This window comes from Trichogramma pretiosum, unplaced genomic scaffold (genome assembly GCF_000599845.2).
Source record: "Trichogramma pretiosum strain Unisexual culture from Peru unplaced genomic scaffold, Tpre_2.0 scaffold43, whole genome shotgun sequence".
In the NCBI taxonomy this organism is placed as follows: domain Eukaryota; kingdom Metazoa; phylum Arthropoda; class Insecta; order Hymenoptera; family Trichogrammatidae; genus Trichogramma; species Trichogramma pretiosum.
The window spans coordinates 1-240,291 of record NW_019640864.1 but is presented as its reverse complement, the minus strand read 5'-3'; the positions used below and the strand labels follow the sequence as shown (position 1 = coordinate 240,291).

The following is a 240,291-nucleotide window of genomic DNA, read 5'->3' as shown; positions in this document are numbered from 1 at the left end:
TGATATATAATTTGGAACTTTTGAATATTCAAGCCTTAATATCTCGTGCGTGCGTATAACGCGAGGTCACGTGTGGTGACTGTACAGTTAAAAAGTCGAATATCTATATAAGCTGCATGGACCACTACTTATATGGCGCGCATATAGCAACTGATAATGCTGATAAATCTCGGAGCTCGCTCGCGATTCAAAGGCAATATCTGCGATTGGTCTCGGACGTTTCAGCGGAAGGCAGCGTCCAGATAGCGATCGTAAATCATGCGCACGTTTGCCTCCTATATGTCATACATATATAACTCTGTGTGCGTGTGTGTGTACGTGTGTACGCCTATGCTCTCTGTAGCACTGCAGCAGCTCCACCACAATATCTCTCGTGGCTACATTTATGCGCCCATGAACGTATACATGTATACACTATATATATTGTATATGTGAATACGTGTCCGGTGCCACTGATTGATATATAACGAAAGCGTCGTATCGTATCTGCGATATATAATATATCTCTATATACATGTTTGTATTAATCACGAATTTCGACTCATCGATACGATTTTATTGGTATAATGAAATGAATCTAAAAAAAAAAAATAATAATAATAATACTCATCGCATCTTATAACGGCATCTTGCGCGGTGAGTCGTAAATTTCCGCGCTAATCCGTAACTTTTTTTTCTTGCACGCGTCGAGCGCACGCGCTATAATTTTTATCGTTGATCATTCCGTTGGCCGCTCGTTTATGTACGCGTCCATTAACTCGTCGATTTATTATAATAAAAATGTATACATCGCACGATAGCCCGATCGGAGCGAGCTCGTAAATGCCTTCGCAAGCGCGCGTTAAGTCGATCGTTAATTCACGCGTGCGAGCGCGCGACTTTTGCCGTTTCATTCAATGAGCAGGAAAGAACAAAGAAAGAGAGAGAGAGAGAGAGAGATGAAAATTACTCCGTGGTCTATTATATTCCGATGGCGCCCTTCGTCTCTCTTGATGTTTTCCGCATCGACCTGACACGTCTGCTGAACACGCGCGAGTCGTGCAGCGTCTAACAGCAGCAGCAGTAGTACACCTTGACGTTCAGTCAGGCAAACGCGTTCGAGCGCGCGCACGCCTGCATATATGATGCCACATATATGTACACGGCACATAAATATATAGAGAGTTCGAGAGCGAAGGTAGTCGAGCCTTGAAACTCAGGAATTGCATCCCTTTAACTCGCTCGCTCGCGCGCACACCGTATATAGCCAAATAATCGCGTAACATTGAATCCAATATTGCACTGCCTATATACGTGTATATGGCAAAAGCAAGGAGTTCAGGGGGGGGAGGACCATAATAAAGTCCTGCTTTCGTGGCTGCTGCAGGCCCTCTATATATGTACGTGTACAATACATCCAAAGAGAGAGAGCTGCACACGCAGGCATCCATAAGGGTGGGGCTAGTGGCAACAACAGCTACAGCAGCAACATCAGAACAGTGCAGGCAAACATACACCTGTCTCGCTCTCCTCTCGTTGACATGAATTATTCAAGCTTCGTGCGTCCTAGCACGGGGGGAGTGAACGAGAGAGAGAGCGAGAGAGAAATCGCATACGCGCACTCGCGTGCAGACATTGCTCGCAATGTATCGCGCTGCGTGCCGTATATATGTGGGAGCTTGCAAGCGCACCCACACACACACACATAGAGACACAACGTATATATAGGTATATATAGAGGGAGGGTATACTACACTTGCTTCAACGTGTTTGCGCTAAAATTTGCAGCCAGTGCCGCTCGCGCCAGCTCTCCTATAGATGCACGTATGAGAGTCCAGCTTTCCGCGGTCTATACGTAATATGTCTGTCTGGGCGTGCATCCGCAAGCTCGCTAGTCGAAAAAGCTGCAATTAGATTTCGGACATTTAAATTGTAATCGACGAGGGCTATGTGTATCTATAGGGGCCTTGAAAGAGAAAGAGAGAGATAGAGAGAGCTGTGTGCGATATAATTGTAGACGCATGGCGTGTGCGAGCTTTCGAGAGCTGCACCAACACACATACACACAAACAGCATAGATTCGCAGCTTTACTGCGCGTACACATAGGACAGGCGCGCACAGCACAGAGAGAGGAGAGCGAGGCTGGTATGGAGCTGCTGACAGTCGTTGGGATTTCGATGATAAAGGGCGCCCGCGTGAGAGAGAGCGAGAGGCTAGAGAACTCCTCTGCGCTGCATCTATCTATCCCAACGACTGCACGCAGGATTTCTGCTACAATGCCCTAGAGAGATCTCCTCGCCACCGCTGCCGCTGCCATTATTATTACCGGGAGCTTTCGCCCATTGTTGCGCGCCAGTTCATGCGATCTTCGTCCGACGACTGCAACGACGACGACGACTACTTATAACTGTATATATATGTACACGTATTATACGTACACCCACCCACCCACTGACACACAAACACACACATATACACGTATAATAATATAAATGCGAACAGACGCCGCATAGAGAGAGTGTTGTCTCGAAGATATACGACATGTCCCCCTTGATTAATACACAGCTGCGCGCGGCCCAGGCGAATCGAGTTGTTGTGTGTATATTAATTTAAGTTGGGGAAAATAAAAGCTCAGGCACGCGCGCATAGTTGTCGTTGTTGATGTAATTATACGCGCGTTATGCGCGTATAATGCCGGCAAAGTCGTCGTCGTCGGCGGTGCCGGCAGTGGCTGCCTTTGAGAAGTTCCACTGCCACCGCACCGCACGCTGCATGAGCTACCGTGCATTATACGCGAGCTCTGCCGCTGCTACTCTTCTTCTTCATCATCATCATCTTCTCCTTCTTCTTCTTGTTCTTCCGCCTGTGATTATCCTAGCGTTGCGAGACCTCGAAGTTTCGTCGCGTATACCTCGACTCGTATATTATATGATGTACGCGCGACTGCAGCAGCAGCAGCGGCAGACGCGGTACGCGCGTAATTTCGTGTACATACATATTTTTTTTTTACTTTTATCTCGGAGCGACTCTTTTCGCTCGCTCGCGTGCGTTGATACGATCCATTTTACACCGGCGAGACTCGAGGCAGCAGCAGCACAAAAAGAGGCTCGAGCTAAGATCCCCGAGCCACTTCAATTAATGTGAAGCTTGCAAGCTCTCGCTCTGTGTGTATGCACAACCGGCTGTCACTATTATATTTGCACGCGCGCGCGTGCATGCATACAGTCACACAATTATTATTAAGTCAAAAAGTTGTCGTCGTTGTCGGAGGAGGAAATTCGTGCAGCAGGGCGCGCCGGAATTGACCGTGATTTTCTACGTGTATGTGTGCACGAATGCGTATATATACGTTTGTGTATCAACAATGCCGCGTTGACGCAAGCGCACAACAATGATTTTGGTTTCTCAAGGCGCGTCGGAGCGAATAAATCATCTCACACCCCTTTTTCGAGCTTTCTCTCTCTCTCTCTCTCTCTCTCGGTGCAGAGAGTTTGTCGTACCTTAAGCGCGACTGTAACAGTCGAGTTGCAATGCTGAAAAGCTCGCCGCCTGCCTTTAATTCTCTCTCTTCATACAAACATAAGTTTATATTTAATTTAAATTTAAATAAAGGGAGGCACGGCTGCAAAGCTTATAATTACACGTAAAAAAGAAAACAGCCATCTCGTTGGCACAATAATTATGCGTGTCGTACATTAGCCAGAAAATTGTGCAATGCACTCCCCCGATTTGCTGGCATTATAAGCGCAATGTGTAGAACTGATCGAGTTACAACTGTGCTTGCGGGAACAATGCTCGAGCTGCAATGATAACCGGTCGAGCGTGAAACCCACGTGCACATACATACGCACGCACTCTACACACGATCGCGTGTTGGGCATGAAATATATAAAAGCATCGGCTGGTTTCTCTCTCGAGTACTGCTGCCACAGTAGCAGCAGCAGCTGTTTGTTTATCCTTCGATGGGAGGAGGATATTTACACGTACTCCGGCATTTGGTGCAATACAAGGAAAACAAAAAGCTCTCGAAGCTCGACTACTCGAGATCAGCCGCAGTCAAAAAACACAAGACACGCCTGTGAGCGCAATCGCACTGGCGTGATATCTTTTTCTTCTTCTTTTTTCTATTTCACGAATTCCTCGGCTCAAAATGTAAAAGTTTTCCGTCTATACACGCGATTGTGTATAAAGGGAAGAAATTCACGGGACAGGACTTCAATACTCGAGCCTCGGTGCTCGCGCGCGCGCGCGCAGCTGCGGAAAGAGATGCAAGCTAGCGCAGTGCACCGCGCATATACGTATGTATAAGAGTTTTGTTTGTTGTATATGGCAGCAGCAGTAGTCGTGCACACCTTCCACGTCGAGGTAAATAAGAGCTGCTGCTGCTGCAACGCTTAAAGCTTGTATATATACTCGAGTATATATTCGGAGTTTGGTCGCGTAGTATACAGCGAGACCAGTGAGAGAGCGAGCGAGAGGACCCTATTGTCAGTTGCAAAATTACTCGCGCAAACTATTTGTGTAGTCGCGTGTTGATAAGAATTAACTTTACACAACGCGCAAGCTCGAGTCGCTCGCTGTATTATATGGTGAAAATGGCGTTTTCGACGCAAAGGAGAAAAAAAACGAGGGAGAGAAAAAAAATCAACGATTGAAGGGAGATCAATTTTCAAAACATACAAATGATCTCTCAATCAAAAAGTTACTCTAACGTTACGCGCGCGCGGCAGGGAGGCTTGTAATTTTACAAAGCGGAGTCAGTATAAAAAAAAAAAAAAAAACACACACACAGAGGAAGGAAAGAAGAGATCGCGATTCGATATCCGTGTATACTATGCACAAACGGGTAAACAAGCAGTCGAGATTTGCTTCGACGCGAGCTGCACATACACGTGTACGCGCGTAAGCGGCGCTCCGCGTGGCAGGGGATGTGATAGATAAGCTACTTTCTGCCGCACGCCGAGGAATATAATATATTTCAATGAGTAGAGCTTTATCCACGGAACATACATATCTACGCAGACGCTGAAGCATCGAAATTAGGTATACAGATCTACATTATATATGCAGGGCAGATATACTTACCCCGTTATAGTAGTTACGAGCTGCTGCTGCTGCTGCTGCTGCTGCTGCTGCGTTACGTACATGCCACGAAGGCAGTAAAATGATATGCCTGCGAGCGATATTCTCGATAAATCACGTCTTGGCGTCGCACGATATAGAGCCGTAAGAGAGAGTGAGAGGGAGAAAGAGGGCAAATTCGCCCGAGCCATTCTTATCTATCTTATACTCCCGCGCGGGTATATACACGAAGCTGCAGCAATAAACTTTGCCCTTTCGTATCATATTCGAATGCATCAGTGGCTTTTGATTCCTCCTCGCCCTCAAGCTCTCTCTCTCTCTCTCTATTATATAGTGTTTCAATACCCACCTTACTCTCCCTTGTTTTTGGATATATCTATAGCAGAGGTAGTAGTGGCGCGAAGCGGCCGCGATATCTCTCACTTTAGCGGCTCGCGCTTTTAATGCCTCTCTCTCCGTGAGAGAGAGAGGGAGAGAGAGAGAGAGAGCTAGCTTGTTTTTCCCAAGGAGAAGGAAAAATGACTTTTCTTTGGGTCGATGAATTGAACTATGGCCTCGGCGCGTTGCAAAACTTTAGACAAATGATCTCTTTCGTGAGCGAGCTCGCGAGCAACCCCTGTCGCGCCAAAGCTTCTTAAGCCCGAGTGCACTTCGCAGACACGATCTGCTTTTCCTTCTTCTACCTCTTCTTTTTTTTTTCTTACCAGACGCAGAGAGCTTTTCGAGGAAGACGTATGGCGTATGTGTACGCTTCTCCAGATGCTTAATTATAGCCGAGTGAAATTGCAATTTTGACATCGATTCGCCAAGTCGGACTGCGCTGCATAATAATAAATAGATGGAGACAGGTTTTCGAGCGGATAACTAAAAAGGCTTTCTAGACAGGTTTTCAATAGGCATCAATTTACAGCACTGCTGCGTGTCTCTTTATTTACACAAAAATACAAACTAGTTCGCGCATTACTCACATTCGTCGAAGTAATCGCCACCAGCAGTACGTGATATTTTTTTTCATAATTATTATAAAGCCAGTGTGTAACAAATGCTATCACCCGTGTACAACAATTCGTAATGTTTAACTATTATTTTTTCTTCATTCTTATTATCTATCTATATAATGTAATTAATAATATGTATACCGGCTTTTCCGAGTAACACAAGATATAGATCATATCGTTAATACTCGGTTTTTGCTTCGTCATCACTCTATTTATAATTGAGATTTTTTTTAGAAAAAGTCTGCCAGTCCAAGTAATTATTGTGCGCGTGAATAAGTTTTTTTTGGCATTTTTCGTACAAACGTCATTAGTCGCGTACACCACATAGTCTCATTTACCCAAAAACGCACAAACATACACGCAAACACGCAAACGTACAGATAGAGGAATGAACAACCATTAATAAAATCGATCACAATTGAATTCGTCGGCCACAACAACGTTATATTTCTTCAAAATCTAATGGAGAATCGAATAGAAAACAATTGAATTATCTATATATTATTATTTTTTTTTATCTACATCTTCTATGTTTCCTATATTTATGAGTCGAAAATCATCAAACAAGTGTCGATAACAATGTAATATTTATACAGTTATATTACACATCGTGTAATATTCAATTATTGATTTCTATATATATTATATTTATGTACGCTCGTCCTTGTTATTTCGAATTCAAATACGAGTGGCGATCGTTTGAAATACGCTCGCATCGCATACGAACAAATATAATATAACTCGAAATTTTTCAGCGTAAATTGGCCCTCGGAGAAATTTTTTTTATCGTACATAATAAACAATCATCATATACTGAGCTAGCATGCCTGAGATAATGATATCTCAGACGCCGAGATACCTGCAGTAGGCCGTGTCCTCGATGAGCTCGCGCGGTATCCACTCCTCGGCGGGGCTCTGATTCGACAAGCTCGTCGCCTGGCGCTCGACCTCCTTGAGGACGCGCAGCAGATTGCCGCCGACGAGCTTCTTGATGTCGGACGAGGGCCAGCGACGGTCGCGCGTCAGCTCGGCCAACAGCAGCGGATAGCCCGAGACGTCGGGCAGCTCGCTCGGTGGGCTGCAAAGTCAAAAGTGCGATTATAATAATGATATATATCAATTGAAACGATCATCGACTGCACCGCTGCAGCTACGACGTGTATTATCGTTATACTTGATATTCAGTGCGCGAGCTGAGCTCTATAACAAAAAAAAATGTAAATCACTGTCGTCATGAGTAGCGCGCGCTCGCCCGAGAGCTATATAAATAGGGGCCTTATCGTTACGTATGCATTACCGCGGATTAAACCACTAAATCAGCTCTCTCCTCTCTCGAGCGCGCGCGTGCCTCTATATTCGGTAGCGGCGCGATCGCGAGACTACTTAAAAAATCTTCTCACGCAGCCGATACGATCGGTTATTTATAACCTCGGCAATTCGTCTTTGAGAGAGAGAGAGAGAGAGAGAGAGAGAGCGAAGCGGTGGGATTTAAGGGGGTGCAGACTTGTAAATTGAGCAGCGCGCCACCTCCTCCTACAGCTTTTAAATTGCAAATCGCGCTTGCAACACGCTCGCAAGCTCGAGGCGTTATTTCCCTTCTCTCGCTCTCTGTCTTTCACTATACTCGTCCATATAGCTGCCTGCCAAAGATAAAAGATTTCGCCGTTAAAATTAGTTAATAAAGAAAAAAGCACATCTCGAGCATAGAAATGGTACGCAGCATATCTCGCGTTTTGTATAAATGGAATTGCTCGAATGCCACGGGGCCGTAGTTACGTGGGCTGTATATGCAGTATATATATACATGTAATTCATAATACACGTCCGAGACACGAAATATATACGGCAAATAATTTTCGCGGCGCTCGAGCGAGCTGGACGTTAAAGCCCTAATAAAACATCGCGCTATAGTGCAATACAACATAAACACAATGTAGCCCAGAGAGAGAGAGAGAGAGAGAGAGAGAGAGAGAGGGAAAGAGGAAGAGGAGAGGAAGAGAGAGCGAAAGCTCGTCGAGGATATTGAATAGGTAACGTACTGTCATATACATGTATTTCGTCGCTTATACAGCCATCGAGATATTCCGTATTATATACATATAATATGGCCGGGCGCACAACGTTCGAAATTTCTCGCATTGTGCGCAAAAGAGAGACAGAATATTCTCGCGCATATAGATATATACACGACCGACTGTGGACCGTGGAGCATGGAATCACCTTCAGCCCTGCGCGCACGCGAGAGCAACACTCGAGAAATTCCTGCCCTTTTGCATTAAATATGTTTCCCTGCCTGCCCACGCCCGCTCGCGCGATATACTATATATAAACGTAGGTAGAGCAGCGCTGGAATACATTGGAATATATTTTGAATTAAATTTAAACATTGACTCCTATAAATTTCGTACAAACAGCTTGTTGCATTATTCAGAGGAGCTCTCTCCTCTCTCTATCTATACACCATGGCACACTACGACGGTTTGTGCAAATTTTCTATTTTTACGCTCGGCCGCGCGAAGCTGTTCTTTTTTCGGACGCTCGTGCCTCAGCCGAGAATCATATCTGCCGCATATATGACCGAGCTCGTTTATGTGCCTCGCGATCATAAGCATGTATTATATTTATATACCTCATGTGCAAGCAGTGAATACGATGTTTACGTTCGATCGCTGTTGCTGCTGATGCGAGCAAATAAAAAAAAAACGTGATTCCGATGAATTTGAAAATTTGCGTATCGGGACATAAAAAAAACGAAAGCAGATAGGTTTGTATTCAATCAACGCGATGATTAAAAACATTGTTCAACAAAGCAAATAATTTGTATTATTAAAAAAAAAAAAAAGAGAACAGATATTTATATAATGCGCAGAAATACGAAACGACTTGCAAGAGGAAAATATTGTACCGTGTTTACGAAAAAAAATCGTGTACACTCGATATTTTACGTACAACAAAAAAAAAGGAAATGGAACGAATTTTATTACAAAAAGCGGTACGGTGAAAAAAGCTATTTACATTACATCTCGATATTAGTTATAATGAAATGAAAAATTACGAAAAAAAAGGGAAAATAAATAACATCGCTGCAGCGAGCTCGTAATTTACTATATTCGAGCTCGAAACATCTCATTGGCAAAGTAAACCACGTTGCATTTGGCATTGAAGGATCGTTCTCGTCCGACCACGCATTATTCGTGTGCGTGAGTGTGTGTATGCTGCGCGCGTCAAATCCACTAACATGCGCGGCTTAATTTCGTCGACGTTAATTTATGAGACGCGTCGTCTCGTCTTTGCTGACTTGTTCAACAAGTTCAATTTTAATTGTTTTCGGATGCCAAATGAGAATCAACCCCGTTTACTTGTAGTTATTTTTATGCCTCACTTTATTTATACACTTTTCAATAATTCCTTTCTTTTTTTCGAACGGTCAGGCTAAATTATTATCAAATTCTTCGCGCCATTGGTGGTGGTGGTGGCCAACGCAGCAAGAAGAAACGACTATTTCTATGAAAGGATCCTCTCGAGCAAAGAAGAGAAGTGGATTTTTCGCATTCACCTGGGAGAAAAGTCGCGGAGTGGACGAAGCTTTTCTTTGAATCTTTGTACAGAGGAGAAGAACCCGAAGAAGTAGAAGAAGAAGCAAGCGAGGCACATAAAGCTCGCATAGTCCGTCAGCTCGCGCTAGAGAGCCAAGAAAAGAGGATAAGTTTTGATGGCGTTTTTATTTTTTTTTAAACGAGATGCGCGCGCGCACGGCGAGTACGCGAATCGATTCTCCTTCCGGAAAGTTGCTTCGTTATCGATGGATATCGTGACGCGCGCACACACACACGCGTGTTCGACGCGATTTTAAATTATACATCGAGTTTTCGAAATTTTATCTTCTTTTGGCCAGACGTGCGCGTCGGTCCAAGCCTCAGCTACCTACTGTGTGCTACGTGCACGTTGAGTGAATTTGACAGAAAAATTTCAAGGGTTGTAAAGTACACGTATAAGCGCGCGATGTTCGCTGCTACTGCTACTGCTGCTTCTGCTGAATCTACCCTTTACAAAATTGATGTAATAAAATCCTGATCTGACTCTTCAGCGCTGCGAGAGAGGAGAGCTTCGGCACTCACCCCTCCACGAGCACATACAAAGTATCAAAAGGAACTTTACGGCCGCTTATACATACATACATACATACATACATAGACACTCGCACATAGCGTGGCACGAGCAGCAGCAGTAGTAGTAGTAGCAAAAGCAGCAGCAGCAGCAGCTCGCCCAGAGCATATAAGAGAAGAATTTTGAAATTTTTAAGAAGTCAGCAGCAGCAGAAGCAGAGAGTAATACGTATGAACGTAAAGAACTTTTATGCAAATCGAGGGTAGAGAAGGATTTTTATTTAGAAAATCGTCCTCGAGTGAAGTGAATAAAAAAATAAAGAGAGAGCACAAAAGAGAGAAAAACTTGATTTGCAAATTGCTCTGAGAGATGTTGCACGGGAAGAAAATAAAAAAGGTAGCATAATTATTTTATTGTTATGCCAGTTTTCTCACCTCGATATTCCGTCGTATCCTGCGCCGAGTCCGACGTGATCGACCCCGGCTACTTTCCTTATGTGATTAATATGAGCTGCAACAACAAAGAAGAAGAAGAAGATGATAATGACGAGCGATGAAAATATTATTTATATATTCTCGACGCACAACCGCATAAAAGCCGACGTTCCATCCGTAAACACGGCTTGCAGCACAGCTTTATGCATTATAATATATAGATATATATGTGTATGCCATCCCGAGGTCTTATCTGAAACGTTTATCAGGTCTTTCGAGTAAGTATAGAGGGTTATATATATCTATATGATGCTCGCTCACCTATGACGTCGTGCATTGATGCCTTATCTCCGCAGCTTAGATGGGCGCTGTCGAAACTCACCATCACCAGGCCACCGTTTAGCGTCTACATGGATATGACGACGGTCGAGGGGGCGGTTTGAAGTCCAGTGCGCGTGTGTGATCGCAAGCCGACGATAGGATGGAAAAAAAGAAAGAAAAGATTCATATTATATTTATAAGATATTTATGTGTGCATAATAAGCTTATGCAAGCAGATCACGCGAGATCCCGAGTCCAGATTTTCCGATGGGACTTAGGAGTCATTTGGAAAAAGGATTATCATTCTTTGACTAATTCTAACCATTTTTCCTCGGAGCAGTTCTTTTCGAGATAAAAAATCGTAAAGATTTTTCAATTGAAAATAAATGGAATATTTTACACGCAGGGGGTACACAACTGAAAATTCCCAGGAGGACGTGTAATTAAAATAATAGTGTCCAAGCGGTCCCCAAAAATGTTGACAGAAAATCAGAGTTACAGATCTCATATAGGCGCCTTATTAGTATTAAGGTGAACAAACGTAGGAAGCTTTCATATAGGTCAATGAACTTGCAGCTGAGAGCACGCTAATGTGCGTCGTCGTCGTCCTCATTGAATATTTACAACATGTACGTCAGGACGTGCCCCCTTCCACGCATAGTGTGTATTTTATTGTTTATTTACTTTTCCATTATCGAACAAAGTATATTGAATACTGAAATATTGTATAATTCGACTTCTCTACTACTGCAGATGAGAGTGAAAAAAAATTGAATATTGATTACACGCGCAGCAGCGGTAGTAGCAGTAGCTCGAGTCCGGCGAAACACTGCAGCTTCGAAAGTAATGTACGTTCGCTTTTAGTGATTCGATTCTGGGCCAAAATAATAAATAGAGAGAGAAGAGAGAGAGGAGAGAGAAGAGCAACCTCCATTTCTCTGGATGTTTATTTTGCATACATACGATATATGCTCACACACTCGTCCATACGCGTACACGATATATGAATAAAAATTTAAATCAAGATTATTTGCGCGATATAATTCCGAGCAAATAAACGTCGTGCATCGCGCGTACTCGCAATGAAATTCATTGGTGGCGAGAAGTTAGAAAAGTAAACGTCGAAATTCATCGTATACCTAGCTGGCAAAACACGACTCTCCAACCGATCATAAAAGACGCGCATTTTTTGGCCCAAACGCGCCTGCGATGAAAAATAAAGAGACCGAGAGAAAGAGAGAAAAATATGAAAAGAATTCTCGTAACGATTTATACTGTCCAGTGCGCTAGGCGTTTTATTATCCACACATGTGTGTGTGCGCGCGTTTGTATGTCTGTGTGTGTGGCCAGGCAGAGACTTGCGCGATACAAAGTGATTAATAACGCAATTTAACTTCAGACTTTAATCTTTTGGCTCCAGGGCTGTGTGTGTATAGTTGCAACGATACGTATATAGCTACAGAGAAGTGAGCGTGACGGTACAACCGTGGAATAAGTTTTGGATCTGATGCGTAAAATGCCACTCGCATACACACACACACACACACACACAAACACAATGCACACATATAGCGCCATGCGGCCGTTATTACGTCGAGGTTAGAGGCAAAACTTTTTGACAATGGAGACGCCGCGACTTCCGCGCGCGCAGCGAGCGCCCCCCGGAAAATTCGATAAAATAGAAAAAGCTCGGCCGCGCAGCAGCCCCCGCGGCATAATTGATCGTTTGCAAGTGCTGCTTTATTGTGTGCGCGCCCGAAAACTTGCATCATTCCTTCTCCCCCGTCGCCCGGCCTCCATCTGCGCCATCAACGCGCCACGAAAACGAACAAGTCGTGCTGCTGCTGCGCTTACAGTACTCGCGGCCAGCAATATCGAGCCGTGGAATTTTCTTCTTCTCGTAATGCGTTATAGAAAATAAGGACGTGAGCGCTAGAACTGCATCGGGGAAAATGGGCCGGGGGCGGGGGGAAGCCGTGCTCGTCGTGCCTTTATACGTAGATTAAAGTTTAACGAGTTAATTAAATGCAATTTATGACTGGCGCGACTCGCGCGCACTCTCTGCGCTATATATAATGCGTTATTAAGCGAATATGCCTCTCTTCCTCTCGCAAAAATTTACATTTAAAATGTTTCAAATCCTTCTTCTTATTCTACTTTTTTTGGGGCGCATCCTTTACCTCTGACCGCCTGGGTCCAGCGGGACTGGGACTATTGTTTTGGTCAGTAAATTTTCTGACTCCTTGCGTGAGCGTACGTATACGTATGTATATACGCGTGCCGAAGGAAGAGAAAAGCAATAAAAGACAGATAAATTTCGTTAAGTACCCGAACCCGTGGCAGCTTGAGGATTTTACTTTCTTCTCTCTCTCTCTCTCTCTCTCTCTCTTTCTACGTTCTCTTTGCCGAAGCTTTCACCAAAGCTTTACGGGCTGCGTATGTGGTTTTGCCACGGCGTGTGTGTATCATTTTATTTTATTTCTTCTTTTTCCCACACCCAATATTATCCACGTGGCAATGAAACGCTCGTATGAAAAAAACCTCGTGTTCTCCTTTTACTCCTCTCTCGCAATCATTTCGTATTTATACATCATGAAAGATCGTAAATAACGTTCGGTACATACAGAGAGAAATCCCTACATCGGAACATTGTGTGCGCTGCACGTTCCGCCGCTTGTGTGTGCATTTACGAAGTTTTCGGTCAATCGAAAATCATAGCTCGACTACTGTACATATAGGTACACGGTATGTTCTGTATGTAACGAGCAAAGCCATTTGCTAGCGACTAATGGCTTTGATACGACGAATATACAGTGGAATGCGCGCCCATGTATATTTATACACGCGCGCGTACACTGTAATAAAACGTCGTGCAATGATCTGCATCTATCGTCAAAAGCTTTCCGACAAACTTTTTTTCTGTGCAATACACGCTAAACAGTATGAGTGAACGAAATGAAACACTAATTAAACGCATGAATCACATGCCCTCACGTAAACTTCGGGAAATTCTTTTTGGATGTATGAATTTCGTATTATTACTTTGTAAATACCAGATTTTATCGGAGTTACTGAAACATTTCAATGAGAATCAATGAAAATCTGGAATATTACGTACTCGCTATTATACTTTATTTTCCATGTGAATTCGTACATAGTTTACATTAGTACACATAAATTTAATTCATTTTAATCTCCCGTGTACACAAATATTATACGACCTACCCAGTACGAAAGCTTATACCCATTAAAGCTTTCAATGGAAGCTTTCGAAAAGTTTCTATTCAGTTATTTTTCACCCCATTGGAAGGATACAATTAAAGTTGAAATTTACGATATTTTGAGTTTTTTTAAACTTCCAGAAATCTTACTGCAACCTTTCATAAAAGCTTTTTAAAATTAAACAATTACTAAAAAACACAATGAAAGCTTTTCTCGAAATCGCTAAAAATGTTTGTACGTTTTCAGGAAACTTTGAAAAAGCTTTAAATTCATTGCCGTGGCCCCCACACTACTTTTTAAGGAGCGCCAAAAACGGTCACAAAAAACGTTGTATCCTCTTTCTGGAGGTGTAAAAATGCGCAAAGTAATTGTCTTGAATGAGTAATCTTAAAGAGAGTTATACACTAATTCACTCCTCTTTGGCATTTTTGTGACATAAATTACAGTTAAATGTCAATCTACACTTTCAACATAAAATTGGCATCTTGAGCCCTAAAAATGTGGAAAAAACTTGTACATCAGCATTTTGGCACTATGCGCAAGGCTCAGATCAGAGTTTTTGAGATAGAGACCTTTGGTAACTGTAATTTATATCACAAAAATGCCAAAGAGGAGTGAATTGGTGTATGACTTCCCTTAAGTAACTAAAATGGCCCAGCTAGTAGTTTTTTTAATTCATGTCGATTATGAAAGTGAAACTGTGACTGAATCGATCCAGCTCAAGTTATTTATTTGAACTTTTACTTGTAACCATAAGTAACCTAAGCAACCCAATTCAAGTTTTTTTACTTCCTTCTAGAAGAAGCTCTGCGAAAGGCTCAAAACTTGATTTTGAACTAGGTATGGTAGAAAAATTTGGCTTAAATAAACTAGATGGTTTGTAAACCAGATTAAGGTGATGCCGAAGCCCCAATTTTGGCCGACCGAGCATTGAAAATGTATATTTTCGCAACTTTTTTTCCAGGCTGATTTTCGAAAAACGGCTTTGTGGAGCCCTCCGTATTGTTGCTGTGAATAACTGCGACAAATTTCAGCCATTTTCATCCCGTTTTTCGGACATTAACTAAGATCGGAATGTAGACTAAGCCTGACAAAGCTGCATTGTACAACATAATTAGTAACCTCCTCAAATGCAATGTACTCTTAGCATATTGTAGATGTAATTTTTTTTATAAGTGCTTTAATTTAGCTACGTAGCTTTGGTGACTTCATATGGGTTGTTTACAGCCACAAGTATGAAATTTTCGGGTCAGTTCGGTTACTTACTTCTGCAGAGTCAAATAAATTTATTTTCACATAATTTTAATTTTTACTTTATCATAAAAAGAATTTTTTTTGAATGCTTACAATTACTCATAAAAATTGAAAAATGCAAAGGGCGGAAAATTTGAAATTGGCACCCACATTAGTTTAATCCTGGCCACACTCATGGCTTTTATGCTTTGTGAAAATAATCGCTCTCATGACTGAAAAACAAAATTCTAACTTTTAATGGGGAGTACTACGCGTATACATAAGGAATCTAACGAATGCGTTATTTGCCCAACCAACCGATGTATAGAGAAGGTAAGTACTCGCTCTCCCGCTGGGATGTAAATAATTTAATTGGGTTGATCCAACTGTTACGCCGCATCTCGCCGAGCGAACATTAATTAATGGCTTTTTATCGGGTTTTTGGATCATTTAACAAATAAAGTACTCGTCCTATTAGGCGAAATCAGTCTCGAAACTTGTGAACGTTTATTGCACGACTTCTAACTAATTTTGAATCAGTTATTATAGAAAAAAAATTGGAACTCATTAACTTAGTTCTCGAGATAAATTTTGATTCATAAAAAAGAACTTAAAACATTATTGTAAGTATTATCCTCACTCTTACAAAAGAATCATGAAGATGGATTACAAGATTATTCGCTTATTATCTGGGTTCTGAACTTTCTTATCTCAACAACACGAGTATTGACTCAAAATGTGCGGATGCCCGGATGAGCTACGAGAAAAAAAATTATCTCGAGTATTTCTGGTGTGATGCACATAAGCGGATCAAAATCTTTTTCCATATTACATATTTAGCCCGAGGATTGAGGAGGATAAAATCACATCGATCATCGATTTACCAAATTTCTCAAGACGTCGTCGGGTACGTTGCTGGAGGAGTTGCAGAGGGCCCGCGCGGCGCTGTGCGAGAAGACGACGGGCGCGCTCGAGACGGCCAGGGCGTCGCGCATCGTGCGCACCGAGACGTGCGACAGGTCGACCAGCATGCCCAGCCGGTTGAGCTCGCGCACCACTGCCTTGCCGAAGCTCGTCAGGCCGTCGCTGAAGAATCCGAGCGTCACCAGGTCCTTGTCCGGGTCGTCGGCTATCGCCGAGTCGGCCCTGCAGCGCAGCAGCCATGCGAGAAAGAGACAGAGAAAATATCGTGAATTATTGGCATGCGCATCAATTACATAAAGTTTATGCACGTGCGCCCACATATATGTGTGCACTGATCTGTCACGCTAGAAGTGCCGTAAATGTCGATTTTTCTTACGAGCGAGTAAAAAGTGGGTCACTCGTGTATACGTAAATCGTGAGGGAAATGCGCACAGGGTACATTCGTGTATGTGGACGCGCGACAGCTGCAGCTTCCTTCGATCGACGCGCGTTTACATAAACATGAATTGAAAAATACCAATACAATTGGCACGCGCCTGAGTATTCGAACGTGTGTAAAAATACATAAAAAAAAAGAAAAAGAAAGAAGATATTACACAGGTGGTACGAATTTTCAAATTTTATTTCTCGCGCGCGAGCCGCGATTGGGTGTGCGGGCAGCCACCCGACACCTGAAAATGCCCCGTAGGTTTTTTCTTTCTCCCTGACAACAACCCCCGGATCTAATTTAAACGTTTCGCCCGTACGTCTATTTCTGTGCTCTATATACATGTGGATACGGAGAGGAGGCGCGCAAGTACATATACATACACACACGCAAGCGTAATATATAGTCGAGAAATACTCTCTCGAGACTAGGAGAGCTGCTATGGCTGCCGCCGCTGCACACGAGCGTGCGGGAGCTTCAAGGGTCATTTCACGGCGAGAAAAACAATTTCGGCAGGTTGTGCGTGTGGGTGTACATATATATATGTGTGTGAGTATGAGCTTGCAGGCGCAGTGTAAAAAAAAGGAAAGAAAAGCAAGGGAAAAGACTTTTGTGTTTTTGCCCCAGTACAGGCAGCACACGGGGGTTATATAGGTATATAATGCGCGCGAGCATGCACACACGTCGATGTGCTGCTGCTGCTGCTGTTGCTGCTATTGCATGTAAAAAAGAAGCGAGTGAGAGAGAGAAGAGAGCAGTGAAAAAAAAAGATAAAAATTTACAGCCAACTTTTTTAATTAAAACAAAAATTAATTGCATTTTGTGCGCGCGCGCGTATTCATATAAATATATACGTTGGTTTAAAAAAGGCCACAAACAAAAAAAAAAAAAAACAAGCGAAAGGGAGAGAGAACACAAAGATTTGTATTTTCACACGCGTGCAGTTATAGTAGCTCTGCTCGGGCACGCTTGTGCTCGCGACGCTCTTTCACACAGTGAGCTTTATATGAATTTTGATTGTAACGAGTCGCGCGCTATAGCACGCGTGACTGTATACCGTGTATTTAGTAATTACACGGCGATGCTCTTTTTCGATGTTTAAAAACAAAGGCCCGGGGTGGCATTTGTGTGTGTGTGTGTGTGCGCGTTATGCATGAGCTTTTTCGCGCGCGAGCTTGCGTTGATAATGTGTATGCGTGCATTTTGCGAGCGTATGCGTGTGTGTTCTTCGGAGCCAAAATTAAATGTAAGCTGCAAAATTAATGGCATGGCACGCACACGGGAGCGCTTTTCGCGTGTAACGTATATGTAGCGAATTTATTGACCTCTCTGCAGGTATTTATGCACGATATCGGGCCGGCCGAAGCGACAAAAAACCTCAAGAAGCAATATAATCGCGTCACATACGTGTCACATAGTTAAATCGCGTTTTCGAAATGGCCAACTCTGTGTATATCGAGTAAATGACTCGTTCAAAAGCGCGTTTAATATTACACGTCGTCTTTCGGAAGCGCGTTACTTAGAGATAAATAGTTAATGATTTTGCGCGCGCTAACACACTTTAAATATATGTAGTACAAATATCTATGCAGCGCGCGGGACTCGCGAGTATATAGAAAGCTAGATTAAATTTCAAATGGCGCAGCAACGCGTTAATGAAATTCGCGCGCGGCCAACTGTGTTTATATGTAAAATATGCGACGTTTGCCTGTACTACATATAGGACGGTACGTTTCGTTTTGCGCGATCGATTGTTTGCTGTTTCGGCGCGCACATGCATACGTGCATGCAAGCGAAAAGGCTAATTTACAACTATCCGCGTACAGAGAGCATATTACACGTCTAGAGATTGAGCTCTGGCAAACAAGGGAAAAATAAAACGTACGTCGCGCTCGATTAAATCGAAAAATAAAGAAAAGAGATTACATTTGCGCTGTGTTACACATACACACACTCGGGCTCGCAGTGCGATTGAATTATGCCTTTCCATCTCTACTGCCCCGTGTGTGTGCGTGTATGTGCACATGGGGCATTGTTGAAAATAATTGAATTTTCCATGGGTGCAAAAAGTGCACGTGTGCGCGAGCGTGTTACAGCATATACCCGCGCGTCCAGTAGCTAAGAAGAAAATGGTCCATCACCCCTCCGAGGCTCGAACGAAACGATAAAAAAAAAATCAACAACGGGCCAGTCAAGCAACAACAACAGCAACAACGGCAACGACATTGTACACAAACAATTTTACGGGCGCACACGGCCATCGGGCCATTCGATAGCATCGAGTCTCTGTGTGCGTGTGTGTGTAAGCTGCTGTTATGTGTGTGCTGTACTGTGCGTGTGCGCGAGTAAGCGTGCATCGTCGAGCTTCCCTGTGTAGTTTTTAACGCGCTGCGGCAGGTCCGATAGCTATATTAATAAAGTTTCGTCCTCGTAGTCATCGTCGTCGTCGTCGTCGTCGTCGTCGTCGTCGCTCGTGTACTATAATACCCTCTAGAGTATTACCGATATAATGCCACGCTGCGATACGGAAGTCGATTCGACGCCGCCGCCGCCGCCAACGACGACGACGACGAACAGCTAGCAGCAAAGTTTCTGGGGATAGTTATAAGATCGTAAAATTATGCCACCGCGCCATGCAGCTGGGTGCACGTCGCTACTCGTGCTGCTGGTCGTTCTACCACTACTGCTACGTCGCATAATATAATGTGCAAGAGAGAGAGAGATAGAGATAGAGAGAGATAAAAAATGGTCCGCAAACTCACCAAGGCGTGTTGCACTTGTGCGTGAGCGTCATGTATCTCGCGCCGAGATGATGGAAGCTCCTTAGCACGGCCATGCTCGCCCCTATGCTGTGTCCACCCTCGATGCCCACCAGGCTCGCGAGTATGCCGTCGCGATGGGCCTGCTCGAGCTCGCTCGAGCTCGTCACCAGGCGCATCTTGCGCGAGTACTTGGAGGCGAGCCGGCGCACCACGTCGATCTGCTCGAGGGTGAGCTTGACGGCGTCGAGGAACTGCGCCTCGCAGGGCACGTAGGCCGACCAGAACTGGGCGCCGACGATGCCGCGGCGCAGCCGCAGCAGGTCCGTCTGCCAGCTCGGGCCCCACGAGCTGTTCTTGGACAGGTCCTCGTCGAAGGGCACGTCGCGCAGTCGGGTGCTGCCGCGCTGCTTGCGCAGCGTCCACGCGAAATTGTTGTGACTGCAATATATGGAAAGAGAAATCGATGAGACGAATTGTGAGTGAGCGAGCTGCGCTCGAAGCTGCAGTACACTTGTTAAACTTTAAAGCTATTTAAATTGTTGTTCACGCAGTGCTCGCGCAGCTGGAAGTTAACCATATCTGTCAGTCCAATCTCCTCGCTCAGTTCGTTCGTTAGTTGTCGAAATTTTCCGCTTTTGTTTTCGCGGTATTATACATTTATAAAGGACGCGCGCGCTCGCACTCCAATGCCGGGCTCCGGCAAAGTTAAACAAACGTGCGCTCGCAGCACAGCGAGCGGCAGGATAACAAGTGATCGTCGATTTCCCCCGTATAGCTTGCATTCGAGGGATCGAAGAGACGTGGCGCGATAAATTGCCCGGTGTATATGCCCATCGACGCGCCGCCTGCAGCAGCAGCTCAGCGACCCGGCAGTATCATTCCGAATTGCCCAACAACAATCGATCCCGCCTGAGCCAAATCAATTGTCGCGTGGCGCGCTCAAAGTCCTCGATATATACCCGGCCTAATTTATATATTGGCGCGCAGCAGCAGAGAGCTTGCGAATCTCGAGGCTTTACAACGATATTGCGCGCGCGAGAAAACTAATTTTTTTTATCACGTGCTTGTGTGTGTGACCTCGTATCTCTCTTCTTGATGAAACTTTTCGCAGCTCGAACTCGATATCACGCCTTGACACACTGCGCTTTTTTATGTATACTCATGAAGTCTCTCGCGGGTAAAAAATTATGGACCATTGAGCAAAAAAAAAAAAATGAAAATCCCCGGGCGAGGATATTCTCTCGTTCTCTCTTTCTCTCTCTCTATCTTCCGCTTGGAAAATTTTGTACGCGCGGCGTACATATATACACGATATTATGTATATCTACGGCTTGCGATGTTTTCGCTCGGCGGCTCGTATAAAACTCGCAATTATCATGTAATAATCGAATGAATCGCCCGCTGCAGTTCACGGAGCTATTACATTTATTCGTCTGACTAATCTTGGCCTCCGTGAGCCTTTGAAATAACAGCGCGGCGGCGGCGCGCGCGCGCACGATAATTTAATTATATACAGAGTATTTCACCCTATGAATTTTCCAACTTTTCTGCTGCGTAATGCTTTCTATATATATGCGTGTGCGTACATATATATTCTTGTGCTTTTGTTCGCTGCACTAGCTGTGCGCATGCGACTCGGTATATACGTACGTGTATAATCGCCGCTGCTGCTGTTACTGCTGCTCTCGCGCGCGCGCGCATTGTGTAAATAGCTTACAGTCGCTTGCCGAGCGAGCGTTAATTAAATTACATTATGCGCGATTGCAGTGGGTGGGACAGACCAAGAGAGAGAGAAAAAGAGATACATGTACAGCTTTCCTCCCGCGTGAGAGAGAGAGAGAGATAGATGGCAAACGAGGCCGCGCGCGCACTGTAGCCGCACACACCGCCACTCGGAGCTTGCCGTATTTATAACACCGTGCGGCAATGATCACCGCAAATTTATACAGCATGTATATGTATACAAATTGAGCGCGGCTGGCAAAAGCTTCATTGTGGGACACATTTGGAATGGTTTTCGGGAGAAGTAGGAGGAGGAGGAGAGGGGAGAAGAGAGAGAAAAGGAGGTGAACGTTTCCTCCCCCCGCAACGATGTCGATGATCGTCGTCGTCGCGTTCCTATGTTGATTTTACGTTGCGCGCCGAGACACTCCCGCGCGTCAATATGACTTCTGCCGAGTAATCAAGACTTGATTTACTTTGGGTTTAAGTGTTCAGCAGCATACGTGTATGTGTGATTGCACAATCAAGGACATGTGGAATCTATGTAAACCGCAAGCTCAAAAGCTTAAAACGTTAAATTCGCATGTCAGTGGATAGCGAAAAAATTAACTCGAATTATCGTATGCTATAAAATTGTTGAAAGAAAAAAAATATAATGTAGTTACGTTTAGATAGCAGACCAGCTTTGGACGCGCATCGAAATTATTTTCGCAATTTAATATCCAGAAAATAATCTATCTCTACTACCATGGCCCGTTGTAATTTTAAATATTACTCGGGCAGAGGAGCTTGCGCTGCAGTTATGGGGAAAAAAGCAGCGGCTCGAATGTATGTTTAAGAGAGAAAGTAAAAGAATATACAGAGATTATCTTATGTGTTTTGTTTTAAGTCTCGTTATTGCTAGGCTCGGCCTGGATTTTGATAATTAATTTTCGTTATAATTTCAAATATAACGCACAATATATATAAAAGAGGAAAAGAAAAAAAGTTTTAAATACATGGTAATGATAGCTCGTATAGCTGCTCTTGTAATTATAACCAAAGAATAAATTAAAATTATTTAAGTACATGGTTTAATGTTTTTCACCTGCGTTTAATAGTATCATCGGAGATATATTATACTTATGAAAATATAAAAGTTCTGTAAGGCAATGTGATGGCACCGATATAATGTACTTACCCATCGATGAGCGGAGTCTTGGAGAGAATTTTCCTCACTACCCTCAGTCTGGCTTCCAACAGATTCGAGCTCCTGAGTTCAAGAGCCAAAGGCAAGCCGATACCAGCTATTAAGGCACACGCCAACAGGAAGAGGCCAGCCTTCATGGCCCAACTACGCTGCCCACCTCCGTTTTTCCGCTTTGCCGCTGCAATAATAATGCAAAATTTTGCGACGTGAGTGAGTGAGAAATGCTTCAAACTTCCAAGCCAAATGTAAATATGTGTATGTGTGTGTGTGTGTGTGTGCTGCACATAAGGGAATCTGTGTAGCATAACGTAATTGACCGTCTGGGCGAGGACGACGACGACGAGCGACTCGCGTCGGGTTATTATGCGCTAGCACACGAGACAATTTCTGCGTACGCTACGAAATTTTCGGTATTTTGCATGAAAATGTGTCGCACGCATTGAAGTAAGAGCAAGAGAGAGGAATGATATAACAACTACCTTCAATCGTGACATTAGGTGCCTAAAATATCATTTAAGGAGATACGAAAGCCAAGATTCAAATGAAAACTTTATTTCAGGATTTCTACCGAGTACTTTTTGAAAAAAAACTTGGTTAATGTTTAGAAAATTACAAAATGAAGATATTAAAGTAGTTTTATTTTGAAAAAAGAGTTTGAAAATTTTCATTTTATCCTTGGCTTGACGCATATATACCTACTATCCGCAACCAAATCTTTAGGTTTATGTAGTATTTTGCACTTTTGTCTTGGATTATAGACTTTGATTGAAGCCATTAACGATTAAGTAGACCGATTTTCGTGAAAATGACAAATAAATTGTTCGATAAAATTTGAACCAGTTTTTATCACTTTTATACGATAGTAAATCTGCAAGTGGCAAAAGTGTTCTGGCAATGTAATGAGAAATTATGCCAATAAAAATCTACAAAACTAAAGAAAAACTCTGCAAATGACAACAAAGTTTCTATAATTTTAGATATGTTATGCACGTTGGTCGTTTCGATCATCGAATAAAATAGTTAAAAATAGCCTTTTTGCAATATTAGAGTGTCATTGATGAAGGTGATGAGGTGTTAAAACGTATTATATTATACATATAATGCAATCTCAGATGGAAATAAATCGCATCAATTCGTTTTTAGTTTAAATCCTTAACAACGCTGTCTCGTCGAAATTAATACAGGGTAGTGTAGCGCGTAACCGAAATAACCGTATTATATACCCCCGATGTATATAAATACCCTCGCCTCGTTTCAATCTATTAGCGTGAAAAAAGTCGTAAAAATATTCGCGAAACGATCATCGCACGGCCGGGGGGTGGTAGCTAGGCTCGAACCTGCTGCCCATCGCCCGATCGTTATCGGGGAGTTAAATTATTTTACGCGTAACGGCCGATAAATATTAAAACAACGTTAACGTTTATTTCGTAAAAAAAACGAATAATAACGTGGGCCAAACCGTTGGCTTGATCTCGTACACAAGGATATTTTATATAACGAAGATGCGCGCGCTCGAACGCACTATGGCAACGGGTGCAACGGCGACGAGGTGTGAGCTTTTATTACATCTTCGCAAAGTTTCGGTGGAGCTTATTAAAGCTAAGGGGAGGAGATGGCGTTTGGCAAGCAACCAGATATCTAAACGCGTGTTGTCGTCCTCGTCGTCGTCGTTCTCGTTTTCGCACGCGTATAACGACCGACATAATCCGCCATCCGCGTGCGAATGTTATAGGCTTTTTTTCGACGTAACGAACAAAGGACGCTTCGATTTAACGGCGGAATCTTCGTTTTCCATGCACGTTGTATGGGAGCAATTCTATCAAACAAATACTTGAAATTCGAGGCTAAAATTGTAATTGAAATTTTTGTCACTTGACGAGTTTGATAGACGTTAATAACTATTTATTAAAGTTTCACAAAGGGTTACTAGAGGTCGTAGACCACTTCAGGAATTTGCAATTGCACTAGATTTTGAATAATCCAAAAGGTTTAAAAAACGTTGGCACGTATTTTTGAACAATTTTAAAAGCTTTTTAATCTACAAAATTTTTTCAGGAAGTTGATGGTTGGCGAGTAAAAATTAATTTAATTTTTAAATTTATACATTGAGGAAAATACTGCGGTAAAATTTGTAATAAAAGGTTAATTTTCATGAAACTAGTTCTTTGTCAGTGCGCTGAACGCTCCGTATAGAATCATTTTTTAATATCTCACTTTTTCTTAATAATTTATCATTGATCGAAAAATGTTTACTACCCATTATAGAAATGAGAATATAATCATAATTACTCAGTTTCACTTCGCTCTCAAAAATAATTTCTTGACATAATTTGTAAATATTATTTAATAGGATTTGAGCTATTCGGCAATATTAGCGAAGACCGAAATCTGTCCTCGTTTTATTGTCTACGTCGAACGTCGTATGCATGACCTCCGTGCACTTGCCTGGCATGTGTTTTGTATTCATCCATGATAGCGCAACGATACGCTCATCGAGCTCATCGAGCATAAGCTGGCGCTCTTCGCAAGGACACAGTTTTTCAAAGCATAGCGAGCACAACACAGCAGTCTTCGCTTGTCTTTGAAGTGGCTATTCAGGGGAAATTCGAGCACGAAAGTTTTGATTTTCGTATACGAAAATAGGGTTATGTCGGGTTATTTGGAGTTTCGTTTACTTATTTAAGAATTTCGTACATAAAAATTAAAAATTTCGTATACGAATTTCCCCTGAATAGCCAGACCCTAATTTAATATTTGAAATCATCGCAGAGAGGCTGCAGAGGATGCAGTGTATATGAAAATGATATCTTAACAAAGAACCTAAAGAACTCAATGAACGTAGAAATTTTAATATAAACGTTTGAATAAATAATTTAAAAATGTTCGTTTACAACAAGTTTCTTTAATGTTATGTCATTATGTAAAAGTAATATTAAAATTTTTGCAAAATCAATAAATTTTTGCAGAAAAATACAGCACATTTTTATCGTAAAATTAATAAAATGTAAAACTCTTTATTTTAATTTTAATTTCATAAAGCTAATCACGTTCTAAAAGTGACTATAGAAAAAATACCAATCCAAATTGTTATTGTTACAGCATTCTAGGATAGTCCCATATTCTGGGAACCTCAATAAATTATAATCGAATTGCTCGTATGCGGCTGATTGTCTAGAAAATCGTAGGCCAAAAATTACTTTTGGTCCCATGAAAAACTTGTTATTTTGTATAACTAATTAAGTTTGATTCGGACTTTCAAACTTGTTGCTTTTATGTGAACCAAATTAAAAGCTACCATGTAAATTAAACTTTGATAATTGTAAATTAATTTTCAAGTAAAGCGGCCGTGCTAGGAAAATTTATATTCAAATTTATTTCTGAGCCAACAATTTTTCTAATATTATGGTATCAATCATACATTTCCAAAGTACACTAACTTCAGGCCTATGAAAAAGCGTCATAGATGGCTACAACAATTTTAGGGGCGTTCGAGGACGCGTACGAAACGAAAAAGTACAAGTTTTTCATAACAGCAGAAAAAAGAGGTAGGCCATTCGATTTCTCAGAGAATTAGCCATATATTAAGAGAGGATATATATGTACTCGGCACTTGATAGTTTCTTTGCAAGCCTCAGGGCTATGTTTGCCTGGCCGTTAATTAAAAAAATTTAATTCCAACGCTCGAATGATACGATACATATATATGAGAATCTTTTTTCCTTGCTTCCCACCAACTTGGATGTTTCAGGAGAGAAAGATAGAGAGATAATTAACCTTTTCCTCGGGCTGACTAAATTGAAAAGAAACCGACTCCTCCTCCCTCTTCGATACTTGCTGATGATCATCAGCCGGGTAATAATAATCATCATGACTCGCGCGCGGAAACTTTCGGTGCCTCTGGTACAAAAGAAATGAAATTCGTTTGAGTACACGCGCGGGAGGGAGAGACACTGTGTAAAGAAGTGAAAAAAAAGTCGAGTATATAAGATGAATTATTCGCTTGATTAATGAAAACACTCGAGGGCAAAAGAAGCCTTTTCTGCGCCGCTATACGGCCACTGCTGCTACTCCAGTAGTATAGCATGCGAGCACGTATATAACGTACTTCATTTGTTCTTTTCTTTTCTTCGCGCGCATAATATACGTATCATATATATATCGGTATTCCCGCGCGCACTTCATTAATTCAAACTCTCTCTTTCTCTCTCTTTCTCTTTCCTCGCGCTCGCGCGCGTGGCGCTTGTGCTTTCATATATTATTTCGACTGCGCGCCGTCGAGAGAGAGAGAGAGAGAAAGAGAGAGTGCATGTTGCCTTATATATACCTACCGAAAAAAAGTGAGATGAAGCGGCGAAAATCTCACAGGAGACTTGTGTGCCATGCAGCAGCCCGTCCACCCTTGAAAGCTCGCACGTGCTTGCGCAAAAAGCTCGAGAGGAAGTTACCGAGTCATTCTGTAAATGCTTTACGCACACGCACACACATGCATACCGATACACGCAGCAGGGATCCTTTGGCCATGTTGGAGGAAAAGTGCTGAAATTTCAATTTCCACAGCGATCGTGCAGTGCTTCTGGTATTCGAAATTCATCCTTTTTCTTTTTCATTTATTAAATGGCATATAGCGAGCGACTTCGCAGACGAATACGACGACGTTTGTGTCAATAAGGGTTTTTTTTGCATCTTATATACATATGGCCCTTTATATAACAAGCTCGCCTCTAGTCATGAAATACTTGGCCTATTTTGCTTGCTGAACAAACTGTATACTGTAAATGTACAAACGTTATTTGCTCTATACACATAAAAATCTGCGATTAAAACTGTTTATATAAAAAAATGTATGTACTTATCCGAGCCGCAGTTGCTATGTAGAAGCGTTAACGATGCTTTATACATGCATTTCATACTTGAATAATTCAATTAAAAGCGCGAATATGACGCGCACAGAGAGAGAGAGGCCCGAGCTTGAGACAGAGAGAAATACTGTATACGGCACGGCCGCGCACGCAGCAAAGCAAATCTCCGTGCGGCTCCAATCCCAACAACGTCCAATTGCCTTCAATACACAAACAGAGAGAGAGAGAGAGAGAGAGAGAGAGAGCGATAGAGTAAGCAAAGCTGTGCTGTGTGTATGGCCTGTTTAGATTGAGTTTCTGCGGATGACAGCGTACGCGCGCGCGGCGACGACAGAGAAAGAGACAGAGTGAGAGAACATCGCGTCTCGTCCGTCAGCCCCCTTCCCCCCTTTCTTCCTCGTCGTATAACGTAGTATACAGAAATGTCCGAGGCAAAGGTTTCCCTTTACTTACCCGTGTATATGTATATATCTGTATATTGTAGAGAGGACTTAAGCTCGGAGCATTATTTAAATCCAAGATTAATACCGGTTGACTTTTTATTCCGATCGAGCGAGCGGCACTACTAATACTCGCCCCGGGATTATAATATCGCGCGATATCTTTATATAGGATATATAAGCTTCGTGCCAAATCTGGCCCCGGTATAAAGCAGTGGTCGAAGATCGTAAAAGGTAAACCATATAACTCTCTCTCTCTCTCTCTCTGTACGTGTATCCGATATATTTACGCGTGCTCACGTTTTACGTTGTTATATAGCTGCTGAGAGAAATGGAGAACGGCGTCTTCACGAAGCCGATGGTGTGCGAGGATGACGTTTACTTCGATTCGTGCGAGTCGTTGATTTTCACCGACGATAACGACAGCACCATCAACAATAATAACATCAACAACAACAGCATCGACCGAGTTTTCCCCCTCTCGGCGAAGACGTTCAATTTATTGAAAACGATCGTACACGAGTTCGACGACTGTCACTGCCGGAGCCCCTTGTGCGACGTAAGAGTCTCGGAAATAATTAAACACTTCGAGAACATAGCCGGGAACGACGTCAACGAGGCCGAGACGACGAGAGTTGACCGAGGATCGTTGGCCTGCACGGTCAAGAGGCTGATTGGGTTTTACCAATCGAAGCTTCTTAAAACCGGTGTCGGTACTTCTTGCCCGAGCTTCGTGCATAAAAATCGAACATCTGCAGCTGCTGCTACTTCGGCCAAGAGCCCGAGATGCCGGACGCCGAGGCGTAGAACACCGAGACGCCTCGCGCAGTCGTCGCAACGATCTAACTCGCCGAGACTCTCGACTGCTGCTTCTGCGTCGTTGTCGTCGTCGTCGCCGATATACGCCAAGAAAGAAAGTCCACGAAGGTCCAGGCTCGATCTAGACCGGTCAACCATCAGCGTGTGTCGTAGATCGCTCAATTACCTTCCCACGCCAGAGAAGGCCGCGATTCGACCGGTCTCGGAGATTCGAAAGTGTTTTTCGCCCGGACTGAAGAAGCAACAACAGCAGCAACAGAAGCAGAGGAAGCTTTGCGATGTTCATCAAAGCACCCAAGTACCAAGTATCGTTGTTAACGATTCTTCGACGGGAAAGGAAGAGATCGTTTAAATAATTACTCGTAAATTTTGTTTCGTTATGTTTTGTTTTTATAATTGTTGTGTTTACTTCAAGTGGTCTAACCACGATAATCGATTGTCAAACAATCGTATTATTTTCTGATAATTTGTATGTTTTTTTAATTAAATACCGACTGTTATATTTGTGACCATACATTCGAGTAAATGATTATTACGCAAAAACCCAGAAATTGTAATAACTCGGGACACGAGAGGAGAGGAAAAAAAAGCATCTCGGAATTCTGGACGTCATTTCCTGTAATACGCGTGTACCGTGCTTATCTCGTGTATACGTCCGAGTAGCATATTTTAATACTCGCGAGCTCTGCGCATACGGATTCAAAAGTTTAAAAGCCATAAATATTCGCACGGAGCGCCATGAATACGGTTATATTAAAACACGCGCAAAATTCGTAAAAAGGAAAAAAAATTGCGAAGAAGCAGAGGAAGAAGAAGAAGAAGCAGCAGCAGCAGCAAGGGTAAGAAAAAAAAGAAGCTCCATCCTCCGGTGTGTGTACTGTGTATGTATGTGGCGTGTTTTCGTGTAATGTACAAACATAAAATCACATTCATCACTCGGATGAATTCCAACGCCGCCGCGCGCAAAAATGTGTGCAGCCACATCGGCACGCAGCGAGCATCGATATATATGTATACACGTGCGAGTGTACCTATTATATAATGCACCATCCGCAAAAGCTCTGCGCGCGAGAGAGATACCTGTATGTATATATAACGGCTGAAGTATCGACGATTCATCATTGTTTTCGCGCCAGCTCGTTCGTACTGCACCCGTTTAACAGCAGAGAGAAAGAGAGCCATCGTATAGATATAATGGCAAGGACAAAATATGTGCTCGATCGAAAAGCTCATTTTCATTGGATTGCAAATTTATGTATAGTTTTTAATAGATGTTTACCGGTGTGTATATTGCATCGCATTGAATTGAAAATCTCTTTTCCTCGATCGGTGGTGGCAGCAAATACAGCAGCCGCGTCCAGGGCGAGAAAAGCAATTATCGAGCGCGAAGCGTCTTTTATATATTCAATCGCGAAATGAATCACTGACGCGTGGCTTATCTCTCCGCGCAGTCGGAGACGTCGTTATATCTAGGGCAGCAGCAGCGGCAAGAGTAGCGTGGCGATCGGCGATTGCCGGCAGATATAATCTATTTATTTCGTTAGTTCGTTAGAATACTTCGTTGGAGAAAATTTCCATTGCGTTGCGTGTAGGGTAAAATGAAGAAAAAAAAGTTGGATCAAATCGTTACTTTGATTATCACGAGGTCTTACATAATTATATTTTTTATTAAAATTTTAGCTCTACAAAAATAATTATCAGATTTCGAGATTCTTTATGTACGGTTAAAAATGAGTTTAAATATTATCATCCCTCATCTGCTCTAATATACGCAATTCAAATATAACAGTGCACACGTTTTTACTTTTTCGTTTGATATCACTAATTACGCGGCGCATAATTTTTCACAACTCAATTATCTAATTATGAAGATACAATTATAATTATAGTTAATAATTTATATTAACAATATATAAAAATTAGCCAATCAAAATAAATATTAGTAAAATAACATCAAAAATGATAATTCTACCATTACTGAGTTTTTACGTAAAACTAGAATTTTTCTTAAAATTTTAACTTTTTTTTCGCGCAACAATTCATTGTCAACGGTTAATATCATTAAAACCGGTATAATTACATCTTTTTGCTTCATTTATATCGCAATAGTAAGCCAAATTTCTTATCTTGTCTACTTATCTTGTCTACTTTGATCCGATCAAAGTCAATTTGAAACTTACTCTGCACAATGCAGTTGGGATATTTATATTTGCAAGTTCTCGACTCGCTCATTGAGAAAATTCGAAATATATATGCATCCACGATGCAAAAGTTCAGATGTGCTTCGATCGCGATTTATACTCGCACGCTAATTCGATGTCTTATATAACACACAGTGCTTTTTCTACGTCGACGCGGTTGATTATACTAATGAAGAAAGTTTGCGGTATAAGAAAAGAAAAACCGCCAGTCCCCCGCAGGCTGAGTAGTTGTGAATAAACGTGTCTTGATTTTAAGGCACACGACGCATAAACGACGTCAGCCTCGTGCAGAGCAGCCGCAGCAGCCGCGGAGGAACGAGTTCTCCCGGCAAAGTCGGCCGCTTTAATTTTCGATGATGCTTGGCACGCTCGCTTGATGAAACTCAATATTGGAAGATGAAGGACTCGTTTGGGCCTCGACGACGATGAAGCTTCTACTTCTATACCAGTGCTATAAATATACACATGCATACACACGTTACATCAGCGCATTATCGTAATTTTCCACAATGAATATAAGATAATGAAGCGATGATTTGGGCCGCGCCTGGCAAACTTTGAGTTTTTCCATAGTGTCACGAGTGAGTGAGTGAGTGGGTTTATATACGTCGTGTATTATATAACACAAGGAGCCGAGGGCGCGCCTAAAGAGCAGAGTAAGAGTTTCTCGCTTGACTCGCAGGATGACGACGCGACGACGACGATGATGAGGATGATGAGTGAAACGTTGGAAGGTTTTAAAGACAATTTAGCGAGGCCGCGCGCCGTGGGAAATTTGAGTCGCTGCTGTGTACGCGAGCGCGTCGCTGGCGAGGATCGAGCCAAGCGATACGGTGAAGTAGTAGTACGTGTAACTCGGCTTTTCTCTCGCCCGCGTCTTCGTCATTATTTTATGGGTATAAACGCGGGGCGCGCGAATGTTTCGCGACTGTGCTGCGTGGAGCGAATGAGCGAGCGAGAAGGAGAAATGTGACTTTGCGCAGATTGAAATTTATTACTTGCGCTTGAAATTAATACATCCTTTTTGAGCTTTCGTCGTTTGAGTATATGCGTGCGAGTGTGCTTGCAGTCGAGGCGTGTGCGTTAATGAATTGGCGTGCATCGTCGGTGCAGGGAACGTTTCTCTCGGAAGTTGTTGCTAACTTCCTGGCCGAATCATGCGATTCCTCCAGAATATGTTCACCCTTATGATCACCTCGTCGTTGCGGAGCAGCAGACCGATGTAGAGGAGTTGCCCGGCGATGACGACCAAAAAAGTCACAAAGCACACGGCGATGGTCAGCGCGACCGTTTCCGCGTCCACCATTTTTGGATTTTTTGAAAAGAAAACTTTCGTCTTCGTACGAGACTCACTACTTACGTATACGTAATTATATACGTATGTCGAGCATTATGATCGAGTCGCGAGTAATAAATCGTCTATCTTACACTCAACAATAAATTTTCTCTCTCTGTCTCGTCGATGAACGTAAACACGTGTACACGTTACACGGCCCGTGAACGTTTCACCATTCGTACGACTATTTCCTTCCTATTTGGCTTATAGTTTAAAATGTATGCGTTCGTTTACGTGTGTGTGTTTTTTTGTCCACCCGCAAAGCACCTGCACAGAGCGAGATAACCTTTACGAGTCGACTATACTTTTATGCTTTAAACCCTTGTAATATTTACGCGCTTATATGTGTGCGCATTTATATATGGTATAATGGTATATATATCTACATGGGCAAGCGGTTTTAATTTATACAGCTTTTCAAACTTTATTATACCGAAGCTCGCGTATTTTCAGCGATCATATATAAAAGAGATATATATGCACATTAGAGTCGGGTAATGTATATTATGTATCGTTGCGTCAAATTCATTATATGTTTTGGATAAATTTTAACTATATATAACGCGACGAGCTTCACTCTCGGATCTCGGAACTCTTTGTTGCTGCTGTTTACAAACATACGTAAATAATAGGTGCCCTGGTAATTTTGCGCTTGCGGAGCCGCGACTGAAATTTTACGTACTATATGAGCGCGTTTATACGTACGTTTAAATTCGTGACGAGATTCGTGCTCGCTTATACTCATTATTATTATCACGTATGAGTTCGGAATTTTCGAAATTAAATGTATGACGGTAAAAAAAATAAGACAAAAATAATCAGAAAAATAATAGTCTTACACTCGCAAGCGTAGTAGTAGTGTACGAGAGAGAGAGAGAGAGAGAGAGAGAGAGAGAGAGAGAAAGCTTACATACCAAAACTAAATGGCAAAGGATGGTAATCTATCGGAATACCTTTGGGCGCTAAGGATAATTGCCCTATACGCTTAATCGAGTGCGCGTGGATGTTTATCGAGCCACTGCTACGCAATTCTCTCATCTCTCGATATAGATTTTCGGAGGCTGGGGCGCGGTGATGCACGTGCCAGCTAGCGAGAGCCCTGTAGAGTAGTTGAGCACGGATTTTTGCTCGCGGGTCGCAGGCAGAGAGAGAGAGATATTACTGCCACACGCTTAATATTCGACATTAATTGGATTACATATTAATTTGCAATGATTGAACGCGAAGCGATGCGTTGCGCGCGTTCCACGCTGCGCGTACAGCTGCGAAAATTATTAAAGCGTAAATTATGAAAATGCATGATTACGATTAGCTTTCGGCAACAACGACGACGACGACGACGACGACGACGATGGGAGGCCAAAAATTGAAAAATAAAATAAAACACAGCAGCGACAGAGAGCAAAAGAGAGGATGAGAGGCACGAGCGAGAGAGAGGGGGGGGGGGGCTGGGTAGAGAAAGTCGCTCCTCACTGTGTTGAAATAACTTTTAAATTGAATTCCCCTTTTACGGCCGTAGCGTGTCGCGCGGAGCAGCAGATCTTCATCCGATCTTGACGCGCGTGCAGCTCTCGATGAAAAATAATTTTCCAAAAATCTAGTTACACAAAGTATGCCACCACCGTCGCGCCGCCGCCTTATGAATCAAATAACATAAACAAATTGACATTAAGCGAGTTCAGCACGCCGGTATTAAGGTTTCGAGAGAGCGTTTATTATTAAATAAGGGCTGTGCAGCTGGTGTGCCGTTAGTGCCACTGCTGCTGCTGCTACTGCTACTGCTTCTACTGACGGTGCCGCCGCCACCGCCACCATCGTTACCGAGTACATACGCATTTATTACCGAAAACTTTCGACGAAGATTTCCCAAACGAGAGAGAGAGAGAGAAGCAACGCGACGTTGCTGCTGCAGAGATAGTTACACTTAGCGGGGTGGCGCGCGCGCACAAGTGTGAGAATTTCGCCTCCGTCGCGTCGTCGTACCGCGTGCACACACCTACGCCAAACGTGCCACACATGCACACGAGAGCCCTATTTAAAATAGATTAAGCTTTAGCAGTTAGCAAGGGAGTGCAGAGAGTATACTCCGTGAGCCTGAACGCGAGAGAGCAGAGCAGAGCAGAGCGAAGCGAGCGAAGAGAGAGAGAGAGAGAAGGATTAAATTTTTTACGCCGAGAGGCTTATAGTATACGGCGCGCCGCACGTGACCCGGCCCCGGCTTTATATGAAAATGATCAGGTGAGCGTGACAGTCGGCACATCCAGCAGCAATAAGAAGCCATGATAAGCGGAAAAATTTAATGACGGAATATTTCGTCGAGATGAAGAAGCAGCTCGTGATCCCGAGCTCGGGCGTCGGAGAAAAATTAATTGTCCAGGAAAATGAGGTGCGCGGGACGCGCGAGGAGCAGAGAAAAGCTAATTCGAACGCGCCGCAGCCAGAGCTACAGTATATAGAAGCGCGGAAGGATGGACGCGGATGAGCGCGGGGGCAACAAAAAAAGAGAGAGAGAGAGAGAAAGGATGAGAGAAGAGAGAAAACTTGCAGCGGGAAAGTAGAACAAAGCGAGGATGGAAAAACGCGGCTTGTGTGGGTGTGTGGGTGTATGCACCATCTAGTTACTCGCGCAACGTATGGCGCAATTTTTCTCACTTCAGCTGTTTTCTGGGCGAAGACCGATTTCGGCAATTGCGAAGAAAGAGAGAAGAAAAGTCTTACTCGACACTGACACGGACTTTTCGTGCTCCCGTGCGCGCGCGCTACGATGGAAATGTAATTTTTCTCAGACACCAAAAAAACACCGTCCGAAATGTAATCACAATTATTTCCAGCAGAAGCATTATAATGTTATCATCATCATTATCGTCGTCGTTATTATCATTATCAACCCGCAGGCTTGAGTTACATCAACAAACCCTCGACTACATTAACAGAATGGGGCGGGCCGGAAATTAGTAATGCACTTCCAATCGATTTCCAAACAACGACTCAATATACCTCGGATTCTATTACTTTGACTGGCGAAACAAATATAGGTAAATCAATTTAGATGACACGGTCTCCGTGCGCAGGACCAAATTAATTGGTTGCTTCGGCAACCAGAGCAGCAGCTCCGCGTGTTCGTTAGCGATTAGTTTTCCAGCGAGCTGCCCAAAAATTTTCATTAAGCTCGCGCGCGCGTGGGATTCGTATTACAAACTTTACAACGAAAAACCGGCACGTAATGTAATTTCTAGTGCGGAGCTGTCGTTGGACATTAATTTCTACTTAAAATGATCGAAAGAAGAATACGAGGCACCGGGGAGTACCTCGAAAAGTTCAAGAAAACTAATGTTTGGAAACTGCAATGTCATAAAACATTTGAATATTATACCCTATTCGTATTTTGACATCCAACCTACTTTCCAGCTAGAGTGGATTTTTTTTCAGACCTTCGTTTTCCCTTCAATTTTTTTTTTTTTTTTTAATAACTTTTTTCACACGTGAACGAGACTCTAAAATACTATGTACGGCGTATAATCTCTCGATCGCCTTGCCTGGAGCTTTAATTCATACTCGAATTCAAAAGGCTGAACTTTTTAAAAAAGTATATGGAGACCGAGAGAGAGAGAGAGAGAGAGAGAGAGAGAGAGAGAGAGAAAAAGCAAAGCGTCTCAAAGTATTAGTACATCCATACAACTTCGGTATCGCAAACCCTTAGAAACAGAAAAGAAGGTCACGTTAATCCAATACACAATTACGCGAGCAAAAAAAAATAATATTACATTTTTAATTCTAAAAAACCACTTTTGAAAAGTATATAATTTTAATCACACTGTTATTTCAATCGTAATAGTCGAGGGTGGTGTAAAAGTAAGAGAGGAATTCCACATACTCTCCGCTCTCCTCGAGCGTCGAGAGGTCGTGCAGTGCTAGCGAGTTTTTATTTTCGCATTCTAGCAGCGGCGCAGTTGAAACGAATGAAATCAGCGGGCGAGCGCCGAGTCTAAGAGTTTACGTATGGAATTCGCCCTAGAATTGCGTGCGAGAAAAAAAACTCGACGTTGTAAGCCTTCGGTAAAAGTAGAGGGTCTATCGTTTTCAAAAACATCGTATGCGCGCGCGATATAATGTATCAAACGTTTAAAGGCGAATTTCTTCGCCATGTTCACAACGGTGCGGGGTTGAAGGCAGAAAAAAAATATAAACTGCACACAGTCGATGCGAACGCATACGTATATATACACAAATACACCCACACCCACAGATACGGAGAGAGGAAAAAGCATCTGGGAAACTGCTTGAGACTTTTTAAAGGATAAAAAGATTCAAAGTTAAAATAAGAGTGGATGAGAAGAAGGAAGACGACGCACGACTTCGCAGCGCGCCTGCCTTACTTGTGCGGAGGCTTTTATATATGAACTTGTTAAAAGATAAGAAAAAGTAGAGCGACGTGTGCTGCTGCGCACGGGAAACCGCTCAGAAATAATACAAGTCTCTATGTGTGTGTATGCTTAAAGAAGTTGTGTGCTTCCTTGTTCTTTCATACACCTAGCAAGAATAATATATAAAAACGTTTAATTTTAATGATTGTTATTCTGGATCAGTGATGCGAGTAGTGCCGAGGAAAGCGTCGTTTTCCGACTTCGTGACTTTCTACTGATTAAAAAAAAAAAAAAATCAAAGCGCAACAAGTACGTCAATCGCACTTACTCGCATGTATCTGGATTTTTTCGCGCGTGATAAACGATTCGCTCGCGCGTCGATGGATGCAATTCGAATGCAAAACTTTATGATTACGAAAAAAGCTCTAGTGATTCATATTCAGAAGTAATCACTCTGATTTACCGAAAAATATTGCCGATTGAAAACTCGTGAGTAAGGGAATACGAATATTTACGAGTTTACGCCAAGTATTTTCTATTAAAAATGTATACTTATAGAATTAAAATGATTTTAATCGCGACGCTGATGAAAGGGGAGAGAGAAAGCGTTGATTTTTTTATCATAAACAGCATTACTTCAAGAGCAAAATTAATGAAAATTAGCAAATTATTTATTTGTTCAAAATAAATATTTTATTGAAATCAAGTAAAATTCATTTAATTGATATTAATAAATATTTATCTTTCATTATAATTACTTATTTGATTGATGAAATGAAATATATTATTGGTTTAATGTCATGATAATATATTCGCAAAAAAATATTTTGTTGAGTATGATAAAATAAATTGAATATAATGAAAAAAATATTTATTTTAATCAATTAAATATTTTCATTTAATAAATATTATTCAATATTTATCGTAATTATCATAAGTTTTTTTTCGTTCAACCGTCAATTCGTTTAGGATATATGTGGCATTTCACGTCAACTCTCCCAGTGCCGTGCGGCGCGGCAGAATTAAGTCAAATCACTAAATTTGTAAATCGCTGTAAAAGTACTAAAATGCACCTAGAGAAAAAAACGAATACATGATTTCGATGGAAAACTGCCTCAGCTTTCCAATGGAGAGGTCAGATTTTCCAAAATTTTTCATTTTTCTGAGAAAAAACGCTGGGAAAACTTTAAAGTCGATTATCTCAAAAACTTCATTTTTAAGATTTTTTTAAATAGTCTAGATCGAAAGATCAGGAAATTTTCTATCGATTAAGACATTTTCCAGAGAAGCGCTTTTTGGTTTTAGCGAGATATAAACTAGAGAAAGAAGAAAAAACGTGGTTGTTCACGTGCGGTCGCCCGCGCGCGACTCAAAAGTATTTACGTTATGGTGAATTTTCATTCAACATATTCATTGCGATAATAAGATCAGGATATCATTTTATTAAAAGAAAGGAAAAAATCTATGTACAAATGTATATAATTTTTAATTTAATATTTTTAATATCATAAAATATATGCACTTATACTAAAAATACAATCCACCCATCTACAGGGTCAGTCACCCTGTAATCCCTTTTATAATCACAATGATCATGGTTTGTATGGATGCGATTTTTCAGTTTAAAAAGAAAAAAAATTAATGAAAATTGCCATCCTACATAGTTTGAGCGAAGGAAAAATATTTACTATTATCTCGCACTTGCAGCGTACATACTCTGGCGATCAACTTTTTTCTGCCTCCCTTTTTTTCTCTCTTGCGTCGCAGTCACGAAGTAAAAAAGGAAAGATTGGAATTCAGAAAGAAAGAGAGAGAGAAAAAGCACACTTACTCGGAAGAGATAAAAATTGAGGACAATATTTTTACTTGAAAAGTTGTACAACATGACGTATACAGCTAGTATATAACATACGTCAAATAAAGAACACCGTAATTAATTTTTTTTACCGTTAATTATTAGACGCAAGTTGAAAAAAGCACAACAATCAGTTAGCTCGGTAAAATTTCTCCGCATGCGCGCGAAAAGGTTACGAAGATGAGAGATATAGAGAGGAGAAAAAAAGAGAAGAAACTCTACGATCGAATGTTTGGACTTTTACCCTCTTAATAAAAAAAAAAAGAAAGAAAATCGTCCGCGCGCCGTGGGCTCGGGATAAAAGAGAGCGATAATCCAAGAAGAAAGTCTTATAAGCAATAAGAGAGCTTGGGTGCAGTATAGCGCGTCGCGCAACATCAGTTTCCCAAGCGATAGAATTAAGATAGCTCCTTTAATGTACAAAGAAAAAGCGGCAAAAATAATCTTTTTAGTTTGGCCAACCGTAAGCGGATGATAAAAGATATTTTAACTGATATTCCGTTTTATACCGCGCTCCTCGTTTTATTTCTCCGTCGAATAAAGTGCAATTAGATGGACAACTATATATTATATGCATAAGCAAGCGAAAACGCATATATAGTCGCGTGTGCCCTTATACATGTGTAAAGCATAATTCGTCGTGAAAGTATTCTGGCGCGTAGTTTTCTAAAAAGAGCCAGCCTCGAGTCTCTAAATTTTTGAAGTGTGGAAAGTGATATGTTGCCAGCCATAAAATTGAAATACGGCCATTCTTTCTTTTTCTCTTATGGGAAAACGTTTTTCGGTAAGAGTTAGAGAGAGAAAGAGAGAGCAAGAGTTGCCTTGGAGAGTGAAAAATGAACTCGCGTATGTTTCCTCGGCGAAAACGGGCAAAAGAAAAAGAAAAAAAAGGAAGAAGAAGAGGAAGCACACACCTTCAAGACCCACTTTTGCGGAAAACCGGTGCTGAAGATTTAAAATGTTTATATTAACTTCCGACATTGCGCTAAATGCGTAAACATCGTGCCCGAGGCTCCTTGCCGCGTCTTTGAGATTTCTCATGGCTATATCTAGAGGTGCATGCAATGCCCGCGTGTAAGCATCTTGATTAACGGAGCTGCTTCACGAGTTTCTCCTCTTCTTCTTCTTCCTCCTTTTTTTTTTGCACCAGCGTTAGAATTTTTAAAATTTTTTTTTCTTTCCCCCAGCCACACTGCTCCTTCAATTTTTAATTAAAAGCACGACGCGTGTGAATTGGCGAAAAAAACCCTCAGCTATAACCGAAATCCGTACATCTTTTTTCTATGTTTTCATTATCCACGGACGTGGCTGGCTGGATTTATTCGACCGAAACGTCGATATATGCTAATTCTCGGCTCCACACAGCTCTCTGTGTTTGTAAATTATCATGTGTATTACACGCTCGCGCGGTAGAAGTTATTCGTAGTTGCAGTAATGAAAAATGTACGCTTCGATAGCCGCGTGGCCCGCTTTTCCTCCTCCGCCCCTCGTTCTGACGCTGCTGTTGCTGCTGCTGTGCGCTTTCCCGAAATAAAAAAAAAGTCAGGAAAGAGGTACGGTGAGTTTTAACGCGGCGCGGCGAAGATCGATAAAAAATCTAGGCTATTTGCACGAGCGCGCGCGCGTGACAAAAGCGATCGGTATTGAGAGCAAAAATCGGAGAGGTTCGAATAGGGCATTAAAAAAAGGGAGAAAAAGGGTATTTTAACAACGACTGGGTGGGTTTCGTTGCAGCGGTGGAAAATCCCAAAAATAAAGGAAATGAGAAAAAATGCTACCTCCTCTCTTTCTCTCTCTTGCTTCTTGTCCTTCTCGATCGCAAATGAAGAGTGAAAAAGCCAAAAGAATTTCTCGCTACATCTGTATCTATATACGTATATACGTAGAGCACGAGGACAAAATTAACCGGATGGCTTGTGCGGCAGGCAGGCGCGCAAGGATTAAAATTATCCCAATCCATGCCCCGGATTCGTATAATTAGCGAATGGTAAAATCGGGAATAGCACGTGCGGGGCTTATTTCCGAAAGAGGAGCTATATTATATTAATCGTTATTGATGCCGTGCGAGGGCTAAAAACAGGAGAATGTTATCATATGTATAATTTTTTTAATTTGCAATTATCGAGCGCAAATATCGTCACGCACACGTTACATATCTCGCAGCCGCATCTGCATGAAGCCTGACTGCCGCATTCATGCCGAACATCAAAGGTGAACATCCGTATTATTATCATCTTCGCGAATCAACATATAACTTTTCTCATTACAATACTATCAGCGTTTCTCTCTCTCTCTCTACCTTCTCTTCTTCCCTTTTCTCTCTTACTCTCCCAATTCCACAAATGCGTATTATGAGCAAAGAGAGTGGCACAGCTCGCGCGAGTCCGGATATAGTCGGCGCGGCTTACAACACACGTACCGAACGTACTATACTAGTCTCTCGCTCTCTCTCGCTGCCTTATACTCGCGTTTAAACTTGTGCATTAGCGGCGCGCGCAGTCCTATACGTATAGCATAGGGCTTGGGGTATAGGGCCTAGGCACACTAGCTGTGTCATTAATCTTGGAAAGCTTCGTCTAACTATTTCCATTGTCAAACCCCAAAGCGCAGCGCAAACGTTATATACGTGCAGTGCGTGCTTGGTGACTCGGAATCACGAGCTAGCGCGGAAAAAACAACATAACGATAGAAGTAACGCGTGCATATAGTGCTTGACTAATTTACAAGTGTTTTTGCCTCAAAGCTCGAGTATTCTCATCAGTCACGGCGCCAGCGCTGTAAGTCTTTGGATAATATGTTTCTTACGTACATACAAAAAAAAAGGAAGAGAATACTCCGCCGTATCGTTCGCGCCACGCGCGTTAATATATCTCGCGCACGAGTTTCCTGCGTGTCGTGTAGAAGACATTTAGGAGGGGCAGCCGTAAAGTCTAAGCACGAGCTCGATTTTTTCCTTCTTCTTTTTTTCTTTCCTCTTTTTTTGTGATGAAAAAAAATATAAGAGTTCGGCTTTTTCTTTGTATTTTAATATATTATACGGTGTTGCCGGTGCAGTGCAGTTAAGTTTAACCACACGCGCGAGCGAAAAGTGCTGGGTAAAACATAAAAAAGACGAAAAGCAGAAAGAAAGAGAGAGAGAGAGAGAGCGATGGAAAAAAGGGCGTTTTTCGGAGGCAAAATTTTTGTTTCCGTTTTTGTGTATCACATCCGCAAATGAATTGCGTTATAATACAACGTATTTACGGGCGTGAAAAAAGGAAATTTTTTTATACATACGCCTCGCCTGGGAGCTAATATAACGCCGATGGTGAAATTAATCTTTGACGTCGAGTTAAAAATTTCAAAAGGCACATAGCTCGGCAGCCGAGAGTTACGCCGTCGAGAGCCAGAGAGAAAATGTAATTACGTCGGCGATTGATTTTCGTATATAGAGGCGAAACAATAATAATAAATTTCCTCGGCGACGAGGATGACGACGCGGATATACGAGACACACGACCGTTAATATATTATTTTCACATTTTTGCATTTAAGAGCTCTGTCAAATCAATATACCCTTTTTTTCAACCTCCGTACTACGCCCAGGCCATTATCTCGTTGCGCGCGCGCGACTAAAGCAAAATAATGCCTCCCGCGTGCTCGGCCCGCTAAATACGCTCCGAGCAATTAACTTGTATTGATTTTTTTTCTCTACTCTGCTTACTATACCGTGTATAATGTCGAGTATCTATGCGACAAAATCGAGGAATTAAAGGGGGCAAAAAAAAATAGAAAAGAAGATGCGAACGTCGCTGGATTCATCTGAGCTTATCCAATAATAGACGCGCAATGAGACAAATACACGACGCGATCGACTCATTTTCTCGAGACGAGCCGCATCGGAATTACGGGATAAACTATTGTATATCGCCGTATAATTAATCCCTACCCTAAACGCACTTCGAATTTTCGCAATTGTTTTACGTAGATATAATATATATGCGCTATTTTTTCGCTCTCTCCCGCTTTTTATCTCGGACAATTTGCGAAATTTCCACGAGACTTTCCGCGGGAGCAATTTTTCAGCCTCGTGAATTTTACTCTCTCTCTCTCTCCTTTTCTCTTGCGATCCGAAGAATAAGAAACTATATATATAATATTGCGCAAGCGGGAAGCGGTGCTCACTGGAGATTTGCAAATTGCCCTCTGTGAGTGCATGAGAAAAAGAAGCTCGGAAAAAGAAAGAGAGAGAGAGAGAGAGAGAGAGGAAGCGAAGTGAAAAAGAAAAAAAAAAGACATCTAGGTGCGAGATGTATATATAGCGCACACGACTTGCTTTGAAAACTTCAAGGAAAAGAGAGACGAATTATGTAATAACGAAATTTTCGCGATGCAGTGTATGAGCGTCGCTACCACGAACCATTGCGCACACAACTTGCGAGGAGTGAAGATAGACACGTACGTCGCGTAAGTAAGGCTTTTTAGAAGACTTTAACGAGAGGACTGAGCAGGATTTGAAAAAAAAGATAATTTTTCAAGCCTTAATAGTTTAGGTCGTAAATATATCGAGATTAAAAGTCTAACAATTTTTCACGTAAGGATAAATCGAGAGCATGAAAAAAATTAAAATTTTTAAACATTTTTTAAAAGATTTTCACTGAATATTTTTTGAAATGTTTACGCGATCATCATCTTTCTTGTTTTTCTTTTATTTGCTATACATTCGCGTAACTTTTTCTAAAAATATTTTGTGAAATTTCCGCGGAAAACGCGTATGAAAATTATCTTTTTAACTTTCGTTTTGGTATATCTCCAAAAAACTCATTCAACCCATCAGTTACATTACGTACTTAACACGTCATTTGAAAAGTCAGCTTCAAAGTTGGCAGTATCAATTCGTTAAAAGATATCAAACTGATATTTTTTCAAATTTTCATTTAGACTTGCGTGCGAACGAATTCCATTTCCGTATCTTTCCATTTCAAAAAATGTCGAAGAATTTCGTCGAAGTGAAATTTTCGACTCAGCCTCGAAGACTTTTCGGTGCCATCGTCCAGGCGCGTTTGGACATTGTCGAGGGACCGAGCAGCGCGGCACTGTCCACGCGAAGACAAACAAGTCGAAAATCAAGCGCGAGGTGTGCGTCGCTATATGTACTTACAGCTCGACAGTGAAAAATTCGCGACAATTTAAGCAAACGTATTTGCACTCGAGCAACCTTCGAATTCTCTCGAAAAAATACATTCCCCGTCGCGCGTCGGTGCGAGATAGTAAGAAAGAGAGAGAAAGAGAGAACGTCTAATGCAGCAAAAAAGAGGAATGGGTGGAGTGAACAAAAGGCGCTCGTCAGGTTCCGACGAAAAAAAAACAAAAAAAAACAAGCGCCTCGCTTGCTCTCCTTTGCCTAGGGTCAGCATTTTTATCTCTCTCTCTCTCTCTCTCTCTCTCTCTCTCTCTCTCTCTCTCTCTACCGCTCAACACAAGTGTCTACTCGGTCGTTTTTCCAGCCTTTTTCTTACTCTCTTTCTTACTACTTTCAAAGTCCGTATACTCGTGTGCGCAGTTATATTCACGCCGAGTCGAGCTGATTTTCACCTGTGTGTATACGTACGCTTACTCAAGCGCGCGCGCACACACACACACACACACCTACACGCGTATCAGAGAAAAGAAGCCGAGTATAAAACTTGAGTATAAAAATAAAAAGAAACTTACTGCATGAATCTTGATTCGTCTTGGCGGGGGATAAGGAAGAATCTTCGCCACCACCACCACCATTGCCTCCGTTGGCTTGTTGAATCTTCGCCCTGATGTCGGGCGAGTAAGGCCTGATGATGCCGCTGCTCGGGCAGCAGCGTCCAGAAGTGCCGAGTAACTGTTGCGGCGTCACCGAAGCCACGGCCGCCGTCGCCGAGCCGGCTGTGTTTGGCACTTTCCTCATTAATTCCGGCGACGAGAGCTGCAGGCACGTCTGCGAATCGCACAAGACAGGCATGATTGCAAAATGCGCATACTCACAAACATGCAAAAAAACCAGATAAAATAGTTTCGTCGTGTGTGTTGGGGTTGTAGGGGCACAGGATGTGTGTGCAAATTTTCTCACTGTTGAATGTTTTGCTCCCTCAAGTGCTTCGTTGGGATTAGCTTGTTAGACTTTCGCCAAGGCTTTTTTCTCCCTCTGCCTCGTCGGTCGTGCGCTCGGTCGCAGTCCGAAACTTTGACTAATGCATCGTGGGCAGGGGGGACGGACCACTACTACTACCGAGATCGAGGTGCGAGTTTAACCAAAAAGCTCAAGGCAGCAGCTCATAACTTTTCGTGGTTTTTGATCTTTTGCAAGCTCGCGCGCGGACGCGTGTACCAGAATGCGGTTTAAAGTGACTTTTGGACTTGTGCAGCTGTACCGAGGCGAGCTTTCGACGTAAAAAGCTTACATGAATTGATTCGAGGACTTGAATTATGCGCGCAACGTTGCACCGCAAGTACTTTTATTTTATATTGTGTCGTATATTTTTGAGAAAGGGATCGGGACTGGACAGTCGAAAAATTACTGCTGCTGCTGCTGCCTGTCTCATGGCGCGTAAAAATTCGCATGATACATAATACCATTATACGAGCGATTATGCACTGATTTTTAGCCTTCGTTTTGGCTATGTCTACACGCATAGACACGCACGTATGTGTGTACAATAAAAGTGCCGCTGACGTCTTCTCTCTTTTTTTGTCGCGAAAATTTTCGGTTCTCTTCGAAGTATTATACGCGCTGATGCGTGACTCGTTGGAGGCGGGCAATTTTTTTCTATTTTCTTCTTCTTTTTTTTTTTTTTNAGGAATATTTCATTTATTAATTTTTTTTTTTTTTTTTTTTTTTTTGTCGAAACTAAAAATGAGAGGTGAGTTTTCTCTTTCGCTCCGATGCATTTTTGCCACCGAGGCTAAAAATTTTCACGAGGCGCAGATACTGTAACGTTTGACTCTTTTTTTTGCCATCTATATATTTTACCGTGTTTTGTGGAGGGTTGGGCCACCACCACGCGCGCGGGCGTTACTGAAATATTAGGCTAATTTGAAGACCTTTTTCCGTCCGCGCGATGTTATATTTTTTTCAATTTCTTTTTTTGTGTGCCCGCTCGCTCGAGCTCTCGACGAGTTAAGTGAAATGAAAGAGCAAAGATTAGACTTTTTACGCCGGTTAATGAATCGCGTGTGTGCGTGTGTACGTGTCCGTGTACGTTTTTATCGCTATAAAATATTGCCATGAATTTTTTTTTATTATTTCGTTGGTGAATATTTTGGGTCGCTCGCGTATGTACGGAATTTCCGAACATAAAAATCCACTTGCCTAGAATCGACTGTACACATAGTTTTATTTCGTTTCATTTCTCTCTCGCTCTAGCTCGTTCACTCTTACTTACCCCAAGGGGGCGAAAGAGAATTTTTAAAGAAATGGTATATAACGTTGCCGCTGCCGCTGCTGCTGCCTACCGCGCATGGCCTGAGAAAGAAAGGTGCAGCGGAGCAAGCAAAAAGTTGGCCGTGCGAGTGTATATATATAACATTTGCAGCTACACGTACGTAATGCACGTTTCCTCTCTTCTCTTTTTCGCGGGAGGCAGTAAAATATATCGAAGCGCCGCAACAACCGCACTTCACGGCACACGATATTCCGTGCGCTCGCGATGTTTCATTTTGCCATTTTTGGGGAAAATTAATCGAATCGCCCGGCATTGACCTCGCCTCTTTCCACCTGCGCGCGAAGGCTGCTACCGCGACAGCATAGACTCGCGTAAACACGTCGTTATACATAAGCCACAAATTCATTCATACACGACGCGGGTGTGTGTTAGTCTGTACGTTATGTATCGTGCTGCGAGTCGCGAGCGAATTTGCCCGTAGTCTACGCAATTTGTACATATTTACGCGTCATGCAAATTAAGCGACGCGTACACATCGCCGCGTGTTAATAGTTGACGAGCTTTTCGCGGTCGGGTTTGCAGCTGACGGATCGCACGAAGGGCGCGTAGATGAAACTTGAGGTTTTTATACCGCCAAAATCCCGAGAGTGAGCAGAGAGAGAGAGAGACGTATGACGACAATATATTTAAGCTGGCACGAGGAAGGAGGGAAAAAAATGTACGAGAAAGTCGAAACGAAGCTGCTCGCTAGAGGAAGATCAAAATAGATTCGGTTTGATTTTCGGCAAATATCGGGTATCGATCAAGTTTTATTATAGAACTATGTATCGAAGCTTCGCTGATAATGAATGGACCACCACCAGCTATTCTCTTTTTCATCTGTGAAAATGTAACCGATATTACCGTTCGGATATATATTGTGTACTCAGCGGTCTAAATCAATTTTTACATTGTAAATAGTTGAAAGGGAATAGTACTGGGATAAAATAAAGTAAAGGAATCGGAGTTCCGATTTATCACGGGAAGGGAGTAAAAAATAAAAAAGAAGAGAAAGAAAAAAAAAGAACAACAAGACAAAGTTTTAAACTCGTTTGCCAATGGCTACTCTTCCTATAAGTTTGGCTCTCTCTCGTTCTCTCTTTTCCCTTGTAGCGAATGAAGCATTTCGCTGTATATAACGCACACATACACACACAGACACACAAGCAAACGCAGAGGCAAGCGGGAGAAAGAGAAGTTCGGGCTATACTACTTACTACACTACCAAAAATTTGTTTCCTTTAAGTTCACTTCAAACTTGCGCCTTTTACCCCTTCCCCCTTTCCTTCGCAACTTCTCGCTGGCTCTCTTTTCCGAAGAGAAGAAATTTTTTTCTCAATGGCAGCTGTACAACAACAACAGGCAGGGGCAGTAGTAGCACCAAAAACAACAACAACAACAACAACAACGTTAGCAGTAGCAGCAGCAGCAACAGCATAGTAGTAGCAGGATCGGATTTCTAGCCTATCATATACTTTTTTACTCTTACTCTCTCTCTCTCTCTCTCTCTCGGTTCCATTCGTCGCAGCTAAAACAGGAGAATTTCAACCAAATAAAGAGTAACGAGGTGACATAAAAACATTTCCAACGCTCGCTCTCGCGCGCGCCCAGCGATATAATATATCTCAATTACATGTAATTCGTACGAATGTGCAGTACACGATGTTGAATTCGCGCGTAGCACACGTATATATTGTATACGCGTATATGCGTGCGTTGGCTTCTCTGCAAAATACCCAATGCTGATTTTAATATAAATAATATAAGAGGAAAAAGAGCTCGGTACGGTGTAGATCAGAGTTGACCCGAGGCAAAAGGACAGACAACGAAAAACAAAAAGCAAAAAAGAGAACAAAAAAAAATTGTTTGACCTTTTTTACGACGTATCAAGTCCGTACATATACGCGAGAAAGTCGTCGAACGATATCACGCGAGCAAAACTTTGAGGTGGCAGTATGTAGGGCCCGCTGACTCCGCCACCAGCGCGCGGTTATCGGAAAGTTTTTCGCATGCGACGATGACACAAGCTCTTGCATATAACGCGCGCCCAAACAGACACGTGAGTGCAGATATGTCAAGTAAAGCTTCGGCGTGTGATAAAACAGCCCGCAGGCATGTGTATAGGCTTAAATGTGTGCGAGTAAATTCGTGTGCCACGTCAAAGGCAATTCTCGATTTGCATCATTAAATTTCGTTGGTGTACACATAAATATATGGGCGATTCTCGTTGAAAACTAGAGAGAATTAAAAGACGTTGAAAAAATTCGAAACGTCAGAAAATAATAAAAAATTGCTTTTTTTCGCGTTTGTCCGTGCTCGCAGATTTTAGTTGAGATTGCAAGGAAGCTTTGTAAATTTTTCGGTGTTGAAAATCCGGATCAAACTTGATTAGATTTGGTTTTGTTTTTGGTTTCTCTCTGTACTAGCAAGCTTTCAAAGTGCTCAGACCCCTCTGGTAACATTTTTTTTCAATTTCCAGTAAAAAAAAAATCTCTCGCTCTTTTTTAAAATCACTCTCGGCTACGCTAAAAAATTTTTTAATTATTAGCCATAACCATGAATTTCGGAAAAATGTAGAATTCGAACCTGCCTAAAAGGGCAATTGACAGTCTCTAATAAAAAAATTCTCATAAAATTTGGTGACACGCGAGACACGAAAAACGTCATGTTTTTTATGACAATGGAAAACAACTATTTTGGCCATGTAATTTAACAAAGAATCAGCCATATACTTGCAAAGAGAGATGGGATCGATATGTTTAAATTAAATGAAGGTACGAGTGAGAGAGAGACTATATGTCGCTTATACACTGTCCATCGATTAATCCGTATGCAACTACTATCTATACATAGCTTCCAAGCGTTTGACGATACATTACGTACGCGCAAGGGATAAAGTTTGTCTTGGGTACATATACACACACACACACAACACCTATATGCACAGAGCTCGGCGCTATTCCGAATTCTCTCTGTAGATTCGACGGACGCGTAAGCGAACGAGCTGTAAAACCAATTAGTGGCGCGATCGAGTGCTCATACATACCTACGTGCGCCTCTTCAAACGTACGAGATCTTGCCACTCGAATACGGTACACCGCGATCATCGTCGTCGTCGTCGTAGCCGTGATTTTAAAATCTCAACTGTCTAGCCGCTCTCGGCATTTTCGCGTGCATACCTTTCTCGCCTCGCGTGTGTCGTACCGTATACAGCACGATGATAAGCGACGACTACATAAGCGGTCCCGGCCGTATGTGTATGCGTGTATATACGTGCGTGAATTATTGCGCAATTTCACTCGGCGACAAGAGAGAGATAGAGAGAGAAAAGAGGGAAAAAGTTGCACTCGGCGCGCGTGGTGTGCGGCTGAAGCGCTTTTATCGCCGGCGAATATGCTCTCTGTGTGTGCGTGTGCGGGTGTATATGTATATGCACTCGTAAAGTTTGAAAAGTTTCGAAGCAGAGGCGCGAGCGAGAGAAAAGATGAAAAAGAAAGAGAAGGAGAAGGAAAGAGTAAAAGGGAAAAATAATGCAGTGAGCGGAGAGTAACACTCGAGATCTGTCGCGTGTATAAATAAATATGTACATCGCATCGTTGGCATGATCGCGGGAAAAAAGGAAATAAATAGCAGCAGTGGTACGAATGTGTGTTTGGGTAACCGCGTCAGTGATAAACAGGCAGTTTAGTCAGACGCGCGCCGTGTGCATGTGTTCTCGCTCGAGATCGGAGAAAAAGTCGTACAACACACCGCAATGTGGTCCACGCGTGTGTGTCGATGTTGTTGCGCTCTCGTGTGTGTGTGTGTGTGTGTGTGTGTGTGTGCTTTATATATACCTCGAGAGCAACGAATTGGTCGGACTGCAGCGTACTGACACGTCGGGGCGGTGGCGGTGGCACTATACGGTAATCCACGCCGACGCCTCCACCCTCTTGATGATGATGATGATGATGATGATGCGGATGTTGACGTAGATGTTGATGGCTTCGATTATTTATATGATTATGGTGAACGTGATGATCGGAGCCCTGTCCACCTGCGGAGCCGGCACCACTGGCACCAGCAACACCACCGGGCACCACTCCGTAAAGTTCCAACATCGTGATTTTTCGAAAACAATTCTCTTACACTACTAGATAATATCAACGGCCGCGATCATTTGCAGCCTTCCTGACACCGACAGTTATACAAGTGGCGCGTTCGCTCGTACGTCGGTACAGTTGTCGTGCTGTGCTCGCTGCTGCTGCTGCTCGTCGTCGTCGACGTCTCTTCGCCATCTCTCGATTCCGAGCACATATTATTCTCACAAGCCTATATTCGAATATACATTGACGATTGTTGATCACTCACGAGCACACTCGTATGAACAATAAAGGCAGCTCATAGCGCACACTCGAAACACGTGAATTTTTATCGTTGTTGTAGAAATGAAAAAGGAAATAAAGAAAAGCAGACGAAAGGACGACGATTCTCGTGGGCTCGCAGGATCACGCGTTTGCGCGGCACTGGCTAAATGCAGATCCGTGCTCTTTCCTTCTGCAGTGTGCACTCGGAGCCGGTCGCGGGACAACTGCCGTGCAGTCGAGAGTCGAGTCGAGAGCAGAGAGACTGGCGCGTACTACGATAGCCCGCACACTCTCTGGCAATGTGCAAGTTTAAGCGCTTCGCGCGCGCGCGCGTCACGTACTATACAGACATACCCCCGACGAGCTATATCTATAGATGCATTCGCAGCTTATATGAGCCAGTTGCGTTGCCACTACTGAAGGATCCTGTATGTATGTACGTACGAATACGTGTGTGTATACTAGTGGATGGGTGGTACAAGCGCAGCTGTGTGAGTAATCTGTATACGTGTGTGCGTTTTCTCTCTCTTAGTACCAACATAGGCGCGTCTATATATGTATAGGACAATGGGAGAGCAAAAAAAAGGATGTATAGTACGCGAATGAGATGAGACTCGAGGTTATTGTACTTGTGCGCGCGAGCGATAAAACGGAGAGAGAGAGAGAGAGAGAGAGAGAGAGAGAGAGAAAAGTCGTTTCAGCGTGCGCGAGTGTGTCATTAGTGCGTGCGCGCTTGGCGCTACAATGCGATTCGACAATAATATCTATCGATGCGTCGATATCGGTATACCCGAAGCGCGCGCGGCTCTTTTTTATTAATAATTATTATCTTTATGATATTTAGCGACCGAGAGTTGCGAAGAAGACAAAATAACAGGAAGAACGGCGGGGGGATGATATAAAAAAAAAAAAAAAAAAGGAGAAGGAGAAACACAGATATAAAAAGGAATAAGAACTCGTCAAACTGTGAGCTGCAGTGTTTTTTTGTCTCCTTTTTCTACCATTATATAAGTATCGTATCGAGGAGGGGTTGGTAGTGGTGGTGGTGGTATTATATAGTGTATATAACCGTTGTGCTATATAGCGTATATATAGCGAGCTTCGCAGCGAAATAAAGTCGCAAAAGAGCCGAGGCCGAGAGCTGCGAGTGCCAGAGTAAGAGAGAGGACGAGGAGCATTGCGCTCTCTCTCTCGCGCGCGCGTTCGGGATAATGGATCCTATGTATAGCGTATATATACGGGACTCGTCGCGCGCGTGGTGTGCTTATGGATGAAAAGAAGACAGTGTGCCGCGCGCGCGAGAATCTTGACTCGGAACTGCCTCGTAACAGCGCGCGCGTCTTTTTCTCCTTCTTTTTCTTTTTTTTTGCAGCAGCAGCAGCCGAACGAGGAGAGGGAGTACTTGGAAATGCATAACGTCAACGTCTAGATGTTCTACAGGCAGATGTACACTTTTCCTCTCTCGCGCGCGCGACACCTTCGTGCATCGGTCTGAAACGAGATATAAAATATAAAGAGAGATAGAGAGCGAGCGAGCGAGCGAGAGGGAGAGGAAAATCAAGTCGCGACCGGCTTTATACGCACACGTGTTTATGTACGTGTGTGTTATAGTTGCAGTTGGCGAAGAAGAAGAAGAAAAAAAACTTAGTGCACGCCCTTCGATTTTACACGACGCACACATTTATACGATTATTACGAAGGTGTGCTTTAAAGCTCGGGGCTCGCGTTACATCTCTCTTGCTCTCCTCTCGTACGTCCTCCTGCGCGGCGCGCGAGTTTACGTAATGAGACGTGCAGCAACTTAGCAAAAGGGGAGAAGCTCGGTTGCAGCAGCAGCAAGAACAGCTAACTCGGCGACGACGACGACGACGGCGCTTTTTGTCCCATCGTATAACTGTAATATCCTATCCTGCGCGACGAGAGAAGTTCTAACACAGATTGGGGTCACAGCGAGGGAGAGAGAGAGAGGCAAGCAAGCACCGGCTGCACTGCTGCTGCTGCTGCCACACCGAACGAAGGTCTCCTTTCGCAGGATTTGCGCTTATACATACACGCGTGGGCGAGCCTGCAAAGAAAGGATTTTCGTCTTCAATGCGCGGGGCTCTCTCTCTCTCAGCGAGCGAGCGAGAGAGATGTTTTTCTTTTGGTCCGACTTTAAATCCGATGACAAGTGAAGAAAGAAAGAAAGAAAGGAAAATAGCGCGCTGATTTTCTTCGTCTCTCGAGCTTTCGCCCGCTCGTCGCGCCGCAGCTTTTTCGTTGCTTTATTTTCTAACTCTCTTTCTCCTTCTCTCTGTGTTCTGAATTTTCATCAACTAATAAATATAAAGCCCCCTCTGATGTCTCGTTTCATTAAATTAATCCCTTGATGCGCTTGTCCACGTTCCAGCTTTTTGCTGCCGCCACCGCTGCTGCTCCGGGCATAGTTGGACGCGCGAAAGACAGAGAGAGAGAGAGTCAACGGGCTCGCTCAAATAGTTTGTTCTTCTTCTACTTCTTACTTGCTGCTGCTGCTGCTGCTTTGCCACGCAACTAACTCGCATCCTCCAATGTTTATTAGCATTATGACTGCTACTCGCCCGAGTATAAGGAAGAAGAGGGGACAGCTGGCAGAGATATGAACTTTGAAAACAAATCGCAACGACGACGACGACGAGCGCGAAAATTTCTGTCTCTCCTCGTCGTCGCGACAAAGAGGACTTTGCAAAACTTGAACGTCTTTATATACACGGCCGACTCCCGCGACTTGAACTGGTCGGCAGAATAGAGAGAGACCCTGTATATATATATGCCCGGGGACTAGTTAAACTTGTAAGGGATCAATCAGGCCAACTTTAAACGTCGTTTGTATCCCGTAGCCCCCGTCGTATAGTCCTCCTTACAGCCGTCCCCTTACAAGTCCAACAGAAACTACAGAACTTTGGTGTTACAAAAAGGGGAAAAGCTATAAGAACGAGGGAAGAAAATGAACTTGCCGACTCTCTCGTACACTCAGACCGAAATCCCTAATTGCTTGGTCTTTTATTTCTTCTCACTAAAACAAATAAAAGAAGAAACACGAGTAAAAAATTCCGGGACAGCTGCTGACGCTGAAAATATTCAAAAGCTCTCGCGGCGAAGTAAACAAGCAGGACGGCGACTGGAAAGGGGGGGGGTCGAGAGACGGAGGTGAAAATTGATCCCTTTCTCGTCGCTTCGTCCAAGTGTCGATGTTTATCCTCTGGACAAGAAGCCGGAGAGAGCGAAAAAACGAGATTTTTCTCGTCTTCCCGAGCCCGACTGTCGCGAGCGCAAGCTGTATAGCGGATCCCAAACAAACCGAAAGCACAGTTTTCTCACCCTTTTTCCTTCTCCGTACTGGAAAGATGACAGGCGCGGCTGCTTTTCGCAACTGATATAGCCGTAGATATCCCGAAGTAAAGCGAAAATGCCCGCGAGCTGTTTACCTTCTTGTCGGACCAAAAGACGCTTTTCGGTTTTTTTTTTTTTTTTTTTTTTTTTTTTTTACGTACACTCGCACACATTTGTCGCCATCCATCGAGAGAGAAAGAATATTGTGTTCTCTCTCTCTCTCACACACTCTCGCCGCTCCGAATCTCGCTACCAACCCGAACGGGTTTTTTTTTCAAGCCTCGACGTGTATGGATGAGCATATGATAAAGGGGGTTTTCTCATGCTTCTTCTACTTCTTTTTTTGGACTCGCTAGTCCGCTTGTCGGCGGGGCTCTATATTGCCGCGCGAAACGATATGAGATCAGTTTTTTGTTTTCGCTCTCACTCTCTCTCTCCGGGTTTCGGATTTCAGAAGCATCATTACCCCTTTTCTACCAGCACGTGTAATTATATACAGCTGTACGAGTTTCGGATATATAGAGGAAATTGCGATCTTTCATCTTTTTCATACTCGTGCCTTCTTTTTTCTCTCTCTCTCTCTCTTTCTCTCTTCTTTTCTCTTTGCTCGCGTCCGCCTCTGCAGCTTGCACCGCCCAAGCCTTGATATTTAAAATATCCTTTGAAAAAAAAGCTTTCAAGTTTTATGATACACGATCGAAAGTCTATTTAAAAGCTTTTCATTACGCTTACTGAGTTTGAATAAAAAATGAACGTTTCGGGGGGGCGGAAGGGGGTAAAAAATATTAATCTTACGACAGGCAATCTTTCTTCAAAGAACGAGATCGAGCGTCTATGCGAATCGCATTTATATGTAAGAAGTCTTCGATATCGGAAGCGCGCGAGTGCGAATTTTCAATCATTATACGATTCTCTTACAATATACTCAAAAATCAAAATCGATCGGCTACATTTGCTGCTGGTCTCGGTGCTGGGCTCTCGCGCTTTACATCGAAACCTAGGCGGCCCCGAATTTCGCCTCGAATAGATAGGAATTTGCCTGAGTCTGCAGCTTGCAGCTTGCGCAGCAGCAGCAGCTTCAGGGTTATCTCGCTATCTCTCGATCCTTTGTGAATGTTTACACGCATTCCACAGGCAGTAGGACCACCAGCACACAGCAGCAGTTGCAGCGGCAGCGGCGGCGGCAACATCGAGCCAGGCGAAAGAGGAAATTGTTGCTCAACTATACAAGCTATGTACCGTTTCCTTCTCCTTCTCCTTTCTCCTCTCTGTAAGCAAGGCTCGGCGCGCTCGCTGCTCGCTGCGCGTGTATAATTAGTTGATGATGATTAACTTCCTCCTTTAAAAGTCTATACCGGCTGCAGTAAACATAGAACTGCGTAGACTTTCTTGGCTTCTCTCTGTCTAGCCGGTCTCGCTGAATTATAATCGCCTTATATACATCGGGAATCTTCAAAGATTCAATTGTTTCGCCGTGGCCGCGTCGATATACCGCTACGTATATAATGATGCCCGTGCTGCAGGCCGCACAGTAACTCAGCTCTCCTACATTTTCAAAGGGTATTTTCATCGCGCGCTCGACTGATCGCCGGGAATTTTCATAAATATTTCGTATTACCCCATCCCACTTCGCCCACCTCCCTCCATGTAAAACTTGAATCAAAGAAAATACTCGCTCGCAGTGGAGGTTCGAGTTTATAACTTGCACGCACGCATTAATACGCGCGTGTGTGCAGGTATAGTCGGCTCGCATTTCTGCGTGATCCTTCCTTTTTTTTTCGTCATACCCAAATGCCGAAGGATTATGTCCAGCGATGCAAAACATTCCAGCCGAGAGCTCGAATTGCGCCGCCCAGTAGTAAGCGCAGTGTCGCATTCGCACACGCGTGTTATAATATATATACATGCTGTGTGTATTGTATATATGTGTATAAGCGATTATGGCCTGGGCAACGGCGTATACGTGTATTGTTCTAATCAAAGGCACTCAAGCCACTCGAGCGGAAATTTCAATGTTCGACACATTTGCCCCTCTTGGTCAGTACGCGTGTACATAATATATATATATATATGATATTATTGTGTGCGTCGAGCTCCTGGACCCGGCAAAAAGGATTGGGTCTTGTAACCATTGTCACTCGCAAGCTTGCGGAGTTTGGCGTCGCGTATTTTTTTTTGGCTTCGTTACCGCAGTTATATGCCTATACCATACGTTTCCATATACATATAATAATACATGGACGTTGCAAAGTAGAACGAAGCTTCGCCAAAGTAGGATACAAACGAACAGCGCGAAACTCATATAGCAGTCGGTGCATAGGCCACACGTCCACGCGAAGTTGCCAATCTCAAAGCCTGAGCGAGAGGAGGACGTACGAGAACGTATACGTGTGTGGAGACTATAATAACTTTTGGGAATGACTGGAAGGCGGAGACCAGCAGCAGCAACAGCAGCAACAGCAGCTGCAGCACTAGGAGAAACTTGGACGCGCGTAAATCGACTAGTTACCTACGACGAAAGCGATATATTGTACAAGATACGATATTTCGCTAGTTATTTGTGTACGTGTGTGAGCGAGCTCGGGCGATAAAGCGATGATATTGCTATCTCGGCAACTGTCTCGATCCATTGTGTGTGTCCCGGCGCGCTATGCGAGGAATGAGATCATTGCGATATCCGAGTGCTGCCGCTGTTAAGCCACTCGCGGGCTATACGAGATCGTTTTGAGCGGGCGCGCAATCGAGAGAAGAGAAACTTTGTGCAGTGCAGCAGCTCGGGGGGAAAGAAAAAAACTCGATGGAAAGGAAAATAGACAGTTATAGATATAATAATTGCATATCCGTTGAAGCGTTCGAATCATTGCAACTTATATACACGCGAGATTCGCAACGCGTAATATATACTATACTGTATATAGTTCGGTATATAGTAAGTATACATAACTCGCTCGCGCATCTCTCGGGCACAAATTGAATTTCGCTCTCTGTGTATATATAACTTGCGACGGGTCGAGTTTCCACGACGACGACGACGACGACTACCATCGACGACTTTTAACTTATCATCGATCGACTTTTTAAAGTATCGATTTGCCGATATTCTATATCGTACGCGAGCGAAAATATCATCGCGAGCTTGCGGAAGTGTAAAATATATGTACTTTATGATTATACATACGCACACCTGACACCTGACTCCGATAAGCGCAATTTTCAGATTTTAACGAGAATATGGCCTTTTTTTATTTAGTTTTTTCTGGCCGTCGAGCTGCTGCTGCGGAATTTCGCATACTTTTCGATCAATTAGCTCTCGGCTGCGAACATTTTACAACAGCTGCGGGGTCATAAGACTGTTAACAGTTTACTACGCGGATTTTGCGTTTAAGCGCGTTAAAAGTTACTTATACACGGCTCGAAGCGGGGATACGGTTTTTAATCGAATTATCATTCGCGAAAATCCGCTTTTTAATTACTTTGCAATCAAAAACGTTGAACTACATCGTCCTCTCGTTTGTTTTTTTTTTGGAGGGACATTCAACGTGGCGTGGATTGATAAAAGACAAAAATAAATCTGTTGAATCCGGCGAATCGAGATAAAGCCCCCATATACAATTTCACTCGTTCGTGCATATCACACGTATATACATATTATATAAGCAAGAAAAGAGCATTTGTCTTTCGAGCTGCTGCTGCAGTATACGTATGGTTGTCGGGTCGAGAGAATCGGAATCGAGCTCGAAGCAAAATGTAAATATACGTGTGCGAGCAGAACTAGCTCGTCTCGTTTAGTATATATGTATGAAGTTTAAAGTCTCGTCGTCGTCGTCGTTGTCTGGCCACGCCGATGCACACCGTACCCCGCTGTATAAAGAAAGAAAACTGCAAAATCAAAGTTAGATTTTCTTTTCCTTTATACCGCGCGTGGCGCGCCGTCGAGATGTTACGATTGTGTCAGGACTGAATCAAAAAATCGCGACACAAACGTATGCGTACGCGGTTATATACCTTCTCAAAGTGACACGCCGCGCACGAGAGCTGGGAGACGAAGACGCATCGAGAGAATTGCGCGCGACGCACGGAGCATATATAAAATAGATATAACGCCGCGCCCGAGTCGTGAGCTTGCAGCGAGCTTTAGCGGCGCGCCGACGCATAAAACAGAGGAATTTTCCAATCCGCTCGATTCGAGGAGAGCCGTATATACAGTGAGTCTCGATCCCAAAATTCACCGTACACATGGGGGGAGAGAAGATTAAGTAATCCGATGGAAAATAGCCTCGGATTTAATTCACCGAATCTTGGACGATCTTTGTGTGTATGTGTGCGTGAGTATGCTGCACGGTGCACAGAGTGATACAAGAGCACGTATGAGTGCACACGCAAGCACACACACGTGGCGGTGGTAAGCAACAGCAGAGATTACACGGAATTTCTCAAGGGGCCACAAATCGCACATCCCGTGGGTCTTTGCGCGCGTTCGTTTATATATATAAACACACACATACGCAACACAACACAAGAACGGCAGAAGCAGCATCAGCATCCCCAGCTCGTCGTGTGCACGCTCGGCTTAAAGGCTGCAGCACGCGGGGGCGGGTGCAACGTTTCGCCTTTAGATATACCCGTGCATGATGTGTGCACATATCAGGGTTATATATAATAAACTCACTTTGTCGAGAGAGAGTAAAGCAGAAGAAAAAGAGTCAATAAGAAAAAGAAAAAAAAGGGAAGATGCTGCCGCTTCGAGATACATACGCACGTGCAGAGAGAGAGAGACGGACGGAATAAAGTCTAGAAAATTGGATATTTATTTGCCCACTCTTGGCGTCGATTTCTCTCACTCTTTTTCCTATCTTTGGATGTGCAAGAGAATATTCGCCTAGAGGTAGCAGCAGCAGCGCACGACGCGATACGCAGCAGTATACAGTCGAAATTTCATGCAACTCTGAGTTTTATCATTAACACCATGGCTCGAGCTTGCGGTGCGTGGGCTCGACGCATCATCGGCTTTGATCGTTAAGCGTGAAATTGTGTGTACCCGGAGAGAGCTTTCGCATTTTTTCCCTCTTTTTTTTTCTTTATTATCAACGCGACCGCGCGTGTATACACGAGCGCTTGTGCGTGCGTACTATACATATCGATGAATTTAAACGCGAGATTTATCGCGCGCGCTGCCTCCGACTCTAGACTCGACAGATTTTTCGTAAAAAAAAAAAAAGAAAAAAAAGAGGAATATAAATAAAGGTACGAAGCAAGGCATGGAGGAGGAAGAGGATTAGAGCTTGGCAGAGCGAATTGCGAATTATAATTAGTCATAACTCTTGGCCAACATGGCATACCCGCGCGGGGGTGCTCCGTAGCCTAGGTACGCGCAGCTCAGCCAGGGCATTGGACACGACTCCATCAATTAGCGACGCGGGCCGCAACGCGCTAACAATGCCAAGCGTCATTATGCGTTTATGCACGCGTGACGTTGGAGTAACGGCTTTAAATGCATGCATACGTTCACAACTAGTGCGGCAGTGGTGTTACCTATAGTAGATAGCAGCTACGACTGCTACCGTTACCCATCCAGCGGCATACGGATACCGCACACTCTAATTAAGGACTCGTCGTGGCTTGGCAGCCGCGCGAAGCTGTACACCATAGCCTATACTGTATAGGCTTTTACAAATAATTGTTTATCGCGTTGCAGCGACGCGTACAGTCGTCGTCCAAAAATAATACGTTGCAATTGGCCTCTGCGCGCGCTTCTTTGAACCCTCTCGGCTTCTCGCCTGGCGTGGCTGATTAAAATATAATTCGCGACTCGGAAGAGGTTTTGAACGCGCAGCTTTTTTTATTCTGTACATCTACGTTTTTCTTTCCAAGGCAACATCCTTCCTGTCCGAATAAAATGGCTATTAGATTTTTGGAGCCTTCAAAGAAGGCCCGAGAAAGCCAAGCTTCGTATAGTTCGAGGAAGTACAGTATACATGCGCGCGTGCAGCTTTTCAATCTCGAAACAGAGATAAGTTCTTTGAAGGAAAAATCGAGGGAAGCCTTTCTCTCTCTCTCTCTTTGAAGCGGATCGTAACGACGGCGATATTGCTCTGCGCGGACATGCTGCTGCTGCTGCTACTTTATAGATCGAACGCGACTTTGTATGTACGTATGTGTGTATACGCGTACGCTGTGTTGACTCTATGTATACGCGCGTATACGCTGGATATGTATTGACAAATTTTCGAATGATAAAAAGATTGCCTGCGAGGCTGGAGAATTTTTCTCTCTGCGCGCAAAGAAAAATAATAATGCCGCGCGCGAGTATACGTCCATGATGTTTTTTTATTTTTTATTATTATTTTTATATACACGTACGTGCATGTGCGTGGCCAGAGCACATTGGCGACGGATTACCTACGTGGTAGCAGCGGTGCACACACAGCTATATTATCGGATGAAAAATAGATTTGTACTTCACGGGTCCGAAAAGAGGGAGGAGAAAAAGTAGGAAGAGAAGGAGGAGGAAGAAAAAAACGAAATGTATATATATATGTACATCCCGCACGACGGCGATGCCGAGAACAGAAGGTATAAGCGACGACTTATGGGATATACGGATATAGAGAGAGAGACCGGGTGGTTATACACAGCCACGCACACACGGACGTATCCAAGTTGTATGTATATATGCCGAGAGTCTGAACGTTTGTATCGGGCGGACTACGGCGCTCGCACTTGAGTTATTTCATCGTGTACGCAGCAGTGCAGCAGCAGGAACGGCGGTGGCGGCACTGGTGGCCCTTGCATTTGATACTTTAGAACGTATGGATCTGTTCTGCGGGCTGCAGCTTGCGAGCTTGCACCACTGTATGCTACTTTGTACATATATATACAAGGGCAATTGTTTTCTTCTGTTTTTCCTTCTCTCTCTCTTTTTCTCTCTCATTTTTTTTCCTTCTTTTACGCACGGTCGAGCGATGATCGTGCCTGAAGCTCTTTTATTGCACTGGCACACGTTCGCCGCTACGAGAGAAAGAGACATAGAGAAGGAGAAATATTAACCGTCTCGAGCATTATACTCTGTGTTTCCGACGTTTATTTTTTTTATTTTTTTTTTTTCAAGTGAAACTTCTTTAGGCGCGTTTAGGATCGAGCCTATTCGTACTTTGAAAAAAGGCACGAGAAATTATATCGACGCTTAGTGTCGCGCCCTGTACTTGATGAATTTTCGGTACGCAACAATATATTTTCAGTTGTCTGGTCCGTTTTGCATCGAAAAAGAAGTATGGATTCGAATAAGTGAGAAATTATTATAATCAACATTTTAACGATTAAATACCAGAGACTATCGATTTACAATGTGATAAAGTTTATTTCATACGCTTGGTCGCCGAAATGAAAAATTACTTTTAAAGTCAATAAGCTACTGTATCAGTACTGCAAAAAGTGAAATTTCTTCATGACTTTTTGTAAGTATAAAATTGAAATAAAATTAAAACAAAAAATTAATATCTAAACAAATTTATACTTGCAATATTTTATTCATTTTTATTGTAACAAATACTGTTTAACAAAAGGACTTCACAGAAAAACGACAAACGTGTAAAAATTAGAAAGTAAAGAGTGAATGCTATGACTTGGCTATTCTTACCTCGAGTGGATCAACCTAGCGATCGGTTCATGAAGTTCGAAATTCTGTTTCTACGAAATTTCTGAACTTTCTCTCAAATTAGAATAATTTTAGTCGTCAATGGTAACGCAGAAGAAATTTTGTTGAATTGCATTAAAAGTGCATTCTGCTGTGTTGACCAAAAAAACGTAATTGGGAAAATTGTTGAAACTAATTTTAACTAATAGCATAAAAAGTGTATACAATTGGATAAGCGGCTAAAGGCACGTGATTATAAACGTAATCAGCTCTTCTTTCGAACTTGAACAATCAATAATAAACTATTTATAGAATTTTGCTTTTAAAGAGTAGTTTTGGCTTGTATCCGAGAAATTTATATACCGTTAGTCATTTTAACTATAAAATATGATAAATGTTTGCTCAATGCAATTATTAAAATGATCGACAAGTAATGAATTCAAACAAACGAGCCGCGCTTCGTCCGAATGATCCAGTGATTAGCTGTTCCACACACATAGTAAATACTAGTTTACGTTGCCGTTTATGGACACTCAAATAATATACAACTCATAATATCGCTGTAATACGGATAATGACTGTCCGGCTCATATCCACTCGCGCGAGACACGTCTTTATAACGCAATCGCGTACATTTACACTCGCGAAAGGTTCAAGGGTTGCTTCGTGAAATTCATGCGTGTCATATACGATAGACGTTTATTGAGCGTAAACTTGATTTTCCGCGGCAGCTGCAACAGCAGCAGAGGCGCACATACAGAATAATGATCTTTATTGGCTCGGATCAGTTTAGATAAATTGCCGTAATTCCATGATGCGAGCCGGCTTGTACGGGAATCAGCGGACGCCATCTCTCTGCTGGCCGTGTAACTCTTCAGTTATATACGTACAACGATAATGCAGATCAGTGTCGTTTATGCACGACAGAAAAGAAACATCCTCTCTCTGTACGCGAATGGCTTCTAAGAATTTCAATAATGTGGATTTTTTTTAATCAGCGGAGCAATATCAATTTCTTCGTAAACTCCAAATTTGTCGCGGCTTGTCGTATGTCGCTGACGAACAACACACCAACGTAACAGAGCATCTCGTGCGTAACACGACGATTCTTACGTTACAGCATCGCACTCCGCATAATAATACACATAACTTGTTTCCGAGTTGAATTTTTCGGCCATTACGATTATTCGTTGTGCGGCGCGGACCTTTGTGTGTCTATGTATGTGTACGTGTGTTATTACAATGCACACACGCATAGGCTACATATTTACGCACGGTCGGGAGGCGTCATTTACGCGATACATCTTCCGTCTTTTTCTCGCTCGACCGATGCTCGCAGGGCCGCTCTCTGACTCTCTCCGGCTCGACGCCGGTGCGTGCGCCGCGAACGACAGCGACACAACAACAAGACGCGCGCGGCGCTGCTGCTCAGTTATAATACCGAAAAACTGTTACCGAGTTCCGCGACAAACCAGCACCAGCAGCATAGCATACAGTATATAGCATAGAATAGGATAGAGCAGCTCACGCGCACCATTCGCTATCTACGAAGTAGCCTAGGCAGAACACAGTGGTACACGGCGTGTGTGTCTATTACACTCAAAATACAAGAGACCAGCACGTTTATACTCGAGCCGTTCTCTCTACGCGTTGTGCGTACTCTTCTCCTCGTATACACGCTTTATTGGTTAGTACAGCCGAAAGTCGCCAGCGTGCGTTCGATTTGAGACTTGAGCGCCCAGTAGTGCACGTTTTCGCATACAAGCATCACACACACACACCACAAAGTTTTTTTTACATAAGCCTCACGTCTCGTTGTTTTTCTTATTTTAAGAACAAATTTGCCAACATTCCGCGCAAAAGCAAAGTCATGAAGAAGAAGGAAGTTCAGGAGGAACAGGACTTCTCCAACGAGGAGGAGGAGGAGGACGTCTCGGGGGATGAATGGACACCCGCTCAGGAGGTAAGAGAGGCATGCCGTTGTAACCTTACACCGCGACATGTTAGTACTCGTAAACCGAGCCATTTTAACGCGAAAAAATGCATGTACGCGAGTATTACATTTCCAAACTAACTCGGGCGTTTATCGGCCTTTTGACCATAGTATAATGGAATGCGCGCAGGCCCACCTACTTATCAACATAAACTAATGACAAAATTCTAAAGCGGATTTTTTTGGACAAGCCGCGAGTCGGACGCGAAAATTTTCGTCGATTTGGAGCCTCGCGACCTATCGCGATCGCAGCCATTAATGCATGAAACGAAATTTCATCGTACTCGGCCTACACACAACGATACAACGCTAAGGGGGTGCGCGAACGAACGGCTCTTGTCACGCAAATTCATATTCATTTACAAAGGTTATGTGTCGAGACCGACTCCCCCGACATGTTCCTCTTCGCTTTTCAATTCGGAAAAATTACCGAGTGCGTTCACATGTATGATATCTCTGGATAGCCCTGTCGCTGTCTGGGAAAATTAATCATGGCTTACTTGGTCAGTTTTGCGCTATTGATAATCATCATCAAAGACGATTCGAGCGCGCGAAACGCCAATAATGTATGAAGCATTCGACTGCGGCTCAGGCACCGGCCGGTATACATACACTACTGTGTTGTATACGATACTGTATCGCCTCTATAATGGCTACCTGCGATCTCTCAGCTTGTTATACTTATCATCTTTCATGAGTAATAATACTCTTCTGCAATAAGCGTACTTGCTGATTTTTTTTTATTTTTTAAAAAATGTTTACCAGGGTGGTGGTAAAGGCCGACCAAAAAGAGTTTCTGCTGGTAAGAAACGTCGTGTTGAGGATGACGATGATGATGAGGATGAAGATGAAGAGGAGGAGGAGAGTGATTCAAATGGTTTGAAACACAAGAAAAAATCCCGCAAAACTGACGATGACGAGGATGAGGAAGATGAGGAAGAAGAAGAAGAAGAAGAGGAGGACGATGACGATGAGGATTCTGATGATAATTTTTCTAACACTACCGTACCAGCTAAAGACTTCACTGTGAGTATTGTTTTTTTTTTTCTAGACAAAATTATACCATTTAATACAGTGCCATATATTATTGTGAAATTATACCATTTAAAATTTATATTTTAGTCTGGAGCTTTTGTGATTTCCAAAGCTGATGCTGAGAAATCAGAAGAACCTGTTTTGTGGAGGATAGATGGTAAAGCGTTGTTGCAGAAATACTTACCATACAAAGAAAAAGGAAAAACCATGTACAAAAGCACATCGACAGTACGTATCTGAAAATCTCATTTACAAAAATGTCTCCAAGCTAAGATTAAAGTAACCTTTTTTCTTTTTAGTATTCCGGATGGTCTGTCAACAACAAAGACAAATACAATGCTGCTAGAGTTAATTTCCACTCACAAAATAGGATCCAGACCATAGTTGAACTATTACCACCAGGGTAAGAACATAGTCGTTGATATATTTATATTATTTATCCTTATTTCATTCTCTTTAACCAAGTTAATTTCCTTTTGGTGTATTCAGGCAAGAACCAGCTGAGAAACCAGAAGCAGAATCTTAATTGAAAAAGGAACGTTTGAATGTCCATTACAACTAATATATTGGCACCTGACACACTTGTTGTCTCAAATCAGAGCATGAGAGAGAGTTGAACACATCAATTTCAATCAAATTAGTTGAGTTTCTTTGATACAAACATTTTTTTATTTTTCCTTTGATAAATCTCTTTTTCTGTGACTTATTTAATGTCAAATCATGATTTGTTTAAGGACTTTCTGTTAGGAGTTTTGTATTCTTTAATGAATAGTTATGTAGTATTTTTTCACTTTGAAAATGAAATTTATTAAAACTCAATGAAACAGAAATCTGTTTTTGAAAAGTTCTGACATTTGTTTTTTAACATTCATCCTATAATTGAATCGGTCTCGCGTTGCACTTTTGTAACAAGTAATAATCATCCAAATTATTTGACCAAATAAATGAAATTTATAATGAATTCAATAAAAACTATCAGTGTATTCAAACTTGATTTTTTTTCCATTGTCACAAAGCCCACTACAAATATTTCTGAAACTATAATTGAAAAGCTTTACTGTATTTGATTTATATAGTTTGATTAGGCGTTATAATTGAAAATGGTCTCATTGTAGACAGTTTTTTGTGCAAGATAAATTCTAGGAACTGTAGTATTATTTTTCAGGTTTTATTATAAGTATTATGAAACATGTTTTTTATAATCTATCATTTACTAAAAGTTACAACAAATTTTAAAATTAATAACATTAATAAAATCACTAAATACACTTATAGTGTAGATTTTTGTGCAACATTCAATAGTTTTGATCTTAACTGAAAATTTTTCTGCTTCAACAACCATAACATTAATAAATATCAGTGTTCTCAAAAAAGACTGACATTTGATCTGCAATCACGATATTTCTTTGAGACTGAAACAAGATTAATTTCTTATAAGTTTTGTATCATTTGTTTTCGTTTCTTAAAATCTTGTCAAGATTGAAGAAACTTTCTATTGGTCTATGATTTTTCTTAATTGCTTTTATATAAACTTGTTGTACAAGGGAATGCTTTTATTTATGTTACAATATCATTAAAATTACTGCATTCACAATTACTTTGTAATTACTTTAGGCTAATGGAAGAATAGGCAGACGGTTATAGGCGCTTAGAGTTTAGGGTTACTTAAAAGAGTACACCCAAAAGATTTACAATTCCTATGGTCCCAAGTTACATTTGATTATCTCAATGTTAAAAGAAATTTCAAGCAGTAACTTAGTAAATTGACGATTGTCTCGACAAAAATAAAATTTTCAAAATCTCTACTTAGATATTAGGACTTTTTCTTGCTAGAGCTAGATAAAAAATTATCTTATTCTAGACTTTTTAACATTAATTCCAGAAAACTTAAGTATTACTTAGGAAACATTTCTCGCATGGAATGATACGGTTTAATAAAATTATCTCAGACTGTTTTTTTTTATAGCGAGAAGATTAATCTCCTAAACGATTGCGCGCGCGTGTGTGTGTACAAAAGTAAGTAACTAAATTAAAGCAGTCGATCACGAGTCTCACATTATACACGATAACAACGAATTCAACAACCAGATTCCATCCTAACCGACATCGCACTGTTCATCATGTTTCGCAATTCGGTTATTTCGACTCGGCTCTCGTTCACGGCGTCCTCGAGACTTTTGTTTTTCTCAATAACTTTATTCGCCGCTCGCCAGCACGGCACGTCTTGGATATCATCCGAGCCGATCCTCTGCTGCCTCGACAAGGTCTTTTTCGCGTTATCTTCGGGCGTCGAACCTCCAGTCGATCTAAGAAATTTATCGTAACTGTCATTATTGTCGACGTTTCGTAGCAATAATAAACTTTGGCATACACTGGGAGCCTTCGATACGATCGGCGTCGAGGTGTGCGACGGCCCTACATCATCTTCGTCCTCGTCGTCATCATCATCATCGTCGTCATCGTCGTCGAGGTCGACTATGTCATCGAAAGTTTTGCTAATGATGTGCTCGTCGTCGGCCGTGCTGGTCGTTGTGCTTTCCTGCGGCCTGGTTTGCGTCAAGCGCGACGGATTGATCTCCACGAGGTCGCCGTTTTGGTCGAATCCGTACGATCGTTCACCTGTAATTGGCAATAAAGAGTCATTAATATAAAAGCGCGCTGCTGCCGCTTTGTTGAAAGTCGCGTTGTTTGACGTGCGACTCGCGCGCACGTGACTGTTAATTATTAAAAAATTCGTCAAATAGATAAAACTTCGCCGCAGCCGCCGCAACGATTGACGTCAACGCATCATTCGAATTTAGTCGCGACGTGTATTGACACAACAGATACACACGTAAGAGGCATACATAATTTTTTTTTTCGTGGGTTTCCTTACCGATGATCATACGCTTGTTTTTCAAATCCGGACTCTTCGATCTTGGCCTGTTGAGGAACGATCTGTTATCGGGCGACAGAACCGAGAGTCGATCGGGATCTTGGTTAGGCAATTCGCTAAAGCTATTCTCCTGGAGCTCTTGATTCTCGTGCTCGCGCAATCTTTGCATGATTTTCTGGACAATTTCCGAAGGCGCTACATACGGAGAACCTGTGAAAAAGATGCGCTCGTTGTGATTTTCAGGTTTGTTAAAAGAGAAGAAAATGTAAAAAAAAAACAACCAACGCGGAAAAAATAATAATCTTATCGAAGCTTTTTTTGACATAGTACAGCTTTTAGTGTACGATACAATGGAAAAATACATATCTTGTTTCCTACGATTGTTTTTATGTAAAAAAAAGGCTAAAATCAGCGGCACAAAATTTTCAAAGCGTGTGTGTATGTATAAAGCAAGAACAATGCCAAGCACGTGAGAATGAAACAAAAAAAACAACAACAGCAGCAGCAACAACGAAGAAAGCTTGCAAGCGTCAAATGTACAAGTTACAACAGCGGTTTACACGCATAACGAACACACTCGTACGCAAAATAAATTGTCCATAAATTACGGGCGCGAAAATAGCTCGCGCAAAGCAATCGATCAAGAGTTATACCATCGCGCGGCCGAGTCGCAACGAAAAGATGGATTTGTTACGCCGATCGAGGTAATGTAGTACATCAACAAATATAGAAACTAATAAATAACAGCAATCAATTTTGCGCAACGCGTCAAATGAAAATTTCAACGTCGTTCGGTTTTTTTTTCTTAATGCTCGAGGAAAAAAAATAGCTAGTGAACGTGAGGGTGCAGGCGCGTCGCGGTCGGCTTGCAACGTCGCGAAGAGCAGGGTACAATTTGTCATAGTTATATTTATAAATAACTATAAGCGGATTGCAAAAAAATGTTATTCCAAAAAAAGGAGAAAGATCGAGAGACAGACGGAGGAAAAAAAAGAAAAATGAGGAAACGGAAAAATTACATCACACAAACATCTATGTTATTTACACAATAAAAATAAATATATACATTTTCTCATAAACTTACGAAGTCACTCGGCCCAGAGTGTCGACGATTTCGAATGGGACGATGATTAGCCGCGCCTATTTCGCTTCCTATGTATATGTATACAAGCATATTTTATCATTATATTATTGGAACACACGTTGCACAGAAAATGAGAGTGAGAAAAGGGGTTGGTGGAGCTCGATATTTGATACTGGGTCATTGATCGGTTTTACTCGAGTCACGTGTGTGTGTGTGTGTGTGTGTATACAACCCATACGACACACCATCGATCCGTTATTGTTATGGTACGATCTCGAGAGAGAGAAAACAGTATATACATGTACAAAAAACATTGTCAATGGTTAGTGGTTTTTTCGTTTTCAATAGCAATTATTAGCACTGTTAGTAGAAGCTTTACGCGTTAGACCAATTTCACCATGTTTGTTTTTTATAAGATGCTCATTACAAAATCAAAGTCAAATGAATTCAGGGCAATAGTTTCTTATGTAAATTCCAAAAATGATAAATCGCCGTCGTTGTGCAACTCTACGCAGTATAACACCGGCCGCTGAGAAGAAAGTCGGAGATGAATAAAAATGGATATCGATCGAAAAATCGTTTTTCAATCTCCCCCTTGACGGCAGTAACAGCAGTTTCGTAATGGGCCAAATATACCATACACGTGGAGTAGAGAAACTCACCGGTCAGGCCTCGGTATCCGAGCGATGTCGAGTCCAGAGATTCGCTGGTCTCCTGCTGGTGCTTGACGAAGTCCTCGATGACGATGCCGCGTAGCCGGGAGGGCTGCAGAAAGCGCTTGGGTATGCGCGCCAGGGGCCCGGCCTGCTCGCTCGGGCCCTGCGCACTGCCACCGAAGCCGAGATTCATGAGGATCTCCTCGGGGTCCATGCGACGGTGCTCCAGCAGATACTCGACGCTGCTGCAGCGGCTACTGTCCGATTGGAAGCTACGATCGCGGGCCAATCTGTGCAGCAGGCAAGGCGCCGACGACGAATGAAACACAACGAGAAGAGAAAAAATAAAATAACGTGTTTATTTATACGAGTGGGCCGCCCACGATGTGCGTATATAATGCGTATATGCGTGCGTTGTATAGGTACGTTTGTGTGCGTGCACGCGCGGAAAGAAAATATTTGCACGGTGTGCTTTTAAAAGCTGTCCGATGGACTCTAGTCGTGGTTCGGACGTTTCGCGCGTGGAAAAAATGACACTATAAGAGCCTCTCTCTCTCCTCTCGACTAACTCGATCGGCTTGGTGTCTATCGCGTTGAATAAATATTTACGGTTTTACACCTCTGTCGATTATCGAAGATTGCGCAAATATGTTTACCAATAGACGCGATCGCTGCTCGATTCATAATCGTCGAGTTCCTCGAGTATATATTGTGTTATTAAAAAACTCGGGCGCAGAATAGATTTAAAAAAGCGCGAGGAAAATTCGCGCGCGCGGGGGAGCTGAAAATAAACCTCGCGATATACGAGCACGCGCGTGACACTGGAATCCAACCCATTTTTCTATATAACAATTTCTCCGCGAGGCGAGCGAGCGCGTGCGAATAATTTCGCCGCGTCGACGAGACGGATACACGAGCATTAATCATTGTATTATGTATCTACGCGCGGGGAGAGTGTTAGAGAGAGCGGGAGAGGGTACATAGCGATATTTGTTTCGTCAAGCGACGACCCGCTATCGCTCCTCTCTGTCGGCGACGATGACGAGCTTCGGCGTTGTAAATTGTCGAGTGATATATTTGACTTAATTTGCACAAGCATTACACGCACGCACTATATACGCGCGGCGTATTGTCAAGGTCTGCGCGAGTGCTTTTTTTTCTTTCCTTCCTGCGATCGTAAAGTTCCGAGTAAACGCGATTCGTTTTAACGCGCGCGCAAATGTATTATTTGCGTACATACACGCGCATAATTCATATTTGTCGACCGCAAAACTAAAAGCAGATTTTTTTGTCCAACTCTTCTCTGGCTTGTGCACGTATTCATGGAAAAGGCATTGACTCGTTTAGATTCGATGCTCTTTAGACTTTTGTCAAACAGTAGAATGAAAATTATAATCTAAAAATAGACGGTAATTGCTCTTCTTTAGAAGGAAGCAAATTGAGAAACATGTGTGTTGGCTGTGTTAGTCGTATGATCGACTCCATTTGATTCTCTGAGTAATTTGCACAAATGCTGATTGAACATACCTTGATACATTGCTTGGCCTTTCCACGATTATTGTGGGTGAGCTAGGAACTAATACAGGTGTCGAGACTGTCATGTTTGAGTTTTTAATGGAATTCTCTTTATCGACGATTACTGGTTCAATTGTGCTTGTTTCAGGAGTCGATATGGTATCCGTATCAACTGATACGCTGTGCTGTCTGACCAAGTTAGGTGATTTTCTTATAGGTGATGGTATAGAGTCAACCCATTGCTGCACTGGACTAGTGCGACGTCGCATTTCCCGGAAACTACGAATCCAGTGTGACACTCGTATATGTACCTCTTTACCAATTGCTTCAACTGCAATGCATAAGTTTAGTTCATTAAATGATAAAGCGTGCATTGATTTTCAAAGCATTCAAATCATCACACAAATCTAAGAAAACAAGTCAAAACATGATTTTAGATCTTGTACCTGAATCCATTTTTCCAAAATAAGCTGCATGAAACATTAATTAATGGTAAAAAAATTATTTGTCACTTAACGAATAAAAAAACATTTATTTACAATTTTTCACATAAAAATAATGTAAGTCATCTGAGGAAAAAATAAGAATTTTTTGTCTGACTTTACTTCCTTCATTAGAATTCTCATTGCATAAAGCTTCTGATATGTCGAACATGTGACAGAAAAAATCGCGATAGAATAAAAAACGCAATCCTCGATTCATAAACATGTGACATAAAAGTACGAAACAGAAAAGAAATGTATCCTCTATCTACGCGTTGTGCACATATAAAAAAAATATACATTCGGCTTAAAACGTAATTCCATCTCGCGTAACAATGAGTTCTATGCGCATAACTTTCTCTATAAAAAAACGCGTAGTTACCCGAAAACGCATTGTACATGCGAGCTATGTTGTGTCTAACATGCGACCGTGGTTACATGTGTAAACAATACTTTGAAAAAATTACCTCGAATGTTTTCTGCAGTCGACAGCGAACGAGCACACACACATACACTGACTGGGAGATAGTATGGAAAAACTGCATTCAACTTTCGTGCAACGTGTTGTAATTATTTCATTAACACAAAAGTAAAAGAAAAGAAAAACAAAATAAAATAATAACAAGTATTGGCTAGGACAGAAGACGGCAGCACAGCTGCTCGCTGGTCGAGGTATCTCGAGTTACTGATGAAAAAAATACAGCGCAGAGAGCGCTGCGGCTGACACGAATGCGAGACACTTGTTAAAAAATGTACACGCACGCACACAAAATCATCTCTTGTATGTGTGTGTGTGTGTTAGTATATTCGCACGAGCACGTCGTATAGCGTTGCGCTTGCCAGCATTATCATGATGGTTTTTCCCGAGTCGCTGTGTGGCGCAGAGTCCAGCGCTCCAGCTGGCAGCCAGTGCCGTATAACGTATAAAGCGTGTATAACACGCAACTGTCACGGTTGGGTTGGCACCCACACTAACTCGCGAATCACGATATACTCTATACTACGTCGACTTCTCGAATTACAAAAAGGAAGAGTTTATTTTCAAAACGTAACTAATTCGGCACAACGACCCCCGAGGTTCTCAGAAAAGATTATTGGTCGCTTTATCGATCCAATTTATCAAAGTCTAGGGTTCGGTGTTTGATTGATTTTTCCCATTCTTTGTTTTTCAAAATTCATGTGAATAAAGATGAAAAATGTCGCTTCCATCGACTATTAATGAATTAAAATTGATGCATTGTTGAACAATTATTTTTAAAATATATATTTTGGCGTTATTCGAATTTGCCTCTGCATAGCGCTGTAGCGCTCAGAATTGGAATTATTAATTTGTCTCCTGTAGTCTGTAGAGTGGTCTGTGGACTGTTTTGTAGTCATGTAGATAGCGCTGTATAGGCCGAGATTATAAATGACAGTCACCTGTCAGTTGTCACCATCTCACCGAATGACCGAATACCTTAGACCGTCGCACCGAGCTATGCGCGCGCAGCATTTAGGTTGGAATTTCATATCGCAACATGTGCGACATCGGCTGCTTTTAGTGTCTCAGTGGGAAGAGTGCATAACCTTTTGCGAGTAGTAAATGATTGTGTTTTTGTTTCATATAATTAATTTAAAAAATTTATAAACTGTCAAGTGTTAAATGCGGAGCAAAATGGATTACCAAAAAATACCATCAGTGTTGGAAAAAGCTGAAAAAATAGTGGAGGATAATACAAAACATCCCGAAGCTTTCTTAACGTAATTTTTTTAGAACAGTTTTTTGAATGCATTTCTTTTTTAATTTGATTGATTTATTTATTTTCATTTTATTTCATTCCAGTCCTCAAGATGATGTGGCTAGTAAATTCACACAGGTCACAAAACTACTGTATGACTCAATACCATCAAAGGATATCAATGCCCTACCAGAATTGCTTACAGAGAATTTTGATTACGAGCAAGTTTTCCAGCAACTTGAGCTCTTGAATGAATCTCAGTTAGGTAGCTTCAAAGTGGGTAAAATTTCACAAACTTTAATGGGTATAAAAGCTTCAAAACTTCCTTTAAGCCCTACCAGACCCAATGACAGTCCTATAAATTCTGAGACTGAAAATGATCAAGATTTAGAAGGTGACAATGACGAAGAAGATCTTGACAATGAGAGCGAGGAAGAAGATAATGCTAATCATGATGATTTTGATGAAGAAAATTCAGATTCTGATGAAGAGTCTAATGATGAAAATTTGAACAGTGAAAATATTGCTGTAAATCCAAAAAAAAGGAAAAAATCTGAGGTAGACGATAAATTTTTCAAATTAGATCAATTAGATGAGTTTTTAAAAAATGAAGATCAAAAGGAGTACAAGAAAAATAAAAAATCGACTGAAAGTTCTGATGAAGATGAATTAGGTTCTGTTGATATGGACATGTTTAAGGCATTGGATGATGAAGATGGCGCAGAAATTAAATACAACGATTTCTTTGACTATCCGGAGAGTGACGAAGAAGATAAACCAGACAAGAAAAAAGTTCGATTTGATCTTGGGAATGAAGAAGATGACAATGAAAGTGATGAAGACAAAGAAGATGGTGGATTCGAAGATAAAGATGTTGAAATGGATGATGATCAAAATGATGATAATAGTAAAAAAGCTCCGTTAAATCTGTTTGAATCAAATGAAGCTTCAGATGAAGAAGAAAGTGCCCCTAAGTCAACATTAGAAATTAAGCAAGAAAGATTGAAGAAGAAAATAAAGCACTTGGAAGAAGCAGCTATTTCTGAAAAGCCATGGCAGTTGCAAGGACAAGTGAGTGCTCAATCAAGGCCAGAAAATTCCCTTTTAGAAAATTATGTAGAATTTGATGCTGGATCAAGACCAGCACTTATCACAACTCAAGAAACAAATATATCAATAGAAGATATTATAATACAAAGAATTAAAGACAAAGCGTGGGATGATGTTGTTAAGAAGTATAAAACGATTGAAACACCTGTAGAGTTTAAGAAAAAGCTTGTTATGAATCAAGAAAAGAGCAAGGAAAGTTTAGCTCAAATTTATGAAAATGAATACATTAAACAACGAGAGGCTCTTAATCCAGAAGATCCAGAAGAGCGACAAGAGGAAGAACCTAAAGAGCATATTGAACTAAAGGAAAGAATGCATGCTCTAATAAAAAAATTAGATGCATTATGCAATTATCATTACACTCCTAAAGTGGTAAGTATTCATTCATTTGTCATAATAACTGTTCAAGTAACTTGAAAATAATGAAAAAAAATTATCTTAGGCTAAACCAGAGGTGAAAATTATTAGCAATGTACCAGCTGTTTCTATGGAAGAGGTTGCTCCAGTCGCGACTACAGATGCTACACTTCTTGCTCCAGAGGAAGTTAGAGGTTGGTTTAATATTCTCATTATTTATTTAAAAAACCACATATTGTAAATTATTTGCAAATAAACTAATCTCGATCAAATTTAATTACAGCTAAGGAGAAGAGTGCACCTCTTGGAGAAACTGAAAAAACAAAGACCGACAAAAAGAGAGAAAGAAGGAAGAAGAAGCGTAAGCAACATGCACATGCTGTTCGTGCAGAAAAGAAAGCAGCACAAGGCTATGTGTCTAAATCAATCAAAGATTTGAAGGGAAGAAATATTGTTCACGCCGAAAATGATAAAAATAATGAGAAGCCTATTAAATCGTCGACGGCATTCTTTGCAAAGTTACAAGATCAAGCAACAAATGCTATAAACCTTAAAACAAAATCATCTGCCAAAAAAACAAAACCTGTTTTAAGTGCTAAAAAATTGAAGTTGTAGATGTTTCCAATGTTATCATTATGTGGTTATGTAAATAGTTGTAAATAGTGCATTTATTTAAATACAATTTTTCACGCTATTAATATAAATGTACTTTCTTGAAACGATCCCAAAAAATACCCCGAATACCAGAATATTATACTATTAAAATCGAGGGACTGGAATTTAAAAAATTAGATCTATTTTTAACTTATATATAAATAAATGTGTAACGAATGCCTCTATTTATTTATTATTTAAAGTTTTAAATATTTGTAAACTTCTATCGTCTTTTTAAAATAAATGTTTAAATTGATAAATTTAATTCATAATTTCAAAAAAACTTTACTTGGATCGTAATGATTTCGAAGGTGAACTGTCAAATACTACTCATGCACAATAAGAAAAAATTTAAGAGCTTTTATCAGCATTTGACAAGCTACATAATCCCGAACATTTGTTTGTTGTTTTATATCATATTAATTCTAAAACTCATGTGACAGTAACTTTTCTTAAAATAATTTCAACTCGCGGGAAAATTGTCCGTAATAAATATATTCCGTAGACATCGATTCAAAAATCGAGTGTGCACTGTGCAGTCTGTTTACGCGCAAGCACGTCACTGCAAAGATGATTTTTTATGTTTCAATGGAAAATGGATTTTTCCACGTGTTTTGAGTTGTCAAGATGAAAAGAAGAAGATATTATTGCGAGCTTAAATAAAAAAGATAACTTATCAGGACTGTAGCAGCATTCCGAATAAATGCAAGGTGTATGATCTATACTTAGTTATAATATTAAACTTATCGGTTTGTTAACTGTGGAAAAAACTATGCAGTAATTTTTTCCAAATTATACACATTATTGAATCCAAATAATTTTTCCTTAACTTCTAACATTCAATATTTTTTTCCAAACTTTTATTCGCCCTGTACGTCACAACTGAGTCACCCGTGGTGTTATGACTTTATTCAAAAACCGATCGCCGCGACGGCGAGGCGCTAATATAGACCCGGGCGCAAGCGCTTTGACAGCTCCCCAGAAATGGAGAAAATTTGTACTTGTTTTGCACATGTAAATCTCAATGACTATATGATCTAAGTATTATAGCAGGTATATTCTTCTTAGACTGTTAACGCCAGAAAGGAAGGAAGAAGACGAATAAGCAACTGTGCCATAAAGCTCATTATTTATCTCAACCTTTGAAGCGAAGGTTAAACTTGTTTGCGGTTATTCTTGTAAAGAGTTCAAAGACATGTCTTCAAAAAATAAGAACAAGTTCTTTAACAACAGGCGTAAACGTAATGTTATTAGCAAAGCTGAAAGATACCGAATGGAGAGTGATAGTGGTATTCTTGAAAATGAAGGTAAAATCTAGTTATAACCACAAAATTTTGTTATTATAACTTGTCATTGATCATAATCATGCTTTTAATTTTCTAGATTTAGAAGAAGCACCTGCTAAGCAACACGTACCATTTCCAGTGGTTATGTGGGATTATGGGCAGTGTGATTCAAAAAAATGCTCTGGTAGGAAGCTTGCGAAACATAATTTGATCAAAGTTTTACGGTCCAATACAAATTTTAAAGGATTGGTACTTCCACCCTCACCAAATGCGGTTGGTTTTTTTAAAATCATTTTTTACATTACCTTTCTTGATTGCGAATAACCAAATTTATTTTTGTACTGTTGTCTGCAGGAAGTACTAACTCCTCAGGACAAAGATTTTATTCAAGAACAGGGTTTAGCTGTGGTTGATTGTAGTTGGGCTCGCTTTGAAGAAATTCCACTTGGTCATATAAAATTCAAGAACTCAAGAACTCTTCCCTTCTTAGTTGCTGCCAATCCTATAAATTATGGTCATCCATACAAATTAAGCTGCGTTGAAGCAATTGCAGCAGCTCTGTACATAACTGGCTTCAAAGAAGAAGCTGAATTTTACTTGGGTAAATTTTCATGGGGTCATTCATTCCTATCTCTCAATGAAGAATTACTTGAGGGCTACTCAGCTTGTGCAAATTTAGACGAAATGAAACAAGTAGAGGAAGACTTTGTGGAGGAAGCTCGTAAGGAAAGGCAGAGACAACTTGGTAAATATTATCATTAAAAATCAACATTATTTGTACCTAATAGACATTGTAATGAAATTTCCAATTAAAATTGTAGATATACCAGATTTTCCTATTGAACATTGTAATGAATCTGATTAAAATTGTAGATAAACCAGATTTTCCACCAAGTGAAAGTAGTGAATATGAAACAGATGAGGAAGCAGAAGCACAAAGTAGCAGCAAAAATGCTAAAGATGATAAGCAAGTTGAAGAAAGCACAAAAACTGAAGAAGCAGATTCTGTAGAAAAAGAAAATTCGACTGATAAAATAAACGAATCTGTAATTGATGATAGTTCAATAAATGAAGAACAAAATCAGCCGACCACAACAAAAAATGACGACGTATAGTATAAAATGATCTACTAATTTTCTGTAAATTTGTAAAAAAGTGAGTGCGTGCATTTTTAATTTAATTGTATGATATTCCATTTATAAAATTATGAATGAGTGATTAGAGCGAAAATTTTACCGATTGTAAAACGATTTAGACGATCGTTGTTTTAATTGAAAAAATATTACAAACATTGTTGAACTAATAAAAGATATATATAGAACCATGAAAAAAATGCTTCTCACATCTTATTGTGAAATTGATGCATGCAACGAGCGCACAGCTTTATAAGGCAAGGACGATCATGGCATTATGTGGTCATCTTGTAATCTTCGTTAAACGGTCTCCCACGCGTGGGCAAGACGCAATACATTCGTGCTTCATGCCATTAGCGATTTGATTTTTTTTTTATTATCTCGAATCTTTGACAATTTCAAATGATTAGGGATACTCGAAAGATTCCGAAAGAACGCCAAGTTATTGCAGAAAAAGCAAGAACTCGCATAGATGAAGCAAAAAAAAAACGAAGCGCTTACATCTATATACTAGAAGAGGAACTTGAGGCCCAACACTTACAAGCATACACACACACATATAAACTCTTCTCTCTCTCTTTTACTCTCCCGCTCGAGACGTGTTTGCAGAGAATTGCAGCGCATATACCCTCGGGTTTTCTCAAGACCCAAGCCAAGCAGTCAGTCGTGAATCGGTGATCGTTCCGCAAAGGTTCCCTTCTCTCGCTCGTTTCTTCGCGCTTCGCAGTCATGAGTGAGTACATTATATATACGTAGTACCGTAATACACCAACATCAAACCATATACACATCCGCTATGCCATAATATATAAAAAAAAACACGAGAGAAAAAAAGACCAGCGCGCAATAAATTAATTTGCATTTTCGCACGCCTAAATGTATAATAATACGACTTTTGACTTCCGATTTCGAGTGGCCTCGCAATGACGAAATCACCTCTACGGTGTACGATCCTTTGGCATGTATTACGTGTATATTGCATGGCTACATACAGGTAGTGGATGCTTGGAGAACGCGTGCCTTTTTTTTATTATTATTGCGAATCGATTGTAATTATGGTCTATAAATATAAATAAACACGCCCGTCTAATTTCATTATAAGGTAAACAAGCGAGGATGATTCACTCGAAGCTCGCAGTAAAAAGAAAAAAAACGTCTACGCGCTCCTATAATACATTATGCTCATGTTTGCCAAACTTTGATATCGCCTGAGAATTTTTCATGAATCGGCGAACCAGTCGTGAAAGCGTGCGACGCGTGCGATAAGGATTTCCTATGAAAATCTCGGTGCTCTTACGGGAGCGAGAGTGAAAAATCAAGCTAGATCGCAATTCATTATTTCGCTACGTTGGTAGGACGTTAAAAAAAATGTTAATATACACAACGTGCATTAATAAAGTCTCAACGATTTCTCTAAATTTCACACATTCTTCTCGCATAATATTCGCTTGTTCTTCTCTTTTTTTTTCAATATGGTTAATAACGAGTGCGAAAGCGAAAAGATTTCACTGCGTATAGTAGTAGTATAACGAAATAAGAAAAAGGAAAGAGAAAAAAAAATCGCCTTGCCTATTGAGAGAAGTAAGCAAGCGTAACAAGTGCGCCTTTGTGTGCGTCGAGCGCGTGGGTCATTTTTCATTTAAACTGGTCATTATGCGACTTAACTCGACGTAATGCTCGCTTAGCTTGCAGTGCATGCTCAATTGATCTAATTCGATAATCGCTCCTGCACGACGATATTTTGACATTTTTACAATAACAACACACGTACACATTATACGCAGTTGACACACACACATGCACACTCACGATGTAGCCGATTAAAAGCACGTGTACTCCTTGACTGTTTCAGAGAATTACTATTTCGTCAGTCTAGCGGTTATCCTCGCGGTAAGTTGGCAAATTGAAATTATACCATCCTCATTAAGCGCCTACTCCAACGCTTGAATCTCTTTCTCCAACTGCTGTCCTTTTGTAATTGCAACGCAATTCTCTAAACTCGACAATTATTTTGCGCAATCTCGCTGCTGCTTGCGTACATCGTCGCGATAATATAGATGCTGCTGTTGACGGCCGACGCCGGGGACATGCTGCGCAAGAGCATCGTCTTCGACAAGAACACGCCCGACGTCTTCTACTGTCCGGTGCACAAGCCCACGGGCTTCGACAAGATGATCGTCAAGGCCAAGCCCCTGTCGCGGCTCTGCCAGTTCGAGGGCGGCCCCATACCCAAGGACTACAAGAGCGACTGCTACAACGACGTCGACGAGACCGAGTACGCCTGCAAGGAGAAGTACAGGATCATGGTGAGTCGATCGTAATCGCCGATTCTATTAACGCGAATAAGAGGAAGCTTTTGAATTTTATAACAAATGAATAATAATAATACGAGAGGCTTTTATTAATCAAAACAATCGTCGCGCTTTGCTTTTTTTCTGTTCTGTGTGTCGTGGATGCAGAAACGGCTGAAGAACATCGACGAGCCGATGCCCGTGGACAACGAATACACCGACAAATAGGAGATTATACATAACAACAATTATGCGCATCCTAATCGTCCAACAATTATTATCCAATAATTAAACAAAAAAAGCTTTAAAGTATCTAATATGTGTTTATATCTGAGTAACGCTTAATCTGGTGCCGATTCTTTTAGTCATATATTAAAAAAAAAAGTATTATTAAAAAGTTATTGCGACGAGAGCTTTCGATTGACGAATCGGGAATTATCCGTAATAAAGGTCGATCGATAGTTCAACGTCATACAGAGCGTTGCAAAACGATTATTTGTCTGTAATAAGTGTAAAAAATGTATATTCCAAAAAGTAAAGAGAAATGCATTTTGTAACAGTATTCGAATAGTGAAACAATAAAGTCAATCTTTTTTCACGTTAACAATTGAGCGTTTTTATAATGCCTTGAAATGTACTTGCGCGCCTTGAAAAGCAACTAACAGAAACAACAATCATTAATTATGGACATGGACATTCAACTTCACTAATACAATTGGTAAGAGGTTTTTAAACTAAGAACCATATAAAACAATAATATTATAATAATACTGAACAATTTCTATTAACTGCCGCGAATATAGTATTAGTGTTTTACGAACAAATTATTATATTAATAGTAGTCAACTTAGATTTTTTTACGCGTGATTACTCGAGTAGTCGTTGACAAATTCCTTTGAATTCCATTATCCTAATTTACTTTTACACGAATATAAAAGTGAAATTTGAAGAGTATCGTCTATACGAGCTACGCCACCTTTTTTACATATAGTCATTCAATAAATCGAGGTAACTTAACTGTGAAAATCAAGTCTAACTAATAACACTTTTAAACTCAAATTATATCAGACTTACAATATTGTTCCAGATGAGACTTCACCCACCAGGCACTGATACGCCTTTCAATGATACCAAGCTCAAAAAATTCGTCGAATTTTCTAATGACGTTCCAGTTGAAGTATTAAAAAAAATTCGAAAATTGAAAAACTGATCAATTATTTTAATAACAAATATTAAGTTGCAAAATAAAAAGATTTATTTTCATTTTAAAAGTTTTTTTGCACAATTCATTTACAATTATCCATTTTTAATAGATTACATAGTATTTTCAACGTATTGAAAAAAAATTCATTATTAAAAATATTTACATAGAAATCTGTTCTATACTAGTGATGTATTATGATTTACTTTATTGACAATTAAATTAATTAAAAATAATTGCCGCACTCATATGAAAGATAAAATTAAGTAACAACGATATTTTACCAATTCATAAAAAATCTTGTGAGCATAATTAATTTATCGACAATAAAATCTAAAATGTCTTCTAATTACCAGTGTTGGTAAAAATCGAACCAATTTCGACTTAAAATGCAAATAAACGTACGCATATTTAGGATTGAAGAGATCCTTGAATTAATACGTACTAGGTAAGTAATGAATCACATGGAACATGAGTTAGTTCACGTTAATAGTTGACCTCGTCTAATTGTAACGAGGAAATTCCTTTTTGGAAAAGAACTTAGTTTCATTTTGGCTCAACAAATCTAAGTCACTATAGTCAACTTGAGCTCTTTCACAGCCACATACATTATCGCATTCACCGCCGCTGAATGACATTTTCACACCACCAACTTTCCCCCGTTGGACTCTCTTATTTGAGCAACCTGTTCGGGTGTGAGAATCAATTTACTACCGTTTGGAAGAACAAGTGCGTAGTGGCTGCCAGTTTCGTTGACTACAACGACAATTTGTGTCGACGACGGATTCGGGGGTTTCGGAGCTGGTTTGATAGGAACGATCGATATGCCTCCGTCCTCCATGCGTTGCAGCAGTTCCGGAGGCAAGACTTTTTTTACGGACACTGGAGTATCATCAACGTAGCTTTTTTTTACTGGAGGACTCGTTTTAGCCTTTGGTGTCTGCATATTGTTGGATGGTGTTTTAACGACCTGGATCTCTTCGTCACTGTCGCTTAGAACAATAAGCGTAGTAGCGCTATTGTTTGTCGCCACTCTAGCAGCACCTCTACCAGGAGGTCCAGCCTTCGTTGGAGTACGCCGAGGCACCTGAAATTTATGGAAGACCATTTGAGTAATGATCGCATGTGCAAACCAATTGTGCAATAAGAAAAGTTTAACTTACTTGATTTGCGGGGCCGGCTTTTGTCTGAGACGGCACCATCCTCTGACCAGGTCTCAGGGCATTGTTTGGCATCCTCTTAGACGCTGCTTCGTGTAGATACGACTGCTTTTGGCGTGAATTAAACTGTTGCGTGACGTTTTGTTGATTGGGAAGCGGTCGATTCGGTGACAAAGTCGTGGAGCTGATGATCCGCGGCTGAGCGTTCATTCGCGGTCGCTGTGTCACGCCACCGGGCCCACGGGGTCCCATTGTAGGTCGCTGAGCCGCGTTGTTAGGGCCGCGCGGTCCCATTACGGTGCCCGGTCGCGGTGGTACCATTCGAATCATCCTTGGCATCGGCGGTGGCTGAACTTGCTGCATTGTGGTATGAGGGTATCTACCCACTACTTTTCTCGGCCACTGCTGCTTCTGCTGCTGCTGTTGCAGGTTCCGCGTTTGTTGTTGTTGTGGGTACGCGGCGACGTTCTGTTTAGCTACTACCGACCCTACAGGCGGATTAACGTAGATTGTTTGATTGGGCGAAGTGTTATTGACAGTAGGCGTGCTCGGAGCGACGACGTCCTCTACCGACAACTCGTAGACTTTGCCGTCGGGACCGAGTGTGTGGACTTTCTCTATTCGTAAATTTTGAGCACCTGCAGCCTCAACCATTTGATCATTTCTTCTGATCTGCTCTGACTCTGTTCTGATAGCTTGCATTGTTTTAAAACGCCTTCCAAACGCTGAAAAATAAATAACCATAAGTCTAGATGTCTGAATTTGCAACGACTGATTTAAATTTTTCTCATGATGTTAGAGTTTGATTGTCAGCTGGAATTTTATTAGATCCATATAAAACAAATCAAATCACGACGTGCAATTAAGTAGGAAAATTCAAATCGATTTCTCGAGTTACTTACACATTCTTTTGCGTTTTTTCTTCCGAGTTCCGGGTAAACACCAATCTTGGTCAGAGTCTTCGCTCTGCTCCTCTTCCTCGAAATCAGATGTCGGTGATTTCTTCGATGACTCGGAGGTCGCAGTCGAAGTGCTAGGAATATAAGCCACCCTTACGTCGGCAATTGGATTAGCCTCCGATAACTTGGATCTATATTCCTCGTCGCTGCTATCTTCGTCAAACAGATGTTCAATGTACGACGAGACACCGCGCGCACGTAGTGATCTAACTGGTCGTTTTGTTTCAGCATTATCTTCCTTTTCTTGGCTCGTTTTATTTTTTTTACTCGATGGTTCTTCTCCGTCTTCCTGTTTTATGTCGACTTCGTTGGTGGATTTTTCGCCCGCTTCTTCCGCTTGCTGATTATTTTCGTTTTCTTTTTTGTTGTCATCTACTTTGGAATCATCCAAAGTTGCGTCGAGCGATTTCGCTTCGTTCGTTGTCTTTGCGGTAGTTTGCGACTGTGATGGACGTTCCGGACTGACCAAACACCAGCCTTGCGAGCCCGACCAGTTTTCACTTGACTGTTCATCTGGAGTTCTGTTTTGAAGAAAATCAAAATAAATAACAATTCACATAATACATAAAATTAAACTTAAAGATATCTTACAAATTTTCAAAATCATTCCATTCTTGTAGCAATTTATTTTTCGCCTTTTTTGTTGCTTCTTCTAAAATAGGTCCTACGTTTTCCATCGAATTTAAAAGTATTTTCATGCGTTTAAGAAGATCTTCTTCCCATGTCGGCCTAGTTCCATCGCCGCCTTTGTCCATAGTGATCGTCTCGATTATATCCCTAAGACTCTCTAGACTGTCGGCTACCAATTGGAATCTTGAAATGCTTAGATCCTTTAATAAATCGTTCATGTTGTGAACTTTCCATTCATTTTCATCATCATCATCATCAAAATTATCTTGCGACTAAGATAAAAATAGAAAATGCAATAATCTTTTCTCAAGAAAAGATATTAAAGAACACTCACCTGAGTTTGAGTCACTGGGATACGGCACAAACGATCTCTCAGCTCTATAGACGTCAGTTCCTCTGTGTCACAGACATCCGCGACTATTTCGGCCTCCTCATTTTCCGTTTTTACTTTGATCCTTTCACTGCGTCTCGTTGAAGTATCCAACAAATCCCCATTTCCATCCGTCTCACAGTCAGATTTATTTTCAGATTGTTTATTTTCTGACAATTTCTCGTCGTCAGATTTTGAATCTTTTGAATCAACCATCTGACTTTCTGAATTATTTGACTTGATTGAATCTTGACTGTCTTCAATAGTTGAATCTTGAAGTTTATCATCAATCATTGAATCTCGAAGACTTTCAGCAATCGCTGAGTCTTGAAGACTTTCATCAAGTGCTAAATCTTGAGAACTTTTATCAGTCGTTACTTTAACACTACTTATTTCTTTAAGTTTTTCATCATCAGTTTTCGAAGTATTAAGAGAATTTTCTAAAATAGGACTTGTATTCGATGATTTTCTTTGTTCCTCTGACGTGGGACTAATATTGTCAGTTTTGTTGGTCAAATTTGAATTGTCATCGTCAACGTCACCTTTTGTTTCGTGCGTTTCATTGAAACTACCCCCATCCAAAGAGGGACTGTTTGTTTTTCCTTCGACAAATGAACCATCGGTCGAATTGGAATTGGAATTGGAATTGGAATTGGAATCTGTTTGATCTATCAATTCGTTCACTCTCCTTTTGGAAGTCTTCTTTGGGGTCAAGCCATTGCTCCAGCGTGATTTTCTTCGTTTTTTTGGTCGCTTACAACCTTGCTTCGCATCGGACGATTTACTCTCTGAACTTTTTGATTCCATGGAGTTTTCATTTTCAGATTCAGTCTTATTTTTTGACTGAAAAGACAAAAAAATCGATAAAAAAAATTTGATAATAACGAGAAACCTTGAAATTAATCGATTACCTTGAACGAAGAAAGAATCTTGTTATCCATACTGTGTCTGTAAACCCGTAGATCGTTGTGCAGAAACTGGGGAAAGTAAACGTATCGAGCGCCGTACCTATCGACCCCGAGAACCGTCTCGAATTGGCTCTCCGTAGGCTGCTTGGCAATCTCCTCCTGAATCAATTTCCTCGAGTGCTGAGCCGTATCGCAGAGCGCCTTCAGCAGCCAGACTCTCTGGCGGAAGTTGAAGCTCTCGAAATCTCGGCCCTCGAGCTCCAAAGCTTCAGGGAAAACCGACCAGAATTCCGACTCGATGCCCAAGGCATCGAAGACCTTGACGGGCTCGCGCTGCTTCGCCTCGTAAATCTTGAACCAGCCCTTCAGCTTTTGCATGAGGATGTTGGTCCAAAATTTGTAAGGCATCGGAGGCACTTCTTGCTGCTTGGATTTCGTCGAAGGCGAGCTGTAAAAATACGAAAAAAAGCCAGTTTATCGAGTGTCGTCAGAACGTCTAGACCTGATCGAGGCGTATTATGTGACATCATACCTGAGTAAACACGTCATTATGTTGGCCAATTGTTGGGAGGCCTTCGGCATGAGAAGCATTCGCTCAACTTCGAACATGGATAGGTGAGATATGTGTAGCACGTCCTTAGTGAGCTGAAGAAAATGGTAGATCTGCGGCAGCTCCCACATGCTTTCCATCTCGTCTCGGAGACTGTCCGGGAGAATTTGGGTCTTTTCCCATTCATCGTAGTCGCGGCCCTCGGCCGAGATTTTGCGTTTTCTACCCTTTTTTGGCATCCTTGCGACTTTTCTGACTGTGGAAAAAAAAAGAAATAATAACGAGCACAAAAAAAAAATTTAATTGCGTGATGAGAGACAATTAAAAATGTTGAAATTCAAGGGTAAATCGATGATATAGAGATATTCAAGAGCGCGGCGCTCAACGGCGAGTGTGATAATCAATAATTTCTTCGAGGTGTAAATATTTACTTTGCTTGCAACGAAATAAAGGCCTGTCAAACCCGATTAAAGAAGCGATAATGGCGAGTTTCAAATTAACGATGAAGTATGCTCCCGAGATCTCTAATCGAGCATGTGACTCTATATTACGAAAGCAAAAAAACGTCCTTTTCAAATGTTTTTCTTGGGTTCGGAACAGTTGAAGTAAGGCGCCTTCGAAACGATGGCCCTATACTCGACACCCGTGAATTTGAAGAACTTTCAGGTAAATATAAGGTAAATAGATGCACAGTGAGCTTTTGCGTAAGGCGTTAGGCATTGTTACTCAGGAAAAATCATCGACGAAGAGCCGAAAAAAGGACTTGGATTTCGACCAGAAGATGACGATACCCTACGGCGAGAACAAAGCAGCCGTCAGACCGAGAAATGGCAAGGAGTCGAACGAGACGAAAAGTCACCTGTTGTTCGATTACAACCTTGGAAAATGGATGAGCGGCCGCAACGAAAAGCCAGTCCAACTTCCCATGGACAAAACGTTGGTCGTGAAGGACACGTTCAAGCAATATTGCGAGCAGTGCACCATACACGGCCTCAAGTACGTGGGCGATACGTCGCTGCCCTACGTCGAGAGGTACAATAATATGTTGCAGTGTAAAAAAAAAAACAATAACAAAGACGATCGACTTTTCCCGCGAATTCGTTATCATTTGTTTTTCAAGAGTTTTTTGGGTGCTGTCGTTCATAATTGCGATAGCCGGTGCGGCTTACTTCATCTGGCACCTGTACTCGAAGTTCGCCCTCACGCCGATCATCATATCTCGCAGCTCCGAATCCGTGTCGATCGATCAGTTTCCCTTTCCGGCCGTGACCGTTTGCAACATGAACAACGCCCGAAAATCCGTTGCTGAGGAAATTAGAAAGGGGTATGAACAATGCTACGAATGCCTATAGCTCGCATCGAAGGAATTTTTCCTTTTTAACCCTTTTACTCGTTCCCGCGATATTAGAAACGATCCGTTGCAGCAGTTTTTTCTCGACGACATCTGCGACACCAAGACCACGAGTCACGTGCCGGTGACGGAGGGCTCCGGCGACTGGGACAACATCTACGCCTTTCTGCTGAGCGTCTCGCAGAACTGCTCGGAGATGCTCTATCACTGCAAGTGGCACGGCAACACGACCAACTGCACGGACATTTTCAATCCCGTACTGACGGACGAGGGCCTCTGCTGCCGATTCAACTCGGTGCCGAGGCTGCTTCACGATCCGTAAGTAAACGCGACGAGCTCGCTTCGATACTGCTCTCGTTCGACTTTTATGAGAACGCGCAATTAATTTTTATCAGACGAGTTTGGGAAAATTTGCAAATTTCCTATGCGTCGGAAAACCACATCGATTGGAATCCTGAGTACAAGTTCACCGATGCTGACCCGTCTAATGCCATACCCTGGAGAGCGTATGGAAGTGGTTTGAATTACGCCTTGTCGCTAACAATGGATGTCGAAGTTGACGAGTATTATTGCTCGTCAACGGCGAGTGTGGGATTCAAGGTATGTGCAAGATCGTAGCAATGGAAAGAAAATGTATCAAAAACTCTCCCTTTGTGCCTTGTAGATGCTTTTGCACAGTCCAGTGGAGACGCCTCAGATGACTGATTTTGCATTCACCTTGTCACCGGGCAAGGAAACAAGAGTTATTATAACACCTCACATCACCGATGCTGATAAATCTATCATGAAAATACCACCAAAGACAAGACATTGCTACTTTCTTAGTGAGAAACAACTGCGATACTACACAACTTACACTCAAAGAAATTGTGTTCTAGAGTGCGAAGCTAATTTTACTCTCAAGTATTGCCAGTGCATGCAGTATTACATGCCTGGTTAGATGTTTATGATTTTGACTTAATATTCTTGAAAATATTTCATACAACCATAGAAAGCTAATAATATATGATTTTTTCAAGTTTCCAATGATACAAGAATTTGTGGAAAACTGGATGACGAATGCGCTTCTACAGCTAGAAAAATTATGAAAACTAAATTATACGAGGAAGATGATCCAAGATCAGTGTTTAATGTTACAGAAGCGTAAGCAAGCTAAGTAGTTTTTGTCTTTGAACTGATTACAATTTTAACCTATAATTAAAATAATTTTAGACCTAGCTGTAAATGTTATCCTGGCTGTAATGAAATTAATTATAGCACAGAAATTTCTCAGAGTATGTTGATGGCTACTTTTGAAATTCCTGAAGAATATTTTAAAAATGATGGACCATACTTTGAGTAAGAGATAATTTCTGCAGTATCTATACTTTCAATTAATTTTACTTTATTTTACTTGTTCTAGAAGAAACATAGCTATCGTTCATATTTTTTTTGTTGATTCATCGTATATGAAGTATACTAAAAATGAACTATATGGGTTTGCTGAGCTGTTGTGTAAGTATTCTAAATGATTAATAACATGTTTTAATACTCACGAGTAAAATTTTTACATGGAAGCAAATACAGGAGGACTTCTAGGTCTTTTCATGGGTTTCAGTATATTATCGGTAGTTGAAATATGTTATTATTGTACACTAAGACTGTGGCGGCGTATTTGGGATTATAAAATAACGAGAGATAAAAAAAATCAGTTAATAGTAAAAAGTTTTACAAAAAAAAATGGTGTAATATACCCGTTTGCTCAGTAATTGAAAGAAATAAAAAGATTTGTTTTGTTGTTTTGTAAAAATAATCTTAAGCCTCGAAGTATTTAAATTTTTTAAATCTATTAAAAACCGATACTTACTCAAAAAGCCATAAGAGAAATTCCAGCGATGATTATTTTTTAGATAAACACAGTCGTCTCCGAAACAAGTGACAACACACGTAACGTTCTACCCTTGGTTTCACTTTCAACACAGAGATTCATGTTTAGCCCGAAACAAAACAACTGAGAAACATTCCGAATTTTAAATTATTCGCACGAAGCTCAGAGCAGTACGAATGCACTGAAAAGTGTCAAATGTGTCAAAAGTTATTTGCACGTATCCATAAACAATAATAAAAAAAGCTAACCTCTAAACGAAACAATTAGCCGACCTAGACTTTCGACTCTTTAAGTTACACTGATTCGAAATGAAAACAAAATGCTATTTTTCATTGATAAATTATCAACACTCAAAGTTTTCTCATTCCGCGTCAGAGGTACACTTAGCTTTTCTCGTGCTTTAATGGCAAATTTCTTAATGTGCCGTATTAACTGTAGGTATTCGATTTTGGTAACGGACATGCGCTTCTGCGCAATAAGTATAAATTGATGGAACCGGGATTCGCGCGTCATTCGATACATATGTTGCGGGGAAGTAAGGAAGAAAAAAAAACAGATTTTAATGAAAAAAGTTTTTTTTTTTATTTTGTGACAATATTTATCGGCTCACTTATTTTTATGTATAATTCCATATATCTCAATTCATGTTTATACAAAATTCTAATTACATTAATGTATAGTGTATACATAGTGATTGGCTTATAGACCTAAAAGAAATCCGTCCTGCTCTTTTTTATTAAAACTTATAATTGCATTATTCATTCAATTGTTAATACAAGGAAAAACAAACATACTTGTCTATATGCGTGTTGCAACAATTATCATCACAATGAACACGTGACTTAACACCTTTTCGTTTGTGCACATACAGTATGTTTTACTATATGATACTTTGTATCTGATAGTTTACCAAATCATGACTTTGTGATATAAGGTACAACATGAATCAATAGGAAATATATATCCATAAATTCGTGGATAACAGGTAAATTCTTTTCTTCTCCGTAAATCACAAAAGTTTGTATAACAATTATTTTGTTAAAACTCGATATTATTGAAAAAGGCACAGTGATACTGTTTGAAACAAAGTCTGATATCAACCAAGTGGAAAAAATCTGTTTAAATGGATGGATACGAAATTTCAATCTGTTCCTTATTCAGTAATATCTTTATTATTTTCTACTTAAAAAAATGACTTACACTTTTATAGCGATTTTTGTAATAATATCTAAAAATTGCAATCACTTTTCTATAAACAAGAATATTTTATAAAAACATTTCAGATTCTCTGTTTTTTCATTAGAAAATTTCTTCATAGTATGTACAAACCTTAGTACCATTAGCGATAAATTATCATGATTACATATTTATTATTCCTAACAAACACCATGAGCTATTCACAAGATGCATTTCTTATGTAAAAAATATATTTTTCAATGCTTTGACATGATTATTTAAACACAATAACAAATTTTAAGTATTAGGTCACATTTCTAATTTTCCTTTTCTCTCTCTCTTTCCTTACATAAAAATTAAAGTAAAATGAATGACATGCTTAGCTTTTTCCTTTTTTTATTTACGTTCAACTGAATGAGTTTACTGATTCAAATTTTGACAGAAAAAAATTAATTAAACAATGAGATATTTAAAAGTTTCTATGCTAATCCAAAATACTGCAACAGGTATCAAGATTATGTAAATATTAAAATCAACATAATCGAATATAATTATTATGTATACAAAGGAATATAACAATATGGAAACAAAAACAATGCAATATACAGTACAGAAAGAAGAAAGAAAAATTATTATCGATCCCTATCACAACTAAACAATTAAACGGATTCATGATTGTTATTTTACATTTCACTTACAGGTATTTTATTTTATGTATAATTTGAACTTAAAATATTTCGTAAAGTAAAAAATTATCAATTCAAAAATATTTACCTATTATACATGATATTTTCAAGAATATTAACAAATGTTGCCTAGCAATAAATACAGATAAAAAAGAATGTCCATACTTTATCACTATACTTAAATTTGATGTTTTCTTAAAGCCAACTGTGATATTAATTCATGGTTCAGAAAACAGTGATAATAATCCATTTTATTTAACGAGTGAAAATAATTTACACTATTAGTAAAAAACAAATCTTTGACACCTATGAATCAATAATTAGTTAAATGTCTTTATCAATGAGGAGTATTATCAATGTTCATAAAATATATCCATTAGACTGTATAGTGATAAAATTTATGGGCATATATAAATTTTTATTGCAGCTGTAATATATGTTTCCTAAGTTATATTTACAAATGGTACAAATTCAAATGCCAAGAAAAAATCATTATTATATCATACACAGTTTTCATTTCAACTTTCAATGCATACAGTTAACCAAGTGATTTTAAATCAATTATTGTTGAAGAAATGTATTTTCAGTACCAGTCTCTATTTTTGTTTTATCTATGGCGACACTTGTGAATTTGTAGTGAATAAATTAAAAAATTATTTTTTGCTTTCACGGGATTTGATAAAATTTTGCTTCATTGTAACATGATTTAATTCGTCATTCAACCATTTAATTTATATTATATTATTGGTCGAAAATGTCAACTAATTGCATTTAAACTTTTTCGCTTTGTTAGTAATTTTACATAAATTTTGTTGCAGGCCAGTTAGCCATTATTTTTCCTTATTAATCAATTAAATAATTAACTTTTCAATTAAATAATTAACATTCAAATTTTTCCAAAAAAATAATAAAAATTGACATACGTCAAGTTTAAAAAAATTGTGTTCCTTAATAACCAACACCTTTGAATAGTTTCAATCAAACTTTTAGACGATATTATTAGTTTAAAATTTAACCAGTTCAATTAGAATTTATACATTCGATTTACTTGTCGACTTATTTTGAAATTGGTACACTATTCACGAATGATTCACTTCAAGTGGTACTTACAAAGTTGAAGGTAAAAATGTACAAATACATTGATTTATATTCATGTAAATAAAGTTGGCGTTAATTTACCTCAAAGTATTCTAGGCTTGTATCTTAAAAATTGATGCTACACAAAATATTGCACATCAAAAATATTTTCCGCTTCAAGTCTCTCAACGCAGATGCTTAAAAAGTGTACAAGAAGGGATGCAGTGATTTTTTTGGTATTAATACTATGTAAGACGTTAGCCCAGTACAGTAAAGTAAAATGTAACCAACAAGCGGATTCTTACTGTAAAGCAACCTTAAAAATCGACTCTTTTAATAGCTCTGAAAGTTTTTTTTGTAATTTCAGGTAATTCTTTACTGTGTGGTGGAACAATATGCATTGAGTCTATAAATTATTCTCGCGAGTAGTTATAAATTGGACTTTAAAATTTTTAAACAAAAAAAGGTTCATTATAACCAAGATTTTTCCTTCCTCACAAGTTTTCTACAAGTCTACTATGTCCACCAAAAGTTCTGTAATAAAGGGCCGACGCTCATTTTTGCTCCGGAAATGCAACCTGACATTTGTACACATCATCGAGGATCACCGCTTGACCTGGACCAGCTTGGCTAACGGTAACTGGTGTTGTAGCATTGACAACAACCACTTGAGATGGTGCGTTGCCGGCTTGAGCATTGCGATTCGCTGTTTGACCATATTTATCGTGTATCGCCCTGTGTCGTTTCAAAGCAAAGCGATCCGAAAAGCCAATTTCACAGATATCGCATCTGAAAAGAAAATGTTGTTAATACTTCAAGGTTTACAGACATTTTTCATATACGTTTTTTCACGCATTTACGCTGGATCGATAAGCGAACTGTGCTGATTTTTCATATTCATAAATAGTTCATCAAATATCGATTATATAATCTAAATTTTAAGAATGCAGAGTTTTGATCAAAAGAATTTATAACAATTTTGAAGGTCGCCATAGAATAGGTAAAAGCGCAAAAATACATTCATAAGTGTAATCAATTTGCAAAATAAAAGGAAAACAATAAAGCAAATAGTAATTTCTAATCTTTACACTATGTATTTCTGGCTTTTACCTACCTCATAGAAGATCCTCGAGGTTGACGATGTCTAGAGGCAATTTATAGCGAATTAGCAAAATTAAAATCTACTTAACCATATTTTTTCATCAAGTTTGTCCCAAAACGGAATGCTAACTCTTATAAAAGTAAAATAATGGTTATTATGACTTAATTATCTCAATTTTTTGAATAGCAACAGTAAGAAAAAAATCATAATTATTAAAAAAATCAGGCACAATTTCCCCTCGAAGCAGCTAGTATGTTCATCTTGAAATATAATTCATTTACTTGTATGGTTTTTCTCCTGTGTGCACTTTAGCATGATTTTTCAGATGAGTAGCTTGATTGAACGCCGAACCACATATATTGCAGCGATATGGTTTTTCGCCTGTGTGAATGCGCCGATGATTCCAAAGAGTTGAGTGTCTTGCAAAAGTTTTTTCGCAAACTTCACACTGGTAAGGCCTTTCACCTGAGTGTATACGCTCATGGTTTTTAAGATGTGGAGACTGTGAAAACTGCATGCCACATTGACTACATTTGAATGGTTTTTCACCTGTATGAACTCGTCCATGATTTTTCAAGTAGGCAGCTAGCAATCATAGTAATGATTAGTTCAGAAAACAGTTGTTGAATTAATTCATAATTATTTGTAATTCTCACCTTTTGCAAAAGCTAACCCACAAACTTCACATTTGAAGGGTTTATCTCCAGAATGAAGTCTTTTGTGTGACCACAAAGATGAGTATCGTGAAAATGTACCATCGCACACATTACAATGAAAAGGTTTCTCTTGCAATTGGTTGTTTGATTTACCGCCTATAAATGAAACAATAAAATCCCGAGCATTAGATTTCCACAAAAAGGGCCAGTTCTACAAATAAGATATTAGTGCTCGACGTGGATACAGTTGTGACATATGAAAAAAATTGTACAATGTTTCAATTTTGTTAGATTATGTGAGTCGCGTACATGTAATAGGGTTTATTATTTTGTAGATTAATTATTCCTTTAACATTGGTACGAACTTCAAAAAAAGAATACTTATGATATTCAAATTCATGATCAACTTCACGAGTACAAGTTTCTTATCAAAATAAAAGTAGAAAATTATTATTTTTTCATATCTGGTCCACGAGCATAAACAAGAGCTGATTTGTTGTTCTATCAAATTTATAAAACTGTCCCTTAGGAAAGTGGCTTTTTCTATGAAATTTGTATTATTTTCAAATATTGATGCTGACAGTTCTACTAAATGAATTAAAATGAAAATAAATTAAATAAAGGACTAGTGATGGTTTAATAGAGTAACATTAATTATTTTTAATTAATTATTTTATTAAGGTTTTTAGAAATAAGTAAAAAAAAACAATAAATAATTAATGTTACTCAATCAGCTAATCTTCAAAAGTTATCTATCTACAACACAAAAGACATGCACAAAACGATAGTTCAATAGTTTAATAGATGTAATAAGATGATACTCAATGATACTCAATGAGTAAAATGTATACAATTCAATCAAACGAAAACTTATCTCCAAAAAAGCTTTGGTGTACATTTTCCTCAATGATGATATTTACGTTATAATTACTGTCAACCCAAAATCTTAAACAGACCGTACTACAGTACCAGACTTAGCTAAGTCAGGAAAAATTGATCAGTTATAAAATAAAGAATATAAAATAATAAAAAAATAAGATAAAAAAAATAGATAGAAAAGAAATTTAAAAATTTCAAGAACTGTCACCATCCTAACAACAAACCGATAGGGATTTCTTTGACAATAGAAAAAATATAATAGTAAAAAAAAGAGAAAAAAAAGTAAATATGAGAAGACTGATACAAAAAATACAAGAGATCCCATATGATACTTCGTGGCTGTAGTTTTGAGTTAAACTTACTTCCTATGATGATGCGACCAGTTGCCTTGCAGCCACTACACTTCGCGAGGGAACTGATTCCGGATTCTAGTTTTTCACTGTGTTTACCTATCATAGACCACGCGATGTACGATCATGATAACAATGAAATGATAATTGGACATAAAACGACCAGTGTTATGAAGAAATGTTATTCTGCTTTTAATAATTTTCTGAATTTCAATACTTTTTCATAATTTTTACAATAAATAAAAAAAAATGGTAATACTTTTTATTAATATTAAACAAATTTACTTTACTAAATTTTAAAAATTATTTTTAAAAGATTTTAGAGATTATAAGAAAATTGAATTACGTATTTTTTGTCGTAATTAAATAATTTGTAATTTATAGTGTAATTTCAATTTTCATCATAGTATTTTTTGATTAGTAATAACATTTCTTGTGGAACATCAACAGTCACAAATATATTATGCAGAACTCACCAATGAAAATGATGCCTGTGCCATTGCACTTGTGGCATTTGGTAACACTGGTCACACCTCGTCGTTTCACAGGGTGATGCCCAGGTTTAACTTTTTTAGAAACACATGAAAAAAATTTTTTTTTATTGTTCATCAGTATAATTGAAAATTATTTTAATAGATGTGTTGGAAACTTACGTTTTTTGATTTTAGTAGGTTGATGTTCACATGGATCAACACTGCCGCAATCATCACACATTAGCACTTTAGGTTTAGCATGCATATTGGTTTTGTGACTTTTTAATTCACCAGGTAACGCAAAACAAGCTCCACACATATCACATGTGTATGGTCTTTCTGGTGTTGGTTGTACTGTAACTGTTGTTGGTGCTTGGATAACAACTTGTTGAGTTTGTTGTTGAATATTACTAGGCGTCGAATTATGAATTCTTTTATGATGATTTAATAAACTCATGTGTCCAAACACAAGACCACAAATGTCACATTTGAATGTTGTATTTGTATTTAAATTCATTTGATTTATCAGTGTATTGTAACCAACAGGTTGAACATCAAACCGATAACATCCTTTGTCATCAGTTGTAATAGCACCAATTGTACTAACAGCATTGGCTGGAACCTTTGGCAACATGTTGACATTGTAATAAAATGGAAATTCTGTTGTTGATTGACCTGACTTATCATCTTTCTTATCTGTCACATACATTTGAGTTTGTTGTGACTGCTGACTTTGCGCAGTTTGTTGCTGCTGAATTTGTTGAGGATCAAACATTGTTGCCTATGAAAATTATTACAACTTCAAATATTAACATTGCAAAGCACATTATAAAAAAAAGTTTTGTACTAAAATTTCAAAAATATAATGACTACTGATATGAACTAAAACTTAATTTGAGACAAAAAATATTGTATTAAAAATAAAATCAACGTAATTATTACTACTTGTACATCTACCAAGTACACACCACATAGATAATATTTGCTTGAAACCAAAGACTGTATTCAGAGTAATTTTATGAAATTTCATTTAGGAATATAGTTATTAGTTTCAACAGTAAAATATTCAAAATCAAAGTGGAACAAAAACAATTCTGTGCATACAGCAAGTTAAAGTAATTATCAGTAATACATTACTTGTCTCAAAATAATTTCTTGACTTGAGATTCAATCCCCCAAATTAGAGAAAAGGAGTTCACTGTGAGGTTGAAGCAGTATAAAGTCTCACCTGCTGATGAGAAAAGCTGGAATTATTTTGTTCTGTCTGGGAAAGACTGTTAGATTGCACTCTTGGTTGATACATCGAATACTATGCCGTTGATCGGATCTTTGCTACCTATTAACAATAAAATTTACTTCAAAAATTGCACTAAGCCAAATAAGTTTTTTACTATTTCTATTTTATAATTTTCCAACATTTTTTCATGATACAGATAGTATTACTACAGGAGCTTAAGGAATCATTAACCCAATAAAATTTTCTGCATTTTGTTAGATTTAAAAAATATATATTTGTAGCAGACATATAATAGAATTTTTATTAAAAAAATGAAAAACCATTAAAAACAATAGTAAATTTAATTAATTAGTCATCATAAATTTTAGGATTAAATGATCAATAAAATCATGATTTTTTAATTTATTTCTTGCTACTGGATGTAACCAGTATCAGGTGACAAAAACAAAAGCAATAATTTTCACGACGATTATTTGAAATTTTAAGCAGACTTGTTTCTACATTTCTAGGTATAGCACGCATATTGTTACATATACGAATACACCGTAGAAATCACGGCAAGTGGGTCATGTCAAACGAAAATTTCATGAATACATGCACTGCCAGTTGAAATCGTTTCAATGTGCTCTCAATGTCAGAACGAGAAACCACTAGCCAGGCCCCGCGAACTATAGCCGAGCTGTCAACAATATTAGGATCCAGAGCGGACTTTTTCGTCCATCGCGTACATCGGCATGCACGTACATACAATCATGTATACGTCATATATGTATAGCTACATCGTTATTGCGGGTTATAGCCGTTAAACGTACTTGATGTGTATATAGCATATATGGTTGATAAACAGCGAAGATGACGAGCGTATACGTCTATTGGGGATTGTTCGACTCCCGCTGCACACGCGGCCGCGGGAGCGAGACAGATGAACAGAAACCACGGCGACTTGTAATCGTAGTAGACGCAAATGGCAAAACAAGCAGAGCGGCATATATATAGCAGCCTGCCACAGCACAGCTACGAGAGCACAAAACACTTCTCTGTCTCTATCTTTCTCTCCGTAGTGTGTATATTAAGGATCCGTTGCACTTGCTGCTGTGCCTCACTTGCGCGCATTCACGTACATACATGCACGTATATACACACTCACATCGCAGAGGGTGAAAGAGAGAAAGAGACGGGGACACGGCTCGAGCTATCTCCGTGTCGTTTGCTCTTTCTCGCGCGTCGCGGCTGCTGCTGTTGCTACTGCTGGTGCTGCGGTGCTGCTGCTATCGCTATACCTCGCGGGCTCATGCAGTCGCAGTCAGTGCAGCAGTAGCAGGCTTGGCGTGCAAAATATGGCGGGTGCGAAAGAGAGCAAGACTCCCGAACTCGCGGATAAAGAAAGACGAATGCATCCGCGGTTCGCGCTAAGTCGTATCGTGTGTATGCATCGGGTATATGGGTATAAATATACATATGCAGATGGATGTATGTGTACGTATACTAACCTCTCAATATGGAGCGCGATAGAAAGAGAAGGAAAATGGCGTCTGGCCGAGCCACTGGAGAGACAGGGACGCCCGATACAGTGTAGATCGCGGCGAGAACTGGCCCGCGAGCGTTGGACAGAGACAGGAAGATAGTGGCGTCCTCCTCGCTCCGCTTTCGAATTTCCGAACAGCCAAGTCGCGAGTGCGCGTGTGCGAGAGAGAGAGAAAAGAGAGAGAGAGAGAAGCGAAGAGACAGAGAAAGAGAGAGACGGAATGAGAAATTTCGGAGCAACGAATAGCTGTTGTATTGTATAGGACGCTGTCGTTGAATTACAATTTTCGTGGCGTGTTTATTTTTTTTGAATTTTTAGCGAGCGAAAAAATTACAATATCCTTCCAGCGCCGCTAAACGTAATCTTTCTGTTATCATTTTCTGCAAAACATCTCGAAAGCGGGACTCGCGAATGTTTCAAATATACGGTTCCTTTCATTCGAACGGTTTTCGAAAAATCATTCCGTTCATTCATGTTTGCGCGGTATGTATACGCGCGAGAGCTTGAACCCTCTCTCTCGCTATGTATGCTCGAATATGTACGCACTCACGCACGCACACACCAAAACCACACAATAAAGCGATTAAATGTACGTGAGCGAATGACGGCCGGAGATCTACATACTGTGCTCGTACGTATAGGCGCGTTATAGAAAACGTCTCGGCTGCTCATGCCCTAGACACACATAGGCCACTCTCGGTACGCGCAAAGTGGGCCACACGTTGCATCTGTATGTGTGTGTCTATGTGTGTGCATTACATGTATACAAGTGAGATACAGGAGAAAAAAACTCATGTCTTCTCCCACTCTTCCAATTGGCAGAGAGGCACATTTATGTTATACATACATATGCACTTCGTACAGCCTCGGCCGGAGTATAATAAATGTATAAGGAAAAAAAGGAGAGAGAAAGAGAAGTACACTATCTTTTCTTAAGCATGAAAAAGGTACGAGGCTCGTTATTGTTATCTAGGCTGCCGTTGCAGCTCGGGAAACTCGTAGTCCTGTTTCGGTGGAGCATGATCGTCGTCGAGTCGTCGACAACGATACGAGGAGCTGCAGCACAATTGTCATTCATGTGCGACGTTGCGTACGATCTAATATAGTATACCTACGATCGTACACACGTAGAAGGATGAAAAAGCCCACATATACGAATTGCGATGTGCAAGTGTGTGGGTGTGAGTAAGCTCGGCTGCTGCGGCGGTATAAGCAGCCTCTCGAGACTAATTCGAGGTGCAGGATGTTCGGGGATTTTATCTTGCACCTGAGAATAGGGAAAAAATATATCGATTAATTCAAGATGCGTGATTTTTTTCGACGAATCGAGCATTCATATTCATTGTCGCGATGAGTGTACGATATATATTGCCGAAATAATCGTATAAGGCTCGATGCAATTGCCATGTATCGATCTCGAAAAAATTTTGACTCATCGATAAGGCGATCGAAACGTCAAAATGAAATATGCAATTATACGTACACGATCTCCGGAGTTTCTCTTCTTATCTCGACGTTTGACAAGTGTAATGCGCATAATACAAACACGGTGCACTTATAACAACGCACTCACCCATTGCAGTCTGTTCGTTTTTTTTTCAAATTCTTATATTATTATTGTTTCTTTGCGAACAATGTACGCGCGCGAAAACGTGAGAACTCCAAAGTTAAGTCATAATTTTTCAATAACAGGCAAAAGAAAAAGAAACTCTCAAGATGTCAAGAGAGAAAGAGAGAGAGAGAGGATCGAAGTATCGCACAACTTTGTTGGCATCGCAATGTATATATAGACGCCGGCGTCTCGCGAAAAAAAGTGTATACAGCACGAATACATGTATACACATCGCACAAACACATACACGTATACGTGCAATGATAATAAGTGTGCGTGTGAGTTTCAGAGAGAGAAAGAGAGAGCTGCTGAGGAGAGCGGCGGCACAACTTTCGGAGCAGCAGGACTGCGCAAGTCCCGGCAACCCGCGGATTTTGCTCCCGGGCAACATACACAACAACGCGCGAGGGAGACGCGGCGGCACGTATATATATAGCTCCTGCACCCAAGCAGTGTCTGCTTATGGTGAAGTAACAAGAAAAAAAAAGTTATAATACAACACGCGCTAACACGTATACACACACACACACACGCTCACACAGTGTGAGAATCCTCCATGGTACTTGATGCGTCGATCGTAGTTTTTTCGACTGGGTTTTTATTTCAGCGGTGAAGTTATAAACAGAGAATGATTAAAGCGCAGCACGTGGGTTCTATAATAAGCAGTCTATCAGTCGAATCGAATACAGTGATTAAAATTTGACGATTACTTCGATTTATGCTGCGAAGCTTATTCAATCGATGTGTCGATACGAGTACGAGGGTTAAATAAAAAATAAAGCGGAGTGTTTAACATCAAAAGAAAAAAATGTCTGCTTACACCTATTTTGAGCTTCAATTTTTCATTCATCGACTCTTTTTATGAAGTAAATAACTTTATTGAAAATTTGGAACATAATTGTAAACTTATGAAACGTTTCCGAAATTGTTTTCAACAGGCATGAATCGATATAAATATTATACTTGCTCCATCGAAGCATGCAAGTTCAAAATATTATTTTGCTTCAAGCGACCGAGATTACTTTCAAAAATTCACTTTCATATTGAAAAGCTCGCACCCGATATTCGGATTGTTTACGGTAAAAAATTACTCTTTCCAACGGTACTTTGTACCCCAGAATAAATTAAATTTGCAATCGGTTGCCAATCACGAACCGATCCTACGATAGGTGTCAAAGAATAAAATTGTTTCGCTGTTCTCGAGTCCGAGAGCCGGGCAAACTTTTGAATTAATCCTCAGTAAACGAATTTCGAGCATTTCATTCGCGCAGAAACGGTCCCTGTTGCTCTCACAGCGATCATTAGCCGAAAGCGATACATCATCGACCTCTTTTCGCCGGCCAACGAATTTCGACTCCCTCTTCACTTCTCTATAGGCGCGCACGGGCCGCGCGTCGCACAAAAAGGAAAAGAATAAAAGAGAAAAAAAAAGATCTCTGCCCCGGCAGACATAACCTCTCTGCTTATGCATCTCGAACTACGATGCAGCTCGAGATGCAAAAATGCAATGCGGCCGGAGGTTCGTGCGTACGGGCGGGCGGGGGTGACATAATACGCAACTAAGGCGCGCATACCTTCATAATCTATGTCTAATCTTTCGACGTTATATGAGATGTAAGTATACATACACTGAGCTGTCAGAGTTTGCGTGCTCGCAACGGTGCAGTGTGCAGCATCTCATCTCATAAGTAATACAATCACACGGCGCTGATCTCTGGCTGCATCGTGCAGATCATCGTCGCGTCGGTGCACGCGCTGCTTGTGTCCGTCGTGTGCACACACAGTCGGACGCAGAGAGAGAAAATGTATATCGCACTCTCACACACGTACGCACATAACAGCAGCCACAGACACACACTTTATACACACACTCACAGCTGCATAGGCGCGCAGTTATAAGCTGTAACAGCAGCGGCCAGATAAAGACAGAACGAGCGAGTGGCAAAATAGAACGTCTGTCCTTATTCCGCTCGTCGGCGCGTCGAGAGCTCGAAACGTCGTGTGCCGGTGCAGTCGGCACAGATGTAAATGTGTGCAGCAGGTATATATCTATGTAGGCTATAGCCTACGACGGCGGCGGCGGCGGCAACGGCGTTCTCCGTCTCTTTCGCTCGACGCGACTGCCGGGCAAAACGTCGCGCGCGCGTCTCTTTCTCACTGACGGGCGGCGCGAAATCGCGCCTATATGAGCACGGTATATTGTAGCGGTACAACGCCGACGCAAAAGCTGTTTACGTGTGTGTGTGTGTGTGTGTCTGTCGGTCCCCAGTCCACGCCAGCGAAGCTCGCGAGCGCGCGCGCGTTTCCATACGCGTAAAAGTGCAGTTTAGTTGGTGTAGCGCGAGAAAGAGATGGAAGTTGGTGTTTTATACCAGGCCACTGTATATAGTGTATAGCCAAGGTCGGCCATCGAGCGCGTGCGTGCGAGACAGAGAAGGAGAGAGAAGCGCTGGCATTCGCGGATCGAAGTCCCCATGCCGCTGATGCACCGTCCTGACTGGCTGAGAGTAGCGGCTGTTAGGCTCGCGTTGCAATTCTATGCAGTGCACTAGCGCGGAGGCTACTTTGCAATATTTCGATGCATCTCTCGGACGCGATGTAGCGGGAAGTTTCAAAGTTGCGCGTGAGCAAGAATCGGTTACCGCAAAAAATTCAGACTATAATAACGACGCCTCTTGCGATAAGTAGGAAGTTTCAGATTTTTAATGGGAATCATATCATATAAAAAATAATCAAAATTTGAATTTATTTTAAAATTAACTATTCTTGAGAGACATTTCCGATATATAATAGTCTGACATTTGTTTGCCACTGGCGAGTTTACAATACTCCATCTATTGATGGAATCAAAAAACACATGATCAAAAATGACACTTTAGGCTGTAGGATAGATCTTATTAAAATACAAATAAATAGAATATAAATACGTGCACGAGAAAGAAGTTTCATTTCGAAAAATAAAGCACACGTAAGATAGGAGTTGAATGAGCTGGTTCAGGGATTAAAAGATGCTCAAAGCTCCTATGTGTTACTGCAAAAGCTTATTTTAAATCAACCTCAACTTCGTTTCTCTTTTTCTCTGTCTCTGCGTAGATACTGACAGCTTGCTGACACCGCTCATCCGTAGCTTTCAAAAATCCATATTATTCTCACCGAGCCTTTTCAGGAAATCTTGAACCAAGAGCTTTACTCGTGCGGGCTTTTTCTTTTCTTTTTTAATATAAAAAATAAAAATAAAAATACAATTCAATTATTAGCTCGTCTTTTATTAATAAAAAAGAGAGGAAGATAATTAAGCTCGACTTGCAGAAACGCTATATTATTATACAAGCAGCCGTTGTGTATACAATTCATAATTCTCATTTGCTCTTAGCAAGTGAAAAGAAAAAGAAAAAAGAAGCAATTTTTACTATTATTATGAGCTCTGCTATTATTATGAGACGAGGAGTAATTAGATTTTATCGTCTGTGCAAAAGCTCGCGCCGCAAAACCCGGTAAGCGAAAGCCGATCCAGCTGCAGTTCACTTTTCATTTCTATGTGCGTATATATACCACTGGAAAATACTGGAATTATAACTTTTCACAATTACTCACTCATGTATAATAATGTTTCATCTGCGCATCCGCGGATAATACGCATCGAACGGTTTTACTTTTTTACCTGGGAATCGAAAGGACAGGATCGTTGAGTGTATTTCGAGCATCGATGATGTACGCGTGTTGTGTCAAGGATGCATCCTTTTTACAGTATCCATATCAGCGAATGCATTATTATTATTACTATTATTATCAGGCGAGATGTGTATTATTTTTACTTATCGTCCACGTGCGAGTGTACATGGCATTCGATGATATCAACTACCACTCCATGCGCGGCGAGAGCAAGAGACAAAAAAGAAAAAAAATGCGCTCGCGTGTAACCGGAGAAATACGTACGTGCCGAAAGAATAAAACGTTTTTGTATATGGTTGATTCTCCCGAAATCTGCTTTTTCGGGTATGGAAAACGAAAAAATGGTGAAAATTTTTTTGTCATATTGAACGGCGCGAACTAGTTTACCCTTTTTTAAACCATAAAATATGAATAATTATTAAATCTGGGGCTTTGAGATTTCTTTTTACGAAAACTATGTCCGATTTTATGCTTAAAATCGACTATTTACGGTTACGGAGGTGACACACACGGAGGTGACAAATCGCTGCTTTGATCAACTATGTAAGAAAAATAAGAAACGCACAAAATTTCCCGCACAACCCGAAATTTGGTCATGAAAAACGAGTCTTTTGACGGGGCGAGCGGTTAAAAAGAATGATCATAGCTCGAGATATTCATGTCCACGGAGGTGACCGTTTTTTTGACACACGTGAATTTTTCAATAGAATAATTATCGCAGCATCGATAAAATGTAAAATTTGAACCCGCAACCTACACCAATCGAAAGCTGGGCTATAATACTTGACATTTACGTATCTAGCGACATGAAAAATGAGTTAGCGACCCAAAGCAGGTGGTATGTTTGAAATTATTCAGAAGCATGATTAAAATCCGAGACATTTTTCAATTGCGTGGGAAATTTTTTTAAAACATTTTTCAAAGCCCTATAATAGACTTAAACTTTACTCTGGATGTATAGAAGCTGGTCTCATAGTTATTATAGGGTCAGGTGCTAATGAGAATGCATGGTACATGCAAATAGAGTTGATTTTGAGATGTAGACATGCCACGGAGGTGACATTTGGCATGTATATCTTCACGGCAAATTTAACTGACCCTAAAAAATTGAAATATTTATGTCCTATCATGAAGAATACAACAATATTGAATGAATGACCGAGCCAGTTTTGGCTCATCTTCACTAGTTTAAGAATATGGCATAAAGACATGCAAAAAGCAGATTTCAGGAGAATCAACCATATACGTTCCGTATTTCAACGGCGATGGGAAAAAAGCCGTTCGAGTATTTTCGGAACGTTACAGCAAAAAACGAAGAAGACTTTGTATAATAACTAGGTAAGATAAACAAATTCGATATTGAAAAAAAAAAGAGTAAAAAAGAATCAGTGCAAAATAAATAATCGTGCGGCCGAAAAAAAATTGAGATCTCGAACGCGAGAAAGAGAGAGAGAGAGAGAGAGAGAAAATCCCGCGATCGGTGCTCGTGTACTCGGTGATGTATCGTATATATAACCAATGCAGTCGGAGCGATGTTGTCGCGGGGCCGCGCCGGGGCGCGCGTCGGTGGATGATGATGACGACGATGATGCTGTGCGACGACCACGACTGCAGCAACGCGCGTGCGAGAGAGCGAGAGAGAGCTTACAGCAGCACACGGCACACGCACGAGCTCGTCGCTGCTAGATATATATAATTGTTATGTTGAGGCCTGTGTGGCGCGTGTTTTCTATATCTTCGGCCAGTCATCGCCTAGACACCGTAGCGATCGCGTAATATACCAACGTATATATACATAATATAATAGTTGGCTCCATTTCGCTGCATTATAATCGCGTGCAAAATCGTGCGGCTGTGATTAATTTAAACTTTCACTTTACTTCTCTCCGTGGTTTTTCCGTTAACGAACTTGCGCGTATTTTAATTGTAAAAACGATTAAAGTGGTTGTACTTATTGGACGAACAAATTGACGTTACTATGGGCTTTTCGACGTGAATTTATAAATTTAGATCCGTACAAAAGACATTTATACGGAAATAGTTGGTGACTTTTTTGCTGCAGCAGCACTACTGCTGCTAGTAGTAGCAGTAATAGTAGTAGTAGCGGCAGTAGAGTTACGAACGAAAACTATAAGAGAGCAACGGTAAATGCATTAATTTCCTACCGACTAATCATTATTAGTGTAACTATCTATCTCGCTTTTTTTGTGCAAAGCTCGACTCGCGACTTTGATGTAAACTACTTTTTTTTGTTTTTGTACGAAACTGAAGCCAAAATTGAACGCAGCAAAAACTTTAATCGTATAAGCCAGTATATACATTACTCGGGGGATCTTGACAGCGGCAGCAGCAAAAAAAAGTTTTAAAGTAATGCGGCATCAATAAATTGGCCATTTGAAATTCAACTCAAAGCAGGCAACGGATATATATTTTCACCCGAAACGCGCCGCATACTGCAAAGCTCTCGAGTATGTTTTAACTATCGGAAGAATATTTCGGCATCGCAGGCAAAGAGGCAATCGAGTTCATTTAAGCTCGGCGCGTTTAATATTTCGAGAATCGTCCCCGCGTGGAAATATATTCGCGCGTAAGCCACGATTTTTAAAGCCGAGTTAAAAAATTAGGAGCTTTTTCGCGAGCTTCGGAAGATTCAATTTGACTTTCATCGATTATTCGCCCGCAGGTGGGTTTCCCGGTGCGAGGGGTTGAGAGAGAGTGAAAAATTTAAGCGCAATAAAATTGCGATGCGGCTCTGCCGGAGTGATATGAAATATCGAGCGTTGCCTGCAGTATAGAACGTCGTAATCCCAAGCCGATATTTTGATCAATCAAACGCTCGTTTTTCTTACAAGCTCGCGCGATTCTCTCCTCAAACAGATCGGCTGCTGCAGTTGCTGCTGCTGCGAGAGCTTAAAAAAAACATCGAGATTTTCGCGATCGTCGACGCCGTGTGTCTCCTTTTATTATATTTTTAGTTTTGCGAAAAATCGAGCTTGCAGCGTATATTCGTTTAGCAAAATTCGAAATGCGATTTCGGCGTGACGTTGTCTTTCACTAGTTTATTTTTAACGCACGTGTGCTCGCGCGCCTCTCACGCACGCACACGCACGCACGCATGCACATAAGTACGCACATGATTCATTCACCCCGGGCCGCCTCTCAGTTTTGCGCGCGCGAGCGCGTCTTTTATGTAATTCGATATTATGATTTTTGCAATAGCGATTCCGTTTAAATTTCCTCCCGGGGTTTTTCCGTTCGAGAGGAGGGCCTCGCAGTCGTTCGAGCGCAGCATCGGAAGATAAAAGTCATAATTCTTGGCTCTCCGATCCAGGCACTTAATAATAAGCTCGATCGTTGTAATAATCTGGATTTATTCCCTTTTTTTCTCGCAAGCTCGTTCTCTCCGATGCGAAAGTGAACCCATAACCAACAACAGTAGGATCATCATCATGCCGTTCGTGTCGTCCGTCAATCGTACGCAATCGACGTCGTCGCCGTCGGTGCCGAAGCGTCGCGAATTCCCGACCAGGCCACGACTCAAGATACCCCTACCCCATGTGGCGCATCAGCTGCACTTTCCGAGCATGGCCCACCATCCCCACCATCACCATCATCAAGCGCGCGGGCCGTACGCCAGTCCGGTGGGACTCCCGAAGTACATTCACGGCCAGACGCCGACGACGGTACCGCTCACGCCGACCTCGCACACGGGCATACCCACGATCGTCTATCCGAGCGACAAGCCGCACGACGGATTCGTCCTGACGCAGCTCAAGGACTTGAAGGACTGGACCAAGAGCGGCCTGAGCATCGGCGAGAAGTGCGTCCTCTGGCTCTACGGAAAGGTACGTATGCTGTATATCATCGCGCGCGCCCGACGCGTACACACATTTAGCCGCACTCGAGTTTCCGCCCCGTTATGTTTCCGTACTTTAGTTTTTTTTCGTGTTTTTTTTAATACGTATATAACGTGTGCATTCCCGGAGGTCATGAATCGCACGCTCGGCCCATCAAACGTCGACTTTTTTTATTATTCATATACGCGCAGCTCGTTTGTTTATTCAACCGCAGAGCTTTTATCTCCGTTTCACGGCTTGCTGTTGTTCGTGCGCGAGCTTTTTATTTTTTTTTTGTGTGTGCTACCGTGAGCAAAAACTTACGAAACTGAAAAAAAAAAGAAACCCCGAGCTTCGCAAAAGATTGCTCGGCAGTTGAATAGTAAATATCACTGGCACTGCAGGGGCAAGGGAGAAGGAGGAGGCAAAGTTCGAGACGAAGGCATTCGATACCTCTCTTTTATGTAGCCGATATAAAGCTCGGCGAGAGCTACTTCTCAACTCAAATATTTTACTGGAAATAAAAAGGAGAAAAGATACACGATGGTACATACCGGTGACTTTGAAACAAATAAATTTTTTCTTCTCTCCTCTCTCGTTCTTTGATCAAATGAAACAAGAGAGAATAAAGTTTAATCATACACTCGAAGACGTTTTTTATACATACCTTGCAAACGTCAATATTATGCGCGCCTAGTCGAATATGATATAAGGATGAATTGGGTCAGAAGTGATTTAAGGTGAGCTTGCAGCGCTCACGGACACTCGCGCACCGTTATTTATTCGCCTTTTTTTTTGGAGAAAATATCGTTACACTATATAATGAGAGAGACTTAAACGACACCTCTTGCTTAGGTCAGCTCCTGGAGCAAAAGATGGTTCACGCACATATTTCTCTGCCTCATACTGCTGGCTTACACGGTCGTCGGCGCCTTCCTCTTCATATCCATCGAGGGCAACGTAAAAATCGTCCAGCAGGATATCAGAAAAGAGAGGTAATAAAAGTGCACGTTCATAAAAATGAAAAAAAATTGATCTATGAACATAAGCTGGACTGCATGCGCGTGGCTCGGAACGTACGATGCGATAATCGATATATTGCCGATTTGGCCGCGGTAAGTATATTATACTCCGAGCGTTGGCCCGAACCATCATAAATTTCGGCTACGACTTTTTGGCAGAAGCTCTCGAGGTCTGTAAAAGCTGTGTACGTTACTCAGGCGCTAATTGATCTAAACGATCGGCAATAATAGAAGGTACTACGCGTTAAGCTCGTGCTGCAAGCTCTAATTGCCTCGCGATCGCGTGTCGTCAAATCGTTTTTAAATTTATGACGATTTCTATCTATATTTCACATAATGCGCGGGGGAGCTCTTATTCGACTGCTTTTATTTTTAATTTGCATAATGAAGGTATAACTGGCTCGCACGCGCGCGTGGACGTGAATAATTTTAAAGTCCAATTGAGCCCGACGAGCTTCAAGCCATTTCGTTGACATTTCTCTACTCGAAATTCTGCAAGGGCGCTTCAAGCTCTCGACACCGGGCTGAGCCTTTTCTCGTCGCTGAATTCTCAAATTGGATGGTGAAACTTTTTGTTATTATAATTTCACACCGGTTTTCCAAAGCTCGAGCTTTCGTTCACCTTTTTTCTTCTTCATTTTTGACGCATGGTTTTTTTTGTTGAATTTTTTTGCAGGGACGACATGTTACAAAAGATACGCGATCTTTGGAACGACCAGGAACTGTCGCACGACGTGGATAAGTGGAAAATCAGCGCCAAAAATCATCTTCTATTGTACGAGGAGAAGCTGCGAAAAGTCAATTATCAGTCGGACGAGTTCAACTGGGCATTCTGGAACGCCGCCATTTACTGCAGTACAATTTACACGACAATCGGTAAAGTGATCGGGAGTTGACTGCAAAATTGAATCTCCCCCTTTTTTTCACCCTCGCTCATTGCATAAACACATTGAAACGGCCCCACGTCGGCGATACAATGTATCCAGCGCTATATAATACAAAACTTAAGCTCGAACGAGCGCAATTTTCTTCGGTAGAAAGCTGCAACGGTTGCGGGAAAATTTCCACGCGGCGTATACGTTCGAACTTTTGTTCGATGCGTATCACCATGTTCTTTGTAAGATTTCGCCCGAGTTCGCGCGCGCCCCAGAGGTCGACATTTATATTGTGTGCGTTATATCGAGGCTTTTAATACTCGTTTTTTACCTATATAGGCAGCTACCCGTCAATTCTTTCGTATTGCTTCGAAAGATTTTATGTTTTAAAGAGTCAACCCAGCGAACATACAATAAAATGGAATTTCCATTGGCGCGCGATTTTGATGGCAATTCATTGCATAAAGGACTGGAAAAAGAAATTTTCACGAGAGAAATATTATATATTATGCGTGCATAAGGTACTACCTTGGAGCGCGCTACCGAGCCCGAGAGCGTCTGAGCAAAACGCCGTATTTCTACTACGCTGCCCTTACAAGTATATGGAATTGTACAATACGCCCGTGCGCACAGCTGCTATGCTCCTGTTAACCCATTTCTTTTTTTCCTTCGGAGATACACCTTTTAAACGTACCTTTTCATAATCGATTTTTGCTTTTTGCTTTTTGTAGAACAATAATTAGTTTGTAGAATTTATCCTCCTTTTTGCGCAGTTTTCTTTTCTCAAGGCCCGTCGCTACGCACACTCTGACGATATCCAATTAGCGAATCAGTAAAAAACACATAGGTTTTCTATTTGCGAGAAGATTTTTATTTTTAACCTTTTCCAGCTGGTTGATTTTTAGTTTTTATACGAGATTAGCCAGTCCAGCCGCCGGCAGAAAGAAGCTGCGCGCGATTTATGCGATACTGCGTTTGCGAGTTGAAAGTTAAAACGAGAGTGACATTCGATTTGCGCAGCGAACACAAAAAACGACGAGCTGCAAGCGCGTCCACTTATGGGCGGACAGTTATTTTTGCGCATTTGCCAGCAGATATACACACGACGGGAATAATTCCAGCTTGCCATGGATTTGACAAATTACGTTCAATTCAGAGGGTGTTTCAATGGAAGTGCTAGGCGCATCGAGGACGATCAACAAGTGGAGATTAGCCGAAATTAGCCGGAATATCTGGGCGTCTAATTAGCAGCGCTAAAAGCCCATCAATAGCAATCCTCTTGTCCCTTTGCTCGTCGTCAATTTGAAAGCTATCATCTTGTCGTCATCATTATTATCACGAAGTGTGTGCCCGGAGAATTACTGACGGACGATAAAGCTCGCACGAGCGCGTGGCAAAGCCCTAATTAAGGCCTAACACGTATGCATCGCCTCCACGATAACATAACGATGAAAACTACCATCCCTCTCTTTCTCTCTCTGACTGTCTGTCAGTCAGCTTCTCTCTTTGGCACTTGACTCGCAGAGCTAAGATTCGCCGGGGCATAACACGGCACGTCCGGGTTGAGAGAAAAGAGAGAAACAAACAAACAAACAAACAAAGAGAGAGAGATAAAGAGGGATTCAGCATAGACAAGAGAGATGCAAACGAATCCATATAGCCCTCTGCACGTATATTACGCGCGCACGGCCTCGTTGCGCAGCAGCAGCAGCAGCATCTGTCTGTACGTGTGCAGCGAAAGAGGGAGCGACTACTACTACTGAGTTCTGGAGTACTGGAGCGCTCTATGCTGCTGCTGCTAGCTACATGTGCTATATATGAAAGAGAGGCGGCTCTCTCTCTCTCTGCGCGGGGGTGGAAACGTGGTTGAAATAAACGCGTTTGGGCACACTGTGTGCTGCTCGCTGATCGCCAGTCGACGCTACGAAGCCTTAACGCGAGCAACTGCTCTCTCTCTCTCTCTCTCTCTTTTTTCTGCGCGAGCTCTCGGTGTACCGCGGCTTTCGGTTTTTATATTATATATATATTTGATATATATCATCGTCACATGTGTAACGGTGCTTTTTTTTCTCTGTGACTCGACGAGAGTTCGTTATTGGTGTTGGTGTTGGTGCGCGGTGCTTGGTGAGTGCAATTCAGCCTATTCAATGTGTTCAAGTTTTTGTTTCCGTTGGTAATGACGACGACGACGACGACGAGGATCGCGTTGATTATTTCGTTTCAAGATCTTGTATTTCTTTAATTTAAACGGGTAAAATATTTGGCACAAGTGGCGCGCGAAATCCCAGACACATTTGTCACTTTCAACTGCTGACATCTGCAGCAGTAGCAGCAGTGGCAGCGGCAACAACAATAGAAAAGAGTAGAGATTTAATTGAAAAAGTTAACGTGTTTTCTTGCCTCTCGCGAAATGCTACTACTACTACGAACACTACGAATATACTACAGCGTTTTACCTTTTCCGCCCGCCAGCAGCAGTTTCATGCATCATTAAAAGAGCGCATACATAGTACATGCACACCTATACACGTATAACTCTCGGAGCGTCTGTTCAACTTTGAACCTAAAAGTTCATGTGCACAGCTCTCTCTCTCTCTCACCTTTTCTCTCGCCGTCGAGCTTTTGCTCTTTGCTCCCCAGGACAGGATATGAAAAGACTTTTGTCCGATTTCCGCGTTCGTTCAACAATCGCCTTCTCGAGCTGATGTTAATTTTGTAAATCGTTACTAAAACTGTGAGCGCTCGAGGACGACGAGGTCGACGACGAGGACACATCACGTCTCGTTAAACGTCGCTCGTAGCATGGCGCGTCGCGCGAGCGCGTACAGAATAATCAAATCACGCGCTCCGATCTGATCCTCTCTCTCTCTCTCTCTCTCTAGAAGCTAAAGGCGCTATATTAAATGTGCCATGCTGCGGGGGATCGATGAGCGCGCGCGAATATATAACCCACTAAAACACAGAGCAGTAGCAGCAGGCCTAGAGCTCCTCTATCTCTATATACGCGTGGCGGCGGCGGCAGAGAATTTCGCTCGATATTCGGGCTAGCTTTTCACCTTAGCTATATATACGCTGCACGTTGGGAACCACCACGAGGAAACTCGCTGCGAATACGTACGGCTAATATAATATATAGCCAATGGCATTCAACTTTTACAATTACGAGCTTCACGTACAGTCCCGGTTATTATGCATGAGTGCGGGATATACATAGAAGCTTGCCATAATTCGTAATCTCTGTACTCGGTGTCCGAAAGGCTTTTTTTCCATCGTGTTCTGGCTGCATTTTTTTCCCTTCTTTATACTCGAGCCACGGATTATGTACCGTAGGAATATATCCGCAATTTTTTTCATATCAACTTATAGCGGATTATATGCGAGGTAAAAAGTTGGAAATGATGATCTCGAGAGTTTCAAGATCTGCACGCTACTCACAAAGTAATCGAAATCATAAATATACAAGTTGGAAATATTTAATTGATATCTTTCTCATCGATACTTGGTAAAACGCAATTTCGCTTTTTCATTATAATTTCGCTCGTTAAACAAGAAATCAGACTCCTCATTTGGAACGCGCGCGACCGCGAGATCTATTTACAAAGTCAAACAAGGGTGGCATCCAAGCGGAAATTCAACAAAGCTCGCCAGCTCCTTCTCTGCCATTGAGCTTTTTTTTGAAGAATGTCACCAATTTTGTGTCCCCGCGCAGCAGCAGCTGCAGCAAGAGAGCTTCGATCTCTTTTGTACTAATATAGATTTCTACTTTTTTTTTTCACTGCAGCCTAACATGCACCGGCTCGTACACTATCGCGTTACGATCATCGAGGTATTAAATGTAAAGAGGATCCCGGTGGCCATCCATCTCAATTACTCACAAATAACCACCGAAAAACACGCTGTATAAGCGAAAAATGATATTGTGTGTGTGTGTGTATGTAAATCATTTTGCCGGATAACATCGCAGCGCCACATGCATATTACACGAGCAATTTTATACTGCGCCAGTTTTAATTTTTTTTTTCCCACCCCGACTACGTTCGCGTCGTCACGCAACACTCACAGCAAATCCGTGTCATCATTGATGAAATTTCGATTCCCCCAGTTAAGTTTTGCACATGCATTCGATATTCTGCGTGCAGACCCAGTTAACTGTTGGTGTACTTTTTTTTTCGTTACCACGTCGCGTCCTAATTAACGGCAGTTTACATAGAGACGTTGTTATGTTTCGTTTTTTTTCTACGTCGGAACGTAATGTAAAGAGCATTTCATGAATAAAACACAATTACGTATACGCCAGGGTCGTTCCCATTGTATATAAACACATCTCGCGACTCGCTGCGCTGAGTGAATATTTTCTTTTCATCGTCGTCGTCGTCGTTGCCATATAAAAGTGCTATAGTATAGCTCTTTATATTATGCGAACCGTCGCAGGATTGGCAATATAAATAATGAGCGAGCTTAATCAAGAATCTTCGGACGTCGAGAACCTGGCTAATAACGAGGATGAGGAGCATCAGCGTCAGCAGGAGCCTCTGCTGCCAGCAACGACGACAGCAGCAGCAGCAGCAGCTATATCAGCTACTGCTAATAATACAGATCAGCCGAGCGGGGCGATCACGTCCGGCTCGCCGTGCTCCACGGCCTCGACGAGGTACAACAACAGCGGCGGTGGCAACAAACGCCTCATGCTGCTGAGCGTATGACACAAGCGTCGTCACTCGTCCTCCAAGTCGTGGAAGTCCCGGCGCAGCCTCGACAGATCCTCCGTGGAGTCGGCCTCGGCGCTGAAAGCTCGACTGAAGGCTCAGCAGCAGCGCAACGCCACGCTGCCGGGCCAGTTCATGACGGCTTACGTGACCAGCGGCGGCGCGGCTTACGGTACACAGGGTAGCTGCTCGTCGGCGGCCTCCAATTACAATAATCAGCTCGATCAGTATCAGCATCATCATCATCATCAACAGCAGGCGTGCCAACAAGGCCAGCAGCAGCAGCCACAGCGCCCGACGACCATCGTGTTTCCGAGCTTGCGGCCGAGCGGCTCGGTCTTCGCTCATCTCAAGGAATTCAAACACTGGAATAAGAGCGGATTGAGGGTGGGGGAGAAATGCGCCTTCTGGATCTACGAAAAGGTTCGTATTTAATGAACGTGTGCGGCTCTTGCGAATTGACGATAAAAAAATATTGAAAGAAATAAAGATACGGGCGAGGAAAAATCAAACAATCAGCAGACAAAAATATAATACGATCTTAGGTCAGCTCGTGGAGCAAGAGATGGTTCACGCACACGTTTCTATGCTTCGTCCTGTTTGTCTACAGTCTACTCGGCGCTTGGCTCTTCGTCAGCATCGAGGGCAAATACGAGAGCAATATACAAGATGAAATCAAGAGAGAGAGGTAAACCGCAAGCTTTGATCAAATTCTGATATATACGTAGTAAAGTTACAGAAAGTAAAATAAAAAGATGAGGAAATTTTTATAATAAATCATCGCAGCGCGTCTAAAAAGCTGTATTTTTTCTGTAACCGCGAATAAAATTATAGACTTCATTAGTCAAGTTGCAAAGTTTCGGGGAAGGGTGAGCAACTTTTTAATTGTTCCTCCTTCGGGTATGCACGCGCGGCGCGTTCGTTCGTTGCTGCTCGCTCAGGACATTTTCGTTTGCGGCACGCATAGGTAATTATGTTTCTGCTCGATTATTGCACGAAGTACATTTTTCACCCGAATGAGATATACGTAACGCGAGTTATAGTAATGCGCGCGCGTATGCTTTCGATCGTACTCACTTGCCGTAACGATGTTTTTTTCCGTTTATTAAGCCGGAAGAGTCTAATTCGAATTTATGCTTATTACACGAGAGCCCAACGAATGAAAATAATATATAAATCACGAGGAGAAATGCGTCCACGTGGACCATAGGCGACGACGACGACGACGACGACGACGCGCAAGCTCATAATTATTTGCTCCTCGTTCGTGAGCGGCATATCGAGGCTAGCTGCTACGCTATACAACGTATCGGGTCAATTTAAATTGATTTCATAACTAATTCCGTGGAGAAATCTAGCGTACTTCTTTTTATTTCCATTGCATTTCTTCGACTTCGCATGAAAGGTAAATATTAAATTCGTTACTTCGTTCGAGGCAAAAAATGAATGAACTTTGAAAAAAGAGAGTCGATTTCGTACATCCGAGTTGATTTGGCTTCGTTTTACTTGAAGTCATTCGCATAATCGTTTTTATCGTCGCGCAAGTTGAAAAAAGAAGGAAATTCTCACTTCTTATTTTCTCATTACATTAAGCAGCAGCAAAGTAAAAATTCGATAAAAGCGCAATTAGAATCGCGTTAATTAGACTCCACTCAAATTATAGGCAATCGTGACTCGACGCGATGCCATAAGGGGCGTCATTGAGTGTAGAAGCTCTCAAATGCACTTCGCGCTTCGCTCGCCAACGGGGATATATACAATAAATATTTATCGCTGGTCACGTAGCAAAGAGGGAAAAAGAACGAGAGAGCCGCCCTGGCGCGTTTCAAGAAGCGAGAAAGAAAGAGAAGAAGGGAAAAAATCAATGAGCCCTCGCGTGGCTGGAATAAAAATTTTGCTCTCTCCTCGGCGGCGCAAAATCCAAAAGCAGCGCTGCACTCGAAACTCGTATAGTGGAAGAATGAGTGCAGCTGTAGCTGTTGCCGCTGCGGGCAACGAGCAGAAAGTTAATAATTTTGTTTCGATGCTGAATTATATACGAGTGAGTGTACGTGTTGGTGGGTGTGCTGTGTATCCGCAGGGACGAAATGATCCGTAAGATCCGAGACTTGTGGGACGAGCGGGGGCTCAGCTCCGAGGACGAGGAGGACGAGTGGAACAGCCGAGTGCGCGGCCAGATACTCCTGTACGAGGAGCGCCTCTACGGTATGTTGAAAAAGCTCAACTTCCAGACGCATCCCGAGGACATGAACTGGGTCTTCTGGAACGGCGTCATTTACTGCTGTACCATTTATACGACCATCGGTGAGTTTGATCCTAAACCAACGCTGCATTTATAAAACTAATATAGAAATATAAAAGTTAACTTTTCTACGTATTATTGTATAAACGCTTTACGATCTTTATCTAATTAACCACATCATGCGGCGCAATTACGTCCAAGTGTCAAAGTTTCCTATTGCATTGTTTTCTTTTTTCTTTCGTACTCCACAACTCGAAGCACACGAGAGAGAGAAAAAACTTTATTATTACATATATCGCGAGGAAATGAGATTTTTGCGTGATCCTTCGTCGTTCTCGGAACGCGATATATAATAATACATGAGTGTATATCGTAAGTAGGCCGCGTGCCTCCTACCAGTCCATATGCTCTCTGTGACTCCCTTTATGCTTTTTTTCTCTCTCCTTCCTCTACATGTGTGTGTGCAGTCGAATCGATGCGCTGCAAGTTTATATACACTGAACTGAAAAACGACGCTTATTTACGTCCAGATATACGCTAGTATAGGAAAAGTCCGTGAAAATCACTTTCACGATACCGTGATTTACGTTGAGTCGCAACACCTTAATCGCCACTCCTGGGAAATGTATGAGTGTCCCAGGCCGGATTGACGTGTGTATATATACTATGGGATCCATCTCTCCAACTGTAGACGCGGCTTCTCCAGGGAGACGCGCAGTCAATCTTGTCCCTCGACGTCCCAAAATTGAGAAGTGCAAAAAAAAATATCCTCGAAAATTTTAATTGAACAATATAATGCGGAAATGAAAATTCGCCGACGTAACAATCGCTTTCGAGCGGTGTTAGAGAGAAAGAGAGACAGAGAGAGAGAGAGAGACAGAGAGTCACTGCCGCGTGTGAAAATCTTCGCATTCCAATCTATATTTACTCGCACACATGCGCACGCCGAGAGCGGCAGGCACCGAGAGAGGTTCATTGTAATTCGTCGCATTTCCTCGTTTTCTGGATTCGTGTCTCGATTATGTAAGCTGGTACAAGAAAAAGCAACAAAAAAAAAAAAAGAACGAACGAATATATGTAACGTACAACGTTTATTCCAGTTTTATTTTCTGTTGCTTGACAAGTGGATTGTTCCGTGGTTCGAGCAACCCAGATGTCTAAATATCGGCATCCGTTATATTTCAATCGATTGCGCACACCCCCCGAAAGAACATATTACATTCGACATTTTCGGTCTAGCGTGAAAAAAAAGCTCTCACGCGTGCGACCAGCGTATCCACCTCTACGTATAGTTATACATAGGTAATACACCGACGATCATCTCTCGCTCTTTATCTCTCAAACGTCTTAATTCGACTGCGACCGAAATTTGCATACACACCGCAGGATACTTCTTTGGGCTTTGCATAACGGTTAGGAGTATGAGTAAGAATCGCGCGCGAGGCGCCTAGTATAAGCGGCCGCGCGTGTATATGCGGAAAAAAAAGAGAGAGGAGAGAGAGAGAATATATGTTCGGTTAAGTGCCACGCTCTGGAAATAAAATCGAGAATGTAGTTCACGTAGAACGGCGTCGAGCCGAGTCTCGGTCGCTGTTCACGCGCGCGCGAAGACGAGATTATTATTATGATTATGATTATTATTTTCACCGAGGAAGGAGTGCGCATTGAAGCCGGAGCTTGCAAAGATCAGCTGGGCGATCTTTTATGTATAAAAGCGTCCGAAAATTGGGCCAAACGAAAGTGTTTTATAATTATCGTTAAAAAAATTGTTTGCGTCTTCTCGGCTCTCAAAAGCCCCTCTCGTGCAAGCTCGCGGAGAATCTCTCCGGGAGCATTATGTAGGCGTACGATGCGCTTGAGTAAAGCTTCAACTTCTAACAAGACGCGTTCGCTACATCCTTCTTTAACAAGAGCCGAGGCTCGTCTCGACTACTTACTCTCTTGCAAGTTCAGGGCGTTCGAGCAATCTATGACAGCCCTCCCGTACAGCAACCGCTCACACGTGTACATAATTGCGTGTTTTAGTTCGTTTAATCGTTGTGTGCAAGCTCGTGCCGGTGTTTGAGTGTATTTAGACTCGGCTGACTGTAGCAGTGGCATCAGTTTTGCACGTATCAGCAATCCTCTCGCTCTCTCTCTCTCTCAATCTTTCTCTCTGATATGCACTCGCTCGACTAATGGCGCATCCATGCGCTACATTATGCACGGAGCTTAATGACTTTTCGATTCTAAAAATTTGCCTCGGTGCATGTGCACTTGTCGGGTAAATTTCCCGATTAAAAATTAAATTGAAAAATAGTTTGTCAATTTTGGATAATTTCATATTAAAAATCGATTTTAATTTTTAATTTGAAATTTGTCAAGTTGAAAATTAAAATCTATTTTTAATTTTTAATTTTGACTGTTTTGATTTGTTTCATATGGCGACATTTTTAATTTGGCAAGAAATTTTTTCAAATCCAGAAATTTTCTATGAACTGCACTTGAACAGCCGTCATAAGAAAGTAGAATAAAAACCATAAAAGCACAAAATTTACACATGGTTCGAGTAAGTTCTATCATTGGTGACGTCGTAGAATCGAATGATGGACTTCAATCAAGTTCGTTAATTTACCGAAAAATTGGGAAATTACGATTAAAATTTAAAATTCAAACCTTAATGGGAAATTTTGCAAATTGAAAATCGATTTTAATTTTCATAATTAAAAATGGAATTTACATGAAAATTGATTTTTGTTTTCATTACTTCCGGGTATTACTCGAACTGTAACTAATAGAATACGCAATTTATTTCTTCATTTATACTGTCTTTCGACGCATACGCTGTACACGAGCTTAAACCAATCGATTATTAGACACGACGATGGCACCCAAACCCGGTTTAAACTCTCTCTATCTCTCGCTCTCCGCAAGAACTAAAATACTTTGGCCGATCGATTTCCTCATGACTTGCAAATTTAATGGATGTATCAACAAGAAAGCGTACATTACAAGAGAGCGAGCCAGGCCGCGCGCCTGCACGTGGGTTATGAACTTTTGCGCGCATACCTATCGCACCAGCGCGAAGACATCTTCTTCCTTTATATTATAGCTTGTCGCAGCGAACTTGGTAACATTTTAGGGTTAACTATATGCTGCAACTTTTCGCGTAGAGTCATGAACTTACGCGACGAGTGTAAAGCTTGTTTACGCAATGCGCAATTCTTCGAGGCTAATAAATTCTATTATCTTATTCGAATGTAAACGCAGCGCTGCAGCCGGAGCTTTCTCTCTCTGCTGTGTATACAAGCAAGCAAACTGAATTCCCTTTTTATAGCTTAATTGAGATCCCCGCGAAACTTTGCTGCAATAACGTTTAATTTTGCAAAGTAGCACACGTACGCACTTTATCCAACGAGGCAATAGAGAGAAAAGAGTTTAAAATTGTCGAAATATATTTATTTATGGGTTGCGCAGAGGCAATAGTATCAGTATAGCAGCCAAGAGCGCGCGCACACACACACTTTTTCTAGCGAATCTTTGAGAACATAATTCATCACTTTCGCCGCATCCAGGCAAGTTTATATTTTTTCGAATGAATCGAGGGTAAATATTTGCTCGTAGAGATCGACGCTCTCCTATAATAACGTAATGGTATTTCTTGCATCAGTATTCATTTATTTGGGAAAAGCTTCGACAAACGTAATAACACTGATAAACTAGCACCGTGTTGACGACCGGGCTTTATAACGCGCGTAAACGTCGTCTTCTTGCTCGATGTGGATTCAAGCGAGTGCACCCACGGATAGGTCGGTAGTCGGAGATTTCAAACGGATTTGATTCCTTTGCTGCCGCTGCTTCAATTTGCCGCATGTTCACTTCATGTTCACCGTGGCAATGCCGTGTTAACGCTTACCTTCTTTCATCGACTCAGCACGAAGCTTATCTGTAACAGACGTCGTGCGCTTTAATATCCGATCGGAAAATTTTTGTTATGTACATGCACAAAGCGCCATTGTATTTTTTTTCCATCTCTTACCGTCACGCCAGGAAGCTGAGTCGAGTTTATCCAACGTTTCAAGCCCTCGCTGTATTCGTGAAAATCTTCTCTCTCGCCGTAATTCCCTAATAGAGCCCCAATATCGCGATAATAACGTTTTGATAAATTATGCTGGTATACATAGGTGCTAAAATGTTATGTACGCACACGTACAAATTATACTTACCCGCGGGCTCGCTGGCGGCTTCCGACAATAAATTAGCGTACGACGACGAAGCAGCAGCGGCTGCGGTGATAATCGACAAAACGAAGACAAACTTCATTTTCTAAATAAAAATACGCGTGTTAACGGCAGCTCGAACATGTTGTAAATGAACGGGTAACTCGAACTGCCTCCGCATACGGCGTTCCAATGCAGTGTGCACATACGCGGCGTGTCTAAACGAAAATTGATAAGAAGCCTGGTGTATTAATACATACGAGCGCGTGTTTCATTGAGAATTTTCGCGATAATGTCGGACTTTCTTTGCAACGTTATATATTATATGCGTTCGGTGAATGCAATCGCTACCGATGCTACGGTACGCATGATTGATTTTATATTGCTGTCGAATGGGCGCGATCCAATGCTTTTATTTGAATCGTACCGCATCAATTGAAACATTATTGCAGATTTCCTCATGAATTATGGTTTTTGTGTATGACAGTACAAAAGTATGTTAATAACAAAACAAGTTTTTTATGTATAAAAGATTTAATAAAAAAAAATTATTCAGTTTATGTACAATTAACATATGCCCAGTAAATATGAATGCGGTGGTAGTGAATATGTAAATAAGCTTTCCACGAATAAAAAATGTATAAAACTTTTTCGTATAAAAATATTTTTTAAAGTAAAATTTTTCTAGGCAAATAGAAAAAAACTCTTTTCACGCTCCACTCGTGCTTTAGCAGAAAAAAGTTTTGCATGTATTAAAAAACTCTTTGACTATACTAAAATGTGATGCTATCTTAGGAGTTACATCAAGTCGATTTGATTCAATTAATCATACGCACGACTTAATTATTTGTACTTATTTTCGTTGGGTTTCAATCCTAGGCCTTATCTAGGTCTATCATGCAGGAAATTAACATAATTATCGTTACGTCGATGCAGACTAAATTTGATGCGTGACTCGATTTGTTTGCACCATCAAACGTGCTTAGAAACAATAATGTAATATTAAAGCGATGATCCAAACGCAGATTGCGCGTGTGTTTGATGCACTGGCGGCGACGATGTATATGCGCTGGCTCAGGTACTTTGTAGATCTGAAACAGAAATACGGAGAGCTTGTCAGTATTATATAGGTATAGATAAAAATAGGAAAAAAAGTGTATTATTCGATCATGAAAATAACCAAATAACGTACGTCCCTAAAAATATTCTGTACACGCCACCGCACGCGGTGCAATTTTCTATCTCCCCCCGTGATCCATGTTTTCTCTTTCCCACTTCCTCCGATATTCGTCGCCGCGAGTGCGAGATATGTCAAAAATATACCAAAAAGCATTTCGCGCGTATGTACTCAATGTATATGAGCAATTCTCTAAATGAAACGCATTTTTGGAGGTAGAATCGTGGCAAATTTTTTTTTCAACCTACGCAGATACGAACCCCCAGGAAATGTTTTTGGGGGTCCTAGGAACATGTAACCACGTAGGAACCATTGAAATTTTAATAGTGCTTACTTTTATAGCTACTTCTGTGATTTAGAGGACGAAAAATCATGTTTTATCGTAAATACGGGTAATTACTCAATTTCCAAGTCGCTGAAAAAGTATCAAAACTCATCTAAAAAAAATAACTAGCTACTGTGTTCGATAGGAAATTTTCTCAGCTTTCCAATGGTGCTATCAGATTTTCCGATAAGTTGCTCATTCACCGAGAAAATCGCCATCAAACATGCCAAGCTAAATATCTCGAAAAACTCGGTACGGAAAAAGTGATTTTTGAGGTTTATTTTCGATTTTTCTTCGTGAAAATGAAATTTATCGGAAAATCTGACTACACCATAAGAAAGCTGAGGAAATTTTCTATCGAAAGCATATCTTCATTTATTTTTTGAGTCGAATCACAATGTTATACATGGGAATTTCTTTTACATTGTTCGCTGTTTTCTGTTTCCGAGCTGATTCAGCGCGGTCACGAGGTTTTTGGCTCGCTACAATCAAAACTAGCTCGAAATTCCACTGAAAAAATAAATGAAGATATGATTTCGATAGGGAATATCCTCAGCTTTCTCATGGTGCTGTCAGATTTTCCGAAAAATCTCATTTTCAACAGGAAAAATCAAAAATAGACATCTAAGATCACTTTTACCGTACTGAGTTTTTTGAGATATTTAGCTTGGCCCGTTTGATGGCGATTTTCTCGGTGAATGTGCGACTTGTCGGAAAATCTGATAGCACCATTGGAAAGCTGAGAAAATTTTCTATCGAACACAGAGGCCAGTTATTATTTTTAAATGAGTTTTCATACTTTTTCAGTGACTTAGAAATTGAGTAACTAGCCGCATTTACGAGAAAACATGATTTTTCGTCCTCTAAATCACAAAAGTAGCTATAAAAGTAAGCACTATTGAAATTTCAATGGTTCCTACGTGGTTACATGTTCCTAGGACCCCCAAAAACATTTCCCGGGGGTTCGTATCCGCGTAGGTTGAAAAAAAAATTTGACGCGATTCTACCTCCAAAAATGCGTTTCATTTAGAGAATTGCTCATATACGTATGTATCACATGTACCTACATACACACGTGCGAGCTCGAACGGCTCGAGTTTGTCTCTGCGTGTATGCGTGTCATGTGCGTGTGTGTGTAATAATATAGCTCGGGCCGAGTGTAGGTTTATTTCGAGCTTTTTCGCGTCGAGGCGAGCGCGCGAGTCGACGCACCGAGAGATGGAGGACAGCTACACGGTGCACCGGCGTCGCAAGGCCGCAGCTAGACGACGCCAAAAGACGCCCGAGCCGAGCAGCCGCTCGTCGTCTATAGATCGTAAATACACACATCTATATACTTCGCTTTTCGATCTGTCTATACAGATAAAATAACAATTGTGTGCCTCGTGATTTTTCTTCTACCACTACTGTATATATACTTTTTTTTTGGACGCTCGCGCTGTTTCACTTCTCTGTGTCTATTGTGCTCAGTGTTGTGCCACGCTTCGCGGGAGCTGCGCTGCCGCCGCTGCTGCTGTTACTTCTGCCCTCGGTAGAAGAAGAGTGAAGATTTTATCTTAATTGTGTGTGCATATCGAAGTTTGTTTTTTGAATTAATTTTTCAAGTTTTTGCTTTTTTAATACTTTACCTCCCTCGATACTATTTACAATTAATTGAGCAGTGTGACGTGAATGTGAAGCTTTATAATATATAGTACATACGCTCGGGGAGGGTCATTATAATTTACAAAGACTAACATCGAAGCTGTTTTGTGATATTAATGCGCCAAAAAGGAAGGCGCATCGGGTCGTTAATATATAATTAAGCAATGCTCGGCGCGTGTGCACGCGTACCAGCTCTCACTAACGCTCTCGAGAGATTAAATTTTCGTTCGTTTTAATTACCGGAGTGAATTGAATTTTTGCGCTGGGCTATTTTTTTTTCTCTTCTTCCAGCGCACGTGTAAATAAATTATATCAAGTTTGAAATTATAGAAGAGTGTGACTCTCTTTTGAAGCTTGCGGGGCACGCGCAGCACGTGATACATTGCATCGGATAATGAGTGACAATTATAACCAACCATTACCAAGTAATAAAAAAAGAAAAAAAAATAACAGACGCATCGTTCAACTGCTGTGTATTTTTAATTTACATTGTATACGATAAGTGCGATCTCGAAATAGTTGAGTCGCGAGCGAGTCCGCTCTCGCCCGTCCATCGTATACGTAAAACGAAAATACAAGCAGTTGAATTGTGATACTTGCGCTTCCGACCGTACACGCTCTCACATTTTCCAAAATTTCACCGACTGACGCAATTTTCTTTAATTTCTAACCGGTGGATAAAAAACAAAAAGTTCTCACCGAGGAAGAGGCTGGCGACGTAGACATGGAAAAGGACGAGGAGGAGGAGCAGCGTCGTCTGAAGATGGAGCGCATGGTCGAGGATACGGAGCGCATGGAGGAGCGCGCGGAAGTAGTAGTGCCCCAACCAGCCAAGGTCAGAGCCATGTCACCGGCTGTTAGAAGGTCTCCGTCTCTCTTTTTTGCTTTCGCTTCGATTCGATTTAATGCTTAGAGAATTGTGCGTCAATTATCATATATCGAACGTTTTGGCAATTACCCCGGATCGAATTATGTTTCACGCGTTGTCGAGAGTCGTACAGAGCTCTCTTTATTTCTCTCTGGCTAGATGAAATTCCGTGACAGATTTCATCGCTGGTTGTATTAAATTTATATTTGATTCTTTTATAGTAATAAAAAAAAGTATTGCGCAGATGTATAATATAAAAGAATTATCGCGTGACTGATATCGAGAGCGCATTTCAATCGTTTAATTGCTATGTCAAGGGAAAATTTTTCTCTCCATGTATAATACCCACGCACCAGCAATGTTCGCTATTTGATAATTGCAATTTTGCTCCATTTTTATACGCCTGAATTCCACGGCTGATGCCAATTAAAAAAATAATTCCTTTGTCACGTGTCGCATCAAAATAGATCGGAGCAAAAATCCGAGTTCGAAGTTAAGGAAAAATTACCGAGGAGATCTGCGTCACCCTTAAGGGCGCCCGAGCCCGGAAATAGCAACAACGGCAGCAACAAAAGGCCAAACGACCGTGAGAACGTCGAGCTAAGGCGAAGGATGGGCTCCCCGGACACGGCTAGAATTAGCAGCGCCAGGCACCTGTCGCCGACTTCTGCGTCATCGGTAACAATCGACGAATCTCTTACGCACACGCGGAACATTATAACGATCCAATTACTATCGAAACATCATCGATAATCTATTTTCTATCATTAAAAATACATAGGATCCGTACGACGACGATCTGTCGGACTCTCGCAGTGGTGGCGTCAGAAGACGCGCCAGCAGCCGTCATCGCTACTCCGACGAGGACGAGACGGACGAGCAGCCGCGAGCCGTGCAGCATCGGCGATCGCCCATGAAGAAGCAGATAATACCCATCAGCGACAATCGACTGATGGAGGACGTGGCCAGGGCCAAGAGGGCCTACTCGCATCGCGAGCGCAGCTACGAGTACGAGTACGAGGACGACGACGAGGATTACGCGCCGAGGCGCGGCAGACAGCGCGAGGCCGGAGCGAGTAGTAGCGCTCTGAGACGCAGGAAGCCCAGCGTTCTGCACACCGATCAGGAGAAGGAGGACATCGGAAAGAGCCTGACGACCCCAAAGTCCAGCTGGTGGTCGTGGATTCCGTTTTTTGGGAGTAGGAAGCAAAAAGTTCAAGACCTCATAGAGGAGGACAAGAAGAAGATAAAGGAGGAAAAATTGCCAGCACCGGTACGTTGGCATCGATCCCAAACCAAACGAGCTCGTTGATAAGGGTCTCTTTTTCTCCATCCACAGCCAGTAGAAAAATCCAAGCAAATCGAGCAAGTGATATCCAACGAGCCGGAAAAAGTCACCATTCGCGACTTCTTCCGCTCGCTCATCTTCGTGACGGCCGAGTTTCGCGCCTTCTGCCAGCAGAATCCTCGCGAGGTCGCGATCCTCGTGGAGCTGCGCAATCTCTGCATCGTCGAGACGATCATCACGCTGATACTCTGCGGCCTGGGCGGCTTCGCTTTCCGCTTCACCGAGGGCGCCTTCGAGTCGTTCTACAAGTGCGGCGTGAAACGCGTCAAGCGCGACTTTCTCGACAGCCTCTGGAACTTCAGCCACAACATGAAGGAGGACGACTGGAAGAGCCTGGCCAGGAGCAAGCTCAAGGCGTTCGAGGAGCAGCTGCACGCGGCCAACGAGGCCGGCGTCTCGTCCTACAGCGGCATGAAGAACTGGTCGTTTCTCAATTCCGTGGTATACAGTCTCACGGTCGTCACGACGATTGGTGAGATACAAAAAAAAAGGACGCTGCAGAGCGCTGCAGACTAATTTATACATGAAAATTTTCCTTTCAGATTATTAAAGAGAAATTTTTTTCACGATCTTTTTTTTTTTACGATCGTGATCCTCGAGTGTGGCTTCAATTTTGTCAAACGCGCATGTATATACTTTCACAATATACATACTCGAACGATAATTAGAGCCAACACGAGGCGCCAGAAAGTTTGAACCTTGAAACGTTTGCCAAATAGCTCCTAAAAGCCGTATTCTAAACTTCCCTTTTTTTTCTCTCTCTCTACCCTCACTCGCACTTGCGCATCAACTTTCGACGGACTTTTCCCTTTTTCGTAAATATACAAAGTTTCGTGTGCGAGCTCGGTGCGACCATTATCCGCAAAAACTCCCCATGCATAGTGCATAAGGAAAATGTGTTTATGCAATGAAAAAATAGATGTATTTATGCGAACGATCCGATCGATTATTCCAAGCGACGATGATTAATTATTTATGTGGCGTACTAAGTACCCGCTTTTGTCCCCCAGGCTACGGACACATCTCGCCGAGTACATCGACCGGTCGTGCGTTGACCATCGTCTACGCCATCTTCGGCATCCCGATGTTCCTCATCGTCCTGGCGGATTTCGGCAAGCTGTTCACGCGCGGCATCAAGTTCCTCTGGGCGTTCGTGCGCAGGCTCTACTATACGGGCAGCTGTCGCAAGGTGCGTCGCACCGTCCACATGCAGGAGATGATGAAGGGCGTGCAGCTCGTCTACGACTGGTCCACGTCCTTCAGACGGCCCTCGCAGATGACGGACGAGGAGATCGTCGAGATGGAGCGTCACAGGCAACAACAGCAGCAGCAGCAGCAACAGCAGCACCCGCATCACACGTCGCTGAGCGTCGACGGGAACACACCGCAGCAGACGCCGGAGTCGCCCTCGACTCCGGATATGTCGGCCTTCGAGATCGACGACGAGTTCAATCTGCCCATATCCGTGGCCATTACCATACTCGTGCTCTACATCATCATCGGCGCGGTCATATTTAACATATTCGAGGATTGGACCTTTTTCGAGAGCTTCTACTTTGTGTTCATATCGATGAGTACCATTGGATTCGGTGATTTTGTGCCCCAGGTAAGCGAAAACTCTTCTTCTAATAAAATTTAGCTGTTTATAGAGAATTTTAGACAATTCTTATAGTATATTAGAAAAATTATTTAGAAAAAACATTTTTAAAGGACAAAATTTTATATTATTTGTGTGGATAGACGATAAATATTTTCTCTGTTTTCTTTGCTTCTTAAAACGATGACTTAAAGAGGGTAAGATGTCGAACATTAGAATTTATATCCTTGTTAAATCTATCAAAGTCCTCTTTCCCATCCAACCACCAATCAATAATGCACACATTACTCAACAACTTGACAATTCCTGCATGAACTAGAAAAATTTATCATTTAAATTTAGATCGTTCTTAATTAATCGGCGTTTTTAAATTTAATTTTTTGTAGGATCCTCTTTACATGATGCTGTCAATTGTATATTTAATCTTCGGTCTAGCCTTGACGTCTATGTGTATCAATGTTGTCCAGGTATGAATACTTCAGAAGCATGCTATCGTCTTCTTAATTAGATTTATTTTTTATTGCGTTCTATGAAGCATTACGTAATTGTTGATACGAAGCTTTAATTGGATAGTGCATAATAGAAGATTCGCTTTGATTTCTTAATGAATTCAAATCAAAGCTTCGTTGGCAACTTTTTCGAGAAAATACGAGAAACTATAATAAAAAATGACTCGATCAACAGGTAAAATTGGCCGACCAGTTCAAGCAGGCGAGTCAGAAAATTGGACTGGCGATCGGCGTTCACGTCGCGGAGGAGGAGGGCGCGCTCAAGCCCGTGCCACCCGAGCGAGTAGAAATTGCCGAGGTTCACGGAGCCGCCCCGAAGGAGAGAGTCGCGCCCAAAGCTAAACCGGAGGAGGCCGATCTGTAGCCGTCGACCCCTAAGCCTGCAGATTTGCTGCGAAAATTAGATTACCGTGTCATGAGGGTCGTACGAATGTAAATGAGAGAATTGGGTAAAACTTATATAGATATATGCAGACATATATATCACGTGAAATGATTTTTCTACGCTAAATTTTTTCTAAAAAAGCTTATTTTTTATTCAAATGAACGTTTGTATATCTGCGCTGCATCGAAAAAATGAGCCATTTGTGAAGATAAGATATATAATTATTATATTCCCCAATTTTCCACGACTCTGCTACATGCCAAAAGAACAAACGAAGCTATTGAACAGATAACGAATATATATTAAACCTACACACTCCATATCGAAAGCCGTACGCACATTGCTAAAGCTTAATTTAATTGAATGATTGAATTTTTCAATACGACAAAAGGCCATCGAAAAATTTTTCACATTCATTTTACGAGCACTTTTGATGTTCGCATATACATCATTGTAAATAATTGTTAGTATCATAGAGCTCATCGATTTTTGTTTTTAAAGCTGTTTTTGACGAGGCGTCAATTCGTTCGTGTAATATAATTCCCAGACGATTGAAAAGTCGTACTATGAAATACGTATTATTAAATGTTGGTAAAAAACGAGAAAAAGAGCAGTATGTAACGTGGGTGTAAAAAATGTATAAAATAATTACTACTTACGATTTAACAATCGACGAATGAATTTATTTTTGGAATAAATAAAATTAACGAAAAAAAAGAGATATATATCTGTATCCACATTGATGGTAAACGAAAGATTATATATATCAATTGTTTCTCTACATTTGATACACAAAGGCTATACATGCGAATGCGAGAGAATTGATACAAAAGTGAAACCAATAATAATAATAACGTTATGCGTGTCATAGATATATTGTTTATTGACTCTTTGCGATAATATTGGCGATAGTTTGAAAGTATTTCTCGGCTATTATAAGCTTAAATATGCATCGATTATGTTGCCATGCAAAAAACCGTCTGTTTTTGGATAAATGTATACAATGTCTACATGTTTCCTTTCCGTATATAATCGCCACGCGATCGCACAGATATAATATATTTATTTATTTATTGTATAATAATTCATAAGAAAGTTGTTAAAAAAAGATGAATGAATAATACTCGTGCCTTTACTTTGAATTATGAAAAAAAAAATTAAAAAAGAAAAAAAAACGAAAAAATATATAAATAAATAAAACGAACGATAAATTCGATGTTTTTTCGTCGTGGTGTGTCGTTTCATTGTCATATCTGTCGTCGCACACAAAATTGCCACGCGTTTTATGTGATAATACGTATACGTGTCTGTGCATGAAATATTGTACGATCATAGGCGAATAGGTGTTATTTTATTTCCTTACAATGCATATAAAAATATTATATAGTGTTGAAAAAATCTTTTTCCGTTGATTTGAAAAAGAAAAATTTAACGAAAAGTTCAGCACAGTTAGCCAAAGAAAATAAATAAACAGTATGGCAATCTGCTTGCAGTATACGATCAGTTATATTACTTGAGAAACAATTAAGATATTGGCACATAGCTACGGTACAATAATTATTGAGAAGTAAAAAAACTACCACAAGGGTATGAGATTATAGCGGTTCATGGTTAAAATATTCGAATCTTATGTAAGAGTGAGAAAAAGAGTGAGAGAGAGAGAAAGCTTGAGCGTAATTGCTAATTCAGAATTGTTATGTGTCAGTGGAGTGCGTGAACGAAAGCGTATAGCACTGAAAAAGATAAATGTGTAAGCGTGATTGTATTGTTAAACGTCTATGATTTAATGATGAATAAATAATTATATATGAAAAACCATAATTTTCCAATTCCTTTCCGCACCTTTACAGTTGAATTAGAAAGTTATAATAGAAGAGAGACGTAGACGTAAGCAAAAAAATGGAACTCAAGTAAAGTTGTTAAAAAAAAAAAAAAATGTAGAAAAAGTCTTAAAAAACATGACTAAAGCTTTCCTTCGACATCTAGGTATTTTATCCGCTATGAAGAGGCTTTACGATCCTCGCACGATTCAAAGAGCGCGCGAAAGTCTCCCGGCAGTGTTGTCAGATCACAAAAAGCAGTGTTGCCGCTCTTCGTAAACACTGTGCGCACAGTGTGTGCAGTCAAAACAGGAAAATGGCAGTCGAATAACAACAACAATACTGCAGCGGCACGCGCGCAGCTCTATCTCTCTCGCTCCTGTCAAAATAATACATGATAACGTTTTCGTGAAAGAGGCGACGAACGGAGTTGACACAGTGTCGGACGGGGCTTGCTCGACGTCATGTCGCACGTGCAATACGTCGACGAGCTCGTCAAGGAGTACCTGCTCTTCCGCGGCTTCAGTCAGACTTTGCGCGCCTTCGACGCCGATCTCAAAGCAGAAAAGGAGAAAGGCTTCAGGGTGAGTATGGTGCAAATTGACATGACTTATGCAACGTGACATGCGATGAATTGTTTTTTTTTCGTCCTTTCTCATTCGTGCTTTTGTTCGTAGGTTGATAAAATAGTTGACCAATTTTTGCAATACATACACACGTACGATTTGCCATCGTTACGGGAATTATGGGCACACTTGGATACGAGATTGTTCACTCGTTTGGAAAATCATTTTGTTCCCTGCATAAAAAAGCTGGAAAATGCTGTGCTCAAGATGTATCTTGTCAATGCGGTGACAACAAACAAGCCTGACAAAGTTCAGGAATTTTTTGTTAAAATGACATCAGAATTACAGGGACATTCTGAATGGAGGGAATGGTTTGGTAAGTACTTGACTTATCATATCACTCAAGCGGCAGAATTTTCATTTCATTAAAATTTTTTCAGCGCTGCCATTTCTAAAAAATCCAGAAGATAATCCTATATTTTCTGTCTACTTCAGTAGACAATGGCAAGATACAATGATAGTCTCTTTACACAATTTTTTAGCTACTATTTTTCAGGTAAATTTTTATTTGGTACATGAAACTACTTAAATCAAAGCAATACTGAAACATTTCAAACACATTTTCTAAAGTTTTTAAATGATTCTGCAATAATCTTTACTCAAATGTTGTTAAAGCCCCTTCAGAAACTTTTCAAAGTATTTTCAAATTAATGTAAATGAGTTTGACCCTTGATTTGATCAATCTTTTCAAAATTTAAATGTATATCAAAAAAGTTTATGCAATTATCAATTGTTTACCATTTATTACAGTGTATGCCAATGCCTACATTACTTATGATAGATGAGGACACCAACAAAATACGACGATTAATACATGAAAATATGAGATTAAAAGAGCAAATTGGTGAAATGATAAAAGTAGATTCAATTTTAGATGTTAATGCTGGACCAACACCACAACAATCTCCATTGATGGATGATTTTTACATTATAGCACAGTAAGTTCTATTAAAGATAATTTATTTTGAATCCTGAAATTTCAATAAATTTGAGTATTATTTTCAGAGAATCCCCCATAGTAGATAATCCAAAAACATTAAGAAATCTTATTCGTAACATTGGTGGTGGCTCAAGTCCAATTCTAAGTAGAAAGTCTTCAAGTAGTATTAAAAAACATACAGATTCAGATGCTACCATAACTAAAAGAGCTAACAGTAAAGGTAGAATTACTTCTTTGAGTAAATCTGAAGCTATATCTAAAAGAAGCACAAGCTGTGATTCAAGACTGACTAGAAAAAGAGATTCATCTGTTGATACTAGTAGAGAACCTCAAGATAAGTTAGATAAAAGTTATATTCTTTTGAGTCAGGTAATGCATATAAATTTTTGATTAATTTTCTATTACTGGAAAAATTGTGTAATAAAAAAATCATCACTATACAGGAGGAGTACATTGAACACAAAACTTCCATTATTCAATGTAAAAGTAATGCAAGCGGGTCTTATGTAGCAACTGGAGATGCTGATGGTGTAATTAAAATTTGGACCCCAATTCCATCACCAAAGTAAGTCAATTATTATTTTCTTATCATTCAAAAACATTCATTCATTTTTCACTTCCAGAACTGTAGCAACCTTTACTTCTTCAACTGTTAATTCTAATAAAGCTGTAACAGCTCTAGATTGGATCTTTAAAAATGAGCGTTACTTCATCCATGGAGACAATAATGGTGCAATCCAGCTTCATGATACACGTGATTGTAAAACTATTTGGGAAATTCAACATGATGGCTCACGAATTGTTTCACTAGTGTGTAATCCTACAGATTCAAGTTTTGTTTGTTCAGTTTCTCAAGCTGGAGAGGGGAAGTTGCTTTTGTACAATATAAAAACAAAGCAGGTTGAACGAACATTACCATTAGAAAAAAATCTTACAGCACTATGTTCAAGTTTTAATCATAATGGACAGTTACTAGTAACTGGCCTTTCCAATGGAAATGTTTTAATTCATGATTTAAGACGAAATGAGATTATAGATAATCATAATTGTCACTTTAGTCCAGTAATTGACATAGAATTAACAAATGATTTTACAAACATATGTGCTCTAAGTGAAGATGGAAAGTTATGCCAAAGAAGCTTAAGTCAAACTGGAAAAATTGTTTGGGAATCGAAATTTAAAATAGAAAAAAATTCTGTCCATGGTAAACTATTTACTTTTGATCAAAAAGGTGCACACATGCTACTTTGCTCACAGACTGGTGGAAACATTTATAAAGTAATTTTTTTAATATTTAAAAAAATATTTTTCTTTACTGTGATTAATAAAATATCATTTTTTTTTTCCTAGATGCCACCAAATCCACAAGCCAAAATGTTGGAGCTTGGAGGACACAAAGGTACTTTGTGCTGTGATTGGTCTATAGCAAATCAATCTGGCACTTGCATAACAGGTGGAGCAGAAGGTAAAGCTAGAGTATCTACCCTTCTTGCTCCATGATACAGAAGTAAAGTAAATTATTGTATAAATTCATAGTGTAAAATATAGAGCAAAGCACTATTGTGAAGTGCTGGGCTAGTATAAATTTTATAATTATACGCATAAAAATAAATATTTATTTACAAAATTTAAAATACCTTATTTGATTAAATAAAAAATAACGAGTAATACATACACTTGAAGTATCATTAACATGTGAGTAACTTGAGCTCAGGTTTTGTATAGGTCCACCTCTGAAATGGTCCAGTCATTTCTAATTGAGGAGACCAGTAACGACGCAGGGCTTCTTGAACTTCTGCTGGGGTTAATGGTTTTATGCTAATTGCCTAAAATTAGATCAATTTTTAGTAAAATCAATCAGTTCATTATTTTGTAAAATATAAAATATTACCTTATGATACTGATATGGCTTATACGTATAAGGATTTGGATAACTTGTTCTCAGTCTGTCGATTGGATCACCATTGATTTTGTTTTGATCTCGTCTGACTAAAAATGCGAGATCAACAATTTGTCCAATGGTTTCGTAAGCTAAGTAACTTAGTGCAGTGTAAGCAGATTTGTGTAACGGCATGTCCCCTTTAAATGAAGCAATTGTTAAACCGTCTTTTTTTATTTCACTTTTGATGAATCTAAATGTAAAAAACTTACCACTAGCTGCAATCCACTCGTTGAATTTATTAAATTTATTGCTTTTCTTAAGGGAAAAAGTCGCACACCTGGCTCTACTAAATTCTAGATATTTCCATCTATCCATGTCTTGTGTCATTCTATCGATCCTCTCAATTCGCTTTTGCTTGGTATAATCTACTACATTTTCAGCATTCAATAATTGACCAGTATTATCAATACTTTTTAAAAATTTCATATACGGTGCTTTATGATTGAGATCCAATTGTAACGGATTGGGAGAGGTGAGTGGAGATTCACCGTCAAGCGTACTGCTCATTTTGGCTTTGAATTCCTTTATTTCTGTAACGAAAGCAATGGTTAAATGATGAAAAATTCGTAAAATAATGGAGAAAAAAATAAAACCAACGCACTCAAGTAATTGAGCATTCTGTGCAGTTTGACCTTGTCCTTCCTGAGCAGAAACAAAAAGTCCTCCATGCCGACCATCGAGCTTTCGCGGGTCGCGGCCACCTCGCAGGCTTTGCGTAACATCGAGCGCATCTGCTGGTTGACGACCTCGTCGACGAGTTTGGCAGTCTCTACGAGTGGCTCGGCGTGATCGCCGAACCCGTGCATCATCTGACGGATCTCTGTAAACGACAAAGCGTACTTGTAGTTTTCATGAATTTGAATAAGGTGCGTTTTTTTTCGAGACAACATAACCAAAGGTTGCACTCTACGTCAGGCATTTAAAAAAGTATAGACAAAATATTTACCGGCATATTCGCCCACTAGCTTCGAGTTCGAGCTGGTCATTTTTTTCACAGAACACGTTTGTTTATCTGTCTAGGCAACTATGTAAAAGGTTGTTGCACTTTGATAGTACCGAGAACTTGACTCTCCCCGACTCGCCCGTGTCATGGATGTAAACACACTGCGCGTAAGAAACTGACAAGGTTAACGTATATGGATGTATACCTATACATAAAACACATGCGCAGAGGGCGGCAACCGGCACATTGAAACTTTACGCGCCGAGTGCACGTGCCATATGAGAATTCGTTTTTTTGTTTGTATATGAGAACGAGTATTTTTGTATGAAAAAAATCAATAGACCGTTTTACGACCGCAGCGTTTTATTGCAGCACAATTACAATGAACTTTTTCTAGGATAGTACGAGCTTGTGTCGTCGCAGCCGGCAACATTTCCGAGCGCGACGATGGCAAATGAGCTCTAGGGCGAGCAGCGTCAGCGACAGGAGGGTGCCCGTGAGGAACATGGTCAAAACCGGCACGATGCTGGTGAACCTGACCGGCTTGTATACCGATCTGTGCGCCTCCCGCTTCGGCAGATATCGGCTCTTCAGCACCTTCAGTATGCCGTAGGATCGATAGTTCTCGAGGCTACACGAAGTGAAATCAAAGCATCAATGACTCGTGTTTTAGCCAAAAAGTCTATTATTTGTTCTTACTAATAATCGAATATCCGTCGATAGGGATTGCCCTTGGTCATGGTGAAGGCGGCGCTGTCGAGTCGGCCGGTGTCGATGGCCGTGATCTGGCAGGGTATCAGCGGGCCGATCTTGTCGACGAAGATCTCGTTGGTGTAGAGCACTACCTTCTCGGTGCAGACCTGGCTCACGGCGTCGATCATGCTGTAGGGCAGCTCCTCGACGCGCTTCAGTCGCTCGCGTATCCGCTCGGTGAAACGATCGGGCGAGCGCACGATGAAGTCGTGATAGAGATTGCCGCGCAGCAGCGTCAGATTGTAGGACTGATTTTCCAGGAACTCTTGCTCGTTGGAGAACGGCAGGACGGGCACGTTGACGGCGAGGTAGCTCGTGAGGGTGGCCGAGTAAGTGATGTTGATCACCAGGAACAGAATGAAGAGCGAGACGAAGGCCAGTTTTAGCGATCTTTCCGAGGGAAATACTGCGAGCAAGAAATTCATACATATTTGTGCAGTGATAGTCGTCGCAGTGAGAATCACTACTCACCAGGAAGTCCCTGTTGACATTGAATGCCCCAGATGATGAAGAGATTCTCAACGATGAGGCTGAAAATTCCCTCCTTGCGAAACATCGTCATCATGAAGGAGATGAGCACCGAGCACACGATCATAAGGGTGCACGAAGCGTACCAAATTTTGTTCTCCAATACCTCAAGAGCGAATACACGATACAGCTAGAACTTATATTGCAAATACTTCACAATAAACATGCCACTCACTTGAGCATAGGACGACCAGGTGATGGCCGAAACGGTCGGCTGCTCGAAGTACAGATTCATCCTGGTGAGCACCAGCGGCGAGGAGTAGTCCACGACCTCGAGGCGATCGGTGCTGCGTCCGAACTCGGCCACGCCCAAATCGATCCTGCGCTGGGCCAGCAGACCTATGACGCCGGACCAGCCGCCCGTCACCGGGTCGTAATTGCCGTACATCGTCTCGCTGGCCACCAGCTCCACCCGAAAGTTCATCGTGGCCGAGAGCTCGCGCAGAGTCTGCCCGAACAGGCCCAGCAGCGTCGGCGCACTTTGCTGCTGCTGCTGCTGTTGTCGCGCCGCGGCGCCGTCGTACGTCGCCAGACTCGTGAGCGAGTCGTAGGCCGTGTCCTTGACCGTGGCGATGCGAATGCGGGCGCCGTCGAGGCTGCGCCGTCGCTGCCACAGGCTGCGCTGCTCCACCTGGACGAGGCCGCTGACGAGGGACCAGTTGGCGACTCGGTGCACGTCGACGAAACCGTTGGCTCGGCAGTACCACTCGTTGATCGTCGCCTCGTTCTCGCACCAGACCAGCATCTCCGTGTCGAAGGTCAGATTGAGGGTGTTGTTCTCACCGGGCGAGCGGCAGTAGTCCAGCAGTTCCGCCGAGTTCTCCATGATGACGAGCCAACGCCGTCGGCCCATCGGATAGCTGTTGCTGAAGTTACGGAAAATCTGCAGATCCTCGATCGAGGAGAGGACGATCATTTGCAGAGGGGCTGGCGAGGGGCATTGGTAGTGTATGGAAAAATCCGAGAGTTTCCTCAGCGGTATACTCTGAGCGGCTATGCCGTTGGCCGAAAAAATGTGGTACAGCTCGACGATGTTCTTGACCGAGTCCAATCCTGTGCTGGTCGACATTTTCATTGAATAACCAAAGTTTTCTCGCAAATTTTATACTTACTCGTTACGGTGTCTCGTTGAATAAATAAGTTCAATACTGCGGCCAAGTGGTAAAATTCTTTTACGGCTATCGTTAGCTGAGCGTGTTCCTCCGCGGATACGTATTGCGATGTTGGATTGATTTGTAGGAAAAAACAGTACAATATTGCAAAACCGAGTTGAATCGAACAAGAGCGCATCGTTTCATATTCGAGAGGCTCGTGGACTGAGGAAAAACGAAACTGTTGGAAATAACGAAGATTCAGCCGTGAGCTATGTTTTTGGGGGAGAAAATAACGTGTCATTCGTATTTATTTTTCCGCGACAGGGTAGATATCAAATCAGAACAAATTCAGTGGGATCGCATGCTTGACATAATATTTTATTCATCGTCATTCAAACTTGGCATTTTTTTGTATTAAATAATTTCACAAAAAACAATTTGTTTACAATTTCTTGAAACAGCACAAATGTTCACATATCAGCAGTATCCAAGCGGCGACCATTCCACCCAATAAAATGCAGAAGATCGGCAAAACGCTCCAAGTCGTCACCGGCTTGTAGCTGATCTCGTGCGTCTCCTTCTGCCTCAAATTCCTCTTCATGATCGCATTGAGGACTCCGTAGTTGCGCATTTTTTGCAATCTGTTTCGAGTACGTTTAGCAATTTTGGTGGCGTTCGAGAAAAAAAGCTCTCCGTATATATTGCACGTATTACTCACTGAAAATCGAAGAGGCCGACGTACGGGCTGTTCCTGGGAAAAGCCAGGCTCAAACTGCTCAATCGATCACGCTCGAAAGCTATTAGCTCGCACGGGACGTAAAGCCGGTTGCTCCACAATACCAATTCGTCCATGTACAGGACGAGCTTGCGGTTGCCGCAAATCTTTTTTCATTTGTTTTTTTCATCGCCAACAGTGAAATATAGATTCTCGTTAGGTACGAATTTGATATTTGATTGAGTTGAGTGAGAGAGGAAAGTAACGTACTTGATCGATTGTGCCAGATATAGACGTCGGTAGCTCGGAATCCGGCAGCATGTAATCGTTAATGTGTTCGGCCGGGAAGCGCTTTGAATACTGAAATAAGTAAAATAATAATCCTTAGTCTGCAAATAAAAAATCATTCAAGTTAATTTGCAATTGCCGACGAACTTTGAAATCGTCGGTAAAGCTGGTGTTCTGCAACGTCGTGATCTTGTGGGTCTTGGCCTCGACGAACTCGGCGAGCGAGTGAAAGGGCAGGTCGGGCTTGAAAATCGTGAGATAACTGACGAGCAGCGCCGAGTAGGCCGTGTAGAGGACGAACGACAGCAGATAGAGCGAGTAGTGGGCTATGCGCTCGGAGGTGTCCGTGGGCACGACGATGGGCGTGCCCGACGAGAAGATGCCGAGCACGTTGAAGTACATGTTGTAGATCTTGTCGCCGAAGCGCAGATTCTTCCGGAACATGGTGAGGGTGATGATCATCGGCGATATGAGGATGTACATGAGCAGGATGAAGGACGTCTTCGAGCCGAACACCTGAGATTCAAATTTTCCAATAAATTTATCGTAACGTAATAAGGTACACCCTAAAAAAAATATTTACATTAAAATTGATATAAAACAGAAGGAAATTTTTCCTTTTCGAAAACTAAATCGATTTTGTTGTACAGGCATTAAAATGAATGTGACTTATATAATTATTTTGACTTTCTACTTGCAGATTTCCAAATACAGATACTCGCCACCTATCGGTAGAGACTGGCATTCAACGTGAATGAGTTTTCAGAAATTTTTTTAGCAATTCACATTAAAACTAAAATTAGAATTAAAACATTAAATTTTGATCGAATGCAACATTTTCAGTTTATAATTAATTTTTTTTATACTTTTGTTTCAAAAATGATTCGTATTATGAATTTCTAGTCAATTTATACAAAAAAATAAATCCTATGTTAATGTAAAATTATCTGGAATAAAATTCCATATCGGTTAATTTAATTTTATTGTCTAAATTTGCAATAAATCTGCTCTAAATTTAAAAATGTTCAAACTAGGTAATCGAACGTTCAGCCTAAAAGCACCTTGTAGTACATGGACCAGAGCACGTGCGACTCGTGCGACTTCTTGAGATAAAAATTGGACTTTGAGACGAAAATCGGCTTTGAGAATCTCAGTATGTCGAGGCGCTCGTGCGTCATCGTAAACTCGCCCACGCCTATGTCGGTCTTTCTCTGGTGCAGCTTCCTGATGATGCCGGTGGTGCGATTCCGGCGTCGATCGTACGAGCCCGGCACCCGCTCCTTGGGCTGCAGCTCGATCGTGAAATTGGCGCTCTTGGCGATCTCCATGAGGACGTTGCCGAAGAAGCCGCAGATCGCGCCCCCCTCGTCCACGTGCACGTCCTCCATGACGGTGACCCGCAGGCCGATTCCCTCGAGCGAGCTCCGTCTCTCGTACACCTTGAGATCGGTCAGTCGCCTGAGCTGGTGCTTCTCCTCGTCGAGCTCGTAGAGCCTCGGGCCGATTCGCGTCTCGTTGGGATGGAGCGAGTACCACTCGTGCACGTAGTTTTGGTCGTAGCACTTGACCATGATCATCGAGTCGAAGCTCAGGCCGAGCGGATTGCCGCGGGGCGCGTGGCAGGCCTCGAACCGTTTCGTGAACACGAGCAGCATCTTGTAGAGCGAGAGCGGGAAGCGCGCGCGACGCATGATCGCCGAGAGCTCGTAAAAGTCCTCCATCGAGCGTATGATGACGACGACGAGGGGCCGCGACACCTTCCTGTGATGATAGACCGCGTAGTCGGGTATGTAGCGTATCGACGAGATCGTCGCGTAGACCTGCTGGCTCGACAGCTGCTTCAGCAGCTTCGTGTGCGCCGTGGAGACGCGAAAGTCGTTGGCCATCTCGTTGCGGGCGATCAGAATGTTGAAGGTCCGATAGATCGTGCGGATGTCGCGCATGTAGCGGCCCAGCTGCTGGTAAATTCGGATCTCCTCCCAGCAGCGGCCGGACTCGATCGTCAGCCATAGAACGTAGATCGTAACGAGGACGAGCTGTCGTAGCGCGATCATTACGGCGAACTAAACGAGCGCGCGAGACATCGATCGATCGTGTCGTTTCTTGTTTGTAGACCGGAAGTTTGCTTTATCGCGCGCCGCCCTGTCACGCGCGAGAGATGACCGCCGCAGAGCAAATAATGCGAATAGGCTACAAAGGGTGCTAGGTCTACTGATAATAGATATAACGACGTAGTCTTTCGTACAGACGTAAAATAAATATGCTCTTTATGTCGGTAAATTCACGTCGTATACAGTTTTTTCCGCTCTAGCTCGAGCTCTCGAGTGAGGAAATTTGTGACAGGTGTTTTCCAGAACGAGCAGCAGCAGACTCAGAGCGATGCCGATGGCCAGGATCGTTATCAGAGGCGCCACCCCGCCGAAGCTCACCGCGTCGTAGCCCGTGCTCGGCGGCTCCGCGTACTCTCGGAAGTACTTTTGCTTCATGCGCTGTAGTATGCCGCTGTCCCGGAATCTCAGTATACTTTGGTCGAGGGAGAGATAAAAATTTGGGCGATTAAAATTTTAAAATGATTTTGCTGGACAAGATCGCGCGACTCACTGATAATTGATGAACTCGGTGAAAGGATTGTTCTTGGTCAGGGCGAAGGCGATATTTTCCACCCTCTCGGTCTTGATGCCGACGAGCTTGCAGGGTATCCTGTCGGACATCTTTTTCCTTATCGCCTCGTTGGTGTAGAGCACGACTCGTTGCTCCCGGCAGACCTGTCGAAAGGCCTCGAGCTCGTTGCGCGGCAAATCGCTCTTCCGCTTCATCAGCGCGAACATCCGCACGAGGACGTGATCCTGCGCGTTGGCGAACATCTCGTACTCGGCGCTGTCGCGTATCACGATGAGCCGATAAGTCGCGTCCTTGGCGCACTTGGGCAGACTGTCGAAGGGCAGATCGGCCACCGAGACCGTGAGGAAGCTGATGATGCAGGCCGAGTAGAGGGCCGAGACGACGACGGCCGAGAAGAAGATCGAGACGTAGGCCATTCTGAGGGACGACGAGCTGGGGAACTCGGCGAGGCCCTGCTGGCAGTAGATGCCCCAGACGAACAGGTGATTCTCGACCAAGAGATCGCCGTTGGAACTGAGATGACGATCCGCCGTGGCTTTGGTTTTCATGTAGGTCAGCAGTGCCGCCGAGGACAGGATCAGAATTACGATGCTTATCCAGATGTTCTGACTGAAAGCCTACGCGCCAGAAAGAAGAATACCCTTTTATACGAGACTGCTTTTACTTTCCTATTTGTTTTTGCAGATAAAACAAAATTACTTTCAAATAAGCGTTCCAGTGCACGCCGTTGCCGCTCGGCTCCCTGATGAAGAGCTTGGCGTCCGTGACGATCAGCGGAATGGCAAAGTCGAAGGCGTCGAGCCGCTGCTTGGACATGGTCATCTCGGCGGCGGCCACGTCGATTCTGCGCGACTGCAGATCGCCCAGCAGGCCGTTCCAGCTCTTGGAGCTGCGATTGTACGAGCCGAACGAGTCGGCCGAGTCGTACACGAGCTCGAAGTTGATGTGCCGGCCGAGCTCGATCATCAGCTCGGAGAACAAGTCGGCGGACTCTCGATCTTGGTCCTCTGCGTCGTGATCGTGATCGTCTTCCGCGGCTGATGATCCCTCGTTGACGAACGACACCCTGAGGGCCGTGCCGGCGGCGCTGTTGCGTCGCTCGAACAGATTCTTGTCCGTGGCGAGGTGCAGGCCCTCTCGGGCCGTCCACTCCATGAGGTCGTTGGCGCGCAGTCCCACGCGCTCGTTCACCCGGTACCATTCGCGCAGCCTCGGGTCCGCGTGACACTTGACCAACAGTCGCGTGTTGAATCGCAGACGCACGTAATTCGGATCCTTCCCGGTCGTTTGTTTGTGATCGGAGCAAAATATTCCAAGAGACTCATTGTCGTCGGCCGTCAAGAAGATCAGCAACCACACGTGATAACTGAGCTCGTGGCGCCTGGTGAATCTCGCGAACGCGGCCACGTCCTGGCCATCGACGATCGGCAGGATGAATATTTGCCGAGGATAGCCTCGCAGCGTCGTCTCGTAGCTGCTGTACAACAGCCCGGCGCTGATGATCTGAGAGAAGATCCGCGCCGAGGACAGGCTTCTGACGGCGCCGATCGATGGGAGCGTGAAATTCGAGCTCGTTCGTACGTCCTGTGGATCGTCAAGAATGAAGAAGATGCTGGTTGCGTTGTAGAACGTCTTCAGGCTGTTGATCATCTCGACGAACGCTTTGCCCTCCCAAAAAATGTCGTAATTATGGTCTTTGGCTGTACTAGGCGTCGTCGAAGCAACCAGGTAATTGATAAATATGAAAAAGTTCATCATGTTGAATCGTCGCGATTTACGGACAAGTAATGGTTCACGCTCGAGCCTTCCGATGCGCTTTTATACATCGAGTGCTTATCGTTCGCGATCTCACCACAGTATGTTTGCCTGCACCTGAATGACGTATAGCCACGCTTGCATTGTAGTTTAGAGGAAAAAGCTGCCATGTGTGTTTTATTTTCTCTATTTGACATGTAGTTCGTCGCTATTTGTTCAGTTTTTGATTAATTTTACAACTTATTCTGATCTCGCTTAAATATCTAACTCGATTGACAAATGATTTTTTGCTGGGTCTTTGCAAATAAATGTGTCATGTAACAATTACAAAAGTAATTCAATGTTTATTTTCGTTGTTTGACAATTTAAAAAAGTAAAATCTACTCTTTACGTTCAACTATGTACAATTGATGCATGCAGTAATTTTATTTTTTTCCTAGAGCTACATCTTCCGGCACAACTTTTGCCACCTTTCTAGGTTCTCTGATGGATGTTTTGGAACACTGCATTTCTGTCCAACTTACAGGGACCATTTGTGCTCCTGGAATCAATTGAAAACATAATAAATAAGGTTTTCATGATTCAAGTACATGGATAAAAGAAAAATATAAAAACCTTCGGCGCTCTCGGCAATAACAACTCCTAGTTCATCTTCAGCAGTTGTAAGTTGAAATGTGTGTGCTTCAGTCATTGGTAGCTGATTAGTTATAATTTGTTAAGGAAATTAACATATTAAATATAGAATTATTATTCTTTTATCTTTGGTGCGATAACTAAATTGGCATAATTTTTAGTATTAAATATTTCATTAAAGGATACAACTCGAGCAAGGATTATGTCCCCTGGTCGAAAGGATTTGTACATCTCAATTCTATCTTTTTCTGTGGCTCTGACTTCTTCTCTTCTTAAAATACCTCTGTACTTTTTGCTTAATGTAACATCTCCTACACATTTTATGTCGCATTTGGCAAATCTTTGATTAACTAATGTTACCAATGCAGTTATAATATCTCCTGGAGCCGGAACAATGGTCGGGTCTGGCAGTCCATGCGCCTCAATTGTATATGTCTGAAAATAATATTGGTGAATTTCTTTTGCTTGATTTGAAATTGTAAAATTGTTAGTGAAAAAGGAATAAATACTTCATCTTTCTCTATGACTTTTACAGTTCCAGCAAATTTTGAGTATATATACCCAAGTTCTTCGTATGTCCCTTGTCCAGCAATGTATTGTTTGTTTGCCTGACAAAGTCGTTGCCCTGTTAAATAAGTTTTATTTCATAAATAAAAAAATTCTGTTTTCAAGCAAAATGAGTCAAATAATTGAGGTTATCTCAATCTCTCTATTTATATACTTTAAACATTACAATAAATATTACCTGGAGAGCAAATGATAGGGTCTTTTGTATTCATCTTTTTCACTTGACGTTAATTCTCTTTTGTCAACATAAAATTCGTAATAGTAAACGTCACTTCAAATGTACATTTCAAAATCAAAACTAAGTTATGTATTTTTGAGCTCGAGTCAACATGCGGCCGCTAGCAGAAGTAAATTAGTGATCACATGTAGCAACCAATTCGTCAGTAATTGCCTGTCATGATTTTTCCCGCGCAATATGAATTGATAAGAAAGTTTATCGGAAGAAATCGTTCAATAATTTTAAGGATTGTAATAAATATTATACTTTTGCCATCATTATAGGCCTAGAAATCTTGGAATAAGTGCATAAATTAGCTATATATAATATTATAAAGCAGCAGAATTCAACATCTATCTAGATTTTCAGGAAAAAGTCTAGCTGAATTATTTAAAATCAAGCTAGAAAACCAGGTATAAAATTTAGCTGGAATTCACGGATACAGCTGTATAAACCAAGTAGTTTTAAGCTGGCACATTCGCACAAATTATTCATATTGAAAGATTGGCAAGACTTTATCTAGCAGACCACGTGCTTCTTCATGTCGTGGTATAGTAATGAAAGAGATGTATAATACTTTTTTACTAAATCGTGCGCACTACACTGATTAAAAAAAATCGAAGGTCTTCAAAACCTCGATTTTACAATCTTAATGTCTTCAATATACCTAAGAATGAAGTCCCAAACTGTTTTACATTAAAACATTAAACATTAATTGCATTTTAACATTAAACATTAATTCTATTCGCATCTCAGCGCAAGTTGAGAGTTTCTACATAATTACTGATATGTATCGTTTCTTCCATAAGAAAGCTCTGCGATGGGATCGAAAACGCAATTTTTTTTCTTCTTTGAGCTTTACTTGAAGATTTAAAATTTATTTGAATTGTTAAAAAGTATTTTTATGGATTTGTTCAGATTTTTTAATTACTTCAGACCTTCGGAATAAATAGAAATAGAAAATGTACGTTTATAGGGGTGGAGGGGGGTAGGAGGGGTGAGGGATCTATAATTTTGACAAAATTAAACATGTTCAACATTTTTGTGAATAATATTTTTAAAAGCTAGCTTGATATAGTATTTTTGGCATTACTTGTTATTTTTTTATAGTCCAGAAAACAAGTAAATAAAATTTTGATTCAAAAGTGTATTATTTTTCTGTCGTGAAAGAATTAATAATAATCGTTGAAAAAATCGCTGTTAGTTCATTGGCAGGTTTCTTTTTTCTTATAAATAATAATTTATTTGCAAATTGTTTTATCTTTAAACAATAAAGCATCACAGAAATACAATAATTACAGAATTAAAAAATATTAATAATTAAACCTTGCAGAAAAAATGAAATTGAAGAAAAAATTTATTTCATTTTCATTATGTTACTATTAAAACCGTCAACAAATTCTATTGTTTTTGGTATTGACGGATCTACTTTCAAATTTTTCAGATCTCTTCTCTTCACAATGAACGATAAATATAGTTTTTTTTAATAGGATTAATCGTTCGAGAGATATCGAGACATTTTGGGTATCATGCTCTGCTCAAGTTATAAACACATAAACACAGCTATTACATACATCAATACATTGCGTAACAATCCTTCCGGTTAAAAAAAACACGCCGAATTTCCAGGAAAAAACTTCATTAAGTTCAATTATCCTAGTAGATGATCGACTTGGAAATATTAGAGTATGTCTGGTTGAACAATTAAAAATTATAGCCAGTTTTTCAGGCCAAAAATCCAGCTTGAACTCTAGAAGGTTACAGCAGGATTTCTAGGTGAAATGTACACCTGTAAGTCCAGCGATTTTTTTTGAAACTAGTACATGTATATGAGCAATTCCGGAATTTAGTTTCCAATTTTTCGACTAAAAACGGAAAAAAAATTTTTTCGTTGGACGCATACTATGAACATTGGGTATTGTTCTTGAAGGTCCTAGGAAGCTAAAAAAATGCGTGAACATGAAATTTAAAGATAGGTAATTTTTTTCTGGCTACTTTTGTGTTCTAAGGCCCGAAAAGTCATGTTTTCGCGTAAATACGAAAATTCACTCAATTTCTAAGTGGCTGAAAAAGTATTAAAACTCATTTTAAAAAAGTGACTGACCACTCCATTCGATAGGAAATTTTCTTAGCTTCCCGATGGTGATATCAGATTTTTCGATACATTGCATATTCTCCGAGAAAATCATCACAAAACTTGCCAAGTTAAATATCTGGAAAAAATCAGTACGGAAAAATAGCTTTCTATGGTTTCTTTTTGATTTTTTCTGATGAAAATTGAATAATTCGGAAAATCTGATACTGCCATGAAAAAGCTGAGGAAAAATCCAATCGAAGCCATATCTTCATTTATTTTTTCCGTCGAATTATGAACGAGTTTTGATTGTAGCGAGCCGCGCAACGCTGAAAACTTCGCGATCACGATTAAAACAGTTCCGTAACAGAAAACAGCGAATACAGTAAAAGAAATTGGCTTGTATATCATTATAATTCGACGGAAAAAATAAATGAAAATATGGCTTCGATTGTATTTTTCATCCGATTTTTCGTAGTAGTATCAGATTTTTCGAAATATTCAATTTTCATGAGAAAAAATCAAAAATAAACCAAAAAGTTCACTTTTTTCGTACTGAATTTTTCGAGATATTTAGCTCGGCATATTTGGTGATGATTTTCTCGGTGAATATGCAATGTATCGAAAAATCTGAAATCACAACCGTAAAGCTGAGATAATTTCCTATCGAATGGAGTAGTCAGTCACTTTTTTTAAATGTGTTTTGATACTTTTTCAGCCACTTAGAAATTGAGTGAATTTTCGTATTTACGCGAAAACATGACTTTTCGGGCCCTAAAATACAAAAGTAGCCAGAAAAAATTAATTACCTATGCTTAAATTTCATGTTCACGCATTTCTTTAGCTTCCTTGGACCTTCAAGAACAATACCCAGGGTTCATAGTATGCGTCCAACGAAAAAAATTTTTTTCCGTTTTTAGTCAAAAAATTCGAAACTAAATTCCGGAATTGCTCATATGCATATAAGATAGTTTTATGTAAAGAAAATGGCTGGGAATTAAAATTTCCGTGCAAGTGTTTGATGATCTTCGATGATTGCTAATTGTACAGCGCCTGTGAAATCATCCTTGAATTTTCTGCCTGGTATCCGTGTAGGTATTTTTGCAACCACAATAGCCGGAAGTGCACTGGGTCAGAAGATTTCCGGGACACCTCAAACAGTCATTGGCCGAGCGGCACTCGACTGTATTAATAAGTAAAATGAAGAAAAACGTCCATAAAAATCGTATTTGAAAAATAAAATTTGCCCAGCAGCTAGTTCAACTTACCTGCCCACTTGTTTGGTTTTTCGGGAATCGCACTGTACGCGCTTACACAGCCACAGACGAGCGCCAATACTCCGAACCAGAAAAAGACGCGCGTGATCTTCATTGTTATTTTTGATGCTTTAAAGTACGTCACTGAGTCTCACGTGCTGCACTTGCTCGAAGCTCGGAAAGCCGAAGGAAAGTGAACGTACTTGAAGTCGTCGGGCCGATTTCAACCTCGTCGCGCTGTGTTTTCCCTACGTATAATCGACGCAATGTTTGTGTAATATATAGAGGGAGTGCACCGACCGACGGGTACACACACCGCTCGATTATTATGAAATTAATGCGTATTATCACTCTGGTGTCGCGGGGCTCTCGATCGTATGTGTGTGCACATGTACACCTGTTTTTGCCAAACGGAGGAATTCCCAATTCCGCGCGCAGAGATCTTTCGCGATCGCGATTGGTCTGCGTACGTGACCTACTTGATATAATACGATAATTAGTTGAACTCGTGCAGCTGTGTATGCCGCGCGTCAATGCGTGTGTGGGAAAAGTTCGTTTATCTTTACGCGCTTTTGAGAGAGGATACAGCGAAACTAAATCGCGATTTTATCTGCAGCAGCTGTTCTGACGCGATGACAGTTTCTGTTTGTTCGTTCTTTCTCTCTCTCTCTCTCTCTTTCACCTCGAGTTTTCTCCAGTGTGTGTGTGTTTACGATTCAATTTTTTATGTATTAGCCTTGAGCAGGATTTGAGAAAGGACTTTTGTTAAGTGTACTTTTGAAGTCAATCAAATGCCTTATGATTTATGCAAACAAATAATTACAAATAAAAAAAATTATCATTTTAGTATGCCAATGCCACTATATGTACGTTCGAAAAAAACAACTTTTTATTTTTGTGATATATTTATAACAAGCTACGTCATATTATACTTTTCATTAGTCGCTTGCGCAACGATTATTTTTTGAATGAATATTTGCAGAATCACTTAAAATACTTTTATTAATTAAAGATGAACAATTATTTTGTGTGAAAAAAATTTAATGATGTAAATCACGAGCAACTCTGTCCAGTTTTTGTTCATTTTCTTTTTATTAGAAATTAATCCTTTAATAATTACATATAATTTTATATTATACATATAACTGTACAAAAAAGCTAAAAAAATTGTTTACTCTCCTGATGGAATTTAGACGAATCCTTTCGGAAATTTTCGGCAATATTAGTAAAGTTTGATTCCACGAGCGTCATCGTTAACAAATCAATATTATTATAAAAAACAAGGAGATTACTTTTTTCTCGATAAGCCGTGTGTGGTGATACTATTACCCCGTTGGGCCTGTACTTTTTTTCAATACTTATGAACTAAACATGCTGTACAAAAATGTTGCTGACACAACCAAGTGGACCGTTCCGAAGATAAAATGAAATAATAAAAGGATAATTAGCACAATCTATAAACAATTATTAGTTTTGAAACTAACATATTTGCTACGAGTACATAATATAGTGTATCGAGTAATTTAAAGCAAATATTATTATTCATAATAAATAAACAGACGCCACTTTATGAAGCCGGGTTCAGTGTAGCAATGTGTCATGGAAGCACAGCGCACAACGTAAAAATAAAGGAAAAATTGGGTAAAATAGAAATAACACTTTTTAGCAGTCCCTAACCAGCCTTTTACAATAATAATAATGATAAAAAAATGGCAAGATTCTCACCATTTCGTTCGACGTGATTGGTCTATACGAAATTGTGAACCATAACCGATAAATAAAAGCAACTCGTAATTTTTCACACTCAAAAAGATCACAGTAATTCTTCGATTAATAAATAAATTACTATACATTCATTAATTATTATATGTCTACGAAATTTGTTCAAAACTACGAGTCATGTCGACTAAATTCTCCAACCCTATAGTTACGTTTTTTCGACGAAATAAAAACAGCGCATAAAATTATTTTTTATCAACTTTTACTTCGTCGCGAAAAGTATATTTGTCTTTAAGAGGGGTAAGACTATGTTAAAATATTTAAAAATTTTGAATTTTCAACGATTGCTTATGTTTTATAAAAACTACAATCCTATGGCTCGATATTAAAGGAAAAGAAACTTCATTGACGGGTAAGTTCATTGTATAACTTAAGTACAAATTGTCTCATTTTCAACTTGTCAAAAGTTTTTCTTTACCTCGTTTGTCGTGATAATTCCTTTTTTTATTTTATCTTCAGATTTTTCAATTTTCGAGGAGTTCAATCTGCTTATTGAGGTAAGCAGAGCACTGTTATGTATACTCGATAACGATTAATTTAAAAATATAAATCTTATTCATATTTTCCTATATAATTTATATTGCACCCTATGAAGATTATCTTTATTTCATTTTAACCTAACTCACTGCTACTTTTAGGTAATTAGAATTTAAAATGTGAATAGTGCATCTTTTTTTGTCAGGTACTATTTTTGCAGGTAATAAAAGAGGTAATTTTTCCGCTTACGTAAATGGAATAATAATCGAGGCAAATTTTCGAATCGAAGAATGACAGGAAGAAGTTTCACAGTGAGTTAATACATCGTAAACTACTTTGGTTTTTTTATGACTTACATATTGCTTGAACTAGGTATTTAAAGCTAAGTAATAGTTTGAAAAAGTATATAACATCCTATAAAATTCCACACGCTTTTATAGTCATTCTAAAAACCCTAAAACAGAACTTTCTTAACACATAATGCACTTTAGATTTATATTTTTTGCTTATAATCTAAAACCGTTTCGACACATCTAAAAATTGGTTTAACCGATAAAAATTGTTGTAGGATTTAACACAGTCTTATCCCCTTGCGTTGGAAATTCAGATACTAATAAAACAGAAAAATTACGAAACGAAAACGTCAGCACAGACGATAAAAAAAAAACAAAAAAAGATTTTATCTCACTTAACACGAAATCGTAAAAAAAAACTCGAAGGTAAAAAGATCGTAGCTTGCTTGGCATCGATCGAACTGATCAACCCTTCTTGAACTTGAGCAGTAGAATGGCAACGGTGAGGAAGACGAAGATCCAGACTGTGGTGGCGATGAAGCCCTCGTAGACCGTGGGTTCGTTGATCTCCCAGCCGCGCGCCAGCATCGCCCGGAAGGACTCGGTGCTCTTGGTGAGCGGAAGCAGGTAACTGATGTACTGCAGCACGTAGTGCATGCCCTCGATCGGCCAGATGATGCCGCAAAGCATGACGATCGGCAGGAACGAGCCCATCGCCATGTAGGTGGCGCTGCGCTCGTTGTCGCACGAGCACGCGACCACGAAACCTAATCGACAATCGCGAGAGATCGTTAGTATTCAACTGGTATTTGCAGAAACGATGATTTTCCTTTTTTGTCTTTTTTCAACTTACCGAAACACATGCCGCAGAGACCGGTGAGGATGGTGAGGCCGAGTACGGCGAATACACTACCATCGCAGGTAATCTTGAAAACGCCGATGGCCACGAGCAGGACCATCACGGCTTGGCCGGCCATGATGATGAATTGCGTGACCACTTGGCCGAAGAGAATCTCAGTACCGGTCACACCTGTGACACAGAAAGAAACAAATCAATACTCATTCCATGAAAATAGTACCATTGTGCTGGTGCATATTTTAAAAAACCTACCGATAACCAAACTTCTCTCCAGCAGACCCTCGTTTCTTTCGAGCAACATGGCACCGGAGGTCAAGGCGACAGACAAGAAGAAGATAATCCTGCAATAAAGAATGACGTTTTGGAATGCCAAAAAAATAATACGTATAAATTTGTTCACGATAGAAGAATTTACTGTACTCACGTTAAAATGACGCCGGGTGCAGCGAAATCCGTGAAAACCGGTTCCAGCGGTCCGTAAACGGGTTGCTCGAACTGCGGGGGAGAAGAAACATTTATGATGAGCGATAAGAGACACACATCTAAGTTATTTTCTAAAGAAGAAACTCTGAATTATATACAAGCGTTAGAGAAACGAATTTATACCTTGATGGGTAAATTGCTGGCGTTGGGATTCCATCCACAAGAAGTCATAACTTCTCGGACGAATTTCAGGAAGGCGTCGTAAAAGTGACGTATCAAGAGCTGACCAATTTGTTGATCTACGGAAGAAAAAGATGATTAAATAAGATGATTATTCGTTGTATTAATTCGTTGTTATAATGTTGTATAAAAATACGCACTGGACATATCCATGTAGATGTCGAGGTCGGCCATGAGGACGGTCGCGTTGTCGGCGTCTCTGCCCAGCTCGATTCGCTCGATCAGCGCCTTGGAGTAGTTGGCCGGCACGACGACGTAGGTCCAGGCCCAGCCCTTCTCGACGGCGTGCCTCGCCTCGGCCTCCGTGTCGTAGAACGTGTACTCGAGATTGCCCTGGTTCAGATGATCGAAGAACCGACAGCTGTGATAGAGATCGTAGCAGCCGAGCGACGGCTGGCACGCCTGCATGCTGTTGTTGAGCTCGTGATTGACGATCGCTATGCCCAGACCGGTGGGATCCTTGCCGATCGACAGGCAGAACAGGATGATCTGCACGACCGGCAGCCCGATTATGAACAGCATCATTCTGCGATAAGAGAAAATGTCGTGCGTAAGTTTGCGAAGGCAATTAGCGTCAACGCGAAATAGCGAATTCCTACCCGTAGTTTCTCCACATCCACATGAAATTCTTCCAAATGAGGGCCTTCATGTGTTTCGGATTGAGTATCCATCGCGACTGGGTCGATCCCTCTTCCTCCGGAGGAAGAGCCAGGGGCTGAAATCAAAGAAAAAGCTCGTTAAACAATCCAACTTATGGAGAAAATCATCATTGCGAACTCACGTCTTTGGCATCTGTGCTGCAGCTCTTGCGCCGACTGCATATGCTTATATTGTCGCCGAACTCGCCGCTCATCTCCTCGTCGGCGTCGAACTCGACGGGCACCCCGGTGACGCTGCTCAAGATGCTGCTGCGCCGCCTCAGACCCATGTTCTGCTTTCGGCTGAGCTTGAGGAACACGTCCTCGAGGGTGTCCAGCCTGTGCATCTCCATGAGCCTCCTGGGCGACTCCTCGGCGAGGAACTTGCCGCTGCGCATCAGACCGATGATGCCGGCCTGTCGGGTCTCCTCGATGTAGTGCGTCGTGATGATGATGGTGGTGCGGCCGTCCTTGGTGATGTGCACCAGATGGTCCCAGATGTTCTGGCGCAGCACCGGGTCGACGCCCACCGTCGGCTCGTCGAGGATCAGCAGCTCGGGCTCGGCCAGCAGCGAGGCGGCCAGCGACACGCGACGCTGCTGCCCGCCCGAAAGATTCTTCACGAAGCGCGTCTCCGCGGGCAGCTGGAGAAACTTGATTAGGAACTCGATCTTCTCCTCGATGGCGGAGGTGGCCATGCCCGCGCACCAGCCGAAGAATATGAAGGTCTCGCGTATCGAGAACTCGCCGTAGAGGGCGATCTCCTGGGGCATGTAGCCGACTCGGGGGCCCGGCACGCCCGAGCCCTTGGAGCCGGGTCGGCCGCCCAGCACCCAGATCTCGCCGTCGTTGAGGCGCCGACGGCCGACGATGCACGACAGCAAGGTCGTCTTGCCGCAGCCGCTGGCACCGAGCAGGCCGTAGCTGTGCGGGACGACGACGAATAATAAATCATTTGCATGTATAATTAGAGTGGTCGCGTGGAAAAAAAAAAAATTACGATCGAAAAAAATTCAAGTTCAAGAATAATCGCGCACGCGTACACATTCATTAGCGCGAAATCGATTCTCAATGTCGAGTTGAGGTACGATAAAAAACAAAACCTCGCACGCACTTTTTTTGCCGTTCCAGCCACGTGACAATCGAACGCATCCTCTTCGCGGCGACGAAACAACACCTCGAATCGATCGATCAACGTCTTGTTAATTTTTTTATTATTCTTTTTATTATTTATCTTCTTGTTCGAGTCGCGACGCGCAATTATCATTTCGCGCGACATCGGTAATTATGTACTCACATGGTGCCCTTGGGTACGGTCATGTTGAGGCCGTCCAGAATGACGTTGGGATTGCTCTTGGGTCCGTACTTCTTGAAGGCGTTGCGCACGCAGACGGCCTGGCTGCGCCGCGTGGCGATGGTCGACGCCTGTGTCTTGAACTGGGCTCGGCGCGTCTTGAGCTCGAGCTGGGGCCCGCTGGGTGGCTGGGCCTCGCGATGATCGCTCAGGGCCAGTTCCGCGGCGCCGCTGGCCATCGTCACCGCCGGCGCTGCTCCGTGAGGCAGCGAGACCTGCACCGCTGGGGCTGCTGCTGGGGCGGCGGCGGTAACAGCGCTCGCCTCCGATTCAGCCATATCTACGCACAAAGCATTGGGGAGAAGTTTGATTAATATTTTTGAATTGCCTTTTTTCCATTCAGCAAGAACATTATAAAAGACTCAAATATTTTTACACTTAAGATTGTACAGTGCCGAAAAAACCTTCGATTTAATGCAGATTTTATTTAATATTTGACATTAAAATTAAATTAATCGATACTAATTAAAGTACTTTTATATGAATTCTTCATTGATAATTAGATCAGATTAATTTTTTTTTTTACAAATTACAAAAAGAGCATAAAAAAGCAATCATGCATGACATTTTTAATACAACAATTAACAAACAAAAAATTTAATTTTATCCTGTGAAATTCAAACATTTGCTATAAACGGCCCAAAAATTCATGAAAAACTTGTTTGAAATTAATGCCAGCTTCTACCGCTAGATGGTGAATACATTTATCCGTAAATCCGCAAGTGACAAAGTCATAATATGTATTTAAGTCAAACTACAGTTAATGCAAGTGTAATGAATTCGTGCATTTAAAGAAATTTAAAGAACTTTACATTAAAATTAATTGTATACGATTGAATTAAAAAATTTAATTTAAATTCAATTTTTTAGTACTTTTAAAAAAACTTGCTTTTATTTTACATAAAAACTTTAATATAAATATTTGTAACAGTGTCCTAGTGCCCCTAGTAGAAGCCTAGTGCGCGTGTACCCGCATTGGTAGCGTGTGCTATATACGTTATAAATGCATTAGCCTGGCACCAAGTGTACCTGCCTATATGTACAAGTGGCGCAATATTATAAATACTATACAGCATATCAATGAAAGGGAGAGAGGTCTATGAAGTTTCACCGCGTGCAATATATGCACCGATGATCTTAATACCTATCCTATACGTGAGCTTCGTCTCAGACGCGTTTCTACGTTCTGCTGCACAATTCCCGTGCACCAGCTTTTATCTTCCTTTCTTTCATTTCTAACTATAAACATCTACGATTGGACGATTTGCAGCGACTATATAGATCAAAATATTTTTTAACGTATATAATCAAAGTCATCCAAGCGATGTGGACACAATAAATTCATTTCATCGTGACCTTGTTCGATCGCTAACGTGGCCGCGCTAAGCAATTAATTTTCACGTATCGTTACCAGGTCATCTGCATTCTTTTAATTGTATCGTCATTTACACGGGGATTTATATCCTCGTACATTTTTTTTCTTTACACGCACAGATAACAAAATCTAAACAGCTCAATGACCCGCGCGGCAAACAAATTTTCTCTATATATACAATGATTCAACGAAATATCATATCCAGAACACGTATACCTAAAAGCAGGAAAACTCACTCGGCCTTTGTGAGTGTCTTAGCGTGCATTATATATATCTGTATGTGTACATATTGAAAAGTATATACGTGTGTGCAGGTGCAGGTTCTCTCTTTTTCTCTCTCTCTCTCTCTCTTTCTGATGAGGTAATAGTGCCTTGCGCTTTTATACATGCACACGCGCGCGTGCACTCGTGTGATGTAAGTGGGATAAAGTCTGTCTCTTTCTTTCTTATTCCGTCTTATATACGTGTATACTCTCACTGCGCGGCTCGGCTGCGGCGAGGTGAATCAGAATTTATATACATTTATATATGTATGTTTTTAGCTCGCGTACATATTTACACAGTGGCAGATAGCAGTAGTAGTGGTACGTGATTTTGCATCGCTGCATGGCATTTTCATCGTCAATAATAATGGCTATCTTCTATGCTATTAATCGAGGATAAACGCGTTATTACTAGCTATAGGCACGACAACGATGGCGTGTCGTATACCAAAGATTTTCCTTTTTTTTCTCTCTCTCTCTTAGAACGCGAACTAGTCGCATTTTAATCGCGTAATTCCGCGTGCGCTTCTACCCACGCTCGCGAACGTACGCACACACGTACGGCACGAAGCTTCGACACAGTATACTCGCACAGGAGAGCAAGTAACTCGCCCGCGGCGCGCGCGAGTGTCATTATACGATCTGCTGCTGCTGCGGCGGGTCGACGCTTAATTATAAAAAGCCATAGCAGCTAATTTCCGCGCAGTAGCAGCAGTCGATGCATTAGAATAGTATATATAGTTTTCGGAAGCAAATAAAACGTCGAGCGCAGAGCGAGCCACGCGCATTTCGTCGATGACGCCGTTGTAAATTTAATTTCACAGTCATGCGAGGTGCGCGCGCCCGAGAGAGAGAGAGTGAAAAATAATTAAACATAATTACGCAGTGTCATTTATTGTTATCATAACACCACTGCGCCAGTTTTCATTTATGTATATTATATTTGATAATTGTATTATACATTCATGTATACGAATATGTAATACCAAAATATGAACGTAATGTGTAATAATTATGTAGGCTGCTGCAGGCCGTGCCGCACTCGGCTCAAGATATTATATCACGTGTACTGCACTGCATAAATGTGGAGCAGTACGAGCGCGGGAGAAAGCACCGTCAGCCATACGCGTATATATATATCTATATCATCTAAAATACGGCAAAACCAATTTTGATATATCCAAGCGCGAAAGCCTGCCACCGCGAGAGCTAATATATGTAAACTTGACGTTTGTCTTACATTTTCGAGTCTCATGCCAGCGATACGCGTACGTACGTATACTCGGTACACGCAGCCTCTCGTCGTCGTCGAGCGCGAGAATCGATCTTTTACATAACGCACACGGCGCGACGACGTGCGAGTACGTCGCCTTCGGCCGCGTTTATTGCGAATAACGTGGAGCAAGTTTAGAGGAGAACATATATAGGTAGGCTGCTGCAGCACACGAGGTGAGAGTCGAGCGGCGCGTGTTACACACGTGGAAAAATTGCAGTCGCGGATTTTTTGCTGCTTTTCGGGGGCGCGATCGTTCGTACGCGTATAATATTTGTAGAACTCGATACGTACTCGCGGATACGACTCCGATCCGCGCGCCGCACAGGTATGCCGTGCCGACGCCGACGCGAACAAATTTTCCGCGCGCGATGCAAATTTCGTCGTTATTTCGCTAACGAGGCATCGATTGTGTGTGCGGCGCGGAGTACGTTTCTGCATGTCTCGGTGCATTTCGAGCTCGATTCCCTGATACATTATATTGACGTGTATGTGCGCACGCCAAAACGAACGAACGAAAAAAAACCTCGCCTCGGCGGCAGCAGCAGCAGCAACAACTCTATAAAGAGACGTGATACAGCAGTTTTTAATGGAATTGTTCGCACTAGAGACCCACGCGTTAATCGTACGCAGGCATCGGATCGAGGAGGAGAAGAATTAGGAGGAGGAGGACGACAACGGCGAGGATAACAACGAGAACGAACATTTTTTTAGACAGTTATATCGATTACTAGCCATAGAGGAAGGGGATAAATCGACCTCGATCCAGTAATAATAACATGCGATCGATCGAATGGCGGGATCGCGTACGTGACGTACTGCTGTTTTCAATATTTTTTTCTCTTCCTCATTTTTTTATTCAAGTGCGTCTACACTCGCTGATTTTCGAGCGAAAACATTAATTTACATATGAATCTAAGCGAATTCGGTGAGGAATTTAATTAATCGAAATCCGAGAGCGAGATGAATGGAGTCGAAGAGAGAAACTTTGCGGCCTCCGGACGAAATAAGCCGAAATATTCCGTGACAGGAGGCTGTCAAACCAAAATAATATTTGCCCGATTATCGTCGCCTTTAACGATGAAAAATTAGGTCCTTACTCCGAGTGTTTCTGAAGTGTGTGTGTGCGTACATCGATACACACGCGTTCGCGTGCTAATTACATAAGTGGTACCACGGGGAATGTGTAATAAGGGATACATACGTATGTGTGTGTACGAGTCCGTTGGTGTATATACATATATTGTGACGTAAGGCCAAAGTATATTTCATACATCACCGGTCAATGTGTATAATGTATTCCGACGTAGTTCGAAAGTTTAAATTCCTGCACACGCGCGCGCTTATACACAAAGACCACAAGCAGAAAGACACACACACACACGTATATTATAATAAATATGCGCGCACGATCACAGAATCAGCGCGAATTTTTCGCAGCTTTCGAAAAATGTATATTATTATTTAGGAATCGAATTTTGTGTGTGTGTGCGCGCACGACGAGACGCCGCGATTATATTCTCTATATATATGTAATAGGGAAGAGAAGAATATCGCAAAAGTAAAAGTGTTCCGAGCGAGGCTTGCTCGATGCCGTGAGCCGAGCCGCTCGCGCGCGAGAGAGGACTATGTAACAGGTGTGCGCGTGTGTGTGCATGTGCTGCGCGCACCGCACCGCACTTTGCGCTCACCAACATACACACACACCAACACAATATAATGCGTGTGTACATTCACTTTCATCTGCTGCTGCTGCTGCTGCGTACGCTGCTCTACTGTCCTAAACAAAACATCGCACACGCGCTCGCGAGCCAGCGAGCTCGTTTGTTATAATCAATTTTTGCTCTCTCCTTCTTTTTTTTTATTCGTCATTGATCATTGATTGGCACTTTGGACCGTATAATCATAAATAAACCTTGTGTTCGATCGGCTCCTATAGCTAATTGACCATCTCTGCTGTAGCACTGATCCGGAGTCTACCCGCGCGTCTGTTTTTGTGTCTGTGTGTGTGTGTGTCATCTTCGTCGCTCGTAATCGCGTATTTCCTGCTCGATCAGATGCGCCTGTCTAATTATTGACCCATCGCACCCTGCTCGGGACGAACAACGCACGTCATGGATTTTTCTTTACCTTCGATTTCTTGCTACTGTTTGCCTCGCGTCGATTCACTTATCTCCGTGCTTGCTCGCTCGTGCGTATGTTTTCGTACAGACGGTGACGCTCTTTCTAATCGCCTTCTATCTATACCGATGGAAATTATTCACAGATCAGCTTCTAATCGCAGCTCGCGACGGCGCACGATCACTCTCTCACGCACTTGCACACCACTCATGCACACGCGCACGCACGAGATCACAATGTTTTATTATTTTTCCTCGAAAAATGCTGGAGCGATCGAGTGCGTTGCGCCCAACGACGACGACGACGACGACGACGACAACGCAGAGCCCGCACAGACGAGACGCACGATTATCCCGCACACTCCACAAGTCCGAGAGAGACGCGGAGACCAGCGTATATCGAATAAATAAATAAATAATAATGATAAAAAAAAAAGAGTTAAAACGCGTAAGATGTGGCTCGCGTGCGAAGCCACTGTGAACTGGCCAGTGCGGCGCGCCGCGGGTTCGCCTCAGCCGGTCTTGTACTACTACTACTACTCCGTGCATGAAAAGACGGAGCTCTGCGAGAGGGGACGTTTATATACTTGGATACGTATAATACGGCTTTTATAATGTGCCTTGTTGCTCCTTTTTTTCGCACTTTGTTTATTTTCTCAGGGGGCAGACGAGAGACGATGCAATTTTCGGAACATGATCCGGATCGAGCCGGGTATTACGGATTTCCACGCAGTCTTCGAGATTAGATACGAGGCGCTCGTTAAATGTCCATTTGATCGAATTTTCGTTCGATAAGATGTTCGAAGTCGAAAAAGAAATTTCCGAAGTTTCCGAAAGACAGTTTTGCTCTTACTTCTTCGAGTATTACGCGTATGTTTGTGTGGGTGTGTGTGTATGCGCGAGTGCACGCCGTCTTTGTAAGTACCCTCGTTGAATAGAGCACTCTGCAGTTCGCGGATAATCACGAAAATTCGCGCGTCCGGTCGAGAGTGGGGCAGGAAAAAAAGGATAAAAAAAATGGTCTGCGGAATCTCAGGTGAGTCGGTCGTTTCTCAAGGCCATCGCATTTTATATATATATCTACAAGAGTGCCTCGAGAGCTCTTTTATCCTTTCTTCGTTTGCTCGTGTGTGTGTGTATATGTGTTTGTGTGTGTTCGCCCGCGACGGGGGAGAAAAATGAGATTTTACTCCGCACAGCTCTGTACAAGGGCTTGGAAATCTGTCGCTGCTGCTGCTCCTTTATTTTTTTTTATCTCAGATATGATTCACCCCGGTTAATATAGCGCCGAGGTGAAAAATGAAGCTACCGAGAATCTCGGTGTTATGTGTGTGTGGTTTTTCCCGATTATCACATTTTCTCTCTGTGCGCGACCGTGTGTCACACGTGTTTGTATACGTACGTAAGTACGATGTCGAAATGATAAAAAAAAAGCAGCGAAGGAAAGAAAATATACACAAGTATGTGTATTGTAAGAAACCACGAGCGAGAAATTATCATCGTCATGGTGACATTCGCTGTGGCGGACGAACGGACAGACGACGGAGCGAGCTGCGCTCGAAAAAAAGTCTGCCCCTGAAACTGACGTACCGGTCATCCTTGTGTGGTTCCTAAGCGCTCGCGAGCCTCTCAACGATATATCGCAGATATGAAAATATAAAGATATTATTAGCTCGATGTTTTTCACGATTTTTTGCGGCCGCCTGCAGTGGATTGTCATTCGTATATTGTTGTAACGACGTTGCCTCTGCAATTTCGATGACTCGTATTCGCGGCTAGATCCCCAAAACTTTGCGTGCAATTTCTCCCGTGCGTGTGTTAAAATTTCACATCGGTCACATCGAGCGTAACGGTTCTCTTGCTAAATATACAAATTTCGCGCGATATCCTACTAAATATATAATCGATGTCGCAAAAGATCTTTCGAGAGTCGCGAATTTTTCTATCAATAAGAGCAGCGCTGGGCTCCCGGTCCGAAACTTTCACCAATTTCGATAGCACACCGTCGCGGCGAAATAGTTTCTTTCTCTCGCACAATTCGCTTCGAGAAATATATATTAAAAAGTCCGCGCGCTGTGTATTACCTGACCGATTGTCCGGTCAGCATCGATTATACAGTTGCACAATGTGCAAAAAAAAGAGAGAAGGAGGAAGGAAAAAATTGCGCCTTTATAATTGAATATACATATATAGCAGCCGATCGTAGCCACGGGTTCTCTCTTGATATTTGGCAATACACAGCGGCACGTCCGGCTTCGACTCCTAGAGAGGACCATAATTTCACGCGCGATACACATTTTTTCTCAATTAAATTCCCCACGATGATGATGACGCTTCTACGACCATCATCATCGTCGTCGTCGTCGTCGTCGTCGTCGTCGTCATCATCCCGCGACCTTGAACGTCGTTGCGTCGAGAACTGCGTGCGTACGTGAGCCGCGCGAAGACTATAAGGCTGCAGCAGCCGAAAGGGACCCACGCAGCCAAGACCGGTTTTTCATTTATAGCCGGAGGATCTAAAAAGGTCCTCGTGTACGTAAGTGGAGGTACTTGGAAAAGATATAACAGCGGCGGCGGTGTCAGCTCTCGGCCACGTGCCCGGGCAAGGATGACGTCGATACGAATTATATGCCCTTCTCGCTGATCCAATTCGATATTTCTCTCTTATGTAAAAAAAGCCCGCGCCGAGGTTGATGCAATTTTTCCATTACAATTTGGGGTATATAACACTACACACACATATATCTTATTATAAATTGCAGCTTTAGATTTGAATTCATCCGCAAGTCCATAGATTATTTATGAATGAAAGTTAATTCCAGCGCTCGCATTGCTATAAATTTATAGACTCGATAAAGCCGCGAGCCGTTGGTACGGGTATATAGCGCTACGCGCGCATATCCGCTCGGTAATGCAAAATTTTGCGAAAGGATTTTGCTACTTCCTGAGGATAAAGTACATACATTGTGTGTGTACAATGTTGCGCGCCGCTTACAAGTGGGCATTATATGTACATGTGTAACCTTCGAGCCTCTCGAGTGTACCACTTTCACACTGTGTTTGTGTGTATGTACGGGTTTGTGTGTTAAGAACAAGACAAAAGCCGCAATTGAGAAACGAACGCACAGTATCATAAGTAGTAACTTTGTATATTTTTCGTTGCACCTCTTCGCTCGAGCTTCGAAGTTGTACCGCAGTAAGATACAACGAATCGATACCGTCCGCTCGTATAGTATCTACTGCTCGTATGGAAAAATTTGCATGCAGGTTCAAGGTTGAATTTTTAATTTTATATATACGCATTACGATGTGCGCTTTCGGGACAGCGAGAGAGATCGAGATTATTACGCACGTCGTTCGCGCGTCTATTCACACCGCAAAATGACGATCGCAGCAGCTTCGCGCATCATTCACGCCTGTATTGCGATCGCGGGGGTCGTTTTTTTCATCTTGGCTACCTTTCTCAAATTTGTTCGTGCGTAAATAAGTATACTCGCCGTGCGACACAGAGAGATGATCGTGACGTAATTCCCAATATTTCAATCGGTCTGTCTTCTTTTCAGGCGTGCATACGTGTGCCATTCGAGTATCCTGCATCTCCAATGGTACGCGATTCTCTGCATTTTCCTTGAAAAAAAGTAGCAACGATAAAAAAATGAAGACACTCGAACGTAGACATTAATCACTAGCCACTATATAGCAGAGAGTCGCATAATATTAGCGATGAGCTCTTTTCGGGGACGCGTAAATCGTATACGGCCGTATATTGTTCTATGCATCAATGAAAAGGTGCTAATGTGTACGTATAATACACGAGCTCGCGATGGTTATTTTTTTTTGTTTCATAGATTTTTATAGCGTTAATTAGCTACTTTACGGCTCGCGCATAAACAATGGGCTGCAAATGGACTTTCACGAGGCGAAATTACGTTGCGATATCGCCGCTCGCGCGCCTTGTACGCGATCGCGCCGCAAACCGATGTGATGCAATTATATATATATTTATTATTTATCGTAATTAAGTGCAATGTCTACTATTTAAAATATCATACGTGTATCGCGTTGAGCGCGCGAAGCGATCATCGCATTGACGAAACACGACCGGCCCGCGCGCCGCTCGATTGCAGAGGTGCATTTTCGCTAGATCAGCACCAGTGCCGCAATGGGACTCTCGGTACACGCGAGCCGTCGACCAAAAAAAAGGCCATTATACACGATCAGTCCGGTATTAGTATCATCCAAGTCGTTATATTGCTGCGAAGGTGTCTGTGTGTACTTTTGAGCTAGCGAATGTGAGTTTTCATAGGTGATAAGGTACGCATAATAGCTGCGCAGTTACGAGCTGTATGGGCGAGAGGATGGTACCGAGGGCAGATCGCTTCTTCAGCAGGTACCGCTGGGAAGGATTGCTTCGAGGGGATACGTTTATTTATGAAAAATTGAGTGAGTTCGAACATCCACACAAGTTATAATATAAATGTTTCCGAATGACGGCACACGGCTCGTTCGTGTACGTGTCTCGCGAGCAAAAATAGCGTCGCTCTTTTTTTCTTCTTCTCCTTCTTCGGAGAGCAACAAAAAAAGTGATCATTAAAAATCTCTTTGCTCGTAATACAAATTATCCCCTGCGCGATTGCGTTCTGGCTTCGATATATGCGATAATATGAGCTGTGTTTTATTGGTTATTTTTTTCTCGTCTCAGTTTCGGATCGATTACGCGCGATATAATAAAACGATTAAACGATTTACCTCGGACAATTAGAACAACGAGAGTTTAATAAAGTTTTTCGCGATTGCGGGAAAATCACGAGCCACAGTGAAGGACGATCGCGGAACAACATACACGCACACACATGTATATATACTTTTTTGCACGAGCTTATTCGCATGATATATGCGAAAAAAATTATTGTAAAGTTCAGCGGCTCGCCGCGAAACAGTTCCATATAGCATTATACTTGGAAGATGTGAATATACGACCGAATGTTTTTTCTCGCGCGCGTATATATATTGCGTAGGATAATAAATTCGTGAGATTTTTCCATTATACAAGCGCGTGCGCGCTTTTTTTTCCTTCCTTTTTTTATATTCGTGCAGCGGCCGGGCTTTGCTTTGCGCGCTCGCGAGAAGGACGAAAAAAAGTTGATGAATCGACGATGCATGTGTTTATATAGCACATAACGCGCCGCCGCGGCATAATTCCATTCCGCGCGAGTTGCCTTGGATTGACAAAAACTGCAAAAATAAATGTCGCGATGTGCTGATGCTGCTGCTGCTGCGCGAGAGGATAAAAAAAATCTTTGCATACTCTACCACGGGCACGACTCGAACGTTTCTTCCTTGATAATAATTTTTTTTTCTCCTTCGCTCTTACATGCGCCGCTCCGATCTGCGTACGAAGATTATTTTTCGTTTTTTATGTCTCTTATCGCGATGCGTACGCTGCCTATGTATACAGATGTAGGAAAGATGCCAAAAAATGAATGCAACAACAATTCGACGACGACGACGATGACTTCGTCCTTAGAACGTGAACGCGCGCTATACAATATATAAAAACCGGATTTTTGACACCTCCATTAAATGAGATTCTTTTGTGTGATGCGTGTATTTTTTCAAAATATTTTTTGTATACATCCACGAGGCGCGCACAACATGACTTTTACACCGCACGAGGAATTTACAGAGGGGTGGCTATGGCGCGTATAAGAATTCCAAAAAAAATAAGTCTCATTTTGTCATGCGTCATCGCGAAAATCTCGTGCGCGATTGCTTGCGATTGTTTTCTATACATACACTCGAGTGCAGATAAGCCGCAGAAGCAGCAGCTGCAGCAGCACCCGCATTACCTTGAAATCGACCTTTGGAGGAAAAAAAATTGCTCATGCTCAAAGAAAGTATGCCAGGAGAGCGCAGCACGGCCCGATCCGCAGGCGTAAATTATTATATTTTATATTATATATATCTTGCCGTGGCGCATCTCTGCCGCGCACAGACTATGCGGATCGAGAGGAAAATCAGTCAAGGCTCCAAGTGCATTATGATCGCGGCTCCCGAGGAATCATCCGTGGGCGTGTATGTAATGCAACTGCACGCGCAGTACGTACGTGTACGTATCGTTCGTCATGCGTTTTGCTATTCGGACGCGCGCACCCAACGAGATTTGAGCGGAAATACCTATGCATTTTTAGTAGAAATACAAATATAAAATAAAAGATACGAGGATACGCACGCGTCCGTCCATTCGTGTGTATGACGCGCACTTGCAAACTGGTTTTTTTTTGTGTATACAACCGCATCTCTGTGTGCTGGCGAGCACGTCGTATATATGTCGTATATATGTCGTATATATGTGAGTATATGCGCCACTCTATGCGGTGAATAATCACGGCGGGCATAGAGGAGACACTGACAAATAGTCCGCGTATTCATCATATTATTGTTGCCAACGTAAACGCGCGACGAGGTAAAGATGTGCGTTTTTTGATATAGAGAAACTCCGGACTGCGCGAGAGGCTTTATAAGTATAGCATGGGTATAAGAGCGTTACATTTGCAGTTGACTCGACGCGAGACGCGAACTGCGAAATTGTAAACATCACGACCGCTAGATGTCGTATTTAATTCCAAAAGTAAAAAAGTAGAGACATTGTAATAAAGATTGTATTCAAAATTAATAATTGTTTCTTTACTTCATTTTACATAGAGTTTCCAATGACTAACCCGCACTGCATTATTTAGTTGAATCTCACAATTTCTAACATGCTGTAAAAGTACCTAAATGCACTAAAAGAAAAAAGTAACCCCTCGCCGGGAAACCTTCAGGGTCGTATATCTCAAAAAGTACATTTTTAAGATTTATTTAAATAGTCTAGATCCAAACAAGAGGAAATTTTCCATTGAAATAGCTACTTTCCAGAAAACCGTTTTTTGATTTTAGCGAAATATAGCGAGAGAAAGAAGAAAAAACGTGGCTTTTTGAGGTTTTTGGACGTTCATCCGGTACAGTGCGCGCGTAATCCACGTCTTTTTTTCTTTCTCTCGCTATAATTCGCTGAAAACAAAAAATGGTCGCCTGAAAAATAGCTATTTCGATGGAAAATTTTCTCTTGTTTCGATCTAGATTATTTGAAAAAAATCTTAAAAATGTACTTTTTTAGATAATCGACTTGAAAGGTTTCCTGGCGATTTTTCCGAGGAAAATGAATAATTTTCGAAAATTTGACCCCACAATTTTTTCTTCTAAGTGCATTTAGGTACTTTTGCAGGGAGTTAGAAATTGCGAGGTTTCGCCTAATAATGCCGCGCTAGCGAGCCATTAAAGACTTGACGTGAAATGGCTCAAAAGCATGAGGATTCGTTTTATTCATCACCTCATTGGTTCGCTTCATGATTAGTCGAAATGTTTGGTCGATCGTTTATATAATTTTTTGTGGGAAAATTCAATGTAATGTTAGCTAAAATTTTTAATATTCAATAAGACATTATTTATTTAAATTTCCTAAATATCGAATGGATCGGAAAATTGATGTTTTCGAAATTAATCGGTTTAGCAATAGTCATCTGTTTTGGCACAAGACGAGAATACCCGCAACCTGAATTTGAACAAACGACTCCTTTCCTTCTACTGGAACCTGATAAAATTAGCCATTTGATACTGATTTTATGCTTTGTGACTATTTTCAAATGATTCAAATGTGCAAATGTTATTAAAATCTCTTTAAATTTTTTCTGTGATTTGTCTTTGATTGAGCAACAAGTATACGCGCCTCCTGTGATCTTATTGGGACTCGATGTTTTGGCGATACAATATTATGCAAATGGCTTCATCAAAATTATTGAAGAAATCAGACGACCGTAGAAAAAAATGGAAAGTATAGAAACATTGACTCACCTACAAGCTGAAATAGCAGAGAAACAATTAGGATTACTTCAACTTATTTCAAAATATATTATATGTTTAAAAATTCGTATTTCTGATTCTAACTAATTTTTTTGTTCGAATGACGACTTGTTTTCGTTCAAAAAGGTTTGAAAGTAAAAATTTCGTACAGAAAATTTCAACGCTTGTTCAAGGTACAATGAGTTTAACACGAAAACAATTTAAAAATTTTTTTTACCGATTTTCATGAAGTTTTTCTCGATGAAACTGTTGATCAAGTGCAAAATAAATTTCATATCAGAACATGGAGATCAAAAATATACATGAAATGGAATTGCCTATACTTAAAATTGACTCGTTGGAAGAGACAACCTGTAAAACGGTGCACATTACGATCGCTAGATGTCACATGCAATTCCACATGTAAAAATATTATGATCCTATAATAAAGATAGTGGATTCTAAATAGGATAGTTGTAATGAATATTTATGGCACTTTATCTTATCGATACATTGGCAGAACACTATATACAGATTCTGAATAGGATATACTCGTACTTATCATCGCGTCATCTGAAGTCGAGTAGTCGTACGACATTATGTTTATACATGGTCTTATACGACCGAGTACCGATCAACGATTTTTCAGTCATGCAACGATCGTCCTTACCGACGACCTGTTGGATCAACAGAAACTCGGCCGAGCGATCGGTACTGCAGCAGCAGCGATCCGCGCGATGATATGCAGAACTGGCTGCTTACTGGCGACCTCTTGGCCGATATATAGACAACGAGCGCTCATCGATTTTTCAAACTTTATATTGTGTACGGCGTATCGTGCAGAAGCCCTCGGCCGCCACCACGAGAGAGCTTATACATAGTAAGCTCGCGCGTATATATTCCATCTCGCTTTGAAATTAATGAGCTAACTTTGACTTACACGCGTTCAAACGGGACTCGCTCGGCACTTTATGCAGCACACACTCGGGCGCGCGCGCACGGATGCAACGTTTACGCAAAGTTTCGCGCGCGCGGGGGCGTACGCCCCCTTTTCACTTTTCGCACAAAAAATTGAAAAAAAAAAACGCGAAAAAAACTCTGCGTCAATCAACTTTTCGCGTACAACTACTGCGCGGGCACTTTATTCGCGGGCGTTGACAAGAGTAGGAGGAGGAGGAGGAGGAGAGAAAGAAGTTCATTAATAGGTTTATAATTTCGCGAGCAAAGTTGCCGCTCGCGCGCACGTCTATCTATCTTACATTCATCGAGCTGCGCTGCCGGGTTATTATAGGGAGCGTCAAAGGCGCATATTGTTACACGAGCTGCACAGCGGCGGGGGCACGCGTATAATAGCTCGACGCGAGCTCGCGCACTACTTTGTTTCAGCGAGCGACAAATGTGCATTATTATATTTTCTCATATTTTATTTCATAATTTTTCATTAAACTCGCATAAGTATATCCGCGAGAGTCCGGCTGTATTAAATTGATTATTCCTTCTGACGCGCGTATAATACGCATCCGCTTCATATATCATAATCTCACAAGAGCTTCGATGTTTCGAAATGCGAGCTCGTAAAGCATCATTACCGTCGTTTAAAGTCTCGTACATTACGATAAAATGAGAGATTTTTTAGCGACAGATTTTTTATCTATACTTTTCTATTATTTTTTTTTTTTATACTTCTATTGGAGACATCGATTGCGTATACCGTTATGTTCATTTGCAGCACACCTCGTGCTGCAGACGCTCGTATACTTATGCCATACACGGTAGTTATACAAAGTGACGATCCGCGACGATTATTTAACGAAGCGATTTTTATCGCCGCTCGTTGGCGCATCGCGTGAATTCGTCGCGACGCCGAAGCTGCGCCGCAAGGTATAATAATATGGCCGCACAATAATAAAGCCGTTGGCATTGAACTTCAAAAATGGTATGTGTGCGCAGTGTGCAGGATGCAAATGCTATGTAACGCAAACACTCTCGAAGCTCTTTTATTTCGCTTATTATTTTCTTTTTTATCGTTTTATATTGTATAATCGTTGGTTTTTGAATCCGCATTGGTCACGAGCAGCAGCGAGAAAGAAGGAAAATCCTGCGCGCACTTTCGTCGATTGCGCCGAGGCATGAAACGATTTCCTCGATCTTGAGTGCGCGCGTCGGTACGCGAACGTAAAAGCGAATGAGGAACTACTTTTTTTTCTTCTACTACTTCTGTGCGTATACACAATGCAGTATAATTGATTCGGCGAAGCTCCGTCAAAACGTCGGACTTAACAACGCGCAAGTGCATTTACGTATAGGTATATGTGCGCGTCGAGGAAAAAGGCGCTGAACTTTTATTTTCTCGAAGGCTCGAGCTGCATGCGGCCACGCAATCGAGGATTCGAGCTCATCTCCGCGTGCGCATCGTCATAGATCATATATACAACAGTTGCGGCCTGGCTTTCTTTATTACATATATACGCATCGTGAAAGGGGTCTCGTTTCTTTCTCCGCTGCTGCTGCTGCTGCTGCTGCACGGAGGAGCTGAGCCCCCCACACGCGCTGCGTTCAGGTACACGCGCACGGCCAGGTACATACAACGAGGCCCCACTTCTGGGCGACGACGACGACGACAATAACGACGAAGGAGGATAGGAGTAGCAGCGCGAAAGACTGGCCCCACTGCCGCTGCCTTGCGGACTGCAAAATACGTTATATACGCTACATGTGGAAGCCAATGTACCGCTGCTCCAGCGTATACGTATAACGTTGCCGCCGCGACGGTCTGTATCAGTATGAAATTTGCGAGCGCATCATCTCGAAGCAACCTCGCAAGTACGCGCGCAGTGCAGTGCTACTCTCTTGGGCATACCTTCGGAATCTAACGAGTCAAAGTCGTCGTTTTCGCCATTCGACTTTTCATACGATCCGTATACCTCGGGAGCGTCGATCGTTTCGACGCACTCAGTGATTTACTTGTGTTGCGTTTACTTTGATCCACGTTCGTATAATATATAAATAAAAATTCGAGTGAGTGCGCGTACGGAATCCAGGACAATAAGCGTCGTCGGATCGCGGCGGCCCCTCCGGTGGCGCATACGCGCGATGACGGATGCGTTCACGAGCTATCAGATACACACGTAGAGCGCATACGTACGTAAACGCTTGGATGGATCAGCGCAATCATCGATTCATCGTTGTCGCGCGCTTCTTCTTTTATCGCTCTCTGCACACACGCGTGCATATTGGGGGAAGCAATAGATAACAACGAGTCCGATTGATAAGCGATTATTATCGCTCATCCACCCGCGCGCGAATCATCGGCTACAATAGCCAAGGAATTGGAGAAAGAAATAAAGCGAGAAGCCAAGGAAAGAAAGAAAGATATACTTGATTCGATACGCGGAAGGTATAATAGAGCGAGTTGTTCGCAAGCTCTCATTTTCTGCAAATTCAAAAGAAAAAAATAAAAAAGAACTCACAATTACAAAGTACAACAAATCGAACAGAGATGAATTCCACATCGATCGAGGTGGAGTCGAGGCTCCAGGCCAGACCCGACGCCGATAAAGGTATATATTGACTTACAAGTTAAGGCTGAATATACGTAAAGAAAAAAAAAGCATGAAAAGAAGTAGAAAAAATCGCTTCGCGCATAGACGGCAGTATACATGTGTTGTACGTGTGCGTATAGAGGAGAATATCCGAGATACGTGCAAGTGCATCGATGTTGCCGGGGGAAAGTCGTACACACCAACACATAGCTACACATACGCGCACACATACGAACAGCTGCCGCTATTTAGTAGGTTAAGTTTTGATGGCACATTTAGCTCTACATACTATATATGCGAATGTTCGAGCTCTATATGCATCGCACTTGCACACACACGCACACACACAGACACACATGAATAGACGCATACGATGATACTTACACACGTGCGAGCGAGAGACCGTAATGAGCGCGATTGCTTTAATACACTGAATTTGCGGTACTATGAATTTATGGAAAATTATGTAAAACATCCGATTGATATTGCGCATCGCGCGTCGACGTTTTCTCGCGCGTATAATAATGCGTATCGATGATCGGCCCTGCAACGACGCAATTTTTACGCACGCTATTCGTAAATTTATGTCGCTATTACAAGCGCCAGCTTCGGCGACAGCCGAAATACGTGTTGTGTGTACTTTATAAAATACGATCGCGGGACTATCGACCGCAGTGCGTACCTATACCATGTTGCGCAATGCCGAAAAAATCCATCGGACGGGATGAGTTGAAAAAAAAAAAAAAACAAAAAAGAAACAACATAGAACTCGAGCAGCAGCGGCAGCAATAGTAGCCCTAGATAGGGTCAGTTTCTTCTATACTTGCGGCTTAGCGAGTTTTTTTTCTTTCTTTTTTTTTGTGTGTAGCCTTTAGCTTTTCGATCCTTTTGCGACGCACCGGGCACACACCCACCATCCGAATAGCTATAGACGAGAGCTTTCAACAAGCGAACGGCTTTTGCGGCCAGGCCGAGCGCTGCGATTTTCGTTATTACAGGAGGCGGCAACGCGTAGGTCGCAATTAGTTTATTACAGAGCGAGAGCTTTTCACGCAGTACGCGCCGTATACTACATACATGTATGCGGACTCGTTGTCGCGCTGCTCGCGGACACACACACACACACACACCTCACGGCCGCGCCGATGCATATTTCGCGGAAAGCTCGATCATTATTAATCGCGCGCGAGCCAACGAAGAATGTAATAATATTAATACGAGCGCGAGCCCCGCGACGTGTTGCTGGAGCACACACACTATAACGCGTCAGGCAACGTGCGGGCACGCGCGCGAGCTCCGATAAAATTCAATTAAGCTCGAGGCTCGTTCGAGCTCGCTGCATAATCGCTCATTACTACTCGATTTTGCACTCGCATTATTTCACCCGTGGATCGAGTGTACATTTTGCAGTATATGCATACGTATTCGCACCGCCGAGCTGTCGAGTACATGTAGCATTGAAATTCGTGTACGCTGTTAACATTGTTTTTGTGTGCCTGATCGGCGCGCGCGCGACGATGATCCGTCGTCATCGGAATGAAAACAAAGTTTGGCACACACACACACGTATATATCTACTGCTACATTACACTTTGTGTACCATGTGTGGAATATACGTTATGTGGGCCAATCGATCATTTTTTCCGTGCGTACGCGTTTTCTCTCCCTCCCTCTCTCTCTCTCTCTCTCTCTCTCTCTCTCTCTCTTTAGCACTCGACGAAATTTGCGACGACGAACAATGTATCAAAAGCGTATTAATTATTCAACTGAACTTGGCCGCCGATCCAGAATCGCGATTGCGGCGGCGCGCGAGTTAATTGCTTTTTTACCGGCGCGCCGCGCCGAGCTCTTTTTTATTTGGCGTTTCTCGCTTTGCCTCGATGTCCGTGCGATCGAGTTTTCTAGTTTTTCTCTTCGAATACATCTAGCTCGAGCGAGAGGTAGAAAGAGACAGAGAGAGAGAGAGAAGGAGAGAGATCGTGTTTCCCGGTTGAATATGAATTTTTTTTTAAAACAATCAAACTTGGATCAGAACTCGCCGTCTTGGCAATATCGAGAAAGCTTAGTCATGTGTGTAGGTATGTATCAGGCCGAACGAAAGTGTAAACCGTCGCGCGAGACTCTATTGTACCCAGCAGCGATAATATATTATACCGTTTTTCCGCACGTGTATATAATTTTTGTTTCTTCTCTCTCTCACTCCCTTTCTCCCGTTATATATAAGCAAAGTCATTCGAAGGCAGCCAGCGCATTTTCATCGCTGATATAGCTTCGCGCTGCTACTACGTAGCACACAGCGCGATATGGTATATGTAATGTGTGCGTGTGGATTCCGCGCGCGCGCTTATATATTGGTAGGATCGTCCTACTTTCTGACCGAAATCCCAAAACTCTCAATCGGATCAAATTCTACATGTAGCGCGGATACATAGCGATGCTATGCTGCCTGACCTATTGTGATCTTCTTTTTTCCGTTTTTTTTTCTTTTCTCTCTTATATTCATACCCGCTATACACACACGGCACGTATACCGCATACGATCGGTTTGAATGGTGAAATTGCCAAGTTGTATAGCGTAAACGATTTTTTTTTCATCTTCCTCTCTCGCTCACTGACTCTCGCTTTACTATCAAGAGCGTATGCGAAAAAAAAAATGAGAGCGAGGACGATATTCACAATATTATAACTGTATATTAAGCGCGAAACATTGTGATTCTAAGCAAAAAGGGCCTGTGTGTACGAGTGTAATTATCGATTGCCAATGTATCACGTCGTCGTTTCTCGCAATTCTTGTTTTTTTTCCTTCTCTCCATCTCTCGCACGCGCTCTTTCCTCGGATGTGATGTTTGCCTTGCCACTTTGTAATTAGAATCTCAGCATGAAAATTGCCTAGCTCGAGCTCTCGCGCTCGAGCGTAATACCTACGTTGCTACGTGCGCTCCACTGAATTCAATTATAATTAAAAAAAAAAATAATAGGAAAAGAAAAAAAGAAAATATCCCTAAAGATACTTTGTCTTTACCTTTGAAATTTATCGTACGCTGCAGATTAAATGTTATTGTGTATATGAAAGAAAAAAGCTGGACTTCATCAAAGCGTACGCGCAAATGTCAAGCCTTTGTCACATATTATATATATATACACGCACACGTTTGTTATACTCGATGTATTTTTGCTGTACATACTCTATCTTGCGTTGAATAAATGAAGTGTATATACCTTGCAAGTGGTCCAATAAACTATAAAAAAATAACACACGCACGAAGTGTTATATACCTAAATAATGAACTACTGTACTTAAGCATTCGTGTGTATGTGTATAGACACGCGCTCGATGATGGTCGTTTGCAGGGATGTATCTGTGTGTGTATGTGTGTGTACACCGCCTCGTCGTCGTCGTCGTCATAGCGAGCGACATATCCACATAGTAGTTATCGGCTCGCGAGCAAAACGTGTGCAACTGTAAAGTGCAATAATATCGTAGTCCTAGTAAATATAAATTTGCGAAATGACTCCGCATCAGGTGCATCCTGATCAACGTTACACCAAAGGCGATGATGACGAAAACGCAGATCCGTCCGCAGGTACACGAGCTTTATTCCTATTCTCTTCTGTTTACCTCTTTTTTTCAATCTTTCACGAGTGGGTGAAGCGAAATATCGATCGTAGTAGTACTGCGCCAAATTAAACGTCAGCAAGAGTGGTATGCTTCGATATGATTTTAACGAGTCGAGTTAAATATAATAATGCACTCGTTAACGCCAACGCACGTACACCTACGATGGAAATTGAAATTATAAATATAATTCATCACAATAATGATGATAATAATGTTATTTTGATATTTTTCTCTCTTCCTCTCTCTCTCTCTCTCTTCTTCCCGACAAATTTTTCACCGTGTCATAATCTTCCACGAATGTTTTTATGCAAAAATCTCGAAATTGAATCGGAATTCACGACTCGCCAACGCGTTATACGTACGGTATAATCGACGAAATAGCTGCATAATCGCTCCGGCGACGCTCGAGTTTTCCCGAAATTAAAAAAATAAAAGAAAAAATCGTCCACAAAAGCTCGGACATGAAATTAAGAGATGCGCCGCGTACGTGTGTAATTACAGCTCGGCAATGTGTTTCGCGCTCGGGTAATATATAAATGCCGCGCGACAAAAATTAGATGCGGCGATCTAAAGTCACGCTACGTTTTCCCAGGCATGCAGTGCTCTGCAGTGCATACCTATAGATATATATCTGTGGTAGAAAGGCATAACTCATATTATTCCATATTATTTGCTCCGTACCATCACTATGATGCATCATTGAATTTCATTGATATACAGTTCAAAAGGTACCTCATAGTAGCTTAAAACATCATAGATTTAGACCTCAACTCGTCCGCGTCTAGTTAGGCTGACACAATCAACTTAAAACGCGTTTTTCTCGAAAATACGAAAAATGGACTTGAGCCTTTCCACCACAGATGTATAATGTACGCTCTCGCTCTGTTTTATACAAACATTTATCGGATGTATGTGTGTAGTATACGTACACACGTATACACAAAGTTATATAGAAATAAATTGGCATGATTAATTCATTGCGAATGCGAAAATAGTTTTATATCACTTTTCAAAGTTGGGAAGGCCGCGTCCCGGCACACATACATACGCTCGCCCGAGCAATTAGCAAAGTTTTGGAAAGGGCGACGCGGCGTGCGGCGCGACGCGTGTCGACGACAATATCGAGGGAAAATATTTTCCCTATATCCGACGTACAATGCAGAGGCAGCAGCAGCAGCAGCAGCAGTAGCTGCAGTATAACAGCGGCAACAATTACACGCGCATTTATATATACGTCTTCATCATCTCAATTCGAAATGGCATCCGTGTCGTGTCTCTGCTCTGACTCTATCCTATATATAACTCTGATTTTCTCCGTGTTATTGTACTCGCGTGGCTGCCACAGACGACGAACAAAGTGAAATTTGATCCTTCGCAGTTTACGGTGTCTATTGGATTTTCCGCTCGATAAGAAAATAAAATGAAAAAGACGAGAACGTATTTTCTGTATTTTTGTCTCTCTAAATCCATACGTATATATATCTACTACGGTCGATGCCTCGTCGTTGTTGATTATAGTCAAAATAGTTTTTTGCGCGTTGCACAATCGCAGGAGAGGATCGACGTCTATGTGTACCGTATATATGCGCAGCAGCAGAGTAATACAATTTGACTTTCTCCGTCATAGCATCTTTATGTAATGAAGTTATTACTCTCGGGACTCGATGACGAGCGAGCTCGAGCGCGAGGGAGACAGATAGACACATAGATAGAGATGTTTGAAGCTTACTTCCTGGAGTCCCACCAATCGATCTATTCGCTTCTAGCTGCGCCGTACCTATGTGCGCGTGATTTAATAAAATATTCGATATATATCTGCTGCTCGAACAAGCTCGATCGACTTGCGCGCGCGCGCGAGCACATTCCAATATCAATTTTGCGTAAAATTACGCGCGGAATTCCGAGCTTCGATGTTTAACTTGCGTCAGGAGCTTCGAAACTTCGGGTGTTGCCAGGCTGCAGCTGCGCAAGCTCTCGCAAATATATGTATGGGATTGATAATCCGCGACGAGTGCGAGAGAGCTTCTCGAACGCAACTGTATCTGTGTGCCGTATCGTCGTATATGTACCGATCGATGAGCAAATATTACCCGGGACAAATATCGCGATGATTTTTTTTTCTTCCTTGCTTCTTTTTTCTTCTTCTTCCTCCTCTTATATCTTCTGATTTGTCCCGTCTATACTCGCGCGCACCTTCGTGTCATTTAAAGCGAGTGGATATAAACAAAAGCTCATATGTGTTTGAAGGAAAAGCTTTCCTCGCGGAAAAGCTTCTCTTCTTCTTCTCTGTCGGAGGTGAAAGACAAAAAGTGCTCTAGAAAACGCGAAACGAAGACGCGGAGGGAGGGAGTGTATACCGAAGACACAAAAAAAATCCATACGCGTAAGACAAATGACACCGTCGACGCGAACGAGTAGGTTGCACTTATTGTACACTTAAACACACGAAGAGAATGAAAGAGAAGGCGCAGACAGAAACACACACAGACACACACGCACACAGACGTATACATACCCACACGTTGCGTCAGATAAAAACAAGAGTTATGTCATTTTCTAAGTGTCGCGTGAGCGCGCGAACGTCCGATGCATTCGAGTGGCTATTGTAAGGCTTGCGAAAAAAGAAAAGAAAGGCGCAAATAATTGATTTTGATTGAAACTTGGCATTGAATCTTCCTTATACGTCGATCGAATACGCGACCGAAGTCCGAACGTGGATGGTCAAGGTGTTTGACGAAAAAAAAAAGGAACGAAATTCGCGCCGCGTCGCTAACTCGCGCGCGCGCGACGCGACGTCGAGGATGCCGATGATGATGATGAAAATGTTGAGAAAGATAACGAGCAAATATGTACGTATAGGTACGTTTTTTTTTGTTTAATGAAAGGTCTGCTGCGCCGAGCGCGAAGATTTTGTATTGGCTAAGGTGTAATTTTTTTTCTCTCTCGCTTTGCGCCGTCCAGGCACGTGCGACACGTTCTAGAGAATTTCAGAAATCGCCTCGCTCCGATATGCACAGATAATGTTTGCTTATGCAACCTTTGTTAGATTCAATATTTATTTATGCACATTGTGAGCGAGATAAGCAAAAAAAGGTACAAAATAAAAAAATAAATAAAAAAAAATTTTAACGAGTAAAAAATATGTGTCGCACGATGAGCTTATTAGTAAATTTTATTACAATAGTAACTGAGAAATATTCGTCGAACAACGTGATTACGAAAAATTGTTTCAATTCAACCGTTTAATATTTTCCATAATGAAATTTCGTAAGCGCTGAAAAAAAGTAAAGAATCTAAATCGCCTCGGAGCGTTGAACCTAGCCACGTGCGATTATATGTACACGCCGTAGCAAAATCAAAATTTCATCCATCTAGCAAGAGATATCCTTTGCGCGCTCGGAGCGAAAAAAAAGGTAAAAAGAGAGAGAGGGAAAGAGTAAACGAACCGACGGTGCTTGTAACGGTATGTAACCACGCAGGTACCTATACACATTGAAAAGTATATGTATAGCATATATTATATACCTATATTCGTAAACGTATATAGTCTCTCGCGCGGTAGCTGTAGTGCATGTTTCCTCTCTCGTCTGACCCTGACCTTGTTTTCTTCTTTCTTTTCTTTCGTTTTTCGCCGCCAGCTCGTTGGTGCAGGCGTCGACGAAGGCGGCAGGCGTCTCTCTGTATCTCTCCCTCCTCGTCTTCTTTCTCTTACGTTATATGTATACGTACGAACGTGCAGCAGCGGCCAAGAAATTTACGCGCCGAATTCGATCTTCGCCTATAAACGCGTGCCCGTATATATGCGAGCCGAGGACGTACGCGGCGCACTATCCGATATATAACGTTACACAAACTTCGATGCGCGTCGCGCGATCAATATTAATCGAGCGTTTTTGAACTCGCTGTATAACGACGTATTGTTGCGCGCGAATATCTGTGTGTGTGCATGTGTGTGTTTATCGGCATGCCCCGAGGCAGGCAAAAATAGGATTTAATTATGTAATTAATCGATAATAATGGAATCGTGTCACGTGGTGATATATATCGCAAAAGCTCCACGAAGCGCGCGCTCGACCGCCTCATAAGCGCATATAGCCAATTGTCCAATTATACATCGACGCGCACCAGCTCAGCACCTTATATGAGCAATTCTCTAAATGAAACGCATTTTTTGAGGTAAAATCGCGGCAAATTTTTTTTTCAAACTACGCGGATACGGACCCCCGGGAACTGTTTTTGGGGGTCCTAGGAACATGTTACCACGTAGGAACCATTGAAATTTCAATAGTGCTTATTTTCAGAGCTACTTTTGTGATTTAGGGCCGAAAAATCATGTTTTCTCGTAAATACGGCTAAATACTCAATTTCTAAGTCGCTAAAAAAGTATCAAAACTCATCTAAAAAAAATAACTGACTACTGTGTTCGATAGGAAATTTTCTCAGCTTTCCAATGGTGGTATCAGATTTTCCCGCAATTTGCGCATTCACCGAAAAAATCGCCATCAAACATGCCAAGCTAAATATCTCGAAAAACTCAGTACGGAAAAAGTGATCTTTGAGGTTTAATTTCGATTTTTCCTTGTGAAAATGAAATTTATCGAAAAATCTGACAGCACCATGAGAAAGCTGAGAAAATTTTCTATCGAAATCATATATTCATTTATTTTTTCAGTGGCATTACGAGCTAGTTTTGATTGTAGCGAGCCAAAAACCTTGCGACCGCGCTGAATCAGCTCGGAAACAGAAAACAGCGAACAACGTAAAAGAAATTCGCATGTATAACATTGTAATTCAACTCAAAAAATAAATGAAGATATGCTTTCGATAGGAAATTTCCTCAGCTTTTTCATGGTGCTGTCAGATTTTTCGATAAATTTCATTTTCACGAGGAAAAATCGAAATTAAACCTCAAAGATCACTTTTTCCGTACTGAGTTTTTCGAGATATTTAGCTTGGCATGTTTGATGGCGATTTTTTCGGTGAATGCGCAAATTGCGGGAAAATCTGATACCACCATTGGAAAGCTGAGAAAATTTCCTATCGAACACAGTAGCCAGTTATTTTTTTTAGATGAGTTTTGATACTTTTTTAGCGACTTAGAAATTGAGTATTTAGCCGTATTTACGAGAAAACATGATTTTTCGGCCCTAAATCACAAAAGTAGCTCTGAAAATAAGCACTGTTGAAATTTCAATGGTTCCTACGTGGTTACATGTTCCTAGGACCCCCAAAAACAGTTCCCGGGGGTCCGTATCCGCGTAGGTTGAAAAAAAAATTTGCCGCGATTCTACCTCAAAAAATGCGTTTCATTTAGAGAATTGCTCATATACGTGACCGAGATGGTAAATCATTATTTTTAGAGAGGCGATCAAAAGAGAGATAGAGGATTATTATTATCTATACTTCGGCTCGGCTTCGATCGAAATTATGCACACAATTTCAAGTTTTACGGCCCCAGCAGCAGCAGTGTCATATCGCTGTCCTTAATTTTACTTTTTTCTTTTTTTGTACTGTCGCGCAAATTTTATAAATATAAAATATGAAGCCTATATAGCCCCGGAATAATGCAACAATGGAGCGCGAACAGCAGCAGCAGCACTGCGGAATACCAGAAGAATCTTTTCTTAGACTTTTTGTTGTATTATAACGCGCGGTGTCATGCATTATTAAAGCTCCTTTGTATCTATATATCGTAGGCCTTTTTCTTCGTTTCTTTTTTCTTTTTTCCTTCTTCTGATATTTTATTTTCAGGAATCGCCGCGCGTGCAGTCGAGCATTTCAATGTAAAAATTTCCCGACGATTGGAAACACCCATCATGTCTGTGTGCGCGCAATTGCACAATGAATGTATAAATACTCGACTCACACATACTTCTCCGTGTTTTTTTTTTTGCTTTGCTTCTTTTTTTTTTGACGTACTCACACTGATGATACGTTTCGCCAAGAAATAATCGACATGTGGCTTTCATTTCGCAGCTCGACGATAAGAAAAAAAATGTAATTTTTTTTTCTCCTTCGCCTACGAACTACATTTATACTACACACACACACACACACACACACACACACATATATATATATATTAAACGCCGAGACTTTCACGTGCTTCGGAAATTACGCGCTCGCGCACGTAGTGCAAGTGCACTATTGAAACTCCCCGCGACTCGGTTCAATTACGCTATTAATTGCCGTATATCGAGCTCAAGTAAAAAAAAACGGGGGTAGGGTACAAAAAAAGAAAAAGAAATATTTCTGACGTTTTTCCGTTTTCTGCTTCTCTATTTTTCCATTGCGACATGGCACAGATCAACTCAGCAATCAGCAGATCCTCGAGAAAGATCTCAACGCCAACAACATGGATCAGCAGGCCATAGTCGTGAGGTTCGCGAAGAAGCGCTACGGCAAAAATCTGCCTTGTGTCCTCGATGGCCTCAACATGACCGTACCAAGAGGTTGTATGTGAGTATATTGTACAAACAATGTTTCATCCTTCGTTCTTCGTTTCTTTTTTCTTTTTTTTTCAAAAATTCAACACGTATACGTACACGCGGCAAGGATAAATCAGGCGTAGAAGTGAGCCGAGCGATGTATACAGGATAATTGACATAGTAAATTCAGCGCAAATTTGTAGGCCGCGACGTACATAATACGCGCACATACGCGTAATATATAATGTTTGGAAATATTCATAATTAAACATGTGTCTCTCGTTTTCTCAATATGTTTGCTCGGATGCTATAATTTTCATCCTCGTCGTCGATACACGCATGTAAATGCAAATGGCGCAGTTACGGCCTATTGGGCTCGTCGGGCTGCGGCAAAACGACGCTACTGTCCTGCGTCGTCGGCGTGCGCAAAATCGACAGCGGCGATATCTGGGTACTGGGCGGTCGACCCGGTGATCTGTCCTCGGGCATACCGGGCCCGAGGGTCGGCTACATGCCGCAGGACATATCGCTCGTCGGCGAGTTCAGCATAATCGGCGCACTGTACTATTTCGGCAGGATCAACGGCCTCGATGACCATATCATCGGTAATATATATACTATAAATCCAATTTTTTTCAATATCAAAATGTGGAGCAGCGACGCAAAAGTCGATAAGAATCTTATTCATACGTTTCTTTCTTTCTATTTGTACGCGCGCGCCGGGGGTCGCCTGCAAACAGACGAGAGGTTTGACTTTTTCTCCGACTTGCTGGATTTACCGCCGAAAGATCGTCTGGTAAAGAACTTGAGCGGCGGCCAACAGAGACGAGTCTCGTTCGCGGCGGCTCTCATACACAAGCCGGAATTGCTCATCCTCGATGAACCCACGGTTGGCCTCGATCCTGTTTTACGAGAAAAGTGAGTTCGCTTAAAGCTTCCCTTCTCGTTCGATATGAAACGCCGGCGATTAAACCAATTGCGTCACTCGTTAATATTTGTATATATCTAGAATCTGGCAGTTCTTGGTGAAGCTCACGAAGGAGGAGAACACGGCTGTGGTGATCACGACGCATTACATCGAGGAGACGAGGCTGGCCAACAAGATCGGCTTGATGCGCAACGGCCAGCTGCTGGCCGAGACGTCGCCCGACGAGCTGCTCAGCACCTTCCACTGTAGCACCCTCGAGGAGGCCTTCCTCCAGCTCAGCCGGCGCCAGAACGAGGAGGGGACCAAAGGCATCGTAAACGAGGCGTTCGAAGGCGATGAGGCGTCTCAGCCTGCCTCGGCAAACAGTCGGAAGCTGCGCCCGCCGATTAGTAACAATCCCCTCGACGTACGATATTATATTAATTATCTCGCGCTTAACTCGATCGACTTGGAGATAAACATCGATAACTCCAATTATAATTTCTCCCTCGCAGATCCTCAAAGCTAGAGCCTTGTTCAAAGCCTTGTGGGAAATGGTACCGTTCAATCTGAGAAAACCACGAAAATTTTGGAGCAATCCGATAAACCCGAAAACATTCAGAGCCCTACTGATCAAAAACTGCCTACAGTTTTTGCGACATCCTGGGTAAGAATTCTTCGGATTAAATCTATACCTATATATTTCAATATAATCAATGGTTGCGTGCCTATAATTATTATTTTCTCTCTTTTTCTCGCTCAGGACCATACTGTTCGCTTTCGTTTTTCCGGTGGTCCAAACGACGTTGTTCTTCTACGCTGTGGGCAGAGATCCGCAAGGCGTCGTGGTGGGCATCGTCAACGAGGAGGCTGGCAACTGCGACTGGGGCAAGAATCAAGGCCAAGTGATCTACAATGAGACGCTAGGGACGTGCGAGTATCGGGATCTAAGTTGTCGATTTTTGCATGGCTTCAACGAGTCCATCATGGTCAAGGTATAAAACCTTATCAAAAATTACGTACTGTTATATATTCAAATTTGGGTGTGGTTGCGCAGCGATACTTCGACACGATAGAGGATGCGAAGCACGCGGTTACCAAGGGCCAAGCCGCAGCCGTGATGCACTTCTCGAAGAATTTTTCGCGTGCCTTGGAAAAGAGACGAGACATCAGTGCCATTAACAGCAATCAGATGACCGACGAAGAGATCTACACAAGCGACATCAAGACGATGCTGGACATGGGTGGTAAGATACGACTAATACGATAAAATAAGTTTATTTGTCGATTCTTCTTTCTCGTTCACTATATAAAATGATTATCGTGCGTTGATAGATCGCCAGATTGGACTGTTCCTCGAGGGTAGCCTCATGAAGCGCTTCATCGAGGTACACGGCGACATAGTAGCCAGCTGCAATTATCCACGGCAGATCGTCGAAGTGCCCGTTTTCGTGAGTTTGATTCATATCCGAAAGTTTCTTTTTGACTCATCACTTTAATGAGCAATCTATTAATATAATTTTCAGTTTGAGGAGCCGGTCTTTGGAAGGGTCGATCAGAGATACTCCGACTTTATCGCTCCTGGCTTCATAATGACGTAAGCTTTATTAAACTCATTATCAAGCTTAAGCACATAAAAAGTCAAAAATAAGTCATGACACTTTTATCGATCCGTACATGATCCATTTTATTTTAGAATCGTTTTCTTCTTATCGACGGCCGTGTCAGCGGCAATTATCATTCAGGATCGCGCCGAGGGCGTCTGGGACAGGAGCCTCGTTCAAGGTAATTACACACGCTCGCCATTTTCTCTTTCTCCGAGAACGTATATGTATATAGCTGCCGTGTGCGTGCGTTTTTGCAGTACATGCGTACTACATCTGTTGTTATTTTGTGCAACGATCCATTCGTTGATGAAACTCGCGCGCGGGCTAGAGAGAAACAGAGGCACGTATGGGCAAGGATACTTATTATGGAAAACAATGAAGCGCTAAATTACAAGTGCTTCGGTTTCTCCGTATACGAAACGTCTCTCTCTCTTTCTCTCTCTCTCTCTCTCTTTCGCTTCGACTTCTTTCTTTACTCAATTTATTATACTTCTAGAATGACAAATGAAGCAAAGGAAGCAGCCGCGCAATTTATATGTACCATGCATATTCCCCCGAGCTCTTTGTTTTATATTATTACACAAATTTTAGATTCTCGATGCGTACGAATTTCAACGAAATATATACTAAAACACGAATTTTACAGGTGTAACTACCAGGGAAATTCTCTTCTCGCACATTATCACCCAATCGTTTATGATCATCATCCAAGTCACTATGGTACTCTGCGTAGTTTTTCTTCACTTTCGCTTGGACTGCAAGGGATCCTTGTTGGTAGTCATCATGCTCACGCTGGAGGTCAGCTTTAGCGGCATGTCCTACGGTACGTAACTGAAAAATGAAACAAAAAACTTGGAGTCACCCCCGCCGCAAGTTTCAAAGTTTCCGTCTTTATTAATCCACAGGCTTTCTCATCTCGACGCTGTGCAACTCGCACACCGTGGCGAACTTCATCGCGACGGGCAGCTTTTACCCCATCATACTGCTCAGTGGTTCGATTTGGCCGGCTGAGGGCATGCCAACGTTTTTGCGCTGGTTCAGTATGACGTTGCCCACGACGATTCCCAGCTACGCCTTCAGAGCACTGGTCGACAAGGGTCTGTTCCTGCACGAGCCCGAAGTTTATTCGGGTTTTATTGTGTCGGGCATCTGGATTGTCATCTATATTGGCTGGTGCCTTTACAGTTTGAAAAAAGCGACGAACTAATTTTTATTAATTTTATCTTATTACCGTTTTTTTGTCGAGAATTCAAATTTTTTGGGGAAATAATGTGAATACGCTTCGAAAAATTTAGACACGTGCGAAAGAAATAATATATAGGGTACAGTGTATCGATTGAATATGTCCTTCTGAATGAACACTAAATATTAGATAGCAGCTTTATACTCGATTATTCTTAACAATGTGTAACAAGGTGATGCCAATTCTTCGTTTTTTTTTGTTTTTTTTAAATGTATACCTTTTAGTCTAAACTAATTTTCGAAAAACCAATTTTAAACATTTTCATTTGATAGTTTTTCGGAATCAAATATTTCGATCTTGTTTTCCGAGAAAACTACCAAACGAGATTTACGACAATTCGGTCCACAGCTGTAACAATACGATAGGATTTACAGAGTCGTTTTCCGAAAAAACGGTCTAGAAAAAAGTTGGGATAATGTACATTTTCAGTCTTTGGTCGGTGAAAACGAGCCTGCATTGTCTTAAGCTTTTAGCTAATCTTTAGAGCATTATGCATTTTTTATTACTGACAATCAAATTTTGTTGTTTTTATGTAGAAGCGTTCATTCATTAGATTATAAAGGCACATTGATCGATACATTTATCCAGTAAAATGTATCAAGAGTTGAAAGTATACTTCTGTTGTGTAATTTTACACAAACAGAGTTTTGATTCTTGCCCATCGAGTTTCGATGTCGTGTACGATTTTTCTCTTTTAACCGCTCTGCATTACATTTCTCACATGAATTGAAAATTAATTCATCCAGTGGAGATGTATCTAGGTTTATATTTATCCACCGGGCGCAAATATTTTACTTACCACACGAAAGCATTGAAAGTTGTAGCAGCCCAGCTCGAAGAACGAGAATGAAAAGCAGTGCGTTTCATAATTTTGTATAGGTAACTTTGCACTTTCGAGCAAAAGATTGAGAAAAAACTCTGAAGACTTCATACATCTGTTACGAGATCAGTAAATGTAAATATTACGAAACTGTGGTCTTGCCAATGATAACCATAGACTAATGATAATTTTTGATAAACACACAGGGTCTTATGCGTCGTAAAATGTATTATATAATTCAGTTATCTTTTTTTTTTCATTTATGCAAGGTGCTGGTAAATTTTTAGGACTCGTTCGATAACGTGTTAACGAGTGAACATTATTGTTGATACTTCAATTTACAACTCTAGTCAAAAATTGAATAACTTGTGAATGAAAAAAAAACTTGATAGCAATTTTTATTCGATAGGACACTAATTATATTTGCATTGCTATGTTTTTTTAAATTTCTATATTATTAATTACTATTACTCTATAGACTAGTAATTAAGAACTTTTGTGTAAATTCAAGTAGGTATAAAAGTGTCCTCTTGACAACTATGTGGACAATTCAAGTGCAAACTTTATAATTCATTCCAATTTCAATTTAATAAAATGTAATTTTATATAAATTTTTAGGTAACTTTATTAATTAAATATACTGCAATATATTGTTAAGATTATTTTATGGATAATTGTTAAATAAATTTTTTCCTATTTATATCGTTGCTTCTTATTATTTGAAACTTTATGTATGTTTTTATCATATAGCTTATTTTCATCAGACCAAAATCGAAATTAGTCATACTTTCAAATATATAGATGTATTGTCTTAGTGAATACTATCGTTAGCCAAAATGTATCTTAGATAGAAGGTGCTTATAGTAAAGTCTCCAGCCAACATCTCTGTTTTAATGTGTACATTGGCATATTTTCTTCTATGTCTACATAAAAAGTAGGTCTCAAAATTTTTATGCTTAAAAAAATAATCTCAAGATATTTGAAAAAATAATATCTAAAGTCAATCTGAATACTTACTGATACTATTCGTCGCTGATCGTTTTTTTCTGTTTTATATAAATTATTTCTTCGTGGAATGTACAAAGTTTGGGAAAAAATGTTTCTGACACACATTTCAAGCAGCATTTTAAGATTCTTCAAAAACTCTATTCTACGAAATTATGTTGCCGCAATTTTCTCGTGAGTCTAATTACAGAAATTATGTAGGAAAGTATAAAGAAACTTGTGAGAAACGACAAAAATATCTTATTTTAAAAGTGTCTGACAATTATTTTTGACTAATATATAAATAGAAGAAGAATATATAAAAAAAAGTTTGTTAATTTTCACGCATTTAAGCCAAAATTATTGATATATAATGTAGTATAGTTGATTAACGAAAATCAAATTAACCCAAATTTAATAACAAAACACAAATTTTAAATTTTAATTTTATAGTTTTCAAGAATTTCTTTTTTAAATCTATGGTTTGCCAAAAATCATGCTCGGTCAACTGTTAACGTTGTTCATCTTATTTCAATCCAAAGTAAATCTTTATATGTTACAGAAAAAATATTTTTTTAATAAAATAAAAATAATATTAATATAGAAAAAACTTATATGTATTTTGAATTGTAAAAAATGTACTTCGTACTTCCATTTATAAATATTTTATTTTTATTAAATGCTCTGATTTTTTTTCATCTTGTTTACATAATTCATTCACATCATTCTTTTGAAATTCTGGCATTCATTATTTACGTCATGTACGCCCTGTTATAATATTATGTTACAAACATTTACAACACGTGACATATGTTAATTTGATCTCATGCACGATGACGAGGGTATACTTTTTTTTCAAGACGAAACATGGGAAATACGCAAACAATGTTCTAGTGAAATGATGACCCTAATTATCTACAAATTTCGTTTGAAAATTTATTTTCAAATTCGTATCTTAAAGGCAAATTCTAAGACGTCATTATCGTGTAAAATTTTAATCTTTCTCTTCTCGTAAGAGCGGATTTCCTCTTTTTTCTTGACCTCAGGCTTTTTAGGCGCGAGACTGATAACTGGCGTTCGTGCTACCTCCCCAATGATCCTGTCGACCAATTGTCGAACGGAAGTCGGCACGTGACCTCGACGTCCTAAAAAAAGAAGAAGAAAAATTCGCACGACGCGAAAAGCGTCGAAAATTCGTCAGCTGCTGTGCAAATAAATCGTAGCAGGTTTTTTTTCAATTTATATATAGCTATACAAAGGGTATACTGAAATTGGATAAGTTGTGGACTTGAAATTGATATTATTTAGCGTATCGTTGAAAATGCTCGAGTGAAGCGTGTAAGTGTACACATGTACACAAACATTACAGCGGAACGAGGAATGGTTTTTTGTTTCGTTGACCGTTTGATACACGTGATACGCCTGCACATGATACAAAAACAGTATGGAGCATTGGCTTCGAACATATTGTACAGTCTTCGTGCTCGGGCAGAAATTTCGTCGGTCGAGAAAATACCGGGCCGCAGCCTGATAGTAATTGATTGCAGAATTTTCAGTATACCCTTCGGAGATATTTTTATGCGAGAACAAAAATTCAAACAATCATTCCGGTTATGAACGATAAAAGGAAATAATTGATTAATTAACTATAAACGAACAATCATGCAGAGTTCGTATTTGAAATTTTATCTTTTTCGACGTTTCGCTTATTTTAGCTTTGGATTTGGTATATTCGTAAATATTTCGAAAATTATATTATGAAAACAACACATTTACAGGTCGAACAGATAGATGCAAAGGGCATTGAAAAGTGTGCAAAGAAGGAAGGAATAATGGTGCGTCGTTCTGTCAGCTGAAGTCAATTTTCACCATTTTTCCGATGGAATCTCAGTAGCATCACTTATCGTAAAAAAGCCATCGGTCATAGCCACAATGTTTTTGTTAATACGAAAAAGGCGAAATTGACTTTTAGTTTTCTGTCTCGTCTTTTCTACTTGATAATGGATTCTAATGAACAATAGTAAACTTTGTAACAACGTAGTTCCATTTTTTTTAAAACTAACATTTAAATCTTTCTTGATATAGTTTACACACTCAATAGTTCATTTATTTTTTATACATCTAAATTTTTAAATGTAAAGGGAAATTCCGAGGCCTATTTTCAATTTTACTTTTCAATTTATTGCGTCAAATTGAGTTAAAAACTATACGAATGCTTGTGCAAATTTTGAAAGTTAATTGAGTTTGTAACATGACATCTACTGGAAAAAATTTTTCAGGGTACATTTTTTTCGCCAAGTAAATTTCCTGCAATTACGTATCCTGCACAAATATACATTCATGCTTCATATACATTTATTAATAATGCTTTGTTCGCGAACGTGAAATGTATACCAACCCATGAAAGTTACTACACATGTCGCATATGCAATATTTATACATGCCTCTAACCGCGTCTAAGAATCAAATATTGACACTTTTTTTCAGGATTGTCATGTAACACTAAAAGTTTTAGTATTCCATACGTTCAGTATATATATTTCTATATATTTTAATCTTGGAAAACGTTTGCATCTTGCACACAAGACTGATGCTTGGCACATGTTTGGCAAATTGTGAATATTCTCCGCGCACCCGATTCTTGGCTCAATAAAATTTATGCGTTTAATTTTATTTTTTACATCTATTTTATCATACTTCACAGCTCTAAATGTAAGAACAGCCAGCTGCAAACTCATAGGATACTCTATGATTTCATTAAAATTACAAAAGTTACGTAACATCTTTAAAATTTTTTTCATCGTATCAATGCGTTATATAAACTCGTTTTCCTTTTTTCATAGTTAACTTTTTTTTCTCGTAAGCGTAAAAATTGTTTTCAAGTTAAAAACTGCAAGCATTGAGTCGGATCTGACAGTAAATTAAAATGTTTGTACTTACGTATAATCTAGTTTTTTGCATTAAAACCTGTCAAACTATCAACATCTATTTGCTAATGCATAAATCAGTATTATATATACTATGTTCATATCAATTTATATTCTTTGTACACATGCTTCATCAATATTTATTCTCTTTATCTAAGTTAAAAATAGATTTTTAATTTTAAATTCCTATATTATCGGAAGCAAATGAAATTTGACATGGGCAATTTCAAAATTCATTCATGCGCATCTTGTAAAATTACCGACTTTGAAGCTATGAGTTTAAAGTTTAAATCAATGCGATATTAAGGTAGATATAATATTTATAAAAATGTAAATTCTCAAAAAGTTTGGGGAAAGACAAAGTTGTTCATTTTGGCTTAATTTAATCAAGTATTTGGCAACTCTTGCTTGGAAGTACTTTGTTTGTGGGAAGATAAAAATTGTATCTATGATCACTGGACCGTAAAATAGCAAATGTCGTTTCAGCAGTGGCTTGAGATATGCATTTGGAGATCTTGAATATAATCAACAATTCAATCCTTTGATATGAATAAAGTCAGCTAGGTAAAAGCGGTAATTTTACAAAATAACGTCAATTAAAAAAGTAACTAGAGAGCACTACAAAATAATCTCGTCACCGGAATTGCCCATATCCTCGCCCTATAAAACCGTCTCCTTCTGGCTTATTATCTTAATACCGTGCTTCGTCAGTATCATTTTGATCATGTCACTGTCGCGTATTTTCAGCCTCGTGCATTTCTCGCCGTCCGTCGTGGTCGTCGTCGTCGTAGCTCCGTTTTCGTCCGTGTCCGCCGTTTCCTCCAGCGAGTCGAGATTGTCGCCCGACGAGCAGAACCTTCCGACGTTGTCGGCCGACCTGCGCAGCGATCGGCTGCGCGACGTTCTCGGCTTGATGCTGTCGGCCGACGTCATGAATCTGTTGTCGCGCGAGCGCGAGAATTTTTCGCCGCTGGTGCGGAACGACGTGCGATTCTGGAGATTGTCGACCGAGGAGAATCGGCGCTTCTCCTGCTGTCGGTCGACGACGTTGTTTTTCTTGGGATAGGAGCCACGACGGCTCAGTCGACGATGCCCGCCTATGCTGAGACTGCGAGACATGGACTGCTGCTGTTGCTGTTCGTCCCTCGGCACGCATCGGAAAGCAGACTGCTCGTGATTCGGCTGCTCGGCTCTCAGTCTCGAAGACCTGTGGTGCTCTATCAGCTGGTGCCTCGGAATGACGTTGACGTAGAGCGGCTCCGGCTTGTTGCAGACGTCCAGCGAAGCTCTGAGCTTGCAGTCCCCGAGGCCGCCGACGTTATCGACGTCGACGCCGTAGCGATCCTCGTCGAAGGTCGACATCCTGTAGAAGCCCCGACTGATCTCCATGACCGATTTGGCCTTGGGCAGGCCCAGAGGCGCCGCGTGTCGATCGACGGCCAAGTAACCGAGCGACGCGGGCTGCTCGTCCGTGAGTATCTCCTCGGCGCTCGTGGCCGGCTCGCCGCAGATCTCGCACAGCTCGGTGTTCTCGTGGAGGCTCTGGGCGACGGCCTGCAAGTCCGAGGACTTGTTGTTCAATGCCTCGGTGGAGTCGCGCAAGTTGCACGAGCTGCAGATGTCGCACTCGGTGGAGTCGGGCGAGCTCAGGTTCGAGCGCATCGTATAAAAAAGCTCGGTGCTCGAGGCCTGCAGCTGTTGCTGCTGCTGCAGCTCGTCCGCCGCCAAGCAGCACATGCAGTAATCCTCGGTCTGAGTATCTAGATCGGGCAGCGTTATCAGTTGAGAAGTGCTGTCGGATTTGAATCTTCCCGTCGCAACGGGGGCGACGGTCACCGTGTCGTCGTCGTTCTCGTCGATCGGAAGGGGCTGAGGATTGCGCTTGATGGACTCGAAGCTCTTGGACTTTTTCGACATCGACTCGATCGTGGCGCGTCTCATTACCAAGGTATTTTCGTTTTTCAGATTTATCGAGTCGAGACTGCCCTGCAATTGACGCTGCTGCACCACCTGGGCATCTATGGGCTTGTTGATAATCAGTCTGAGTCTCTTGATGTAGCTCAAATCTTCGTCGAACAACTTTTCGCTCCACTTTTTCGACTCGTCCACGGGCTGCTGTGGCTGCTGCTGTGGCTGTGGCTCATTCCCTTTTATCTCTTTGCCGTCGGACTTGGGCGATTCCTCGTCGTCTATCTTTTTGGCGGACTTTTTCGTGCTGACCAGCGACTTGAGATACTTGCCATCGATCTCTAAATTTGTTTCAAACTTGGCGGTCTGCTCGTTGGAGTCGTCTAATGGCTCAAAGCTCGACGGCGCAGGCTGCGGTGGCAGTGCCGAGCTATTGACATTCGTGTCGTCGCCGCCGCCTTTGATATTACTACCAGTACCACTACTACTACTACTAGCAGCAGCAGCAGCAGCAGCAGCAGCCAGTTCCTCCGGGAGAACGTTATCTCTGTCTTTGCTCGTTTTCACGGAGAGCTCGTTGATGTCGTCCGAGCTCTCTTCGTACGTGATGGAGAGAGCGTCGTCGTCGTCGTCGTCGTCGACGTCGTCACGATCGTCGCTGTAGGTGTTGTCGCCGCAGAGGGTGGCGAGCTCGCTCTCGGTCGTCGTCGTCGTCATGGTCGTGTCCTCGAATGCCAGCAGCTCGTTGCGCGCCCTGGCGCTGCTCGGCAGCTCCAATTGGCTATTGAACGTGGTGTCGAGCAGGCTCAGCGCGTCCCGGCTCGTCTGTTGCAGCAGCAGCAGCGACGAGGCCGTCGACGACTCGACGAAGTTCAGCGAGTCGTTGACGAGGCTGCGGAAAAATTTCTCGCGCGCTAATTCGGTGTCGGCGTCCGTGGTCGACAGCGATTTGCTGTTGTTGCTTGGAAGATTCTTTTCCGTGCAATCTGTCGTCGCTGCTGTCGCTATCGCACGAGTGGAACTCGTTTGCTCCTGCATCGTCACGTCGCTCGGCGACGGCGTCGCGAGAAAGGCATTGTCGTCGTCGTCGTCGTCGTCGTCGATGTCGTCGTTGTGCTCGTACGTCGCGTCGTCAAGACAGTCAGTCGAGGAATAATTAGAAGATAATTCCAACTTACTTTGGTGTTGCGATGCGTGATGCGAGATGGAGATTGATGACGCACGCCATCGTCGTCGGTTGACGCACACGAGACGAGATTGCCGAGGGAGCAGCGTGAAAATGTGATTTTTTTGTTTTTTGTCAAAATTCAAAATTCAAAAAAGTGATGTAAACATTATAAATTTGACACTTTATTTCATTGTTTTGGCAACTAAATTATCTTATCTATTATTGCATTTCTATTAAGCTTAACAATTACATAAGAAAATAAAAATTTTTTTGTACAAACAAAATAGTCTGGAAGACTCGACTTGTGGAATCAAGAGAAGAAAAAAAATACATAAATCGATTTGATTTGGTCTTTTCTTTTTTTTTGTGCTTTATCGACTCACATGGTGGAGGGCTTGTGAGCGTCGTAAAGGCTCTCCCTATAGATGTAGTCGATCACCGGGTCTTGCAGCAGGTATTTGACGCTCTCGCCCCGCTTCAAGGCTCGCCTTATCCTCGTCGAACTTACCTCGTTGGGGATCCACTCGGTAACTATCTGTATGTTGTGCTGCGATGAAAGAGAGAAAGAAAGACGAAATATAAGCAAAGAAAAAAAAATGAAAAAACTTACAAACACACTACACACACAGAGAAAATCGTGCAAGATGTTTTTCTTCTATATTCGCGCGCTGGAAGAAAAAACTTTCGTTTTTCCGCGGCGAGATATGAAAGTTTTATGTACGAGACGTCGCGCAATACTAGTAGTAGTGGTAGTAGTTATAGCGTGTATAGTACGAGTAACTTACCAAATGCTTAGAAAGTACATCGGAATCGTAGATAAACTTGTAGGGGTTGGAGCCCTCCCTCGTGATGACGATAAGGCCGTAGCGTCCGACTATTTCTGCAATCTGTGCGAAGCGAGAAACATAAAGCAAAATAACAAGCGTTACGAGATTATATTTTATCGATCGATGCAGTCGCAGTTGCGGTCGCAGTTTCGTAAAACAGGGCGAAAACGTTTTTAATTCTAAATCGCTGTATATATACGAGGCAACGATTCGACGAAATAATTGTGTCGCGCGAGCCCGGAAGGCAGTAGCGAGCGATCGACGTGATATACATTTCTTCTCTCTCTCTCTCTCTCTCTCTCGCCCCTTTTTTTTCATTCACGGAAAAGTATTCGCGCTCACAAAAACCAGTGCATTAAATTTGGTGCGCATATAAACTCGCAAAAGAGTCGGCTCTCTCCGTTGGAATCATTTAAAAGGACAATAGGATTTAGCGGATGGCTTACATTCCCCGCGCGACAACACATAATTTCCTTTTCCTTGCGTCGTCCTCGACTCGACGTTGTCGTTGTCGTCGTCGTCGTGTCCCTGGTGCTTCAAGCTTGCAAAGGGACAAGTATGTGTACACACGGTGCGCATATATATACAGTAAAAACAAAGTCGAGGACACAGAGCAGCAGCAGCAGCAGCAGCATCAACAAGGAGTACATGTGACCGCGCGCGCTTACGTGCACGTGTGTGTGCTTTATACTTGCGACAAAGTAAACTTTCTGCGGCGTTATTTTTCAAAGCTTATAATATATGTGTGCGCGGGCGCGTGGCACTGCGAGAGCAGTAACAGCTGTCCGAGACTTTGTCTCAGAAGTGCACGGTAGAATTAAGAGGACGAAAAAAAAGAGTATATAAACAAACAAAAAATAACGCGTCAAAGGCTCTCGTCGAGCGCCCAGGCAAGTTTTGTGTATTATACAGAGTGAAAACTTACATCTGCTTCGTCCCAGAGACCCGGCTTGCTGAAGCTCTCGAGCAGATCGCCACCGCAGAGAAGCTTTATTTGCACCTCCTGCGTCTCGTCGGGCTCGTTGCTCCTCACCTTCTCGGGTATCCATTTGAGATCGTCGTCTTGTTCGCTCGTTTGATTGTTTTGGGCGGGTGAGTTGCTATTATTGGCGTCGTCCTGATTGATCCAGGAATCGATACAGCGCTGATGGTGCTCGAGGCTCGCCCGTGTCCTCGTCCAGCCCTTCTGCTGCGTCTCCCAAGTGCTCAGTCGGATCCAGTCGCTGTCGCCCAGGGCCAATCTCAGCATCTCGCATCTGTCCTTCGACTTGGCCAAGTCCTTTTTGCCGTAGTCGTCGTGCACGGGCGATATCACGCCGCCGACGACTACGTGCGTGCCGAGCTTGTGCAGATGGTCACGGGCTCGCTCTGCGCAAACACACAAAGAGAAAAAGAAGAAAATTAAATTCGTTAGAAAATAAAATTAATGTTCACTGCGGTCGAGGGATTTGAAAAAAAAAAGAAGTTCATAAAAGTGGGGAGAGGGTAGAGGTCGATGCAATATAAACAGTCGTCCGGGTGCGGCGAGCCGCTCTCGTAGGAATTTCATTCCAATTATATTCCAAAGCTCGGTGTGCAAAAGCGCGGCTACACTTCAAAATATCCGTACTCGAAACTTTTGAAAAAGGCAGATAAGTGCTTAATCTGGGACGTCAGAAGGGGGCAGTGGGTGAAAAAGGTGGAAAAGGAGAGAGAGCAAGAGTGGGAGACATTATGTACATTATATACATATAGCACAGCATGCAGCACGCGGAGAGAATAACTCTGGGGACAGAGCGCAGCGAGGCACTCTATTGTTTGGGCCACCAACAATAACGACACTCTTGGCACTTGTAAGGGTAAAAATACATTTTTCCTTTTTTTTTTTTATATTGTCAACTAGCACATACATACACGCATACACACACGTACGCACAATAAAACGTCATTGTTCTTCGGCTCACCCATCTCAAAATCATCTTCATCATTACGGTTGCGCGACATAAGCCGAGATTCTTATCTCACTCTCTGTTTCATCCCGAAAATGGTCGACGACGGTACATTATAAACCCATAATCCGTCGAGGAAACAAATTTTGAAATTCTCAAAGTTCTCTCGTGCTCATGAGCGAGCCATGTCTGGCGCACACAGCTGCGTTATCTATGGTTAATTTACGCGCGCGCGCCTGAGCATTCGTCGTTGCAGTTATCATTAGTTGGATGGAATGCGCGTATCCCCTCGTACATACGTATACGCAAGCTTCGAGGCGCGCTCCAGAGCGATCGTCGTGCATTATGTAAGCGAGAGCTGATTAACTCGGGGAGAGGCTAGATGTTTGTGTGTGTGTGTCTGTGTGTGTGTGTGTGTTACCGGCAGCTTCGCGCCGATGTTTAACTTCGAGAGCGGCGGCGGTGGCGCTTTCGGGTAGAGAGGAAATTATTATGCTACTGCCAGACGCAAGCACGCACACACACCCACATACGAAGTTTGTGGCACGGGGGCGCGAGCAAAGTGTAATTGCTTACTCTGTATTAATGACGCATAGTGTACGTCGTGGGCTCTTATACGTTATACGCTCTGGCACATACCTGACTATACGTAGGATGCAATATAGCTCGAGTGTGTTTATTATTTTTTAAATATACGCCGGGATAAAAATCACATACGGTAAAGGATTCATAAATGATGCGGCTAAACGCGCGTGTATACGCACGCGGCTTAACTTTCATCAATAATGTGCACAGTTGCGCGCCGAAAGCTCTATATGCATATATGACTCGAATTTTGCAAACACGCGCGCGTATGTGCGGATACCAATCCGATAAAACTTTCATTCGTTTTTCCGAGTGTCCGGTGCAGCGCAACGCAGCGCCCGAGTTTAATAATGAGCATTTGAAATTCATCACGGAGAGGATATTTGCGCTCCGGCCCGTTGATTTATCGATAAAAAAAAAACAACAACAAAATATAAAATGAAATGAAAATTTTCCCAGATTGCTCCATTTCATTACTCTTTCTCCGTTTCTCTTGAATTCATATATACGTACGTATGTATATGATATCTCGCTGAACAACCAGTCTCAACCTCTAACTCTTTTTGCTCTTTGCTTTCGGATGTCTCGGCCCCCGCACTGCGCGCCCGTTTTTGTGCACCAGGCGAGTGCGCGCCGCGCAACCGGCCCGAAAAGAAGAAAAATTTCTCACGTATAACAGCAGCAGCGGCGGCGGCGCACACTTGCAATAATGCATTATTCAGTTATACGTAAAACGACCCTGTGTAACATTGTTGTACGCCGCGCGCACCGAGTCTCGGTATATTTGTCTTGTGCGCCCTGCTATGTACGCCGTTACTTCTTTTCTTCTTCTCTTTTTTCTTTGCTTTTCAGCTCAAAGTTTCGCTGCATCCGCAAAAAGCTATATCGTGTCATTTGAATATTTCCGTCTTCTTATTTCGTCGTTTTTTTATTCTTCCTTATTTTTACTAGCGAAATGTTTTTCGGAACTGTATTTATGGATTGGCGTCTATGCGGGAATATGCTTTATTCGATTCAGCCATGCATTTGATTACCTCTCTGCCTTATATCAACTTTTTTCCATCAACTCGTGAGAGAGCAGCAGCAGCTCGCGCAAGGATGAGATACTCAAAAATGTTATTACGCTGCAACGTTTTTATCACACTTTGGGAAAAAAGATTCAATAAAAATGACTACTGTAATACAAAGCCATGGCCCAGCAAGCTCGCGCAATGTGCATGCAGTTGCCTCGTGCGTCTGTCGTTTATATAAAAGGCAAAAAATTTCAAAAGGAAAAAATCCATACCTGTGCCCGAGACGTGCGCGCTGCCCGCGCGTCGAGTCAAGTACATTTATAACAATATCAAAAGGGATGAAATCGCATTGAAATTTTATTGCGATGAAAAGATTGCAAGAGTTACTTTTTCTCTGCGCTCATGACGTCAAAAATCAATTACACCGATGCTGAAAAATGAACGACTTTTGCCAATAATAAATCAGCCTTATAATGTCGAAGGCGAGAAAAGTCCGTCGAGGTAATTTAAACGGGAAGCCAATTAACCAATGACGACCACTGTCGGTGCTCGCTTCCGAGATATAGTCAATCTCGAGCTCTCTTTCTTTTTCCTTTGCAAACTCCATTGAAGCTTATATGGAGCATACCACAGGCGTGTCTTTGAGGGGAGAGAAAAATGTAAAATACCGCACGTATAAGACAGTGGAAGCTTTGAAATTAGTTTTCCCCGGCAAAGGCTAAATTCCGAACTGGCCTAGAGCTTGATTCATCTTGTAAATGCACCACGGTCAGCTAATGATGTTTTAATCTTTCACCGTACTATGAATAAATAAAATCTGCGTAAAAACGAGAAAGGCGACCTTTTTTACGAACGTTCTTACTTTTTTTACGCTCGCGAACTTTGCAAATTATATTATGTTTTTACGGGTCACATTTCTCGTCACGGAAAATCTGCTCTTCGGCGGTTTCTCTCCGTTTTTTTTTTTTTTTTTTTTTTATACAAAGCCTCGCGAAGAAGATCATTTCTGCTTCAACTTTTGGTATGAATACCTCGGGATTTACAATAAAAAGTTACATTTTCGTTACAGAGGATAGTTGAAAAGAATTAAATTACAAACCGTCTTAACTGAAAGCCAAAGTCCATAATTCCGCAGGGAGACTCGCGATGTGCGAGGGTGGCTCAAACTAAAAATATCCGCGATACCATTAACTTGTATGAAGATGAACTGTGCTCACGCGCAGGCAATGAGAATCCTATTAGCAAAGTGCATGAATGAAAAAAAGGGTTGGGTTTCATCGCAATATACCGTAACACTCCTAGGCTTGGATAAACGCGCCCGCACATAGATACGTATATATAACTGCTGCATTTCCATTGAAAAGTCAAGAGCGAATGCAACCATCCATCTGCATACGTGTAATGTAATGTTAAAAAGAATCTCCCTTTATCTAGCTTTTTATTTTTTATGTAAAATTTAGCACGTCATCCTCTTTGAATTTCGAGCGAAAATTGGAATCGAAAATGAACGTATTCATACGCGCACTACGTATCGATACGGCTGTAACAATTTTAACGGCAATTTTCTGCAGAGGAAGACGATTTAGATAACGACTGCAGGGAGCTTCTATTATTATTTACTTTTTTTTGTGAGAAAAAAAATAAAATAAAAATCATCGTCCCTCTCGCAGCGCGCTACTTGCACAAATACACCGAGAGCACGAGAAAAGAGAGTAAGGCCGATATGAGATCAATTCGATCGTGTGTAAATAATACAAGATAAAGAAAAAAAAAAGAACTGCTTAAGCTGTTTTCTGACGCTGCTTCTTGCTGACGTCACGCTGCATTGCTACGGCAGATGAGAAACGTGACGTGTGTGTATGGCGCGTCTATGCAGGTGTGAATATTGGGGAATCGTGTTTACCGTACACATAGATACGTGTGCCCGAGTTCACGGGAAAATGGCGCGTAACTACTGAGAGAGAGAGAATCGGGAGAATTTCATACTTTTGGTATTTCTACCTATGTATGTGTAGCAAATATAATTCTGCAATAAATGTATACTATATACATCGAGCTTTCGTAACTGTGTGTTGTATGGGCGCTGCTAAAAGGGAGAGGCGCGAGCTCGAGCTGAATTAATAATCTAGATTATTTGGAACATTTCTAGCTGCTCCTGCGGTTAAATTGAGAGAGGAAGAGAGAGAGAGAGAGAGAGAGAGAGATGGGCTTATTTGCCTTTATGCTGTGAAACACATGAGCACATATACACAAGAGTATTTCAACAATTTTTAAAAGCTTAGAGCTTTGACTCTCGAGTAGACTTGCACACGTATGCGCATCTGAAGCTCGATTTTATACACGACACATATACTCGACGTAAGCTTATAAACCCATATTTACAGAACAGAGAGATACAGAGAGACAGAGGGCAAGAGCGGGAGAGAGAAAGAGAGAGAGAGAGAGAGAGTCAAATGACGTTTATTTTTCTTATTTTTCGGACGAAGAAATTCGCGTGCAAAAGGCGGATGATTAATGTGCATCGCGTTTCCGCATGTATGTATGCGAGAGCGCGCGCGAGCACGAGTCGTAGAGTGAAATATACGTATTTCGGCCCGCGAGCGCGGCTCGAAACAGCATAAAACAACACAGAGCAGTGGCGCACAGTGCACGAGAGATACATTATAACGAGTTAATTCCCGATGTTGGTTTTTCTTCGCACCGTTGCCTGCCTGGATCCTCGTTGATTAAAAAAAAAAATAAATGAAAATAACGGCGATGCGCGGCTTAATTTAGTTAACATAAAAAAAAAGAGAAGAAGGAGAAAGGGAAAATGTGGCACGAGGTGCTGCTGCCCGATATGCGGTAAGATAGAGAAAATAAAAATTTCAATTAAAGCTCGCGGCGTCTGCACGACGTTCTCGCGCTCGCGCCAAGGGGGGGGAGGAAGGAAGCGATTTGGAATAATCGCGTCGTACATGGGCGCTACTTGATTTACTTACTAGGCAGTCTCAGACACTACTATCGAATTATTCACGCCACTTTCACACTGTAGTGCTACTACTAGTGCTACTGCCACCGTCGCCGCCGCCGCTGCTGCGTTACATAAAGATGCAGTAGATGTACATATATATATATACGCTGCTGCAGGCGCATTCGGTATTAAGCCCATAAATTCGCTTTATATTTAAATATACCCTCGCGAGGCTAATCGAAGTAAACTACTTGCAACGAGAGCTAGATACAGGGAGAGTGACTTTGTATCCGACGCCTCGAGAAAAGAAAGAGAGGGAGAGCTAATTATAAATTTTATATACTTCGATAGCGTGTTAAAAAGCAAGCGCGTTATTCGAAAATATACACACTCGATAAATTGTTCGAGAGAGCTTGCAAGCTCGCAAACTCGTATACGCGGGCTAAGAAGTTTTTATTATGATTTTCCTTTTAACACGCGAGCCGCCAAAGCCTCTTACAGTAATGGGGAGAGAAAAGAGAGAGAGAGGGACGAGACGATGATAACGATAACGTGCATACTCTCGTAAATATAAGGTTAATAATAAGCCGAGGATGTTTTATTGCGATAATAATAGTTCTGGGATAAAAGCACATGTACCGTGGGAAAAGATAATCTCGGCTACAGCAGGGAGTTTTTCCGGGCTATTTTCTTTTTCCCCTCGTACAATCCCGCAAGCAAAAGATCGGAATGAAATAAATTTATTTCGGTGTTGCGCGACAGTGTCATTAATTATGTTATGTTATTTTTTGTTTTGATACGTATTCGACTTCACTATGCGATATCTCAAGAGCGTGGAATAAATCAAAAGTATCGCATATTTTCCGGGTCGGCGGTGATGAATCTTCAGTTCGTGAACGTGAACGGTACTAATTCGATGAGAGTTATTGGGGCACGAGATATCAAACATTGTCAGCTGCGACGAATGCGACGAATTTGTGCTTGTGACACATTGCGTCGTGGTGCTTTTTGTGCGCGAGAAAAAAAAACGAGACGCGTAACGATAATATTTATACGTACGCGTTATCAGCATTCGCAACAATATCTCGCGCGCGCGTTAAAAGGCGTGCGCTATCGATTAATATAACTCTTATATGCGCGCTCTCTCTCTCTCTCTTCTCTTTCTTCTATCCCTTTTCCCCCTCCGACGCGCGTCTCGTGTATACACACTTTCCCGGCTCTTACTAGTGCACTCTCTTTCTCGCACACACAGGCACACAGGCACCCGCAGACAGGCACACAGACTATACGTCTATAAAGCGGAGGAGCACACACGCACACGTTATCGCGAAGCTTTTTTGAAATTTCTATGCTCGTACGTGGATAGTTGGCGTTACTAAAACGTGTATAGCTATTAGATGTACGTGCGTGACTTACCGAACATTCTCAGGTGCATGTGAGTTGGTGGATTGTAACTTCCGCATGACATCAACAATACCCGGCCGACGAGTTTGTCCATTTTTGCTGATGGGTCCGCGATCGCTTTAGTCTTGCTGCATTGCCAATTGCGTGTGGTGACAAAAATAAAAACGACAGTAAGCGTGTGAAGCGTGAGAGAAAAACCAACACGTTTAAAAAAATACAACACACGCACTTTTATGCACAACTTACATGAAGATGTTGTTGGGGTAGGAGGGATGAAAAAATGCGCGTATCTTCTTGTTTACGTGTATTGGGTTGTGTATGTGTGTGAGCTTGTGATGTGGTTTTGTTCCCGAAACGAGACGGTGTGTTTTTTTGGCGTGATGTGAGGATGAGCGGCTAGAGCGCACTGAACGCTCCAGCCAGGGGGTTCGTTCGTACACTGATAGAGCCGAAGCGGAGGCTAAGCGTCGCCTGCGGTTGGGTTCATCGCGCATGCGGGAATCAGATGGAGCTTGCGGCGTAGCTTCCCGCTTGGTATTGTGCGCGCGCCAGACGAGATGAATTTCGAAGTTTTTGTTTCGTGGCGTGGAATTTTATGATAATCCAACGTACCTCGACCAGTTGTGGACTTGGAAAAATTGCAGTTCGTCTATCTTATTGACAACTGGTTGCGGCAAGAAATACTTGACGCTCTCTCCGCGTTGTAAAGCTCGCCTAACTCGGGCGCAGCTCCCTTCGTACGGTATCCATTCAGTGACCAAGTGAATTTTATGCTGAAAATACAATCGTCGTTCGTGAATACATAACTTTTTTCATTATATTCGATTATACTTCAAGCAATTACCATAAATTTGTAAAGAACATCGGACTCATAGACGATTTTACTGAGATCACAGCCAACGTTTTCAACGATTACTAATTCAAACTCTTCAAGTACTGAAAGGTGGTCAGAAACATATCTGATCATCTTTATCATCGCTTCCTTTTCTTCTGGCCAATCTGGCTCTGAAAAACTTTCTAATAGATCAGAATTACCAAGTAACTTTATTCTAACCGGCCTATTATCTGTTTTATTTTTTATACTCGGAGGTATCCAATCAGTGTCCTTATCATTTATATTATTGTCAATATCATTATTTATAAAAGAATCTAATATATTCTGATGATATAATACAGTGTCTTTCAAAGTTTTCCAATTACTTTGACTGATATGCCATTTGCTCAAACGCACCCAATCATGGGACTTGACGGCTAGTTCCATTAAATCACATCTTGTTTTATTATGTGCCAAGTCATTAATATTACTACTGGATAAATTATTAGTGGGTACAATTATTCCACCAACAACAGAATAAGTCTTCAATGAGTGCAAATGATCTCTTGCCCGTTCTGTAAAACGTAAACAATATAACTAACTAGGAAATTGCCGTATATTTAATTTGAAATAATAAATTAATCGTAAGTTAACAAATTAAAATCGAAAAAATTTTACATAAAAAAGTAACAAAATTGATCATTACCAAAGTCTTATATTTATCAATGAGAGCAATGAACATAACCAAACTTGACGTAATAACAATGTTTATTTGATGAGTAAAACGACACCCTCGCGAATGTTATTTCGAAAAATAGCCAAACATCGAACGATACACTTACCGAACATTCGCAAATGCATGTTCGTAGGTGGATTAAACTTGCCACAGCACAAAAGTATCACCCGATTTATTGTCATATTCTCCGTGTTTTCGTTATTTTGCTCCATTCTCGCAGCTTTTGACTTTTACTACACCTATATAAGTATAAACTTTTCTACGCAAAGTTGCGTAATGATTATCAATGATCACGTGTGAAACAAAAGCGACCTGTAATTTTCCTTCAGCCAGCGGTTTTTCAATAACAATGATTACAGGCGACACGTGTGCGAGCGATAAATTTCAAACTGATTTTTCCGACGTGCATTTGCTTGAACCATCGTCCTTCTGCGAAAATTTTGCAGGTTATATTCGCAGACACAGTGTTTGGATTGTGTCAGCTGCTTGCGCATTCGCAAATCGCGACTCGTCGCAAACAGCTGATGGCATTTAATATTTAAAGGTCTCCTGCGTCGGACAGGTAGATTCAGCTTTTATCATTTTAACTACTACTGAATCATTTTTAGTCGTTTTTAGTGTACCGTTCGTTTTTAGCTTACATAATTTTAATGTGTAAAAACGTTACACAATGAGCTTTTTTTAGTTGAATGTAAGATTATGCAGTAGTCCTCAGCAGGCTTATTGTATAAATAGTTCTTTGAAAAAAAATATCGAAGTCAAGCCAGAATGAAAATTTTTAAACCGTTTTTGAGATTTCTACTTGATACTTAACTAAAAATTAAAGAGGATGCCAAGAAAACAATAAAATGAATACATTTATGTAGATTTTTAGACAAATATATTGTGAAAATCTCACAAAATGTGTTCGAAAATAATTATTTTAGCTGGCTTCGTTATCTTCTAAAGAATAAAATTGTTCGACCATCGTCATTGCTGAATATTTCATGATAATAGAAAAATATTTACCAAAATTTTTTTCTTGAGTTTAAAGAAAATTGCAGAGTCCATTTGAATAACTTAAAATCAATTGCAAATAAAAATCAATACTTCTAGTTGTAACGTCTTTCTTCTAGATGGCGTCAACAGTACAAAAATCAAATGAAATTGTTTTGCGAAGGTGTATTAATGTATTTTGAAAATATTCCTGTGAAAATCTTGCCGTTGCTACGAAATATTTGCATCGCATATGAAGGTGCTCAAGTTCCGATGTCGAATGGGTAAAAATAAATAGTTTCACTACAGGGTCGTGACAAAAATTTTAAACAAAGCGATCCGCATTATTCAGCTAACGAAACATTCATCAACGACATTATGACCGATTTTATCGCGGCTCTATAACTCAGAAACAATAGGATAATCCATCACAATAGGTCGGATTTATTGTTATTCCGTCAAGTTCATTGATCAGCAATCGGACATGACACATTGTGCCCAGCAACTAATCATAGCTGCTAGGCTCCGAGCCCCCGTAACGTGCTGGCATAGCAAAACCGATACACATTTGGCCTCCTCATTCATCGAGGATTAATTAGCATGCATTATGTATATTGGACGCCCTACGAGGGACAGGAAAAGGTTTCGAGGTCGAGACAAATCACAAATACACACAGAGGAAATGACAACAACTTGTTTTTCATTTTTATCTTTGCTTAATAATACACAAATTTTATTTGAATCCGCAATAAGCAGAGAAAATTCATCGCCGTCGTCTGAATCATCGTCATATACTCCTCCCAACTCTCCTCGTCGTCACCATCGCAATCATCGTAATAATCGCAATTGTCATAAATTCATGCTCGGGTCTCTCGCATCGATCCCCGAATTATATATTCGTGACAGTCATACGGGTACACATTATATTTATATAACGTATGTACAATAATATAAGTTATTCTTTTTTCTTAACTTTCTCCATCTAAATATTAATCGCAGTTGTTTATTCTTACTCTCACTTCAATCATTTTCTCATGGCCTTTACGTGTACCACGGTGTTAGTATAATAATTATCATATATTACGCTTACTCTCTTTCATTTTTTTCTGTTCATTTTCGTCACATTCGCACGCACGAGTCCGTTTATATTTTTCATTGCAATGGCTATGCTCGTTGATATAATATTAATATATCTTGTTTTTATGGAAAATGCAGTATCATAGTCAATGTAGCTTTTCGTTTCTCTCGGATTGCATTTAACGACGCTCATTCGGGTCCTTAAAATGCGTTCTCAACTATTCGTCCGTTATCCTTTCGTCCAATTACACTCTCGCACTCATTCGCATATTCTTTCTTAATTATTTTTACTGCATACATTCGCTTTCTCGCATTTGCATCATGCAATAATAATAACAACATTAATAATAATAATCATAACTATAATAATAATGACAGTAATGAAATCATAATGATAATGATAGAGTAATATTATTGTAATAGTATTGATGATAAAGTCATAATATCTTAATAATTGTCATCATAATAACATCATTAATTTAATCTGTATTTTCTTACAATCAATAGTTACAATCTTATTTCATGCCTTCTCATGCCAATGAGATTTTTTTTAAAATGATTTTTTTTCTTAATTATCTGTTTTTTTGTTTTTTTTTTTTAATATTCCACTAAGCATTTTGTCTACTATTGATTAAATGCTCTTTTAGTGCCGAAGCCTTTTTTTGTTTGTTTTAAATTTTTAATTCGCATTCATTCAATTCATTCGCGAAGTTATTCACATCAGGCTTAAACAACTTATTTATGATTTTTAGACGAGATCTCTCAATTTATATCTTCGTCGTTCATTAGTTTCAGCAGATACATTATGCTTTTTTTTTAAATCGATGGACTTTTCGAGTATGTGTGTGCGTGCGTGTGTACGTGTGTTGATCGTTTTCTCTCTCACCGGCTTAAGGCAATATGCCGTTGCTGGGCGGAGCTTTTTGAGTGCGCCATGTATATGCTTTTTAAATCTTCATTACGCTCAACTACGCCTTCTACTTCTTTGCTTGCCTGCGCCTGTTTTTGCGCACTTATAAATCGTCTTAATTGATTTACAGCTGTCGTTTACCGTAAATCTCGCACTTTTTTATGTACTCACATACACACCCAAGCACATTCACTCGCACTTGTACTAGAGTCTCGTCTTTACTCGCTTCCAGCTACTAGAAAGCGAATATACTTTTTGTCTTAGCCGTTTTAAAGATTAGGATTCAGCACCTGGTACAAGGCTCTTGAGATAAGGTTTCTTTTATTCTTTTTTCTTTAAATATTATTTATAAAACTGTCATATGTACAGAGCCAATTATAATTACGACGACGCCCTTCGTTTATTATCAATAAGATTTTTTGTGAGTATATTCACATTCCTTTTGGATCAAAATTTATTTGAATAATCGGATAATAATATATATGATATATTTTTTTTTAAATTTTCATCTAATACTTTGGCGTTAGAGATGCATAATTGAATTTTTGTTTATAATTCAGCTAAAGCTTTATTTAAAAAAAACTTGAAACATACCGATTGCAAATTGCATACAAAATTGTTCTGTTACAAAAAAGGTACGAAGTATAATGTCAGCGTTACAATAACATACATAATATATGCAGGTAACAAAACAATTTTGAAACATCATCAACCTCATATCTTCTTTAGCTTTACAAACATCTTAAAAACTAGAATTATAACTAAGATAATTACAATATATGATAATTCGTATCAGTCAATTTCGAAAAGACGTCTGGAAGAGAATACATCCTCTTTTTCTTACAGATCACTCCAATGTTCGTTTCTCAAGAGACGCATATTTGTAATAACATTGAAAAATTATGAATGGAAAAATGATTCAAAAAGTATCGTCAAAAAATGTCCAGGCATTAATGATTCTACTCATTCCCTACTTTCTCGCTCACGGACACACGTTTCTTTTCACGCTCAATTTTTTTTGTCAATCCACATTGTCATTATTATTATAATTAGTATATTATTTTTTGCATATTTTTTTTCTTTGCGTTTTTAAATAGTACTCACCTAAACAATGAAAGCAGCAAAATGTCTTGGAAAAATGTTTCGTAGACGGCGGACAGGGGACGCACGCTTACGGACTTGTCGCCCAAATAACGGGTTGGTATTATTATGTTATTATTATTTTTTTTTTAATCATACACTTCTGTTATCGGTTTATTGTAATAATAATGAGCGCTAATCGCTTCATATACTCATTTTCAAAATTTTTTCTTTTCAACTCATTTTACCTACTTCCCTTCTTTTTTATACTTTTTTTGGTAATATTTTTTAATATAATATTTATATAATATATCTTCATGTATTTTAGTTACACACTTTTTTAAATCTTTTTTCAGTTCCTCTCTGTCATTTATATGCTTCACCATTTGAGGCTCGATTTTGTCTGTTTGACTCTTTGTATTATGAATGTTTTACATTTTTAAATATATTTTTAGTGCACCGAAAAATTTTGCTTGTATTATAATTAATGAGTGCTGATAAAAGCCCAGTAGAAAAAGACTATATACGAGCTTGCGATGTACAGATGTTTTAGAAAGTCTTCAGCTCCCTAAAAATTATTATTTAATTTTTTGCGTTGTGTGTGTCCATAAATTTTAGATAATTTGCTTCTCTTTACATTTAGACGATTTACGCGTTAATCACTCAGTTTATCAAAATGAAAGCAACATTCAGTATTCTGACAATTTTCAAGTTTATGAACGGCGAGTATTTAATTTGAAATTGAGAATCTTTTTTTGATTTTTCTTTTATCAATTCAAGATTCCATGATTCATTACGGTCACAACTAAATTTGAGAACTTGGACTGTTTGAACTAATCTTGTCATTCTATTAAAAAGTTTCTATTATAAAGTTGTCATTATTAAAAAGTTGATACATTTTCTACAGTATATTTTATTACTTACGTTTATTATTGGTTTTTGCCTCTTCGGGCCTTTAAAATTTAGGTCCCAAAAAGATATTAGAAAAATTAAAAAAAATTGGTATAAATGTATACAAGTCAGCTAAGTGATTGGTACGATTGGTTCTCACACTTTTTCCGCCTTTTCATTTAATAATTCTCAATGAAATATCGAACTTCGTTTTCGAGGAAGCGTATTTTTAGAGCCAAGTTCTCGCAATTTAGTGATAACCCTTTTCTCAACTAGTTTTATTAGGAAATTTTTTTTTTTAAGTTATCTATTGATGGCCGGCTGAGCTAACGCAATCTGCTTACGTCAATTTTTAAAAACTTTTTTCTACTTTACTATATCATAAGCAATCCTTACATATTTTCTATTACAATGAAGTATCGTATTTCTTGACTTCATGCAACTCTGTCAAAAAAGTTTTGATTAAAAACCTGAGATTTTATCTAGTTAGTAAAGATGATCTAGTCACTCGAGGATTTATTTATCTCAGTTGAATTTGATGCAAAAAATGTCATTATATGGCCTTTTATCCATCTGAAGAAGAATCGAGACAATTTTTAAAAAAACCTTCATGAGGAAGTTTGAAAATTGAGAATTTCACTTGTATGTAGTAAGAAAATTCATGAGACATGAATATTTTTCATCACTGTGCTATAAAACATTGCATTCAATTTGCATAGAATATGTATACTGTAGCAAGAAAAGTATGAGATGCATATAAAAATTAAGAGAACAATTAAGAAAGGGGACGTTCAAAGCACAGGGCTGCCTTTCAGCCGAAATAAGCCGAAAGTACAGGACGGGAAGAGATGCGTATGTATATGATATATTTGCTGCGTTAAAGAAGATATACTCATCATGACAATGAAATATAGTCAAAATGATTTGTGAGGCATTCTCGATTCTGTCATTCAAGAAGTTGTATGATTACTTGACTTACCACCACGTTACACAGCTCTTATTCACAGATGGAATGTTTTGTGCAAAAATTATTTCACTCAATTATACGCTCAAAGTCATTCAAATAATTTAAAAGATTAAGAAACATTTCAACACGTTAAAAAGCCTCTACACTAGAAAGTAGAAGTTTAGTTGATGCACAGGTGGTTATTCGTCAGGAGTATTTTTGATATAATAATAAAAAGTCAAGGTTTTAAAATAATCTCGATTTAATAGATTGCTATGATGAAATACCTTAACATATGTAAAAAGAAAGTTTCTTTTAAAAAGAAAAACGCAAAATATATATATTTAATAAAGACTAAAACTTAGATTAAAGTTCATTATAGGAGAGTTGACCCCAGACACAAAAAAGTAAAATAAGAATGAAAAAAAATTTTCTTTTAAAATATAATATCATAATGACTGTTAGCAGTACAATTACTACAAGGACTATAATCACTGAAATCTTGACAATTTATCATAATACAATTTACTCTTAGCGTATAGTCGAGGTTAAAAGCAAACATTTTTAGATATCTAGCATAAATTTTTCAGAATCGAAATCGCCTCGTCAAGTATATACGACCGAATTAAGGAAAAAATTTAAAAACTTTTATCGAAGCTTTTTCACTTATAATTAATATAACTACATTTTTTTCGTAAATCACGCATAGAATATTTAATTTTATAGATACATAAATATATACATACGCATACATATATATTTGTATAAATTTGATCGTCGTGACTTGAATTCTCAATAATAATAATAAATTCATATTTTATTTATTCTCGAAAATTTTTTTTTTCGTTCAACACCGTAACTTTTTACATAAATCAGTGTCAGAGATCACTCGTTACGTATTTTTTGTTTTATTTTTCATTATATATGTCAGTCTATCTAATCTTAAAAATCTACAAGACGCAAGCTTCGACTCCATGACCTGCTTAATAGTATATTATTTATTATTATTATTGTTATTATTATGTTATTATATTATTTTTTATGATTATTATTATTATTATTATTATTATGTTAAATTCTATTTATACTCCCAACCATGCTCGTATTTTCAAGAGAAGATAAAGTTCTCGCTTGTACCCTCCTACTTTTTCGCTCATGCATATGGTGTGCAATCTCAAGACCGAAGTTAAAAAAAGTTCTTAACCCTTAACAAAAAAAAACCAAAAAAATCTGCTCTAAACTAAAAATTTTTACATCTCACTTTAGTGTCCAATTCGAAATTCTTCATTAAATCACTGAAAAATAATACCATTAAATCACAAGCATATTTTTTTTAGTTACGTTCTAAAAATGTACAATTAAAAGATATATATAATTAGATTTTCATCTCAAAATATTATAAATGGTATTAAAAACGGAACTGTAAATCTTATCAGTCGGTCGATCGATGAATTTAACCGTCGCCAAGCACACGCGTCGTTCTAGCCAATCTCATGCCATCAACAACAAAAACAACAACTCATACGTACTTTCGAATGCTTCATTTTTGTTTAAAGCTATTATCATGTTCGATATCAACAGTCCTTTGAAGCATCTTATACATGCATTGGGACCTAAAGTCCTTCGCTAAACCAGGTGTGAGAGATGACGCAATTATTATGTTATTACACAAAGGGTCTTACAGAATTTGTACTTTTTTTTTTGTTTACATAGCATCGTTCAGACTACGTTCGTTGCAATTGCAATTGAATCCCATCGAACGATTGTCGCGAACGACACGTTTAATTAAACATAAGCGTTACTTGGATATTTTGTCTTTTATATCTTAATTAATTAGTTAATATTAATAATGCGCGACTTGGTGGTTTTACTGTGCCAAAAAATTGCACGTACAGTTAAAAAAAAAGCCATAGTATGACTTTGATTTTTCATTTCGAAAAGTACGAGTGATATCCATTTCTGGGTACTTTCGAAACTACTATATAACTACTAACTTATGTAAATTTAACAACTTATTGACGTGTGACGATGTACTAGCAGAAAATAACGCTGAAGAAAAAAGCTATTTCTCGTGTCGTTTCGTGCAACATGCTTATAACTTACAAACACATACCGTCTTATATAAACCGATTCACATTATAACCACATTTTTTTTATCGATACAAAATCTGATTACCCATTGCATTTCAGAAAAGTGTCAGAAAGACAAGATCCGATTCGTTGTTGCTTCTGCGCACTATCTCGTTACTTTAATATTAATTGATCGAGAACACCTTTCTCCGTTTCAACATCGAACACCTCAATTTAACAGTTTAATATTTACACATTATATCCAAAGAAAAAACATTACAACGTTTCTGTGAACACATCGTAAAATTGCTCCTCCTCCTCTTTCGCTTCCATGCTACAAACACGTGCGCCCTATTTTTTTATCGAAATTTACTATAAAATGACGACCATTACCATTACGTTACAGATGTTGATAACATATATATTTTCATGCGTTTCAGCTATTATTATAGTAGTATAAGAAGAAGAATAGCTGAGATCTTTCTTCTGTTTGTCTCTTTTTTTCCCCACTCTTGTTTAGTTATACAATTAAAAAAAAATTGAAGAAAAAAGAAAGAAAGCAAAAACGTACAAACAAACCACGCATGCGGCTTATAATATCCGGTGCATTATAACAATCTCCCAAGTCATCTTCGTCTTCGTCGTCGATAATAATAATAATAATCTAACAACAACAATAACAACAATTGTTGCCGGGGACGCTACTACTGATATCGAAGCGGCTTCATGATGACGCTCGCCGTAACTGGATGCCTCTTTCTTGGTCTTCCGCGTTTTCGAACCGTCGTTGTCGTCGTCGTCGCTGCCGTTAACGTCGTCGTTGTTGCTTCGATCTTGCTGCCACGACTGACAACAATGACACTTTTTCCTTCGCAAACGCTTGTATTGTTGTTGTTGCTGCTGCTGCTGATGCTGTTGTTGTTGTTGTTGTTGATGTTTTTGCTGCTGCTGATGTTTATGTTGTTGATGACGCCCTCGCGCCGTCCTCTGGTCTGCGAAACGAGTAAAAAAGCTCTAGTAATACTGTCAATTTCTCGAGTTACACGAAAAAATAGGTAACGTATGTTTATGCTAACTCTGTCGGTCGCGGGCTTATGCACCGGCAAAACCTTTCGCTCTCCGCCTCCGCGAATATCTATGTGCATATAATACGCGTGTGAACCGGTAGATCATTATTTATCGAGCAGCCAGACCGTTGGTATTTCCTGTGCAGGCAGTAACAGCCGTTTTTTATGCGCACAAGCATATAAGTCAAGTTGCATGTACATTTTCTCTTACTTTTATACCGTTTAAAGAAAGCGTATTGCTGCCGTCGAGTGTTTTTTGAATTATCGTAACAACGTCTCTCCCTCCCCTTTTGGTCTCGCGATACACTACTTTATCAAATTGATTTTTCATCACACTTTGTAATTCAAATTTTCGCGAAGAACAAGTCCAATAAATCAATTGCTAGTCCCTTTTAAAAATAGCCTTACAACTGGCGTTCGATGTGCTGCTGTACCCGATATCGTTGAATTTTCCCGAAAGTTTTCTTCTGCGCAGAGCTCTCGTGATCGAATGAAAAAAAAAAGGTTGTAAAAGAGGAAAAAACGTAACAACTCTCGCTCGGTTAAAGTCAAGTGCTGGAGAGCTTTCCAACCACCCCTTAGCCCTAAAAAGAAAGCGAATTAGGAAACGAAACAAAAAGTATCTATAGTGTAGTAACAGCAGCAGCAGCGGCGGCGGCGGCGGCAGCGTCGACGGCAAGTTGTGTGCAGCCCGAGAGACTAGAGAGAGAGAGAGAGAGAGCGAGCGATTTTCAATCAGCCGTCAGGGTGTGCAAAGGCAAATTTACGAGCGATTACGTTGCTACTGCCGTGTGCTGCTGCCTCGCGCGCGAGTTTCCTCCAACAGGCAGCAAGCCCCGACTCAGTGATGGATAGCTGTACGAAAGCTCCTCTCTCCGCCCGCTCGCCCGCTCGTGTGTGTACGCGTATAGCCAGAATTTTTTGCTGTTTTTTATATTTTTTTATTTTTATTTCGACAGAAAAGAGGTGTACTACTGGAGCGAGCGCGGGCGGTTGGAGGATTTAAACGATTTTCAGATTAGACGGATGTGCTGCGGCTGTTACTTTTTCTCTCTCCCCCCTCTTTTTTGATTATTATTTTCCGTTTACGTAGTATGAACTTTTACGAAAGCCTATATGCGCGCCTGCACTCAAAGTTCGAGAAATATATTCATGGTAAAAAAGCATTTTGTAAGTGAATTACACGTAAGCTTTCAACTCTACTTTGGTGCGCAGAGAGAGAGAATGTTGACCCACACTGGCAGTATTGGTAGTAGACGTCAAAAAAAAATATAACGCCGTCGTAAAAAAATGTTATTCATGATTCGAAAAACGTTTATCGCCATGAAAAAATTCGACAGAAGTCGTTGGTTTTGCCATTACATTGCAGGTTGCGATAGAAAAAGAAAAAATCCGTGGTGCGCTTTACCTAAAGATTGTCCATCATTTCAGATAAGGTCAGCCTGGAAGTGGACATTGCTACGCCACTGTCGCTGCTGCTCTGCACACTGCTATGGTCATCGGTATCCGACTGATTGCTCGTGTATCCAATCACGTCGACCTCATCTGCAAACAGAAACGTTGAAAATCAATCGTCGGAATTAAATATCGTCGTCTATATAGATACATGATTATATGAATTGCAACATCATACATGTGCGCCTGAACAATATTAAACGTTTATACAATGCAGAAATAGTGCATTCAGCAACCATCGAGCTCAAGAAGTTAAAATGAAATTTACAATTCGAATTTTCTAAATGGTCGACATTGTCGTGGTTGTTGCCGTCTTGGTCGTCGTCGCCGCCGCCACAGTCGTTGGTTAGATAAAACCCGTCAACTTTTATAGTTTGGTAAATAACATCGATGAAATTTTACAGTTTCGCCCCCCCAGCTTTTGTTTTTCTTTTCCCTCCTTTTTTTCGTTGCAAGCTCGGAATTATAGTACATTGGTTAGCGGCTATGTGTGCTACCCACCCGGCTAGAGACTAAGGGGAGGGTTTATGTACGTCAGGAAAAGATAATAAAAACTATTACCGAATGCGCGGCAGTTGGAAATAAACGCAAGATGACTGCTATTTTACGATGTCGACAAATTCAAGCGAGTCGTATATATAGAGTCAAGGATATATCGTTCAATGAAAAAACGAGAGCGAGACAGAGAAAAACAAGTGAGAGAAATTATTCGATTGTTAAAAAATGTACTATTTGCCGAGTGCGTATCGAGGCTCGGGCAGAATTCATTTACACCGCTGTTGTACAACGGTCACATGAAAATAATCCAGCTGCATCTAGGCTAGTGCTCTGTAGAGCAATTTCAGCTTCGAGTATAGAGGTGGCGTTCCACGAATTTTATGCGAAATCGATAGTCAGAATGAGAGAGTGAGAGAGGTGGTGTAGTATATCGAGCAGAGGAGAGAGAGAGAGAGAGAGGAAAGGGCCACTCCCCGAGGAGAGAGAGATTCGCCGTCATGCGCGCACGTGTATCTGCTGCTGCTGTTACTGCTTCTGTTGTGTATATATCGCGCGCGACGGCCATCCACGTGCGCTCTCGCACACCCACACTTGTACCGCACACAGAGCTCTATATTCCCTGCTGGGAAATAATGGCGTTTCGCCCATATACGTGTGTGTGTGCCTGAGTGTATAGGTACCAGCGGGTTTCGTTTCGTTTCGTTTCTTCTCTCTCTTATTTTTTAACCACTTTGTGTTGAAGCACTCCTGCGCCTGCCCGCCTGTATGTATATTAGCTTTTTGCAGGGCAAAAAATACCGTGTAGTGGGCGGCTTTTTTTCAGCACTCCGAAAAAGCGTACATACAAGTGCATTTTAGGTTTATTGTGGATTTTGTCTCGAGCTTTGAAGAGTTTTCTTTTTTTTCTCTCTTTTTTTTTATTGCTATTACGGGCTGAAAAGAGTAATTTATGCAAAGTTTGTTTACTGAATACTTTCGCTCGCACGGAAGCAACATAGTTAGCATTTTGAAAAGTCTAATTTGACTCCGTATCGAGGTTTGTTGTTTTTCGTTCCCATCTTGGCATAAGATTCCCGAAAAACACAGTAATAATACACGCATTTGTGAAAATGTTCGTAGAAAGAGGGTAGATATTCGACGCATCCAGAGCATCCTTGATGTCATAACTGCATTCTCTGAACGTCGTTCGTCGAATTGTACGCATACGTACAAATTACATTGTCAAAATTTTTTACCGTTACGGTTTTGCAGCCACGCGTATATACGGCAGAATTTCAAATTTACATGACGTCTCGGAAAATACCAGTCGATTCCCAGAACGCAAAACGAAAATGTGTGTGTGTATACGCTCGGCGATGCTTCTCTCTCTTTCTACCGCGTTTTTCGCTACCTCGGGGATATGCGTGCGCGCGCGCGCGATCAGGAGAGCTACGATTTGCCGTATACATGTATGCATGCAGGCGCTAAAAAATAAACACCTCGAAAATATCGGGGATATCGTCACGCGTGCAGGAGGGGGGAAAAACGATTTCTTTGCGCCCCGGTCCTCCTTCCCGATACGCGCGTGTGTGAGTGCGCCGCGGCGCGAGCATCGTCTGTAACGCAGATTTGACAATTTCTCCTGGTTCGACGAACCCTTTCGGCACAACGTATTTGTATACGTAGATAAAGGCGAAGCTTACCTCGCGCTTGCGTAAACTCCTCGATCTCTAGCCGTAAGCCACATTTTTTTCCATATATTACACTCTTATGCATTATTTTTAGCCCAAACGAATATACGCAAACTCGCTCTGTATATTCGACTCGGTGTATTGGTAGAGATCTTGAGCAAAAAATGAAAGCGTATTTTTATTGACGCGAAGAAAATGTATATTTATTTCAACTGATCCACCGTAACCGATAGTCGCTTATATTTACACATATACACATAAGCACGAAAGAGGGAGGATTATTTTTCGTCGATTTCAATCTATTGCTTAGAAGAGCAAAAATATACTTTGTACGAAGGAAACGACTCGGCTAAAAGCAGCAACAGTGAAGTAAAGAAAAAAAATTGTCAAACGTCAAATCTAACCGAAAGAAAGAGAGAGGGAGGGAGAGAAAGAGAAACCCTTGACTGTCTAGCTAGCTCGCCGCTAGCGCACCTGTTTTTTCTGCCTGAAAGCTTTGTTTTTCAAGCATCATTTACACAGCGAAATAAAACCGATACCTACTTTACAGAGAGCACAACATGTATACCATAAAGTTGGAAAATAAAAGCCCCGCTCTGAAATATTTTGTTCGGCACATATGCGGAATTTATACATGTGTGTGCACTGCGCTGCTGCGCACACACGTCTCATTATTTTTCGCCTAGCTTCCACCTCTCTTTCCTGCGCCACCCGCTTTTTCACCCAGGGCTCATTATTATTCTTCCCCCTACTTTTTTTTTATAGTTCACCGATCCTTTGAGCTCAAGTGTGCACTGTTCAGTTCACTTGTTTTTCCTCTTTTTTATTGGATGTTCCTATGGTGTACAGTAGACTCTTACCACAGCCCATGCATGTTTGGGAAATTTTTCTGCATCCTCTCGTGAAAGAGGAGTTTTGCCACGCGCGCGCGCACGCTGAATGTGCTTTAAAGTAAGCTGAAAAAAGCTCGAATTTTTATCCACACGCATACTCGATGCTCGAGTTCATGGATAGGAATTCATCTCAATGTATCCAATTACCCGTTGTCCATGCCCTTAATGAAAACAGAGAGTAGGCAATTCTTTTTCCGCACACGTAACACCTAATTTATATAACCTTAGTTAATCACAGCTTCACCACCGCTACTCTCATGAAGTGACACTATTATATTAGCGAGTAATAAATTATATCGCTATCGTGTACGAAAGAGAGAGAAGGAGAGAAAGAACTGAAAAAAGTGAAACGATTAGCTTACACCGAAAAGAGAGTGAGAGAGAGAGGAAGAGCGAGAGGAAGATAAGACTTGCGGAGCCATGGAGTGATCTTCGAGCAACGTTAATGACGTCGTTTGGTCTAAGTTTTGCATGCACGTCGTGCTGAGACAATAAACTGACGCGAAACTTTGACAGGGCATGATTGATTAGTCATTGTTTAGCGGATATAAAATAAAATCATTACCCGCGCGAATATTGCCAACGAAACGAGCGAAAGAAAAAAGGAAGTTTCAACGCAGCCGCAAACAAATAGCCTGCAGATCCATACCTGCACGAGCCTAGCCGAGCTTGGGTGCGTAGGCGCCCTATATGTATAAAGTAGGAGTCGCTTGCGGTTAAACGCAAAGCAGCATCATAAGTACGAGCAGCGAGAAGAAGCGAGGATATTAAAAGCAACTTGCGCTTGAAAGATAAATAAAAAAGTCGAGGGTAACAGCGACGGTTAATCGCGCATTATGCGACAAAGACATGACGATTAATTGAGCTGCTCGTTCCGTATCAATCCTATACGTATGCATCGGGAACGCAGCGTCCATAATCCGTCTTTGACAATCGTAGAGTTTTCCGAGCACGTTGAGCTAACAGCAACAACAACAACTACTACTACTGCTAGCAAGCTAGTGGCATAACCCCTTCGCGTCGCGTCGCGCGCGCGTGTTGATCCACGAGTTAGATTACCCCCCAGCAACTAAAACAGCAATTTATCGTCTATTTCATTTAGCTAAATGGATGCGCCCGTCGCTTGCTCGCGCGCGCGCACTTCGGGGCAAGGCGAGAGCGATCAAGCTGAAATTTCTCATATTATAATTATTCTCTATCAATCTGCGGTGTCAGGAGTTTGGGAACTCGCATGAATAAAAAGTTCAGACGAGCTATATACGTGCTTGCTATACAGCGAGCGAGCGCCCGCGCGCACGTGAGTGCATTATTCGAAATGACCGTCGATTTATAATACAAATGACGACAGCGAGTGCCTCGTTAATCATCGCCGCACGCAATGCTCGTTCGAATTCGATTACGATTCACAACTGCTGAGAGAGTGAGAGAGAGTCGCGTTAAATACCGATCGAAACTTTTTTTTTAATTTATAACAACAAATTATCAAAATCCAATAAGTAATCGCTTGCTCGTTCAATGCAATAAAACAGCAACCGCAGCAGCAGTTCCAGCGTGCATATAATTCAGAAAATTCGAAAGCTTTGAGTCTGCTGCACTTTTTTGGGCCACGCTCACGGAACGAATGAAAATGTAATGCTCTACAAAGGATTAGCACGAGGCTCGGTGGCTCAAATATTCATGCGCGCAAATGCAACGGGGATCGTAAACAGAGAAAAAAAAACAATTAACAAAGCGCATGAATAACTTTGATGTCAATATTATATACTAACGGTTCACTGTCAAAAATAGTTGCCGCTGAACATAGGGATTCTAAATATTTGTTATATATTCCTGCTGTAATTTTATCTCGCATATATGCTAACGAGAATGAATGCGATCAAACCGGAAACACCTAACTTTATTCTTTTTGGGGTATATATGTAATTCTCGTATTGACATAAAACCTGTCCAGTTTGAAATTTCCAGTACTTTTTAATTTTGTAAAAATAAAAGAGACAATTCAACATGAAAGGCGATCTCCATATTTCATCACAAAAAAAAATAATCGAAATGATTTTAAAATAAACCCGCATGAAGCTTTTTTTGACAAATAATTTTATTTTTTACAAAGAGAAAAAATTATTACTTTCTTTTAAGCGACCATTACTTGCATCATGACTTTATTACTTTGATAATATTTCAATATAAGCAGACGAATTATAAAATTTAATAAATAATTTTCACGCAAGCAAGCATTCATTACTTTTATTGCATAACGAAAAATGAAATAGCCAATTATTGAAGAATATTTCTATCGATGTGCGCCAATAAAGAGTAAAAATTAACAAGGAGGCAGGAAAACGTATTTCTTGCGAATCGCAATGATGGCAGAAAAAAATTAACGAGAAATATAAATTACATAAATATAGCTGGTATTCAGAAGATCGTCAACGAGTATAGAATCGCCCAAGATAAAAATGCAAGATCCAATTGAAGAGAAAAAAAAACATCTACCTCGTAGCCAAGGGGCGTTTTTAACTCTCGAGCTACTTTACATAACATTTGACATATATATTATGTTGCCGTATCAGCAGTACGAATAACTTGCTTATGACATTAAAAGTATAACGCATTGAATACGGCCGATGCATAATGCAGACAATCAATTTTTCGACAATTTAGAATGTTCGTCCGAGGAATCGCACCTCTGCCTATCTTTATCTCTCACTCTCGCGTAAGCTATTAGTTATGCGACGCAAAACAAATCAGATGCGGGCTCTCTCTCTTGAAGGCGCGAAGAACTTGGAGGCGCATCTGGCACGATGACAAAACGCGACCCGCGTGTGCTCAGAATTGTAACGTATCCGCACTCGGCTCGTGAGCTAGCCTAGACAGCGATAAGCGCTCAGCCGACGAATTACTCTCCTCGCGCGCGCCCTGCCACGTGACAAAAGATATATCCATCGTGTCGAGTTGTCGTGTCGCGGCAGTGGCGGCGGCGGCGGTGGTGGCCCAATGCTATACACAGACACACACACACGCATACACACGTATAAGCACGGGGTGGGTATAAGGAATCCAAGCTCGTGTATATCGCTGTCACACTGCCGTGCTAGATACTATACGTACAAGTACACTTGCAGGCGCAGGGTCATATATATATTACAGTTATATTTTCAAAATTTATAACGTTGAAACTTGTTGGCGTATAAATGCACTTAATCAGCGCGCCACCTCGCCGCTGTTTGAGAATATCATTAAGAATGCTTAATGCATACAGCATACACACAAACAGAGCGTAGTTTAGAGCTTATCGCTCGGGTATATATTGCGAGATAGGTCCAGGCCACGTACATATATTCCTACACACACGTAGAGGAGCTTGAACGAGAGATTGTTTTATCGGTGCATTGTCGAGTGCACCTCGCTTGGTACATTATATAAAGCTAACGTTATAACTAAACTACGCCTTTGATTTTATACACACACAAGCACACATGCAGTCATATATGTACACACGTGGATGTACGTGGCGTAAGCGCGCACGCGTGCTCGCGATAAAGCTCGAAGCGCTGAAAGCTCTCGTCGACGTATACCGACGAGCGGGGCTTTTCATCGCGTTTACGTATACGCCGCGCGGGTGTAATTTTCTTTGATTCGTGCACGACGCTGAAAAATGCATTTGTTTCTGACGTTATGCTTATAAATTTTTTATTTCCTCCATGTCTCTCGCCGCTCTCCCGTTCCAGCCCCTCTTCCCCAAAAGAAAAGCTCGCAGTCACTCTGAGATCGTTAAAACTTCAGTAGCGTATACTAGGTACCATCGTATAAATGTATCCAGGCCGCACAGCTACGCGCACTCGCTGCTTACGGCGAGTGTCCGTTCATTTTCACGCGTCATTGCTCACTTGCCTGCAAAATTCAACGCGCGCGAGGGACGAGTAGGAGCTCCGGTGGCAGTCCGGGTTTTGCCAGCAACAGCAGCAGCAGCATGGTAGTAGTAGTTATAGTAGTAGTAGTAGTAGTAGTTTTAGTAGTGGTAGTAGCAGTAGTACGAGCTGCTCGTCGACTTGTGTTGAGAGAGAGAGAGAGAGAGAGAGAAAGAGAAGCGGCATTTGCATAATCTATTTGCTTATTCATTCATTCCTCGGGCCGTCGTCGACGTCGTCCTTCTCGGTGTAAATACGAGCACAAAACGCTTCCTCACTCTCGACTTCTATCCTCCTTTCCCCGTCCCATGCCCCCGCTGCAGCCCCCGTTACCCTTTGCTGCACCCCTTGCGCCTTGAAACTCGCTTTCTTCTTCTATTCTCCTCCCACGTAAACACGCACACGATTTAACTTGGCATTCATAGAAGCGAGGAGCGCCGTGCCCCCCCGCGCGCAAGCCTAAACTCGAGACTTTGCTTACTCGCTCGCTACTGCTGAGACTGCACAAAAACAATACACCTCCGCGCACGTCGTAGTAGACGTAAACAAAGAGAAACCCCGTGGCCTCGGCGTTGGCTGCAGGGGCTCCGGGTGTACGAGGACGCGGCGCGCGAGCGGTGTCATTCTCAAGTGCGATTATTACTTTTTAGTCGATCGAGTTACTTTGCGATCGCGTTTACTCGATTATAATACATATATATAGCATCTCTTCGTCATTTTTCATACTCTAATCATCGTCGACGAATCTTACAGTAGTGCGGCGTGTTCGCTATTATATGTGCGAGGACACACGTCTCTCGAATTTTCGGACGCTGCAAACAAGCGCGCGTCCAACCAGCCAGCCAGCCAACAGCTCACACAGGATATTCACTTGACACACGCAGAGGGAGATCGATAATAACTCCGGGGGGGGGGGTCCTCTCCATGCCTGCGGCAGCTTTCCTCGCGCGCGACCGGAGATGGATGAGGACCTGCTGCGCACTATATATCTATACATACATACTGCATATACACAAACACACACGTGGTATGCATGTACACTCGCGTGTATGTACTATCGAGCAAGCATGCACACTCACATTCACACACTCACACACACGCATACTCTAGTGTGGCGGAGCACTGGCTAAGGGTCACGCGCGTACATAATGACGATGCCAACGCGAGATCTGCTCTCGCTCGCTCTCTGTGTACGCTGGGGCGCAAATTGACGCAGCTGCCATGACGTTTAACGAGTTGATCCCTCTCTCGTTGCTTGTATATTCGTCGTTATTTCAATGTTCACGCCCGAATCGATGCGCGCCCGACCAGCAAACTCTCGTGTAGCCCAAAAATGAAATTTCCATCGATCGGTTTTGGCCGCGCACCCAGGGATACGTATGTACATAGTATAAGAAAATAATTCAGTCAGGTATAGTGCATAGTGCGTACATTGGACCAAATCATCATTATGATTATTAATTTTACGCGCCCGCCTATAAGATAATCGTGTGGCATTTATATAAAATTGAATTAACTTTTACGATCGAGTTTCTCCAATCTCAAACAATTCTGCGGCAGTTCCGTGCGAATAGTACTACATATATACACATATAACGCTAACCCCAATCCCAGCTTATGATTATAATTTCGTCTTTCTCTCCGGGCGCGTGCTCGTCTATTTCTCTCGCGTCGTTTCTCCGCAATTTCGTCGCTTGCTTGCGTTGCCGCCGCCTCAGTTTGTCTCTTTAACTGCATGTCAGGGACATACGCATTAGTTAGCGCGGGCGGTGCGCGCACGGCACATAGCGCACACAGAGAGAGACACACACAAGCAGCGAGCGAGCGAGCGCGTTGAGAGAACTGAAATTTCCGCGTGTGTATATACTCCGGGGCGAAAGGAGAGAGAGAGAGAGAGAGAAAGAGGCCATTGTTGTTACCGTTCGCTGAACTAAACCGTCTATCTCTTTATATGCACATGTGTCAAGCCCCGAAGAAATTTCACATGCATAAAGTTTAATTGATTGCTTTAGAAATTAAATTAAAACGCTTCTGCGCGCGCATTAGTTGCCTCTATGACGTTTGCAATGTCTAGTTGGTTTTTTTTTTCGTTTTTTCCGTTTTTTAGCTTCAGGAAAATTATCGCATTCTACGTACCCGTGCACTGTTATATCACCGAGAAGAGGATTGGTACATTCAAAGAAACGCTGATTTTGTTGTCGATATTTTATTGCGTTCATAATTGTGAGATAAATGAATATCAATGAAAAGCGGGAATCCCTGTCTCCGTTTATCGGCTCGTCTCAAGCTATTATAAAACGCTCATGTGACTTTGATACTCGCACAGTTTGTATTTCAATCCGCAGAGTTACAGTGAATTTCGAGATGAAGTTTCCTCGATTGTTTTTCGTGCTTTTGATATTATTGTTGGCACTTTCAGTTTCTAATGGCGATATTGTAAGTTTTACATTTTAATTCATAATTACTGGCTAAAATAATAATTTTCATTGTTTTTTACTTTTATAGTGGAAGCGTTTGAAAAATAGATTCAAAAAATTGCTTCCGAAGAAACCTGTCTACATTCCAATTATCTCTCATAAGTTCTGACGGGTAATTTCTTACATCTTGTGTTATTTTACTTTGAATTTTTCAATTTCAAATACACAAGCAAAATTATCTACCTGTATTTTACAGTAAAAATTGCTTTTCACATAGCAAGAATCAATCCTGACATATTGTATACTTTAATCAACAGTTCAAAATAAAACATTTACAAAATGAATAAACTTTCACAATATTAAACAAAAAAATAGCCTTCCTCTTTTTTATTTATTAAAACTTTGTTACGATAAGTTTCTGCGTTGATTTAATCCTGTTTTTGCAAAGACTGCCCCAAAAACTTGAAAATTAACTCGTCAAAGATTGGTCAAGTAATTTTGTATCCAAATAGCGATTCCGGCCAAGAGTATTACATTAACTTCAGCCTGGGTCCGGAATAGAATATTACAGGCAGAACACGCCTATACGAAGTAACAAATTCTGCTATCATGACCAAACCCAACCCCTCGACCTTAACGTACACGAGCTCACGTAGATATATATACACAAACACGAGGGAGGGAGAGAGAGAGAGAGTCACACCTCGACTAGCGGAAATGGCAGTCGCGTGTTTATACGTGCAAGTGTGTGTGTGTCTGTGTGAGGGCATGAACACGTATATGTGAGTGCAGTGTTCATACGAGATGGAATGGCCAAGGGTCAGACAAGTCGTATATGCAAAATGGCTTCCCTAATGACCTTCCTCCGGCCACTATCCAAGCTCTCCATCTCTTTAGGCGACTTCGAAAGAGAGAAAAAGACGCCTGACAGACTCACACATGCACACCAAGGCGCGCACACGTGAGACTCAGATTTTCCTGTAATTGAACTCCATTAGGCTGGAACATTTTATAGGCGGTCGATCTACGTTTTGGATCGAAAATGCAGATATATGTTTGTACTCGAAGGCGAGATAGCAGACGAAACTCTCGCCGCTTCTAGATTAACTTGCATTAGAAACTATAAATACAGAGAATATGCGGTTCCTTTGTTGTGTATGAGCGCAAGCCTCGCGATATACGTCTGTGCGCACATGCTGAGATCCAAGAAGGGCTACGACTAGCGAGAGAGAGAGAGAGAAGCAGAGCAGAGAGGAGGATCGAGCTCAGTGCGGAGAGCGTGGCGGAAACTTGAGTAAACGTTGTCCGAGGAGAGAGAGCAAAAGAGCTGGGGGTTAAAGAGCCTCTCGCGTGCGACGGAGAGAGAGAGAGAGAGAGAGAGCGACGGAGCTAGAGAGGATCTGCATGCATTCGCTTGGCCTCTGTGCGCTACGTGTACTCTTGATAGCTACGGCTGAGTAAATAGACTATGGCGCGCAGTACACAGACACAGAGGCTATAGAGAGAGTCAGGTGCACGCAGCGAAGCACAATTGCTGAATACACACAAAGTACAGAGGATCGTATGCAGACGGGCGCGCGCACAAGAGGCAAGATGTTTTCGTCCGTAAGATTGGCCTCTTGCATACGTATATACCTCGTACGTAGCAGCTAATACCACGGATAAATTCCTCAACATCGCGCGGATATCGGGGCTAGTGTGCGTAGCTACGTAAAAGGTCAATTTTTCCTAGCTGTTGCGAAAACAATTTTTGTTATTACTACCACCCTCGCGTAAAAAAGCTTCCCGCGCCAGAGTTAATGATGTTATTTTTGATGAGCCGGCAATATGAAGCGCGTGAGGTAATACGCCGAAGAGAGACGCACATACACCTCGAGACTGATCGTTTAATATTGACTCACGCGCACAGAGTATGATTATTGCAAAATGGTTATGAAATGATTATGATGTTGAACTTACGTAAACTCGGTGCAGTGTCAAGTGGATCGTCGATGCTGTACTCACCTGTGGAAGCAGAAAAAAGAGATGATAAACATTGACATTAATTAATTGACGTTTATATAAAATTTATCATCATATAGAGATTATATATATGACTACGACTGCGACGGAAGTAACGCAGGGTAAAGGAGGGAAAAAAACAGGATAGCTCACGCGCGATGATGGCTCTCGACGCTCGTGTACGGTATACATACGCGCGCGGGGCTGATTTACGACCGAAGCGAAGAGATCGGCAACGATAATAAGAGGGAAACGGACGCGCGCAAATATTGCGCGTCGAACAAAACGAGCCTCTCTTTCTCTCTCTCTCTATGCCGTGCGTTGTTATGTGTAGTTTGCATTGCATGTAACACACACACACACACATACACAGAGAACGGAACCGAGAGCTTCTTTTGTCCGTACGCGCGAGTATCGCATGTTACTTTATTTAAATCCGATTCGGCGGTGGCGGCTCTCGCGCCTGGTACTTTGGGAATTTATGATATTAAACGAGTGAGTAAACCATATAGGCCCGCGATGATTTCTGCCTCTTTTTTTTGTCACAGAGCTTGATGGATCGGCTGTTACAATATATATGCACGATATTTGCTTCACTAATTTTTTTTTCTACGACGAGAGAAACAATTCGTTTCTCATGATTTATGCGTAAACGCCTGGTTTTTCTCTCTCTTTCTCTCTCGTGGACGATTTTACACGGACACGTAGCACATATACACACACGCACGCGCGTGCATATACAGGTGACGATGATTTATTACACCTGCTCGACTTTTATATCTGATGTATATTTAAATTTTATTATTCACTTATGTGCGCCAAGCGAGCTGTGCAACACAGCATATTCTTCGAGTAGCTATGTACAACGGCACACGTATAATAGGCATCTGCGAGACACAAGCTTTTGACCGGTACTAATCACCATTACGATTCCGATGAATGTTTTTCCTTTTTTTTCATTCTAGTCCTCGCGTTGTCGCGCAACTGAAATTCAAACGTAGCAAAAAACAAGAAAAAATAGCGAAGTAAATAAAAGCAACTGCAAACAGCCCCCTAATAAAGTCGTATAACACATTTTTCTGCGACAGACTTGTCAGACCGCGAGGCTATATTTCAATGTCAAACGCAGCGCGTCTCGTCTTTTTTTGTTGTTGCTGCTGCTGCTGCCGATGCCGCTGCTACTGCCCCGTTGTTGTTGTTGTTTTCATCCGCATTGCCATGCAACATTTATCTCTATCTCTCTTTTAGCCGCAGTCCTGCCCGCCCTCGCGCGCGTGAGAGAGAAAGAGAGAGCTTATAACACCAACCTAAAATTCAAGGGAGAAAGAGAGCGGGGTAAAGAACGTAGAAACCTCCGTGTGCGCATGTAGCACACACACACATACACACACGAATGAAATTCCAATCTCGTTTGTATGCTAATGCCGCGACACGCGCGTATATATATATACGATATATACATGTATACATCACAACTGGCGTGGCCCGACGTTTGGGTAATTTTATTTTGTTCACCTCGCGTGTGCACGAGATCTAGCTCGTACGAGCGGAGCAGGTATATAACAGTCGGTCACATCTTTGTTTGATTTCAACTTTATTTCTTCATGTGAATTTATACATAAGCATTTTATGTGACGTCACTTGAATTCTGCATCTTCGAATTCCCGCGCGCGATGAAAAAAATTCGCCGCAAGCATGAGCAAACTTGAGGGAGGTGGGGGAGTGTCGGTATTTCGGCAATATTATAAAATACCATGCACGGGATTCAAATATTCAATATTTTATATATAAGTCAATGCATTCCTGATCGCTTTTCAGCAGATCGCAGCATTGCAGTTAAGCACCCAAACAAATAATATTAATAAGGCAAAAGAGCTTTTCCACATAGACATTTCAATCGTTAAAACAACTTATCGACATTTTGAGGGCGAAATATTTAATATCACCCTGTGCGTCGTATATAGGTTTGCAGGATATACGCACCGCGCGCACAGTACACACCCCCGCGCGTTGCTCATCCTGCATCTTTCTCATTTTCCGTCTAGCTCGCAGCAGCAGCCGAGCTCCTCTCTGCTCGCGTAAAACCAATTAAATCGATTTTCTATCACACGCACGTATAAACCGCCTGGAGAATTTCCGAATTATGAATGGACCAGTAGAGATTCGAGCCTCCCCGCCAGCAGCGCTACACCGCCGCAGCCACGCGTGACTATACAAAATATTCGATAATAATATACGAGAGAGCTTGCTGCAGCGGAGGCGCGTCTTGTTGTTACCTCTATCACTAGCTATACATAGTCGAATGAATAAAGTGCGCGCGCGTGCACCGCTGCAGCTTATAGACCTCGCATGGTTTAATGACTCTTAATCTGATTAAAATCTATCAATTTCGATATAATGCTATTATAATATAACATTCGCGAGTTTCGATGCAGCTCTCGATCTATGGCAGCTTTATTTTTTTGTTCGCACTTTATTAGTCATTCGTCGATCCTATGGTAATCGAAGCCACTATTTTGAAAAGCGAGAGCCAGAAATCTCGCAGCGTTTCGGTTATAATTCGTACGTAGCGCAGAGAGCAAAAGATTTCGGTCGTCTGGCGTATCTCCTGTGCGTTTTCCACACGTTTTCTGTTCTTCCGGCTTTAATTGTTGTTTATCGAGCCCTCGCTCGCGTACGCGCGCGCGCGCATGTGTGTAAAGCGCCCTCGGGCGACAACATTCAACTCCTTCTCTCTCCGGGCGCGGTTGTATCCCGGAAATTCGCATGCAGGAACTTCCGTGGCAAGCGCCACCGGATGTTTCGTCGTATACCCACACACACATACACATTGAGACGCACCGAGCTCGCATACTTACGTGCGCGCACACGTATTATATGGTATGGTAGCATACTTATATACACAGGCGCATGCATTCTATCTAAGCCGGTATAATCTTCTTATACGAGCTCGCGTGCATATATACATGTAGCCAAAGGTAATTTTCCGAAGGGGTGTGATTTTTCGCAAGAGCACTAGAAAGTGAGAGGGAGGGAGGGAGGTGTTCGATATAAGCTATTTATGGAAATTGTATTACGAGCAGCCCCCCTATAGATATCGAAGCTTAAATTATAATGCGTATACACGCACACGCATACGTACACAACCAAAATTGGGTAATTAGAGGCTTTGTGGGTAGCTGTACGTGCTATACACGCGCCCTCGTAACAGCACAGGAGCAGTAGCGGCAGCAGCGCAATGAACTCGTTGATTTTTAATTGCGCCCGAAAGTTCGGGTTAATAATATCTCATCCGTATCAATTTCCCAATTCGACGGATTATTATACACTCGCGCGCGTTTGAACGTACATACACACGCCCTCGGTCGTGAAATGTACCGAGGATCTAGGGCTTTTATTCATTTAATCATTATATAGCCCGGGCGTAACTTTGTTGCTCGCGCGCGTGCGCACGCACTTTTTAACGCAATAACTTTCAACATCAAAAACAGCCTCGCGAAGTCTGGGCGCAGCGCTCTCTGCCTCTCTCTCTCTCTCTCTCTCTCTCTCTCTAAGCTCGCTGGCATATAATAATAAGCCCGCCACTATGTACACATCATTGAAAATCACCTCTGGCAACAATATATTATAATGCTATACGAATTCGGAGGTAAAGAGAGAGAGCGAGAGCACGAGAATTTTGGCTCTGGCGCTGCTGCTGCTGTTGCTGCTGTTGCCGCTGTGCTGTGTAGGAAAAGCGTAGTATTTATATATAACATAAGACGAGCGCGCATCATGCGAGTTGCACAAAAGGAAAACTCCAATATATACGCGCTCTGGCCCTCGCTCGGTACAGGAGAGGTTGCTGCTGCTGTTGCTAGTTGCTCCTTCATCGAGATTGAAATCTTCTTTTCTCCTTTTTCAGCTGTCATGCGCCTTATCATCCGCTTTTCCCTTCTTCTCTCTTTCTGTACGCGCGCGGGCGGGCGCTCGCATGTCTAAGAGTATGTGTGTGTGTGTGTGTGTGTTATTGGCTCGTTTCATATGCGCGTGCTGCTGCTGCCAGTCTCGAAGCAAAACAGAGAGAGAGAGAGAGCGAGAGAAAGAGAAAAAGGCATTTTTTCCGCGCGCAAGCCTCGGCATTATGAGAGACAGATTTTTTTTCTCTCGCGCGCGCATTGTTTAATATCAGCCCTCATCCTTTCGCACGCATCTTTCTTTCTCTTTCACTTTTAATGCCTATTTACGACTAAGTAACTCGTTTCTAAAGCCCTACTTATATTTGTTCTTATCTCGGTGTTTTCCGCTGGCGCCGCCGTGTGTTTTCTTATCCCTTGTTTACCTTGTTTAAATACGATTTTGCAGCCCAATGTTGTGTCCTCTCTTGTAAAAACATATATACATCGAAAAAGCCGATTACACCGAGATTTCTCTCTCGCTTTCTGTCTCTATCTCTTTCCTTTTTTTCATTAAACAACGCCTTAGTTTAAATGGGATTTTGGTTACAGTGACTTTTTTCCTCTATCTCTTTCTCTCGACAACGGTAATATAATAGGTTACCTTCGCGTATCTTTTGTTTAATCTCGAGCGCACGGGCTTTGCTTACGTCGGTAGTAAAATGTCGATGCTCCTCTTAATCTGTTCAACTTTACTTTTTGCTTTTTACCATAGTACTATTAGAATGTCACCGAGTTTTCATCGAATATTATATTTAGTTTTACATCAACAAAGAAAAATCACGGAAATGAAATATCCCTCGTCGAATTAAATTAGCTCTCTTTCTCCTCCCTCCCATGCATATACAATAAGAAAGAAAAGAGCAAAAGCGACGTCGGGGGTGTGCTTTCGAGGTCAGGCAAAGTAGCTGCAGTAGTAGCATAGTAAAGCCCGGCTAGCCTCTCCTGCGATTTTCGCGAAAATGAACATTCCAAGCCCCCGACGCAAAAGCCGAACATTCTTTGACGATGCAATATATAAAGAGGACGAGGAGGGAAGGAGAGGAGCAAGCAAGAAGGAGGACGAAGAAAAGTATGTAAGAATAAGGAACAAACGGCGTGCGAGGGTGGAGGAGGAGGAGGCGAGGAAAACAAAGCGGGACACGAATGCCTCGGATAACTGATTTTCATTATATCGAGTGTATTATTAATCTTTTGTAACAATATCGAAAATGGCTGTGCGCCGCACCGTACGCCCTGGCCGCCGCGCATGAAATAGGAGCAAAATGCTAATAAAACAGAGAAGGAACGGAGGGTATAAGGCATTGTATGCGTTACGATAGGGGCATAAAATCCAACTAGATCAACAATTTGTTTTCCCGCCTGTCGCGATAATAATAACAATAAATAAAGTCTTTTTCTCTTTTCTCGAAATGAATTCTGGCAAAGCACGTGCTTCCGAGCAGTAGTAAAAGCTCTTTCAACGATGAAAATACCGCACTAACGAACGAAGAAGCAAGCAAAAAAGAATCTTTCTATTTCTCTCTTTCTCTCACTCTCTCTCTCTCTCTCTCTCTCTCTTGGCGTCTGGCACACTCACATATACACATAGGAGGCGAATATAAAAAAAGGGAGAAAAATCAAACGTACATTCTGTCTCACACAATCGCGTACGCTCGCTCGCTCGCGCGCGCGCAGAATCACTCGATGAAATATCTTCGATGAATGTCCCATTAAAGTTACGGTACTGCCACGGTCTAACTGTATTACACAATCTATATATATATATATATATATATATATCAAAAAAAGCAAAAAAAAAGGAAAAAAAGAGTAGCGAACCGGGTACGCGCAACAAAGAAATACCCACGTTGCATCGGGAGGCGAAATTCAAAAATCCGATAACGCAATTAGCATGCGCACGAAGAGCGTGGAGGAATAGACGTGACTCGAGAGAAAGAGAAGTATCTCGCCACACTAGCCAGTGGATAATGCTAGAGCAAGAGAGATAGAGGGAGCAGCAGGGAGGAAGGGAGGAAAAGAGAGAGAGAGAGAGAGTAGCAACGTTATGTGCCGCGGGCCAGCAGGAAATTAGGCTAGGAAGATTAAACGCTACCCTTCGCTTAATCTCCTTCTCTCTCTCCATCATTCTGTCCCTCAGGTCTTTCCGTTCACCTCTCTCTCGCTCTCTCTGCTCTCTTAAGCGCTTAGTTTTCCAAGGGAATGTGGCTATCTCACCGAAGGAATTATCTGAAATCTATTTTATACGATGAGTCGAGACTTTCGTTTCGCAGACAATACCTCATCCACCAGAGCCGGAGCTCTGCGCGCTAGACTCGAGGGAAAACATATGCGCTCGCAAATCAATAATAACGGCCGATTAATTATTAATTTTTCTCTCCTCTCTCTTTCTTGTTCAGCATAAGCGGCAAGATAACGACGGCGGCGCTGGTAGCGGATCAAAGGGAAAGCGGTGTGCAAGAGAGGCGGAGGAAGGACGGGGGGCAGAGGAGGTGGAGCAAGCTCGAGTTAGGCTCCGGCGCGGACTAGAACTTAACGCTAAAAGTCAATCCAACCGAGTGCGATTAGCGTGACCAACTCTATATAACCCGGCAAAGTTCATCCACTTCAAGCCCGTGCTGCTGGTGCTGCTGGTGCTGCTGCCGCTTCTGCTGCTGGTACTACCTTTATACCTTAGCTGCAACTTGCGGAGTTTGCTGCTTCTCTCTCCTCTCTCTTTGCTTCCCTCCACTTTCCATCGCAATTTCAAGTTTCGCTTGCACCAGCAAGTATCTGTCTCTTCTGCACTCAAACCACCTTCCAAGAACACAGGTATATACTACATTCTCATATTTTATACATCTACATCTATACATGCACCTTCGAGCGGATCTGAATTCTTTCTTTCTTTTCCTTTCATTCATAACCGTTTTTAAATGACAAAAGACCAATCTAAAATGCATCATGCAACTCGAAGCGCGCATATTTGCATGAAAATGATAAAGCCCCGGACGCAGCTTCGTTTGGATTTTACAATCGCAGTTTCTCTCTGTCTCTCTCTTGCTCGCTTCTCTTCTCCAGCGGCTTATAAGTCCGCTGCATAGGAGGGCGGACAGTTGAGGGGCTGGACTAGAAACAAGGAACTTACGAGATAGATAATACCTTGGATTGTCCAAGTTGGAAAGCTACATTTAGCTGTACGTAGTAATAGTAGTACGAGAAAGAGAGAGAGAGAGAGAGAGAGAGAGAGACAGACAGACAGAGAGAACAAGATAGAAGTCACTTTGACCAAGAGCAAGCGACGTGCGCCTTCGTACTACTACCGCGATATAAATAAGTTGAATGACATAGAGTGAATCACTCGAACAAAAATAAAAAATAAAATAAAATGAAAAAAAAAACCAAGGAACATGAGAGAAGTGGAGAAGTTTCTTTGATCGAGTAGCAAGCAGCAGAAGCGCAGAAAGATTCAAGCGTGTATTTTTCCTGCGCGTTCCTTCATGGTCAGGTGAGTAATGGGTCAAGATTACGAAGGTGTGTGCGCAAGAAACTTTCTCTGCCGAAACTTTGGATAAAAAAAAAAGAAGAAGAAGAGAGCACTAGAGTTGCTTTATGAAAATGTTACGCCAGAGACGTACAGAAAGAGAGAAGGAGGGAAAAGTTCCCACTGGTGGTATACTGCAACCACGCCCATGCAGACTGTGGCATACGCGCACACACATACACACTCACACACGAAATGTGTGGCGCAGTACATAAAAAGAATATCAAGCACACGATTTGCGCTGAACTATCGGGGCAAGCTTTTTAACACGCTGCATATATATAAGCACGAAAAGTGAACCGCGTCCGAGTCCGCTTTTATTTCCTCTTTTTGGGGGAGGGCGGGGGGGTTTAACTGACACGAACTTTTGAATAACAACGACTTATATAGTCGGCATCGTTGCGCAAGCTCTAGCCTCAGCAGAGGTCATTAGTTAATCTCAAGCTCTGCAAGCTTATCCCTAGATGTTGCATCTTGCCAATTTGGCCCTCCCCCGTGCATCTGCATACTCCGCCAGTAATCATGCGCGGTAACGATGATAGCGAGTTCATTAAATTTTCATTTAACAGTTTACAAAGATATATCATTGCTCCACTGGCGCACACGTATGTTCGTCTCTAATTGCTGAAAGCTCCGGATATTAGCATTGCAGCGCGCGCCCGCGCAAACTTGAATATGCCTTCGGCGTGTTTAAATGTTCGAACTAGCAGCAGCACCACCACCATCACGACCAGAGAGAGAAAGAGAGAGAGAGAGAGTCTCCAACTGCTCTGAGAGATTTTTTTAAAATTGACTTTCCTTTTTTATAAAGAAGGAAGGAAGGCGATGAAAACTTTCGGAGTCATTATCGTGTGTACGCAAGCCATTAGTGTAATACCCGAATAGACGAAATATGCTGGAAAATTTGCTGCAGAGATTTTCATTGTCATCGTGGCAATTAATTAATTTGGAACTCTGATACATTTCAAAAGAGAGGGCAAGGGACCGAAGAGTGATAAGGAACAAGAAAGACAGACAGAACTTGATAATATTGGAAACTGACTAGATCGGGTTACAAGTCCTCCTCTTGTTGTTGTTCACCTCTAACGAGTATGCGTGGGCAGGGACAAGCGGCGGGAGAAGGGAGGTCTCCTGCCCGATGCTTGAGATGCAAGTTGCCGAGTGCAACAATGGATGTCCGGACGAGCAGGAGACAAAGTTTCAACGAAGGATTAATAGGCTATATAGGCAAGGTACGTTGTCTCTCACTCTCTGTCTCTCTCTCTCACTTGTATAACCAGCAACTGTCTGAAATTCAGTCGAACACGTAGAAGATATTTATGTACAATTCAATAAACGTTAGAGGAAAAACTCGGACAAGACGACAACGCGTTGGGACACAAACGCACACATACACACAAACATACATTCACAGCCTCCCCGTATATCGATGTAGTAGTAGCAGCAGCAGCAGCAGCAGCAGCAAGCCAGACAATTGGGAATTATTGTTCTCTAGAGGGAGGAGGATGAAAGAAGAGAGAGAAAGGAATTTTGCGCGCAGGAGGCGAATTTCGAATGCGCGCGAGCCAACCTTGCCTATAGTTGTAATAGTAGTAGAGAGAAATTTATGGCGAGTGATCCTGGCATGAAGCTTCCGAGGCTAAATCATTCCTAGCTCTGGCTACAACTGTGTGTAAGTCGTTACCGAGGCGGCATACACGCGCTGACTTTTTCCCTTTTTTCCTTTTTTTTTTTACTCCGAGAGAGAGAGAGAGAGAGAGAGAGCTCTGAACGATATTTTTCTTACAGGACGATACCGACACATGCGAGCGAAGTGACTTTTCTGGGCTAGTTGGCCTTTTTTCCGTGTCTAGCAGCAGCTCGAGAGCTTTTTGCGATAGCTGCGCGTGCATCGCATTTTCTGATGCGTGTATGATTAATGAATCGCACAATCGAGCTTTATGAGGCTAATGTAGACCTCGAAATTACTCATGTACCGCAAGTTATATCTTTGCGTATGGCTGACCGTAGGAGATATACATTTTACAGCTTAATATATACTTCGTTATGGTGATTTTACCTCGCTGGGCAGGAGAACATTTTTTTCTCCTCTCATATCCCTCAAGATTTGATAAGTTTCGAGGATAAGGGAAAAGTTTTTTGCCGGCGATGTATAGCTAGTTGAAACATTGTTTAATTTTGTTTTCACAAAGAGTTTAGCGCGTGTAAAGAAAAAAAAGGATCTCCTCCTCGCGAGCGATAAATTTTTTACTTCGCTGTAAGTTTTTGATTTCAATTGTCTGGGATTCAGCTCGAGGAAGATTGAATTATCGTCTAAATTTTCTTCCGGCTAAAAAGTGATCAAATATTTTCCTTAGGGAAAAATTTTTCTTTGCTGCAATTTCTTCAGCAGCGAATGTGTAAGGAGAAAAAAATTGTTATACGCGCGGAATACTCGACAATCTTGCAACAATTGTTTCCGACTCTATTTTTCATTCTTCAATTCTAAACCTGTAAAACGAATATCATATTTTCCTTTTACCCCTTCTTTTTTTAGATATTATACATGACCGCAAATAAAGGAATTTTCGTATATCAAAGAGATTACATTTCGGACAGCGATGGTTAACTCGAGCTGGATCCCTAATTGAATTTTACTTTGAAACAAGTAGTGAACCGTAAAAATCACTTTACGACTCGCTTACGCACAAACCGACGACTACGACGATAAAAAAGTATATCGAGAAAAAGAGAGTAGAGATGGGAAGGGAGAGAAAAAAATCGCGTATATACCGAGCAACTACGTTGTACTACCACATCCACATTTCGTGTAGGGAAAGCGAACGAAAAAATGATAAATCCAATGCCGAAGGCTAAAGCGACTCTCTCTCTCTTTCTCTCTCTACGAGCTGTATTAAATTTCATCAAAGTGTACCCGGGAGCTTTTACAGAATTGGTATAGCTCTCCTATACACATACAAGACGCTAATAACGTGTCTGTGTACCATTTCCATGAATGAATGTACATGAAAAAAAGAGACGGTCATAGTGCACGCAAAAATGAAAAGTCACGCGCAAGCCCACCAGATTCGCGGCTATCACCACGAATGGTGGTGACGATGGTGCCACGCTGCTGCTGCTGCTGGTTGCAAAACACAGCATGACGATTTTCAAATTGTCGAGCGCCTCGGGACAGTTTGTCTAATCTTCTTAAGAGCCTCAACGTTTGAGCCCTCGTTGCAAGTTTTTTAATCTAAAGTTTTCTTCTACTACCGCTACTGCTGCTGTTGCTGCCAGTACCTTTTAACTTTTCAACAAACATAGAACATTTAGTAAATTTGCCTAGAAGAGCAGTTGAAAATTGAAGATGTAATTCATTTTTTTAACTCGCTCATTTCGCGTTGCTGTTTTTTATCGCCCTCTTCTTTGACAGAGATTAAAGAAGAGAACGAGAAAAAATGTTTTTGATAAAAGGAAAAGACAATCATATAAGTAAAAAAAAAGAAGAAAGAAAAAAATGAAACGAGCGAATTCGTAAAATCGATTAAAAGAAAAGCCATTCGCAAATTACTCCAACACTGCGTCGAGAAAAGAGCGAATAAAGCCAGAAGCTTGCTCGCGCGCAATAGAAAGATAAAAAGTACTGTTAAAACACGTGCGGGGAGTGAGCGAGAGAGAGAGAGAGAGAAAGAGAGAAATAAATTCTCGGCAATAGCGACTTTCGTTAAGAGAGTGTCATCCCCCGAGCAAAGTGTCAACGTCCTGTCCTATTCTCCGTTATAGCTTTCTCTAACCACGCCGGGCGCGCGCGCCAGTAGGAAAGAGAAAAAGAGCGAGAGAGAGTGGCTTTGTAACGATTTGTTTACCAGCAGCTCGGAGCTGTGCTATTTACGCGCGTTGACCGTACCAGAGGCAGTCGCACACAGACAATGTCCTCGGCAGTAACGTTGGCCTTTTTATTGGATCGAATTTTTCCCCCCCTCCGAGAGCCGAGAGGAAAAAGACAGTATCGTTTTAAAGTTTTTTTTTTATTCTTTACTCTTGCTTGCAAAATTCGAGCTTCGGTGATGTATATATACGTATACAAAAGTTGACGTTGGCTGTCTCTAGCGTCGAGGAAATAAAAAGAAGAAGATCTAATCCGGCTACTTTTTTCCCGTCGGCTAATTCCAATGTTACTCTGCGTGGAGCGCTCCTCATCTTCCTTGCCACGCTGAGTAATCGAAGTATATATAGCTGGCTATGTATAGTCGTTCTTTATTTTATCGGAAAACACAGAAGGATCTAATGGCCCTCGTCGTTCCAGTTGTATAAAAAGTTCCAAGGCGGTCTGATAGATTCGGTCATTTGCCGCGAAAAAGAAGTAAAAGAGACGCAAATAAGTGTGTACGAGTATGTGCGCTGTATGCGCGTGTATACGTTCGTGCGCAAGAGAAGAAAATTAGAGCACGTAAACAAGCAAGAAGTATGGCTTCGGACGAATGAAATATATCGCACGACTGGTATTAAAATGCTCGTATGTGTGCGTACATATACGCTACAAATACATATAGTCGGACATCGGATGATAATTAGGAATTTGTTTTGCGAATGTGTATGCAATAACTCGACTGACAACAGATTGGTCGCGAGCAAACGACTCGCTTGATTAGTGCAGCACCATGCACGCGCAGGCTCGCGTACAAAAGTAGTTATATTCAGAAAGTTGTGCTTGGTGCGCTATTGAGGCTGATTTACAGTCGAGCTTGTTTCAAATGCTTACCGTGTATTGTTGCAATATAACGAACTAATTGGTCAAACTGCGGCGTTTAGATAATTAAAAAATTTTTGGAGCCACGACACCGCGAGCTAATTACCAAAATGACGTAGCAAGAGAGAAAAAAAGGAAGAAAAAAATTAGTTACGATACTAAAAAGCCTCTCTCTTCTCTCCTCCCCCCATCCCTTAACTCCTGGCATTCGTGTTTAAAATACTTTTAAAACTTTAATAGAAGTTTAATTAAGCTAGGCCGCTATTTTTTTCTTTCACCGAAATTGGTGAACAATTTTCTCCTCTCGGCTCGAACGTTAAATTGATTGAATTACACATCTATCGGGCGTAGAGGGTAATTACGTCCTAACCGGTGGTTGTGCGCGAGCAAAGTTTCGAATCGTTGAAATTATGCCTTCACCCTGGAGTGAGAGAGAGAGAGAGAGAGAGAGGAAGCCTCACATGGCCGCAAAAATCTACAAACAGTAGTTGAGGCTCATGGGTCTGGGATTGTTTGCGTATCGTAATAGCGCTGCCACTATATAGTAGCCAACTTTTATCGTATACAATCTCAAGCTCTTCGTGTGCGTGGAAGCTACGTTAAATGAATTATCGATCATCTTGTATGTGTAGATGTTTGTGTGCGTGTAAGGCTGTGTATGTTGTTTTCTCGGTGAAATTGACCGATCCATTGTCTCAGAAAGATGAAAATCTATTTCTTTCAGCCATGGCAATATACTATTAAACATAAAAAAAGAGCTGAGACGATATCGCTTACATTATTTATTAATTACACCTCATAAAGCTATACATTTTCAACGTTTTCTCGAACGTGGCTTGGCAGTTGAGCGCATAAAGCTTAGCACTTCTTGGCACACGCGACGGAGAGGTCACACGACTAGCAAAAAAAGGGTTGGATTTAAAACTCCGTTAAAGCCGCACTTGAATGAGAAAGAAAGAGAATGAGAGAGAAAGAGAGACATACACGCATATACACATTTATATACATACAGAGAGCGAGTGAGAAAGAGAAAGGCCTACAAATTGCCGTTTTCGCGTACAAGCCACCATAAATTCCCGCGAGGCAAATCCTTTTTGGCAATCACTCCGAACTCGCTAAAGCTCGCTTTCGCGTGAGCTACTCGCATTTCCCACTGTACTGTGCGCGTTTCTCTCCGCCTACTTCAGCGCAAGCATATTTTTGGGCTGCGTTTTTTTATATGTCTTGTCTACCGCCTCTGACTTTTCGCTTTCTATACAGATATAATATACCCTTTTTTACTTTGGCCTCCCGTCCACCCCCCGCTATTGTCGCGCGAGAGACTTGTGCTCATGATTAATCCGTTGCAATGGCGACGACAAAAAAAAAACAAAAAGTAAACATTTTTTTATTTTTTCAAGCTTTGCGCTCGACCACGCCATTAGATGTCGCTACTTTATTTGCCACTAATATTTGTACGTAATTATCCAGACGATCGACGCTCGAATTGCGCTCGTATCCCCCGGCTATTTATTTGTCGATGTCGCTGCCACCCCAGCCAGATTTGATACACATATGGGCGAATCTACTTGGAATCAAATGAAACTCGAATTGTATTATGATTGTCATAATAATGTCTTATTTCAATATTAGGTTAAAAACCAATGTTTCAATAATGATTTTTGCTTGCTCAAATTCATGGAAACTTAATCATGATTAAAACCAACCTCCACCACTAGATGGCCAGTACCTTTATCTGTAAATCGGCAAATGGTAAAGTTAAAATAACTTTATAAATTAGTATAGTGTAGTTTATTATTGAAAATTCGACGAACTTGTTCATCTAAATTGTATTTTTGCATTAGATTTGTATTGAATGTAAGGGTTTTTTTAACCATGCATCATGATCATCAAAATGTTCAGAAAAGTTTTTTAAAATCATCCGATTGCGTCAAATCACCCATATATACTTGCGCTTATGGGAATTTACGAATTGACGCTGCGGCCGACCAATCCCCAATGACGTAGGCATGTGCACATATGCACACTTATACGATAAACAGTCGCATTCTCTTCCTTCACGCTCGGCCGCACACGATTGTGTCGAGACCCAATGATCGACGTTTCGAGATCCGTATTTTTTCTTCCCTTTCTTTATTCATTTTGCTTTCTGACGAATTAAAATTATAATACAATTGCGCGCGTTTGGGCGCTTCTCTTTTCTTTTCGCATCAAGAATATTTCGATCAAATGCACGACGCGCCTCGAGGAGCTTTCGATGGAAAATCAACTAGTCCAATACCAGCGCAGCACGCGTATTTTCCCCTGGAGCGAGCGAGTGAGTAAGGCAGACAGGCAGGTAGTATATGGAAAAAATCATTCGCAGCGCGTTAACGTCAATCTCCTACGGTTAACGGGTGCGCCACGCATATGCGCACACATATATAACACGTATATAATGCATACGCAGACAAGCAAGAGAATCGGCGTATATAGATTAAGTAATTCCTTGACATTCTCCGACTTTCGGTACATAACTGACGTTTTCTGGCAGTACAATTTCATATATATCCCGAGCTCGTTATAACGCACGACGGTCGACGCGGGCTGTATGTGGGGTAGGGCAAGCAACAGCCGCCACTGCTGGAACGGAGGAACTGCACATATCTGCTGACGTGCACAAATTATTGCTACATAATAGCGAAACATCGCTAATTAAATGTAACGAATAATAACGATATATATACATCGATGGCACACTGCGAGAGCTGCATATAAATCTTCCCCTCGTAACGAGGGGCTATAAAAGGCGTATTAATTAACGGCCATTTAAAATCACGACGAAATCACAATGCGGCCAGCTCGCGCTCGAAATATAGTCAGCTGTGCAGCTCTTCTGCGCGCGCGGCGCCTGGATCTTTTCATTGATGAGAAATGGGCTGTACCCAGGCCGAAGACAGATATCAAGCTCAGAACTAAGCTCGTAAATGTTATAACGCAAGTATAAAATAAGGTCGGCCAGTTTCAAACTTCTCCCCATGTAACTCATTACTTTTATTACTCGTCGACGTGTATATGTGCGACATGGAAAAGAAAAATGCACAAGCTCGCGGAGACGTTTTAGGAAGGTAATTCAGAGTTTGCGGGAAACTAATTTGATCAAGAATGTTGTAGATCGATAGCATAATCGGAGGGCTTATTTTCGACTTACGTGACCAACGCAAAACGGATGATGATTCAATTATCGACTCACCTGTAACAAAAAGAAGAGAAAAAATCGTCAATAAATCTTTGTCGAAAAAAGTGAAGCGAGAAAGAAAGAAATATGATTTTATAATAATATATCTTTATCTTGTATTATAGCTCGGCATATACGAGCGCGGGGGAGTATTATTATCATTACCCGCGTGACATAGCCCAGAGAATACACTCGAGCTATTTTCTCTTATCTATAACTTCTCTCCTTCCTCTCTAGGCGAAAAAAGCTCTTCATCAAAACAGTGCATGAAGGAGCTGCTGCTCCTCCTACGCTGTGAAAAGTTTTTCTTTCGTCGCGAAACTTCGCGCGCTCTTTCTCTCTCGTTCTGTGTATGTGTCCCTTGTGCTATATACCACCCACTTGGCAGTTTCTCAACACACGCATTGCTGAGCTCGGCGACATAAATCCGTATATACGTGAGCGTGCTCATGATTATCGCTCGTGTGTGCTCGTTTTGTAAATACAGCATTTCACGTCGAAATTAAAGGGAATCTCGAGGCAAACAAATGGCCGCCGCGCCCGCCTTTCGCCTGCTATAGAAAATATTTCTTATATTTGTCATTGTAAAGCTTATTGCTCGGCAAATTGAGTTTCACTGGCCGAGTAATAACTTTCGATATAAAACTTCATTAAGTGAAATTTTGATCGATAAAAAAAAGGAAGGCGGAAGGAAAAATAAATAAAACGAGAACACGACGAAACACAGTCGTCGGGACGAAAATGTCAAAGCTCGGTGAGATTGTAAATTGCATTGTTTCGGGCTTGCTTTAGCAACTGCAGCGCACATACACGTATGTGCTTGTCCGTGTGCGTATACATATACGGATAAATAATATCAACGAGACCAATCGCCCATCATTCACAGAGAGGAAAAGAGAGAGAGAGAGAGAGAGAAAAGAAAAGAAAAAAGAGACTAACAATAAGCTCTCGTCTGGTGGGTACTATGTCACTCGCGTCGAGCGTATACTTTCGAGTAGTAGAAGCGAGGCCACTTAACGAGCCGATCCGCAGCCGTCGTCTCTTTTTCTCTCTCATTTTTTTTCCTCTTCTTTCTTTCTCTTTTACAACTGCTGCAGCACATCAGCGAGTAGAAGATTTTGTTATTTAAAGGGTCCCTGCGCATCAAAATAAGGTCTTAGAGCACTGATGCGTATTTTATACTTCGAGCTTCTCTTCTTTTTTTCTTTTACTTTCATCTATCTCTTTCGTGTTCAACAGCAACAAAGAACGGAAAAGTGCACCGCCTTGTTATAGCCAAAAAACAAAACAAAAATCGCGAGCATGTAATTGAAAAAAAGTAAAAATAAACGATATCATCAATTTCAATGAAATCGATTAGCGATGCATATATTATATTATAAATTTAAAAAATGAAAACTTTGAAGAACGTTGAAGATCGTTTCTAGAAGCTACCGGCAAAGAACCGAAAGTCACTCTTACGTATTTATAAATACATACATCTATACCTATGTAGGGATAGGTATACGAGGGAATCATGTGCTGACAAGAGCGAAAAAAATCGCTGTCACGCTCGCTGTCGGATTTAACCCGGTCTTTCACCCTCTTTATTATGACGTCAGTTTGTTGGAGCTGCTAGTAGTAGTAGTAGTAGTAGTAGTAGTAGTAGTAGTAGTAGTAGCAGGCAGTAGAACCACGCGACTCGCTCTCTCCCGAGCTCGCTTCCAAGCTTCATTGTATTCGAGCTCACGCGCTTCTGCCGCTACCGCCGGCTGCTACTGCTCGAAACTGAAGTTACATTGTTTTCTGCGCTGAAGTTCCGGATCGATTACCCTGCTCTCTCTCTCTCTCTCTCTCTCTCTCTCTCGGTCTTTCTCGGCTCCTCCCTAGCCCCGCTGCTTCGTCCTCTGTGTGCAACACAGCTTCTCGAGTGTGCTCCATTAAATTTCAAGAATATCCTCTTACGCTATTTCTCAATCTCTCTTTCTCTCTCTCTCTCTCTCTCTCTCTCTCTCTGTCGGTGTGCGCGGGGCATTGGTGATTTTTCTTTTTTGGTTCAATTCCCGGTCTTTGTCGGTCAAATAATTCGATATTTAGAAAAGTTACTCTCTCTCTGCACAGGCAGTCGAGTATAGTAAGAATAATTCGCCAAGTTCATCAAGAAGTTCCAACATATCCAGGCGCGCAATATATAGCTGCCTCGGCTCCTTATAAGGCGGAGGACGACAACAAAAGGAAAACGTTCATTGCCGCTGGCTTGATTCTTATTAAGTCGACGCTCTACGTATATAGACACATAGACAATCTTATATAATATAAAAGCTCTTGCGGTTCCTTGGCTGGTATCAACGACACTTCTAGTCTTCCCAATAGCCTCCAGCCTCGCTTTCTATCTCGATTTTGATCAGACACTGGTTCACCTTTCTTTTTCCTCTGCAGCATATCTGTGGTGGAAAGGGAGAACCGACCAACTCCATTTTTCATGTTT

General features: G+C 41.4%; 19 protein-coding genes and 3 long non-coding RNA genes across 37 annotated transcripts; 10 read left to right on the top strand and 12 right to left on the bottom strand.

The window, feature by feature from the left end:
* Positions 1 to 5,983: 5,983 nt before the first annotated feature.
* LOC106649562 (dipeptidase 1-like) lies at positions 5,984 to 49,911 on the bottom strand. 2 transcript variants are annotated; one of them, XM_023457529.1, is made up of 8 exons: positions 49,837 to 49,911; positions 43,970 to 44,225; positions 22,393 to 22,579; positions 19,491 to 19,928; positions 16,262 to 16,523; positions 10,923 to 11,007; positions 10,602 to 10,677; positions 5,984 to 7,138 (listed from the first exon to the last, which is right to left on the bottom strand). In XM_023457529.1, the coding sequence occupies exons 2-8, from the start codon at positions 44,193 to 44,195 to the stop codon at positions 6,904 to 6,906; spliced, it is 1,509 nt and encodes a 502-aa protein (XP_023313297.1). In that variant the 5' UTR covers positions 44,196 to 44,225; positions 49,837 to 49,911; the 3' UTR covers positions 5,984 to 6,903. The 2 variants fall into 2 exon arrangements, with proteins under 2 accessions (XP_023313297.1, XP_014222501.1); XM_014367015.2 differs by having other exon boundaries at positions 49,545 to 49,904.
* Positions 27,668 to 29,033, top strand: LOC106649563. The gene is made up of 2 exons (XM_014367016.2): positions 27,668 to 27,934; positions 28,020 to 29,033. Exon 2 carries the CDS (start codon positions 28,032 to 28,034, stop codon positions 28,869 to 28,871), a length of 840 nt encoding a protein of 279 aa, XP_014222502.1. The 5' UTR covers positions 27,668 to 27,934; positions 28,020 to 28,031; the 3' UTR covers positions 28,872 to 29,033.
* On the bottom strand, positions 30,146 to 32,155 carry LOC111693252. The gene is made up of 2 exons (XR_002763371.1): positions 31,719 to 32,155; positions 30,146 to 31,171 (listed from the first exon to the last, which is right to left on the bottom strand). It is a non-coding gene; the product is annotated as an uncharacterized LOC111693252 (long non-coding RNA).
* A 12,571-nt stretch (positions 49,912 to 62,482) lies between the features above and the next one.
* Positions 62,483 to 65,055, top strand: LOC106649705 (nucleolin-like). The gene is made up of 6 exons (XM_014367278.2): positions 62,483 to 62,725; positions 62,873 to 63,001; positions 63,797 to 64,057; positions 64,154 to 64,294; positions 64,366 to 64,469; positions 64,556 to 65,055. The coding sequence occupies exons 2-6, from the start codon at positions 62,909 to 62,911 to the stop codon at positions 64,590 to 64,592; spliced, it is 636 nt and encodes a 211-aa protein (XP_014222764.1). The 5' UTR covers positions 62,483 to 62,725; positions 62,873 to 62,908; the 3' UTR covers positions 64,593 to 65,055.
* A 422-nt stretch (positions 65,056 to 65,477) lies between these two features.
* On the bottom strand, positions 65,478 to 71,709 carry LOC106649704 (apoptotic chromatin condensation inducer in the nucleus). 3 transcript variants are annotated; one of them, XM_014367277.2, is made up of 7 exons: positions 71,146 to 71,603; positions 70,643 to 70,666; positions 70,209 to 70,527; positions 68,688 to 68,971; positions 66,942 to 67,151; positions 66,438 to 66,685; positions 66,256 to 66,372 (listed from the first exon to the last, which is right to left on the bottom strand). In XM_014367277.2, exons 2-7 carry the CDS (start codon positions 70,650 to 70,652, stop codon positions 66,343 to 66,345), a joined length of 1,101 nt encoding a protein of 366 aa, XP_014222763.1. In that variant the 5' UTR covers positions 70,653 to 70,666; positions 71,146 to 71,603; the 3' UTR covers positions 66,256 to 66,342. The 3 variants fall into 3 exon arrangements, with proteins under 3 accessions (XP_014222760.1, XP_014222762.1, XP_014222763.1); XM_014367274.2 differs by having other exon boundaries at positions 65,478 to 66,685; positions 71,146 to 71,709; XM_014367276.2 differs by lacking the exon at positions 70,643 to 70,666 and having other exon boundaries at positions 65,478 to 66,685; positions 71,146 to 71,602.
* A 308-nt stretch (positions 71,710 to 72,017) lies between these two features.
* On the top strand, positions 72,018 to 74,629 carry LOC106649602 (U3 small nucleolar ribonucleoprotein protein MPP10). The gene is made up of 4 exons (XM_014367072.2): positions 72,018 to 72,418; positions 72,501 to 73,878; positions 73,949 to 74,057; positions 74,147 to 74,629. The coding sequence occupies exons 1-4, from the start codon at positions 72,321 to 72,323 to the stop codon at positions 74,476 to 74,478; spliced, it is 1,917 nt and encodes a 638-aa protein (XP_014222558.1). The 5' UTR covers positions 72,018 to 72,320; the 3' UTR covers positions 74,479 to 74,629.
* An 891-nt stretch (positions 74,630 to 75,520) lies between these two features.
* On the top strand, positions 75,521 to 77,136 carry LOC106649584 (ribosome biogenesis protein TSR3 homolog). Of its 2 annotated transcripts, none has more exons than XM_014367045.2 (4): positions 75,521 to 75,824; positions 75,901 to 76,076; positions 76,158 to 76,548; positions 76,625 to 76,717. In XM_014367045.2, the coding sequence occupies exons 1-4, from the start codon at positions 75,713 to 75,715 to the stop codon at positions 76,666 to 76,668; spliced, it is 723 nt and encodes a 240-aa protein (XP_014222531.1). In that variant the 5' UTR covers positions 75,521 to 75,712; the 3' UTR covers positions 76,669 to 76,717. The 2 variants fall into 2 exon arrangements, with proteins under 2 accessions (XP_014222531.1, XP_014222530.1); XM_014367044.1 differs by having other exon boundaries at positions 75,528 to 75,824; positions 76,677 to 77,136.
* Positions 77,137 to 77,562: 426 nt separating this feature from the next.
* LOC106649585 lies at positions 77,563 to 79,834 on the top strand. Its single transcript, XM_014367046.2, has 4 exons — positions 77,563 to 77,669; positions 78,789 to 78,826; positions 78,994 to 79,242; positions 79,396 to 79,834. Exons 1-4 carry the CDS (start codon positions 77,666 to 77,668, stop codon positions 79,453 to 79,455), a joined length of 351 nt encoding a protein of 116 aa, XP_014222532.1. The 5' UTR covers positions 77,563 to 77,665; the 3' UTR covers positions 79,456 to 79,834.
* A 625-nt stretch (positions 79,835 to 80,459) lies between these two features.
* On the bottom strand, positions 80,460 to 88,635 carry LOC106649675 (uncharacterized protein KIAA2026-like). Of its 3 annotated transcripts, XM_014367220.2 has the most exons (9): positions 88,472 to 88,635; positions 88,203 to 88,404; positions 84,988 to 85,261; positions 84,459 to 84,903; positions 83,512 to 84,390; positions 83,139 to 83,449; positions 82,491 to 83,068; positions 81,592 to 82,313; positions 80,460 to 81,515 (listed from the first exon to the last, which is right to left on the bottom strand). In XM_014367220.2, exons 3-9 carry the CDS (start codon positions 85,242 to 85,244, stop codon positions 81,069 to 81,071), a joined length of 3,639 nt encoding a protein of 1,212 aa, XP_014222706.1. In that variant the 5' UTR covers positions 85,245 to 85,261; positions 88,203 to 88,404; positions 88,472 to 88,635; the 3' UTR covers positions 80,460 to 81,068. The 3 variants fall into 3 exon arrangements, with proteins under 3 accessions (XP_014222706.1, XP_014222705.1, XP_014222707.1); XM_014367219.2 differs by having other exon boundaries at positions 88,203 to 88,635; XM_014367221.2 differs by having other exon boundaries at positions 83,139 to 83,377; positions 88,203 to 88,634.
* Positions 85,801 to 88,104, top strand: LOC106649537 (pickpocket protein 28-like). The gene is made up of 9 exons (XM_023457608.1): positions 85,801 to 86,037; positions 86,126 to 86,329; positions 86,414 to 86,674; positions 86,752 to 86,956; positions 87,021 to 87,291; positions 87,376 to 87,499; positions 87,569 to 87,694; positions 87,759 to 87,850; positions 87,914 to 88,104. Exons 1-9 carry the CDS (start codon positions 85,895 to 85,897, stop codon positions 88,102 to 88,104), a joined length of 1,617 nt encoding a protein of 538 aa, XP_023313376.1. The 5' UTR covers positions 85,801 to 85,894.
* Positions 88,636 to 89,778: 1,143 nt separating the features above from the next.
* On the bottom strand, positions 89,779 to 100,985 carry LOC106649676 (zinc finger protein 501-like). 5 transcript variants are annotated; one of them, XM_014367224.2, is made up of 8 exons: positions 100,625 to 100,985; positions 95,851 to 95,958; positions 94,803 to 95,403; positions 94,626 to 94,715; positions 94,162 to 94,248; positions 92,921 to 93,076; positions 92,546 to 92,849; positions 89,779 to 91,951 (listed from the first exon to the last, which is right to left on the bottom strand). In XM_014367224.2, the coding sequence occupies exons 2-8, from the start codon at positions 95,923 to 95,925 to the stop codon at positions 91,717 to 91,719; spliced, it is 1,548 nt and encodes a 515-aa protein (XP_014222710.1). In that variant the 5' UTR covers positions 95,926 to 95,958; positions 100,625 to 100,985; the 3' UTR covers positions 89,779 to 91,716. The 5 variants fall into 5 exon arrangements, with proteins under 5 accessions (XP_014222710.1, XP_014222708.1, XP_014222709.1 ...); XM_014367222.2 differs by lacking the exon at positions 100,625 to 100,985 and adding an exon at positions 97,350 to 97,457; XM_014367223.2 differs by lacking the exon at positions 100,625 to 100,985 and adding an exon at positions 96,672 to 97,082.
* A 9,359-nt stretch (positions 100,986 to 110,344) lies between these two features.
* On the top strand, positions 110,345 to 129,216 carry LOC106649680. 3 transcript variants are annotated; one of them, XM_023457514.1, is made up of 11 exons: positions 110,345 to 110,525; positions 112,833 to 113,530; positions 113,653 to 113,795; positions 115,188 to 115,411; positions 123,387 to 123,558; positions 124,030 to 124,240; positions 124,344 to 124,835; positions 124,902 to 125,382; positions 125,921 to 126,516; positions 126,894 to 126,974; positions 127,192 to 129,216. In XM_023457514.1, exons 2-11 carry the CDS (start codon positions 113,243 to 113,245, stop codon positions 127,378 to 127,380), a joined length of 2,877 nt encoding a protein of 958 aa, XP_023313282.1. In that variant the 5' UTR covers positions 110,345 to 110,525; positions 112,833 to 113,242; the 3' UTR covers positions 127,381 to 129,216. The 3 variants fall into 3 exon arrangements, with proteins under 3 accessions (XP_023313282.1, XP_014222717.1, XP_014222718.1); XM_014367231.2 differs by lacking the exons at positions 110,345 to 110,525; positions 112,833 to 113,530; positions 113,653 to 113,795; positions 115,188 to 115,411 and adding an exon at positions 122,269 to 122,365 and having other exon boundaries at positions 127,192 to 127,380; XM_014367232.2 differs by lacking the exons at positions 110,345 to 110,525; positions 112,833 to 113,530; positions 113,653 to 113,795; positions 115,188 to 115,411 and adding an exon at positions 122,667 to 123,119 and having other exon boundaries at positions 127,192 to 127,380.
* Positions 120,457 to 133,822, bottom strand: LOC106649682 (transcription initiation protein SPT3 homolog). The gene is made up of 6 exons (XM_014367236.2): positions 133,676 to 133,822; positions 133,331 to 133,549; positions 132,939 to 133,259; positions 132,679 to 132,866; positions 132,463 to 132,613; positions 120,457 to 120,639 (listed from the first exon to the last, which is right to left on the bottom strand). The coding sequence occupies exons 1-5, from the start codon at positions 133,713 to 133,715 to the stop codon at positions 132,476 to 132,478; spliced, it is 906 nt and encodes a 301-aa protein (XP_014222722.1). The 5' UTR covers positions 133,716 to 133,822; the 3' UTR covers positions 120,457 to 120,639; positions 132,463 to 132,475.
* On the top strand, positions 129,559 to 132,421 carry LOC106649681 (WD repeat-containing protein 91). Its single transcript, XM_014367235.2, has 8 exons — positions 129,559 to 129,805; positions 129,899 to 130,163; positions 130,228 to 130,343; positions 130,598 to 130,785; positions 130,853 to 131,156; positions 131,231 to 131,352; positions 131,411 to 132,065; positions 132,138 to 132,421. Exons 1-8 carry the CDS (start codon positions 129,686 to 129,688, stop codon positions 132,285 to 132,287), a joined length of 1,920 nt encoding a protein of 639 aa, XP_014222721.1. The 5' UTR covers positions 129,559 to 129,685; the 3' UTR covers positions 132,288 to 132,421.
* Positions 133,823 to 134,065: 243 nt separating the features above from the next.
* LOC106649540 (glutamate receptor ionotropic, kainate 5-like) lies at positions 134,066 to 135,779 on the bottom strand. The gene is made up of 4 exons (XM_014366981.2): positions 135,129 to 135,779; positions 134,897 to 135,059; positions 134,372 to 134,831; positions 134,066 to 134,303 (listed from the first exon to the last, which is right to left on the bottom strand). The coding sequence occupies exons 1-4, from the start codon at positions 135,777 to 135,779 to the stop codon at positions 134,066 to 134,068; spliced, it is 1,512 nt and encodes a 503-aa protein (XP_014222467.2).
* Positions 135,780 to 135,825: 46 nt separating this feature from the next.
* LOC106649541 lies at positions 135,826 to 136,926 on the bottom strand (the record flags this gene model as incomplete). The annotated part of the gene is made up of 3 exons (XM_023457516.1): positions 135,826 to 136,006; positions 136,494 to 136,688; positions 136,766 to 136,926. Coding segments are annotated over 3 exons (537 nt in total), but the record flags the coding sequence as incomplete, so codon positions are not given.
* A 4,825-nt stretch (positions 136,927 to 141,751) lies between these two features.
* Positions 141,752 to 142,959, bottom strand: LOC106649618 (exosome complex component CSL4). The gene is made up of 5 exons (XM_014367092.2): positions 142,806 to 142,959; positions 142,570 to 142,685; positions 142,247 to 142,495; positions 142,043 to 142,124; positions 141,752 to 141,968 (listed from the first exon to the last, which is right to left on the bottom strand). The coding sequence occupies exons 1-5, from the start codon at positions 142,837 to 142,839 to the stop codon at positions 141,853 to 141,855; spliced, it is 597 nt and encodes a 198-aa protein (XP_014222578.1). The 5' UTR covers positions 142,840 to 142,959; the 3' UTR covers positions 141,752 to 141,852.
* Positions 142,960 to 147,276: 4,317 nt separating this feature from the next.
* Positions 147,277 to 157,736, bottom strand: LOC106649549 (ABC transporter G family member 23). Its single transcript, XM_014366996.2, has 10 exons — positions 157,279 to 157,736; positions 152,181 to 152,517; positions 151,027 to 151,807; positions 150,845 to 150,960; positions 150,386 to 150,771; positions 150,189 to 150,304; positions 150,007 to 150,077; positions 149,835 to 149,923; positions 149,577 to 149,753; positions 147,277 to 149,490 (listed from the first exon to the last, which is right to left on the bottom strand). Exons 2-10 carry the CDS (start codon positions 152,513 to 152,515, stop codon positions 149,189 to 149,191), a joined length of 2,373 nt encoding a protein of 790 aa, XP_014222482.1. The 5' UTR covers positions 152,516 to 152,517; positions 157,279 to 157,736; the 3' UTR covers positions 147,277 to 149,188.
* Positions 157,737 to 161,549: 3,813 nt separating this feature from the next.
* On the top strand, positions 161,550 to 183,946 carry LOC106649556 (ABC transporter G family member 20-like). 3 transcript variants are annotated; one of them, XM_014367005.2, is made up of 13 exons: positions 161,550 to 161,711; positions 178,616 to 178,769; positions 179,099 to 179,343; positions 179,479 to 179,656; positions 179,748 to 180,072; positions 180,161 to 180,312; positions 180,409 to 180,640; positions 180,703 to 180,892; positions 180,981 to 181,096; positions 181,172 to 181,242; positions 181,342 to 181,430; positions 181,899 to 182,075; positions 182,158 to 183,946. In XM_014367005.2, the coding sequence occupies exons 1-13, from the start codon at positions 161,615 to 161,617 to the stop codon at positions 182,457 to 182,459; spliced, it is 2,328 nt and encodes a 775-aa protein (XP_014222491.1). In that variant the 5' UTR covers positions 161,550 to 161,614; the 3' UTR covers positions 182,460 to 183,946. The 3 variants fall into 3 exon arrangements, with proteins under 3 accessions (XP_014222491.1, XP_014222493.1, XP_014222492.1); XM_014367007.2 differs by lacking the exon at positions 161,550 to 161,711 and adding an exon at positions 167,923 to 168,709; XM_014367006.2 differs by lacking the exon at positions 161,550 to 161,711 and adding an exon at positions 172,138 to 172,275.
* Positions 183,947 to 184,984: 1,038 nt separating this feature from the next.
* Positions 184,985 to 201,048, bottom strand: LOC106649709. Of its 2 annotated transcripts, XM_014367283.2 has the most exons (8): positions 200,669 to 201,048; positions 199,857 to 200,401; positions 199,625 to 199,785; positions 199,025 to 199,140; positions 192,055 to 192,497; positions 191,088 to 191,189; positions 190,686 to 190,849; positions 184,985 to 190,311 (listed from the first exon to the last, which is right to left on the bottom strand). In XM_014367283.2, exons 1-8 carry the CDS (start codon positions 200,772 to 200,774, stop codon positions 187,887 to 187,889), a joined length of 4,062 nt encoding a protein of 1,353 aa, XP_014222769.1. In that variant the 5' UTR covers positions 200,775 to 201,048; the 3' UTR covers positions 184,985 to 187,886. The 2 variants fall into 2 exon arrangements, with proteins under 2 accessions (XP_014222769.1, XP_014222771.1); XM_014367285.2 differs by lacking the exons at positions 199,625 to 199,785; positions 199,857 to 200,401; positions 200,669 to 201,048 and adding an exon at positions 199,259 to 199,572.
* Positions 201,049 to 207,141: 6,093 nt separating this feature from the next.
* Positions 207,142 to 222,426, bottom strand: LOC111693253. Its single transcript, XR_002763372.1, has 3 exons — positions 222,379 to 222,426; positions 210,987 to 211,123; positions 207,142 to 209,503 (listed from the first exon to the last, which is right to left on the bottom strand). It is a non-coding gene; the product is annotated as an uncharacterized LOC111693253 (long non-coding RNA).
* On the top strand, positions 220,317 to 220,791 carry LOC106649695. The gene is made up of 2 exons (XR_001339309.2): positions 220,317 to 220,438; positions 220,508 to 220,791. It is a non-coding gene; the product is annotated as an uncharacterized LOC106649695 (long non-coding RNA).
* Positions 222,427 to 240,291: the final 17,865 nt, after the last annotated feature.

Bases quoted from the DNA above. Each gene is read 5' to 3' on its own strand.
- LOC106649584 (XM_014367044.1), top strand. From the start codon at position 75,713: ATGTCTTCAAAAAATAAGAACAAGTTCTTTAACAACAGGCGTAAACGT. The intron at 75,825-75,900 runs GTAAAATCTAGT...TTAATTTTCTAG, and splicing joins TGGTATTCTTGAAAATGAAG to ATTTAGAAGAAGCACCTGCT. The intron at 76,077-76,157 runs GTTGGTTTTTTT...TGTTGTCTGCAG, and splicing joins TTCCACCCTCACCAAATGCG to GAAGTACTAACTCCTCAGGA.
- LOC106649556 (XM_014367005.2), top strand. From the start codon at position 161,615: ATGGGCGAGAGGATGGTACCGAGGGCAGATCGCTTCTTCAGCAGGTAC. The intron at 178,770-179,098 runs GTGAGTATATTG...CAAATGGCGCAG, and splicing joins ACCGTACCAAGAGGTTGTAT to TTACGGCCTATTGGGCTCGT. The intron at 179,344-179,478 runs GTAATATATATA...GCCTGCAAACAG, and splicing joins CCTCGATGACCATATCATCG to ACGAGAGGTTTGACTTTTTC.
- LOC106649676 (XM_014367224.2), bottom strand. From the start codon at position 95,925: ATGTATCAACCAAGAGTGCAATCTAACAGTCTTTCCCAGACAGAACAA. The intron at 94,249-94,625 runs GTGAGTTCTGCA...GGTCTATGATAG, and splicing joins CACAGGCATCATTTTCATTG to GTAAACACAGTGAAAAACTA. The intron at 91,952-92,545 runs GTAAATGAATTA...TTTTCTTTTCAG, and splicing joins ACAGGAGAAAAACCATACAA to ATGCGATATCTGTGAAATTG.
- LOC106649549 (XM_014366996.2), bottom strand. From the start codon at position 152,515: ATGGCTGAATCGGAGGCGAGCGCTGTTACCGCCGCCGCCCCAGCAGCA. The intron at 150,078-150,188 runs GTATAAATTCGT...TCTCCCCCGCAG, and splicing joins CCAGCAATTTACCCATCAAG to TTCGAGCAACCCGTTTACGG. The intron at 149,491-149,576 runs GTAAGTTGAAAA...ATTGTCGATTAG, and splicing joins TCTCTGCGGCATGTGTTTCG to GTTTCGTGGTCGCGTGCTCG.
- LOC106649563 (XM_014367016.2), top strand. From the start codon at position 28,032: ATGGAGAACGGCGTCTTCACGAAGCCGATGGTGTGCGAGGATGACGTT.
- LOC106649618 (XM_014367092.2), bottom strand. From the start codon at position 142,839: ATGAATACAAAAGACCCTATCATTTGCTCTCCAG. The intron at 142,496-142,569 runs GTATTTATTCCT...TATTATTTTCAG, and splicing joins AAGTCATAGAGAAAGATGAA to ACATATACAATTGAGGCGCA. The intron at 142,125-142,246 runs GTATCCTTTAAT...ATAACTAATCAG, and splicing joins ACATAATCCTTGCTCGAGTT to CTACCAATGACTGAAGCACA.
- LOC106649705 (XM_014367278.2), top strand. From the start codon at position 62,909: ATGAAGAAGAAGGAAGTTCAGGAGGAACAGGACTTCTCCAACGAGGAG. The intron at 63,002-63,796 runs GTAAGAGAGGCA...AATGTTTACCAG, and splicing joins AATGGACACCCGCTCAGGAG to GGTGGTGGTAAAGGCCGACC. The intron at 64,058-64,153 runs GTGAGTATTGTT...TTTATATTTTAG, and splicing joins TACCAGCTAAAGACTTCACT to TCTGGAGCTTTTGTGATTTC.
- LOC106649602 (XM_014367072.2), top strand. From the start codon at position 72,321: ATGCGGAGCAAAATGGATTACCAAAAAATACCATCAGTGTTGGAAAAA. The intron at 72,419-72,500 runs GTAATTTTTTTA...ATTTCATTCCAG, and splicing joins CATCCCGAAGCTTTCTTAAC to TCCTCAAGATGATGTGGCTA. The intron at 73,879-73,948 runs GTAAGTATTCAT...AAATTATCTTAG, and splicing joins ATCATTACACTCCTAAAGTG to GCTAAACCAGAGGTGAAAAT.
- LOC106649675 (XM_014367219.2), bottom strand. From the start codon at position 85,244: ATGCCAAAAAAGGGTAGAAAACGCAAAATCTCGGCCGAGGGCCGCGAC. The intron at 84,391-84,458 runs GTAATCGATTAA...TTGTCTTTTCAG, and splicing joins AGATTCTTTCTTCGTTCAAG to TCAAAAAATAAGACTGAATC. The intron at 81,516-81,591 runs GTAAGTTAAACT...CATAAATTTCAG, and splicing joins AAGCCGGCCCCGCAAATCAA to GTGCCTCGGCGTACTCCAAC.
- LOC106649680 (XM_023457514.1), top strand. From the start codon at position 113,243: ATGACGGCTTACGTGACCAGCGGCGGCGCGGCTTACGGTACACAGGGT. The intron at 123,559-124,029 runs GTCTCCGTCTCT...GCATCAAAATAG, and splicing joins ATGTCACCGGCTGTTAGAAG to ATCGGAGCAAAAATCCGAGT. The intron at 126,975-127,191 runs GTATGAATACTT...CTCGATCAACAG, and splicing joins TGTGTATCAATGTTGTCCAG to GTAAAATTGGCCGACCAGTT.
- LOC106649562 (XM_014367015.2), bottom strand. From the start codon at position 49,808: ATGTTGGAACTTTACGGAGTGGTGCCCGGTGGTGTTGCTGGTGCCAGT. The intron at 19,929-22,392 runs GTAAGTACATTA...CATATATTGCAG, and splicing joins AAGACTCCGCTCATCGATGG to TCACAACAATTTCGCGTGGA. The intron at 11,008-16,261 runs GTAAATCGATGA...ATATCCATGTAG, and splicing joins ACGACGTCTTGAGAAATTTG to ACGCTAAACGGTGGCCTGGT.
- LOC106649585 (XM_014367046.2), top strand. The intron at 78,827-78,993 runs GTAAGTTGGCAA...GCGATAATATAG, and splicing joins GTCTAGCGGTTATCCTCGCG to ATGCTGCTGTTGACGGCCGA. The intron at 79,243-79,395 runs GTGAGTCGATCG...TCGTGGATGCAG, and splicing joins AGGAGAAGTACAGGATCATG to AAACGGCTGAAGAACATCGA.
- LOC106649682 (XM_014367236.2), bottom strand. From the start codon at position 133,715: ATGACCAGCTCGAACTCGAAGCTAGTGGGCGAATATGCCG. The intron at 132,867-132,938 runs GTAAGTTTTTTA...CTTCATTTAAAG, and splicing joins CGAGTGGATTGCAGCTAGTG to GGGACATGCCGTTACACAAA. The intron at 132,614-132,678 runs GTAATATTTTAT...ATCTAATTTTAG, and splicing joins AGCCATATCAGTATCATAAG to GCAATTAGCATAAAACCATT.
- LOC106649709 (XM_014367283.2), bottom strand. From the start codon at position 200,774: ATGGAGCAAAATAACGAAAACACGGAGAATATGACAATAAATCGGGTG. The intron at 199,141-199,624 runs GTACGTTGGATT...TTGGCAATGCAG, and splicing joins CAAGTCCACAACTGGTCGAG to CAAGACTAAAGCGATCGCGG. The intron at 191,190-192,054 runs GTAAGTTTTCAC...CGCTTCGCACAG, and splicing joins GTCTCTGGGACGAAGCAGAT to ATTGCAGAAATAGTCGGACG.
- LOC106649681 (XM_014367235.2), top strand. From the start codon at position 129,686: ATGTCGCACGTGCAATACGTCGACGAGCTCGTCAAGGAGTACCTGCTC. The intron at 129,806-129,898 runs GTGAGTATGGTG...TTTTGTTCGTAG, and splicing joins AAAAGGAGAAAGGCTTCAGG to GTTGATAAAATAGTTGACCA. The intron at 130,786-130,852 runs GTAAGTTCTATT...TATTATTTTCAG, and splicing joins GATTTTTACATTATAGCACA to AGAATCCCCCATAGTAGATA.
- LOC106649540 (XM_014366981.2), bottom strand. From the start codon at position 135,779: ATGGAGAACTCGGCGGAACTGCTGGACTACTGCCGCTCGCCCGGTGAG. The intron at 135,060-135,128 runs GTGAGTGGCATG...TTCGCTCTTGAG, and splicing joins CCTGGTCGTCCTATGCTCAA to GTATTGGAGAACAAAATTTG. The intron at 134,832-134,896 runs GTGAGTAGTGAT...TCTTGCTCGCAG, and splicing joins ATGTCAACAGGGACTTCCTG to TATTTCCCTCGGAAAGATCG.
- LOC106649704 (XM_014367274.2), bottom strand. The intron at 68,972-70,208 runs GTATGTTCAATC...CCTGCTGCACAG, and splicing joins AGGCCAAGCAATGTATCAAG to ATTGGCCCGCGATCGTAGCT. The intron at 67,152-68,687 runs GTGAGTTTCTCT...TCTTTTTCACAG, and splicing joins CGGATACCGAGGCCTGACCG to GTTCTCCGTATGTAGCGCCT.
- LOC106649537 (XM_023457608.1), top strand. From the start codon at position 85,895: ATGAGCGGCCGCAACGAAAAGCCAGTCCAACTTCCCATGGACAAAACG. The intron at 86,957-87,020 runs GTATGTGCAAGA...TGTGCCTTGTAG, and splicing joins CGGCGAGTGTGGGATTCAAG to ATGCTTTTGCACAGTCCAGT. The intron at 87,851-87,913 runs GTAAGTATTCTA...TTTACATGGAAG, and splicing joins TGGGTTTGCTGAGCTGTTGT to CAAATACAGGAGGACTTCTA.